At 38.5% G+C, this 288,358-nt stretch overlaps 8 protein-coding genes across 15 annotated transcripts in view; 5 read left to right on the top strand and 3 right to left on the bottom strand.

Annotated features, from left to right (window-relative positions):
- The window catches only part of LOC145980227 (uncharacterized), a 61,238-nt gene extending 13,167 nt beyond the window's left edge, over positions 1–48,071 (top strand). The window contains exon 2 of the mRNA XM_083113245.1: positions 47,977–48,071. Coding sequence (XP_082969371.1) covers positions 47,977–48,071 — 95 coding nt within the window. The remainder of the gene's footprint in view (positions 1–47,976) is intronic.
- Positions 43,210–81,215, top strand: LOC145980015 (uncharacterized). Of its 3 annotated transcripts, none has more exons than XM_083112982.1 (11): positions 43,210–43,308; positions 47,977–48,110; positions 51,114–51,455; positions 53,323–56,339; positions 57,308–57,419; positions 58,614–58,815; positions 61,971–62,141; positions 65,086–65,231; positions 66,153–66,377; positions 68,626–68,739; positions 79,983–81,215. In XM_083112982.1, exons 3-11 carry the CDS (start codon positions 51,147–51,149, stop codon positions 80,097–80,099), a joined length of 4,413 nt encoding a protein of 1,470 aa, XP_082969108.1. In that variant the 5' UTR covers positions 43,210–43,308; positions 47,977–48,110; positions 51,114–51,146; the 3' UTR covers positions 80,100–81,215. The 3 variants fall into 3 exon arrangements, with proteins under 3 accessions (XP_082969108.1, XP_082969106.1, XP_082969107.1); XM_083112980.1 differs by having other exon boundaries at positions 68,626–68,832; positions 79,983–81,214; XM_083112981.1 differs by lacking the exon at positions 43,210–43,308 and adding an exon at positions 43,430–43,498 and having other exon boundaries at positions 68,626–68,832; positions 79,983–81,214.
- A 4,991-nt stretch (positions 81,216–86,206) lies between these two features.
- Positions 86,207–105,052, bottom strand: LOC145980106 (uncharacterized). Its single transcript, XM_083113111.1, has 3 exons — positions 104,958–105,052; positions 89,305–89,490; positions 86,207–86,890 (listed from the first exon to the last, which is right to left on the bottom strand). The coding sequence occupies exons 1-3, from the start codon at positions 105,010–105,012 to the stop codon at positions 86,535–86,537; spliced, it is 597 nt and encodes a 198-aa protein (XP_082969237.1). The 5' UTR covers positions 105,013–105,052; the 3' UTR covers positions 86,207–86,534.
- A 7,306-nt stretch (positions 105,053–112,358) lies between these two features.
- On the bottom strand, positions 112,359–116,050 carry HemK2 (HemK methyltransferase 2). Its single transcript, XM_083113012.1, has one exon. The coding sequence runs from the start codon at positions 116,041–116,043 to the stop codon at positions 115,405–115,407; it is 639 nt and encodes a 212-aa protein (XP_082969138.1). The 5' UTR covers positions 116,044–116,050; the 3' UTR covers positions 112,359–115,404.
- Positions 116,051–116,496: 446 nt separating this feature from the next.
- Positions 116,497–125,408, bottom strand: Snapin (SNAP associated protein). The gene is made up of 3 exons (XM_083113013.1): positions 125,130–125,408; positions 123,791–123,956; positions 116,497–116,643 (listed from the first exon to the last, which is right to left on the bottom strand). The coding sequence occupies exons 1-3, from the start codon at positions 125,279–125,281 to the stop codon at positions 116,503–116,505; spliced, it is 459 nt and encodes a 152-aa protein (XP_082969139.1). The 5' UTR covers positions 125,282–125,408; the 3' UTR covers positions 116,497–116,502.
- A 1,305-nt stretch (positions 125,409–126,713) lies between these two features.
- On the top strand, positions 126,714–128,951 carry LOC145980226 (protein GVQW3-like). The gene is made up of 2 exons (XM_083113244.1): positions 126,714–127,303; positions 128,948–128,951. The coding sequence occupies exons 1-2, from the start codon at positions 126,714–126,716 to the stop codon at positions 128,949–128,951; spliced, it is 594 nt and encodes a 197-aa protein (XP_082969370.1).
- Positions 128,952–146,553: 17,602 nt separating this feature from the next.
- On the top strand, positions 146,554–240,323 carry LOC145980332 (influenza virus NS1A-binding protein homolog). Of its 6 annotated transcripts, none has more exons than XM_083113369.1 (13): positions 146,554–146,839; positions 218,073–218,236; positions 220,841–221,034; positions 222,065–222,263; positions 223,731–223,913; positions 224,999–225,133; positions 225,280–225,403; positions 226,225–226,446; positions 227,915–228,160; positions 234,686–234,811; positions 235,884–236,057; positions 236,692–236,862; positions 237,771–240,323. In XM_083113369.1, exons 2-13 carry the CDS (start codon positions 218,105–218,107, stop codon positions 237,956–237,958), a joined length of 2,094 nt encoding a protein of 697 aa, XP_082969495.1. In that variant the 5' UTR covers positions 146,554–146,839; positions 218,073–218,104; the 3' UTR covers positions 237,959–240,323. The 6 variants fall into 6 exon arrangements, with proteins under 6 accessions (XP_082969495.1, XP_082969499.1, XP_082969498.1 ...); XM_083113373.1 differs by lacking the exon at positions 146,554–146,839 and adding an exon at positions 154,262–154,279; XM_083113372.1 differs by lacking the exon at positions 146,554–146,839 and adding an exon at positions 185,558–185,575.
- Positions 240,324–247,959: 7,636 nt separating this feature from the next.
- LOC145979987 (vesicle-associated membrane protein 4-like) lies at positions 247,960–281,007 on the top strand. The gene is made up of 5 exons (XM_083112929.1): positions 247,960–248,222; positions 255,026–255,084; positions 263,677–263,730; positions 268,849–269,081; positions 279,997–281,007. The coding sequence occupies exons 1-5, from the start codon at positions 248,157–248,159 to the stop codon at positions 280,020–280,022; spliced, it is 438 nt and encodes a 145-aa protein (XP_082969055.1). The 5' UTR covers positions 247,960–248,156; the 3' UTR covers positions 280,023–281,007.
- The last annotated feature ends 7,351 nt before the right edge of the window (positions 281,008–288,358 follow it).

Here is a 288,358-nt window from a genome sequence, read left to right as displayed (position 1 = left end):
ACCTGGTGCCGGATCATCGGGGAATAGACTTCCCCATTTCTTCACACATGTTTTATATGACATGTTCAAAATATGCTTCCAACATAGCGATTCGCTGTGCGCTGAAGCGCAGAGCAACCTGGGAACAGACACGTTTCCGGCGTCTCATTGGGCAATAACCTTTAAGATAACCTGCATACTTCTGGCATGGAAATTCCGCGCGTTTCCCTGTGGTGGACGTTACACCATTGGAATTTAATAGAAGCAGACAACAGAAGTTGACTGAAGGGGGATGAAGCCATTACATCCTTAATTTAGTTCCCAACCAAGAAAAGAATTTCCCTCTTTCCTCAAATTAGATAATGTATGAAAATGTCAGAATTCCACGGATCATTTACGAAAATATCATATTGGTTAAATTGGCATATCTATACTAATGGCAGGACGATACCTTCCACTGATATCTGTAAGTTGGTTTTTCATTTCATTGAATATCCTTGCAAGTCTAAAACATGCATTTTCTTTTAGTAATTGGATTTGTAGGCCTACATAAAATGTATTCCACAAAAACTGGAAAGAAACAAATACATCTATCCTTTTTACGAATAATGAGGCTTTCAAGTGTCCTCCTCCGTAGTCGAGCGGGTTAAGGCGTTCACTCGTCTTGAGATCGTTCGCTGCGGGACGGCGTAGGTTCGAATTCGGCTCTGGTCGGAATTTATTCGGCCTACGTATAGGGCCGGTGGCAACCCACCATCGTGAGGAAATTGGGAAGCTCCGAGTGAGTGAGCGTAACCCGGCCAAGAAGACCTACAACAACGGCTGGGGGTTCGTCGGGCTGATCACCCGTCACCCCAATACTGGTCTAAGACCTCCACGCTATAACAGGTGACGGAGGAACAGTGTGGGAGGGAGACCAGCAGTCGGTAGGTAAGCCCTGGCCCGCCAAGGGCTGTAGCGCTGTGGGTTTAGTTGAGTTTAGAGGCTTTCAAGTAATATAAAATGTTTTCCATGCGTTTAGTTAAAATCTTGTCGACAGATGGCATAATTTTCATTTTAAATATTTATTTTAACAAATAATATTGTTTTTTATAAAATCAATAATATACAACAACTTTTAAAACCTCTGCTGCAGTTAAATTTACTAAATAAGAAAATAAGAAAACTAACTGGATTTTCAGCCACAGTTTTTGAGTAGTTTGAATTATTCTTACATTTTTATCATTTGTTAATGTGGATATATCCTTTAAGTACCAGTTCGCGAGAAGTGCGTGGAAGTGTTTTTTTTTGTTGACCGAAGTTGTCTTCTTGAAGGGCAAGGAATAGGTGGTCGAGACGCCATTATTTTTTTGCCTAATCAGGAAAATAAAAACATGTTTGTTCTCAGCTGCAGTCTCGTGTGAAACGTGTCTTTTCTATTTTTCCATGAAAGTTTTACAAAGAACGTGAAGTGACATTTGGGACTGGGTAAGCGTTCCATATGTAGTTTTAGAAACTGATATAATGTGCATAAATTTGCACTTCGAGCAATGGTTGAACAAAATGTTTTAAGAATTCAACTACCAAAAAATCTAAACGTATTTGCGGATTGTTTTATCATTTCCGAAATCATGTAGTAGAATGTGCAAGAGTTCAATTAAGTTATTTATATATATAAATAAAGTGCTCCCCTGTGCTTTGTACCACGCCATGAAGGTGTATAGAGGGTGTAAAGTTAGGGCCACACACTTTCTAGATCTGGGCCGAAGATGGGAGTCATGTGATCATAACCACGCCCCTGGCCACCTTTATCCCCCGGAGTTTCCTCCAGGTACCCACTTTGTACGACGCTGGGTGGACGCCGGTGCCGCTTGAACAGGTGGGGAAAATCTCTGTTCTCCCCCGCCGGGATCGAACCCAGGTCTCTCGCCTAACAATCGAGATACCGTGTGTGTCTCTCTCTCTCTCTGTGTGTGTGTGAGTGGGTGTGTGTGTGTCTATACACACACACACACAGGAATAGGATGAGAAAAAGTGTCAGAAGGGCGGATAAACACAAATAATGAAGAAGACAGTAAACACTTATCAACTTATTTCTTTTCGTGTGATAAGTGTTTACTGTCTCCTTCATCATCTGTGTGTGTGTGATATATAAAATACATGGATACATGGAGACAGTTTCTTTCGAAGAGCACCGTGCTGATATTCGAAAGGAAAGGACAAAACAAACATGCCATTACTCCCTGACTAGGCAATGATAAGAAAAAAAAATCATGTTCTTCTTTCTTCGTTCTTTTCTTCTGAACTTGTTTTGTGTCTTTTCTCCTGATGGCATACTTGCGTGGGCAGCATCTCTGTGTCGCGGTCTCGTCTCGAATAGTCTTCTGAATGAGGACGGATATCTCGGTCTCATCTCGAGTTCCAAACGGTTGCCTCGTTCTCGGTCAGTTGTCCGTTTACCATAAGGACGTGCGGAACAGTTTCCGCTAGGCTCTTCCCTCCGATTCAGCGTTACCAGCTTAGTTCTTTTGGACCCAGATGTGGCTCTTTCGTACACTCGTTTGACTGTGAACTGAAGCGCCCCAATATGATGCCATCACTGGCTCCGGCTCACATAGACCAACTTTTACCACGAGTATATGAAATTTTGCACGTGACGTCATATTATTATATTGACTGCGTCGCCCCACCCCGTCTTACCTCCCCAAGCTACTTTTTTATAGCCCCGTGGAGATGACACACTATTGTTTCCGATGGCGCCGGAATATCGTCGTCGCCTTGTAATCAAGGGGTCCCGGGTTCGATACCCAGTGGAGGTACATAGTGGTTCGGATCCCACTTTAAACTGTAGGTCCAGTCCCAATTAGCCTCACTGTGCGTGAAGTGGACTTAAAACAACAAATCAATCAGACATAATATTGTTATCCGGAAATCCTTTATTTTCGATTTCATATGGCCATCGGTGGGTTATTGGGATGAGTGATGCCGGCGGAAAAATAAGAAGAAATTGTCATTACTTTAAAGTTAATGATAATAGAAGCTCCCCACCCTTTGACAATTAAAATTACGGTACGAGACGCTTTATCCAGCCTTCGTAAATCCAGCTCTTTCAAAGTCAGTTTTAACTCCATTTAAGTTGAAATTTAACTCTTTTACGCGCATCAGGTTTGGCAACACTACCAGGATGGCCGTAGAAGGCAAGGAGAATTGCATTGTGCTTATGGGAGTATTATTTGATTTGTTCTCTTGGGAATATCAAACTTCCGATGGCATAGAAAAAGGTATCAACGGGATCACGACAGATTGATGATGATTTTGAGCAGCGGAAAAGTCGAAACTTCCATTTGATTAGCTGCAACTTGAAGTTGAAGTTGTTGAGTTTTATTTCTCCATAAGAAATACATGGGCTTCTGAAAATACTCGCTCATCATATTTTTCAAGTATCTTGTCTAGCTTAATAATCGACATAAAAAACAGCTTTCACTTGCAACATGCCGAGAAATTCATACTCTTCCATATGTTTGAGTAGGTTCAACAAGAAAGGAGCCTTCATGATGGAGATTTGTAAAGGCTTCAGCGAAAGAGGCTGTCGGGGAATATATTTCAGTCTGTCCTGTCTCTTCCTTACAGTCATCTGCCTCGTTCTCGGTCTCGTCTAGATAAGCCTCGAAGAATGTGATCTCGTTCTCGTTTCGATTTTTAATCTGTGTTCTCAGTCTCAATCATTGTTGTTAAAGGTCCAGGAATTAAATTCCGGTCCAGGAGAGAAAATCAGCAAGCATAAATAGGCTCTTGACCGTAAAGGAACCTTGTATCCGTAAAGTATTTCATTTTGGTCCAGGAACCTTTTTTCAGGATAAATTTAAATACGGTCCAGGAAAATGTTTTCCGGCTCATTTTAAATACGGTCCGGGAACCTTTTTCAATGAAACAATACGCAACTTGTACCGAATATAAATTGTGCGAGAAAAAGGTTCCGGTCTCCTCAGTACAGTGCCTTCATAAGAATTTCAAGGTTGAAAGAAAAGTGGATTACGTATTTTCTTAACCTCTCTCTGGCTGTTATGCATTTACAGCTTGGGAACGAGTAGTCATTAACGTAACTCCCAAATCATCCAATCAGCAAGTGAAGCGCTGACCTCATCTCAACGCAGCACCAATCGCTCAAGCTTTACCCTGTTGGTAGGCTCACTAGTTAGACTTGAGTTATTATGGAGGACCACAATATGCACAAATTAAGCCAGTGTGGAAATTTTAATTCAGAAAGTTTGGAATATACTGTATTACAGGGGAAAAAGCAACTGGTAAACAGTGATATTACTTGGAAAGCCTCATTATCAGAGTCAAAATGCAAGAAAGTGTGAAACGAATAAAGTGTAGCTAGTTCGAAATACAGCCCCTAAGCTTATCTCTAATCTATGGTTTACTCACTCTATCTCCTGCTGTACATTCACCTCACTTAGTACTCCGGCAGTTTGTTTCTTTATACAGCATATTTGCAGAAGAGACAATTCATTCTTCAAGTGTATCAGTAGCTTATACACTGCATAAAACAAAACTTATTGTCAATACTTATTACTAACTTCGTTGTCCGTACTCACGTATGCAGATGTTGATGAAAGATCGTTGACGCACAGTTCCTGTTGCCCAGTTTACGTAAGGCAGCTTTCACGAACACACCAAAGTTATTTGAAAACAAAATCAAATGTAAATTTTGTTACTGTACAGATAAAAGCAAGACTGATGTCATACATTACGCAACTTTCCCCTGCAGAATTATGACCGCCCCCTTTCACCTAAGCTGTTGCGTCAGTGCGACGTGATTGGTTACTTGCGGTGCTGCATTTCCTGTGTGTCATGGCAGGCGCTTTATACAGCCAATCAGACGAGCGTGCTCCTTGATTGTTCCCGTGCTCTTATGCTATTGGAGGCCTGGAATAACGCCGGCTGTACTTTAACAAAATCCAACAAATGATTCGTAGACCGTATTAAGTTTTACACGAAGATTAAATTGCTGCTTATAGTGTTTCATTTCTCGCTTAAAAAGATATGCATAGTATTTGGTACAAAGATTAAACAACAAAGAAATCCAGATGTATGAAGTTCCAACTCTCTCTCTCTCTCTCTCTCTCTCTCTCTCTCTCTCTCTCTCTCTCTCTCTCTCTCTCTTTTTCTGTATTTGTACAGTCAACGGCAAAGATAACGGTAGGCAAATTGTCTATCCCTAATTTCATTACTTTATTATTCTACATCCTGCGTTGTTTTAAGCAATGAAACTATGTTGGTTCGAAGCAGGCATTGTTCTCTGCTTATTGACGTCATTATTTCAATTCATTGTCATTATCACATTGTGTATTTCAGACAGAATGAAAATTGTGGTGGACAATTCGCCTACTGTTTCTTTTGCCGTTGGGTGTACATGCATACTAAATAATCAATCTTAGTAGAGTTTGCCTCCGTACAACACTTCAAACCTTCAGTGTGTGGAGGAAATGGCGAATAACCTTTCTGAATCAAGACTTTGGTCGTTAAAGCTTGCTTGTTTTCGCATGTGTGGAATCACACTGGACAGAATCAGGGTTGCCGCTGGCACTTTTCGCCGTCAAGGTGAAAGTTTGTTTCAAGTCCACTTTATGCTCAGACAAACTAATCGCGGCTGGGCCTATAGTTTACAATTGGATCCAAGCATCACAGGGAATCGAACTTAAGCTCTGTTGATTACAGGACACGGCGTTACCACTACAATATCAAAGAGAAATTACAATGTGTATGTGAATTTTAGGCATAAAAATCTGTAAAACATACCTTACTCAGAATTATTACAGTCGGTAATGTCAAGCTGCATTATGCTTTGTTTCTAGCTCCTACAATCGCATGGCAATAGCAGTAATTCTTGTTTTCATTGTTACCGACATCAAGGTGATAAATATCAGTTCCCGCCTAACAATGAGTGAGTGAAACGGAATGCAATTACATTTTTTTAAACTACCAAAAAGACCAGAATAAAAATGACAAAATACGACGTAAAACTAAAAGAAAATATCTGAAATTTAAATAGCAAATATGATGAAAAATGCAGAATAAAATTCACATTTTTATAACCACGGGTTCGTATTCGGGATTTTAATACTTAAAGAGTATTGCATACTACACAGGGTGGATAAAAATCATGATTTTTATTTAAAAATCATTTTTGATGATTTTTAAAAAAAATTAAATCGGATTTTTTAAAATTTAAATCAATTTTTAATTTTTAAAAAACACGCTTAAAATTACTTTTATGGTTTTGGGCATCATTCATAAAGATATATGGTTTTTTTATATAGAAAACCTTTTATAGTAAACGGTTTGATTAAAGGAAATCAAAATTACATATAAGTGTAACTTTTTTTCTGTCTCTGATACTGCAGAGACTACTCTGGAAATGTTTGTTGAGAGTGTTAATAAGACTATAATAAATTTCAGTAACTTTTCTTTCAGTGAAAAGTAAACATTCTGGATGTACTACATAATTGTAACATAAAATATTATTTTGTAGTCTTTGTCTCTGAATTTTATTAATTATTTTGTGATAGGTTTGCAAAATATCAGTTAGCATATTTATTTAGAATTTAATGATAATGACACTATTTACAGTTTAACATTAGTATTTTGTATGTTATTATACACAAAATGGTTGCTATTTTTGCCTATAAAAATTATTGAATTTTAAATCAAGAGAAATTGAAGTGTGTTTACAGTTTGTTTACACGTTACATTTCCTTTCGTATGAGCTTCTTTTTCTTCCTTAGAGCCTAATAAACGCCATTAAATGATTACAAGATTAATGTACTATCAAGAAAAGTGATTCTGATGTGTACAAAAACCTTATGTACATTATTCTATAAAATATTTATTTAAAGTGATTAAAATCGGTGGTTTTTTTCCAAAAATATCACCTGATTTAAATCTTCATCTATCGCGATTTAAATCAACCTGTTTTAATTCAATCCACCTTCATACTACATAAGGAAAACTAGGTGACATGTCATCAAAATCTAGGGCCTGATCATCACACACAACTTGCGTCACATACCGTATTTAAGATTTCGTACTGAAGACAGCTTCTTGAGTTTGGTTTGAGTTGGTGTTTTAAGTCCACTTTATGCACAGTAAGGCTAATCGGGACTGGACCTACAGTTTAAAGTGGGATCCGAACCACTTGTGCCTCCACCGGGTATCGAACCTGGGACCCCTTGATTACAAGGCAATGACGGAAGACAGCTTCTTGAATGTTGTCCGCCGGACCCTGTGGCCGAGTGGTTAGCACATCGCGCTCGGACGCCAAGGGTCCCGGGTTTGAATCCCGGTCGGGCTTGGTTGTTTGTGAATGTCCATTCATCCATTTCATCACTCATCCCCATCTTCGCAAATTAGCCAAGAGGCACAAAACGCGAAGTAAAATAAACTAAATCAATCAATTGAATGTTGTCCGAAGATGTTGACACTCCAGCGTACGCATTCACTCCTCTCGGCTGCCTAGACAGGGGTGTAGCCAGGAATTTCTTTTCGGGTGGGCCCCAACTTCGGATAAAAGAAAGAGAACTGCGTTTTTTAGGAGGAATAATTATTCGCCGGTTCTTATTAATTACTTATTCCACCTCCGTGGTGGAGTGGTTAGGTAAAACGTCAAGGGGCCCCGAGTTCGAATCCTGGGCAAGTCCTGGATGTTTGTCTGTTCTGATGAAAATCTAAGATTAAGAATGGATTGATTGATTGAGTTTATTTTACTTCGCGTGTTTGTACCTCTTGGCTAATTTGCAAAGATGGGGATGAGAGATGAAATGATGAAATTGATGAATGGACATTCACAAACAACCAAGCCCGAGCGGGATTCGAACCCGGGACCCTTGGCGTCGCAGCGCGATGTGCTAACCATTCAGTCACAGGGTCCGGCAATTAAGAATGGAAAACAGAAAGCAAGAAAAATGAAAATTAGAGAAGGACGGGGTGGGGGTCCGGACCCCCCCCCCGAAAAACTTACCATGTACTAAGATAAATAATCAAAATATACTTGTTTAGCATGTGTTATGTAATCAATGGTTCTTTATTCAACCGAACTTATTGGAAGCCAAGAAATTGGGATCATTCGGCTTTGAAGGATAGTTTCAGAAATTCACTAATCATAAACTTTACTTTTCGTCAATTGGATCTAACTCCTTTTTTGTTATTCAATAAATATTCAATTCTTTTACACATTTGATATTAATTTCCTTGCCAGGGCAGTTGCTTTTGTACAAATTTTGGCGATGTTAACTACACGTAAGCTAGATAATGAATACATGCTGTTATATCTCTATTCTTGTATCCTTTTACCTATTCATGTAATAACAACAATACAATATTAATTAATTTAAACCTTTTATTATTATTATTATTATTATTATTATTATTATTATTATTATTATTATTATTATTATTATTATTATTATTATTGAAACGTTAAGTGAACAACTTTCTATCTCGTCACTGAAGTTCCCGGATTCAACAAAAGTTTGCTCCCAGAAATTATAGTGAATTGCTCCTAGAAATTATAGTGAATCGCTGGTTGGAGCTACACTTATATTAATAATTGTGCAGGTCGAAGCGGTATTTGTTAAATATCATAGATGGAGTTAGGATATTTATGACATAGAAATCATCAAAATATGCAAAATAAAATATGCTCTTATGACCTAAAATTTTACAAAATATGCACTATAATTTGAAAAACATGCCCTTACAACTGGACTGTTTCAAACATCAATATCTGACATATGGTGAGATATTTTCACGTATACTATGTTTAGTTCAATTTATAAGCCCTGAGTTGCAATTTACAATGAATGCTTTCTGTAAATTTTCGTAAATATGAAAAAGATTTTGCTGCAGTCAAAAATAAAGCTAGAGTGAACATGGGAAAATATGCTGAATATGACCGAAAATACATCAAAATATGCTCAATCACGCAGAAAAGGCCAAATATGCCAAAATATGCCCTTATAAAGCACCTTTATTTAATTAGTTTCCTCATAATATGAATTTCTATATGTTTAGGGATCACATCACCCTTATCCCAAAAAAATCTGTTAAGTCATGAAAATCCTTGCCCTAATCATAGATTACAATTTATATTCCTTTGGAACTTACGCATTTAAAAGAAGAGAAAACAGCTACGCACTCTTCTTCACAGAAAGCGGACTTCTCGTCGAGTTTTTGGGCTGCACAAAAAACTATTACTTCACTAATATGAATAGTTTTTGCCCATTTGAGTTTCCTTTTAAGTTCATTTTATGCACAGAAAAAGCTAATCGGGACTGGACAGTTACAGTTAAAAGTTGAATCCAAGTTACTGCACGGCGCCACGGCTGAGAACCGAACCCAGGACCTCTTGAATTAGGCCCTAAAAACACTTTCATAGTTTCTCTTCTATTTGACTCACGTACCTTCAAAATTACTTCAGTCTCTCCAACTATCTTGGTGTTGAATCTATATTGTGCTGATTGTCGTTCACCTTGTTTGTTTACAAATAATTTTTCTGTGTCCAACACTTAAAATTCAAGAAAAAATATACTTCTTAACTCATTCGTAATTTGAATGCTTACATCAGTATAACTATGCACTTCAAAACCTTAGAAACAAGATGAATATTGTTCACATGAAATTGTTGATGTCGTCAGAGGCACAACCACAAATTGTTGTCTTTTGTGGCGGGGACAAGTACCAGAATAAATGTACCAATAATAGTAGTAGTAGTAGTAGTCAGTGGCGGCTGGCCAAGTGCAACAAGTGCAGATGTTTTCACCTAATTTTCAAATTAATATTGACATTTTTCATTTGCTTGTTAAATTAAACTATTTCCCAGCAGAACGCACACGATAATACTCAAATAACACGCCGCTCGACGCTACGCACGTATTGAGTTCGTCCCAACCCAAGAGCAAACACCGCTAGGTTGCGGAAAACTTAGCCGGTTGTCATGGCAACGGTGACGTCACCTAGCGTTGGCCTTGAACGGGTGTCGCCATCTAGATGAAGCAGTTCTCTCGTCGGAGAAAACATCGCATCCAGTGCTTGTGGCAAAATCTTCGCGTTCTCGCGAGATCTTGTTCCGCGTGTGTGTTTCGCGTTTCCTGTCGTGTGTTGTGTTCATGTGTTGAGCTGTGGTTTCTACAATGAACCCAGTAAATGAGTGTAATTTGTTGCAGACACCATTTTCCAGATGGACGGATGAAGACAAAAAAGACGTTTTAAATTGGGGGGGGGGGCACTGGCACTTACTATTTGTTTTCATTGCCTATAAATATACTTCTTCACCTGTTATTTTAGGCACGAGCCGCTACTGGTAGTAGTACTACTATCAAAGACGTTATTATTCCTCGTATCTTTTCAAACGTTCAATTTCACATAAATAATGGAAAGCAAGCACACATATTGTATTTTTGAAAGACAGAAGATGGTTGATAAATGCATTCCGAATATTTTTTACATGTAACATGTATAACTTTCATGCACAATATATGTTTTACACATTATGCAACATGCCAATACTAAATTGTGTACGTATTCAATGTTTTTTGAATACATGTCATAATCAATTCATCCACCTCATACAATCACCTCAAACAATCACACACTGTGAGCGAAGCGAGCAACAAATTTTTTAGATACAGTTTTTTTTTGCAAACTGAAAACAATACGAGGGTCACTATTTATATTTTGAGCCTAACAATGAAAAAATAGGAATTTTGTATTGAAAACTGCTTTATTGTTTTTCGAAGTATTCTCCTTTATGGTCAATACACTTTTGCATTCTTTCGAACCATTTGTCAAAGCAGTTTTTCCAATCTTCTTGAGACACTTCCATAATATGGTTTTTGAACGCATCAACGGCGTCTTCCGCCGACGAAAATCGTTGTCCACGCAATTTATTCTTGACATTCGGGAACAAGAAGAAGTCATTAGGTGCCAAATCAGGACTGTACGGCGGATGAGCCATCAATTCGATTTTTTGACTGTTCATAAAGTCGGTTGTTAGACGAGATGTGTGACAGCTGGCATTGTCTTGATGAAGAATAATCCGACGGCGTTTGTTTGTTTTCCGTATTGGACCGAAGACCTCTGGCAAACAAATTATTGTGTACCATTCAGAGTTGACCGTTCTACGTTCCTCTAAAGGGCACAGTTGCAACATGACCAGTTTTCCCGAAAAAACAGGCGACCATTTGTTTCGATGTGTTTCGAGCGCGAACAACTTTTGTTGGATTAGGTTCATCTTGAAACACCCATACAGTCGACTGCTGTTTACGTTCCGGCTCATATGCATATATCCATGATTCGTCACCTGTTACAATCTTATATACGTCTTTTGAAGCACCACGATTGTATTTATTGAGCATTTGTTTCCACCAATTGACGCGATCGTCTTTTTGAGTTTTTGTCAAATTGTGTGGGATCCAACGAGAACATACCTTTCTCACAGCTAAATGATCATGTAATATTTTATATATGCTGGTGGAACTAATGCCTATGGTTGACTCAATCTCTCAGTATGTCACATGACGATCTTGCAGTATTAGGTTTTGCACAGCATCAATGTTTTCTTGAACAACAACTGATTTTGGACGACCTTCGCGAATCTCGTCGGTGAGCGAATGGCGGCCACGATTAAATTCGTTATACCAGCGTTTCACAGTGGCAAAGGATGGGGCTTCATCGCCAAATGTGGAAGTAAGTTGATCGATGCACTCTTGTCTTGATAATCCACGTCGAAAATCGTAAAAAAATCATCGCACGAAAATGTTCACGAGTTAATTCCATTTTATTGTTGTCGCGCAATCTCCAAGGCAACATAAACAACACAAATGAAGCTATTGACAAAACATTTGAAGTACGTTATGGTCAATAATGCCAGACGATTCCGTGCAAACGTCAAATCGCGCCTAACTTCAATCAGTGTTGCCAAGGCTCAAAATATAAATAGTGACCCTCGTATTGATTTAATAGGGCACAAATAATTTCACGGGCCGCCATGGCATTCTCTCTTACAATTTTTTTTCATTTAGATCGTTCGGCGCCCAGGGTTGACTCCTGCCGCCCCCTAGGCCCCGCCTAGCTACAGCTCTGAACTCGATAAGACTAAGAAAAAGCAGGTACTGCGAGCGAAGCGATCAAGAACATTTTACGATTATTTTTTTTATTTGCATGAAATTTGAAGTTGCAGGCGGCAATTCCCCCTGTGTGCCCCCTGCAGGTACTCTTGACCTTCAATGTTTGTCCCCCGCATAGAAAGGATTTGTGTCCAAGATTCGGGTCAATGCCCAATGTCCCCTGTGGTTGCGCCACTGCCACAAGCACAAACTCTTCTTGGGAGAGGATAGAAACTCAAAATTTACTTTAGAACGATAGCTATAAACACTACCATGATGTGTGTGCGAGCCACTGTGGTCTGTCTGGTCGGTATGGCATCTGATTACTACACGGGAGACCCGGGTTCGATTTCTGTGATGGGTGATACAATACCAGAATCTTTCTAAGAATATGTGTATTTGGGACAGCTCTGGGGTTCATCAAGTCCTAAATAAATGGGCACCTGGGGATAAGGGCGGCTCGAGCGTGGAGTTGATAACATCATCTTCCAAAAACTGTCCGAGATCGAGAATGTGTGGAACCCTACATCCATATCATCCTTCATGGAATGATGCAATATGCACCGGGAATGTCACCTTCCATCATGATGTGTGTTTATTATCTTTCTTTCCTCGTGCGTACATTCTCAGAAGATTCAAAAGAAGGTACAACTACAAGAAGACGTATGGCGGATTCAGAAGTGATGTGAAAGCTACAGTTTTAAACAGTGGCGCAGGAACGGGGGGTACAGGGGTGCATTGTATCCCCTAAATTTTTGAAGGGGGGACTGTACCCCCCTAAATCCGTAAATCGAGTTGTACCCCCTGTACTACCTTGCTAATTTCACATCAGACGCAAGGTGCTACTGTTAAAAGAACATATTTTAAGTTCGCCCAATAAAAAAAGTGTATATTGTTTATGCCTTATAGGCCTAAACCTTATCTTCCTTACCACAGAAATTCAAACCATTGTAAACTTATTCTACTACATTGTACTTGCTACTAGTTAGTTCATTGACATAAGTTCTTGGAAACCTCTTTAAGGAGATGAAAATTGTTTAACATGTGTGTGGAACGATGGAATCAGATTTGCTCTCAGACAATCAAGCTGCAGACGAATGCTCCTTTGCGTAAGGAGGGGGATGGGGGGTACATTTTTCTAAAGAAGTGGTTGCGTCGATTCTAATATAAGGTACAAATCTTCATCAGAAGAGTACATAAATGATCCCATTTTCTTTTGAATATTTAAAATGGAATTTTCCAAAACGAAATACTTACACGAACGAGATGAGACACTACAGACCAACTTGGGGGTACAATGTACTGCTGTAGATCACCCATATTTTTCATAACTTTGTAAGGGGGTGTTCGGAAAACTATACTTAAACCTATATATTGAGAGATTTTGAAAATAGAGTCCCGATTAGCCTATCTGAGCATGAGGTGAATCTAGAATAAGTTTTAATAACTTCTGAGTGTAAACCGAAACAAAAATAAACACAAACATGAACGAGAAGGACCTCGCCACACAGGAGACGAGATGAGGTTGTGACAATTCTCGACTCATCGCATCGCGATATCATTCCTAGGTGAAATAAATTTTTTTCTTAGATATTTAAACAGGGTTCAATTTGCGATATTATCAGAGGAGCGGGGATGGAATTATTTTTACCTATGTATTAGGTATACTTATAATTGGACATTAATTACTTAAAATCAAATTTTGATATCGAATGTAACACAAACACAACGCCATTTTAAGTTATACCCTAAATTTAAACTGTAAGAAAATTACATTAGTCAGATGAATGCAAGAGATAAATTAAACTCACTGCAGGTTCTATTGGTAGATTTTGGATTGGATTCGCAAGGTCTTTGAGTGAGATGGGAATGTTTGATTGATTTATTTGGTTTAATTTACTTCTCATTTCTGCCACTTTTGGCTGGCTAATCGCGAAGTTGAGGATGAGTGATGATATGATGAAATTGATGAATACTCACAAATAACACTCATGCCCAGGTCGGGATTCGAACCTGGGATCTCTGGCGTCTTAGCACGCTAAGCTAACCCCTCCGCCACGGAGGCCGGCGAGGTGGGAATGTGTTTTGGATTTTCTTTGTAGATGCGAAAATCTTTAACTGTGACGCGCACATGCTTTTGCTTATATTGAAGTTTACCTTTTCACATAAACGAGAAATTGACATGTCACTCTAAAATACACGCATGTATCGGCATTTAATACCACTCCATACGAAAGAAAATACCTTGGTCGGGTATCACATTGTCCACCAAAGATTGAGATGGGAAAAAACAACTTTTGAGCGTATGGCTTTCCTTGCTTCCTCTGAAATGTGAAGAATTTCGTTTCTGTATATGTAATGATAGTAGTTTCAGTGCTTGAAGAGTGCCATTAGGTACAGCTAATTACATAACAAATAAATGCTTTGTCAAATGTTTCACAAATATTTCAAAGTTAGACTTCTTACGAGTTGATCGGGAACCATCTCAAGTCAGTCTTTTTCTTTTTTTAATACAACGCCCTACAGATTACAGATGTCTGTGTAAATACCAAATACATGGCTTGTAAAAGACATTGGATGGGGTACACATCTGCCATAAATTGTTTAAAGATATTTTTTATGCGTAGGTATGGGAATTTAAAATTAGAATGAACTGAAGTGGAACTCTATAAATATGATATATTGATAGTATGGTTTCTATATCCAGATGATTATTCCTGGTTGGGGTGGTTCAAGATCCTCCTCACCCCCTTTAATCTCAACCTGCATTAAAATTAATAGATGTGTCTTTGTTCGCAATTTTCACATTTCGAACTCCTGATTTTCCGCTCCGTTAAATTCAAATAAGCCCAGAACGAAGTCCAGAGCTATATATGTTTCAGAATTGTTATCTGGTTTTAAATCTGTTTAAAGAAACATAAATTCTAAGAAAAATAAAGGAAATAAAAATAGTTATGCAAATTTTGCATTAAATAACAGGACATTTGTGTGTGCTGTTCTAAAATAGAATATTTCCCATGCCTTCACATTATACCTAAGTATCAAGGACGTATTTAGGAGGGGGTCCAGACACTTCCCCGAAAGACTTACCAAGACGTAAAAGTAAATAATCAAAATATAATTGTTTAGCATTTATTATATAATCGATGGTTATTTCCGCTGAACTTATTGGAAGTCAAGGAATTTGGCTCATACGGCTTTGAAAGGTTCCAAAGATTTATGCACACAACTAATGATAATATCCATAAGATATTAATCAGAAACTTTACTTTTCGTTAATTGGATCTAACTTTTGTTTATTATTCAATAAATATTCAATTATTTTTCTATTTGACATTGAATTCCTTGCCAGAGCAGTTGTTTTTATGCAAATCTTGGCGATATTAACTACATGCAAGCTAGATGCTGTTATATCTCTATTCGTTTACTATCTTTTACCTATTCACGTAATAACAACAATACAATTTTAATTAACTTACATATTTAATTAATATTTTAATTTAATTAAATATAATTATTATCATTATTATTATTATTATTGCAACACTTGGTTGGAACCCCGAAATGTATTTCTAGGTGCAGTAGTATGTGTGTTTATAGTATATATGGGAGGCTGAATTTTGTACCCCCCCCCCAAATGAAAAACGTTCCTGCGCCACTGTTCCTCTCAATTAGATTTCCCTCTCCAAGGGACTCACGTTTGCAGATTATGCCAAAAGCAGGGTGCTAGGTGCCAACAAGGATCAAACTGTGCTCGGATTAGTACCATTTTTCTGGGGGTTTGCATCACTGATTGAGGAAACCCTCGATTCTTCCTCGCTGGATGCTTTAAAACCGCAACCTTCCCCCTGCTCCTTTTCCACTTCTCGCACATATTTTTGTAGTGATACCAGCGAGGTTCCTCAGGCGGCGAAGCAAAGCCTGTGTGTCCATCGTCTTTGGGCTGCACCTGGAGCGAGCGACAGCAGTCAACTCTTCACAGTAGGTAACTTAGTCAATTATACGTACACAGGAATTCGAAAGAAACGACCCCCTTACGGTTATGCAACCCGTAATTTTATATCATCTAGTTTCGCCTGGTAGAGTAGTTCCCGAGAAGAGCAGTGCTTCCAAACCTTTAACTGTAGTGTTTCCAACCCTGTATTGGTTTATTGGTTGTTGATTTGGTGTTTTAAGTCCACAATGCACAGTATGACTAATCGGGACTGGACCTACAGTTTAAAGTGGGATCCGAACCCCTTTGTGCCTCCACCGGGACGCTAAGCCTGTAATGCTTCGTAGAAGACGAAACCTTCAAGTAAACGTCTTCATTCGTGAGTTACATTTGGTTTACAGACAATTCGTGAGTTACATTTGGTTTACAGACTCACATTACAGGACACTCTTTTCCTTTATTGAATGTTTTCTGGAGCATTTATTTTTCCTTCTGCGGATAAAATTCTGTTATTATTTTACATCTTATTTTTCGCAGCTTCTCTACCATTTATTGGCTAATCGCAACAATGAGGATGAATGATGACTCGATGAAATTGATAAGAGGACAGTCATAAAGAAACCATGGGGGCTAGATTCATATTATTATTATTACTATTATTATCTTTCTTTTGTTACTTTACTTTTGGTTAATCGCAACGATGAGGATTAGTGTATGATAAAATTCATGAACGAACACTCATAAACAATCATACCCAGGCCGGGACTCGAACCCGGGAATTTCGGCAGCGAGATCAAAAGCCGACGGCTTACCACGCTCGGGCACAGCGGCGGCCAATTATTATTTGTGATATTGTCTTAAGTAGTGTATTTTTCCACCATATTCTTTCATACAATCATGAAACGGATGAAAATTAGAATGTTAAAATACCTGCCTACGTTTTTGTTTTTTTTAAGCTTGCAATATAAACCCCTACTGCACGAAGCCAAATTGTGGGAATACGAAACAGAACCAAGTTAACATATCTTGACCGTGGAAAGTGTTAATACAAAATCTAGAAAAGAGCCATTTACCAGTTGCGTGATTGCTTTTCCATTTGTTGCATGGGAAGAATTGTCTGAAGTGTGTGTGTAGTGGCAGGTAAAGGAGATTACAAGGATCGAATAGGAGGCAACACTGTCACTGTTCTGCACAACGCGTCTCGTCGAGTGGGCGGGGCACTGTGGGTGCGAGCGAGCTGCTGTTGCTTCTGCAAAGAAGAACACTCACAGACAACTGAATGACGCTCCGCTTAAAATCTAGTCAATCGAGAAAGGATTTGTTGAGGAAGTGAATTGAAATATAAACGCCAGAATTTGGTCTAAGCCTATAATGGTTACTCGCAATAAGAGCTGATCAATTTTTACATGTGGAATTCCGTAATGAAAGAGGCAACAGGCCGCACTCCACACCTTTAGCCTTGTAACACTAATAAATCATCTCATTATATGCGTTCGGTTATGCTCATAGTCATGTTTAATATATTACCTTCAAACATAAACAATATCATGGACTCACTCAGAGGCAGAATTCAATTTTACGCTTTACTTTCCTGAAGATATTGTAGCAATATAATCATTCCGCTCCATTTTCGTATTCTCAATTGAACTCGCAATATTTTTTCCAGAAGTTGAGCCACACCTCCCTTCTCCCACCTTAAAAATTCTTGAGCGAGAGGCTACAAACTATACTAAAACTGAATTACAGACAATACTTTACGACTCAAAGGGACGTGACCTAGAACGTAGTGAAAAATCACTGGTGCAAAATTCAACGTAATGATGATAAAATGAAGGTAGGAAAATGGATGTGCTAGAAAGTTTTACATACATACACACACATAGTTAGTTCCGTGTAGAAGACATTTCTTCACATTTTTCTCACCTTGGCTCCCTTCAATTCACGAAACTGTAAAGCCATGAACGCGTTAACCCCCAATAATCACGGCGTCCCAGGTTCGATTCCTGGTGGAGACACAACTGCCTAGTGGTTCGGATCTCACTTTCAACTGTAGGTCCCATTTCGGGTAGCCTTTCTGAGCATGAAATGGAATTAAAACAAAATTGGAACAAGTAACCCATCACAACACACGCGCAGAGGGCGTTGAACTTAATGACTGACAATTATTATATATATCGAACTTTCAGCGAAGCTGGAATGACAGATTTTAAAAGTTCGAATCATTGCAGGCCAGAGCCAGAATTTTATTTCGGGATGGGGATCATCCCTTATTAGCAGTCGCCACATAAAGTTGAAACAGTGGGGTTAGAAGTCCTGAAGTTGAATCTCAGATTATTACAACGTATTATGCAAGGTGTTTAATCCTGCTAATGAAGTAAAATTAATTACCACTATACACTTTTTAAATTAGATATTTGTAAGATTTCGGGGAGGGGGGGTTTCATCCCCCTGAGTCCTCCACCTGGCTACGTGCCTGATGTGTTTTTTTCGTTTTATGTTTAAGTCGTTCATCTTCATCACTATTAATCTAAAGAGGCGGAATATAGCAACATAAATTAAGTAATATATATATATATATATATATATATATATATATATATATTGTTGTAAGCCCGTTTTACCTGGGCTTTGAGGTACAGGGAAGTTTCATTTAAACATTTTAGGTAGAGCTTAATAATGTTTGATGGCTGAACCTGCTCCGTAGGAGGGTAGAGATATGGAAAGTTGGTGTAAAAGGTTATTCACGCTTGTTCATACCTGGTAGATGTGTGTGATGTCTTGTCCTAATGCTTCTCGCAGACCGAATCGTGAAAGTTCCAAGGTTCTATCCAGCGATCCTCAGTTCACCAAGCCAAGCGATCCCTTGCGCCTTGTAGCATGGTTAGGCAGCGGTAACTCCGTGTTCCATCGTCGTAGTTAGCAGTGTAAAGTGTTGTAGAGTAATCGGACTAGTTATCCATGTAGCGTCGATGAGTGTCAGAATCAAAAGAGAGCGAGCTCCGGGTAGGAGCTTGCTTTTATCATTCTCGGCTTCGAAAGGTTGTTAAACCTGATATGATCCACATTGTTATGTGACGTCATCATTAAAAGATATGTCACTAATGTATTTATTTTTGTAAAAGAAAGCGTAATTTCTTTGTTATTAAATGTAATAATGCACCTTGTTTGTAATATATATCTTTTGTTTAATGTTTATTGTATTTTATGCTCTGTTATGAGTAACTTAATGTATCTTTGTTTCAAGAGTGCTCTATACGAATTTGTATTTCTAAAGATGTATAGATGTCAGTCTTGTTGATAGTATCCTTTTGTAGATAGTGAGTGATTCATCTGTACTTTAATCTGTGTTCTCGAAAAGAGTATAAAAGCGAGGATATCGCGTAAGAATCATCACACTTTCGCCACGGATCGTCGAAGCTTTTTAACTTAAAAAGAACTCCTCGGTATTGTGCATACATCCTGGTATGGTAGTTCGGGGCGCAAGCTAGGCCTATGTGAACATAGGTACGCCGATAGCCATGCATTGATGATATGCACAATACTGCAACTATTCTACGTTAAATAATAAAGCTAGCCTAAAGATTAATTTGAAAAAAAAAAAAGGCTAAAGAGCAAATATTGGCTCAGTTATCATTGCATATCTCTTGGTGTGGTAGTTCGGGGCGCAAGCTAGGTCTATGCAATCATAGGCTTGCCGATAGCCACGCATTGAGTTTATGCGTTTTAGTTGAGTCAATTCATCGACAAAGCGAAATCCTCGCTTTCATCTCAAGTATATTTGCATTATAATTGCAATGAATAAAGAATAAAACCTTTCAGTTTATATATACTGCAATAATGTGATTTTATTTCTCTGTGCAGTGAATATTGTCTTTGCCTAACACTACCCCTGTACCTGAGAGGAGTCTGTGTACTTCACCGAGTCTCATCGTTCACCGCTGAGTAATATTAAGTTAATATTAATAGTATAATAATACGACGCGTACGTTCTAAGTTAGTTAGTCGTTAGAACGTGTCAAGTGGCAGCTCAACGTGTTGGCTCGATTTTGTAGTGTACAAGGGCAAGACCATTGTTTAAAGTTGAGATTAATTGTGCAAGAGCACTGAACTTTCATATTTATAGAAAAGCACAGAACTACTTCGTTCGAAATGGAAAGAAAACATTTGCGTAGCGCAAATAAAAATCTTGCTTCAAATTCAGAGCTTAATGTTCCCGATTGTTGTCGGAACATTGATAAAGATAAAACCACATTTGTGTGCAAGAAATGTACAAAGCTTTTACATTTTGAATGTTGTGGCCTAGATATTCGAACTGAAAGCCACGAGTCTACCGATTTGGTTTGTAAAGATTGTGAATTATTGTCTACGGATAGTTCATCTGATCCATTAAATATGTTCAACGCATTAAAAGCAATGATTGAAGGAATTAGCAAACAACAAGTCGAAAGTATGGGAAAATTACAGGCTGATATTAGCAATGATATCTGCAAACAGTCTGAAGCACTGAAAGCTGATATGTGTAAACAGTCTGAAGCACTGAAAGCTGATATCTGCAAACAGTCTGAAACACTGAAGGCTGATATCTGTAGACAATCTGACATATTGAAGGAAGATATCCTCAGAGAATGTGCGTTGCTAAAGGATGATATCGGTAAGCAGCACGATGAATCCATGAAAGCTTTAAGAGCTGAAATAGGCGAGATGGCCTGTGAAATACAACAACTAAAGTCTGAGAACGAGAGTACTAGGGCCCGATTCTCTGAAGAAATTCGGCAGGCTAGAGAGATGGACTTTGATGAGTTCCGGCGTAGCTTGGCAGCCGATGTTAATAAAGCCACGGAAAGTGTTCGCATCGATGTAGAGGATATTAATTCGAGATTCACTGAGGAGTGCAATAAGATTATTGAAAAACAGATGACGATGGAACAGATGTTGGCCGAGGCCGACGCTGACAAAATACAGTTCCGGGCTGAGGTCCAAGAAAATATTAGTCAAATTTCAGTAGTTGTGTCTCAAAGAAGCAAGGACGTTGAGGAAATAAAGACTCAAGTAGAACAGCTTACGAATCAGTTAGAGACCATGCACGTCACCCGACAAACAGAAACAGAAACTGGATCTCGAACAGCTGGTCATCCGTCTGCAGTTGCTGAGAGTGCAGCGTTGCCAACCGTGAACATTGAACTAAATGAAGCGATGGACAGAGCCGGTGGAGAGAGAACTAGAGAAGACAAACAAGTCTGTCGCCCACGAGATACACCTGATTCAAGAGGTAATGGAGTGGCGTCTGCTGTTCCACCTACCTTTAGTCTTTCGGGCGATGACAGAAGTTACAGAGAGCGTGAATCTCGCAGGGCCCGGCACAGTCTTTATGAAGAAAGGACAAAGAGGAAACGTCTAGAAAGGAAGAAAGATCACAGTTCCTCCTCTTCCAGCACCACCTCTGACTCTCAGTATCAAGCAAAAATCAGGAAGCGAACGCGAAGGCATGGAAATTCAAGGAGCGGGCCAGATGAGTCGCCGCCAAGAACTCAGCGATCAGCAATGACTGGAACTCCAAGGATGGCAGACCTTAATTCCTTGTCGAAGTTCAAGGGAGACCTGGAAGCCCAGAATGCTGAACAATACTTAAAAGAACTTAATATCAATTTTGATTTAATGCAGATTCCATACGAATACCGATTGGAAATTATTCCTCGGCTTTTCAAGGGCCAGGCTGAGCATTGGTTTCGAGCAAACCAGTTAGAGTTCAAGTCCTATTCTGATTTCTGCCGTCGTTTTCGCAAACAATATGCTTCAGAAGAGGCCAAAGAGAGGCAGCTGACAGCAGTGAGATCTCGCCGATACTTAAAGCAGTCCGGTATGAGCATGGAGGAATATGCCTGGTCTATTTACTCAGCCTACCGCAATCTGTCTACTCGTTACATAGAACCTGAGATTGTGAATTTAATCATCTCCCAGCTTCCATATAGAGCTCGCAGTCTGAGTCTAGCTAATTCTCCTCAAACTGTACGGCAGCTAGCCGACTTTCTGAAAAGGTTCGAAGTGCTTGAAGAACAGGACAGTTGGAAGCCTGTGTGGAATAGGGAAGGTGCAGGCCAGGGAAATGCTCCCAGACAAAATAGAATTGGAAACCAACAACCCAGAGTCAGACAGGTTATGCAGAACCAGTGGAATGGATATTCCAATTACAACAGGCGGCGTAATCCTCTGAGAAGGGATGGCAGGAACAACTACGCACGTGGGCCGCGTCGTTCCAGATCTGATCCAGAAGAACATTCCCGTGACTCTTCACGTAACGCCTCTGAACCCAGTAACTTCAGAGCGACGGCGCCTCCGTTTGAACCTTCAGCTTCACGTTTGACGAACGAGCAACGTCAAAGCGTCGACATGACGAGAGACTTTTGTTGGGCTCCATCGACTAGTGCTAATCCGAGTGGTATACAGTCGGATTTAGCCAGTCGCCCAACGTGAATTCTTCGTTCCCGATCACGGTTGGGCTAAAATCTTGGACTTCTCTGGGAACAGATGACAGCGTTATAAATAGTGAAGACAATCATCTTTTTGTTGTGCTGACTCTCAATGAAGGAGAACAAAGTTTTGATAGAGCACTACAACAGGCAGTTAGAAAGGAAAATTTACCCAGGGCTCCATTAATTAAGGCAACTGTAACAGGCGTCGAGTTTATTTGTGTTCTGGACACTGGCAGCGAATGTAATCTCATGAGCTACGCCATTTGGAAGAAGATTAAAGAGAAGCTGCCGTCATTGCAGTTACAAACATGTCCAGATGTTAGGCTGACTGATTTCACTGGGAGAAACAAAACTAGAGTTGTGGGATGTAGACAAGTATATCTGGAGATTGCTGGAAGAAATTTATTGGAGGACATGTTTGTCTTGAGAGGTCTCGAAGCTGACTTTATTTTGGGCTACCCATTCCTCAGGAAATATGAAGCAGGAATTGACCTACAGCGCGAGAAGTTATCCCTCACCGTAGACGGAGTTCCGGTAGAGCAGGACCTCGTGAATAATGGATCTTCGAAAGGGACGTATGTAAGAAATGTCCGTGAAGATTCCCATGTCGATCAGTGGACGGCTAGTCCTGACGACATTCTGCAGAAGGTCAATGCGAATGAGATTTTATGCGAAAGGGGTAGAAGCCAATTGAAAGACGTCTTATTGAAGCATAGAGATGTATTTTCCGAGAGACCAGGTACTATTAAAAACTTCCAGTGTGAGATTGAACTCACCACCACAGAACCTGTGTATCGATCTCCATATCCCATACCTATAGCAAAAAGGAAACTCCTGGAGGAAGAATTAGAAAAGTGGAGACAATGGGGTGTTATAATTCCTTGTAATTCCCCTTACTTGAACCCTTTAATTGTAGTCGACAAGCCTGACGGTACAGTACGCCCATGCATTGACTTCAGAAATTTGAATAAAATTGTACGTGTTCCACGAAATTCAGTTGAGGCCATTTCGGATGCCTTACAAAAATTTAAAGGTGCTCGTTATTTTACAAATCTGGATCTGGCTTCTGGATATTTACAGATCCCTGTAAAAACTGACTGCCAACCATGTACTGCCTTCTCCTATAAAGGACGTCAGTGGATGTTTGCTCGAATGCCTTTTGGTATCTCTAGTGCTGTGTCAATTTTCATAGCGGCCATGCATGCTGTATTTGGTCCTGAAACCGAAGAGTATCTAACTCAATATATGGATGACTTGCTGATTTTCGACAAAGAACTCTCCAAGCATCTCGAACATCTGGACGAAGTGTTGCAGCGACTCCAAGAAGTGGGGATGACTGTAAAGCTACGAAAATGTGAATTTGTCAAAAAGGAAATTACCTACTTGGGTCACATTGTTTCTGGAGATGCTATCAAAATCCAACCAGACAAAAATTCCGCCATTAAGTTATTTCCTAAACCTAAAACTAGAAAGGATGTTCGGAAATTTCTTAGCCTCGCCAACTGGAGGCGGAAGTTCATTGAAAATTTTGCAGCAAAATCTGAACCGCTCACCAAGCTGTTAGGTAAAAATCAACGTTGGATTTGGGGAGACGAGGAAGAACAAAGTTTCCAGCTATTGAAGAATGAACTTGTAAGAGATGCTGAATTAGCACAGCCTGATTTTGAACAGGAATTCTGTATCCAATGCGATGCTTCTGGGAAAGGATTGAGTAGTATTCTTTTCCAAATGGATGGTGAAGAGAGAAAGGTCATTCAGTATGCAAGCCGAAAACTGAAGGAGAACGAACGCCATTACTCCATCCATGAGTTAGAATGTTTGGCCATAATCTTTGGAGTTGAGAAGTATGCTGTTTATTTGAAAGGTAGACCCTTCACTATCTACAGTGATCATAAAGGGTTGGTATGGTTACAAGACGCCCGTAACTGGAACAGTCGTTTGACTCGCTGGTCTCTAAAACTCCAACAGTACCAGTATAAAATAGTATACGTCTCTGGTCGCCAAAACGATCTGGCAGATATTTTATCTCGGTATCCTGCTGATGATATACCCCAGATTCAACCTGAACATAGCCAGCAGACATTCAGAATAAACTACCTGTGGGCCGAAAGAGGAGAAATAGATGACGTCGACAAGTGGAGAGAGGCACAATCTGAAGATGAATTCTGCAAAAATTTACTCCAATCTCTAAATTCTCAGGAACCTAACCTCAGATTGCATCGTTCCTATCGCATTCAAGAAGGAATTTTATTTAAGAGAGGATCAGACAATCAGTCCCTTTGGAAACTGTGTGTTCCGGTGGTAATGAAGCAGCCTCTCTTGAAAGTAATTCATGATGAAGCTGGACATTTTGGAGTATCCAAGACATTGAAGCGACTTGCAGTACGATACTTCTGGAAAGGCATGAAGGATGACGTGATACAGTACATCCGAGATTGTGAAATTTGTGCCCAGAGTAAACCAGACAAATTAGGGATACTCAAGGAGACCCTTCATATCAGTCCCAAGCAACCTCATGAGATGCTTTCTCTGGACTTGATTGGGAAGCTTCCTCGTTCTAATGGATACCAGTACATCTTGAGCCTTATTGATGTGGGTACACGTTTTGTCTCCGCATATGCTTTACGGACTGCCAGCACCACGGAAATTATAAACACGCTTCAGAGAGGATATTTTGCTCACTATCCAAACGTTACATTTACCCTAAGCGACAGAGGAGCTCAGTTTACCTCGAAGCAGTGGAAGGAATTTACCAAAAACCGTGGTATCCATCATGTTTGCACAACAGCTTACAATCCAAAGGGGAACATGGTAGAACGAGCAAATCAAGAGATAGTCAGATTACTTCGTTTATTTTGTTATCGAGAACATCAGACTTGGTCTCGATACATATCAAAAGTTGTTTGGTTAATTAATTATTCTATTTCTGGAACAACTGGATATTCACCTGCTGAACTATTCTTCAATCATCCTATACCCAGAGAGATCCTAACTCATTTCAATTGGCCCGAACGGGAAGAAGCCCAACCGGATTGGAAGTCCAAATTATTCTTAGCCCAAGTCAGGGAGAAGAAGAAGCTGTCGAAGGATTTAAAACAGAAGGGAAACGCCAAGACAGTGACAGTTGGAGACTTCGTGATGGTTAAAAACCATTCCTTAAGTTCCTCATTAGATAGGACCATTCAAAAGTTATTTATGTTGTGGATAGGACCTTATCTAGTGGACAAAGTGGAAAATAATGTTGTGACATTGCTAATTCCAAGGACTAAAGAATTATATGGTAAGGTTAACTTGGATAACGTAAAACTGATGCGTTTTTCGGAGGATAAAAAGAAAGAATTTGTAATTTAAAACTAAGTTTCCTCCAGGTAGATAACTTCCTTCCTGAAACTTAGTTTCCGAAAGGAAGGGGCAGATGATATGATCCACATTGTTATGTGACGTCATCATTAAAAGATATGTCACTAATGTATTTATTTTTGTAAAAGAAAGCGTAATTTCTTTGTTATTAAATGTAATAATGCACCTTGTTTGTAATATATATCTTTTGTTTAATGTTTATTGTATTTTATGCTCTGTTATGAGTAACTTAATGTATCTTTGTTTCAAGAGTGCTCTATACGAATTTGTATTTCTAAAGATGTATAGATGTCAGTCTTGTTGATAGTATCCTTTTGTAGATAGTGAGTGATTCATCTGTACTTTAATCTGTGTTCTCGAAAAGAGTATAAAAGCGAGGATATCGCGTAAGAATCATCACACTTTCGCCACGGATCGTCGAAGCTTTTTAACTTAAAAAGAACTCCTCGGTATTGTGCATACATCCTGGTATGGTAGTTCGGGGCGCAAGCTAGGCCTATGTGAACATAGGTACGCCGATAGCCATGCATTGATGATATGCACAATACTGCAACTATTCTACGTTAAATAATAAAGCTAGCCTAAAGATTAATTTGAAAAAAAAAAAAGGCTAAAGAGCAAATATTGGCTCAGTTATCATTGCATATCTCTTGGTGTGGTAGTTCGGGGCGCAAGCTAGGTCTATGCAATCATAGGCTTGCCGATAGCCACGCATTGAGTTTATGCGTTTTAGTTGAGTCAATTCATCGACAAAGCGAAATCCTCGCTTTCATCTCAAGTATATTTGCATTATAATTGCAATGAATAAAGAATAAAACCTTTCAGTTTATATATACTGCAATAATGTGATTTTATTTCTCTGTGCAGTGAATATTGTCTTTGCCTAACACTACCCCTGTACCTGAGAGGAGTCTGTGTACTTCACCGAGTCTCATCGTTCACCGCTGAGTAATATTAAGTTAATATTAATAGTATAATAATACGACGCGTACGTTCTAAGTTAGTTAGTCGTTAGAACGTGTCAAACCTTTCAAACGTGGTAGATCCTGTTTAGATCCACGCGTTTGCCTTTCCAGTTCCTGGTTTTACGGAAGTTACAAGCTAGCGCATTCTTGAGATCGCTCGCTGGTCGGACAAGTTCAGGAAATGAACAAGTGTGAATATTAACATGACGAGGTTTTCTCGGTCTAATGGTCTCCATATCTCTACATTCCCCTTGTTGAAATAATCGAACCACTCTGTGATGGTCGACAACTTCATCCGGAGTAGATTATATTTAAAAAATTAGGATTTATTAACAAATCAAACGTGTAGAAGACCCATACAGGAAACCAATCAGTAGAAGAATCACATCACCGTAAAAAAAAAATGGTAATCACCAGAAGAGTCATATCATCGAAAATAACGTGGCACTAAACATCGTTGAGAAAAAAAAATAATATAAAACACGTAGAATAAAAAAAAATGAAAACTGTAGGTTATAGCCTCATATAAACTCAAAAAGTACGAGCACAACAACTAAGTCTTGAGGCATGGATAAAATAATTGCTTAAGCGTAACACTGAACTAGTTTTGATTGAGTGATGACAGCACAATAAAAAAAAACAACACATGTCAGCACAGTGTGAGGAAACGCCGGGAACCGCAAGCGGTTGTTTTTTTTTTCTGTTTGGTGAGTTCAAAGTACACTCGGCGGATCATACACAATGCTGGGCGGAGCCTTGAGGTATGTTACCTATGGCAACTCTGTAAACTGCATGCCGCCATAGGCTGGACGTGCTGTGCAGCGGACGATAATAAAAAAAACACAAAAGAAAGAGACGTATCTCTAATCCAATATGGGTAGCATTCATGGGCACAAACTTTGGCACTGTAAATGACATATGTTTGTACTAATAGCGTGTGCCTTACGGTACTTGAAATAGCTGAGCACCGGAACACTTGTAGCCGATGTAAGATAACAATAAGTATCATGTGTCGTCGGGAAACAAGAGCAGGATGCACTCAGTGGGCGGGGCCTGTCGATGAAGATCGCCGTGACGTCAGCGAAGTTGAGTCTGGAAGTCAAATTTGCAATGGCGCTTCGGGGCAAGAAACGTCCTGGGTAAAGCGCTCCACATCTGGGTCGCGGCGTGAGAGATGGAAAGATCAGCCATGAGTCCAGACGGGAACGGGTCCTTGTTGGTGCTGGAACTCCACAAGATCGTTGTTGGTCTCTGCGATGAGCCTAGGTCTGTCGCTCGATGGTCGTCATGGGTCCAGGAACATCCGTGGCGATGAGATAATGAAACAAGCGTAAAGGGAAAATTAGGAAAAAGCAAAAGGTAGTGGAGCAGATTTTACAATAAGTGATGACGGGTTATAAAATCGATTGAAAAGGGACTTTCAGTTAAAACTGGTGAATCATTTTGGGGGGGAGGGGAGGTAATATCTAATTTGAATGACGGCGAAGGGGCGTTATTACTTATAGGATGTAGAGTTTTTTAATGGGGCCTGTTTTTGATTAACAGGTTTACCATGTTGTAGGGAAAGTTCGCCGGGGGGGGAATGGGGGGGAATAGGTGGAATAATTCCATGTTGTAAGGAAAGTTTGCTGGGGCGCAACGGGGGGGGGGGAATTTTCGAATAGTCGGCTTAGCCGGGAATGAAATTAGAAAAGAAAGGGAGAATTCAGCGATAATAGAACGAACTAAGTGATTACGAGACATTTCCGTCTGTAATATGTGTAAATGTCGTTTATAAAAGCAATTGCAAGAATTTTACGTGTCTTGTGGACAAAGGTTTAAGCGCCTTCGATTCGCTGCTAATAAAAAAAATTGAAAAAGAAGTGAGAAAGAGTAAGTAATATGTTTGTGTAATAGTTCATTGAAAAATAGAGTAGGTTTTAATTTCATGGGATATGAGCTATACCATGTTGTATGCTATCAATATTTGAATTCTAAAATTAAAGAAGAGAGTGGGAACATTTGCCTATATGTATTATATGCTTTAATAACATATTTAGTGCATTGCAGCTTTCAAAGAAGCAGTTCGCGGTACACCTGAGCGTAAATAAAAAAAATTGCTATGGCCAAAAAGCCAATTGTTCAAGCAAGTTCTACGCAGTTCATTTGTTCTTTAGATCATTGATCTTGTTCTATCTTAGTTCATTCGTTCTTTATTTCTTTGTACTTTTTTCTTCATTTGAGCGTATATGTACCAGCAAATGGGGGAAAAAAAAATATTTGCTAGTTCGGATCATAAACACACTAAGTACTTATTAGTCAAATCAGCTAAGTGATATGTTCTGACTATTACTATGCGTTGAAACGCAAATTATAAAATAACATTAAAATATCTGTAAAAAATTAATTATTAGGCAAAAGATGTATTATAAATGTTCCGACGATTGAGATAGCATTCTGTAATCCTAATCTTGTTAAAAATAAAAAGAACCATGTTGTATTAAAAATAAAAATGAGTTCGTTCTAACGCAGAAATGCAGTGCGTGCACGAGGAGTGGAAGGAGGGGGGGGGGGGGAAGTGGATGAGCGTGAGAAAATGCTGGATCATGCATGTGCAATGTACGCAACGAGGAACGAGGAGGCTAAAGCGAGTGACAACGGAATGGTGTGTTAATGAATGTTAGTGGGGTTATCATGGCACTAGTCGTAGCGGGCTTTAAGTCTAGAAATAGTAATAGTATCAGTCTTTTGTTTACTTCTCCCGTCGATGTAAGTTACTTCGTAGGAATTCTCATTAACTTTGCGAAGAATAGTTCCTTTATACTTATAAGAGGACGCAAAGGCTTTTGACACGCCTGGAGTTGGAGTGGCATCTAGAATCCATACATGTTGTCCTGGTGAGTATTGTATTTTCCTAGAAGTGCTATCTACGTACCTTTTCTGCTGTTCATAACGCTTGTTCAAGTTGTCATGAGCGGTCTTACGTATGGAAGTCAGGAGTTCAAGTCTCTGTGCGTTCGTCTGGGAAACATTGTCGGGGTTCGAAGGAAGGACTGCGTCAGCTAAGATCCTTGGGTTGTAGCCAAACAAAGTAAAATACGGGCTCTGGAGGGATCCAGAATGGATTGTAACGTTGTGGCTGAACGCTGAGCTAGCTAAATAGTCACACCATGAATCTTTCTTTTCTAACACAAAGACTCTCATAACTTTCTTTAAGTAACTAAATGAACTTTCAACTAATCCATTCGTGAAATGGGCACAAGTATCTACGTATTTTAGTTGTACGCCTGTAATATTGGCTAACTCTCGTAAGAGTAAACTTGAATTGGGCGTTGAACGATCTAAATAGATCGTCTCTGGGATGCCATGGACTAAAAAGACTTTTTCAACTAGGGCTGTTGCTATGTTTTGTGCATCGTGATTAGCCAAAGGAGCTGTAATTACATACCTTGTACAACTATCGACTACTGATAGGAAATATTTGTATTTGTGCGTTTTTGAAGAGACTAAAGGACCACATACGTCAATATGAATTCGTTGGAAAGGTATTTGGGCTGGTTGAAATGTTTGCAGCGTATGCGGTTTAGAACCTTGTGGTTTCTTTGAAATCTGACAAGGGATGCAATGTCTAACCTTATCGTACACAAATTTCTTCATATTGGGGAAAAAGTAGCGCATAAGCATTAAATTATATGTCTTTTGTGCACCTTGATGACTTCCATTCATTTTGTGTGCATGAATAAGGTCGAAAACTTGATTTCTTACTGCATGAGGAATACAAAGTCTATCCCTATTACCAGTTTTGATTTTATTAGTCCTGTATGAGACTCCATTTTTGAGTACATAAGAATACGAAAGCTTTTCTAGTTTAGGGTCACTAGCTTTATCTTTGTTTTCTAATACATCAATAATGTCTCTGAAATAGGGGTCTTTACGTTGTTCTGAACTAATATCAAAATCTGCTGCTTGTGCATGAAATACTTGATGAAAGAATAGGTCATCATCATCATCATCATCTTTCTTGTCATGATTAGTCTTGTCAAGCGGTAAACTTGCACGGGAGAGTGCATCCGCAAGTTCATTTTTACTAGCGCTGACATGCCTTAGTTCTATAGGGTTGTCTTTGGGAATTACAGGTGACTGAGTGTTTACTGTATCATTGGGAAGGACTACTGGATGCTGGGTCATAAGGGAAGCAGATGGGGTACTAGGGGTGTTAGGTGTCGTAGTGGTAATGTTCAAATTGATATAAGTTTCTGTTCGTGGACTTAACTGAACTGTGTTTGAAAGGGTAGCTTTTCCCTCATACACATTTGCATTCTCAATTTGAGTAAATATGTCATGCGACAGCTGGTGAGTCTTGTACTTTGATCTTAAAATACTATAATTAGGAGTACGTCCTAAATGACAAAGAGTTATTGTATTGTCTTTTAATGACATTTCGCACTTCTGCGTTCGTAAAAAGTCATTTCCTAAAAGGGGAGGGACGTTAATTGAATCTACTATTCTAAATGGGTGCGAATATTTACGCTTTCCAATTATGATAGGAAGAACTACAATTTCAGACACACTCAGTTTCGATCCGGACACACCTTGGATTGTGGATTGTACTTTGTATGTTTTTCTTTCAGTAGGGAGAAGATGGGAAGGATAAATTGAGATTTGGGAACCCACGTCAATAAGTAAATCTACCTGTTTTCCTTGTATGCTACTATTAATAAAGTATAGGCCATTTCTCTCAATTATAGGAACTTTATCTAATCTGGTATTATCTTCGATTTCGTTCCTGCAAGTCGAAGACGATTTTAGTTTAAATCACTGTCTCGTTGTGGCTTGTAAAAGCAGTTGTCGCTCTCGTGATTATAACGACCACAAAACTTGCAGGCTGAGGTATTTGCATCGTCGCGATTAGCCTGATCTCGACGTTGAAACCTCTTGTTACCATTACTTCTGAACTGGCCTCTTGAGTTCGATCGAAAGTTACCTCTGTGATTAGCTCTAGCATTATTATTATTTCTGTAGGAAGAGGACTTATTATTCCCCTTGTTGAAACCTCTGTTATGTGCGTTTTGATTAGCCGTCTTCGCAAATTCCAGCACATTTGAACAAAGATTGAAGAGAGAACTGGCGTTGATCTCTTCGTTCGAGTGCAGAGTTAAGGTCGAGATTTGTGACGAAAGTTTGTTTATTTCGTCACCAGAGTCGGCATTTTGAGCGTGTTCTACTCTGGGTACAGCTGGTGGTGCCGCGGAGCGGGCATTATCAGAACTCGGTATATGATACATTCCTTGATACACTGTGTGGGAACTATTTACGAGGGCCGGACTTTGGACGTGATGTGTCAATGGTGGGAGAGGAGATGGACACTGGTTGTATGGTACAAAGTGCTGAGTCGGGCTGAGTGCACTACTGGAGAGGGGGGAATAGACCTGTGCATGCGAACAGCTGTGAAGTGGTGACGGGTTGAATGTCTGGGGCAAGCTCGCCTGAGCAATGGCCTGATCAATTTCCAATTTCTCTTCCAACATACGGGAATTAATTAATGACTGCTGGCGTTCGAAATTCTGTAGGTGGGCAATTAATTCTTCTGTTCTAGCAAAATGCTTGTTGGTTAAACAGCCAATGTATTTGGCTCGCAGTCCCGTGATGATGTAAGAGAGAGTTTGTTCTTCAGTGGCGTTCGGGAAGTATTGCTGGACTAATGCCTTTTTAGCAATAACGTAGGTGTGAATGGGCTCGCTTACCACCTGTTTTCTCTGGAGAATTATCTGTACAGGATCTGCCGACAAGTATGATCCCTTAAATAACGTACTTAGCTCGTCTTTGATATGGGTGTATGTCAAGTCTACAAAATTGGGTCGTTTCTGTATGTCATGAAAATAAGTTAAAGCGGTGTCCGTCAAAAATAAAGGTAACATCTCTTTACGCTTAGCTTCCGACCATCCTGCGGCGTGTGCTACATTTTGAAACTTAAGGAAAAATGAGTCAATGTGCGTAGGGTCATTTCCGCTAAATGGTGCCGGGTATAATGCAGTTGGAATTGGGGTAGCCATGTTAGTCGTGGGAATTTCTACAGTTAAGTGATCAGAGTTATTAACAGTGTTAGAGGAAGTTGAAACGGGAGCCGGGGTACTCGCTAAGGGTTGGGGTTGGTTTTTGTTGGGTGTTTGTAGTCCAAGGACAAATTGAGGGTAATTTCTATTAGCAAACCTTAACCGTGTTAGTGGAGGGGAGGGAATTGGGGTTAAAGGTCGTGAATTTATTGGATTTGCCGTGATTGCAGTTGCTAACTCTATGATTTGGTCGAGGGAGGAATCTAGGTGTTCGTGCAACGCTATCTGTGACGTATTCATAAACGAAGGTTCGTCGTGCTGACCAAAGAACAAAGGAAAGTATGGTTATACAGTTATTTATGTCATTAATATATCGCTGGTCAACGAAGTATAAGCAAGTGTTCTCATTCCTGTGTGAATGATGTTTGAATACATGTTATGCAGAAGAACTAGATTTTTGTTGAAAAAGGGGGGGGGGCTCGGCATAAAAGAAAAAGAGGGGTTGTTTTCCATAGGGTAACATACAAAATTGTCACTGGGTCTGACGCATCTTAAGCGTACTGTGTGAATATGAATTGGAATTACTAAAAATTTACTTTAAAAATGCTCCCAAAGTGGGAGGGAGGGGGGGAGAGAATAATTTAATGTAAAGCAATTCGTACAGGAGGGTACTTAATTGCAAAAAGGGCCTGAAGCAACTCCACCATGTTGTAAGCCCGTTTTACCTGGGCTTTGAGGTACAGGGAAGTTTCATTTAAACATTTTAGGTAGAGCTTAATAATGTTTGATGGCTGAACCTGCTCCGTAGGAGGGTAGAGATATGGAAAGTTGGTGTAAAAGGTTATTCACGCTTGTTCATACCTGGTAGATGTGTGTGATGTCTTGTCCTAATGCTTCTCGCAGACCGAATCGTGAAAGTTCCAAGGTTCTATCCAGCGATCCTCAGTTCACCAAGCCAAGCGATCCCTTGCGCCTTGTAGCATGCTTAGGCAGCGGTAACTCCGTGTTCCATCGTCGTAGTTAGCAGTGTAAAGTGTTGTAGAGTAATCGGACTAGTTATCCATGTAGCGTCGATGAGTGTCAGAATCAAAAGAGAGCGAGCTCCGGGTAGGAGCTTGCTTTTATCATTCTCGGCTTCGAAAGGTTGTTAAACCTTTCAAACGTGGTAGATCCTGTTTAGATCCACGCGTTTGCCTTTCCAGTTCCTGGTTTTACGGAAGTTACAAGCTAGCGCATTCTTGAGATCGCTCGCTGGTCGGACAAGTTCAGGAAATGAACAAGTGTGAATATTAACATGACGAGGTTTTCTCGGTCTAATGGTCTCCATATCTCTACAATATATATATATATATAGTTTATTTTTGATATCTTTCCCTTTAAAAAATATTCAGTTCCGTGAAGGAAGTATTCTCGCTGCTTTTGAAGATTAGAGAGGAGAAACAATCACTATTTTTGTAAATACAAGGATGGGGGGAGTCAGCATAGAGGTGCTTTAATTTCTTAAGCTTTGAATTTTAATTTAGTTTGCTTCATCTTCAATATTTAAGCTTTTTCCTTTTGATAAATTTATGTTCAAGTAACAGAAATCAGCAAGACAGAAGCAAATGTAAAGTGAAAATTAGCGTAGAATTGGTTTTGCCCATGTTATGCAATTTTCCTGTTCTTCGCACTCTACCGGGTATGTTTTCCCTAGTTGTACCTAGGGAATGGTAAAGGCTCTGAAGGTTGAGAGTGCGACCGGTGGACTCATAGACATACTACTACGTGGACTCTCACAAGAAGGAGCTTACCCTGGCCACGGAATCACCGCGCCTGAGAAGCAGTGTTTCCTCCCCCTCTTTCCTCTCTCCTCCTCCTCGCCAAGGGTTGTAAGGGAAACGGGAGGAATGACGTCAGGGTGAGATTCCCTGAAGTCATTCCACCGACTGGAGAAAGGTTCCCGGACATTCAGCGGCAAACGGTTGGAAGCATTCGCGCGCTGGAAGCAAAGAAATGTATGCATCGAAATTGGTTTGGAAGAATATTGCGAAGAAATGTATACATTTAAAAAAAAGAAAAAGAAAAAAAAAAAGAAATACAGCCGGGTCATCTGCGAGTACCTAGATGACGCCGAGTATACGCCGCTGGTGTAAGGCATGATCAAATGATATCGTAAAGGAACATTCGGACCGAAGGGACATGCTGCACGTGGCACATACCTCTTGAAAACACCTTATCACTGGTGCATGTAGAGTTTCAAGCCCATTCCGGTGCAGAAAGTTTCATTAGAATAATGTACAAACTAGGCTGTAGGGAATCTTGCAAAGAGTTATTCAGGGAAAAACAAATAATGACAATATACTCCCTATACATCTATAAGGCTATAACGTTTGTTCAAAATACTGGAAGCATGACTAAAAATAACCAATTACACAACCACAATACAAGGGGGAAAGATAATTATTACCAGAACCAACACAGACTCAATATCTCAAAACAATCACCAATGAATGCCGGAAAAATATTCTACAACCAGCTGCCTCATGACATAAAACTCATATCTCCAAAAGATAATCAAATACAAACAATAAAAAAATATTTGACAGATAGAGCTCTCTACAGTATCGGAGAATTCATGGAACAAGACAATACAAGGCCAATGTACTAAAAAAGGTGTATTTTAATTGTATTCTTATTTCAATCATGCAACAATGATAATGTGTTTTTTTATTTTTATTGTAGTGTAATGAAGTGTATTTTTTTCATTTTTACTTTGGTGTAGTGATGTAATGTACTACGCAATGTTTCTTCTTTTTTCTTATGATGTACTTAACTAATTATTATTTCATTATGTATCTTGACGTTTTCCATGCCCTTTTAAACAAGGGTCAACGGAAGAAAAATAAAATTCAAATTCAAATTCAAATTTTATTGGTTCCGTTGCAAGTGACATGCTCAAGGCATACGAGTAAAACTGCTGCAGGATCTCGAACGAAGCACCCACCGGGGCTCGAATTAAAGCCAAAGCGTGGTGGCAAAAGGCAACCGTGAAGTTACTGCATCTGAGGTTTAAGTCAAAGCAGGACCTGCGTGGTGTGTGCATAGAAACTCACGTTGCTTTAGGAAATAAGGATACTATTGAATCAATGGAATATAAAAGAGTATATACCGCAAAATATACATTATTATTGACTCATGCATTCCCTGAATAAAATGCATTGTTTTCTCTCACATTTCTGTCCGCAATGAATATAAATGTATAATCTATTAAATTAAGCAGGTGCATGCAGATTTAAAAATATTGATAAGATGATTCAATTGAATTGAATTGAATTGTTGTTTTTTAAGTCCACTTGTGCACAGAAAGGCTAATTGGGACTGGACCTACAGTTTATAGTGGGTTCCGAACTACTATGTGCCTCCACCGGGTATCGAACCCGGGACCCCTTGATTGAAATGTGACGACACTACGACTGCGCCATAGGGGAGGCCCTAGTCCTCTTACGGAGATAATTCGTTCGGAGCAATAGAAATGCCCTATCAAAACAATTGGGGAATATTATTTTCAATGTGGATAGTCTTAGGAAAACAGTTTACCTAAATAGTGGGGACGTGGGGTGAGAGATAGGGACGGAGTTGGAAGAGAGAGAGGGAAAGCACACAATTTTCTGTTCAGTGCAAACCTTTGGGATTGCTTTTTCCTAGCGCACCAAAAACACAATACATAACCCAAATACAACCCAAATCTTCAATGGCAAAATTGTGAGTCAATCACTCAACTGGAATAAAGAGTACGGATTTAAATCTAGGAGGCCAGAAAATTGTTATTGTGCTACCATGTGCCAATACAAAAAAAAATGCACTTTGCCCTCGAGAATTGTCATGCCTGAGTGACATGTAGTTTACGTTAGTTGTGAGAGTTGCTTCAATTCAATTGCTTGCCAAGAATAATGATAGCGCTGAAAGCATAAAATACGGAAATGTGCATGTTTGACGAGCTATGAGAAAAGTAGATCCTTGTGTTTTCTTTTCAAATTTTACTCATTTTATGTCAACTTTTACATATAGCCAATGGCGACAGAGGATGGATGATGCTTCAGGGAAATTGATGAAGATTGAAGAAACAACGAAAAAGAAAAACTCAATATTATCAGAGGCTAGGACACAAGAACCCTGGCTACGCATCATGTTATGATATTTAAGTATATCACGGATTGCTGCTAAATCCATTCCTAGATATTTGTAATGAATGAACCCCGCCCCCGCTACGAGAAAAAGAAAGACCATAGGATGTGAAACATTCACAATGTAATTGCATTGCTTTACATCGCTCTTGGCTGTATTCCAAATGTAGTAAGAGATCAGCGATAAGTTGGATTATTTTTTTTTTTGCCAATTTATAAGTGTATTTGAGCGCAAGGGCTACCTATTTCATCATTTATAAAGAGTTAACTTCGTCGTTACATTAGCACCAAGCACAAATGCATCAATTTCTATTTCGGTTATTTTACATCACTCTTCTGCCTCTTGAGTTAATCGCGATAATACGGATGAATTATCAATTTATAAAATTGTGACGGGACAAACTCAGTGATACATTCATGCCTGACCAGAGTTCTAATCTGGAACATATGACCTCGCTTCGCTAAAAAGACTGGCAGAAATGTATCGGAAAAGTATAGGAGCACCAAGAACCGGTTTCACCCAGCACAGACGATGAAATCATTTACAGCGACTCCCTGTGGCAGTGTTGCTCGCCACCCCCTCCCCCTTGCTCGCAGGTATTGATCGACCACAAGGAAAAAAACCTTGGGACGAAAAGTCCCCGCGCAGCTTTTCCTTCTTCCCTCCACCTCGGGCCATAAGGAAGCATGGTCCACTCTCTCCCTCCCCTCCCCTACTCGCGGGGGTACGGTGCACAGGAATGGCGGGTCTGCGCAGGTTGTTTTGCTCGTGGTTCCACTATAGCCTTCTCAGCACCCCACCTACTGAAGGAAGAGTACGGTCAAATGCTGCACCTACTTATTGTTTCCAGCATATTCCGTCTGGAAGGTTTCTGGCAGCCCTCCCCCCCCTTCCCACCATGGTTAATAAATGAGACCCTTGCACTTTCAAAACCCTTATCGCAAGAAAAAGCTGGCATGAATTTTACACCACCATACAATAAGATTTACACGGGAAACATTTCCTAACATATTTTCTTGATTCGGACTAAGGGCAAATTAAAAATAGTCAAAGGAATTATAGACAAGATAATTAAATTAGTGAAAATATGGAAAAGCTCGATACCGAAATCTGTAATGAGTGCGAAGGGAAAATCGAGAAAAAAAAGTATAAAAGTGTTCGAATAACCAGATTAAGAGAGAAAGTTATTACGGCTCGAACAATACAAATGAAAAAAAAAGAAAAGAACTGATACGAATTGAAATATACGACAATCGGAAGTAGGTTGAAGGAAGCAAATTTTAATAAACGTGGAAAGAAAACATAATCAAAGGAGCGTTTGTTCGTTTCGCGACGGAACCTCATATTTGTTGTTCCAATCCCACTCCACACTGTATGTCCAGATACATTTACACTTAAAACAAACTTCGTGGAAATTTTTACAAAACAGATGTCGCCAAACATTTAAAAACAAAAATAATAACTCTGAAGAAAAGAGCCGAAAGCGTTATTGCAAAATGAAAAAAAAATGTGTAATGGGTGCAAATAGGATACAGTGGAAAAAGCAGAAGCACACTGAACGGGGAGGGGGTGGTTATGGGGGGCAGAATCCTCTCTTTGGACTTACCTATGGTGGCAGGACCAACGAGAAAAATCTCGAACAGAATAACTGCAACAATGGAGTTCGGGGGTTCGCATTAGCGCCAGTGATGTAAAAACCAATCACAACTTCCACGTCATTTTACTTTTGCCTTTCAAAGGTTGTTCCGAGCACACGTAAACCTTTAAGAAAATTTTAGTTTTCAATTTATGCACAGATACATTAATGGAAACGGAACTTATGATCTAGAGTGGTGGGACACCAGTGGGAATTGTATCTAGGACCTCTTGATTACAAGGCGACTTTAGGTTATCGGAAGGGACTTTTTTTTCTGAAATAGATAACAGAATTAGTCATAATGCTATCTTTTCGTCTGCAGGACTCTCTCATGGGAGGTGTCAAGTATCCGAGCGATAGCGAAATCCGTGATACCTCCTTTCTTCACATATTCGTTCGGAAATGGTAAAAGAATAATAAAAAACTCAAGCATAAATGTTAATAACGCTTGTTATTATTACCAGAGACATTCTTGATATAAACTTGTTGTCCGTTGAAATCAAATCAAGAGGAAAGCAAGGTCTCCACCCGCTCGCGTAAATCTGTGACTAGATTCAAGAGTTGGAAACACTACGCTTCTCGCGAGCTGCTCTTCCTGGCGAAACTAGATGATATAAAATTCTGGGTTGCATAACCGTAAGGGGGGCGTTTCCTAAGATTTCGAGTGTACGTGGGTCATACAGAAAATAAAGACCGTTAGGTTATACAAAATGAAAAACACAATGTTTATTGAAAAAAAAAACAATTCTGTTACATACCTGAAGCTTCCTTCACTTCTCTACATAATCACCTCCTACATTTAAACATTTGTCGTATCTGGGCACAAGATTCAGAATTCCCATGTTATACTCTTCTGCCGCCAGTTCATTAAGCCAGGTGGTCACTGCATTCACCAACTCTTCATCACTTCCAAAACGTTTACCTCCCAGAAACTCTTTCAGCTTGGGGAAAAGGTGGAAATCGCTAGGAGCAAGGTCCGGACTATAGGGTGGATGATAAAAAATTCCCATCCCAATTGATCCAGCAATTCTTTAGTTGCACGAGCAGTGTGAGGGCGGGCATTGTCGTGCAGAAGCACAATTCCTCCAGAAAGCATTCCTCTTCTCCTGTTTTGGATGGCTCGCCGTAGTTTTGAGTCTCACAATAACGATTTGCATTGATCGTAGTGCCTTTTGGCATGAAATCCACCAAAAGAACACCTTTACGATCCCAAAAGATGGTTGCAACGACTTTTCGTGTTGAGAGAGTCTGTTGGAATTTTTTCGGTTTTTTGGGTGATGAGGGATGATGCCACTCAAGTTTTTGGCGCTTGCTCTTTGGGGTGATGTGAGACACCCAGGTCTCATCACCAGTCATAATCCGATCAAGAAAGGCGTCTCCATCTGTATGATATCGTGTGAAGAATGTCAATGCTGAGCCCATTCTCTGAGTTTTGTGTTGGTAACTCAGTTTCCGCGGAACCCATCGTGCACAAATTTTGTTGTAGCCGAGATGTTGCGACACAATTTCACCAAGCAAAGAACGAGAAATGTCTGGAAACACAATGTGCAATTCGTCGAGAGTTACGCGCCTGTCTTGCAGGATTCTGTTGTTCACTGCAGTATTCAGGTCTTCTGTGATGAGTGATGGGCGTCCAGGTCGAGTTTCATCGTGCACATTTGTTCGTCCATTTTTTAACATTTCACACCATTTTCTCACATTTCTTTAGTTCATTACATTATCACCATACACTGCTTTCAGTTGCCGGTAAATTTCTGCCGTTTTCACCTTTTGTGCGTTCAGAAATCGAATAACACTCCTCACCTCACAGTCGGCGGGATTTTCCATCACGCAGTTCATTTTGACCACCCCAAACTGCACAAGGACGGCTTCTTGCAACCTCCACTCCCAGCGTTATGAGCACAGCTGTTACGGAAGCCAGTTGACCCTGAAAAGAGAAAGAGGAGTGAGCTGCGCGGCGGAAATGCGCGAGCGGTCTTTTGTTTGAATGCAGTGACCACCTGGCTTAATGAACTAGCGGCAGAAGAGTATAATATGGGAATTCTGAAGCTCGTGCCCAGATACGACAAATGTTTAAATGTAGGAGGTGATTATGTAGAGAAGTGAAGGAAGCTTCAGGTATGTAACAGAATTGTTGCTTTTTTTTCCAATAAATAGTGTGTTTTTCATTTTGTATAACCAAACGGTCTTTATTTTCTGGATGACCCTCGTACATTAAGTTCATAATTTTATAACGCGCAATATTATTAAACTCAGTGGTGGCTGGCAGCTAGTATGATGGGTAGTGCCAACGTGATCAAGAAATCGAAAAATTTTCGCTAGCATATGTCATAGAAATCTAATGAAAGACTTAATTTTAATGGAACTTTGTTTACTAAAATTGCAACAAAAATTCACAGTTCCTAAGATTGGTTTATTTTACTTCCCATTTGAACTACTTTTCGCTAATCGTGAAGATAAGGATGAGTGAACACTCACAAAGAACACCGATGCTCAGGCCAAGATTCGAACTCGCAATCCCTGGCGTCGTAGCATGCTGTGCGGAGGTCGGCCCGAGTTTCTAGGAAATAAATGCGACTATTAAAATTTCGACGCCTGTCACTTTTACAATTTTTTTGATATTTTTAAATAGAATTGATGTTTAAATCTGGCGTGGGACGGCCAAGTTGTTTAACTTTTAATTTAATATCGTATTAGTACCTTGGGAAACGGTGTATGTAATAATGCTCTAGTCTGACTCATCTTTACTAACTACCCTTCCGTTCACACACCATCGGACACTTTCACTTCACTAAAAAGAAAAACACTGAAGAATCAGAGACACCGAGTCGATTACGGTATTCTCGCCTTGCTTTGTTTATAATTTGCAACACTGAAGAATTAGACACACCGAGTCGATTACGATATTCTCGCCTTGCTTTGTTTATAATTTGCAACCTCAGCACGGCAGACGGTATATCAACAATCGGTGTTACTAACAACTGAAATATGATTATCTGCTAAATGAACTGTAGATCTACAATTTTTAGAATTCAATGCAAGAAATTGAATCATATCTCCAAGTGAAATTCTTATACTGATAGATTTTCCGTGTGATTTTTTACAAATATTAAAGTAAAAAATCCCCTGGTGATGCGAATTTCCTTTGATATTTAGGCAATTACTTTGTACAGAAAATGTCTTCAATATTGTCAACGTCAGTTGCAACACGTTTGTGTCTGTGTGCGTGAGAGCAAGGGATACATCTTTTCTTAAGGAAGAAATCGATGACAAAAAAGTCTGGATGGCTCTTTAGACTCATCTATCTAAATGGTTATATAAATTTGGGGAAGATATTACGTTCGTTCTTGCCAAGTATGCAGGAAAGTATCTTTCTCGCGAATTACTTCTCCAACGAGTATTACAAATCGGTCAGGATTAATCACTTCTCTGTGAAGTTTGCAACTATCTCAACACAATGTGAAAGTTCTTACTTCGTGCCAGCCGAAAAGGGGCACGGCTGGTTGTCTTATGGCTACCACTGGGCTACCACCTCCTCGCTCGTTAACTGCGAAGACTATTTCATGCCTCTGCGCACAGGCCAGACTATGCTGGCCCAGAGCAAGTGAGATAACAGCTGGGGATGAGGCGCAGGAATCGAGGCGGCCATAAGCTCGAACGCTTACGAGATTCGAATCTCCTCGTTCGTAAATATATTAATTTAACTATATTTTGGCAAAGCAAGTGCTTCTTCTTTTTCTGAGGGTAGAGCCATGGCACGGCGGCTCTCCCCTTAGAGCCGCCGCTGATTAAACTCCTAAAAAGTAGAGAACTGGAAGCAAGTATAAATGAACTGTAGGAAGTTCCTGACTTTATACATGGAGGAATCGCCCCTGTGGAATACATCAGCTATATAAATTCCAGCCCGCTCGGAGGGGGAAGGGGGTGTACGCTAGTGGCTGAGATAGACAATGATACACCCAGATATTTGCCAGAGTTCGAACTTGATACCTCGGGCTTTTTTTGTGCATTACGTTGTCTACTCCCACAGGGAGGCAGGCTAGCATGGACGTCCGGAAGGGGGGCAAGGGGGGCCGTGCCCCCCCTGGAAAATGAAAGTCAACCAAAAATTTTGTATTTCACACACACAATTTCATTTTAGCCACAATAATATGTGTTAATTATTCCATGAACACCATAAATTCAAATTTAAGCAATGTTTTTTTAGGGAACAACACTATTTTTGGGGAAAATGTGCCTTGTTTGCCCCCCTGGAAAAAAATACCTTCCTTGCCCCTCCCTGGAAAAAATCCTGCGGACATCCATGCAGGCTAGGGTGATAATAAAATATGATAGCATATAATAATTACGTAATTATTATTTATTATTGCACTTGCATAAGATAATAAATGGATTCCGCGAAATAAAGGAGTGAAAACCATGTCATTCAAGGTAAGAAGGTGTACGACCTTGGTTTTAAAACACCGCTTCAATATACGCAATCGGATTGTGGGTTTTTCAACCAATAACAAACGGGCGTAGTTTGCTGCCTTGCCACAGGTCCCTGTGATAATGGCGTGTGAGGTGTGGTAATATGATGCATAATATGCCAGATAATTCCAGAAATTTTCGGACTCTTGAATGTAAGTACATATTTTTCTTGGTAAATGTGATGAATCGGAAGCGGTAAGTCCACTCATAACAGTAAAGTAGCTTTAATATAGATATTTTCGTGTTGGGTCCTAGCCTCAACCCAGGGCTTTGTGAACATTTTGTAATGGCGGTGGAAGAGTGTATCTGTCGATTTGAGGCCAGCTGGTGACGTCACAGCTTGTAAGGCTAGATTTTAGTTGAAGGAACAAACGAACTATTTTGCTCTTGTATACAATCGAAGTAAGAAGTAGGGACTACGGAAGTTATCGTAGAAGAGTAAAGGCAATGACCATCATAGTATCAGTCTTACCAACAACAAAAGAATTTAAAGTGAACCATGCCCTATAATGACCTTTCGCATTCAAGGCCAGTCCTGATCGCATTTCGATAGAATTGATGTGTATAAGGGAAATGTTACAGAACAAAGAACAATATAGTATGCGGTAGTCATATATTTTAATCAATCCATTCCTAATCAATGCTGGTTCAAACCTTTTCCTTCCTACCTAACATCACCTTGTCCCCACAGGTAGTGTTTCTGTTATTGCGGATTCATTACGTTTACTGGTTACAGTTTGTACCAACCCTAGTACATCTTCAGGAGATTATATGGAAAAAGATATTAACCAATTAAGAGTTTGCGGCTTCCTTTGAACAATTAACGATCGTATTGATTTCTCGAAATGAACGAATTTTAGTAGATCAACTGGCGGTCTGTGAAATTAATTAAAGAATAATTCACTTTGCTTAATTTATCTAGTACCGTTGCACATCCGTAACTTCCCACTGGATATTGTAACAAACTGAGCGTGATTAATATGCGATAGTGGCTACGGTATACACATATTTTTAAGTACAAGGCGTATTCATTTTATTCTTTGGAATAACATTCTCCCATCTTAACTCTAAAATTAACTTCTTTTGACATCTCTCGTCATTATTATAGTATTATGATTAGTTGCGTTCATATTTGATAAACCTGTGAGTAGTGATGGGGGGGTCCCACTCCATACCTACTATCCTTGTCAGTCATTTTAAATTTTTGGGCAGATGTTTAATTTTTTTTTTTTCTGGGACAGGGACTCGTAAAGTAAAAGGTTTAATTCCATGGCAATGAAAGCCTTCCATTTGTACTGATCAATTCAATTTTAACCATCTTTACCAATTTCCTTCAGCTATCTTATTGGATTGATTTGTTGTTTTAAGTCCACTTTATGCACAGTAAGGCTAATCGGGACTGGACCTACAGTTTAAAGTGGGATCCAAACCACTATGTGCCTCCACTGGGAATCGAACCTGGGACCCCTTGATTACAAGGCGACGACGCTACCACTGTGCCATCGAGGAGGCCGTATCTTCTTATTACCATGCCATCTTTGTCTTGTGCTACCTAGAGATCTCTTATCATCTTTACCAAAATCATGCAATTTTGTTCCCCCACACATCTATTACACAGTTCAGAATTATGGCATCCTCTTCACTTGGCTCTGTTCATCCCAAATATATTTCTAAGCATTTTCAAAAACTGCACCAACCTCATATTCATGTAGTACACCTTTCAGACTAATGAGGATCTTGAACTTGCATTTGTGTGCTGTCCATGTGTGTTCATGATTGTCCTTTCATCAATTTAATCTCATCATCATTCATCCTCATTGTTGCAATTAGCCAAAAGGGGCAGAAAACAGATATAAAATACCAAATCATTCAATCAGTTTTAATTTAATTTAATGTTCCTCTCTTAGTGTAAGAAACAAAATTTCACACCCCTTTCACCAATCGGTTAAAATTGAACACAATTCATGAATTTGGTGCACCAATTGCTTCCAACAATAACCCATGGTGCATCAGCTCGTGAGGGCTAGGGCCTACCTATTGACTGACGACCTCACTCCCACATGCCTCAGCAGAAGTGAGCGATCATCCAGCACGACAAATACCCAGTCGTTGTATGTTTCCATGATTGGGTTACACTCACACACTGGCCGATATCTCAGGAGAAAATTGTTACGGTTCCCCCCAGAAGAATCAAGCCAGTGCGTAGCCCAAGCTCAAAGCCTAACATCTTAGTGTTAGGTTAGGCAAATAGTAAAACAAATTCGTTGTTTCTTCTTTATGTTTAGGGTATGTAGCCACACTGACCATTCACGAAAGCCCCACAAACCATTCACATAGTGTTAGGTTAGGTTAGGCAAACATAGTAAAAAAGGAAGCAAATGAAAGGAATGGCAACTGTGCATCGGAGAGATATTTTTCATGAAAAAAAATATATTTTCCACTAAAATAGCTTCCCAATGAAAGAAAATACCTTCAAGAACTTGTACAATGGTATAGAAAGTATTTTCCGTAAGTAGTTTCTTCTGTAAAAATGAAGAAATGTGTTTGTGCTAGATTGAACATTTACCATAATTTCATAAATTGTGTATGTGTTTGTGTGTACATTTATTAGGGATGGACTGATATGATTTTTTTGTGATACTGACATATTATACCAATACTGATAATTTTTCGACATATATATAATTGAGAATGTTTCATGAAGGACAGTAGTGGTTCTTTAATCACTCGAATTAATGTTTATAAGTGCATGATGGAAATGGATTTACACTTGTATTTTCAGAAGCCAGGTCATACGAATTATATGTTTATATTCATAAAATTAATAACATAGTGTATTTATATATACACAGTGTGTCTACAAAGTTTTAAGACTGGCTTAATAAAAAGTGTAAATATGTGAGACTGGCCATAAGCCTTGGTTAGTTTTCGATTCATATCCCTCCTAAGCCTGCACACTTAGTGACATGGCTGTACAATTGCTGGATGCCCCTGCGGATATCTTCCACATTCAGGATGATAGGAAAATCTTATGAAGTTGTTGTCGAATTTTTGGTGTATGTAAATACACTGAAGGAACACTTGTAAAAGAACACTGATACTTCCCTGACAGTCTCTCAGATCCAAATGAAGGTAGAGGGGATGGAAAGGAGAAGATTTTAGTGGAAGATGGTGAAACAAGAAAACAGTCCCATATGCGTAGTCTACGTCAGCTTTCTACAGTTAATATTGAGCAAAGAGGCTTCATAATTATGTTTATCTTACATTCATGTTTTATTGTTATTGTAAAACTTTAACCTTGTTTCAATGTTAATAAAACATTAGAATGCCGATCAAGGCAAAATTTATTGTATAAAAGATATATACTAAAACATAACGTTTCCACCCTTTAACAGGGTCTTCGTCTGTTTGGTCAGCATTCTAATGTGTTATTTTTATTGTGATATAATGCTATTGATGTACAACTGTTAATGGTGTGTTACTTTGAAACTTTTCCTTAGTCTGATTTCTGTAATTTTTTAAGGTATTTTATAACTACACTGATGTGTTTTGTGTGGCTGCGGTGGCTCAGTCGGTAATGCATCTGACTACTTTTCTAACGTTGGAAGCGGCCCCGGCGTCGAATGACATGGGTACCTGGAGGAAACCCTGGGGGGTAAAGGTAGTCAGGGGTGTGATGCTGATCACATCACTCCCACTCACGACTGGATCAAGAAAGTGTGGGGCGTTACCCTCACACCCCCTATACGCCTTCATGGCATGGTGCTAAGCACAGGGGAACACTTTACCTTTTTTGTGTGTTTTTAATATACATGGCAAATCAAAATTAATGGTGCAACTTTACACAGTTTTTATGACGTAACAGTTTGAGATAGAAAATCAAACAAGGCCTCAAAATAAAGAAAAATTTGGAAGTTTTCTTCTCACTAAGTGGACTTATGCTGCTTTGCCGCTGTTCCACCAGTGTTGCAAAATGGCTAGTGACCAGTAGAAGGTGTATGTGTTGGAGCTATTAAGAACTGATTCACTCACAATGGTGCAAATACATTTCCACATGCTTATTGGTAGTAATGCACATGTTTCAACCTTCCGAAAGATTTGCCAAAGTTACAACTGTGAATTGTTAGTGTCTTCGAAACCATGGACGACGACTCGCAGTCTCATGCATATCATGTACTTGATTATTGTTTGGACGTTTACCGCATTACACGTAGTTCCCATGTTGAATCTTTGTAATGTGAGTCACTTGAGTAAAACTCCCACAGTTTTTCTTCATGTTGATGCCTTGCCTGACTTTCTATCATAAATAGTAATGTCATAAAAACTGTGTAAAGTTGCACCATTCATTTTGAATTACCCTGTATATCCATCCTTAGTGGCCGTGGTGGCTCAGTCGGTAACGCGTCTGACTACCATGCTCAAGGTCCCAGGTTCGATCCCCAGCCAGTTCAAATCCGGGAACTTTTCTAACGGTGGAAGCAGCCCCAGCGCCCACCCAGCGTCGAATAAAATGGGTACCTGGGGGAAACCCTGGGGAGTAAAGGCGTTCAGGGGCATGATGCTGATCACATCACCCCCTATACGCCTTCATGGCATGGTGCTATGCACAGGGGAACACTTTACTTTACTTTTATCCATCCTTAGTAAAGCTTATTTGAGATCAAAACTATTTCCTATGTTGGATTTGCAACTTTTGTGTGTTTTCAAACATGAGCTTTGTGTGTTGGTACTTAAGATTCAAATATAAATGAAATTATGCAATACTGGAGAATGTGTGGGAGTTTGTCAATTATGTATGATTTTTTTTTGTATTGTTTTAGGGTATTCCATAAGCATTTTGCATGTCTGCAACTTACTAGCAAATTTGCAGCAATGGAAGAACACAGAGGATCAAGACTTGTTGGAAATTGGATAAATCATGCACTCATCTCGTGCTTTCTCTAAGAATATTTTAGTAAGTATTATGCTTATTGTGATGCTTCGTGTGTATAAAATAGTAATGTTATGCATGCATGTGTCATTTGAGAAGTTGTCTAAGTAATAACTTATATAATTGTCGCCAGGTGACTTATTATGAATGTTAATATGAGATGGTAAGATACTATTTTATAAATATTTTTTCTGTGTAAAGTAGGAGATATTTATAACACACGTACAATTACTAGTTTTGAAACAAAATTACTATGACCCTATGGTATAACTCGGAACATCGCATTTCAAATTAGACACAATTTCTACATATCTGATTTGGATGATATTTGTCCAGTTTACGTACACCATAACTAACTAACTAACTCTCTAGCCTTCTTAAACCTGAAGGTTCATGGCTGCAGCAATGCAGGTCCTCCATCTGTCCCTATCTTGAGCAAGATCTATATACTCTTTTCCATCCCTACCAATTTGCTTTAGGTCCATCTCAACGTTGTCCCTCCATCTTCATTTTGGCCTTCCTACAGGTCTCTTACCATCAGGTTTCCCCACAAGAATCCTGTATCCTCTTTCCTCTCCCGTTCATGCCACATTGCGTGCCCACCTAAGTCTTCTTGATTTAATTATTCTAATAATATCTGGACATGAATACAAATTATGTAGTTCTAAATTATGTAACCTTCTCCACTCACCTGTCTCCTCATCCCTTTTAGGTCCAAAGATTTTCCTAAGGATCTTATTTTCAAATACTCTCAATTTATGTTCCTCTTTCAATGTAAGGGACCAAGTTTCATACTACAGGCAAAATTACTGTTTTGTATATTTTAACTTTTAGTTTCTTAGATATTAAACGAGAAGACAAAAGTTTATGAAGAGAGAAGTAACATGTATTTCCTGAATTAAGCCTACTTTTTGTTTCCTCTTTAATATAATTTTCATTTGAATTTGGAAACTGGTTCAAACGAGTTGTTATCAATAACTAGATTTTGATTATTATCTAACACTTGGTTTCGGCCTGTAAGCATATATTTAGTTTTCTCTTTGTTAACTTCCAAACCTATCTCTTCAGCAGTTTTGAAAAATATTTAACGTTATTCTTAATTGTATTTATATCATCCCCTAATAAGTCTACATCAACTGCATATGCTAACAACTGAGTCATACCATTTAATTTTAGTCCTTCTTTAACCTTCCTAACAGCATATTCTAAGGCAAAATTAAAGAGCAATGGAGATAATGCATCTCCTTGTTTTAACTCATCATGAATTGTAAATTTGTCAGACACATTAATACCCACACGAATTTTACTTTCTGTTAGACTTAGATTAGCTAACTGACAGTCCAACTACTGCATACCTTTACTGTTCCTCTATAGGCCATGACAGTCATCGTGATTGCAGTTTTTCTGTAGTTTCTCCCAGTCACTCTACAGGAATATTAGGATACTATATTGAATGTAGTCTATGAATGGTTTCTTTGTTTTTCATTATATTCTCTCAAAGGTTTGTTTTAAGTCCACTTTATCCCCAGATGACTAATCAGGACAGACCATACAGTTTAAAGTGCCATACAAATCACTCTGCAGTGCACTGCCATTGGGGATCGAACTGTTGATCCGTTGTTTACAAGGATGCTATGCTATTGGGGAGACTCATATCTTCTTATTTCCTATCACGGTTAAGCTAAGCATACAAGTAAGCTAAATTAATTAAATCACTCTTTATAGCACAAGCATTATCGTGAGCCAGCTCGAATTTCATCAATATAGTGATGGACCTGTAACAGTCAACCGCTGAATGTAACAGATGGGGGGAAATGGTTCTTTTTGTGTAAACCACTTGTATAGACATGTATGTATGTGGAAAATGCTACTAGTCAGTACGTAGGGTAACAGAGGATAAGAGGGATTCCCCCATCTGGGTATAGAAATTCCCCTTCCAGTCTCAAACTTTTAGCCTTTTTAGGGAGTGGGAGTAAAACTTGATAACCCACACTCTGTTCAAAATTGAGTTAACATTGGATGTGGTTGCTGCACAGTCTCTGGTTGCTGTACGACAGTGAATGAAGCCAGAAATACACTGGAACATCTGGATAACACATAAACTACAATGTGATGGACCAACTTTCACCTGCAATTTTCTCGGTTTCACACTTGTGGATTATCAAGTTTTACTTCAAAGCTAACTAACTAACTCCCTAGCCTTCTTAAACCCGAAGGTTCATGGCTGCAGCAACACAGGCCTTCCATCTTTCCATATCTTGAGCAAGTTCTATATACTCTTTTCCATCCCTTCCGATTTCCCTTAGGTCCATCTCAACGTTGTCCCTTCATCTTCGTCTTGGCCTTCCTACAGGTCTCTTACCATCAGGTTTCCCAACAAGAATCCTGCTCATATATAATTTATACCGTATCATGATGCTTGTAAAAAAGAAGTTACTGCCAGTGTCTGTGGTGGAGTAGTCATCAGATCATGCTACAATGCTAGGGGATCCAGGTTGGAATCCTAACCTGCGGATGGGTGTTCTTTGTGAGGGCCGGTTATCAGTTTCATCATTGCACTTATCGTCATCATTGCACTTATCGTCATCATTGCTATTAACCAAAAGTGGCAGAAAAATGATGCTAATCAAATCAAATTGAAATAAGTTACTGAAATTCTTCCCCTCCCGTACTACAATTTTTTTCATATACCACACTGGGTATATAATTAATGGTATAAAAGTGTCTCTGTGAGTACGCTTGTAAAAAGTTAACTATCCTGATCTTTTTAATGCTATTTGACAAAGCTAATGAGAAAAACATGTATACTTGCTGAAAACTTGTGATATATTTTCTTTGTTCACTTGGTATTTTGACATAAACACACAATCCTCTTTTGCACTCTTGAGAACAACACATGTAGGTGACGAAACATTGAGTGTATAGGGAATTACTAACCAAAAGAATTAGGTAAGGACTTTTTATGTTAAATCTAACATGTTTACCTATTCTCCTCTCTAAAATTTTTGTTTGAAAATTTAATTTCAGAAAGATTGCACTTGATCTACTACCGTAGTCCAAATGAAGATGAAAGTTAGTAAAGAGTCACTGACAGCTGCAGGCACTCTCAAAGTTGGTAGCATGAATAAGCTGGGTGTGACTCACAATGGAGGAATACCGTCGCTCTCTGCTCAAACTCGGGAGGTTTTGTCATCAGATGTTACAGGTATCATTGCTGACCTGCCCCTATCGTCGGCCCAGGAACTGGGAGGTGCGCAGGATATAGCTGTGGTGCATGTCAGTGAAGGTGAGGCAGATCTTCATGGTGCTCCAGGGGATGCGACTTCCGTTGCACCACTTCTGTGGCCATCGGATGGAATCCTTCGACAAGTGAGTAGCCTTTTACTGTTGACTGATATTTAGGTTAGAAAGTTTTGAGACCTTTGATTTTACATGTATATACATATCAAAATTCTGTCCATTAAACCTTGAGCTAAGATTAAAATCTAGTGACCCTTTCGATCAACCTGGAAAAGGCAGGCATTGATAATGCCATTATGTTTCTACGGTATTGGTGAAAAGCATGCAATTTTCTGGTGCTTTTATTTAAGTCACACTGAATCAATAAAGTAAGTATACATTTATATTGGCCATGTGTAAAGATTCTTAACCCTACATTGGTTGTGCACGGTCTCTCATTCCGGGTGTGGTTTTAATGTCGCCATTTATTAATGATTATTTTGTCAACACCCTCCCTCTGTCTAGCTGAGTTTCTCACCTTCCTCTTTTACACAACTCATTTTTCAGTGTTAGACAGATCCTCGAGCCTCTCTGAGTCCGTGCACGACCATCGGCGTAACCAGTTTTTTCTGAAAATCCAGTTTGCCGTTCCATGTGTATTTTGTTTATTTGTGTTGTGATTTCTATTAAACCGTGATACTTGTGCAATAACTGGACAACTGTTGTAATAAGATGGACATAAAGGAAAGAGAATGGATAGAACTACTATTTCTGGAAATTTCGAGGAAAAGTGACTCAACAGATGGACAGTTTGATTCAAATGATCATTGAGATCCATCAGCGCAACATTTGCAAGAATACCTTGAAAAAAGGAAAGATTTTCAATCACCAATTATTTTATTTGCAAAATACTGAATTTTTTAATTGTCTGCCTGATGGCGCAGTGGTAACTTAATGGCATTGTAATTGGAATGTCCCAGGTTCAATACTCGGTGGAGGAACATAGTGGTTTTACTCACTTTAAACCGTAGGTCTAGTCCCAATTAGCTTTTCTGTGCATAGGATGGACTTAAAAGAAACTATAAAAAAATCCCTAATTTTTCCAATTTCAAGTTCGGACATGTAACATTGAAATTTTTAACATGTGGATTATTAGTTATTTTGTTCTGTGTATTTAATTTATTAACTAAAATGTATATTTCATAGATTTATAGAATGTCAATTGCTTGTAAATGAAGATCTAATCGTAATAGTTGAGGAATTGGCGTTTTAAACCATTCATTTAGCATATTTTAAAAACCCGGTCTCTGAGATCGTGCGCGACCATCGACCTAACTTTTTGCACGAGACCCACGAAGGGTTAACAGTGATGGTTCAACATGTATATTATGTCTGTCATCTTTCCTATTTAAAGCATTAACACAATAACTGCCTGCTATAAAATTTTATTTTTTGATAAGTGCTTTTTACCGAACATCCTAGATTTCATACATATATTCATAAACTCTGATGTACTACAACAGGTTAGAGCTTCCATTGTTGTGTGTATTTTACACCCAAAATTCATCTTTTAATGCACAAAAATCAATTTTTGATGTTCTTGAATGAACACATTTATTTCTTATTCCCAAAGTAGGAGTAACATATGGCATAAAAGGAGTTATGTTGGAAGTACTAATTTTAGTAAATGGAAATAAGCATAAATTTGTAAGTAAAGATTTGATAACTTCCAGGATAATTAGAGTTCGCAAAAGTGTCAGGTGACATTTTTGCAGATCCCTCAAACAATCAGAATTCTAGAAAAGTAACTCCTGGTATCGATAAATAGAATCCAACTGATATTTTTCAATACCGATACTGGTATCGGCATCATTATCTCCTCAGCCTTAATTTCTTGTTATGGAGTTGTCTGGAAATATATGTAGAAGTTTATTTTTGGTAAAATGAATGGGAAATGGGGACCTAGTTAATGGCAGTCATATCAGTTTTCTAATGTCACATGTGTCCAATCTTTCAGGCACTCCTTTCTCCCGGCTTGCTCACATTTACGCTCCAAGGCCCGGAGAAAACTAAAGGCCTGGATGCAGCAGAAGATGAAAATGATTCCCACAAAACTCAACAGGCGATGAAAGGACTGAAGAATCATCTGAGTTCTGGGCTGACACAAGAATTGGGCCTCACAATAGACTCCTTGAAAGTAGCAAATACCTCTGTACCGCTGCCGCCTGTATCGGAGATACCTAGACCTGGGAGTCTTCCTCAGCCCATTCCCGCAAATGCTCTGGAAGCCACGACACTCTTATCCCCACTTTCTGTTCGTGCTTCGAGTGTTCCCCCGGCCACGGAAACGTCCACCAAGGAGACATGCACACAGTTCACCCCTTCAATCGTAAGTTCTTCCAATGGCACCATCGTGGACGTTCCCCAGTCTGTTTACAAGCTGGCATCTTCCATCATAAATCCACTCGTGTCTGTGTGTGAATCTGAATCGTTGAAAACAGAGTCGCTGTCACACTCTTCTTTGTCATCCTTGTCAAATTGCTCGCTGCCAGCAAAAGTCAACTCGCCGTTGCCACCAATATCGGAAGTCAAACCTAGTCATTTGATGTCAACAGTGAGTGATATGCACATGCAAAGACTAAACCAAATTCACAACAAACCAAATAATCAAACTGCAAATATTACAGACTCTATCTCGATACCTATGTCAATGCCTTTACTACCACCTACAGTTAACACACTTACAGGATACGGATCAAACATTTCATCAATGAACTCCGTTCCTCATACATCTCCATTAGCGATGGAAATACTGAATTCTAATGTGCAGTCGGCAATATTGTCACATATCTCAAGGACTGTCCTTCCCACTATGAGTAGTAGCCAGGTATCGTCCGTGTTATCTGCTTTATCAAACAGTGATGTGTCCGCCTCACTGAGCAGCGATTTACCCAGCGATACTGATAGTTTGTCTCATGTTGATTTGGACGCAAGTTTGGAATCAGCTAGACAAACCATCCAGGCTACACACGTGCAGTTGCAATTGCCACAAAAAGTATCCAGTGAAACTCAAACGGACAGTGATTTGGTGGGAAATTCGGTGAAACAGTTAGACAGAAACTCTGCATCGGCACGCAATTGCTTGAACATATCGTTACAGGATGCGAGCACACTGTGCGAGGCAGATTGCAACCAGTTCACCCCTTCAGTTGTAAGCTCTTCCAACGGCACTCTTGTCGACGTGCCGCAATCTGTGTATAAACTTGCATCTTCCATTATTAATCCGCTTGTGTCCGTGTGTGAATCTGAACCGATAAAAACGGAATCTATGCCGCAGTCTCCATTACCGTCGTTAACCATGCCATCAAAAGTCAGTTCTCACAGAACAATTATTGAGCAAATGTCTCTGTTGCAAACACCAATTCAGGATCCAGTAAAAGCTTTAAAAGTTACCGCACCGCTGGCAAAGAAATTACCAACGTTTTCTCGACTTTCTACAAAGCCTTCGGGTCCTGGTACAAGTCTCCTGGCTTCCGTGCCTCATTATCCTATTTCGACCCATGGTGGGCATGGGTTGCACGTTAATACCACATCAACTATGACACCATCTGTGTTAACTCAACAGCCCACTTTGCAATTAAACGAAGAACTCAAGTCATCACCCGTTGAGGCACCAACATCATCATCTAGCTATGTTGTCCCATCTTTTGGATGGCTTGAAGTGAAGTCGTACACTGGGGTAGTCACATCAGGTACCAATTCTATGCCTGTGACGTCTGTATCAAATATGAACAGCAGTGTAGTGCTTAAAAATAACCGAAATGTATTGCCCCCGCCAGCACCACCACCTTTATGTTCTTCAGTGCCTAACAAACAAAATTTACTCAGCAATAGACCTTCACTGTCAGACAATGAAGTAAATGATAACAGCCCGAAGAAGCAAAGAAGGGCACCTTCAAAAGCAAAATCAAGTTCTGTTACGAAAAGAAAAACTGTTAATGCAAAAGTTGCAAGTGCCAAAGGAGATTCCGCACAGGAGAATGCAGAGATGGTGCAACAGGTAGCATGCTTTAAGTGCAAGTTTTGTCCCTTCATCAACTTGTCCGAGGATGGGGTCACGCATCATATCGAGGAGTCACACAAAAATGAAGTAACTGAACTTAGTAACGCTAAGAACGGCTCCGGTAGTCAGAAGCCAAAAACAGTGCGGCGGAAGTTGAGATGCCCTGGCTGCGCCAATGTATTCTACGCTGCAAAGTCACTGAAGGTTCATCTCATTCAGGACCACCAGGTGAACGAACCTGTATTGAAGGTGATTCTGGAAAAGATGAATGTGGATTTCAAGTCGTCCGACGTGGACAAGAAACCCAAGAAGAAGCCGAGCAAACGGAACAAATTCACCGATAATCTCGAAGTATACTTTGACGAGTGTGGAAAAATAAAACTGAGGACGATTGATTCTAAGAAGGAGAGAGAAAAGGAAAAAAGAAACAGTTCAGACAGAGACGAACTCAGCAGTAACACTTCAGATTTGGATAATGGATTAGTAATTGATCATAGCGATTCTGACTATGATGATGATGATAGACCAAATTCTAAATACAAGAGGAAGCGTGTGAGAAAGAAGCACAAGAGCGATAAAAGTGAGGATGAAGATGAAGCAGATTCAGGTAAAAACTCCGAAGAAGACTCTGATGTTGAGAGCAGTCCCACGTCTCCATCGGTTAAGAAACGTGGACGCCCGCGAGGATCGACAAACATAGGTATAACAGCTTTAAAGAAGTTAAATCCAAGCATAAGGATAAGTGATAAAGAACTTGGCTATAAGTGTGACGTTGATGGCTGTGCGGTGAGAATGAAATCTCATGACAACATTGAGTATCATCGTCGCTGTCATTTGGGTGCATTTTACAAGTGTCCCGAGTGTGCTATGTCATTCCCACATTGGAAGTCTCTGAATGTGCATTTATGGCGATCCCATGTGATTGATATGGAACTCTATTCTTGTGATGAATGTGGATATAAAACCAACAGGTTAGTTCAGATTAAAAATGGTGCAAATAGATTATAGGCTTAGATCTGAAAGAGCCATTGTAAGATTCAGTGAAAATGACATATCAGTGGTATTTAACTTTCTCATGCAGAAAGGGTCAAATTATTGCCCAAACACTTTAGCTTTTTATTTAAGAATATTAATGCCCAATGAAATCGAATTCCACTGAAATATTATTTTCGTTAAAATCTGACATTATAGTTACGAATTTTAATAGTTAATGTTTAGTTGAGTCAAGACCATTTCAGAATCTGGGTAGGTTGTTTTAACTGACTTACCTTTATTGCAATTATTGGATTAAACCAGAACTGCAAGATGACAGCTCAAAACAATGTAAACCTCTGAGTTACACATGAGGGTGTTATTGTGTTTGTCTCATCATTTAATTCATCAGTTCATAGTTTTTCATGATTAATTCAAAAGGTAGAAAAATTGGAAATGATAACTTGGGGGGGGGGGGGGGGGGGTTCCAAAAATTTTCAGTCTGGTAAAATGTACAAGTTAAAGTAATAAAGAGTAATTTTTAATATTTTCCAAGTTATATAGCCAAATAGCCTTGGATGTTATTTTTGTGGGATGGGAAAATTTTCAGTTATGATGATGTTCCTTTATGATTTACTGTATATGTAAAACAAATCGAAGCTGCTACTTCAAGAAGTTCTGCAGGTCTTTACAAGAATACATGTTAATTGCTATGAAAGATTGAGCAGATTAAGAAGTTTACCTGTTGCAAATACAGTTTCTATTAATATTATTTGTTCTAGACCTTTTCTTAAGTATTAAAAGGTGTTTGTATTTAAAATCTCACGTCTCATAATCCTTGTTGTGACCATGCTAAGATCTTTTTTCTGCACAAAAATCTTGAACTTTGGATATAACAACATTGTGTTCATTTGATATGTCTCAATCTGATTTATTTATCGGGAATGAATGTGTACTTGTCTTTTAGTTGGAGTAAACTAGTCAACCTTCATAAACGAATACACAGCAGCGAGCGCCCTTATTTATGTGATGTGTGTGGAAAAGACTTCAAAACAAGCAAGCAGCTACGGAATCATAAGGTGAGTCAAACATTCTAATTGTGACAGGTTGTTACAGTCCAATAATTATTACTGAATTTTTGGAGAAATTATATTTTGAATGCTTGTCTGGATTTCTCAGTGAAAACTAGAAAAACAGTTCAAATATCACATTTTATTTAAAACTATGTACGCTCTAAATGTAAAATATGTGATAAACCTCAAAATATGTAAAAGTATGCAATGTGGAATTCATGGTTTGACATGGTAAACATGGTTAAAATATTGTATAAGTAAAATTTCATATTTCCACGTTGCTGTTTTTGTTCATGACCAATTAATTTTGAATGACCGCTGTCTTCATTAGCATAGCTATATAGGATGGATGCTGTAACTTATTAATGAAGGTATTGGTCCTTTAAAATTAATCAGACAGAACAAAAACGGCAACTTGGAAATTCAAACCACTGCCTACATAATCATATTCATGTATGTACCTAACTTTGTAATTCATCTACTTTTGCCATTTGTGTTTGGCTACATATTTATTTATTGAAATTTCCAGTACAGCAGAAGCCATTTTAAATTGGAAAGAAACAAACAACAGTAAAACAGTACACTAGTGTTAAAATAAACACACAAAACAAGATAAAATAAAATAAACAAAATATAAATATAAACATAAACAAGTCAAGACAGTTCCAAGGTAAACAGATGTGTTTCACAAAAGCATTACTTATATACAATTTTTTCTATGTTGGTGATAAAAGATAGATATGAACTGAATATATCGGTTTGGTTTGAGATGACATTGAACTGATTTGGTAGCCTATGAAATAGTGAACGTTGAATGAGTGAGAGTCTTGGAGTTGCAGTGTGGAAAGTTTCCTTGCTCCGTGTTTTGTGTCTGGGCACTCTGAGGGAGAGTTCGTGGAGTGGGATGCTGCATCTTAGGTTTCCATTAATGATCTTATGTAGTAATTCCATATCTGCAATGTATCTATGTGATTCTGGAGTATTTATGTTAAAGTTTACAAGCAGATCTCTCCTAGGTAGGCGTCTCAAAGCCGGTACTCTATATCGAACGAAAAAAAAAAAGTGTAATTACATAAAAATCTGGACCCCCAGTCATTACATTGTAATATTTTGCAATTTTATTAGAAATATGTAATATGTATCTTATGTATGCGTTTGTTTATGTTCACTGATTATGGATGTACTTTCTCATTGTTACAGGGAATCCACTTAGACAAAATGAAACAAAGAGTGTTCAAGAGCGGAGAGTGTGAGATCTGCCATAGAAATTTTTCTGATAAGAGAATGTTGCGTGTCCACCATGACACAGTGCACAATAAGCTTCGGCCTTTTTTGTGCAATTACTGTGGTTACTCAGCATCATCAAGGAGTACTTTGAAAATGCACATGCGACAACATACTGGTATGTGATATCAATATGTATAATCCTTATTGTTTGTGCTAATTTTCATTAATTTTCGTAAAAACTGATTAAAGTAACTTGTTTCATGTTTATTGTTTCTTCAAGTTGTATAGAGCACTAGAACATTTTTTTTTAAAAAAAATTGTGTGATATTTCACCAAGATATTGCTTGTCTTTTCAGAAAGTAGAAAGGAAACAGAATCTAACTCTGATTATTGAATGTGCAAGTTGCTAATGTGTTCCATATAAATCCTTCTAGTCTGCAAAAGTACATTAAATATGTTTTCAGCATATGGCATAAATGTCCAGATGTTCGTCCAATCACCCTCATCCAAACTTAAATATTAAGACCTTTTTTTTTTTAAAGAAAAGAAAAAAAATTCCATTGCTTTCCTACTACGTGACTAATCTTAACAATGAGATGAATGGCACGACACACACCAGGAAATGCTCAATGTTCAGGCCAGGACCCAACCTTTGAACCTTCGGTAGTGAGATTTGTTAAGGGCTCCACCATTAAGGCAGCTAATGTAGAGTCAACCTTCAATTTTCGCATGTAATTGCAATGTCATGCAATTTACATGTAATTCATTGAACCCTTCTGAAATTGGTAAACAATTTTACAAACTTCAGTGGTATTTTAAAACATACTTCACAAGATTATTGTTTTGTTTCATGTAAAAATAAATTGGAAGATGTATTATACAGAGCATTCCCTGACAAGCGGCCCAGCATCAGCGATTGTCTTTCCCGGTGAACGGGGTCCGCGACAGTCGCATGCTACACTCTGGTTTTTTTTTGTTTTTATTTTGCTCTCCCTGCTTTTCCCTTTCTGTCGACATTGCAGAGTGACGCCAGTATACTCCTCCCTCGGAAGTTGTGTTGTGTTGTGTTGTGTTGTGTAAATGTCCGTGTGTTGAAGATTGTGGCTTAATATGGCACTACTAAAGTTTACATTGCAACAAAGGATTTATCTTGTCGACTGTTACTTCGTAAAGAGAAATTGTGGAGAAGTGTGACGACGTTTTGCAACGAAATTTCCTGGTGTTCCCGTTCCACATAGGACCACTATATTAAACCTCGTAAAAAAAAAGTTTAGAGTAACAGGGTCAATTCTGAATAAAAGTGGAAAGAAAAACCCACGTGTACTTACTGAGGAAAAACTCGATGAGATAGGACAACGGTTAGAACAGTCTCCTCGAAAATCTATCCGCCGCCTCTTACAAGAAACGGGTTTTTCAAAAACCACAGCATGTAGAGCAGCTAAAATTCTTAAATTTTATCCCAACAGAGTGACAATTGTGCATGAATTACAGCCTAGAGATAATGCGAGTTGTGTGAATTTATGTAACTGGGTTTTACAAAGTGTTGCCGATGGCCTTGTGGATCCGAAATTTATTATTTTTACTGATGAAGCATGGTTTTATTTACATGGCCATGTTATAACGCATGGTGTACAGAAAATCCTCATCTCATTCATGAAACTCCTTTACATGATGAGAAGGTTGGCGTATGGTGCCCTATAACTGCACATAGGAGTATAGGCCCTATATTTTTTTACGATACAATGATGGCAGATACAGAACACAAATACTCACCCCATTTTTTGAACAGTTAATGGATTTCGAGTGTCAGAGTGCTTATTTCTAGCAGGATTCAGCAACTGCTCATACAGCAGAAGAAACATTGAATTCGATAAAGGAAATTTTCGAGGACAGGGTTATTAGTAGAGGATTATGGCCCTCTAGGTCCCCTGATTTATCAGCCTGCGATTTTTATTTATGGGGAAATCTAAAAAATAAAGTATAGAAAGACAATCAGCACACCATCTGTGAGTTAAAAGAGAGTATTGTACGAGAAATCGGGAGAATTACAGTAGACGAACTTGCACGTGTAAATGCCAATTTCCTTGGGAGATGCCAGGAATGTGTTGCAGCAGGGGACATCATTTTCAACACATTCTGTAGTCAAGGTTAGTACACAATATGAAAACTGTAATTTTAATAGCCGACTCTAGCGACTGTCGCAGACTCCGTTCACCGGGAAAGACAAGCACTGACGCCATGCCGCTTGCCGCCAAGTCTCGTAGTGAATGTCAGAGAATGCTCTGTATTTCATGTCATACTATTATTTGAAACTAGCAGTCGGAAATATTAAAATGCAACTATAATTTTTAGAGAAGCCCCTGAAGCTTTTGCCAATTGCACATTTTTTTGTTTATAAAGAAGAATTTTCAAGTTTTCTTTGATTTTCTACTTTCATTTGATCGGATAATAAGTAATTTCATGTACATTTCCTTGTATTTCACTTGATTGTTTTTTGTGTATCTGGTGTCTCATCTCCCTGCCTCTTGAACCAAAGCATAATTGACAGTTAGATGAAATGCATGAGTAAACAGCAACGAAGGATGCTTTTGTCTGGATGCCAATGCAGGATCCTTGATTTTGCAGCATCAATCAAAATTAAGAGTAACAAACATCAAACTATGATGTCAGTAAATTTTGGAAAAGTTATTTCCACTAGATGTTTTTGAAACATCTGACAAGGCAATTATCGTGAAATATTATTTTCAATAAATTTATATTGTGTTAACTGGGTTCTCACTGATCTGAAAAACCTGGTAAAAGTATGTTAAAATCATTGAGGAGTTGCCTGAAAAGTTATCTAAAAGCACCTGGAAATATCCAGGAATTTGGTTTTAATAAATGAGTGGAAAGTCTTGTGGTTCTAAAAAGAGAAGAAATACGTAACTGATCTATATTTAGGTGTTGAATCAACTTTTCATGACCTAAGTTTGTGAATTCCACGCTACCAAATGGCACCTTAAAGCCTAAGTCCATTTTTGAAGCTGACCTTTGTGGCAGAATGGTTAGCACAGCATGCTATGACATCAGGGGTCCCAGGTTTGAATCCCAAACTTGGGCATGTGTGTCCCTTCATCAGTTTCGTCTTATCATTACTCATCCCATCATCATGATCAGTCAAAAGTGGAGGAAAATAAGCACTAAATATCTTGGATCAAATCTAATTTTGAACCCAGCATCCATCAATATTAAAGTAAATGTGGCAGAGATCATGTTTGGAAATTTTTATTACATAATATGTAACTTTTTATTGTATAAAATGAAAAAATAATTGACTGCTGTCTTTTACAGGTGAAAAACCCTTCATTTGTGATATCTGTGATTATAGGACAGCCGACCATAATTCATTGCGAAGACACAAAATGAAACATTCAGGGGAGAAACCATACAAGTGCCCATATTGTGTTTATGCTTGCATTCAGTCCAGCACATACAAGACCCATCTGAAGAATAAACATCCTGGTATGTAGTAGACATGATTGATTTATTGCATGATTGTGTAAATTCAATAAACAAACATTTTCATGAAAATGTATTGATGGGAAAGATTAATCAGTAAAATCACTGATAAAATATTTACATAAATAACTTTGTGCAAAATTGCCTTTACCGAAAGCTTGAAAACAGTGAGGATGGAATTAGATGCGCTGACCATTCATTCCACATGGAGCTGTTGCACCAGTGTTTGGCTTATTATTTTTTATGAATGTGGTGGTTTTTTTTTTTTTAGTTCTTTTTTTTTTAAGTAAATGTCTAAATAAGTGATTTATTTTTGTAAAGCATAAGCGTTACAGTCACTTGATTATGTACATACCTTTAAAAGGTTGAGTGAATTATTCACACAGTTTCTGTAGGAAACATTTGAAATTTTGTATCAGTAGAATAGTGATTTCAGAAAAATATTTAATTCAACCATCAGTATTGTAGTAAATGTAGCAGAGATATTTTTTTGAAATCATTTCTACATAATATGTAACATTTTTGTTGTAGAAACTTGCTCAGTATAGGAACAGATGGAAGATTTTATGTTGCTGTGGTAATAAAGCTTTGAGATATGCCACATGGTTGGTTAGAACACCAGAGAAATATTAAGAACAAGGTTTAAGGATTATACAGTATAAATATGTTGGACCAGTGCAGTTAACACTAGAAGCGCCAGGATTTTTTACTACCTAGAAGCTCCACCTCCGGTCAAAATGACCGGTATTTAAAATTTGACCATTTCTCAAAATGGCTATTGCCAATAATTATCTTATTACTAATAAAACAAAATATTTTGTAACAAAATACAAAAATATCATGAAACCTAGCGATTTTTATTTTCCATGCACTAATTACAACAATAAATATTAATTTTCTTCATGGAAATACGTTTCCGTCATGAAATTTCACATATTACATTTTTTGCATTTCAGTACCTTTTCTACACCAGAAACACATTTCCCACAAACGCATTTGTTGCACATTGAACAAATGTCACTTGTTTTGTTTTCATTGCACAATGCCACCTGGCATTGGCGCCTCTTTCTGGAAACAGAGCCACTTACATTCCGTGCATGTGATATTGATGTTGACAATATTTTATTGGGCTTTCCATTCAAATGTCCTTCTCTCAGTTCCTCAGCTAATTCTATCAAAAAGTTATATCTCGTAACGTTCCTCCCCGTGACTGCCTTGTAAACTACCCATGCATTTATTGCTGCCAGATCTAAGATATTGTAAAACACATGTATCGGCCATCTACGTGATGAAGCACGGACTGAATATTTGCGTGCCATTTGATCAACAACATCAACACCGCATTTAGTTTTGTTGTAATACTTGATTGTTTCTGGGAGTTTCTTCTGGCTTTGCAAATCTACTTCTACATCTGAATGCACAGAGCTTAGGAGTAGAACATTTTTGTTTGGTTTAGCTTGGTATGCACAAGATGTAATGTGCCTGTTTTTTAGCAAACATGTTTCATACACTTGTGTTCTAATGTTCAGAATTTCATTAGGAATCTCCTTTCTATTTTTCTTCATAGTGCCAATTAGGCTTGTCTTCTTCTCCTTTAGCTTCTCAGCGAATTTTAGCGAAGTGAAATAATTGTAAGTATTTACATTTCTACCCGCATTTAGATAAGGTGAAGTAATTCTCAATACAACATTTTCAGGTACAGTAACATTATCATTCATTGATTCATCTTTCCCAAGGTATGGAAAGGCATTGCACATGTATTTGGAATGTACCTCCACTAGCATCCAAAATTTTATACCAAATTTTTCTGGTTTGTTTGGCATGTACTGTGTAAATCTACAACTCTCTTCCGAAGGAAACAATTGTTCGTCAACTGTCAGATTTTCCCCTGGAGTGTCCCCTGAGGACACATTGTCTGGAAAAAATGCTTACAAACTGCAGTGTTCAAACGAAACTGAGTGCTCACTTTCTCCTTCTTATCAGCTTCGACAATACGCCAACATATATGGGCGAGTCCAAAAGAGGAAGGAAGAATAGGGGTGGAAACTGTAAGTGCAACGTTCCAATCGAGAAGTGGTTTTCCATTGAAATACATTAGCGGTCAAAATGACCGGCAACGGCGCTTCTAGGTAGAAACACAAATATTTCCATTAGTATTATTTTTTTTTGTAAATAACGCATAGCAGTAATAATGTACTGCAAATTTTAGGAAAAGTCACAAAATTTCAATGCACGAAGAAAAAGGTTTCTGTACAAAGCAGAAACTGCAATTTGAAAAACGGTCAAAATGACCGGCTTGCGGCTTCTAGTGTTAAATATCTTGTAACTTTTTCCATTTTCTTTATTTTTTTTATTTTTTAAAATTTACTTATTGGTTTCATGATGGATGTGGTAAATGCGGTTTAAGAATTACGTGAAATGTTGTATTTCCACGTTGCACAATTTAATGGACATTTCCGATTAATTTTGAAGACACACTGTCTTCAGTATGGCATCTGGGGTGGAGATAGTATTATTGGTGTTTTTTTCTCTGTGGTGCTCAGCAGTATCACTGATAATGCTAACAAATTTTCATGAATTATGTTTGCAGCTTCAGAACTTTCAAGGATTTACATCAAATTATATAATTCATAGTAAGTAAGTCTTGAAAATTTCCTGGCTAAAAATGATGAACAGATTCTCTTTGGTTATCACCCTGTTTGTATATAATTCATGTAAATTCTTTGAAACCCTAGGGATGTAGCATGTACGTTGTGAAACATCTAAAATTTATTCATTATTGTTTTAAGTGTTTTGGTGCTATGTACTACAAGGTAGAGTAAATGTTACTATTCCTTCATTCAAATATTATTTTGCAACTCGCCAAACTAAAAATGCTTCTTTTTGTGCAGGTTCGTCTCTTATTGGTCATAATCCAATATTCACTGTATACATATTTTCCTTTAAGGGCAAGACGATGGCTTAATGTTCAGCTGTGATCTGTGTTCGTTTCGTTCAATTCGGAAGGAGAACTACATCACGCACCTGGCTGATCATCAAACAGGCACAATACCAGTCACCACCAAGAAAAAGCCAGAGATGAAGAAGAGCAAGGTAAATACAATTTTATTTACGCAGGTCCACTGTCCACTGTTTTTAACAGTGTTCATCAAGTGTGATAACAAGGATATATATTTTTTTTGTTTCTTTACTATTTAGCTTGTATATGTAACATCTATATTGTAATATAAATTTCCCAACAAGTTCGCACGTGGATGGTGGCAGGGGTCAAGAGGTTAGTAATTCGGTAATGCTTATTTATTATCAAACAATAAAGCTTGGAAATGAAATTTTTATTAGCATATTATCTATTAAAACTAGTCACTTATATTATTATTCTTAATTATATCGTACTTCCAAATTACCGTACATTCATTTTATACCATTTAGATACATTGTTTTTTAACATCAGCATACATGCTTGACTATTTTTACTAACACTGTGAAAATACAGAGAAACTAGTACTCACTTTTTCCGCAATACTGTTTTTTCTTAGTTCTGTTAATTTCAGTGGCCACTGCCACCATCCTCGGAATTTGTTGCATCTCTCATTTCCCAATTATGAACACTGTAAAATTGCTAAAAGATCATATGTAAAATTGAACATCACTTGCACCACATGCTATCATTTCACTAAGTTACAGAACTAAAAAAGGTCGTTTTCGCTTGTAATAACTATTTTACTCAAGCTTTTGCCACATTGTGTGGTTTCTTCAGGAGTAAGGATAAGAATTAATATGGACAAGGAGTAAAGATGACCTTTTTAAGTTCTACTACTTAATGTAAATTTCTGTTTGACAGATTAATGTGTTGATGAATGTAAAACATACTGCTAAGAAAACAGTTTTTTCTTGCTTATGTCTCTAGCTGTAGTTTTAGTATGGGATTAGTTTTTGGGTTAAACGCAAAATTGTAATCCAAAATAGCAATTACGCATAGTTGGCAACAACTAAAAAAATAACATTATCTTACAGGAAGAAGAGAGTAAAAGAGAGGAAGAAATGCCCGTCAGAAACACTGAGCAAGTAGTTCCCCAGGGACCAATAATTGTCAATCTCTCCACAACGTTGCCGATATCTACCTCACAAACAATGACCACACAAGGGTCCAGCGGAGATCAATCCGTTCAAACCGTTCTTCCAGGTGCTTCCTACATGCACTTTATATATGCCTCCATGCTGGATGGAGTTGTCCAACAGGTAGGTTGCTCATGCGATGTGTAAATTAATTAACCTGGAATGCTGCTTCATACTTCCATTTTCAGTACTATAGAGAAATAAGACATTAACTAAGCAGGGCACATCTGAAGCCATTGTTTACTTTTTGCAAACAGCTGGATGCTGGCTTTCACAAATTTAAAGGTGCTTTGAAGAGTTAGAATGTAACTATATCCAGCCAGTGCATCTAAGATTTTACACCAAAACCAGGAATGTGGGGCAATGGTCTTTTTGGATGATGCTGGACTGTCAATGGTTCTTCTGCATTGTACACACTTAAAACCGTAAGTGTGCCTAGCAAACAGACCCCCCCCACCTCCACCCCAGAGGCCCATTTTTAATTTACAGAGTATGGAATCTCTCAATTGACACAAGTCAAAAATTTATGCATGTGGATGCATGCCTTGAATGGTGCATCTTTAGATCCAAGTACCAAGAAACTTTGTACAATAATGCAGCTTAACCCCTAGAAATTTAGGCTGTCTTCTCTGTTATCATCATTGCCAGGGCTTTATGTACTGCTACGGCTAAAATTTAATATCTCAAAAACTATGAATGGTGGAGTTATGAATCTATGCGTCATTTTGTTCAACATAGATGAAGCTATAAGGGTGGGCTCGGCAGTAGCAAATAAACATGGTTGTCCCAATTTGGGGCAGTTTTGATATGTAAGGTTCACCTTGTGTAACTTGTGAAAATATAATTTATTAGATTGTTCTCTTATTTTTTTGACAGTTGCACAGTTAAAGACCATCATAGGAAGAGGCAAACGAAGAGTGGTCTAGTAACTTTTCATATTTAGTACAGTTAAATTTGCATAATGGAGATTGAGAGTTATGTAATGTAAAGATTATAAATATGGAGAAACTAGTACCAACTTTATCCGCGAAACGGTTTTTCTTCTTTGTTCTATTAATTTCAGTGGCTACTGCCACCATCCTCGAAACTCGCGAACACTGAAATTAATAGAACAAAGAAGAAAAAACAGTTTTGCAGATAAAGTGAGAACTCGTTTCTCCATATTTATATACTACCACGTCTCTTTTCCCAATTATGAGTGAAGATTATAAGATTAAATCTGTAGGAATTGTAGTCGAGAACACAGGGTCATATTTTCAATAGGAGGTTTGTTGTAGCAGTATACCTGAAAGGCTTTAGGATACAGAGTTTGTGAAGAAAGAACATAAACCTCAATAACAAACCAATGCATTAAGAGAATGCTAACAAATAACACGAGATATTGTAAAACCGCTGATATAAAGTGGCAATGGCTATTTTGTCTAAGTTTTATCTCCCAGTAAACTTTCTGTTTCCATGTCAAAACAAGATCCTCATTTAATATAGATGGCAAATTGTATTGTAATTAAGTATGGTAGTAGGTCATAGCCTAAACAGAACAAGGCATGCTGTGCTTAACTAAAACTACCCGACTAACTACTCTATTAATAAAATAAAAACACTGTACGCCACTACACCATCTCTCATTTATCCTTGTCCTATTTAACTAGTTCTCTTTCTAACACGACTGTGTGTGTTCCATGGTTAATCAGTTCGAAATGATATTCTAGTGAAGATTCCTTCTCTTCCTTCCTTCTTTAATGTCATAGTCATGTCACTTTTAACAGAGCCATCTATTTGTCAAACAACAAACTGCTGGTAAAGCAATCCATATGGTCAAAAAATGTAATGCCACATGTACACTATAGTTAAAGTAAAGTTTTCCTCCTCTGTGCTTTACACCATGCCATGAAGGCATATAGGGGGTGTAGAGTTAGGGCCACACACTTTCTTGATCACGGCCAAAAGTGGGGGTGATGTGATTAGCACCATGCCCCTGGCCACCTTTACCCCCCAAAGTTTCCTCCAGGTATCCACTTTATACGATGCTGGGTGGGCACCGAAGCCGCTTGAACAGGTGGAAAAAAATCCCGGTTCTCCACTACTGGGGATCGAACCCGGGTGTCTCGCATGGTAGTCAGACGCCCTAACGCCTGAGCTACCGCGGCTATATGTAAGCTATAGTTGCTGTTCTTAATTTTAGGTTGCTTCCATTCTTAAGAAGAATGAAATTTTCGAAATTTATCCTAGAAAACTAGGTTATTTAATTACTGTTATTGGTTGTGTTTGAGCCAATGCTGTTTTGTCTTGCCAAGAAAAAGCAGGATTGATAATTGTCCAGAATTTCACTGGTGGCAGTGGTGACCAAGGGTATCCCATTCTCTCTTTTCAGCTGAAAGTCCCCCAGGTGCAGGTGTCCCTGTCCGATCTGCCCGGCCAGGTGATTCACGTGGTGGAGCAACTTGACCCGGAGCAAGCCCTGCAAGTCGCAGCAGACTCTCCACAGGTAGTTCAGCTGTCCTCGTCAGATCTAGTCACTGTTCCAGTCTCATTAAGTAACATAACCTCCTCATCTGTCGCCAATATTGCCGTCACTGAGGTAGGATTACTACTCTTTCAAACTAAGTTAACTGTTAGAATGGCTAAAGTGCATTAGTTGACCAATACGTAAATGCAATGTTTGGAAAGTATTGTTTCGATTTTAATCATAGATACTTTTCTGAAGTCTGGAAATATCACGAGGTCTGTATAAATGTCATGCAAGAGTTTAGCTTAGTTTAAGTATCCTGGAAGTTATGCAACATGCATGACTTGCATTATTTTGACATCAGCATCTTGGGGAGAGATTGATTTTGGGATTAAATAATTATATTAATTACAATTATGAGTATTTTAAAGCAAATCTCTGGTAGATGTATATTGTATAGTTAAACTTCATTTTAAAACTTATGAATATTCTGAACTGCCTTAAATAGTTTCAATATCCAAGCATTGGTGGGAATCAGTAAAAGTATCGATCAATTGATTTGCTTTATTTGACTTCGCTTTTTGTGCCACTTTTGACTAATTTGCGAAGATGAGGATGAGTGATGACTAGAGGCACATATTTTTGGTAAATAAAAAAGCTAAATTTCGGTACAAGAACAGTCAATTTTGGGTTCAAAAGCGGTAAATAAAATGAAATTTCGCTGTTATAGCGGTAAATAAGCGGTATATGAAATGACATTTTGGCTCTAAAAATGTGAATATAATCCAAAATTTGATTTAAAAATTGCACTATTACACAAAGTAAACATATCCTTTCTAATAGCACATTAAATCATTACCAGAATATTAAGTTTATTCCTGTATAAAGGGGTTCATTTTTGCTTGTCAAATGTTTGCAGAAGAATTAATCAATTTTCCGTGAATGGCATAACTCACAGGATACTTCATACTTCAGAAAGTGTCGCGTCGGTATATAAACGGTAAATTTCGTGTTTAAGAGTCTATTTCACATTTTGCAGTTCATTTCGTGACAGAACAGGGTGGTAAAATGCACCTCACACCTTTCAGAAACATTAAAAATTAACATTAGAATGTGTTATTTCACATTTCGGGTTTTCGGCAAAAACGAAATATGCATGGCTCTAGTGATGACATGATGAAATTGATGAATGGACACTCACAAACATCCATGCCCAGGCTGGGATTCGAATCTGGAATCCCTGGCGTTGTAGTGCAATGTGGGCAAGAGTATAGACATTGAGTTACTTGAATTAAGTAATTGTGTTGCAGGCACAGTTAGCATTACTTGGAAAAAGTAGCCACTACTTTCAAATACTGTGTAAATGTAGCAACAGGCAACTTGATGTTACAAAAACCTGGAATGGTCATGGCATGTGCAGTGATCTGAGGAGGGGATTGGTTGATTTGGAAGCTTGGTGGCAAAGTAGTAGTAGTAGTCCTAGGTTTGATTGCTGGTTGAGCCTCAAACTTTCAATAAATTGATATTGAAGCTATTGCAGGAATAGTAACAATAAAATTAGAGACTAATAATTTATTTCCTCAGTATGAAATTCAGTTAGGCTAATTTTGCATCACGTACTGATTTGGGTATTGGACAAGACTTGCATGCTATTGTGGGTAATGTCTACCAGTATTCAAAAAGTTAGTTTTGCAGTTTATGTATAACTTGTAGATCATATTGGATGTATGAACCACTGTTCTTTTCTGTACTGATGACCATCTAAAATTAACACTAATTTTCATGAAATTATAATCAGCTATATACAGTTAAACCTCGTTAATCCAGACTTCACTTAATCCGGACAGACAAAAGGGGGGGAAAAAAGCAGAATGCAAGGTTTTAAATATGGCTAGAAGTCAACAAGAGAACTTCCCAAAGAAAAGGCAGTCAACCACGGATGAATTTCTGTTTCCTGCAGATTTTGTACTGTACTATATAGTGTATTTAGGCCTATGCCCTTTAAATACCCCATAATATACGTGTGTTGTTGCTATAAATGGAGTTTTAATGCATTTTCTACTGTTCTTTTAGGTTATTTCAGTTAATTCGGACTGTCGTTAAAACTTATCCCCCCATTAGTCTGGATTAACGAGGTTTTACTGTATGTTCAAATATGAAAATTTAGAAGTAAGAAGATTCAAACCAAATCTTTGAGAAAATTATGTAGCACAAAACATTTGCTCTTAACAAATGTATGTATGAATCTTACAATTTTATTTATGTTTTTAGTACAATGTTGTCTATGTAATTTCTGGACATTCCATGGCAAGCGACGATTTTCTTGCACTTTTGCTTTCGCAAACTTAATTTCATTGGTCTGAACACTAGGCCTACGAGTTGAACATTTGTACAGCATTCTCTAAACTACAGCATTATTACCATACTTTTCATTCACTCATTACTATTGGCCCATAAATTTCACAAAATGCATGGTTAATTTTGGAAAAATTACAATCTTTTGCAGAATGAGTGACTGTATTACACAACTGTACTTTATTACTCACTGTAACAGGCAAATAACAGCACACTGGTGAGCTTATGGCTGCTATGTGCCACATGGGCTATTTGTACAAGTGCAATCTGATAACTATTGCCAGTCCCCTTTTGTAACCAATTTGCTCTTACTTTTGAATGCATCTCATACAAACCACACTATCTGTGGGTAATAATAAGAATAGGAGCAAAAATAGTGAACTCGGATAAGTCAGATGATACATGCATGAAACATTAAAATAGATGAACGAGTTAAGGAGTTGAACAGAAGAGCATGTCCAGATATTGCTATTGTCAAGTTTCTTTGTTTTATATACTGCGTTGCATAAGTATTGCCAAGCAAATTGTCCATCACCATGTTCATGCACTTTATTTTATCCAATGAAAGCTTCAAGAATTGAAGCAAAATGCCAAACAACTTGCAGACAATCTTTGCACCAGGATACATAATAATTAGAGGCACATATTTTTGGTAAATAAAAATGCAACATTTTGGTACAAAAACAGAGTAAGTTTTGGGTTCAAAAGTGGTAAATAAAATGAAATTTCGCTGTTATAACAGTAAAAAAGCCATATATAAAATTACATTTTGGTTTTAAAAATGTGAATATAATCCCAAATTTGATTTAAAAACTGCACTATTACACAAAAGCACATTTATGTTGTTACCAGAATATAAAGTTTATTCCTGTATAAAGGAGTCCATTTTTGCTTCTCAAATGTTTGCAGCAGAATTAAGCAATTTTCCTTGAATTGCATAACTCACAGGATACTTCAGTTTATAAATGGTAAATTTCGTGTTTGAGTCTATTTCGAATTTTGCAGTTCATTTCGCATCATTTCGTGACAAAACAGGGTAGGAAAATGCACCTCGCACCTTTCAGAAACATGAAAAACTAACATTACGATGCTTTATTTCACTTTTCATGAAAAACGAAATATGCATGCCTCTAGTAATAATCTATTCCTTAAAAATACAAGGTTAGCCTAAATGATTCATGGGTTTGCAAAGCACTGTGTATTTACAAGTATACGACGTACAAAGACGGGTGATACATGAAAAGATAGATACACACACCAAGTGTCTGGTACATTCTACAAATGTTCAATGTGTGTGCTCTGGGTCACCCAGCACACATCCAAACGGTAATCCAGTTCCCTCCATACATTCTCTAGCATGTTTCCACCAATGTCCGTCACAGCAGCAGTAATGCGTTCCTGCAGTTCTTGCAGCGTTGTTGGCATTGGGGGTTCATAAACTTTGTCCTTAACATAACCCCACAGGAAGAAATCACATGGCGTGAGATCTGGCGACCTGGGGGGCCATGGTGGCAACAGAGGAACATCACCCAAACCACAGGCCTGCCATCTAGCGTGCACGCGAGCCACGAGGTGGGCTGCTTCAACTTGGTGAGTGTATCTGTCTTTTCATGTATCACCCGTCTTTGTACGTCATATACTTGTAAATCGACAGTGCTTTGCAACTCGATGAATCATTTAGGCTAACCCTGTACATAAGATGCAAGAATAGAATGGAATAAACTTTATTGAGCAGGCATGTTTTGGCCTAATGTTAGAGAGAAAAAATAATGAAAATAGTCATGGACATTTAGCCGAGTAATACTTGTGCATCCCTAATAGTTGACACGCACCTTCTGCCTTTTAGGGCTTTATGTCAGTCCGGTTACAACCCTTTTATCGGACTTCTCAATGGCTTCTAAGGGTTAGTAGGACCAAGCCCTTGCGTGGTCTGTGGTGCAGGATTTATTTTTAATTATCACCTATGCAAGGTTGAAATGAAAGATCCTTAAGATCCTTTACTCGAAGATTTATTTAACTTCCGATGTTATACAAACACTTTTTCAAACAGACAATTCACCCGGTATAACTTGTAGGCCTGGACCTATTAGATATACCGAAGTTTATAACCCTGGTCTTTTGATGATGCAGGAGAACACCTTATTCAGAGTTGGGTTTGTGAATATCCGCCAAATATGGAGTACAAGTACACCAACCAATCCGAAGATTGAAGCAAGATATTCCCCAACGTCCCCTGAATCATCAACCTTTCGGCAACCAGGAGAATGTCCCGCAGACTCGCAAAAGTCTAGCTCTTTTATATCATATTGTTGTTTACAATTTACCATGGTTATTACATAGTTGTTTAACATTTCTATAGTTTCAACATTTAAGTTAAACAATTCATTACCCATTAACAATAACACATTTTTAAAGAAAAGATTTCAACATAGATTAATATAATACAGATTGAATAGTTTAGTGCCTGAAAAAGCATGTGTTGACAGGGGCGACACATAGCGTTCCCCAACAAGAAAAACAAAAAGAAATACAAGTTTACGTTATTTATTTTTGTTTTTTAAACATCTTCTTTACCATGGCTATGGTTTCCATAACCTCAGTAGTTCCGATTTCCTCTCAGGAGTGCAATTTATCTTTTTTAAATTTTGGAAATTTTCCTTCCCCGAATCTTCTTGAGTCCATGGGTTTAGCAATTCCGCGGCATTGTTTCTGATCTCTTTCACTATAAATGGTCCAGTAAAACATTCGAAAAATTTGGAAATAACATTATCTTTAGCGGAACTCAGCTTGTGTGACTTTTTTAGCACCAAGTCCCCTTTAAGTAACTCATAGGCCCTAGGATTGCTCTTTTGTAGTCTTTGTTCCTTTCTTCGAAGATTATTAGCCTGAGCATGGAAAAGTTTATCCTTCCACGGTAGATCTTGAAAACCATCGTTTTATGGCCAATTTATTTGTTTCAAAATACTAATCTGCACCGGTTTATTGTAGAAAAGCTCTAAGGGAGCATACCCAGTTTCTCCTGACACAGAGCAATTCAATATCCAACAGATTTTTGATATAAATTTGTGCCAATCCTGATGGGAATTATGACAAAAGGTCCTAATTAACCTAACTATCTCCTGATTCGTTCTTTCCACAATGTTGCCCGCAGGGTGATAAGGAGTGGTGTGAACTGCTACAAGCGAGTGTTTTTTTGCAAACTCATACCATTTCTTCGAGGTGAATTGACTTCCTCGATCTGACAGTATATACTCCGGCTTAGGACAATGAAGTAAGTATCCGTTTTCTAATTTACTTATTATTTCCCTGGTGCTAGCTGTACGTAGTGGATATGCCATCATGAACCTACTTCCGACATCTATCATAGTGAGCAGATAGTAATAGTAAGAGGATTTTGGTAGTTTTCCGATCAAATCAATGGATAATACTTCATGAGGCTTTCGATTTGTGGTGGTTAATTTTTGTTTGGATAGGCCTTTTTTATCCGGTTTGTTTTTAGAACAAGTTAAGCATTCTCGTATATACTGGGCTATTTCCATTTTCATGTTTTCCCAAAAGAACCTATCTTTAATCTTCTTGTAAGTTTTGTTGAAACCAAAATGTCCAGTATCATCATGTTCGGACCTTAGTACTTCTCCTTTTAGCTGGGCAGGCACTACTAATCTTTTAAACTTCCGTCCACTCTTTCCTTGGAAGAACAGTAAGTCGTAATGTAAGTTATACTTGGTTGAGCTTCCATTGTTACTTCGGACCTCCTCTAGCTTAAGTTTACAAAATGGATCTTCCTGTTGTTCCCTTTTCCATTTGTCTAGTTCTAGTTCCTCCAAAGGTTTTATAAGACTCCATACATTATAAGTCTGGCACTCTCGAGTTAGTTCGGTAGGCTGATCTTCAGGAACAGGATATCGGCTAAGAACATCTGCTATCCCATTGTTTTGCCCCTGGATGTAGATTATCTCATATTCATATTGTTGCAATTTTAAAGCCCACCGTGTTAATCGAGCATTCCAATTTCTACTGTTCTCCAGCCATACCAGATTTTTGTGGTCAGAATAGATCCTAAACTTTGTGCCGTAAAGGTATACTTTAAAATGTTCAATCCCAAATATGATGGCTAGGCATTCTATCTCTTGGGTTGTGTAATTTTTCTCTGCTGGTTTTAACTTTCTGCTGGCATATTGAATTATACTAATATCTTCTAAGTTTCCCTTTTGTTCCGTTTGTTCTTGGAACAATATTGAACCTAGCCCAATGCCAGAGGCATCGCACATCAGCTGGAATGGCTGTTGGAAGTCTGGTTGAGCTAATGCAGGAAGTTTTACTAACTCATGCTTTAGTGACTGAAAAGCTCTTTCTTTTAGGTTGTCCCATTCCCATTGGCTACCCTTTTCTAGTAGTTCTTCTAGAACGGCAGTTTTTGATGCTAGGTCTCTTACAAACCTACGTCGCCAGTTAACTAAACCTAGAAATTGTTGCAGATGTTTCCTCGTTTTTGGACGTGGAAATTTTAAGATGGCTTCATCCCTTTTGGGATCTATCCTGATGCACTTTCCTGACACAAGATGGCCTAAGTATTTTATCTCTGGTTTGATAAATTCACATTTTTTTAACTTTATAGTGAATCCTTCACTCTGCAACTTTTCTAATACGAATTGTATGTGCTGAAAATGTTCTTCTAGAGTTGCGTCAAAAATGAGAAGATCGTCTATATAGACAGTGAGAAAGTCTTCTGTCCAAGGCTCAAAAAGGCTATGCATCGTGTGCATAAAAATGGCTACAGCGTTCGATAATCCGAATGGCATCCTGGTAAAACACCACGCTCGACCTTTGTAGGAGAAGGCGGTGAACTTCTGGTGCTCTGGTTTAATAGGAACTTGAAGGTAACCTGAAGCCAGGTCAAAGCACGAAAAATATTTTTTACCCTGAAACTTTTGTAGAGCTTCTTGAAGTCGCGGCACCGTACTTTTAGGGACTATAATTGTTTTATTTAATTTCCTGAAGTCAATGCAGGGTCTTACTGATCCGTCGGGTTTGTCCACCACTAGCATTGGATTCATGTAAGGAGAGTTACAATTTCGAATTACTCCCCATTCATTCCATTTTTTTAACTCTTCTTCTAATTTTTCACGTTTCGACATCGGAATAGGATAAGGTAATGAAAACACTGGTTGGTTGGTGCTTAACAAAATTTCGCAGGTATGGTTTTTTGCAAGTCCTGGTTTGTCAGAGAATATAGGGCGATACCCAGTTAATATTCGAAATAGCTTCTCCTTCTCCTTTTGATTTAACAATTCTGGAGCAAATGCTTTCTTCTTTATATCTTCCTCGGATGCGGACCACTTGTTTAACTGAGATTCCTTCTCCGTCACTAATAGTTTTACATACGAAGTCTTATCATCCATTGCTTCAACACTATTTCCATGACTACCTGGAATCAAAGTTTCTTCCACGACTTGTCCCTTTACCGTTAGATATAATTTGTTTGCACCTGCATCTAAATTGACTTTGTATCTTTTGAAGAAAGGATATCCGAATAACAAATCGGCCTCTAAATTCTTTACCACATAGACTTGGTCTTCAAAAGTGTGCCCTGCAATCTCAAAAAGAATGGTTCGGTATCCCACAATTCGGGACCTCTCATGTCCAACAAAATCCTTTAACCTTATTCCTGGGCATCTTTGCAATTTCAAGCCTGGTAATCTCTCTCGGAGCCTTTCCCAAACATTATAATTCATGACAGTGCACTCGCTTCCCGTATCCAAGGTACATCTTATTTCTAATCCTAAAACTTCTATTAGAATTTCCGGCTTTTTGCTGCAATTTCCAGTTACTTCGAAAACATTAAACAAATTATCTTCTTCAGAATTTGGACAAGAATTTACATCTAGGTATAAAACATCTAAATTTTCATTAGTCATTAGCTTGTTTTCTTCGCTCTCACAAACATCAAGATTGTGTCGCGTTGTAGAAGGGAGAGCTTCATCTACAACGGCCTCTGGTTTAAATTTGCTCGACTGGTAGAGGGAATATCCCAAGAAGGAGCTTTAATAGCGGAGGGAATTTCCCATACAGGTGCTCTAGGGTTCAAAGCACAGTCTTCTGGAATTTCGTCAGTCTGTATTCCACATTCTTTCTTACGAGACTGGTTCCAGTTTCTTTGATTCTGGTTCTTGTTCCAGAATGTCCTTCTATTGGAATCCTTCCTTTGGAATCTGAGATTACCATTAAACCTTTGGTTGATCGGTGTGGACCTCTTATCTTCTTCTCCATTCCTCCGAGATAGCTCTAGATTCCTTATACGAGGTTGAGGATTTCGTCGTTCATCAGTTCGTTGGTGATCGGCTTTCCATCCTTCCATTTGTTCAGACGCTTCGAACTTTCCCAGGAAATTCGTGAGTTGGTCTATGTTGGCGGGATCTCGAGTTAGTACCAGTTGTCGCACTCGTGAAGGTAATTGGCCAGTAATTAAGTTCAGCACTTCTGATTGGTTGATGGTTTCTGTCAGATTGCAGTATGCTGCATATACCTCCCAGCAATATTCTTCCAATGATAACCCTGCACCTTTGCTATAATGTTTATTCCTCAGGGTATTCATTTCCCTCTGTTTTGCTTCAGGCGATGCATATTGCTTCTTAAATGCAGAGCGGAAATGTTCAAAGGTTTTCCATCTTTTTTCGTTTGCCATAAACCAAGCCTTGGCTTTACCCACCATTAGCGATGGAAGGACCTTTAGTCGGTACATCATGGGCATTTTCATTAAATCCATATAAGTATTTATTTCTTCCAGGTACCTCTCAGCAGATACTGAATTTATTTCTCCATTAAACTTGGTGAGGGAATTGACGTCAGACATTCGGAGAATCCGATTGGATGAATGGTTTAAGTAGGAATTATCTTCTACCATTTTTTCCGTAGCGTAATCTCTAGTTCGTCTCATTCCGCCACTCCTTTTTCGTTTCTTTCTTTGGCATGGTTCAGAATGTTCGGGAGATTCGGAACTGGAAGAACGTGAGGAGCAAGAGGTTCTTACACATATCTTCTTTGGCAGAGTTTCCATCCCTTCATTCCTATTCTCCTTGCCTAGTCGTAAGGTTTCCAACTTTGAGGTTAACGTTTTTATAATTTCAACTTGTTGAGTTTGGGCCTCTTTTGTCACTCTTATTTCACCCTCCAAATTTATGGACATTTCCTTTTGACTTTCCTTCAGCTCAGTTATTTCTTGGTTCAACCCTTCTTGTAGTTGTTTAAAACGGTCATCATCTATCTGTCGATCTTCTCTCCTTCTTTCCACTAGTTCTTCATATTTTTCGTCTCTCTCTTTTCGGATTTCAGCTATCGCTTCGGATATTTCTTTTCCTAGATTTACTTTAAAATCTTCAAACATTTCTTTACTCATTTCTCGTTCCCTTTCTCTTTCTGCTTTCTGTTCAGCATCTCTTTCACCCAAGGTTTCTACCAAACGTGCGAACTTTTGGTCACTCATTTCTCGTTCTCTTTCTCTTTCTGCTTTCTGTTCAGCATCTCTTTCACCCAAGGTTTCTACCAAACGTGCGAACTTTTGGTCACTCATTTCTCGTTCTCTTTCTCTTTCTGCTTTCTGTTCAGCATCTCTTTCACCCAAGGTTTCAACCAAACATGCGAACTTTTTGTCATTTTCTTCCTTGTCCTTTAATCTTTGCTCTTTTTCTGCTTCTTTTTCTTTCTTAAAATCCGTCATAAAGGAGATCATCATTTCCCTCCAACTATCATCTGTTGGGGTGGGCGTAGCTTGTTTTTCCACGCACTGTCTACATTTAACTTCTACCTCCGCTGCTACGTCAGATCCTCGGGTTTTATGCGCGCAACTTTCATGAACGTATCTGTTGCAGCTGGAGCATGGTAATAAGGTTTCCTCCTTCTTTTCTTCGCTCGTACAGCAAACGAGCCTCTCCTTTTGTTGCCTGGTCAAAGGTCTCTGGGAACCTATCATCTTTGCTTCTTCTGTTTCTGGAATAGGCTTCTGCTTCCGTTTCTGGAACAGGCTTCTGCTTCCGTTTCTGGAACAGGCTTCTGCTTCCGTTTCTGGAACAGGCTTCTTCTTCTGTTTCTGGAACAGGCTTCTGCTTCAGTTTCTGGAACAGGCTTCTTCTTCTTCTGCTGGGCCACGAAGATCCACAGGTGGTTGCTTCGATGGTCCTGGTCACGGTCGCCAAAAATCACTGACACGCACCTTCTGCCTTTTAGGGCTTTATGTCAGTCCGGTTACAACCCTTTTATCGGACTTCTCAATGGCTTCTAAGGGTTAGTAGGACCAAGCCCTTGCGTGGTCTGTGGTGCAGGATTTATTTTTAATTATCACCTATGCAAGGTTGAAATGAAAGATCCTTAAGATCCTTTACTCGAAGATTTATTTAACTTCCGATGTTATACAAACACTTTTTCAAACAGACAATTCACCCGGTATAACTTGTAGGCCTGGACCTATTAGATATACCGAAGTTTATAACCCTGGTCTTTTGATGATGCAGGAGAACACCTTATTCAGAGTTGGGTTTGTGAATATCCGCCAAATATGGAGTACAAGTACACCAACCAATCCGAAGATTGAAGCAAGATATTCCCCAACGTCCCCTGAATCATCAACCTTTCGGCAACCAGGAGAATGTCCCGCAGACTCGCAAAAGTCTAGCTCTTTTATATCATATTGTTGTTTACAATTTACCATGGTTATTACATAGTTGTTTAACATTTCTATAGTTTCAACATTTAAGTTAAACAATTCATTACCCATTAACAATAACACATTTTTAAAGAAAAGATTTCAACATAGATTAATATAATACAGATTGAATAGTTTAGTGCCTGAAAAAGCATGTGTTGACAGGGGCGACACATAGTGAACCATTGGCAGTTTTTATATTTCTGTTTCTTTGTTTTCTCTTGAACAGATGGAAATGACACAAGAAACTGAACCAGAACAAATAACTGGAGACGTTGCAGAACTTGGTGTGTCGAACGAACCTGAGGATCTCAAATTTAAGGTGTCCGAAGATGATATTTCATGAAGTCATTTTGTAAAGTTTTGTACATGTAAGGTAATGCGTGATTCCTTATTTTCTGTGTGAACATTTCTAATAAAACCCATGCTAACATTTGCACAAGCCCTTAAGTAACTACAACTTTTTGTACTTAAAAGTTTTAATGGTCATATGAACTTGCATAGTTTTGGTTACATAAGTATATTTGTAGTGGAAAAAACCCATCTCTGTGGCCTAAATACCATTTGCCGTTTGTGATGCACCAATTATATGAACAGTAAAGTAATGAATTTACCTTTACATGATGATAATGAGCAATATAGGCACTTTTTCTGAATGTTTACAAATAAGTTTTTTTATGAAGTCATCTGTGATATTTCCCACCCTGGTCAGATTTTGTGGTGTCTCAGGTTCTTGAAGATATTTGTGTGTTAAATGAAGCTCTTGTAAGTCTTGTTATTTTGTTAATATGGTTGATAAAAGTTTGATAGAAATGAAATCTTAACATGTGAGCATAAATTTTGTACAGAGTAAGGTTTTGTTTTGTATGAAATGTACTAGGTTTTATGCCAGAATAATGACAAATTACTGTCAATGTGTGAAAAACAATTGATAAATAATAGACCAAAGTATTTGAAAGGTCACACAAATATAGCTTAAAAAGCTATTGAAAAGTCAAAAGGTGCTTTATATTAAGCAGGAATTTTCTGTGTAAATATGTATATATAATATATATATATTTTTCTATGTATGTTTCATACCTGTATTAAGTATTTAAACTGTATTGAAGGTGTGGGCTGATAAAAGATTGTGATTTAAAATAATAATTGAAAAATATATGTTTGTGTTATTTCACAAGATTTTCTATGCAGTGCATATGTAGTACATAGTGTACACTGTGCGTGAACATGCTTGTATTTAATAATACTTCTGGCATTTTTTTCTGCATGATTTCAACCATATCATTCTGTGGCAATACAATAAATTATGTGCAATTAACATAGGCTAAATAACCTAATTTAATTTTAATTTAACAATAGAAATTAACCAGTTAAGTTTTTATTTGTAATGTTATTCCATGTAATTCTTCACTTTATCTCTTTTTTGCAGTTGAAATATTGTGCATGTGAAATACAGTGTGTGCCAAAGAAGTATTACTTAATACAGATATTATTTTCCTGTAGTTTACGGTTATTACAAGCATAAGAAAACAGTTTTTCTTTGTGACAAAGAAAAACTGTTTTCTTATGCTTGTAATAACCGTAAACTACAGGAAAATAATTCTATAATGCAAGCAATGCGTACATACAAGAAAAACTATTAATACAGATATGTATGTAAAAATTAAACTTTACATTCGTCATTTGAGAGAATCACCCATTCTACTTGGAATTGTAGAAGTTGAACTGAGTTTAACAACAGTTCAGTGAAAAAATTAATCTTTTATTTCCAAGTATATTCCTGTTAAAGCTGCCATGTTGGGATCCTTCCTTGGCACGTGGTTAACACTATTCTTTTATTACTAGCAGTCTTGAAAAAAAAAAAAGTGTTGTGCGAGAACCATAACTCCAATGTATCAAAATTGACAGGAGGGAGGATATATATTCTTAGGTTAGGGTAGTAAAGAAATTAGTAATTTGGAGATACAGGACTCGACCTTACCCCTGAGGATTAGAGATACATCGATGTGACTTCAAATACAGCTCTTTAGAGGAGATACGTTAAAACCTAAAACTGCATTTTGGAGTTACGGTCCTCTGGTTCTCGCGCGACAAACTATGGTGTAGATTGCCAGATAATGACAGCAATGAGACATGATGCACTGACGTAAAAACCACTTTTTTGGCTAAAATGCTAGAAGGCTTCACATAAGTTACTTATAAAATTGAGAATTCATGTTTTGGGAATAAAAGACTGGTTGATAATAATTAGACTTAAGCGAGTTACTTTTTCCACGAAACTTACTTGTAAAAGTTCTATTAATTTCTGTGGCCTTTGCCACCATCCACTTTGGAACTCGTTGCTTCACTGCTAGGCTGGCTTCCGATTCCTGTTGTTTCCCTGCATGCCACTACACACTATCTCAGGGAATCTGTCGAGCAAAGCTCTGCATATCGGTAGAGAACGGGAGACTTTGAGTTGATGGAGCAAAGCAGTGCGCGCTTCTGCAAATGGTGCCACACTCACTTCTCTCCTCTCCCGAGTTCATTACCCGATCCCTCTCGAGTCACTACTTGCACAGAGACTTGTTTTCGTTTGCTTGCTCCAGACATAACCCGGGATAGCATGTACGTGCACTCCGGTACAGCAAGGCCAGCAGTGGTGGCACACACCATAACTGTTACAAATAAATTCTTTAAACTTTTGGTTTCTCATTATTTCTTCCGGGTTGCCTCAACAGAATATCAGCCTGCAAGCCTCCAAGGTTCGTCCTTTTCCGATATGGGGCCATCAACACCCTCTCTCGGCATGTTGACAAAACATCTGCGTAGTATCACCCTGGCAATGCCACCAGGAGCCCGAAAAATACCTCGGTCCATAGGTGCCGACTCCATGGGGCTTGGGGGGGCTCGAGCCATCCCCCAATGTTAACGATGTGGGGGCAGAGCCCTCCAAATAATTTTGCTTAAGAGAATCTAATGTATTATTTTGCTTCTCTTGTAAAGTTTACTCTGAATTGTGCCACATGAACTTAACTTTAAACACACATTTGAAATGTTCTAGACCATCAACTTTGGGGGGGCTGAGACTGCTAAACCATCAACTTTTGGGGGCTATGACCGGAGACAGCAAAACACACGACTTATTACTATATACTAAGTATATAATTAATATTTACTATTATACATATATTAATCAGAGACATAATGAATTTAGCCAACGACTTGTTAAAGATTGTTTGGGAATCCCCTAAAAGAATGCAAATATTTAGGAAAATTATTAATGTAAATGAGAAAGCTGGCCATACTGGACTGCGACCACTTTGCCCTCGTTGGTGGACGTTGAGAGCCTCAAGTATGCAACAGATCTTAAGGAACTATGAAAACCTTCTCAATTTTTTTGAGAAATTTTCTGTAGAAGATATTACATCAAAATGTGCTGGATACCTGGAGAAAATGCTTCACTTCAAGACATTTTCTTTCTCTCCCTCTACTGCCATGTGCTGGGTCCAATAGAAGAGGTAAACTGTAAGATTTAGTCTCCACGCATTGGTGCTACAGAAGTGGAATCAAAACTAAAGTACTTGACTGACCTATTTCAAGAAAAGCGAATGGATTTTGAGCAGTTCTGGCAGAAATGCACAGAGGGCAAACCCAGCCTCGATGAGCTAGAATTGCCCCGGCAACGTCACGTCCCTAAGAGACTTGAAAATCTTGATGCTGCCAAACCTCAAGTTCTACACTCCAAAATAGTATTATAAATCAACATACACTGACGTGTGTGACACAGCAAAATCATGTGTTAAACCAGGACATGAATCTACAGGACTACAAAAAGTAACAGCCGTAGAGAAAGAATGCATCTCAGCTGTGAACCGTTGCACAACAAATTCAGCAAATGCGAGAATTCTTTCGCGAATTTTTTAATGCCGATAGGCTCTCTTTACACATGTCCATGCTTGGTGATATCGCAAACAAAAGAAAGTGGTTCTAACTACCAAGCGTGACATAAGGAAGTTTCTTTTGGAAGACCGCACCCTTCAGGAGCTACTGCCTGAAGTTGCCAGTGACGACCGCCACAGCCGAAAGGTCATTCAGTGCTATTCGCCGACTAAAGACATATTTGAGACCTACAATGGGGCAGAAGAGTCTAAGCAGCTTAGTGGTACTCCACATACATCAAACTGTGCTTGATAATTTGGACCTGAGACCTCTCGTTAATGAGTTCATAAAGAATTATCCCAGTGCATAGAGCAACTTTTGCTTTATTTTTAAATCATGTTCATATGTTTTTGTTGTGTATGTCACTTTATATCTTAGTGTACATGCTATTTTTTTTATTATTGCAAAATTAAATTTCAAAAGTAAAATATTGTAGAAAGAACAAAAAAGTACAACTCTTTTCCTGCAATTTGTGTTAGCATTTATGTGCATAATTAAATAAAACTGTTAAATATTGTAAATATTCATTATTTTATGGGTACGTCAACACTAAGGTTACATAACCCGTCACATATCTGTTGTGGACATTAGAACACTCACATGCCCTCGCTGGGACTCGAACCCGAGACCTCTGGATCAAAGTGAGTTGAGTCTGCCACCCAACATGCTCGGCTACAGAGGCCGGCATAAAACTGTTAGGCAGGCCTCTTAATGTAAATACATACTTTTCAATAAAAATGTTAATTATCTAAAAAACAAATGAGCAGACACAAGAGACATAAAAGAGACTTTGAAACATTTTCTAAATGTTTTTCATGTTACATTTCATTTGCATGAGGAATATAATAGCTGCTTAAAAACTTCTATAGGAAGACATAATTTTTATTTTTAAAAAAAGGGAGGGAGTGAGTCATTCATTCATTTATTTCAATGATCAGAGCCCCCCCAATAATTTTGACAAGTCGGCGCCCCTGCCCCGGACACCTTGACGGATCCAATGGGAGGGAATGTTGTGTGGAGACAAAGTTTGTTTTCCAACCCGTAAGGGCTGGAAGAAAGCCGAGAGTGCAATCAGTTAAGTCTGCTGATGTCCTCACTGTTGCAAACTGCACGATTAAGTGTCCAAGTGTACTATATACTGTCAGCGATGTAGCATATCCACCAAGCTAGTTAAAATGTATACTCAAACTATAAAGTTTCAAAACACAGGAGAAACACAAAAATATGATTGCTGACATACGGATGACATATTCTATGTGAAGATAAATGTTTCCGAGCATTCGATCTATTAAGACAGCTAACATATCCATGCACACATCCGCCAAATAGAGTTGGTAAAACTCGCTGGCCGCGGTCGCACTTTTTGAAGCACTTTGCGAGGTGAAAAGTTATGGATTTTCAGGCAGATGAATTTATATTTGTTTGCTTCAGAAACTTTAGTGTTGGCATTGTTTAATATTACTACGGAAAGAACTACGTGGTGCCAAAGTGGATGTGTGAAAATCTTGAAAATTGTTTCAATTATCCGCGATCGTCTGTTGCATTAAATACGTTGACAACACACCAACTGAAATTCGAAGAAATGCGCCAGGACGTTCCCTTAGAGACGTCATGGAAACAGTATCAGGTAGAGTGCTAATTTTTCATTGTAATGTACAATGTAGAAGCAATGAATTCTTGGTTTTCTTAATTTTTTCTGGATCTGCTTCCCCAACGGAAAATTTCACCGCGCACCACAGTGGGATAGATACTGCTACTTAAACTGGGTGTATGCATCAGACGAACTGGCTACACTAGCACTCCTAGTAGCAAGCAGGGAAACCAACCCAGCAGTGAAGCAACGAGTTCCCAAGCAGATGGTGGCAGACACCACTGAAATTAATTGAACTTCTACAAGTAAGTTTCGTGGGAAAAGTTAGTAACTCGCTTACATCTAATTATAAAAATAAGATAAAAATTGAATATCTGTTTTCTTAGTTGTAAATAACTTGAAACCACCATTGCCAACAGAATATTATGTACAGAAGTACACGCTCTGCTGGCCTCCGTGGTGGAGTGGTTAGCGCAGCATGCTACAATGACAGGGGTCCCAGCTTCAAATCCCATCCTGGGCATGAGTGTTCTTTGCAAGTGTCCCATCATCACTCATCCTCATGTTTGAAATTAGCCCAAAGTGGCAAAGTAAAATAAACTAAATCAATCAATTTGTTCTCGATATTTGAAGTCTTGATAAGTGATAAAAAAAATTGCCTATCTGGCAGATCCCATTCCAAACAATGAGGAGCAACTTTGTCATGATGTGCTACAAATGCTGAAGATAGCTGCCCACTTTAGTTTACTGGCGTGCACTGAACTTCATTTGCAACAAAGATGCTAGTGTGGTCATACCATGTTAATTTAGGTATTGAATTGGAAATATATTTTATTAATCTAATAGTTTTAATTTATAATAGTATGCCCATATAAAATAAAATATTTAACCAGTTTTCATTTACTCACAATATTCACTTTGGTACACAGTATTTGCACAAAATTAACTAAAATCATTAATTTTGCATACTTTTCAGGATATTTAGACTGAAAGTAGCATGGAAAATGTCCAGACTCCAAAAAAGAATCAGCTGCTATTTGCCAGACAATACATCGCATCAAAAATAAAAACCACTTAAATTAATCATATATATTATTTTGTTCTGGCTGATATTGTTCCAGGGTTCAGATATTCTACGGTATTGATGCAACCCTATTAGCAAGAGTTAAACTTTACAATATGCTATTGCTTATTAAAACTCTTCTTTGTGGCACACAGGTGATGGATACATAATTTTTAATCTGCCACATATTATGCAGAGATTAAAAGTCAAGTCTCTGTAAGATCTAAACATGTGTACACCGCAATAAAGTCTCTAGTATTCCTAATTTCCTGATAGCAGATTAGATTCCAGCATGGATTCCCTTGTAGTTGGAATGGCTCGGGATTACAGTGCGTTCCCCTGTCCTTTCCGGGTCCAATAATAATTACACATTTGCCATTGAAGGTCCCGAGGTATTTCATGAATACTTGTTCATTGTTGAAGTAACAAAATAAAAGAACACAGTTATCACTGGTGGTTGCCATCTCATCTTGCTTCACAAATTTCAGAGGAAGAAACGAAGGCGGAGCATATTTAGAGTTCCACCAACCAGGATCCACTTCAACACCAGTCACATCCACTCCTATAAAGAACAATGGACCGTGTGTTATATTTTGGCTGAATCAGAATGCAGTAAAAATAATTTGGACATATACATGCATTTTTTCCATAAAGAAAAAGAGGCTGAAATTTACACAAACGTGTGAATACAGTGTGTGGTGGTTGAAGTTTTCATGCTGCTATTGTAAAATACTCTAAACTGAAATAAAAGTTCCACCAAGAAAAAATCTATTCAAGAACTCAATTTCTTGCCCAGTGTATCAAACATTGGCAACTACTTGTCTTGGAGGCCCAAAACTGTTTTAGCTTTTTCAGAAGAAAACAACAGAGTAATGTGAATATTCAGCACATTCTACCTTAAAAAAAACACGTAAAATAAACAAGCGCTATACAAAGTCTAACAAGTAATGAGACTGTTTCAACATCCACTCTTCATAGGAATCCTTAACAGATTAATAGCCCTGTCAAAATACCTTCTACCACATTTGTAACCTCGACGAAACATGCTCCCCGCATGCCCATTCCATTTTTTCAAATGTTTGTGTGGCATTTTCGCTGAGCTTCACATGAAACAAAATTGCACTCTTCCATTTCCATGAGACAACGAACAACTGCTTCAGGAGAAACCACACTAACCTATTATACTAGCAACTTACAACCAATGTTCAATGAGATGTGTGGTGCAGTATTGCCAGTCTCATTACTTAAATGGCAGACCTTGTATTTCAGCTTTAATTCCCCCTCCCCCCCCAACACTTGATGGATGTGGGAATAGCTATATCATGTCTGAAGTAAAAAGATAACCTTTAAATGGTTTATAATATTGGTTGGTGTCCAGAATTTTGTCAGCAGATGTAGACAGCATGAGTCCAAGCAGAAGTGTGCGGTAAAGGAAGGCAGAGCAAGTGCCGCTTGCGTTGTTTTTTAAAAGCAATTTTGATATCTTAAGTTCATGTTTTTCATTGCCTTTATATGCCTTGGAATGGGATTTATCTACTTTAACATATTTACACATGCAGAGCTTTCATTTCCTGTCGTATTGGCTGCAAACATAAAGCAGCTGAAGCCTTCACGAGGCACGGCAACGTGGCACAGCTGATCTGCGTTGGAAGGAAGAGGACTGCTTGCCTTTCTCCCTGCTTTTCAAGTGGCTTATGCAGTTCTTGAATGGTCACTGTCCTTCCTCCTTCACGACTAACCTCAAGCGATTCCCGGCCAGCTTCGTCTTTGACAAGGGTATTGGAAACACCTCGTCCACGCTGGTCACAAGTGTTGCTAACTTCCAGAATTTTCTAGCACCACCAAACTTGGTACGATTATTCATGTGTGAAACTTTACAGCAATGAACAAATTAGGTTATAAAGTTAGTCCATGAGTACCGGTCACATGGTATTTATGAGAAATAAAATCACCAGCCAATACTTAGCCATATCCGTCATGTGGTCAGTAACTCCAAAATATAGAGGATATGTAACGCTGCAAACAGGTTGAGGAAGAGGGTGTATTTGGAAGCGTGGGTGCTGCGGATAAGTGTTTTCTTTACTGTGGCCATCGTTCTGTGCTATTCTGTTGTTTTGTGTGGTGTTTTTGCCGTCTTGTGTTAAAGTGTGGACTATTTTAAATTTTAAATCTTTCATTACAGGGCAACAATGTTGGATATTGTGTGGTTATATAGTAGCAATGTTATTTATAAATCATTTTGTTGGAACATGGAACTTTACAGACCATAATGACTTCAGTAATTTTCATAATGCACTGCAAAGACATGAACATTCCAAAAATCACACTCTTGCAGTGTGTACAAAAGGGCACAGTATTCCTAAAAAAAGAGAAAGCTAAATGGAGAAAGATATGACAAAATACACATTGTAGGAGCTGGGTTAGAGTGGGGAGCAAGAGCCCCCTTTACAATTCCAGCCCCCTCCTGTTTGTATACCCAACAACCCCCCTCCAAATTTCCTCAATACCGTCCTAAAATTTTTCACCATCGCTCAATTAAGGTGATTTTGGCTCTAAATTTATCCTTACACCCCCTCCCCCTATATTACATTTAAAAATGTTGTAGTTTGCCTAAATAAAAAACTGAGCCATCGCTTGCTGAAGTACTGATCATGATGCAATTTTTGCTTGGAAAAGGAGTTTTCATTGCACGTGGCTACATTGGTTAGGCTTTCCCCACATTCCATTGCTGTTATTGCTTGAGTTGTCACTTCCTCAGTGGTGCAACAAATTGATTTGTTGTAAGATAAGAAAACTCCCTCCGAGGATGTGGCTTTTAGCTGTGAAATACCTAAAATTTTCTTGTGTCTGGTGAGTGTTTTCAATTTCCTTCTTTTACTTTTTTATGTTAGCCCGTCTTTCTTATATAGATAGATTTTTATTATTAATATTAATTTACAGCTGCATGCTTGAAGAAGGGGAGGGGGAATATAATACCTGTAGCTTCTTGTATAAGCCACTCCAGAAGGCCACTTCCACACCCAATGCTTACTATGTGATTAGCACCAAGTTTCCTTACTACTTCTCCAATGAATCGTAAGTTTTCCTCAGATGGACGTATCCATATATATCTTGTATCATAGAAGTTATCATCATACATTGCTAGTATTTCTTTCCATTTTCCTGGAAATAAAAGCACATTCAATGAACATGGTGCTGATATGGTTAAATAGTTAACAAATTTTGGCAACCTTCAACATTCCTACTTAAGCTTTATTTTAGATTTCTTGGAAAGCCTGAAGAAGTCCTGGGATACATGACCAAAACATTGTGTTTCAGAAATAGAATCAAATATTTTCCTATTGTGAAACAGTTGTTATGCAAATATTGAATAAATAAGTACAGAGGGGCCCCCAGAAATGTATACACACTTAAATAGATGTTAACTATGGACTTTTTTTAAGTTGAATTGAATTACAGTACCAATGTCCTCTCAAGCGATGGTGTTTAATCGCACGAATTTTCTAAAGTTACCCTGTAACCCACAAGTGAGTCAAACAAAATGGCAGAATCATGGTTTCCGTTGGAGTTTGAAACCTGTGGTACCATGTGTGATGTGCACGAGCAGATCGGCAGCCTCGCATAAAGACAAGTCAAACATATTTTTAAGAGAGAAAAATGAAACGTGTACATCCTAAGATTATTACATGCAATGATTGAAGACAACTCTGATCAAAGAATGCAGTATTGTGATCAGTTTCAACATGTGATGCATGATAATGAGAAGTTGCGAGGAAAATGGTTTAGTCTGATTAAGCCCAATTTTTAAGCTTAATAATACAGTGAATCGTCATTATTGTATTAGGGTCCAGAAAAGCTGCATGTCCGAAGGTGTCACCAGGTGTAAATTGTCATCTAGGGATTGGTCCCTCTTTTTTTTTTTTTTTTTGTATGTATATGCTCAATAGAGCCTTCCCGATGGCGCAGTGGTATCGCGTCATTGCCTTGTAATCAAGGGGTCCCAGGTTCGATACCCAGCGGAGGCACATAGTGGTTCAAATCCCACTTTAAACTGTAGGTCCAGTCCCCTTACTGTGCATAAAGTGGACTTAAAACTTGAAATCAATCAATGTATATGCTCAGTCCTCAAAGTGAGAGAGGATTCGTGTCCTCCAGCTAGCAAAATTTTCACAAAGCATAAGTATTGCTTGGCAAATTATCCATGACTATTTTCATTAAATTTTCTCTTGAATCCTATGTGGATTCAAGGACTGGATTTTTATGTATACTAGTGCACAGGTCGTCAGCAGCTTGTTTGACATTTTGTTTTCAATTCTTGAAAATCTCACTGCGTAAAGCAGAGAGAATACACGTGGTAATGTACAACTTGCTAGGGAACAGTGGCGTACGCAAGGGGGGTTACCAGGTTTAAACCCCCTCCTGAGCTTTTGAAATATTATGGAAAATGCTGTAGAAAAAATTAAAATGGGTAATTTATCACAGTCAAAGATCTGCGACAGTAATAATATTACTACTAATAATAATTTGAATTATTATTCCCATGCAGAATGGAGAAAATCACAACATTCCAAACACAATCTAAGCGGCCGCAAAGTTCAATTTTGCAATTTGCCAGTGACTCTCGCGAGAATTGTGAAAATTCCTTGCTTCGTTGCAGTGTGCCGACCTTATTGCAAACGTTCTTCCCGGTACTGATTTCACATCCCCTTGTGAACTTTCAAGTGATGCTGAGTCTACATCCACATCATTAAATAATGTTGAAGAAGTGCTTTGTGAATCCTCTAGAAGTGGTAAATGTGTTGGAATGTCTATAAACTTACTTATGAACGAAAATATAGACTCAGTGGAATTTAGCAACATGTATTCTCGCGCTTCATCATCATCCTGGGTGAGTTCCATAGGTAGAGGTAATGTAAATTTCCCCGTGCATATAGCACCGTGCCATGAAGGCACACGTAGTGGTGTGGTGAGCCCCACACATTCTCGATCTCGGCCATTTTGCAGGTGATGTGATCAGCACTATGCTCCGGTAGCTTTTATCCTCCAGGGTTGCTCTCACGTACCCATTGATATGAGGCTGGGTGCGGAGACAAGGCTGGATAAATTCCAATCAATTCCGGGAATCGAACCCGGATCTCCCACGAGGTTGTCAGACTAGACCACTGCAGCTCCTTGAATGAGTTTCATATTTTGATTATTTCAATGAATTTAATATATTTGCTTGTTTTTATGGATTTTCTTCACACTTAAAATGTCTCACCTATCGTATACAAATAACCGTTGACTAGACAATTATTTCATAACAAAGAAACAAAAAGAAAATGTAATTTTGTTCTATTGCTTTCATAAATATTGTTGAACTAACTACCTATTGGCAGCCTGGGGATGTAACAATAGAGACACTTACTTTTGATTCTTTTTAATATTTATTAGAACACCTTGACCACGCAGACCCGAATGTGGACTAGAAGTAGACCCCTCTCACTTACCTAATTCCTCCTCTCTCTGGTCCTGGTACTTCCTCACTTCCAGCACGCCGCTCTCTCCTCAACACTACCTTCTCATCACGCCTCACCAAACCTACTCCCTAATCAGCCACGACTTCCTCCTGGCCAATGTCTTTCAGTTTCCATTACTCAGCAATGACATTGCCCGATCATTGAAGTAGCACCTGCATTCCTACTTCAAGATCTCCCTCTCTGTCCACAATATATTTATGTAGATCTCTACTACTTAATAATAGTAGTGATACAAGTAGTAACAGATAAACAGCAGCTGCATTAATAGTATTATTAGTAGTAATTAAACTAATTAATTAATTATAAGTATTATTATTAATTAATTAAAGTATAATAAAACAATTGTAATGTGAATTTGTAGAAAGTTTTCGAAATAACCCTCCCATTGATGAAATCCTGCGTATGCTACTGCTAGTACATCCCAATGTATGGGTGGGGAGTGGTAATCTCCCAAATTTTCAGGTTTATTAAAATCTACATATACAAACACACATGCCTAATTTTCATTATTTTTAAATGCAGTTGTGAGGCATAATTTAGCGAGGGAAAGGGGACACTGCCCCTCCCCCCATTTTCAGGGCATTTTTGTTAACCTGGGACGTGAGGATCAAAGTTGTGAAGAGTAATTGTCATGATTTCACAAATAGTTATTTAGCAAGATTCATTTTCCAGAAGGGGCGTGGGCTCCCTTGCTCCCTTTCCAGGTGTCTACAAGCAATAGAAGTTATTGCAAAATGCAAGTCGAAAAGGCAGTAAAATGGGCCTAGAGTTTGACTGTAGTTACATTGCTCGCTACCAGATGGCACAACTCGCGGGACTCGGTGGGTAAGGATTGAAGCCAAGGTTATTAGAAGTATAGGTTGGGCCAATCCGTTGTTTACTCGTGATGACGAAACGACGGTAAGAGGTGAATTTATCCATGAAATGAATTCCAAATCTATGCGCTAGTGTTGCACTATGCAGATAGAAAACCATGCCAGAAACTGAAACACACGAAATCGAGTACACAAATGAGCATTTCCACCCATTTACATTTTGTGGCTTCAGACAAATTGAAAATAAATATAGATAGGTACTTATTGTTATGCGGGACAGAATATTATTGATCGAAACGGGAATTTTTTTTAAATCCCGACATTCGGGACGGGAAATATTCGCAATTTCTCGACTAGTCGGGAAATCTCAAATTCTCATTTTCACCTTAAGTGATTTTCTTTGCATTTCTGGAATGAAAACTAACAATTTCCGATAAGTTTCAGACACTTGCAATGTAGAAAACATCAAGAATTAATACTGTTTTAAAATGACCATTCGGTATTTCCCGACTGCTCGGGATCCAGAAATTTAGGGAAGTCATTTGCTGAAGTCGGGATAGGAACGGAATTTTTCTTTCCGATCCTGACTTTTCGAGATACCGCACACCACTTGTTGTTATTATTTATTTTAGTTCAGCACAATATACATCTTCCAAGTACGTTGAACATAATATATACGTTATATACGTTTTTCAAAAGGATTCTTCGGTCACCGAGCTTTGGATTCGTGTGGAAACGCTAACGTGAATCATGCTAATGCTAGATCCTGCAGTGCGCATTTCTGCCCAGAAGATTATGTACGTAATCTGAAAAGTCAACTTTTAGGTTTACATCGAAGAAAGATCCTTGAGCAAGATACCTTCGACTCCTTATTATGAGCAGGAGTAGTGTAAACTTGTTGTTTCAAAATAGCACTTTGTAGGTATCCTCTTTTTTTATCAATTGAATATCACTTTTTGACATATTTTGACAATTTTTTGTCAATGTTTTAGCGTTTAGCGACGTTTTAATACAATTTTCAATGCACCATTTTTTTTCCCACCTCGCACTTGTAGGTATATCACGATCTTACGTGATATAACTTAACCTATTCATTTTTTTCGTGCTAAACTACACGAGAGCCTCTACGTGCTTTGACCTACTTTAGAGTAGTATGTATGCTTCGTTCTGGCTGGGCCCTTTGACCTACTTTTTATTTTACGACGTTTTACGGACTAAACTAACCTACAATGAGAGAAAAATGGAGAGAAAAAGCTCTGGCATCACTTTTTAAGCTATTTTTTACCTCCTGCAAATTTTGCTCTTATGCTAACTCGTCCTTTGACCTACTACTTTTTATTTTACGACGTTTTACGGACTAAACTAAGCTACAATGAGAGAAAAATGGACAGAAGAAAAGCTCTGGCATCACTTTTTAAGCTATTTTTTACCTCCTGCAAATTTTGCTCTTATGCTACTCATGTGTGATCTTCTACAATGTGTGGCCCCCCCTGCTACGACCTAAACGGGACCTCTCTCCTACGATGTTTTGGCCCCCTCCTCCTGCTACGATGTTTTTCTCCTCATGATGCAAAAAAAAAATGATATTGTAGCGACTGTGCTGTGTGAAGGGCATGTTCAGTGAACAATAGGAGAGTGGGAGAGTACAAGCAAGCGCCCCCTCAATTTTTTTTTATTTAAGAAATTCGATTTGTGATCCTAAAAAACTCTCTGCATCCCTATTGGAGTGCTTTGGGCGTCGTTTTAGATTAAAAATTTTGTAAATGGGGTTGTACAAAAACCATTCTTGCTTGTTGGCAATATTTTTAAATCTGCTCCGTGACCCTCTCGTTCTTCACGTCGTACGCGAAAGACTTCTCGGCGATCAGGATGACGCTGCACACGGTATCCTCGGACAGCGCGTCGTGGAACTCGCAGACGACCTTGATGTTGGTGCGATCGTTGACCACGACCTGCTTCCTTTTTGTGGTATTGATGACGAACATGGGTCTGTGGGTTTTGAATTCGCTGGGCGTGTAGTACATGTCCACGTTTCCCTCGGTCACGCGTTTGTAAGCGGTATAAGCTTCGTAAAGTTTTAGGTAATCATTTTTGGTCATGTCGAGGTTGTAATTCTCGCGCGGGAACACTTCGGTCCTGCCATTCTTGAGATAAACGTTCTTGATCTTGCAGTCGTCGAATTTGCTGGAATCTTTTTCCTGGTTGTTATCGCGTCCGGTCTGAAAGAGCACTACGACGAAATCTGGCATGTCGAACTGTATGTTGTTGAATTGCGTCGTCACGTCGAATTCCATGTGACTTCCGGACGCTAACTTCTGCACGCACTGGTAACCGTGAAAGTGAATCGGCACCTGTGGACTTTTCAAGATCTCCGCTTTGTACTTGAGGGCGTAGTTCGTTTCGTATTCCAACACCGGCATTCTCAACTCCATGCTCCGGATGACGCATTTGGCTGCTTCGGGTAAAGTGTTGGGCAGCGGCGTGATACCGTCCGCGTTCAAGTTGCTGTATCGCATCAGTGCGTCGTTGTCGTTGGTCGCTCTTCGAAATGTGATTCTCAGTCCTCCCTTCCACATGATCTCCTTGTAGTCCGAGAAGAATCCCGGAAGCAGACGAATGGGAAAGAGCACCGTGTGACTTCTCGTCGATATTTTGGTTCCCGCTTCGAAACCTCCCGCCTGATAGTATGCTGCGTCCGTTTTGGATAATTTTAATGTTCCCACTGCCGTCGACGTGATGCCTGGATAATCGATTCTGTCGATGACGGTGTTGTGTTTCCTCACCTCCACCTGCGAGAACAGGTGAGGCACGAAGTTGTCCACGAGTTTTTAGGCACTTGCCTTAGAAGTGAGTTGTTGTAATGTTCTCTTCCCCTCTTCTCTTGTGAAAGGCTATGCTGTTGTTTTAGGCACTTGCCTTAGAAGTGAGTTGTTGTAATGTTCTCTTCCCCTCTTCTCTTGTGAAAGGCTATGCTGTTGTTTTAGGCACTTGCCTTAGAAGTGAGTTGTTGTAATGTTCTCTTCCCCTCTTCTCTTGTGAAAGGCTATCCTGTTGTTTTAGGCACTTGCCTTAGAAGTGAGTTGTTGTAATGTTATCTTCCCCTCTTCTCTTGTGAAAGGCTATGCTGTTGTTTTAGGCACTTGTCTTAGGGTGAGTTGTTGTATTTTATTGCCCGAAATATAGCTCGGTGACTCCCAAACAGATTTTTTCTAAGTCTTACCGTTTCCAAGATAACCCTGTTTCCGGTCGCCATTTTCGATTTCCGAACATAGGTTCTATTCATACTTTTTCTCACGTATAGGCGTACGTGATGAATCAGCAAACATATTTTTCCCAAGTCTTACCGTTTCAAAGATAACCCCACTTCCGGTCGCCATTTTCGATTTCCGAACATAGGTTCTATTCATACTTTTTCTCACGTATAGGTGTACATGATGAATCCGCAAACAGATTTTTTGCTAAGTCATGAATTGAAAACGTTGTCGGGGTATTTTGCAAAAAATTTCCTTAAACAGTTAACAAATATAATATATATTTTTTTAATTCACTTAATTTTTTCTAAAACGGAACTAACTCCCGCCGTGTCCTACGGGGTAAGTTAAGGGGCATGTGCATGGCCAAAGGGGAAGTTCCTTTGCGCGCTCAAGCATGATTTAATTTTATTATATTTTCAGATTGACCCCAAAACAAGGTGTTGACAGGCAGTGTAAGAAGATGTTTCATTATCAACCTCCACTTCTTGCAGTACATCCTGGACACAGCGTTGCAGGTTAACAAAGGACCTTTGGTCAGTATACTTTTTTTCTTTCTTAAAACTGTTCGGTTACTCGCTCGTTCCTGACATCATGCACAAAAGTTTTCTCCGCGATGAGGATGACGCTACACAGAGTGTCGGCAGGCAAGGCATCGTGGAACTCGCACACAATCTTGATGTTGGTGCGATCGTTAACAACTACCTGCTTTCTTTTAGATGTATTGATGACGAACATGGGTCTGCGAGCTATTAACTCGTTTGGATTGTAGTACACGTCCACGTTACCGGAAGTCACTCGTTTGTAAGCTGTGTACGCCTCGTACAGTTTCAGGTAGTCCTCTTCTGCGATGTTTAGGTTGTAGTTCTCACGTGGGAAAACTTCGTTCCTGCCATTTTTGAGGTAAATGTTCTTAATCTTGCAGTTGTCGAACTGTCTGGAATCTTTCTCCTGATTGTTACCCCTTCCTGTCTGGAAGAGTACGGCTGCAAACTCGGGCATGTCGTACCGAATGTTGTTGAATTGCGTGGTTACGTCAAATTCGAAATGATTGCCGGAAGCAGGTTTCTGAACGCACTGGTAGCCGTAAAACTGAATGGACACTTGAGGATTCTTCAGGATGTCGGCTTTGTACTTGAGAGCATAGTTTGATTCGTATTCTACCACTGGCACGCGCTACTCCATGGACCTTACAAGACACTTGGCAGCGTCGGGTAGTGTGTTGGGAAGCAAGGTAGTCCCGTCCGGGCCCAAAGTGCTGTAGCGCATCAGTGCGTTGTTGTCGTTGGCAGCTCTGCGAAAAGTGACGCGCAAACCACCCTTCCACATGATCTCCTTGTAGTCCGAGAAGAAACCGGGCAGCAGACGCATGGGAAACAGTACTGTGTGACTTTGAGTTTTGATTTTTGTACCTGCTTCGAATCCCCCTGCCTGGTAGTATTCTGCATCGGTCTTGGAGAGTTTCAGTGTTCCCACAGCTGTAGAGGTAATCCCGGGGTAGTCAACCCTATCGATGACGGTGCCATGCTTTCTAACTTCCACCTTCGAGAATAAGTACGGCACAAAATTATCTACGAGTCTTAGGTTTGCGTTGGCAAGAAATGCTTCGCCGTTGTCTCTCTTCACTACATCAAACTTGACGTACAAATCAGCTCTGTGAGGGTGAATGAATCCATCCCCGACGTCCACATCGTATTCTATCTCTCAATTCGCTTCGTTGAGGTTGGCAAACGTGCGACGGTTGGGAGGGAAGGACTGCAACTCGTAACTTTCGATTTGCTCCATGATGGTTATTTATTATATGTTAATCTCCACGACGGCAGTGGTCGCGGCTCCTGCAAAATCAACCACCTCCCCCTTCTCGTTTGTCAATGCCAATTCTATGTTGTCTATGCGATTACGAGATACAGGAAAGTATATCGGTGGGGAGGGTGTGTAGATAATTGGCTCCATGAACTCAGAGTTTGGTTTGAACGTAGCGACAATACCTGTCTGCTTGTGACTCCCTGGGATGCCGTCCGAGGATTTGGTGATCATACCTTGATCATTTTTTTTACAGAGCAGTTCGGGTAGGTTGTTATTTATAGACCCCACCCCAATTTTTGTTTTGTGTTCATGGCGATGGTCGTACCTAATGCGGCGACCCGTTCACCCAGCGAGGCGTCTCTGCTGACGAGTCTCCCGAAAGCTGCGTGCTCTAACTTTCTGTCAGTATCATGACGTACATCGAGATCGGTATTAGTATTGTAGGCAATATCGTGATCCTTGCATGCAGCATCCAGGGGATTCACACCCTTGTCGCCTCTCTCCAGTCGCTGATTAAGTTTGGTACCCGGACCGCAGTACTGGTAACCTGGCAAGTGCATCTCGAAGGGTGGCTTGTTGATGATGTCGTTCACGAGACCTCGACCTTCGGCCACGTTCCAAAATTTCGGAGGTAGGGTGTTGATGATTTTGATTTAATTTTCTAAACGTTGCAACGTTACAAGAAACGTCTTGACGTATTATAAACATGACGGATGCCTTGTACCAAAACAACGACGCTACGCAGAATCGCGTCAAATCCAGCAGCGGCGAAAAATACAAGAACCTCATCAAGCCGATATGGAACCAGGTCAAAATAGGCAGCGGCGTCAAACTCTACAACACCCTGTCCAAAGAGTTTGTGTGGGTGGACGACGTGCGCAAGCTCATAGACAGGTTGTTGGTTATTGCAGGAGAGGAGAATGCAGGCAACAGCAACTTTCGCAACGAGAAGGTAGGAATTGTGGACATGGTTAGCGCCAAGCTTGCCAACTTTATTGTGAATGACGACAAAGGCATAGGGTACCTCATCAAAATCATCAACACCCTACCTCCGAAATTTTGGAACGTGGCCGAAGGTCGAGGTCTCGTGAACGACATCATCAACAAGCTACCCTTCGAGATGCACTTGCCAGGTTACCAGTACTGCGGTCCGGGTACCAAACTTAATCAGCGACTGGAGAGAGGCGACAAGGGTGTGAATCCCCTGGATGCTGCATGCAAGGATCACGATATTGCCTACAATACTAATACCGATCTCGATGTACGTCATGATACTGACAGAAAGTTAGAGCACGCAGCTTTCGGGAGACTCGTCAGCAGAGACGCCTCGCTGGGTGAACGGGTCGCCGCATTAGGTACGACCATCGCCATGAACACAAAACAAAAATTGGGGTGGGGTCTATAAATAACAACCTACCCGAACTGCTCTGTAAAAAAAATGATCAAGGTATGATCACCAAATCCTCGGACGGCATCCCAGGGAGTCACAAGCAGACAGGTATTGTCGCTACGTTCAAACCAAACTCTGAGTTCATGGAGCCAATTATCTACACACCCTCCCCACCGATATACTTTCCTGTATCTCGTAATCGCATAGACAACATAGAATTGGCATTGACAAACGAGAAGGGGGAGGTGGTTGATTTTGCAGGAGCCGCGACCACTGCCGTCGTGGAGATTAACATATAATAAATAACCATCATGGAGCAAATCGAAAGTTACGAGTTGCAGTCCTTCCCTCCCAACCGTCGCACGTTTGCCAACCTCAACGAAGCGAATTGAGAGATAGAATACGATGTGGACGTCGGGGATGGATTCATTCACCCTCACAGAGCTGATTTGTACGTCAAGTTTGATGTAGTGAAGAGAGACAACGGCGAAGCATTTCTTGCCAACGCAAACCTAAGACTCGTAGATAATTTTGTGCCGTACTTATTCTCGAAGGTGGAAGTTAGAAAGCATGGCACCGTCATCGATAGGGTTGACTACCCCGGGATTACCTCTACAGCTGTGGGAACACTGAAACTCTCCAAGACCGATGCAGAATACTACCAGGCAGGGGGATTCGAAGCAGGTACAAAAATCAAAACTCAAAGTCACACAGTACTGTTTCCCATGCGTCTGCTGCCCGGTTTCTTCTCGGACTACAAGGAGATCATGTGGAAGGGTGGTTTGCGCGTCACTTTTCGCAGAGCTGCCAACGACAACAACGCACTGATGCGCTACAGCACTTTGGGCCCGGACGGGACTACCTTGCTTCCCAACACACTACCCGACGCTGCCAAGTGTCTTGTAAGGTCCATGGAGTAGCGCGTGCCAGTGGTAGAATACGAATCAAACTATGCTCTCAAGTACAAAGCCGACATCCTGAAGAATCCTCAAGTGTCCATTCAGTTTTACGGCTACCAGTGCGTTCAGAAACCTGCTTCCGGCAATCATTTCGAATTTGACGTAACCACGCAATTCAACAACATTCGGTACGACATGCCCGAGTTTGCAGCCGTACTCTTCCAGACAGGAAGGGGTAACAATCAGGAGAAAGATTCCAGACAGTTCGACAACTGCAAGATTAAGAACATTTACCTCAAAAATGGCAGGAACGAAGTTTTCCCACGTGAGAACTACAACCTAAACATCGCAGAAGAGGACTACCTGAAACTGTACGAGGCGTACACAGCTTACAAACGAGTGACTTCCGGTAACGTGGACGTGTACTACAATCCAAACGAGTTCATAGCTCGCAGACCCATGTTCGTCATCAATACATCTAAAAGAAAGCAGGTAGTTGTCAACGATCGCACCAACATCAAGATTGTGTGCGAGTTCCACGATGCCTTGCCTGCCGACACTCTGTGTAGCGTCATCCTCATCGCGGAGAAAACTTTTGTGCATGATGTCAGGAACGAGCGAGTAACCGAACAGTTTTAAGAAAGAAAAAAAATATACTGACCAAAGGTCCTTTGTTAACCTGCAACGCTGTGTCCAGGATGTACTGCAAGAAGTGGAGGTTGATAATGAAACATCTTCTTACACTGCCTGTCAACACCTTGTTTTGGGGTCAATCTGAAAATATAATAAAATTAAATCATGCTTGAGCGCGCAAAGGAACTTCCCCTTTGGCCATGCACATGCCCCTTAACTTACCCCGTAGGACACGGCGGGAGTTAGTTCCGTTTTAGAAAAAATTAAGTGAATTAAAAAAATATATATTATATTTGTTAACTGTTTAAGGAAATTTTTTGCAAAATACCCCGACAACGTTTTCAATTCATGACTTAGCAAAAAATCTGTTTGCGGATTCATCATGTACACCTATACGTGAGAAAAAGTATGAATAGAACCTATGTTCGGAAATCGAAAATGGCGACCGGAAGTGGGGTTATCTTGGAAACGGTAAGACTTAGAAAAAATCTGTTTGCTGATTCATCATGTACACCTATACGTGAGAAAAAGTATGAATAGAACCTATGTTCGGAAATCCAAAATGGCGACCGGAAGTGGGGTTATCTTGGAAACGGTAAGACTTAGAAAAAATCTGTTTGCTGATTCATCACTTACGCCTATACGTGAGAAAAAGTATGAATAGAACCTATGTTCGGAAATCCAAAATGGCGACCGGAAACAGGGTTATCTTGGAAACGGTAAGACTTAGGAAAAATCTGTTTGGGAGTCACCGAGCTATATTTCGGGCAATAAAATACAACTCACTTCTAAGGCACGTGCCTAAAACAACAGCATAGCCTTTCACAAGAGAAGAGGGGAAGAAAACATTACAACAACTCACTTCTAAGGCAAGTGCCTAAAAACTCGTGGACAACTTCGTGCCTCACCTGTTCTCGCAGGTGGAGGTGAGGAAACACAACACCGTCATCGACAGAATCGATTATCCAGGCATCACGTCGACGGCAGTGGGAACATTAAAATTATCCAAAACGGACGCAGCATACTATCTGGCGGGAGGTTTCGAAGCGGGAACCAAAATATCGACGAGAAGTCACACGGTGCTCTTTCCCATTCGTCTGCTTCCGGGATTCTTCTCGGACTACAAGGAGATCATGTGGAAAGGAGGACTGAGAATCACATTTCGAAGAGCGACCAACGACAACGACGCACTGATGCGATACAGCAACTTGAACGCGGACGGTATCACGCCGCTGCCCAACACTTTACCCGAAGCAGCCAAATGCGTCATCCGGAGCATGGAGTTGAGAATGCCGGTGTTGGAATACGAAACGAACTACGCCCTCAAGTACAAAGCGGAGATCTTGAAAAGTCCACAGGTGCCGATTCACTTTCACGGTTACCAGTGCGTGCAGAAGTTAGCGTCCGGAAGTCACATGGAATTCGACGTGACGACGCAATTCAACAACATACAGTTCGACATGCCAGATTTCGTCGTAGTGCTCTTTCAGACCGGACGCGATAACAACCAGGAAAAAGATTCCAGCAAATTCGACGACTGCAAGATCAAGAACGTTTATCTCAAGAATGGCAGGACCGAAGTGTTCCCGCGCGAGAATTACAACCTCGACATGACCAAAAATGATTACCTAAAACTTTACGAAGCTTATACCGCTTACAAACGCGTGACCGAGGGAAACGTGGACATGTACTACACGCCCAGCGAATTCAAAACCCACAGACCCATGTTCGTCATCAATACCACAAAAAGGAAGCAGGTCGTGGTCAACGATCGCACCAACATCAAGGTCGTCTGCGAGTTCCACGACGCGCTGTCCGAGGATACCGTGTGCAGCGTCATCCTGATCGCCGAGAAGTCTTTCGCGTACGACGTGAAGAACGAGAGGGTCACGGAGCAGATTTAAAAATATTGCCAACAAGCAAGAATGGTTTTTGTACAACCCCATTTACAAAATTTTTAATCTAAAACGACGCCCAAAGCACTCCAATAGGGATGCAGAGAGTTTTTTAGGATCACAAATCGAATTTCTTAAATAAAAAAAAATTGAGGGGGCGCTTGCTTGTACTCTCCCACTCTCCTATTGTTCACTGAACATGCCCTTCACACAGCACAGTCGCTACAATATCATTTTTTTTTTGCATCATGAGGAGAAAAACATCGTAGCAGGAGGAGGGGGCCAAAACATCGTAGGAGAGAGGTCCCGTTTAGGTCGTAGCAGGGGGGGCCACACATTGTAGAAGATCACACATGAGTAGCATAAGAGCAAAATTTGCAGGAGGTAAAAAATAGCTTAAAAAGTGATGCCAGAGCTTTTCTTCTGTCCATTTTTCTCTCATTGTAGCTTAGTTTAGTCCGTAAAACGTCGTAAAATAAAAAGTAGTAGGTCAAAGGACGAGTTAGCATAAGAGCAAAATTTGCAGGAGGTAAAAAATAGCTTAGAAAGTGATGCCAGAGCTTTTTCTCTCCATTTTTCTCTCATTGTAGGTTAGTTTAGTCCGTAAAACGTCGTAAAATAAAAAGTAGGTCAAAGGGCCCAGCCAGAACGAAGCATACATACTACTCTAAAGTAGGTCAAAGCACGTAGAGGCTCTCGTGTAGTTTAGCACGAAAAAAATGAATAGGTTAAGTTATATCACGTAAGATCGTGATATACCTACAAGTGCGAGGTGGGGAAAAAAATGGTGCATTGAAAATTGTACTAAAACATCGCTAAACGCTAAAACATTGACAAAAAATTGTCAAAATATGTCAAAAAGTGATATTCAATTGATAAAAAAAGAGGATACCTACAAAGTGCTATTTTGAAACAACAAGTTTACACTACTAGCAGGAATCCATAACCAGTATAATCCTGGTAAATACTTCGCCTACCATTTCTTTGCCATTGGTGTACAATTCTCTCTCGCTTTTCCCTACATATTTACATAAAGCAATAAAAATACAAACTGCTAACTTTTCATTCCATTTTGGTTATTTATTAAACGGTACGTGTTTGTATTTATATTTGATAAATTTACTTTGCTCTTCCAGCCATTTAAGCCAATTGAGATGATGAAGAAGTGACAAAATAGATGAATGGCCAATCACAGTTCACCTTACTTACAAGAGCGACCACAAGAAAAAGAACCTTCCTCCTCTTCCGTTCAACTCGGACTACAAGAGAGCATGCTCCACTCTGCCCCTTCCCTCCACACTGGAGTACGGTCACAGGAGCCGCGAGTCTGCGCAGGTTTCTTTGCTTGTGGTTCCACTATAATGGTAATATAAAATTGTACACTCACCTCACTTAGTTCTCCGGCAGTTTGTTTCTTTATACATCATATTTGGAGAAGATACAATTCAATCTATAGTTGTACGTACACTGTATATAACACACCTTATTACTGACTTCCTTGACCCTGGATGTACAGGGTCAAGGAAAACAAAGAAATGAGCATAATTTTCTCTTCGGTGAAGATGTTGAACCAAAACCCCCCAAAAAAATTCAAATAATGAATTCGACAATGTAAATTGATGAGATTTAGTAAATCATTTGATGAAGTGAACTAATTCTTGTTGGACTAATCGCAAAGGACATAATCAGCTCAGATCCTATTACTTCTTCATAGTATGTGACGTAAAGTTCCCGCCCAACCGTTTGACGGCGTTAGTGGTTATCGCATCTCCTTTTCCACAGCCTGTAGTACACAACCTCATCTAGACGTTGTTCTTGTTCTGGTGTTTAATATCTGCATACTGCAACACTGTCGTTTTGTCATTTCACGTGAATTCACATTGAAGTGATGCATTCACTTGGCCGGTGACACGTCATCGCACGCAAAAACTTCAACCGTTACCATGGTTTTGGGCCAGGGCTGGATTGAAGCGCTCCAATTTAATTTACGACTTTAGATCCATTCAGACATATTAACATGTTTTGCAGCCACAAGTTTGCTTGTAGAGTGAAGTGATGTTTGAATAATGCAGGACCTATTAAAACCAAACTGTTTACTTATCAATAAATGCTGTTATCCACTCAAACGAAGAAATCGACGATCACGTAGTAACTAATATTTTTTTTCTGACAACGAAACAAACGAAATCAAGTTTACACAGATTCTCGTAAGGTAAATGGTTGTGGTTTTCATGTCATAGGTTACTTTTGTTGGAATGTTTCACTTTCGTATTAGTCATATAATCGGGAGATATCACCACACAGCTGTGATATGATCACATACATACTCACTATTTTCGATATATACATTACATATGCATAGCGTCATGCAATTGTTAAGTGGCAAGTTCCCATGCATCTTTCTGTGAATGGAGTGCTTACCTTTCTTGTGCAGCTCTAACAACATGTCCCTTTTGCTATTTTGGTCTTCGGTCATTATTTGGCGGCGACTGCGAAAGGCTTGTCTTGTGGGCTTGCCGAACACTCTTGCTAAATTTGGATGAGTTGCCGTAGGTTGGCTGGTGCGTGGTAATGTTTGTTATCGCCAACCGCATTCTGCCACTCAAGTTAAAGAAAACATTGCCCTGCGTCGCTAAGAATACGGTCGCACATGCGGTTTTACTCTTTGGCCTAATTTCTTCTTACCAATTAAGTCATAAATAGAAATTATAGATCACTAGAGTCGTGGTCTTCAATCTCTTTCACAATGCATGGCCAATTTTGTAGGGGGGAGGAAAAAGTTGAAAAACTATTTTTATAGACAGCACTAACTATTGCACGTATGAAATAACATAATGTTTTATTTTTTGTAAACTGTTATGGATGTTGTAACTTTTCCCCCCTTTCAATAGCCCTACTACGAGATTGCATTTTCATCCGATATCTGTGTTTGTTATTTCTACATTAATCGCGACGATGATGTTGAATTGTTATGTGATTAAATGGGCCACCGACGATTCCGGGTTTGAATCCTGGATCTTGGCATGAGTGTTGCTTTGTGTAAGTTCCTCCAACAATTTAATATAATAACCCTTTATAAATGTATACGCATCGTCGCAATGAACCAAAAGAGTAGACAGAAAAGCGAAGTAAAATAACCAAAATAGAAATAGTCAGAGGAATAATTACATTTCCCTATTTTCTTAAGAAGTAAAAACGCATCTAGTGGGCATACTCCCTTTTAGTGCACATATGCTATTAGGGAAAGATAAGTGACTTTTCTGTTGAAGGCACAGATAATATAACACATCAGCCCGTAAGAACGTGCACACTAGTGACCTCTTTACACGCCCTTTGAACTACTTAGAGGGCTACCAGCCACATTTCACGTTTACCACATTATAAAGCATGGCACATTTCACAGTTTAACGTGGAAAACGGTGTTTGAATTATTGTGCCATTTACAGCGTTTACCAATTTTAGTCTTCAATTTCTGAGCAATTTCAGGAAGCTACTTCGCTTATTTATGCAGGTGGAAATGGGTTTCATGGTCTCGAGGGACCCGTGCGCACCCAGAGAAATAATAAGAAAAAAAGTGTATTTGTGAAGTTGGCAACGACGTCGCCAGAGGGGTACAGGAGGCGGGCGCCCTCCCACTTAGTAACTCCGCCCCTTCCCCCTGGTGTTAATGAAATATCGAATAATAAAGTCTTCACTTTTAAGAGTAACTTTCATAGAGAACGTAGAGAGGAGGTCCAGCGTGTCTTAACATTCTTCAGAAGTTGCTAGGTACTAACATTAAAAAGTAAGGCACTTGTTTTATAATATTTGGTTTATTTACTTTCGCGATACTCGCAAGAAGAAAAGGATCCGATTGAGATGAATCAGTTATATCTATAAAAATGAATACGTAATAAGGGCCCCATTGAAGCCTTCATTTGTATATCGGCTGTTTTTTTTAATAGTCTTGACTAGAAACAAGCAGGGTTTCCCAAACTTATTCGTTTCGCGGCGCCCTTAGTGTTTCAATAAACAGTTTACATGTAAAAAATACTAAATAAGCACATATTTGGAATAAGTATAATCACAGACAAATGACATGGTCTATGGTATCATTTCAGTGAAAACATTGAAACATTTCGCGACGCCCCAGGGGGCCGCGGCGCACACTTTGAAACCACTGAGCTATACCCATGAAAGTATGCTGTTACAGTCTACTTTTACGTTATCTTTTTACACCTTCATGTAATAATAATAATGTTTTATTACGTGTGATATTATTCTATTAAGACTCTACTGAATTACATTTTTAGATAGGGATTCCCACAAAAAATTAACGATCGGCATTTGTAGCGAACCATCTCTATCAAATAAATGTAGAAACGTCATGTATTTATGTCGATTTGACTAATTAGGAAATTACGAAAGCTACAGAGACGAATTTTTAGTTTAAATAAATTGGATTCAAATGCAAATTTATTGTGATATAAAATATCCGAATTAGCAATTGTTAAAAAAAAAAATATAACCAGAAAAAGGGGGAAATGCCAATGTTCTGACTAATACCGTCGGAGCATATTGTGGTTGTAAATGCATAGTAAATGCAGCTCCAACATTGTGTACCTGGAGCAGGGGCGGCGCCAGAAAATTTTGACCGGGTGGGCAGTATCCATATATTGATAAATAAGGGTGGGCAGATATAAAGTATACATGAGTTTCACAAACATGCATTCTCTCTCTCTCTGTCCCCCCTTCCCCCCTGACTTCGTTTGTATTTCTTTCCTCATTTCCTTTTGTCGGTGTACATTTTCTTATTTTTTCTTTACTTACCTTTCTCCTCTGCCATGTTTCTCCCTTCTCGCTCTCTCTTTCCCCCCACCACACACACATGCGCGTGCGCACAATCCTTTCACAAATTCTTCTAATCAAATTTCTCCTCTGAATTCTCTCAAATCACTCTACTCTAGAAAAAGATGGCGAAGGAACTCGATGCAGTCACCTATTAAAAAAAACACTTGGTAGATTTTGGTCCAGGCCTGTAGCCAGGATTTCATTTCGAAGGGGCCGGCCCCCGTGGCGGAGTGGTTAGCACATCGCGCTACGACGCCAGGGGTCCCGGATTCGAATCCCGGCCTGGGCATGGATGTTTGTGAGTGTCCATTCATCAATTTTATCATGTCAGCACTCATCCCCATCTTCGCAAATTAGTCAAAAGTGGCACAAGAAGCGAAGTAAAATAAAGCAAATCAATCAATATTCCGAAGGGGGTTCAACCTTTATCAGCAGCCGTCATCTAAAGTCGAAAACGTTGGGAGGGTAGTTCTCGCTATATTACAACTTATAACACAAGATGTTTAATCCTGCGAAGGAAGTAAAATTAATTTCCACTACAGACTATTTAAAATAGATATTTCTAGTATTTCGGGAGGGAGCATCAGCCCCCGTATCCTTCCCGCTGGCTATGTGCCTGTCTTGACCACTCAAAGATCTGCTGCTGCTCAGGGTTTTCTCCTAGCATTCCTTCCGTCTTTCCTGTGTCAGTCTTGCTTGATATAATCTCCCTTTCTCTCTCATTTAGGTTCCCCTTTCTTTCATTGCATCTACGTATTCATGCTTTCAATAGCTCACTGTGTACTTCGCTTTGTATAGTGGATATATTATTTATCCCTTTAAGTTAAGAAGGAATTTCCCACAAACTACTTTATTAGGTGAACGTACAAATAACAGTAGCGCTGTACTGTTTAATTCATGCAAGAGTAATGAAACTTATGGAAAAAATTCTTTACCAATGCAAAAGGCAGAGAAAGTTATTAGGTTGTAAGAAGTATTTATATTTGTGAAACCAGCGCCACCCGTAGGAGAGGAACAATGCTTCGCGCTACATGAAGGGAGGCGCCTAGCAGCAATTGAAACGCAATTTTAGCATACCAGGTGAAGGCACATAGTGGTTCGGATTCTACTTTAAACTGTAGGTCCAGTCCCCATTACAAAAACTCACAAAACTCAAATGTAATTTTAGCGTTTTAGATTCGGAAAGCAAGTTATGCCAAAATTCGACTTTTACAGTTGCGCAAGTTTCAAAAACAATATTGTGAATTTCTAACTGGAAAGAGTGCTGCTTTGAAGATATTGAATGATCCTTTTACTTGGCTCACGGCGGTTTTACAAATTGATAAGTGCATATGATTCTTTGCATTTAATTAATGTACAGAATTATTGAGAAAGTTTTAAAACACAAAAAGAACGAACATTTTTTTTGTTCATTCTGCATTAAACTTTCCAAACATAAAAACGAGAATTTCCTCAGAAGATATCACTGAAAATGATAAAAAAAAATTAAAGGAATTTTCGTAAAATGAATAGGTCTATCGAAAAAATCGACGCCATTACCGAAGCAATCACTTACTGAAGTAAATCTTCATCTGGCCAATGCAGGAAAAGAGATGCTCGATAGGGTTCAATAGAAACATGCATAGCGCTTGGGAAAAGAAATATTTTTACATATATTGTGGAGAGTAATTTAGTCCAAAAAAATTCATCAAATTGAATCATGTTTTCTACGTAGCAATTCCTCTCTTGTTCATAGCGCTTTAAAACTATTGGAAAAAGTTTCATTTATTTACAATTATTGCCATAGGGGTCGACTTTAGAGGGCAAAGCACTTTCTGCTCTTCAAATTCCTCAAGAAGGAGGATGTTTTACATAAAGAAAATATTGTTGTCAATCTTACCCTCCTCCCCCAAATGTTTATATCAAGTTGCCACCCTCTGATTATTATCATAGCCTACTATCGAAATAAAACATCTATTACCCAAAATGCTAGGATAAGGAAGCCTGGTAGTTCTCTTTCATACCATATGGAATAAACGTGTTTTTATTTGTGTGTTTGGTTGTTTTAATATATTTATTCCATTAACCTCGAAAAATGTGCACTTTGGCTATAGCCAGATATTGCACTACTTCTAGCCACAAAGAAGTATTAACTAGATCATGTTTCAAGTTTTAAATAAAAGATACAGGCATAATTCATCAATATAGCAATTTTCTAACGATATTCCTTTTCTTACTCAGTAAACTAATGTAAATCCAAAAACAGCGAATGGTTGAAACTTCTTACATGATAATTTGTGACACTTTCTACGTAGTATGGACAATATTCATAAGAAAAATGTACACGGAGTCAAGAGAAGAAATTACTTTTTCTTATTGAAGCATTCATATTTCCGCAGAGCAATTTTTGGGTGGGTGCTTGCCCACCCGTTCCTGATCTGGAGAAGCCAAAGACAAATTATTATTGTTATTATTAATTCTTGTCATCGAGTAAATTTTAATTCTTTATTGTTGTGGAAGCGGACGTACACCATGCATTCTCTGGATTGTCAAAAAGCATGGATCTCGTGATTTATGGCTTGTGCCTTTGGAATAACCGCGAAACGAATTGAGCGTAAACGGAATGAATGTGAAGGAATAAAAGCGAAACCAAAATTGAAAATCGGAATAAGCGCGAATTGAATAACAGTGAAACGGATTAAGCACGAAACCAAAATCAAAATTCAATACCGGAATAAGCGCGACATGAATAACTAGGAAAGGAATTGGGGCGAAAGGGTTAAGCACGAAGCGGATTGAAAACGAACGGAATAACCGCGAATGTTTCACTTTCGCCGTTGTTCTGGCGACCCTTCGGAATCTGACCTTGACAATTCACGTCATGCAGTCATTTTTAAAAAACGTAGAAATTTTCAGCGAAAAATGCAGGCTTGACCAGGACTCGAACCCGGGTCTTTGGCATACCGTGCCATTGCTCTAACCACCGAGTTACCGAGTCGGCCTGGCCTCGCCTGATTTTTCGCTATCGCTGTTTTACCTGCGTGGAATCGTCTCTTCCAGTGCTATCGCAACGGGATCTGTTGCCTTTGAAACACAGTAGTATTCAAAGGCAACAGATCCCGTTGCGGTAGAACTGGCAGTGACGATTCCACGCAGGGAGTTATATATATATATTTACAGTGCCCTTCAGCACGTAAAAACATGGTGCCATGCAGGACCCATACTGCCTCAAATTTTTCACACGTCCACACGATTATTTTTCCAGGGAGGGGCAAACTATTTTTTTCCAAGTGGGAGCAAACGATGCATATTTCAACCAATAATAGTGTTGTTCCTTCAAAGAAACAAGCCTTTATTTTGATGTTATCATGTTCTGTAACTGGAATGAAATTGTGTGTGAATGTGAAATGTCTTTTTAGGTTGCCACTGATTTTTTCAGAAAGGGGGGGGGGGGGCGTTGCCCTCTCTTTTGAATGTCCATGCGGTCATAAAATTTAACTTTCCCCCTTCAAGATATATTACGACACCATTGGAATGAAACTTCTAAATCTACATTCCATCCTACCTAGGATTCTCCTCCAGAGCTTACGGAATATACTAGTCAGCAGTGCAGAGGGTGTGACGTTCCTTTCTGGTGTTCGCCACTGGATCACGGATCACTACGTCACAGTAGCTACCCAATCTCCCTGTGTGGCGGAGTTATGAGACTCTCCTACACTGAGCATTCTCAGGACGTAACGATTTGAAAAAAGAAATAGTTTCTTGCTATTTTACAAATTTAATAACCCATTTTACCTTTAAACAATCACTGCAAAATAACAACAATATTCACAAATGCAATCACATATCAATTAAGTTGCGGCTTTTCCTTTAAAACAGTGTTTTTCACAAAATTAACATCATCTCACGCAACTCAACTTACTTTTTCCTTTTCACGCACTGTTGTCCCGGCAACGGAATCAATAAAAGATTGGACAGTTCTACAAATGTTTATAAACCGGAAATGAACAAATATACATCAAAAATTACAAATTTAAATCAACACAAACAACAGTATTGAAACTAACAAATAAATCAAACAGATTTCTGTGAAATTAACAGAAAACAAATAAAATATTTCATATGGCCAAAATAAACAAGGCATATCAAGGGGTGGGGGATTGTATACCTGCAGGTAGCAAATTTTCAAAAAGCATCCCCCAGATATCTCATTGTCACCAGGTTAAACCATAGGAGCATCTCCCCAGCTAATCGATGGGTTTGACCAAACATCCCCCCCACTTCAAACGCTGCTAGTCAGAATGGTGAGCAGCATAACGGTAAGAAGGGGGGAAGAGATGGATCCTCCATTCACATTCATTCATCTTTTCTATTGCGATTAATATAAATGGGAGAAATACTACACAAATGTAAGTAAAATATTGCACAGATCAAGGTTCGCAAACTAGATGCATGTATTGAATTTTAAAATACTGCCGTTAAATAATATCCAGCATAATTTAGCAGCATTAAGTATAATTTCACAGTCAATTCTTATCTGGAAGTTGGTTTGAGAACCAGGAAAGATAAAGCCTCATCAATAGGTGGCATGACACACTTGATACGTTGTTCTCCGTAACAAGAACTTCAACTGTGTTAATGGCGAAAATGTTTTTCCACATAAAACTTAAACTGAAATAATGCAGGTTACATTGTTGAGATTAGAGTGCTGCATTGAGGTTTTTTTTGCTCGATCGTCTAATAGTTCGCACGGATGACGTTAGATGGCTTACTGAATCGAATGTTTCTTCGCTCAAACAGGCAAACGTCGTTATACGCTTGAAGACCAGTAGTTGATGTACAATCGTAATTTGTCTGTGGTAGTGGGCGTTCAAATATGCTCCGTGAAATGAAATACTCAATGAAATTGAAACTAAACTGAACATAGTTATCATCTCCATGTTAAAATGTAATTTAGTCTATCTGACCAATACATAACAATATATGAAAATGAATAGATGATTATGGGCTTAAACTACCAACACAAATTTTACACATATATTTGTACTATTATTGTCACATTGAAATGATATTTGATATTCTATATTCAAGCGAATCACGCTCGAGCATGGGAGATTCGATTGAGTTTGAGCGAGCAAAAGTGGTCCAATGCAGTACTCTAGTTGGGATATTTTGCAGTCCCCCTTTGAAACTTATTTTTCCTGCAGGTTTCCTTTCTTTTCTACTTCTACTTTCTGTTTTAATATAATGAATGAATAAACAATTCAATAACATTTTATGTGTACGTACATAATTTGGAGGTGCGAGGTCATGTGTGGTGGCTCATGCCACACACCCTTAACAGCAGCTCTCGATAATAATAATAATATTTATCATAAAATGACCATAGAAATCTTCATTCACACAGCATATGTTGAGGTGAATTAATTTTATTTCTTTATACATACATGGCAATAACAACAAATGTGGCAAAAATATGAGACATCTGTTATAATCATAACATTTTATATTCCACAGAAGTTTCTTTCATTCTTGAACAGTGAATATTTACACATGAATCGGCTTAGGCTGGACATAATTACAAGATTCATTTTCACACTTGTTTCACAGCTGTACATTTCAAGTAATTATAAACTTACATAAATCACTGCAAACATTGGCCAGCAATGTTACTCATAGCACACAATATTGTATTGTTTGATCACTATTAAATGGACATTTCCAGGTTATGATATATTTGTTAAGGAAAAATGTTGTTTTCCAATTCCACACCTCTCTCTTACTATCATATGTAATAGTATTTACACAAGAAGTTGGATGTGTTATATAAGTTTGATGGATTAAATAATACTCACATGGTTTGTGATTGGATAATTTAAAATTGCTTTTTCAATTCCAGCCTAATGCAGTTCATGTCTGTTACAAATAAAATAAATTTAGTTTCAATTGTAAACATAAATATTTGCAAACAAAACATGTAATAGAACTTTATCTAAATCCTTATTTATGTTTGGGGGAATAAAAGACGCTGTTGATAATAATTAGACGTGAGCGAGTTAATAACTTTTTCCACCGAAATTAATAGAATCTCTACAAGTAAGTTTCACGAAAATAGTTAGTAACTCACTTGCATCTAATTATAAATTCTCAGTATGTCTGAAATATTTTGATAAAACTCTCTCCGTAAATCACATCATATGTGTATGTATATAACAAGGAACAAATGTGGATGGATGATAACAATTCATAATAGGAGAAAATATGATATGAATTCTAATGCTTATTTTTATATCTTAATACCTTCAATGTGCATGCCATGCTGTGCCTTGTGCCAAATGTGCAAAATTTGAAAAAAGTTATTTTACGGTAATTTTAACAGAAATGTTTAAAATACAAAATTACAAAAAACATACATTCAATACAAATTTAATAATTAATTTAGCCATTCACAGACTACCTTTCAAGTGGAAGCAAAATAATTTCTTGTTAGATATACGACCCATGACTGCAAACTTTCCTTTCTTCAATTAATTCCTTATAACATTTAATTGAATATAAGATAGTATCTGCTACGATTATGTATCTATCACTTCTTGATTTATTTTTTTCGACCAAGGAGAACTCATGTATTATTTCATATGATGGAAACATATATTCCTTTTAGGGGATACTGGCAGTTTTCACAAAATTGGCACATTAAATGTATATGTATAAATAAATTGTCTACAAAGATACACAAGAGTTGCAACTTCCTTCTTATGTGCAACATGATTATTTTCTTTATAATACCTAAGGATTTTCCCCCAATTGTTGTAAGGAAGACTTAAAAATGAAAATTGACACTAGCATAGAACCCTCTTATATTCAAGTAAATATGGCAGGCCAAATATTTTACTCACGTTAATGAAAGATAAGTAAAATTATTTGTTGTTTTCTCTGTCTGTAAAATGTTAACTTAATCCCACATCCTCCTTTTCTTCTTGATAAAAAGATTATGCATTTTTACCCCAAAAACAGTCAACCAGTCCTTTCATGACTTGTATCAGTCTAACTTGCAATCATGCAAATTACTGTAACTGAAATGAAATTATTTGTGAAATGTAATTTAGGTTGGTATTCATTTTCCAGGGGAGGGGCCACAATACTTTCCAAATACAAATGTAAAAATATATTTATGACAAATGTTTGAGGTCAGTTTAAAGATTTGTTGGAAAAAGAAATTTTGCACATTTCAAAGGGTTATATTTCATGACAAGGACATATATAGAGCGGCAGGTTCAGGGAGTCAACCCCTTCCCATCTGAAAGACTTACCGAGTAGTAAAATTAAACAATCAATATGCTACTTCTTTTGAGGGATAATGCAGTTTTGAATTGACAGTACCTAAGAATATTTATGCACATTACTACTTAAAATAATATGCAAAACATGTTATCGCAAACATTATTTTTCATAACTGGACCTAACATCCTTTTTTTTTGTTATTTAATAAATAGTAATTTTTTATTTTTTTATTAATTTCCTTGCCCAGACAGTTTTTATACAAATTTTTAGTGATCTTACCTACACGTAAACTAGATAATGAATATGTGGTGTTATATATCTATTCCCATATTGTCTTTTTACCTGTTCACGTAACAACATTATTATTTTACACATTATGAAGACCTATAAATTATGTTATTCTACTAATTATAAACATCTATATTATCATTTCTCTCTTTGCACCCCTCCTGAAATGTACTTTGTTATACTATGCTTTGGAAATTAATTGTTAATCAAATTCAAATGTTATGTATTTAGTTTTATAAACTATCCATACTGCTGCTTTGCTTGTAACACATCATATTTAGTTTTTATTATAGAACCAATATATGGAAGTGACGTATACAATGGCAATCATTCATCCAAAACAGATGTTTGTCGGAATATATTTCATGAGAAGAAAAGGAGGGTGGGTTTTTCAAGAGTAACATTGTGCCTTCACTCCCAGTACAAACAAAAATACTTTCCGTAATTGAGGTAATTGGTTAATAGGAATAGATTGTCCTTACATGATTTATTTACCCTTTCTACTAAATTTCAAAATGGATAAATGCTCTCTCCCTGCTCGTCTTGATAAGAGAGTATTCATAACAAATCCAAACTCACAGAATATATCTTCTATCTCAGAGGCACAATTTTCCTTGATAACGAGTAAATAAAATACTCCGTTATGACTCAGAAAGGAAGGTATATGGGTAAAAAGCTTATCCATTACTTCACGTCCCTTGAAACCTCCAGCCCATGCTGACGCTAAACTATTTGAGCCAATCTCTTCTGACGGAGTTACCACGTATGGAGGATTGAACAGCATCACGTCAACTTTACCCTTCAACTGATCCATATTTTTCAGTAAATCTGTGCATACTGACTCAATGAAAACTTGATTCCTTGATCCTGTTTCTTGAGTAACAATGCAAGCCCTGGGGTTAATGTCCGTGGCAATGTAGAAGCACTTGTCCTTCAGAACTTTTCCGAGTGCAGTGAGCACAACACCTGACCCACTCCCTACCTCCACACAAATCGTTGGATTTAGTTGTTTGATGTGGTCCAGGTCACTTTCAAGTGCATCTATCAGCAAAAATGAATCTTCCGCAGGTTCGTATATGTTCAGATAATCATGTTCTGAAATATGCGATAATGTGGGTGTTTCCATAGTAACACAATAAAATTTCTAGTCAACAAACCAAACTTTATATATATCTAAAATATATATTGTGATAGGGAAAAACAGTGCAATACAGCATTGCATCAACTTTTTACTTCTGATATAGTGACTAGAAATTGAATATTGTGTGCTTTTAAGGAAAAATTGCACAACTAATCATAAAGGAATCAAAATCAACAGGAAATACATGAAACATGTAATCTGGACCCATAACTTTTTTTTCTAAAATTAATTCTTTATCTACAAAATATAATCTGTCATGTCACTTACGTTATAATGACTAGAAAACAAGCATTCAGTCTTTAATATTAATTGCCATGAAACTTACAAAACTCCTTTTCAAAAATAATTCAAAATGGAATGATAACTTTCAAAGAACAATATGTGTGCATAAATAATTTTCTTATTATAATTATTTAAAATATGCATGGATGTGTATTTTTCTAACTACTTCTGATGAGAGGGAGGTGGAGAACGAGGTTCGCTTGTAGAAGCGCCACTTGGTGTCGTCACTGGAGAAGGTTCCATAAGAGCTCTGCGGCGCGAAGACTCCCTTGCTACCAACTGGTGAACTTTGTTGAGGCGCTCCTAATTAAAAATTAATCAGAGATGCTAAACCATACCGGTACATAAAGCACACAAATTATAAATCGGTAACCCAAGACTAAAACTACTGTGAACCATTATTAAATAAACATTTTACCTTTTAATACTCACATAAAGATTTGTATGATCTGAAATCTATTGCAGTTTTAAATTATACTATTTTCTAGCCCAGAAATTGTACAACATTGTGGTGCTGGTGAACTACTGTACATCCTTTACAAGGATTAAGTTGTATATGGATTTTTCTGTTCTTGGGTTAGGAGTAGTGCTCAAAGTGGAAATTCTTAGCTGGGAAATGCTTGCATGAGTACGTTAATTATGTAAATTATCCTATGCTTTCTGAACATTTTCTCTACATTCCCCCCCAACTTCGAGTGCTGGTTAAGAGTGTAGAGTTTCATGCTGTTAATTGGCATTTTATTAGGTCTAATGCTGCTTGTGATTTTGCCCAAATAATTCAGGGAACACCACCAGAAATCTACAAGTTCAATAACTCTTAGTGCATAGGTCAGATATTGAGAATGCTGCTAATTTCTTGGTGTTACCTTACACATAACTTGGTTTCTCCAAACAACAAACTTTCTTTCACTAATTTCCAGTATTCCAAACACTGTATAACTTTGTGAAAATCCTAATACAATTAGGACTCATATTATCTGTGTGTGTTTCCACACTCATCACTGAATCTTAATAGAAAAAAGGTTCTGCATAGCTTTAACCCTCCATCGGTTATGCTGTATCTGTGAGATACATGGGACTAAAATTGTTTTCATGGAATCGATTGGGCATGCGATCCTAAGCTTCCCAATAACTGCTTTCCTCTTTGTCTGAATACATGCCTGGTGCCCTTTCATATCTGAGATAAGGAGGCTGTTTATATCTGTGAGATATAGAGCGACCGATCTTTTTATGATAACTTGCAAAATTTACCATTGGGATCCAGAAAAAAAGCTTAATTTATTTGCTTCATGCTCTGCAACAATGATTATTAATACAATAATATGATATCATCAGTGATAAGGGTCTCTCGCCAATTGTGATAATTAGGGAACATTTTTCTAGGTCATACTTTTTTTTTTTTGCCATGTCCTACACATATGCAATTTAGAGATCTTTGCATTTCATGTGCACAACACCCCTCTACTGAAATTCTATAGGACCTAAAAATGCCTAAATAAACTATAAATTCCTATAAATGCCTAAAAGCCCTATTTTGACTTTAAAAAGGCCTTTTAAAACATTCCCTTAACTTTAAAAATAGCTTTTATCAACAACGACCCTTAATTTTGCACCACAAAGGTTTGAGACTTTAGAACTAATTGAAGAGGTAAAAGAAGGAATGCAACAGCAGGGGTGCAAATTTATGTGCAAATTTCCGCCATCTTCCAGCTTGCATCACGAAATTGGGATAATGTGGAGCGAACTGACTGGATGAGGCATTCTCCGTTGATACATGCTGTACTTCCCAGGGAATTAAAGGGACCAGAATAATAAACAAAAATGAAGTTTGTTTCAGGCAGGATGGAATCCTAACTACAAAATGATTCAGTTGTTAAAACAGGGCCAGTATTATTCCCGGCCTCCAACAGTGTGGGAGCACGAGAAGATTCCAAGAATACCTCCGCCTGATTGGCTGTTTCGAGTGCCTGCTATGACGAGTAGAAAAGGTAACCCTGCAACTGACCAATCACTTCACCTATTTTCCCCATTATGTTCGACACAACAGTTAGGCGAAAGAGAGAGTTTGCGCCAGAAACTACAAAACACAGGAGAAACACAAAAATATGGTTGCTGACATATTCAATGTGAAGATAAATGTTTCAGAGCGTTCAGTCTATTAAGACAGCTAACATGTCCATAAACACATCCGACAAATAAAAGTTGGTAAAACTCGCTGTCTACAGTCATGCTTGTTTTAAGCACTTTGTGAGTCGAAAAGTTAATGTTTTTCGAGCAGGTGAATTTCTATTTGTTTGCTTCTTAAACTTTAGTGTTGGCATTATTTACTATTTACTACGGACAGAACTACGTGGTGCCAAAGTGGATTTGTGAATATTGCAATGTGTGAAAATCTTGAAAGTTGTTTCAATCATCCGTTACCGTCTGTTGCATTAAATACGTTTGACATTCAGACCAACTGAAATTCGAAAAAATGAACACCTGGGCCAAGACATTCATCTTTCCCCTTAGAGACGTTAGGGAAACAGTATCAAGTAGAGTGCTAATTTTTTCAGTATAATGTAGAAGCACTGAATTCTTGGTTTTCTTAATTTTTCAGGATCTGCTTCCCCAACGGAAAATGTCACCGCACGCCTGCTCCATGAATACATCTGGGTTGTGACAATCACATTGCAAGTTAATGGGATAGTTACAACCACCCGGAAGCTGTACAAGTGCCCACTCACGGACAACTGAAAGAACTTCATCACGGAGAACATTGAAAAACATATGGTGCTGCAGTGCTTCAAAATATGATAAAAGTTTTTACATTCGACAAATTGTATATTTTTTATAATCAAAGAATAGTATTCATTGTACTAAACATAGTAACTTTTGTATACAAATTGCATCTAAAACCAGTTATTCCATAAAATTATTAATAACTATGCTTATTAATTTATTATAAACACCTAAAAGTCCTAACATGGAGTTTGTAAAGTCTAAAATCCCTCATTTTTAGCACCCAAAAATCTCCGTTCCTTGGTGATAATGCAGAGGTACGAAGACTGAAGTGCAATGTGATAACAATTGCGATGGACGTCACAGTGACACATATAAGTAAATTTGTTGTAAGGTGACAATAAATAGCATATGTGGTGCTGCTACAGCAATATTTTTAAAGTGGTTAAGAATCATTATATGTAATACTTAATCCACTATCATTGGTGAGGAATACATTGAAACAGCGGTTAGTTATAATCACATGAATAATAAAAAATAAAAGTTAAAATGATAAAAATTAAGTCTGGGTGCTGTGCATCTCAGGCATCTGGCATGACTCAAGGTATGTAGAATTTTTTTTTCAATGAATATTAAATAATTACATACTGTTTAAATTCAACAATACAGTTAAGATCTGGATTTCAGCTAATAACATTGTCCCTCGTAAGCAATTCACTTTCTATTCCAATTTATTGGTGTTAAAAGTACCTAGTCTTGCCATATATACTGTTACAAACTTTCAGCTTGGACTGTACACTCGGTGGTCAGGCTCATGAACTATACTTGTGCAGACTCTCAATCCTGACCCTTGTGTGTGCAACTGTGAAAGAGTAAGCATGTATCTTCTTGTGCTTAGCATGGTGGGGCAAATATGAAAACAGAGTAGACATAATTGCTCTGCATATGGTTGGAAAGTCACTCACTGAGATTTTGCAGCCCCTAAGAACCCTGAGGATCAGCAAAGGTTTGTGTACCGCACAATCCAGAGATTCGCTTAGAGTGGTAGCGTGAAAGATTGAGAAAGAGTTGGTCGACATCACACTGCATGAACAGCGGCAGCTCGCGTGCCCCCAAAATCCCACCAGGAAGCAAGTGATAATGGCACAGGGTTTGAACATTTCGCAACAATCAATGTCCAAGGTGCTTATGGAAGACCTTGGAATTGGAGCTTACTTGTGGAGTACTGGACATTTCCTGATGCCACACCTGAAGAAGCAGAGGGAACTGAAATCGAGAAGGCTCCTGCAGTGGTGCGGCACCAATGGGCATGGTGGGATTCTCCTCACTCTTGAGCAAGTGTTCACCACTGAATACAGTTTACAAAATAAATACGTAAAATAGTATTAAAACTTTTCAAACTTACGTGAGTGAATATATGTTAATCCGGATGACATTTCGGAGGTAAATACTTCCTCCTTCTTCAGGTCTAACTAGATTCTAGACACCGGACATGGTGTCACGTGAAATAGTGTTAAATAGGAATATGGTTGAAGGAATCAGTAAAAAACACTTAAAAATCCTAGTTATTATAATCGTAAAAATCCCTATCCAGGTAAAACATTCTAAAAAATATACTCATATCCAAAACTAAAATACTAAAAACCAGGTGCCTACTTGGCAGCCGAGGAACTTCCATCCAGCAAGGTGAAGTGCATGGGCAATGGTTCTGCATGTGCAGAGTTGGAGATTACCTCCTCCTCAACAGAACTGATTCCGCTCAACCGCAACGTCACCAATCCAATGAGAATTCGCGTTCTTCCCCTACAACTCTCAAAACTTCGGCGGTGACATGAAAACCCAACTTAGCATAATTCTTACCGGCTATAATACTATATAATATAGTTTTAATACTATTTTACGTATTTATTTTGTATTCAATAGTGAGTAATACGCACTTCCTCATCATATTGAAAACAGTTTTAACCACCAAAATGAAAGGGTGTGTGCTTCAAGCTCTCAAGAAGATCGTGAGAGAGTTCTAAAAGTTCAGAGATTCCGCCAGCCCTCCTCAGTCATGGTTTGGTGGAGGGTGACCTGTGAGAGTTCCACCAGACCTAATTTTTGTGAAAAGGGCCTAAACACCCATGTGAAAGTGTGTGGAAAGTGTCCCAGACCCTCTCATGACACCATTCAACAAAACAATGTTTCATATTGAACCCTGGATGTTCCAGAAAGATTCTGCTTCACCTCATAAGATGAGGATGATGTGACGGTGACTGGAGACCATTGTACTCAATTTCATATCTACTGTTGATAGGCCACCTGATAGCCCTGATTTCAATACCCTGGACTGCAAACTGTGGACAGTGCTAGTGGGTACTGTCTGCAAGAAGAGTCACCCTATAATTGAAAGTTAAAAATACCCCTTGATGGCAGGAGTGGCAGACTTTACCATCGAGACCATCCATGCTGCAATAGATGCCTGGTCAGAGAGAGTTCGACCCTGTGTGAGGGCAAAAAGTGGACATTTTGAAAACTGATCGGTGCTATTTGTGCGTAATAGACGTAAGTGTAACATACTAAAAGAAAATTTAAAAATGTGAAACAATAATCAACTTATTCACAAAATAGTGTGAAACAGTATTTATGCTAGACTAGATAGGTTAACACATTTCTCGATACACATGTTTTGAAGAACACATACTTCCATATTTTTGTCCATCCCCTGTACTTCCATCATCAAGACATTTATTTGTAGTTTAAAGATATCAACATCCCCTGACGAGGGAAGTGCATGTTCAGCAATTACAGTCATAACAGTAACATGGATAAACTTTCAATTCCAAATAAATGTCTGTGCTATTCATAAGTGTTGCATCTAGAAACATGTTAACTTGCTTGTAACACCCATAGACTAGAAGACAGAAATGTACAATGTGTGCATGAAATAAAAATAAGGAAATTTTGTGAATACCCCTTTTTCCAATCCAAATTGTTAATTGTGTTTTACTCTCATTAGAGAGAAGAAAAGTAAATACAGATTGGAATCAGGATTCATTAGAACAGAGCATGATATTATATTTCCCCACTTCATAATTACCAAAAATAGGAACGAGGCTAGTCTCACTTCCATCCAGGGTTGTTAAAAGTTCAGGAATTATAAATAAATGCAATTCCGGTCCGGGAGAGAAAATCAGCAAGCATAAATGGGTTCTGGATTACAAAGAGCCCTTTTATTTTTCAAGTATTTAAATTCAATCCCAGAACCTTTTTTCCAGATCAATTTAAATACGTCCAAGTTCAGTATTGAAATGAAACAATATGCAACATGGACCAAATTTAAAATTGTGAGGAAAAAGGTTCCGGTGTCATAATGACCCTGCTTCTACACACACACACACACAGAGAGAGAGAGAGAGAGAGAGAGAGAGAGAAGAGAGAGAGAGAGAGGGGAGAGAGAGAAGAGAGAGAGAGAAAGAGAAGAGAGAGAGACAGAGAGAGAGAGAGAGAGAGAGAAAGATAGAGATAGATATCCAAGTTGAGATTAGGGACCATTGACACCATAGCAGCTGTGTTAAGCCACAAACCACTCTGCAGGTCCTTGGACGTGCATACGTAGGTGGCCTGCGGATCATGCTTGGAAGTTCGCAGTCATTACCATATTCATATTTTGTATTTTTTATATCACACAAACAACTTGGGTGAAGATTAGTCCAAGCAAAATTGATGACATAACTGACTCAAATATCAAACAAACTGACAAATTCTATCACAGCCTAGCAATGAATTAGTATTGTAAAAGAAAAATTGGGATTACATTAAAAAATATATCTGGCCTCCACATCACCATAACTCTCACAAAACTTTTTTTAATTACACACAAAAACTTGTTTTAATGAATGTTTTCTTTCTTGTACAAAAATATTTAAGGTGAAAAACAGTGTCCTTTCAATAATAATTATGAGAATGAAATACAATTAATGTTTAGATAAAACTTCTCTTTATTTTACTTTGTTTTTTGTAACACACATTATTACTTGTGTAATTTTATACATATGTATGGTTTTCACTGAGAAGTCATCATCATGTATCTCCCAAATGCAGTAATGAAAACAAACATAAAAAATCACAAATGACAATAAAATATATTGACTTTACTGACCATTTTTTAAGAAACAAATAACAAATTACAGAATAAAATTTAAAAATCGGACTTTTTATCTTAACAATAATTTGTGAAATTATGTGTACCAGTTTTTTGTGTTCTTGTCACAAACAAAATAAGGTAACTCTCACACAGAAAACTCATGGTTTAAAATGCCATAGTTCGCCGTTTCGCATATGCTGTAGTAAAAAAAAATATAGATAAATAAATTTTGATGAGGTAGGATTTGTGTCAAATCAAAAGTTGTGTTGCCTAGGTGCTCTCTAACAACAGCGTTAGTTTAGAACAGTAGATGCAAGGAAAAATGTGGTTAAGTAGGAATTTCTTTCTTATTTATACTGACTTAGAGTCTATTTAAATTCTAATGAAGCTTGGTGCTGTGCTTTATTTGCCCTTTCACATTATTATATGCTCCTTTTCTAAGTAAATAATGTTAATAAAAAGTCCCAAGTTTCATTTAGCTATTATAATCTCTAAAGGCAATACATTACCTTGGTACCATTTTTCCTATTAAAAAACCAACCTGGGCATGTGATTTGAACTGGTCTAATAATGAAATATAATTTAGCAATGTTAACTCACCTGGGCATTTTGCAGAATGTTGCTGACAACGGTAACTCTTCTCTTTGCATTCAGCAGTTTCTTCACATAAACATCCAGATCAATTGGACAATGTTGTGCATCAGATATTTTTCTCAGTTCTTCAGCAAGGCCTTCAATTTGTTGTTTTAGTTCAACTTGGCTTATTCTTTAATTTTGAAAGAAAAAATATATTATAGGTATATATTGAGAATACCGGAAGTATCTCCGATTGCTTTCAAATTCGGTATACTCACAAATTTTGGCCTCGTAATCACGAATCTGCAGTTAAAAATTGGCGGTCACATCTACAAATTGCAAAATAAGCTTGTCAATTACCGCTATGATTCTCCATACACTAACATGGAAACCGAAGACATCTTCGTTTCCGAACAATGGTCTTGCTACCGTAGTCATAACACAACGTTGCTCAAGTGTTGTGCAATAAGTGAGACCCGTTGCATGGGGCGTTCATTTATGTGAGAAAATGACATCTTGCGTAAAGGTGGAAGAAAACATGTTTGCCCCACGAACCATTCACGGAAGGTTAGGTTAGGTTAGGCAAGCATAGTTAAAATTAAGGGTGATCGTACACATAGCTTTGAAACACTAATCATTGCAAAAAAATTGTTGTTTTCTTCATAAATCAAGGGTGTTTACTCCGTTCACGGGCCCACTTTTTTCCACTTATTTTGCAATTTATAGACGTGACCGCCAAATTTTAACTGCAGATTCGTGATTACGAGGCCAAAATTAGTGAGTATGCCGAATTTGAAAGCAACTGAAGATACTTCCGGTATTCTCAATTTGCTCCATATTATATTCAACATCAAGTGTTATCACAATCCCGTTTTCAATGCATAAAAATATCACATTAGCACATTACTCAAATTTTCATTGGATGTACTAGCTACATTTCTTTCTCTACCTTCGGTGATCCCATTAAGATAACATTACTTGGGGATTATTTTAATGTCAAAGCATCTAGTATTGTAAGCTAAATAAAACATGTATTGAAATTTCTTACAGAATTTAAAGCATAATGATATTATACAATGAAATATAAAATTGGAGTATGTAGAATTCAGCAGCAAAGCAAATTTACATAAATACCCAATGCGCAGCAACAACGCTCCATTTAAAATTGAATTCATGTTAACAATGGGATTGCACTAGGCAAATAAATGTTCCTATGCAATGTGTACATATCAGATTTGGTAAAACAAATTCCAGGCATGTCTTTTAAAACTGGTTGTAAATTTTCTTACTGCGGAACAAGGTCTATTATTATTCGTAGTATGTACAGGTAGAATTATTTAAGAGTACCTATTGGTACACGTACCTAGTAACTCTAACTCTTTCATCTAGTTGGTCAATTGTGGGTTTCAATAAACACATAAACCCTTCAGCTAAAGTATCTCTCGTCGGATTTTCACAAAAATCTTCTGTTTTGTCGTCTATGGACGTATTGGTACTTTCCGTGTCAACATCCATTGTAAATGTTAGCAACTTAATTATAATCAACGGTTTATTAATGTTGCATAATCAGTTGCTGATGTTCTTGTGCTTTTTAAAATGCGTAAAAGTCTATGAAGTCATTCGTTTTATTTTTATTTTAAAAACAGTTTTAATTATTCGACCATTTTACAATGTTTTCAGTTTTGCGTTTCATCTGGTAATAATGAGATGAAAAAAGAAGATCGATATTAATAATTGTACATTGAAAAATAACATTCTTATTTTATTCATACTCAAGGGTTCCAGAAAAGCCAGGTACACTCACCTCAGTCAGTTTGTTTCTTTGTACATAATATTTGCAGAAGATACAATTCAACCTACAAAAGTATCAAAATACGCTGTATAAAACACACCTTATTACTACCAGTACCAAACTTCTTACAGACTTTATGAAAAAAAATCTCGTGAGTCCGTTGTGCTGATAGTAATGAAAGTAATCTCTCAACCTTTGCATTATGACCTGTAATGGCAAACAAATATTCAGCAATTACCGTAATTGAAATGGTTCCGGACGTTTCATCTTGGGTAGTTTTTAGTTGAATAACAGGGTGTCTACCAAAATAACAAATCCAAAACTCTTGAGTTTTTCAGGACTTTTTCTTTACATTTTTTTTCATTTTTCTTTACCTAAGTAGGAGTCGAATAAATAAAGGTTAAGTTGGAAATTAGCAATTAAGAAAATAATATTTAATAAGAAACTCCTGCCAAAGGGCCGGTTAAAATGAAAACTGCAGCAGTATATAACAAGAGATTTTGACCTATTTTATGTATCAATGCATGCTGGACGCATTTGGCAGACTAGCGAGGACTCACAGCAAGTATAATCTTATGTGGGACTCGTGTTGCCGTCCCAATATGTTTGTGATTGTCTCTTCATTCATCATCTTACCACCAGTCATCCTCATCTTCGCGATTAGAAAAAGGGGCAGAAAAAATAACTAAAATAAACTAGATCAACTAATCAGTCATTGGGATAGCAATAATTCTTGACCACAAGTAAAATATCTTGACTTTTTATTGACTTCTTGACCTACTTTCTCGACTTTCACGACATTCTTGACTGGTAGACACCCTAAATAACTTGCTTCTCTATACCTCTGCTTTACAATTAAAATAATGATCACGCCTATGCCCGTGTCCGGGCAAGAATCTCGATCAGTAAAGAAGAGGATGGTGGTCGCCTTTACTGTAAAGGGAGTTGTGGAGCACGTGGTGCTATTAACACAGAAGACCGTCACTGCGAAGTGATACGAGGGGGGGCTGGAAAGTTCATGAAATCACCCAGAAGAAATAAAAATTGAAACAAATTGTTGTAGCCATTAGAAAGAGCATATATTGTAAACCTCTTATCCTGCATATGATCCTTTTGTCATTGTTATTTTTTTTGTTTCACGTTCAGTAAGAAGAGATGGCGGAGGACCTAAGGAAATTTGAGAAGAATGAGCTTCGCAGTGTCATCAAGTTTTTCGTGTTGCAAGACAAATCCCCCATGGATATCCATAAAACTTTGCATGAGACTTTGGGAGAACATGCCCCAGGATATACAACAGTAGCCAAATGGGTGAGGCGTTTTAGGACTGGACATGGTGAGACTGAAGATGAACCCCGCTCTGGCAGGCCTGCAAGTGCAGTGACTAGGGAAAACATTGTCAAAGTGCACGACATGTTCATGGAGGATAAGCGCATATCCACCAAAACCATTGCTGCGTATCTGGGGATATTGCGTGAGTGTGTGGGTGTCATAATATCAGAGTATCTGGACATGCGGAAGCTCAGTGCGAAATGGAACCCAAAATGTCTGAATGCTGACCAGAAGAGAACACGAGTGCAGATGTCACGGGAGATCGTGCGCAAATTTCAACACCCTTATGATTTTTTGCGCTGTCTGGTGACTGAAGATGAAACATGTATTCACCATTATGATCCACAGACTAAAAAGCAACCCATGGAGATGCGCCACAGTGGGTCTCCTCGACCGAAAAAGTTCCGAAGTCAAAGGTCAGCAGGGAAGGTTCTGGCATCGGTCTTTTGGGATAAGGACTGTGTCATCCTCATAAAATATCTTAAACAGGGTGAAAACATCAGTGCTGCTGTTTATTCCCAATATTTGATTGAATTGAAGGCGGCTCTGAAGGAAAAACGTCGGGGAAAAGTGAGCCGTGGTGTGCAATTTCTCCAGGACAATGCGCCCTCGCACAAGGCCCATCAAACCATGCAATTGCTGGCGGATCTGGGCTTTACCTGTGTACCCCACCCACCCTATTCCCCTGATATCGCCCCATCCGACTATCACCTCTTTCCAAACCTCAAAAAACATCTCAAGGGCACACATTTTCCGTCCGAAGAGGCACTGGTTGAGGAGGTGGAGGGCTGTTTTGCATGGCAGGACAAAACCTTCTATTTGAAAGGGTTACAAATGTTGAAACATTGTTGTGAAACGTGTATTGAGCTTCGGGGGTAATACCTTGAAAAATGTATTAAAATGGTTGTTCCAGCTGTATTCCTTCTGGGTGATTTCACGAACTTTCCAGCCCCCCCTCGTACACCGAGGAGTGCCTGCCCAAGTAGTTCAAGCTCTCAAAAACACTCGTCCACGCTCAAAGGCAGACGCTTAATTTTACCACCATGACAACGCTCCAAAGTTTGCATCGAATATTTGGCACGTACGGGACTGAAAGTGCTGGAGCATCCTCCCTACGGTGCAGACCTCGCTCCATGCGACTCTGCACTGTTCCCTCACTTCAATAACAGGCTAAAAGGAATGGTTTTTCCAATGAAGAGAACCTTCTAAGGGCGTGGGATGACGAGTGTACCCACTTCCCTGAGGAAATATGGAAGAGTTGATTCGACGAATGGTTTTGAAGGATGAAGAAGTGGTGGAAAGTATTTTCAAAGATTTTGAAAATGAAAGGTGTATTGCAAAACTTTCCTTGAACCTTTTCTATTTACACTCCAAAAGATACCTGGTGTAACCCATATAACACCACCATTTTTATTGCTTTCTAACAGAAATAATAAATGTGAAACACTATCACATTTTCGTCATGTTTGATAACTGACGCAGTAATCTGTCCTACATCTTTCACTAGCCGACTTCCATGGTGAGGAATGCACTGCGACGACAGGGGTCGATGTGCAAACCCCATCCTGGGTATGGGTGTTGTTTATGAGTGTCCCTAAATCAATTATATATCATCACTCGTTCTCATCGTCACGATTAACTAGAAGTGGCAGAAGAGAGACGTTAAGTAAGAAAAATCAAATATCCACTCTCTCTCCCCCCTCTCTCTACCACATGCATCACTAACTATTAGCAAAAGTTAGATGTGGGAAACAAAAAATTGAGCAGTTCAAACTCCATAGAAATACATTCAAGAAAACATATCCAAACACATCACGCATCTTTAATAATATAAGGCCACTCAGAATGTCTAGATATAATCATGAAATCATTTTCCGAAATCTGAATCTGGAAAGAATTTTTTTTCCCAATTCTGGTACGACATTATGGAATCCAACACACGTTCCTTAATAAATCACCAAATCCATAAATGTCTTTGTTAAGTTCCTAGAGCAATATAGGATATAATTGTAAAGAACAGTGAGAATTCCAGATAGGAATGTGTTCTATATTTTTCACAGGTGAGGCAAGGCATGGTCTGAGGCGGGGGGCAATTGCCCCCCCTGCCCCCCTAGCTAAGGGCCTGTGTCCAAGCTTTGCAATACAGGTGAATTGCTTTATTTTCAAATAATTTGTGAGAGCCCCAGTTACAACCGAGGTGCAGATGAAACAGCACAGATTTGAACCAGTGCGTATACATTAGTTTCGTCTGCGTTTTCCGTGTTATTTTTGCCTATGATAATTAAATGCTTCGCTTTCAGTACAGCTTCACCTTCGTTTAGTTCCTGAAATTCACATCGCATTCGCAATATTTAAAAATATCGCGTAATTTAAACGTTTCTTCCATACCAGCCATGACAACGCGCTGGTATTTTACTACTGCTGAATGTAAACAAAGATTTATCCTACTTAGAGCGGCCATATTGGAGGCGACACTAGCGCTCATGTGGTAATTTTAATCGCGAATATTCGCGATTAAAATTATCCGATATGCCATCTGGTGATATTTTGAGGAACCACTCCACGTAGGACACCTCGCTGCGCTTCGCCGTGTTGAAGCCATTCAAAGCATGGGGAACACGCGAAAAAGTAGAGTATACTGTTCAGTTTTTTGCTCTAAATGGTTTGTGATTCAGGACAAGTGAAAAGCTTACACGTGTTTTCCACCCTATGGAATCAACAAAATGAAATGTTTAAATAAATCAGGGAAAACAGAACTGATTGACAAGATTGGCATAACTGAAATGCAGTAAGGAAATTACGAAGAATGTACGAGTCTGTTCACTCTATTTTCCGAAATAATCTTTCGGAAAGATGATTTTATCGCCATGAAAGTAAGTTTTAAATTGTTCTTTATGAATATAACATTTTTTTCGAAAACAATGTGGGGCCTCCCCATGGCGCAGTGGTAACGTCTTTGCCTTGTAATTAAGGGATCCCGGGTTCGATACCCGGTGGAGGCTCAAGTGGTTCGGATCCCACTTTAAACTGTAGGTCCAGTTCCGATTAGCCTTACTGTGCATAAATTGGACTTCAAAAAGCAACTCGAAAACAATGTATTATGTAAATTATTTGGAACAGGTGCAAGTCGATTAAGTGCAAAGATGAAAATAGTTTGAGAATTAATTACTGTCCGTAATCATAAAGGTAAGTCAGAAAAACATAATTGACATGCTAATGTTGCTGTTTCATTCAGTATGTTAATTTTCAGTGAAGACTGAAAATAGCCTCATTGAAATTGTTGTTATTGTTATTATTATTATCATTATCAGGTGTTGTTATTGAACCAGCCTGCCTCTTTGGGGAAAAAAACTGCAACAGCATGTTTTCATTTATTTCCTCCCAAGCTCTGCAATACAGGTGAATTGCTTTATTTTCAAATCATTTCCGAGAGCCCCAGTTAGGCAGTTACAACCGAGGTGCAGTGCAGATGAAACAGCACCGCTTTGAAAAACCAGTGCGTATACATTAGTTTCGTGTGCGTTTCCTGTGTTATTTTTATTATCATGATTAAATGCTTCGCTCTCAGCACAGCTTCACCTTCGTTATAGTTCCTGGAATTCACATCGCATTCGCAATATTTAAATGTAACGCGTAATTTAAACGTTTCTTCCATACCAGCAATGACAACACGCTGCTATTACGCACTACTACTGAATGTAAGCAAAGATATATCCTACGTAGAGCGGCCATATTGGAAGCGACACTAGCGTTCAGGTGGCAATTTTAATCTCGATTTGTCGCCATTGTTTTAAGAAACAAATTTTCTTCCTCGCATCGCTCACATTATCACCATCTACGTACGTGTCACATCAAAGTTTATACTTACTCCTTAAGGGTCTCCTAGATGGCGTAGTGGTAGCGCTCTCGCCTTGTAATCAAGGGGTCCCAGTTCTAGATCCAGTAGAGCCACTTAGTGGTTCGGATCCGACTTTAAAAAATAGGTTCAGTCTGGACTATCCTATCTGTGCAAATAGTAGACTCAACAAACATACTTGTTGCTTATAAGCAGTGACGTACGGTGACGTCGACACTTGGGGTAGCAGTCAGTGGCGTGCTCAAGGGGGGGGGGGTCACACCCCTCCTCCCTTTAGGGCCAGTATTCCTACAAAAAAGAAGAATGTCAATAACAGGAAAAGATTGCAAAATTATGAATGAGTATTAGAAAAAAGTACACAACCCCCACCCACATTCGAAAATAAAAAACTATTTGATTTGACTTTTGACTCTAAGCCAGAGATCCTGGGTTCGAATCTCGGATTGGCCATTTGTGTTCTTTGTGTGTGTCCCTTCATCAATTCTGTCGTACCAAAGGTGGCGGAAAGCGAAGTAAAATAAACCAAATTGAGCAATCAATCAATGATTTGATTTCATTTTTGTTACTTAGCGTCGCTTTTTTGTCTCATTTGGTTAATTGCGAAGATGATACGATGAAATGAAATTGATGAAGGGACGAGCACAGGGAACGCCCATGCCCGGGTCGGGGTTCGAACCCGGAACTCCTGGTGTCGAAGCGCGCTGTGATAACAATTCCCCAACGCTTGATTGATTTGGTGACAGGTAACAAAACAACACACTCTTTTGTAGTTTCTTCAATGATATTCATTTGACTTTTTGAGTTCTGAGATACATTTTTCATTCCAAATTATTTCATTATTCACTGCAACACATAGGACAAGAATGCGCAATCATCACGGGTTCGAATCCTGGCCTGAATTGTTCATATGAGGTCCCTTCACCAATTTCATCATATCATCACTCAATCCTCATTTTCGCGATAACCAAATGTGGCAGAAAAGCGAAGTAAAATAAACCAAACCAACAACAATATGAACACGCGTTCTCTTGCCCAAATAAATGCATCCGTATTTATGACTGCTAGAGACCAAGAGTAGTATATTTAAATAAAACACTACTAAAACGAGAATGAGAGAGAGCCTGAGCACATATTTGTAATTTAATCATTATATATTCCATATTTGAAAAAGAAAAAATAAAGAGAGCATAACATTATTGTCTGCACATAGCACGTTCCCATTTCATAAATAATAAAACTACATCCCATATTATACGTACATACGCACATATTGTACAACGTGTAAAAGGTTGTGTAAATACAGAGAACATAAGTACTGCATAAAATTTTACCCTGTGTTCTTTAGAGGATTTACAAAAATATTATGAGAAACCAATCCCCTATCTGTCCTATAGGAGATAGACTGGGGGACCTGAAAGCCTGGGCTTTCAACCATTGCAGCGGGGGTCGAGGGGACAAGGGAGGTAGAGGTAGAAATCTTCCTTTTCCTTCGGCCGGCCGTTTCTACCTGGAAACTGGTCAGGCGGAAGAAGAGCGAGCTAGGGTATCCAGCCAGCTTTGCCCGCGGAGAACACCGATGGACGAGAAGAGCGTGGAAAAGAAAGTGTTGCGTATGAGCTGTGGTGGCTTTAACAAGACAATAAATATTGTGATTTGAGTATAATTCGAGATGTGAGATTGATTGATCTATCTCTGCTAGACTAGCTACTCCTCAGTGCACGACACTGCTTAAAAGACAGTCATTGTAAGTGTTTCGGTTTATTTTACTTAGTTTTTCTGCCACTTTCGGCTAATCGCGAATATGAGGATGAATGATAATATGATGAAATTGATGAAGGGACTCTCGCAAATAGCACCCATATTTAGTTAATATACGTGTTGTATTCACGCGCGTGTGTGAATTATTATGTGATAATATACATATGTATTATGTTATTACATATTATATATAAAACTAAATGACTGAATATTTAAATTTATATTTTTAAATATATAGCCTATATAAAGGAATTCATTTCTTATGTGTTGGAAACTATATTCTTTTTCCACTGTTTAAAAATGCCAATGACTTACAAAATAGTTGAAATGGTTTAATTATAAATAAGTTTAGGTTCAGATTTTGCTTTCTTACTTTATATTTATATTTCATACTTATATTTGTCTTGCATTCTTGTTTTACTTTTAAGGTGCATATACATATTGTTATTGGTTGGCCTCCCCCATGGCGCAGTGGTAGTGTCATTGCCTTGTAATCAAGGGGTCCCGTGTTCGATACCCGGTGGAGGCACAAGTGGTTCGGATCCCACTTTAAACTGTAGGTCCAGTCCCGATTAGCCTTACTGTGCATAAAATGGAGTTAAAATAGCAACTCAAACATACTGTTATTGGTGTAGATACGAGGGTGGTTCAGCATGCTCCGCCCCTGACCCATTTCCAGTGATAGTAGAGACGTGTAATTTTATATGTAAAATTGTTCATTCTTTAGACTAATATCCACAAAGTTTCAAGAATTTACAACAATTTCTCTTTTTGTTACACGCTGATGATCAGTAAGAAGTGTGGCCACATGTGAAACAATGGAAAAATCCGAGGTCCGAGCAGTGATAAAATATTTCCTCAAGAAAAATCTAACACGGAAACACATCCATGCAGATATGGTGGGAACTCTTCGAGACTCTAGCCTTTCATATGACCTAGTGAAGAGATGGTGCCGTGAATTTAAATGTGGTCGGCAGACCTGTGAAGATGAGCATGGTGGTGGCCCGTCTGGAACGGTGACCACACCAGAAATGATTACAAAAGTGCATGACATGATTTTGGCAGACCGGCGAGTGACTGTCCGCCATAGAGCAGACACATGTGGCATCTCAACTGGCAGTGTGCATTCAATTATTCATCATCATTTGTTAATGAAAAAAATCTCTGCACATTGGGTCCGGAGAATGCTGACGGTCAACCAAAAGAGGACACGTCGTGTGACAAGTCAGAACCTGTTGCGGACAATAAAGGCTGACAACTGACAAGCCAAAGTTTCTGAAGAGATTTGTTACAATGGATGAAACGTGGGTTCACCACTTCGATCCTGAAAGTAAACGCCAAAGCATGCAATGGAAACACCCCCAAAGAAATTCAAGGTTCAACCATCAAAGGGCAGAGTGATGGCATCTGTGTTCTGGGATGCAGAAGGAATCCTTTTGATAGATTATCTCCAACAGGGAAAGACAATCACAGGTGTTTATTTTGCAACCCTAATTGAAGAATTACGTACTGCCATCAAGGAGAAAGGCGACGTGGTGTGTTGTTCCATTGTGACAATGCTCCCGGCCACACCTCCCAAGTTGCGGTGGCTGTAATTCATGCAGCAGGGTTCGAAATTGTCCCTCATGCCCCTTATTCTCCAGATCTGGCCCCCAGTGACTACCACCTGTTCCCGAACATGAAGAAACACCTTTGTGGAAAACATTTTGCCAGTGATTCCGAGGTTATGGATGTTGTGAATGCTTGGTTGCAGGACCAACCAAAATAATTTTTTTCTGCTGGGATTGAAGCACTGGCAGGCCGATTGGAAAAGTGTATTAATGTTGCAGGGGACTATGTTGAAAAGTGACAGTGATTTGGTTTTCCTACAAGGGTTCCTTCTATGTCAGGGGCGGAGCATGCTGAACCACCCTCGTATGTGGTCCCTTCAAGGAGATAGATAGATAAGGAGAGGGGGAGGGAGAGATATTATTGTTAGTAAAGTACATTTGAAGTCAAAATTACTTGCTCATCTTAGTTGTTATAAGAACACCCCCAACGGAATTCTTGTGGGAGGTTTTTTTTAGGTCAAGATTGTTGGGAGGGGAGAAATTCCTCTGATCCCTCCCCCACAAGGATTTCGCATCCTTAGTTATAAGCAAATAATTATGTGCAAATGAAAATTACCTTTTCTGTGTGATGATTACAAGAAAGGAAGAAATTAATAGGAATTTAAGATACTGTACGTTGTTTCTAGAGATATTTTTTTTCTGTTCTACGAAAGACACAAATCTTCCCTTTCCCCATTCGATGTAGAAGAAGCCTTCCACGCTTATCTCTGTAAAAGGAAGAAGATATTCACAGCAAACTTACGCCAACGCGTGCGTCATTTGTTTCGCAATTTCTTTGTTCCCGGTCGACAGCCTCTTGCATTGCGAGGGACTGAATTAGAAGAGCGATGAAAGAAACCTCACTTCACCCTAGCGTACGCTGCTCGAATAAAATCGATGCTACGAGAAGCGGGGTCACCGACCTGACCTGCTACACTCCGAATCTATGAACGGAGCACGCGTCGAGGGTAGGAGGATATTGTGCAGGTAGGCAGGCGTTTCAGTGCATCAATGTTGGGCGCGTATAGGGCTTCCCAGTGTGCAATGCAGGCAAATTAACAGCACACAGAATATATAACAATATCATTGATGCATTGAACATTTCATAGCGTTATTTTAAAAAATATATATACAATATATCTAAAACCTATGGTAGAAATACTCAGTGCTTTTTTCTGGCGATACCCAACGGCACCTTTTTATAGGTGAGAATAAAAACTAATTTTACTTTTACGAAATAAGTGTGTGCATGTGTAACTACATGCACGATCATTTATGAACAAACCACAATATTATGAGTAGTTCTTACATGGGTATATTGGTATTATGCTTACATGGCATCATAAGAAAGACGTGTCTTAAGGGAAATTGAAAATGACAGATGAAAGAAACGGTACAGAATGAGAGAAAGGAAAATAATAAATTAAGCCACAGACAGAGAGAGAGAGAGAGAGAGAGAGAAGAAAGAGAAATATAAGTAACAGATAAAATAAGATAACGCAAGACAGACAGAGAGAGAGAGAGAGAGAGATAGGGAAACGGGTGAGAAATAAATAAATAAAGAAGCGCAAGAGAGAGAGAAAAACATGGAAAAGCGAGAGAGAGAGAGAGAGAGAGAGAGAAGAAAATAAAGAAAGGAAATAGAAAAATGAGAGATACAAATATAAATATAGCAGAAAAGACAAAAAGAGAGAAATGGAAGAGAAGACGATTGAAGAGAGAAAGAATAAAGAATAAACAGACAGAAAATGAGAGAGAAAGCATAGAAAAATAAATGAATTGGTACTGAAACTGAGAAAAGGTCGAGAAATAGAAAGAAGATAGAAGGATAGTAAAAGTTACAAATAAAAGGGAGAGAGGAAGAGGAAGTATACAGTTACTCCTTATTCCAAGGGGACGCACATAAGTTCTTATGATGAACACAATAACAAGTCAAGTTTCTTCCCACGAAAAAAAACACTGTTTGTACTACATATACATATGTATACATATAACAGACACGGGAAACTGCAGCCCACAGGCACACGGTAGTCAGTGAGTTCCAGATGAGCTATACAACACTGCATTACGACTTTATTGTGTTCATTTTTTAGCTTCATCAGAAATTACAAAAGTATTATTGTTATCATATCTCTTGGCCCATTTCTCTGGACATGGAAAATTGAATCAAACGCAATAATTGACTGATTGATTGAATTGATTTATTTCATTTCGCTTTTCTTCCACATTTGGTTAATCGCGAAGATGAGGTTTAATTATTATATATTGAAATTGATGAAGGGGCACACACAAAGAACACCCATGTGAAATATATAGTGTGTTGAAACAATAAATAAATTTCGGGTAAATAATTTTTGTCGTTAGTCGTAAATACTCCAAAATGGAGTATGGAAACACTAAGTGGAAGAAAAAATATTGTCACGAAGCCAAATCCTTATTTTACAAATTGCATATTATACAGGGAGGTGAAATTATTAAGTATTACGATTAACTTTTTTTAGGTACAGTCTATTCATTCTGTCGCGCAATCTGATTTTAATGCACATCATTAGAGAAAGGTGCAAAATGATGTCGGGAAAGGAAAAAAAATGTTCTGAGAATGTTTTCAAAATGTCATAGAGGATCTGTAAAAACACGTATGACAACTTGCAATCTAGCAAATCCTCTACGATGTTGCAAGGAGAGGTGCTGATAAAATGTCCTTATTCAATGCTCTCTTTTACTGCGCCTTCTGTATATAATGCGCGCGCACCGCACAGAGAACTGTGGTTGCGCGCGGACCTCATAGAGAACTGTGTTTCTGCCGAATTGGTTTTGTTGAAGTTTGTGTTTTCTCTCGCGGGTTGTGCTACATTATCTTGGGAACTATTGGGGCTGCAATGATTATATTATACAATTTTATAGCTTTCGTTCTGCTCTACAAAATGAGACTATAGGATTTTATATAGCTGCTAAAGAAGAGTGAAAATCATTTCTTTTTCTGTCTAATTTTTTGAACAACACATGAAATATAAGGAAGTAAGAAGGTGCTGAAGCATCTAAGTAGTGGTAAAAAGGGGACAAATGTGCTAATCTCACGAAAAGGTGCAACAAAGTGTGTTCATTTTACTTGATTTCATGGGCTAAAATACATATCTCAAACAATCTGTATGAGAACAGAAAACAGCCATATTTTTGGAAAGGTGTTGCACCTTAAAATCCGTTCGTCCCTACACATCATCAACATAATCAGTATTACATGAAGATTTGATTGATTGATTGATTGAGTTGGTGTTTTAAGTCCACTTTATGCACAGTAAGGCTAATCGGAACTGGACCTACAGTTTAAAGTGGGATCAAAACCACTATGTGCCTCCACCGGGTATCGAACCAGAGACCCCTAGATTACAAGGCGACGACATGAAGATTTGGCACACACAGGATATGTACAGATACTACGTATAATTTTCAGTGAATAATGCATTTTCGCTGAATATTCTACATAATCAGTATTAGTTAGTCAAAAATTTCTTTTTAATATTGTTAACCGATACTCCATTCTTCCTCCTCGTATTTTTTCTCTTTTTTCTTTTGTCTTGCCGCTGCAGTTAGAAAAGAAACAGCGGTCCCACTTAGAGCAATTTGCAAAGTAACTTGTTAACCCCTTTTCCTTGTGAGCTGAATTCAATGCATAATGCATGACAAAAATCATACCCATTCCCAAAGACATAAAAGAATAAAAAAAAGTACGAAAATCACTCTTCCATGAACTGCAAGATGTTTCAATAAACAAGAAAAGTATTCTCTTCTCTTATCTGCAAACTTCGTTCTTTCTCGTTTTATTTTCTTAGAATATTTGAAACATCTACGTGAACTACCCCTCCCCCGTAACTTCTGCTTTCATTCCTGGAAGAACGGCTTATCTTGTTCTGGAAAGTCAACCTAGCGTAACAAAATAGAGTGCTTTGATAACTGGAAAAACGTTTTTCCCTCAACGAATTTGTCTCATGAAGTTATAGAATCTCTGCTTCTGCTTATGACCTTCCCATGTTGTTACTTGCATGTTCTTTATTTGACATTTCTTTTCCTCTACTTTTAATCACTATTAAAATAAGACTAATGTGTGCAAGGGCTCTTTTTAAAATGATGATTTAAGCCCCTGTCACACGGAACTGGATTTATAGTTGGAATGCCCTAGTTGGCGCTGAACTAACTTTCTAGGTAGCAATCATGGCCGCCTGGCTGACTGCTTGACTGGTTTGGAGGAATAGGACATGTTCTAATTGCTACTTGCTTTCTTCGACTAGATTCTGTGGAACAGCCAATCAGAGCAAAGTTTCGCTGTGAGTGTGCAAAGGAGCGTTTTTGTCTGTGGTTTCCGAGTGTTACTCCAGCAATGTATAACGTATACAGCATGAAAGGCGCGTTGAGTTACACCATCTATGCCGAAGTGCACGGTGTTTACATTTGAAACAACTAAAATATTCTTCCATACGTATACAGTAAACGTTGTAAAGTATGTATTTAAGCAGCACCATTGTTTTGTACCTAATAACGTTTTATACGAAACGATATTCCCCTCATTTGAATAGTTATCGGCTTTTAAAAATGTGAAGTGATGCATTGTTTACTTCTCACGCAGCCGCCATTACAACTTCCCTCGTATGGGAACAAAAGTCTATCGACAAGTACGCTGATAAATATCGTGTGAGGCGAAAACTAGCAAATTGATAACAAGTCCAGCGCCAACTAGGGCATACCAACTGGAAATCCAGTTCCGTGTGATGCGGGCTTAACTAATAGGCTTTTTGTAGTGTTCTACTTGAACAAGATCGATCTTTCTTCTACAAAAGTACTATAAAAGCCAGCCAAGCTTCAAACATAGACGCTTGGCTGTTATTATTCTTGTTATTTTACTTAGTAAGTAACAATAACAAACGAAATATTTTTGTTCACACAATATCGAAATGTGATATCCCATAGCAGTGGTGTGTTTTAGAGGTGTTCAGGGTGATATTTTAAGCCGGGGATGAGGAGGAATCTTCCAAATTGGTTGCTGATTTTTGACTCTTTGGCGGGAGTTATGTACAATTTATATCCCGATGTTTCCACTGGAAATTTTTGAAATACAACACTAGACGTATCAGACTTGAGCCCCCAACAAATATTTTTTTAGCACCTCCTCCAAAAATGTTTAAAATTCTCATTTTGAGAGTGCTCATGGCGCATTTTCCCGGATCTCTGTCTGAGCATGGGTGATCTTTGTGAGTGTCCCTTCATCAATTTTATCACATCATCACTCATCTTCATCTTCTCGATTAGCCAAATGTGGCAGGACAGCGAAATAAAATAAATCAAACCAATCAATCCTCGCGCATTTTCAATCGCAATGCAATCGTAAAGTTTCGACTCTGAACACATACAAGTTTGTACGGGGGAGGGGAGTAACGTCCTAAATTAAATCGGATTTAAGATACTGCCCCATAGATTTAGCTACGACTCGTATTTAATGAATCCAAAACAACTACAAAACAATGGAAGAAATAGGTAAGTGCAATTAAGGTAAGCTTGGGTCCTCTAAATTTGCAGACAACCTCCGTGGCGTAGTGGTTAACACAGCGCGCTAAGACTACAGGAGTCCCGGTATACAACCTCTGACAATAAAGTTCGGAGAATGATCCTGAATATCGAAAGTAGACGAATTCTTAATGAAACCTACCTTACTGTCCTTCGAAGTAGTCCCCTCCCATGGCTATGCACCGTTGAGAACGGCTGTACATGTCCTGGAAACTTTTAGAAAAGTCTTCTTTCGGGATGGTGTTCAAGACCCTCGTCACGTTCCGTTGGATGTCCGGAATATCCTCAAATCTCTGACCTTTCAAAGCGATTTTGAGGCGTGGGAAGAGAAAGAAATCTGGAGGATTCAGATCCAAATTTCTTGCAATGCATTGCTACAGAGGATGAGAGCTGGTGTGTGAGGTACGACCCTGAAACGAAACGCCAAAGCATGGAATGTCGTTCTCCTGCATCACCCCGTCGGAAGAAGATCAAGGCGTAAAAATCACGCATCAAGACGATGCTTATCACTTTCTTTGACAGTGATGGCATGATCCACAAGGAATTCCTGCCGGAGGGAACAACAATTTTTCCGCCTTGGCCTTCTTCCGACGGGTTGATACAGGAAAACGCCATTCCATGCTTTGGCGTTTCGTTTCAGGGTCGTACCTCACACAACAGCTCTCATCCTCTGTAGCAATGCATTGCAAGAAATTTGGATCTGAATCCTCCAGATTTCTTTCTCTTCCCACGCCTCAAAATCGCTTTGAAAGGTCAGAGATTTGAGGATATTCCGGACATCCAACGGAACGTGACGAGGGTCTTGAACACCATCCCGAAAGAAGACTTTTCTAAAAGTTTCCAGGACATGTACAGCCGTTCTCAACGGTACATAGCCATGGGAGGGGACTACTTCGAAGGACAGTAAAGTAGGTTTCATTAAGAATTCGTCTACTTTCGATATTCAGGATCAATCACCAAACTTTATTGTCAGAGGTTGTAGAATCCCGGAATGGGAATGGGTGTTATTTGTGAGTGTCCCTTCATCAATCTCATCATATCATTACTCATCCTCATATTCGCGATTTGAAAACAGTGACACATCTGCGAAGTAAAAAATATCAATGAATTTCAATTTGTAGTTTAGGCCTGTAGACATAGAGCCCACTTTCTGAGATTTAGTACGTTCTTGCTAATTACATTTTACATTTTTAAAACTTGTGTTTTTATAATTTTGGGTCACTTTTCTGTCACTTTTATAACAATAATGAATGATGATTATATGAAATTGAAACTAAGAAGGGACGAAGGCCAGGACAAGACTTCAACCTAGAACCTTCGGTCGCGAGATCGTCAGTCGTCCAGTTCTAGCACTCATCATTGTGCAATACACTCTGAAACGTTATTAAATTGCATGCGATTGATGACGCAAAAGAAGTTCGTTTGTACTACGTAATTTATCTGGAAAGTGGAAAATATAAATCTCTCCAAAGATTACATAAGACTTATCACAAGAAAATGGATATGATTGACAAAAAGATGATAAGCTACGAGTCAGATGTCTGATTGATAACAAATTCGGTTATAAGAGATCAAGAGATAACATTGTTTCACAATTTTTCGGGCCAAAGTGTTATCTATAACGTGTTGATTTTTTCCTACTCCATTTAGAATTAAATGAATTACTTCAATTACTTCTCGCAGGGGACCGATGATGTTTTATTTCAGATGTCATCACAGTCGTCCGAAAGCAGAATGCTTTCAATGACAATACATTGCATTGCTTTTGTTGGGGCTGATAATTACGGTAAGGCTGGAACAGGGTCGTCGCTGAAACGGTAGAAATTTCGAATTCAAGCAGTTTCTCTTGCTTGCTCCTGTCTGGAACAATAGCAGCTGACAGACTCAGTTAGTGGTTAGTTTTAGACGTATTGGGGGCCAATCGCATTCCCCACCTCTTTTCATCCGTCTAATTATATTTAGAAACGCTTGTATTTCACATGGACAAATTAAACAATAGGAATTTTCAATATTCTAATTTAAAACATATTCCCACTTCACGCGTACAATTGCGCAAGTCTTGATTGTGAAACGAACAGAAGGACAAGTGTATTCATTCTAATCTAATCTAATCTATGTCGTTTGAGCAATTCACGTGCCATCTGGCAAGAGAGTTGACAATTCAAGTTCGGAAACGAGGGAACAAAGAAGATACTGGTGAGGGCCAGTTTAAGGTAGGAAATATGTTTAAGTTTTTGTTTTTAAATTCACTGTTCGGCAAGGTTAATCGGAACTGGATCTACAGTTTAAGGTGGAATCTAGTGACAATGGTTCTACATTAGCATGTAATGTTAATTGTCTAGTGCTTTCAAAATTACTCTTCTGTGTTAGAATAGGTATAGTTTAAAGCACTAGGCGATGGATAATGTTCAATTAACATTATATGCTAATTAATCACTACTAAACAATTGTATATACGAGCATAAATACGAGTGGCGTATATGTATAAACCATCCAGCTACCTTGATGTCTAAATATGTCAAGTTACATTTTCAATGTTTGAAGTCAACGTTCCTAGGTAGAGGATGTTTGCTCGACTTTTGCGGATAGCTTGGAGGATGCTTAATTGAGGATACGATGGTCACTATTTATATTTTGAGCCTAACAATGAAAAAACAGGAATTTGGCATTGAAAACTGCTTTATTGTTTTTCGAAGTATTCTCCTTTATGGTCAATACACTTTTGCATTCGTTCGAACCATTTGTCAAAGCAGTTTTTCCAATCTTCTTAAGACACCTCCATAATATGGTTTTTGAACGCATCAACGGCGTCTTCGGCCGACGAAAATCGTTGTCCACGCAATTTATTCTTGACATTCGGGAACAAGAAGAAGTCATTCGGTGCCAAATCAGGACTGTACGGCGGATGACCCATCAATTCGATTCTTTGACTGTTCATAAAGCCGGTTGTTAGACGAGATGTGTGACAGCTGGCATTGTCTTGATGAAGAATGATCCGACGGCGTTTGTTTGTTTTCCGTATTTGACCGAAGACCTCTGGCAAACAAATTGTTGTGTACCATTCAGAGTTGACCGTTCTACGTTCCTCTAAAGGCACAGTTGACACATGACCAGTTTTCCCGAAAAAACAGGCGACCATTTGTTTCGATGTGCTTCGAGCGCGAACAACTTTTGTTGGATTGGGTTCATCTTGAAACACCCATACGGTCGACTGCTGTTTACGTTCCGGCTCATATGCATATATCCATGATTCGTCACCTGTTACAATCGATGCACTCTTGTCTTGATAATCCACGTCGAAAATCGTAAAAAATCATCGCACGAAAATGTTCACGAGTTACTTCCATTTTATTATTGTCGCGCAATCTCCAAGGCAACATAAACAACATAAATCAAGCTATTGACAAAACATTTGAAGTACGTTATGGTCAATAATGCCAGACAATTCCGTGCAAACGTCAAATACCGCCTAACTTCAATCAGTGTTGCCAAGGCTCAAAATATAAATAGTGACCCTCGTAACTCTATGTAGCTATAATAATTTATAAAATATCCCGATACGTCGCTTCTCAGTTCTTTGGGTTAATCGTGACAACGAGAATGAATGATGAAATTGATGATAGAAACACAAAGACACCAACTCCAAGGTTATATTTAGAGATGGGCTTGAGGAAATTGGCTGTCAAGTATTAACATTAAATGTACTTTTTCTTATTTTTTAAAAAAGATGAAATTAAAAATGGACATTTCAGCATCAAAATTAAATAAGCAGTTTCTTGTATCATGTAAAGTTAATTTATTTTCGTCGAACTTACATGGATATCTGATTAGACTGTATGTAGGGTCTACTACTGACAGGATGAGAAACCCAATGATTGATTGTTTTGTTTTATTTTACTTTGCTTCTCAGCCACTTTTGATATGATGAATTTGATGAGGGGACACTCACATAGAGCACCCGTTCCCAGGCTGAAATTCGAACTCGAGACCTCTAGCGTTGTAGCTCGATGTGCTAACCACTAAGCCATGCAGGTCAGCACGAAAACCAATGCATAATAGTAATAATGCACATGAACATAGCGATCAGAGACTTTATTTTGCATCAGCTGGAAATAAGACGCTTTTCATCATCTCAAAAATATCTCATTCTCTACTTATTTTGACATTATTTCGTTTGTAGACAAGCTTTTTAAATGTCAATCTTAGTGATCTTAACTAGAAACAAATTTTCTTTAAGTCCACATTCTGTTCAAACAGACTAATCGGGACTGGATCTACAGTTTAAAGTGCGATACGAACCACTGTGCCACCCCCGGAGATCTAACTAGGATCAATTGATCGAAAGGTGAAAGCTTTATGATTAGCAGTGGCGTGCCGAAGGGGGGTTGGTGGGGGTCGTAACCCCCACCCCTTTGGTCCAGTATTCCTAAAAAAAGAACATCAAAGGTAGGAAAGATGGCAAAATGGACTGACTACCAAAATAAAATGTACGTACGTGCCAAAATCCTGGGCACAGTACTGTCGATTAGAGATAAGCTAGATAATTAATCTCCTGTTACATTCAGTTAAATCTGTTTTATGCATTTTTAACTTATATTATTCTTAACAGTGGTGGCGATTGGGTGTCAAAATTGGGGGATGGAAGCTGGCAAGGAAAGTTTACTTTCTCTGGTAGACAAATCTTAGTATTAAGAGACTTATAGCTTATATAGTTGAATTTGAATTTGATTTAAAAATTTTTGGGTGCCGTCAGCACTGAAGCTATTTTGCACTATACGGGTCCCAGCCCCTTATCATAACAAAAATTAAAGCGTGTCTGAAAACTAAAATTTCCTTACCTTGGTTAAAAGCTGAGGCTAAAAAGGGCGCTCAGCACAAATAAGGACAAAACACAGGGCGACACAGAATTATACTGGCCATGGGACCAGTCGCCAGAGCCTCGTTAGTCTGCAGTCCACGGTGTACTAAGTGGAAGTGAGGTTGATTATTGGGTGCACTACGTGTAAGGAGCACCCCTTACACCCCTTATAGCTTATAGTGTGGGAGCAAAAAGGTACAAAATTTTGGGGGCGAATCCACCCTAATTACCGCCACTGATTCTAATTAAAATATTGTTGTTGCTGTTGCTGGCGGACTAATTCTTTAGGCTCGTCACTTGTCGTGATGTCCCGTACGAAGGGAGTAACGAAGAAAAGTCATTCGAACATTTTTCCTGAACTCATATTTTTGGTGTCAAGAAATTCGATCAGATTCGATGGAAAACTACTCCCATGCCAAACGACACTACCTTGACATGACTGACCTTATTCATTAAAAAAACAAAAACAATCGATCTGACCGTGGTACCGTATGACAGTCCCATCTATTACATGTCTCCTTAGCAACAAAAGTAAACTTCCATTCGGCAAATAGGTGCCGTTTTGTGATCTGAGAAATAATAGAAAGAATCGTATAACATGATCAAACAAAGAAGCAGAAAACTAATTTTGTGTTTAATGGGATCATACCGCACCCATCGCTTTAATACATATTTTTCATTAATTACATAATATGTAAATAAAGGAAAGATAAGAATTAGAAAAATATATCTATGATTTCGTAGATGATTCCCTTGTGCACATGCGCGTCCTTTAATTTTAGCATTTTTAGAACAAATCAGAGTGTTTTATTTCATTACTATATTGTGATTGCCAACTATTGTTCTATTGTAATTGTGGAGAAACTGAGACTAAAGGTTACATGTGTAGCTAATATCCATTTAATCATAACTTGATTTTTTTCAAAATCAGAAATGAATATATAAACATTTAGATAATTTATATATTTAAAACTGTACCATAAAATTAAACGTACAGATATAATTTTCATGTGCAATAAAATTAACTTATTTGAAACTGATATTAACTTTCAAACACAAAATATCTCACTATTTAGGTGTAATTTGCTTAATAACAATAATAATAATAATAATAATAATAATAATAATAATAATAATAATAATAATAAACTCCCTCCTTCGAGAGGGCCAAGACTTGAAAGCCGCTCCGATTGGTTTAGCAAATATTTTTGAATTAGTTATGTAATAAAATCAACAATTATAGTGGATGGTCACACATTTTTCAATTACAATAATAATGTTATTTTCTTCATAACTTCATCATGTCTAAAAATTTTGTTACGCAAAATATAAACTGATTGGCAATAATAAATCGGATAAAGTTTTCATGAAAATGAACAGACGTATTTCAAAAATTGAAAAATAAAAATAACGTTATTGTTAATACAGTTAGTGCACATTGATATAGCGTATCAGTTGATCCTCTCCTCGAATTATTTATCTGCATTGTTGCCATGACTTATCTGACAGTCCTGACCGATATTGCTACCAGACTGTCTTCACGAAGCTGAGTTAATTTTTTGATGGATCGAGCCCGATACTTTTTGCGTCAAAGAGGTGAAAGCGCTTATCATTAAGATACGCAGTTACTCAGTAATCAATAGTATGATAAGATTTATTTACCTATATATACATACGATCAATATTTGAATATTTACCACCTCATTTCTTTCCTTAGCTTTCGCTTGAAAGAAAACGACCATTTTTTTCTATTGACAGGTTTGTTCACAATTTTATTAACCATTGAATTCGAATATCAATATGGCGCCATTTTTGACCTAGTCTCCGCGGAACTTAAAACTCCGTACGATGGTAAACTGCTTGACCTTCGGATAGATATTTAATTTGCATGTTTCATTCAAGTTTGCACGCCGATTATTATGTAATACATGCACATCGGGGAAAGAGTGAGTCGTTTACACAACGCGTCTTCCTTCTTTTTTCCAGGACTGGAAATTTTGTCCGGGAACACGCTTGCCATCTGGCGGCCGAACTGTAAATTGGCGTAGAACCACTTGGCGGAGGGGAGATCCGAGAGAAAAGCAATACGAGCCACCCACCAGGCCCTACTACGCGTGGCATTATCGATCGTCAGATTCTGGAGAGAACCAGATCACGTTTGAAAGCTGAAGGTGGAAGATCAGGGGAAGTGTGAAGTGTAGCAGCCTGGATGGTAACTTGGTACTTTCGACTAATCACCAGCTGGAGAACTACCAGTTGACATTTGTACGAGATGCTTCTCTAACACATGGGACACTTGTAGCAGCTTTACAAGCCGCACCGCTACTTGCACAGGGTAAGTCTTTCGGATTGTTTACATCTTGCATGCTTCATTCATCTCGTTAGCTTCCTGCGAAGTGATGCAACTCACCTTGTAGCAGAACCACAAAAGAAGGAAGCTTATATTACGTACAAGGTAGAAACGCTTTGCTTGGGTGTTGAAGGGACGCTATTTCCTTTTCGCGGTATTTTTTTGCCGGACGTAACTGGTTTGGGCAAACAATGGTGATAAGCGTAGCGGGGTCAATGCTTGCCTTGGTGTCTGACCCCGTGCAATTCAAAGTTGAGAGCGTAAGGCAATAAATATCGCGAGAAATCAAAGCACGATTCAATGGTGTGAGAAATATAAAAAGACAACGATAATAACGGAAGGGATGAAAATATATTTATCGTTTTCTCTCAAAATATTACACCAGTAAAATATGGCTGTTCGAAATTATACCATATAATAACCTGTTTAGTGTGAAACTTGGTCCCTTACATTCAAAGAGGAACATAAATTGAGAGTATTTGAAAATACGATCCTTAGGAAAATCCGGATGATAGTATTGTTTAATCTTTGGACCTAAAAGGTATGAGGAGACAGGTGAGTGGAGAAGGTTACATAATTTAGAACTACATAATTTGTATTCATGTCCGATATTATTAGAATAATTAAATCAAGAAGACTTAGGTGGGCAGGCCATGTGGCACGAATGGGAGAGGAAAGAGGAGTTTACAGGATTCTTGTTGGGAAACCTGATGGTAAGAGACCTGTAGGAAGGCCAAGACGAAGATGGAGGGACAACGTTGAGATGGACCTAAGGGAAATCGGTAGGGATGGAAAAGAGTATATAGATCTTGCTCAAGATAGGGAAAGATGGAAAGGCCTGTGTTGCTGCAGCCATGAACCTTCGGGTTTAAGAAGGCTAGAGAGTTAGTTAGTTAGTGGTGAATTCTGAATGCAGTACAATAGCCTTACAGAGTTGTTCATGAAAAAAGGTCGTACCCTTGCACACAAATCAATAGCATATTCAGACAACATAAATTATATTGCAAATATACCAGATTTCGTGCCAACCAAGTGTTTCTGAATGAGGGCCAAGACGTGTATATATTTATTGATTACGTGTACAACAATGTAAAAGATAATAATTATGTGAAGCGTTTTTATTATTTCTTTAAAATAAAAATAAACAAATTCTAATATTTTTGTTACAACTTGTAACCATCTTAATGAAGGAAATGGTTTGGTGAGATTTATGGAAAACTTCCGTTACAAAGTTTGAGGGGCAGCGTCAAAGGGGTCCCAAAGTGGGACCCATCAAAATCATATTGGCCCACCCTGTCAACATACAATAGGCAGATTTCATAATAATAAAATTAAAGTGTAGAAAATGGTGAAGAATATGGGAACCCATCTTGCTTGGATATTGCATAAAATTATTTGAATATCAAAATACATTTTTATTTGAAGGCCACCCATATCTTTGACAGCCATCTTTGACACCCACGCCAGAAACTCTGCAAAGTTTATGTATTCCGAGGGGGAAGCTAGAAAGGGGGTAGTCACGCCACCCCACCCCTAAATCAGCTACCCCCATGGTCCCCAAGTTTTTTTAGAAAAAAAATATTGATTATAAATCGGTTACCATGTAGAATATGAATTTTCGAACAGATTTTTTTGTGCTCGCATTTGCCACTCTGGTTTTCTCTTCAAAAATCTTTGTCGTGGAACTATTTTCTCTCTTCTGTTTTGTTGTGAGTGTATGATGATGTACAGAGTCTAATGTAGTAGTATTTTGTTAGTCATTCCGAGTTATAGTGAAAGAATCATTTTCACGCTTTATAGTCTAGAAAATAGGCTTACAGCATTACGGGCATAAAAGTTGCCATTTCAGTCTTCCGGATATCCTTGGGCCTAGGCCTCCTGGGTTCGACTTTCTGTGGATGTGAATTACAGTTGTTCGTATTAGACTTAAAACAAATAATATCATCCGGATTAACTACTGTGCATAACCTGACGCTGCATGATTATGATCATTAAAAAAAAATCCTGCAAACTCTTTCTATCTGCATCAGCAATAATTGTTTCATAATGCCAATCTCGCACTATCCTAAATTCAGGATAGAAACTCCTGCTTCCTTATTTCCGGATTGTGTGAGAACTTTCCTGGACCTCAATTCAGGATGGAATTTCCTGAAGTTCGTTCAACTACCAGTCGAAATTGATGAGCGAACTTGATGTTCGACTGTTTATTTTAGAAAGCTGTGTATTTTATTGATTTAGTCCCCTAATTATCATAAAGATAGTGGACCACATGGGTGGTTAGAAATTCTTTTTTGGTAGCCTATTCGAATATGGTGGTCCATATCAAAAAATCTTTCCTACAAAATGTTGAAATTAGAAGACCTATCCAACAAGAGATTGAATATCGTTATCAATTAAAATTCTGAAGGTCCATGGGGCACCTCTGTTCGAGGTTGAGTTTGAATTGATGTTTTAAGTCGACTTTATGCACAGATAGGCTAATCGCGACTGGACCTACAGTTTAGAATGGGATACGAACCACTGTGTCATCTGCCTCCACCAGGTATTGAACCCCTTGATTACAAGGCGACGTTAGGAGAGTCCGTTCGACAACTGTTCTCCACAAGAATTGTTTTAAATTAAGAGATCTATCAAACGAAGCGTTACTCTAGCCCTTTTAGAATTTTACCATTTGAATTTTTTGGAGTGCGGATCACCATGTACTTTCGAAATACCACAATTCGATTCGCCCTGTATGTTTTGGTAAATTGCCATTGATAGGCTCTGTGATATATACTGTATTATCAATTCAGAAACTATTAGCTTGTTACGAAGATACAGAATTACTTGTTTTTTTCTTACTTAAAAAAATAATAATTAACTGTAGCCACTGATTTCAAGTTCTGACTGCAAAATCTTTTATAGAAGCCCGTTAAGCTATTATTCAGGATTTCTACTACAGCTTACTGTGAACCAGTAACTGTATGATTTATGAAATATTTTTCAATGTGTCCATATTCACCACTTTTGTGGGCATTTGTTCAAAATTCTAATGTGCATATTTTGTATTCTGCTGCGAACACGATTGCCAAGAGGCATGCAACTTCTATTAATGATGGAAATAGTTCATCATTGGAATGTTCAAAGAAGTGTCTTCAAAACGCAATTAAATCTCGTCAGAAGTCAAAAGTCAACACAACACACTCGTTCTTAACCCGTATGTTCGTAGACTACGTAGTAAACTGGACACTGCGACTAAATTGTAAGAGATAATTACTGTAAAAGAACATTTTTTAAAAAAGAAAGGTAGTTAGTTGAATGGTAGAAGAGAAGTATATTCATCTCGATTAATGAACATTTGAATGTAACTCTTCCATATTAATTCTTGGTTCTTTACATTTTCCTACTTCTTATGTTTATGATGTTTTGGCTTATTTTTTTGTTTTTCTGCCAATTTTGGCTAATCGCGAGGATGAGGATGAGTGATGATAGGATGATATTGATAAAGAGACACTAACAAAGAACACCTATGCCCAAACCGTGATTTGAACCCAGGAGCCCTGGCATCGTACGTCTATCATGTGAACAACTACAAATGGGATTGTTTGAGCTTGTAACTTTCTTTTTGCATATGCTTTGTTTTGGGGCCTCTCCGATGGCGTTGTGGTAACGTCGTCGCCTTGTAATCAAGGGGTCTGGTTCGATACCCGGTGGAGGCATATAGTGGCTCGGGTCCCACTTTAAACTGTAGTTCAAGTCCCGATTAGCTTTCCTGTGCATAAAGTGGACTTAAGACAAAAATCAATCAATCAATCTTTGTTTTGGTTACTTCTTTCGTTTCTAGGAAATCGCTACCAACTCTTGATATAATTAGGTGTCAAATGGGTTATCATCAATCAAGGTCCATATTGGAACTCTGCCTGCTGGCTGCCGATGTGACAATTTTGTATTTTTTGTATGTTTAAAATAGAATGAATGATAGCATCCCACGACCGGATATATACACGTTCAAGTATTCATTTTAATGAGGATACATATTTAGAAGCTTTAGTCTTCATTATCGTGCAAATTACAACGTGTGTTGGATATTTGAAGATGACGGGGGTCTATCAAACATAGCGACCCCTCCGCTCAGACACAAACCTTTGTGAAAGTCTATGGTTTGTAGCATTCTCGACATTGAACCTGGTTATACCCGGTAGCAACTCAGATGATTTAGAAAACATAAGAATGTACACAGCTTGAAATTGTGTTCAAGCAACACTTTCAGTGCATATTGCAACCCTGGAATCGGATTCCTTTCTCGCAAACAAACTTAAATCTTCTGCTGAGTCTGAACTTCCACAGCGTTCATCTGTGCTGACGCGTTTCAGGAAGTACACAACCTTTCATCTCTAATTCCTTTGACCTTTACGTAATGTGCGACTCGTTTGCCTAATATTTTACCTCGTGCTATGGACAGAAGTTCAATTGACAGGAACTCATTAGAGAGTTTGAGAAAGTGCATGTTCACCTTCAAATATTTTAAGCAGTGATGTGCGTCTATGCGTATGCAATAATAGTGTACGGCAAACAGACTTTATAACACACGTAAACAATGTAATATATGTGCTTAACAGCGAGCTTTGTATAGAAGTGAAATAGAATTTCACTGAGTTTCCGCTTTTTAAAATTACGATCAATTTTCTGCTAAGTATCGAGCATAATATATGAATTATTCTAAACTTTACATTTCCCAATTTAGATTTTTGTTGTAAATAAAATTATTTCCTATTTGATTTGAAGCAACATGATTGAAAAATGGTACTTTCGCCTCAAAACAGCGTTGTAAATAATGTTTTACTTTATAGTTTACATTGTCTACGTAATTTATGTAAACAATAAGAAATGTAATCTACATGTAGATTGCGTGTATATAGACAACACGTGTAGGTGCAGACTTATGGTCCACACAATGTCATTAATTCTAAGCTTATCCTTGATGTTTACGGTTGTGTTAGCGAGTCGTTTTATTCAAATGAGTAAATTCAAGTAACCTTAATTTCAGTCGTGTGTAAAACGTAGCTATCAGACACATGGATAGTTTGTTTATACAGAGCGATTACATGTTCATCTTAGACAGAAGCATTACGCCGAAGATAACATTATTTGTACTTGAAGATATATATACGAGGGAAATATTAATAAAACATTAAAATACTGACCAAGGAAGAATTTATTGTATAAAATATATATATAGACTTGTTTCCACCATCTAACAGGGTCTTCTTCATTCGAATATTCACACGAGAATCACACACTGGATCATTCTAGTGTTAATATTCGTCTGAAGAAGACCCTGTTAAAGGGTGGAAACGTTACCTTTTTAGTGTATATATTTTTTATACAATAAATTCTGCCTTGGTCAGTATTTTAATGTTTTATTAACATGGAAGCAAGGCTTACCAGAGGGAAATATTGTCTGCCATGGGAAATTTGTGAATTAAATGTTTGCTTTTGGGCGAGGGACGTCCGGCGGATGTAAAAATTCAGCTCAGTCACACCTTTTTGGCCAAGCGCTCGAGCCCAAGGGCGGCGCCAGAGAGGAGTGAAGGGGTGCTTGCGCACCCCTTATTTTCTTCCGTACCCCTTTATCAAAACCTTTTTGAACCGAAAAAAATAACTTACAGTGTCACATTACATGAAAGTGACTTCATGATAGTTTTTTCTGTGTATTTTACGTAGAAGAATTTCAGGCTATGTAGGGAACTAATCAACGCACACAAATTGAACACTCAGCAGCTACTTCTCGTTGTCACCTGTATGACGTATCATACATTTGATTGATAACTGAATTACGTAACTCTTATAAGTTGCATCAAAGGGTCCCAGGTTCGATACCCGGTGGAGGCACACACATAGTGGTTCGAACCCAACTTTAAACAGTAGGTAAAGTCCCTATTAGCTTATTTGTGCATAAAGTGGACTTTAAAAAAGATAATATTAGTTGCATTGTAAATGTTCAAAAAGTGTGTTTTTAAAAGCAAGGATAGAATGTAAGTCGTGACCCTTTCCGAAGACACACGCGTAGTCCTGGACTGCATTTTGCAGACTAACGAGACTCTGGCGTCTGGACTCATAACCAGTATAATCCTCTTTGAGGCTTGTCTTGTGTGCTGTCCATTCACGTTTGTGATTGTTTCTTTATCATTTTCATATTATCACAATTCATCATCATCTTCATGATTAGCCAAAAATGGCAAAAAAGTGAAGTAAAATAAAACAAATCAATTTAAAGTACGAATGATTTTAAGTTCCATATTTCCCAAATATTAGTTCAATACGACTGTATCTTGTTGTGTTTGTATGTTTGCACTGTGTGACCACACTCTTGTAGTGTCAGACACAACATATGCTATTGACCTGTGTTGAACAAGCTTCGTTCCTTTCAGATTTCCAAACATGTGGTCGTAGTGGAAAAATCAAGCAAAAATGAAGCAAGTTACTAATTCATACTTTCATAGATGCATATTAAAAATTGATCGGTATTTGATGTAGTGGCTAAAGCGTATATGTATGTTTTATGGTATGCTTGTTTTCAACATCACCCCCTAATTTTCATTCTACACCCCCCCCCCCCTCTTTAGCACCTACTATCTGTGACAAAAATATTGAGCCCTCGGTTTGCGTGCTTGTAAAATTATACTCCATGGGAGGAAAAAAAGGCAAATATACCTAATTGGAAAGCTACAAGTGTCTGCTCTTAGACAAAAGCAAGAAAAGGTGATTTTAACTCTGTGTGTTTTCTATTCAGACAGAAATGTTCGTAAAATGTAGTTTTTTCGGGTGTTATTTACATAAGTCGAATTCAATTGTGTGTAGCTTCGTGTAAAACCGTCGTAAAAATATGATTTTTTTTGTAATTGAACTTTGTTTATGTGGAAATATCTCAGCCAAATATAATGGTACTATCATTTGTGGAACAGTCACAATTAATGATTAATTATGATGTTGCAATCTCGGTAATTGTCAGCCCAATGGTCATGAAGTGCATATCAAAATGATGGCCGTGGAATAAAAATCAAACTTTCATATCTCATTCTTGCACACTGTGGGAATTGAAAACAACAGATAAAATTGTTTTTCTTAGCAACCGGTTCCCGCGCAATTGATGATTGATTAATCCTGGCGCCGCCGCTGCTCAAGTCCCGCCCTTCGAGTTGTGACGTCACAAAAATTGCAATCCTAAACCTAACATAACGAAAAGTATATAGCGTGACGTCAGAAGACGAAGGGCAGGGATTGCTTGACCAAGATAGGTGGTTGAGAAGCGTGTCGTCAGTTATACCCCTGGATCTATAATCCGAGTACGTGGTCCTTTTCCCGCCAATAGCCTGTTCTTTTACCACAGATTTGCTTCAGGCGGAAAAGACGCTTCTTGAGTCGCCATGTAAAAAGCTCCTTGTCGTAAGTAGAAATTGTTATTACCAACCTATACTTGTTTCTTGCAAATGGTCCGTTTGATACCTTACTCTGCGATTAATGTGCATCAAGTGAAGAGAGAACATTGGAAATGGACAATGCACTTTAATTATCTTATTGTGCCTGCCAATAGTACCAACATTCTTTTTGTTGCCAGAGAAAGAAATATGCTTCCAAGGCCCGTGTGACGAAAGTCCATGAAACTTTGAACAGACCTAATGTTGACATAGCGTGACAAGGCGGGCATTTTCCGTTGTTTGCCAAGAAATAGAAGGACAAGGATGCAGAGGTCCTCGTACCAGGAGCCGAGCTTCGTGATGTGGCCTATAGGAGAATAAATCAGTGCACTCACATTAAAGAAAACACTCCCATAATTTACCCGTGTTCTCCGGCTTTCATTTTCATTGATGCCATCTAATCAATACTCGCTCTTACCTTTAAATCTTACCGTTTGTTTAGTGAACAGTTTGCCTTAATTTTATCATAAAATAAAGAAAACAACTGGGCAAACACTGCATTGTTGAAGAGAGAACTGAAAATTTTATGTATGATTTAGTAGATCACCTGTACATTGATAAAAATACATTGTAGTTGATGTCAAATTGGGTTTACATTTACACGCTACAAGAAAGTCTTCACAATCTCTGACTTATCTATGGCTTATCTCCATAAATAACCATGTAGATACTCGCTTGGTATATCTGAAGAAACTGGACAGTAAAGTATATTTGGTTTAGGTACATTTTTCAGTAACATCCCAGAATCTCGGGCACTTAGTATCGTTCTTGTCTCGATTGTTACAAGGATATCTCGGTCTCGGAACCATTCCTCGAATAGATTAGGATTTCTGGAGTTGCTAAATCGGCATGCCAAGTTAATGTTGCATGTGCATTCAGCTCTCTGAATATGTAATGCTATCTCTACGTGCTCACCTTTGTTGTTTCTGCTCTTGTTAGCAGCACAGTGGTGATAACAACGTTTTAGTCACACAATTCTCTTATTTCAAAGTATCAGCGCCTACACGTAAGAGCGTTTGCGTCAGGTTCTCCTGAGAATGGAGACACAGAGAACAACGCAGGAGAGGAATAGTCTGTTGCGTCAGAGTAGAACTTACAAAAGGTAACAGTTTCATACATCGGAGACACATTTCTTCAATTTTACACAAGAAACTATTTACGGAAATGAGTTTCTCCAAGGTTTACAACGTTCGTCGAGGTATTTTCTTTCATCGTGGAATATATTTGACCGGGAAATCATGTATTTTTCAAGAGAAATATCTCACCGACGCACAATTGCCATTGCTTTCATTTGCCTGCCCTACGACAACCGGATGCTGCGTACGTTTGATGATGTAAGCCTCCAAAACTAAACTAACCTTATCGGAAATGTTTCGTGGGCATGGGCGTCCGGAAGAGGTGGGGGTGAGAGGGGGCAATGAAAGTCAACCAAAAATTATGTATTTCACGAATATAATTTCATTTTAGCCACAATAATATGTGTTAATTATTGCATTAACACCATAAATTCAAATTTAAGCAACGTTTTTGTAGGGAACTAAACTCTTTTGGGGGAAAATGTGACTTGTTTGCCCCCCCTGGAAAAAATACCTTCCTTGCCCCTCCCTGGAAAAAAAACCTGCGGACGTCCATGTTCGTGGGGCTATCCGTGAATGGTTCGTGGGGCTATCCGTCAGCTACCCGGGCTATATATGCGTCAGCTACCCGTGCATAATGTATGATCTCCACCGGTGACGAACGCGATATTAGGTATTTTTCGGTGCAGAATGTTGAAACAATATATACCCACAACGTGAGTCAAGATGTGCCCGCCATATTGTGTGTTCCGGAAGCGAGGAAAGGAATAAAAAAAGCACTCGGAATGTGAAAAATTGCGTTTGTTTTCGTGTAAAAAGCATAATGGCACCTTGAACTATGTTCCGCAATACACAATTGGTAAGTACGAGTCATGCGAAACACAAAATATCCATGAAACTGGTACCCTTACAAAATACCTAAGGTGTTAGACTCACGATCTTGACTCTGAAGGTTCTAGGTTTGAAATCAGGCCAGGGCATCGGTGTTTCAGTGTGTTTACTATTTCTTCTGTTTTGTGTAATTATCCTTCTTCTTCGTCGCGATGTATATCTACCCAACATAGGTGCAAAGGAGACTTGACTTATAAATAAGGCTAGACCTTCAAAGCGAACATCTCTCATATATCGAACACTGATGCTGATCTCTGTAACGGAGATAGCATGCTACCAAGACAGGTTTCGTAGAGTGGAATCATACGTAAGTATAGATGGTAGAGTCCGCGTTCATTCGGAACATCACAAGCTGATTGCACGAGTCTAGCCAGCGAGCCTACGGGCAGTGTACAGCGTGAGCAATAGAGTTAGCTATAGGCGCAGAGTAGAGATGACGTCAGCGGTTCACTTCTTGATTGGAGGCGTCGGGAGTTATGAGTCGCTCCCAAGGTGCAAGCGCAGAACGGCCAGAGCTGTTACGGAAATAATCTCACTCTACCGAGACGAGAACGGGTTCACGTTCGTTCCGCGTTGTACATGAATTTCTCGTTCACGTTTCGATCTCGTCTTGAACCTTGAAATATATATTGTGAACAACATAGGGTCTATGGGACGTAACGCCATACAAACTTTCAAACAAACCTTCACTCACACAGGTGAATGAATTGACTTAGCAATTACTATAAACAGAATACGTATATGACTTATCCACAGCAATTAGCAATCAGACTGGCATGTCTGAAGAAGTCGCATGCCAAAGAAAATTTGGTTTAGGCTCTAATACTTCATACGAGACCGAGAAACTCGGATACTAAGCCTCGGTTTGGTTTGGTCTCGGTACCATCCCTCTTGATAAGATATGGGGTTCTGTAGAGCAGTTGGCGTGCTTTCTAATATTTCCTTCAATGAAGAGTACATACAGTGGGATCCACAAGTATTGCTCGGTACATTGTCCATGAGTATTTTTCTCTTGCTTCCTACATGTTTCCAAGGACTGGACTTTTTATGCTGGTGAAGAGGTTCTCGGCAGCTTGTTTGACGTTTTGTTTAAATTCCTCATTGCATAAAACAAAGAGAATAAACATGGTGATTGGTAATTTGCATGGTAATATTTATTCATCTCACTCTACATGCATATACTTATTAGAAAAGGCAGAAGTTGGACGTAAATCTGAAATATATCGTTACGTGTCGCAAGACGATATGATGACTGGTACCCCAAAATAAGTTCCGTACCTGTATAAATCAAACCAGAAATTGAATGCACTTGATTCTTTATAGAAAACCGTTTTTTGGCTTTTTAATTTTCATTTTATTGGTTCCTCGTTTTAATACATTTCAATACAGGACACCAGATTGCAACTAGGTCACAAAATATGGACAAAATGCCAGTTGTGTTCAATCAGTGAAAAAGTCAATGTTCATGAAAGAACTGGTGGAAATAAAGTAATCTATAGATTGATTGATTTGCTTTATTTTAATTCGCTTATTGTGCCACTTTCGGCTAATTTGCGAAGATGGGGATGAGTGATGGATGATATGATGAAATTGATGAATGGACACTCACAAACATTCATGCCCAGGCCGGGATTCGAAACCGCGACCCCTGGCGTCGTAGCGCGATGTGCTAACCACTGCGCCACGGGGTAAAATAATCTATTAGCCAGTTTCAAGTGTACATTACGAAACAAATATCCGATTCTGGGTAAATAACATGTTAACGTATCAATTGGTCACTTTTGAATAAATAATTTTTAAAAGGGTATGTTTACTCGCGTCAGTGGCATTGGCTCATATTACTACGTAAAGGTTAGGCTGCTCCAAATACATTCATTCAGTAGCGTACGCAGGATTTCATCAAGGAGGGTGTTATTTCTAAAACTTTTTTTCCAAATTCACATTACCATTGTTTTATTATACTTTAATTAAATAATAATAATTACAATTAATTAATAATACTTATAATTAATTAATTAGCTGAATTAATACAATAATACTACAAATACCACTACTGCTACTATTAAGTAGTAGAGATCTACATAAATATTGTATTTATGAAAACAATAGAACGAAATTACTTTCTATAGCCTGACAAGTTAAGTCCCGATATGCGCAGATCGCTGCGGAGCACTTCCTATTACGTCATCCTCCCCACCACTCTTCTACTCACTGGTCTGGCGTTGAGAGTACCAGTGGTGCCAACTCAGCAAAATTAAGCTAAAACAAATATGACACGATTTTCGCTGTTTAGCGTGACGGTGCATGCAGGCTCCTATTATATCAGTGGTTCGTTTTATTTAATCCGGCCTTTGAAAATGCGTGCGGTGCGCCGATCGTAAACTGTAGTATTACGCACGTGCGTTAAGGTTTATAACGAAGAGAAACTAGTGGGCGAATGACTTCATTTTCTGAATGCAAAATCTAGTATTGGCCTGTTTTTTTTTCTTTTTTTTAAAAAAAAAAAAAAGTGGGGTGGTGGTTCGTTTGTTTATCGTACAACAATCGCTACGAGAAGGCAATCTGATAACACACTTGCCTGTGTTCTTTTCTAAAGCATTGAAATGTTCATGCTCTTAACTCTTGGCTGCAAGATTCTTACTTTGAAAGAGATGGACTTATGGAGGAGCGTGTAGATGAACTGATAATTAGACTGACTTAGTGAAGCCCATTCAGACACGGACACAGATTCATTGGTAGACACAGACTCGGATGAGTGCGAGAGTGAAACTGGAGAAGGAGAACTGGAAAACATTTAGAAGGTGAGCTCAGTTCTATCGTTTATATATTTTTCATTTTTCTATCGTTTTATTTCATACATTTCTTATGATGGTAAGAAATATCCCTAATATAACTTAATTCATTTAAGGTTTAAAGGGAAAATATCAAAATGTATTTAGAATTTAGCGTAATCAATAGGTAGCGTAGGTGAGGGGATACTAATTCATGCCTTTCACATTCAAATTTCGTTGAAAATTCTCAGACGATTCCACTCCCTCCAGGTTGCAACACTGCGAACCAAAGTCGCCGCAGACAATGGAGTGGGGAAATGTGATGTGAGGTGCGCAAACAATGGATTGCAGCGTCTTGTTTTTAAACTTGTCAAGTTATTATAGTCATTCGATTTTTATCAAATCCTGGGAGCATTATTTGTTTCTTTGTTACGAAATAATTGTCTGGTCAACGAGGTGAGACATTTAAAGGGTGAAGAAGATCCATAAATACAAGAAAATATATTAAAATAAATTGAAATAATCAAAGTATGGAACTCATTCAAGGAGCTGCGGTGATCTGGTCGGTAGAGCGTCTGACAAGTGACAATCACGCGGTAGATCCGGATTCGATTCCCGAAATTGGTTGGAATTTTTCTGACTTTTTCCCCGCATAAATGTCCCCGATAATTCACATCTGGATTAACTCGCTGTTCTTACCAACAAAACATTTTACAATAGTTAATCTTATTGTCGTTTGAATAATTGTCTAGTCAACAAGGTGAGACATTTTAAAGAGAGACATTCAAACGTGCTGCGGTAAACAATACAATGGGAAGGCGAATTCGTGACTGTATTCTTGTCCGCCTAGCCTTTGTCTATAAATTAGCCTCTTACAACATACCAATAACTTTATTTAGTTAATTATCATTTTTCACACACAAAAAAATACATGTTCGTTGAACACTGGCGTACATAGAGGGATGGCCGATGGTGTTCCAGCCCCTACCGAAATTTTGAGAAAATCAGAATTTTCAAATAAAAATCCATTAAGAACTTTAAAAAATCAAAATGTGTAAATGCGAAACCTCTTTTAAAGTGAATCCCGATTACCATTTTTGTCTTTGAATACAATTTTAATAGACTGAAAAGCTCCAAAAATACGAAATATTTTATTATGCATCTTGCCCTCCAAATCGAAGCCATTTGCTATCCACATTTACTATTCCAGCCCCTCCCGAAAAAAAAATCCTTTGTACGCCAGTGTGTTGAACATTGTTGCAACTGAGATACAAAACAACTTTTTTTCTCTTTTAAATCATAGTTACCCTAACCTAACCTCATAATCTCGTGGTTATTTTCAAGGCATCACTCTGAAAGACACGTGTGCTTGGAATGCTGTGCTTTTCTCCATGCTGCATGGAAATAATAATTCAAATTATTATTATATTATTATTATTATTAGTAGTAGTAGTAGTAGAAGTAATAGTAATATTATTGCCAAAGATCTTTGACTGAAAAATTGGCCATTTAATTTTTTCCACAGCATTTTTCATAATGTTTCACAAGCTCAAGGGGGGGGGGGGTTTAAACCCCGTAACCCTCCCCTTGCGTACGCCACTGCATTCATTTGAATTCTGCTCGTGTGAAGGCATGTGCTTGCAGTGCAACTCGTAAACAATGTCCGTTATATCAAGCCGCTGTCAAACAACATTGACAGCAGAGGTCATACATAGCCTGAACGCACCGTTGAGTTAGCACACCGTAAGTTTATAATTGTTTATAGGACTGAAAGAAAAAAAATCTTTTATCTACATCCTTTCTTTCCATTTCTTTTTATATGTCTGATTCTTCTTCCTCAGTTTATTTCTATTTGTCTCCTTCTTCTTCTCCTTATCTTTTTCCCCATTTACTTTCCTCTATTTCTTTCTATATTGCTTTCTTTTTCCCTTTCTCTTATATTCCTGCCTCTTTTCCAACCTTTCTCTCTCTTTTGCTTTCCCTATTTCATTCCCTTTCTCCAGCTCTCTTTTCCCTGTGTTTCACTAACTTCTTTTCCTTTTCTTTCGCCCTGTCCTTCTTTATCCCTTTCTCTCCCTTTTCCCATGTACCACTTTCTTTCTTTGCCTTTATTGTCCGACCAAGGAGTACGAAAATATCCCGAGAGGACGAATCTACACTTTGTGAGGGAGGTAGGTGTAAACATGTCACGAAACAACACTGTAGGTTTCAGATCAGTATTTTCTTTCGGCAGAGGCGTCTCGTGAACGCATGCGTCAATTGTGAGAAAAAGGACAGCTTGCTCTGCGACGACATTTATGAGCATTTCTACATTCTAATTTCTTCATATAGGAGAAGTATTTATTTTACACGAGAGCGCTGGATCTGAAGTGACGCATGCATCAATTGTGGGAAAATAATTATTACTTTCTTCCACTTCAGCGCTCTCGTGTAAAATAAATACTTCTGCTATATGAAGATATTAGAATGTAGAAATGCTCATGAATGTCGTCGCAGAGCAAGCTGTCCTTTTTCCCACAATTGACGCATGCGCAGCATGCACCGCATGCGTTCACGAGACGCCTCTGCTGTACCTCTGCCTTTCGGTTGTTTTGTTTATCATCGATCGCTCTATTGTGTGTGATTTACAATGGCTGTTACAACTCTTAACATCCTCTTTTAACGTATGTCGCCGGCAACGTTTCTATGTGAAGAACTACATTGTTGTTTCAGGAAACAGACGGTCTTCGCGGAATCTGATTCCCGTATCCGTTACACTGCAGCCGTCATCCCTATTTTGCAACTGGACTGTCTATTTAGCGCCTGCGCACTTACGTCGATTGTCTCTGCTGACGCATGCGGGTTTTACCTCTCTTTGTATGTCTAATTGTTGCTCCATGAAGTCTTGGTACACAATATCTCCATATGTGACCATGAGAACGGAAGGTGAATCGTGGACGAAAAGCTATCGCTGACTCCGTTTCTAGGACACAGCTGTTCAAATCCCACGTGTTGTAATGAGATATCTCCGCTGCAGATGCTTTCTTGTGTCTCTCGTTTTGATGTACACCCCAGGACTTTATTCCACGCAGTGCATATAATTCCCAGCGTTCCCTTCCTGTTATCATTCCTTACACAATGGAATATTGGTGTAGTCAATTCCAGATATTGGTATTACATAACAAGCAACGTCATGGAACTAATTTTAACGATAAAACAAATGCGTAACTGAAAACAACGACATACCGCTAATTCCACGGACTACTTTTTATGACTCCGATTTTCGCCTCCTGCACTTACAGTTTATATTTCAGAATACATTTTGAACTGTTAGTCAAGCCTCGATTAGCTACATTATTTTATTTTTTATTTTGAGGCAAATTCTCTTGACAAAACGATTTTTTGAAATTCTGTTTAGTTATTGATTTATCACAATTAGAACAATACACTCCTCCGATATAATATCGTTTGATGATTTGACAAACATATTATTCTTTCAGTGTGTTGCCAGTGGTTAATTGTATTCTAAACACAAGATTTTTCAGTATCTATAGAGTTTTAAAGTAAATCAAATTTGATGGACAACAATTTCAATTGTTACATCGTTGAGCAGGAAGTTCTAACTATATAGATAATAGCGTTGGCACATGAATTTATCGTAAATCTGTGCAAGAAATAATCAGTGGTGAGATATAGGCTATCAGTTATGTAACACTATAACATGAAGTGTTTACAATGTCATTTTTTGCAGTGTAAATTTCGCCAGAGTTTAAGAGCACTGGTCTAATTATACGACGCACGCTTTTAGAAGCGATATCGGGTGGGGCCACGCAGAGGGTGTGCGTGGCGATCAACCAATGGCAGGAGTGCAACGTTGTACAGTTAGGAGACTGCGGCGCGGAAGTTAAAAGCAGTGTTCTGTATTTTCCTTGCGCGCAAGAAGTTTTCATAAAACTCGCCACTTTAATGTTCATCATAAGATGGGGATAGACATTTTGAACTTGACTGTCCAAGTCCCATGAATTTCCGTCGCCTACAGCCGGAGTTATCGTTCCTTGAAGAAACAAGGGAAACACCTTTCATTTCCTTCAGCCTGTTTTTTTCGTTGCCACCGTGTTGACGCAGCTGAGTTGTTGTGTCTAGGGAAAACTGGGTGTTAAATTCGCCTCGATATAAACAATGACTCTTCATTGTTCTGGGCGTTCTCGAACATTGAAAGCCTGGGTCAGTTTGAGTTCAGCGTTTTCGTAGCAAGGCCGGTGTAAAATTATTCGCTCATCGTTCACTCGTGCGCCACGAAGAACAGTTTGTGAAAAGATTAAATACAGCCCTTTCGTGCGATTGTGTGTGTTCCGTGTGTTCTTTTTATTTTAAATAATGTCACTCTCAAAACTTAGCACCAGTAGTACAGGCACCAAGGGTGCAAAATCTAATCATTAACCTCCATGAGAGTGATTCAGAAATGAGTGACAAGGGAACCCATGGGCGTCCGGGAGGGGGGCAAGGGGGGGGGGGTCGTGGCCCCCCTGGAAAATGAAAGTCAACCAAAAATTATATATTTTTCACATGTAATTTCATTACAACCACAATAATATGTGTTAATTATTGCATGAATATGATAATCAAATTTAAGCAATGTTTTTGAGGGAAGAACACTATTATGGAGGAAAATGTGCCTTGTTTGGCCCCCCCTGGAAAAAAAAAACACCTTCCTTGCCCCTCCCTGGAAAAAATCCTGCGGACGTCCATGCTGAGACCGAGGAAGACGACGAGAGCGGTGATGAATAAATAAATACCTTCACGCTTCTTTCAGGTATGGGTTTCTCGTACATGCTACAGTGATATGATATAATCCTGTGTAGAAATATTCACTATATTATTTCACTGTACTCATATATACCGTGCATGCATTATCAAAAATAATGGACACCGCGAATTTTCTGTCCTACCCTTGCGCTAGCAGTTAGTTTGGCAACAGCGCAGTAGCACTGGCTGGGTATTGGCCGAACTCATGTTCCTTCTAATAGCGTGCGCCGTATAGGATTGAACCTACCGTTTAGTTTGGGATAAGAACCACTGTGATGTGCGCCTCTACCGGAGATTACAAAGCTGTAAATTTCGCAAACAGGCCTAACTGATCAAATTGTTGACTGGTCGAATCCCTAATCAACCGTGAGTTTTTTGAGCGTCTGTTCGCCCTTGATAGAGTTCCAGACAGCACAGTAAACTTGTTTCAAACTTGAAACAAGCTTGCAAGCATGTAATGGCAAGCTGTAAGCTGCATCAGCCCAACATACTAGTTACCGCATGTCAAAATTGCAGGAAGCTTGACATGACAAGCTTGCACCAATCATGTCATAAGAAACTGCATGCTTGACACAAGCTTGCATTATGCTTATATCCAGGGACGTCGTTAGGGGAGGGGTCAGGGGAGCCATGTCCCTACTAGTTACATGCCCCCCCCAAAACAAAATGTTGATCGATTAAAAATTATCCTAAATTAATACTAGGTATATATAATTTTCCGGTAAATTTGTAGCAGAGCTGGAACACTGCATGGGAACAAACTTGCTATTCTAGAAAATCGTCAGAAGCAAATGTTTGACACCAAAATTTCCACCCTTTCGTTGCTTAACGGTTTGTAACCAAAATCATACAATCTGCCTGCTTTGAGGTTATTACCCTTGCCCCATGTTTCTAGAAACCAGACATTCGAACCTTTTGTTGCAAATGACTCTTATCTTTACATGGAATCAAATCTCAGCCGAGTGGTCAACAGTAGTGGGTCGGGAGATACAGTACATGGTGTTCTATAGCTGATAATGTTCTGAGATTTAACATTTCTTTCTGCTTCAATTTTAGAGTTTTGAGTTCTTGCAGTATCTCGTCTCGAGTTGCTGTGGGTGCGGTCAATGTGTATTTGTTCGTGTGTGTGGGAAGAGTTCTAAAAGTGTTCTAGTATGTTCCCATTTTCAATGGATAAATTCCTATCTTTGTGATAATTTTTACACAAGAATCAATTAGCTTGGAGCTGGCAAAAATAGATCATACTAACACCTACGCTTTTGTCCATTAATATACCGGGTGATCCGTTTGAGATGTCAGAAAAGTAAACCTTTATACACAAGAGGTTAATGTACGTATCTCCGAGCAGCTTGTTGTAATATAAGCAGAAAGGATGTAAGTTTCGAATGAGTGGAGGTTTACAGACTTCAGTCACATGGCGGCGCTAATGTGCATGGTAATAAAGGTGATGATCAGGTCACAACAGCGCACACAGTATGTCGCATGGTATGCCAAATTTTCGAGTGTTATATGCATGCTACTTCCGCCACTCAGCTGAAGTCGGTAAACCTCCACTCCACTCATTCGAAACTTACGTCCTTTCTGCTTATACATATTACAAGAAGCTGCTCGGAAATACGTACATTAACCTCTTGTGTATAAAGGTTTACTTTTCTCACATCTCAAACGGATCACCCGTTATATAGCGTTCTTTAGCTTTCGTTTCTGGTAATAGTTTCATAGGAACAAATTTCAGATTTGCCCCCCCCCCCCCTAACTGAATAACCTAGCTACGTCCCTGCTTCAAGGAATATAGAAGTATATTAGGAAGAGCATTCCGAGACACGGAGCAATCCCATTGGCCAGAAGCTGCAACGAGCTCTGACGTGACCGAGGGGATCTGTCAAGGGGCGAGGCTCGCGTAGCAATGGAAGCTTACGGGAAATATTTTCATTTTTAATTGTCCATATCTTGGTTCTATTAACCATTTGAGGCAGAATAATAAGCAAAACGCAAGGAATAAGAACTAGGCAATAATATGAAGAAGTTTACAGCACGCAATTACAATAAATGGCGTTATACAAATCAAACAAAAAGTAATTACGACTATCCTCTTATATCGCCCCTACATTGAAATCTGAAGTTGCGTATGGGTAAATAAATACAATTTTACGTATTAAATATTTCGCTACCACACCAATACTTATTATCCTTCATACCTTCAGATTTTCACAGATGTTTGTTATTAATAATTTGTTCATTATAATTTATATATCTAGTATACATAGGATGTCGCTGTTGTTATATGACGTCACTTTTCTACGTATTTAGGGTAACCGCAACAATAAAAATGAATGATGAAATGATAAATTTGATGGGAGCGTAGGCTAGATGAGTGTGGCAAGCACTGGCGTACGCAAGGGGGCTTAAGGGGCTGCAGCCCGCCGAAATTCTTAGAAAATAAAAAAATCAAATGAAGACAGTCATGAAGTAAAAAAAAACAACTTTAAAATGACCCACAATAACTATTTTTGTGTTTGAATAACTTTTAAAACGAAGGATTAAAATGGTAATTGGAGCTCGTATCTAATGAAAATAGAACAGCGACAACGGGATATCAGCGAAATTGATTTTCGGCGATACATTCTTTGAACCAATCTCATTCTCTTCAGTAAAGGTTAGATTCATGGCACTGAACCCGCGTACAATTTGAATTGAATTAACATAATCCTTGAGTGAGGTGGAAATGGGTTTTGATTTTTTTAATTTTTTTTTTGTAGATGTGAAAATCTTTAACTAGTGATGCACACATGCTTTCGCTTACATTAAAGTTTACACTATGGTAAAATTGCAGAAATATTCTACCTAAACTGATTTGTGTTTAAAAAACCGTAACATCAAAATATGTTTTTTAGAACTTAATAAATAAATAATAAATGGATAAAATGCAGTGTCGTGGGAAAGCGTAATCCCTTAATAAATTGAAGGAAACTCGTGCCAGCTCGATGGCGAATCTGGTCAACCGCGTGTTCGACTTTGAATCCCATCACTGAAGTTCCCGACTTGGAGTCACGTCGTGGGCATTGATGTTCTTTGTGCCTGCCCTTTCATCAATTTTATGTGATCAACACTCATCGCCGCGATTAACCAAAAGTGGTAAAAAAGCGACGTCAAATAACAAATACATGAACAATAGGCCTGGCCTCTGTCTTGGTTTAGCAATGTGATTTGTTATTCACTATACGGTGGAGGCCGAGGCGGAAATAAATATCAGTAAGAATAAAAATTCATTACAACTTACCCTTCCTGGAGACTTATGATTTTGAAGACGATGCTACCTACTGTCGTCTTTTTCTCACTGCACTTGCTTCCATGGACTTGAGTTTCATTAGTTTATTCAAATGTCGAATTCCAATAAAAGTTCTTGTTCTGACATACAGGGAAATAATATTTTCGTTAACTTTGACTGAAGTACTGTCTTTAGAGTGTCCATAACTTTATGTTGCTTGGAAACAGTTCACCCATGGAAGGATGCAAACACAATCTCAAATTGAATAACTTTTTCCATATCCGAACCACTACGTGCCTCCACCGGGTACCGAACCGGAATCCCTCGATTATAAGGCGATGACGCCACCACTACGCCATCGGGGAGGCCCTCAAAATAGAAATAGATGTGGTGCCAGATTCCTTAAAGCCCCAATTGGTACACTCTGCAACAGCACAAGAATGTTTACCTTTGGCACGCTTATTCATGGTACAGACACCGAATAAACGTAATACGACCTAAAATTACTCGTTTTAATATTCAAGTCAAACAGCACAAGCACTTCTGTAAACGAATACCTGATCGCTACTACTGGACCTGCAGATGTTTCTGACATCTGGGAGAAATCTGTGCCTCGAAGTTGGCTTCTACCGAACAATGAAAGCCATGTCGCTTTCGGAAACTGGAAGAAATTACTTTCCATTTGAATGTTCCCAACTGCAGGTATGAACCCCCTCGGTGTACGTCAAATCGTCTATCCCTTACCTGGAGGAATCGCTAGCGTAACGCTCTATGAACTCAGAAGCGAACCTTGGTTGAGGCATGGGTGTGTATCATTGTGTGTCTTATCTATTTCATCTTTCATTTTCATTGCATTGCCCTAGTTTGCTCTATATGTCAAAAAGCGACGTGAAATAATAAAACAGATTGATTGAATTGGCGTTTTAAGTCCAGTTTATGTACATTGAGGCTAATTGTACCTACAGTTTAAAGACGTGGGATCCGAAGCACTACGTGCTTCCACCGGGTACCGAACCCGGGATCCCTCGATTATAAGGCGATGACGCCATCACTACGCCATCCGGGAGGCCCTCAAAATAGAAATAGATGAGAACGTTAATTGGTTCAGTAACGATCTCACTACCCAGCGAAGGTTTAAGGCTCGAGTCCCGCCTGGACATTGTGTCCCTTTGCGGGTGTCCATCAATTTCATCTATTCGTTACTCATCCTCGCCTTCCAATTAGGTAAAAGTTACAGGAAAGCAACCCAAAAATAAGAAAAAAATATTTGCCTCGTAATGACGCAATTTGACAAGGACGATCGCAAGATTTTTTCACATGAGAGGCAGCAGTGCTCAAGGAGGGAAAGGTTTTGGAATGCTATCTCTCTAGTTAAGAAAATCCTCTTAAAGAAAATTCCCCCACTAGGATAAATTGCATAGACATCCTCCACCCACTGCATTTTGTCTATGATTTTGCAATATACTCGTACTTATTATGCTATGCAGCAGTAACTTCAATTAATTCTTGTCAACAATAAGTCGCCCCTGCAAAGAAGTTGCTGAAATTCTACTGCTGGAAATTTTTAAAATACAACACTACCTGAATATATGTACAATATATTGACATAATTTGATGCATGTTTCTTCTGTATCAAAAAAAACAACAACTACGTGTTAAATAAAAATTAAATGTAAGGAGGATACTGTTATAGACATTCGTATTATTGAAACTGATGGCAATATTCTCATTCATACGGCTTAGACGTTTATTATTGCGTAACTTTAACTTCATAATAATAATAGTTTTATTCACACGCACACAACACCGAAATTTTGGAGCATCCCGTGGATGCAACTCGACAGGACTCATACCACTGCATTTTACATACTAGTGACTAGCGAGGCTCTGGCGTCTGGACTCGTGGCCATTATAATCCTTGGTGGGGCTCGTATTGTGTTGTCCTTGCATGTTTATGATTGTCCCTTCATCCGCCTCATCTTATCACGATTCATCCTTATCTTCGCGATTAGCCAGAAGTAGCAGAAAACGAAATAATAATAAATCAATATGTATATATCTATCGTTCATTTAAATAGGAATTTCTACTGAGTTGATCGCTACTATTAGGATGAATGATGAACTAATGAGTGGAGAATGAGACAAACATTGCTATATGCCTTACTATGATTCAAACTGGGGCCTCTGGCTTCCTAAAGCGTTATGCTGTCATGGAGACCCGTTATATACATGTAGAGGGACTTACTTAATCCTTTCCGTTCAATCTTACTCTCTCGATCCTGTTGCACTTATGTCCACGCTATAATTAATTAAGTTAGTAAACTATTTGCATGAAAATATGCGCACGAGACTCTACCCCACCCCACTCGAGCACACACAGGCATTTCAAATTGTTTCACTTTTCGATTTTTCGGGTGTTCTCTATTGTGCTCGTCTCAAGATGAGCCTCTCATCTAATAATCATTTAACTTCATTGCTGTCTCTCGTAATCAAGGGGTCCCGGGGTCGATACCCGGTGAAGGCACATGGTGGTTCGGATTCCACTTTAACATGTAGGTCCAGTCCCGATTAGCCTTACTGTGCATAAAGTGGACTTAAAACACCAAATCAACCAATCAACCAACCAACCAACTTTATTGATGCGTGTAGAAGTGTAGACAAATAGTGTTAAAGAACCAAATACATTGATTCCCTTTTTGCTGAATTCAGCATGAATTTGTTCGTTTGCCATCCTCAGTTAACTTGAGAAGGTACGGGAAAGCAGTGAAGAAGAACTACATGTTATAAACATTGCTTCCCAAGAGTTATAATCGCCTCCATGAGGCGATAAACTTGCATGATTTTACATGTTATTAAGCGGCCCGCAGCTGAGGGATCCCCTTTTTGACGTCACTCTAGCAGAAGACCTTCACGTGCCGCCGTAGCGCGGGAAGCCGGAATAGCACCCCCTGTCCCTGCTTATATCAAGCTTGCCTAATCCAATTGCCTTTGACAAGCTACAAGCAACCCTCTTGCTCACGCTATGAACTGTTGGTAGGCTCACTGACTGGACTCGCACAGATGTTCCAAAAGTAACCTGACTCTACTGCATCAACCCTATTTTTTTTCCATTCCAATAGCGGTATCGGGTAACAGTCTTATTAATTTCAAATTCGAGTAAGCCATAAAACCTAGCACACGATTGCATTGCAGTCAGAGTGTGGATGTTCATAATAGATGGGCAGTACTTTATAAAATTATAATTTTTCAAGTAAGTGATGATAATACCCGGTCCATGAATATTTTGGAGGGGAATCCCCAAGCCCAAGCACTGAGCGTGAGCATTTGATATAACGTTTCAGTCCACACTTTACGTTATGAATCATTCATTCAAGGGCAGCGAATAGTTTCCTTCAGTATGGCCAGATACGTGAATTAACGAGAGACAAGAATCGTAGTGTGCAAACATGCAAATTCTCGTAAGTCACGTTTTCGTTGATGCTTGCATTGCGTGACTCACGAACAATATTTTGGCACGTGGTGGTCACGTGGATCTCTTGCTAAATAAATGTAGTACTTTTTTGTTATATTCTCAAACGTAAGCAATATATATGGACTTTCAGTTTATTTTGCGGCTTCTGACTGACGTTTTTGTCAGCTTTTCCGTGGTCACCTCAGACGAAGGCTGGAATAGTACCTTGAACGAACCTCTCACACCTCTCGTTCCAGTGTCACTGGTTTTTCCTGAGTTGCGGAACATTATCGTCACCCTTATGACAAAAGCACGTGTGAACGTTTAGCTGTTTATACCTAATTGTATTTTTTCAAATTGTTAGTTGATATTTCATCGGATCCAAATCACGAATTATTTTTCGGATTGTAAAAAAAAACATCCTGAAAGTCATTAATAATTGGCATCAATTTTATTTACACATACGTGTCTTTGACATCATGACGATGATATTTTCACTTATCTCCTACATAGGTGACAACAGTATTGTAGGGTGTAAAGGGTTGACCGTTTTCGAAGACATCCAAATGGCTCCACAGCCTTCACTTTGCCACGTAAAGCAAGACGAAGTAAATAAATATCAACCTCTCTCCCACGTAGTACACCCTGGACTACTTTCTGCGGACTAGAGGCCAGCATAATCCCCAGTGGGCCCTGTGTTGTGTCGTCCATATATGTTTGTGATTGTCCTTCCATCCATTTCATCTTCATCCTCATCTTCGCTATTAGCAAAATATGGCAAGTAAAAAAAAATCAATTCACTCAAGCAAGCAGTATTGTCAATGAAGGCATTTTTAAGCATGTTTCCAAATATAATTTTCTCCAATAATTTCAGAGAAATAAGGAACTCATTTATCTACATAAACGGAAAACAGTAACATATTTGAGAACGAATGCAAAACAGGTATTGTAAGTCCAACAACTTGATAGTGCGCGGAGCACAGTTTGCTAACGGCACTGCACTATATTATGGCACATTTCCTACATATGGATTGTATCCCTGGTATAGAGCCTGGGGGGAAAACAACTAAGAAACAAAGAACCTAATCGGTTGTTACTTTTCCTCCTTGTTAATACGAAACTAAAAAATATGACTACCAGACGTGACGTAATATGCAAATGGAAATTGCATCATAACTTTTCTACCTTGACGCTTCCGTGTTGAAATCAGTGTATCGGTTGTATTAAATCATTTATTTCGTCAGTATTGTGTTGTATGTATGGGTTTTAGAGGAACATGTGCGGATCTCTTGAGAGTGTAAGTAGTTTGTATGTTTTGTATTTGTGTGCGAGAAACTAAATTTCTGACAAGGGGCATACGTAACATCTTTATAATTTCTAGAGCAACATCTATTTAGTTTCAGATGCAATGAAATGAATCTCTTCCATTGCACACATACACACACGTGCAAATACTACAATAATTGTTTTTGAGATTCCGTAATTAAAATATTTTTAACATGTATATTTTAATGCACAAATTTTCCATCTATATTATGAATTCAACTTTTATACTGGTTATCTGTCCAGCCTTGGTTTCCTTTAAAAGATAACAAAGACCCACTGTTTTTTTTAGACAACAAAGCTTGTTTGTCACAGGAAGTTCGTTTCCTTTTTGGTAGTAGTTAAATGTTTGCATTGATGTCTACATTTCCCGCTGATAAATGATTGGAAAAGCTATTTGCGTAAACATGAGTGAAATTAATTTGTACATGTGCTTTAAATCTATTAAGAATATATTTAACTCAATGTCGAGAAAAAGTGCAAGAGCTTCTCTTAAACATGAAAAAAAAGATGTTGTGTGTATATGATTGATTGATGCGAAATGTTGTGAAGTACAACGTGTCGGAAGTTAAATGATAAACAGAAAATTGCCCCACTTCCTGTCTAACTCAAAATTGTCAGTAAATCTTGTATAATGTCGAGCATGGCCATGGCATTCAGTTACAGGCCAGTCAGTAATATAATAGAAAGTGATGGATGTGTATATTTCATGACAGGAGAGCATACCCTATAATGTACTAAGCTGCCGCCTTATAATGCAGATAGATATCCTGGATTCTTATTTCGATTGGGGCTCATTTGCATTGTGCTTCTTGTGCCCAATTACACTATCCGAAAATAACTTTTTTACTGAACTTTTCAATGAATTAATTGAAAGTCAAGTTGGGACACTCACTACCCAGCACATATTCTACACCAGGACAACTAATTGAGTAATACCACAGGTAATACTCTGACTTTTGTACAATGTAAACGTTGGTAGAAAAACATTCACATTTATTAAAAGGAATATAAAATATCCTGCACGATAGAATAGAGAATATGGATTGAACGCAATCCTATAATATAGTGTTTGCAGATAATGCAAGTGAACTGTTACAGTACTAAGCAAGAAAAGTACTTGTAACTTTTGTTTTCTCCAAGCTGAACATACTCGTTATCATTGCTTTATACTTGTGGTCACCATAATTAAAACATAATTAAGTTTTCTGAAAGACAGATGCTTCCTTCAAATTAATTTCCGTTGGGCAAACTGGGATTTCTGCCATTATTATTGCACAGCGCGTACGACGCCAGGTATCCCGGGTTCGAATCCCAACCTGGGCATTTGTGTTCCTTATGAATGTTCCTTCGTGAATTTCATCACGTCATCACTTATTCTTATCTGCGCGATGAACCAAAAGTGGCAGAAAAGCGAAGTAAAAAGAAACCAGATCAGTCAATACCATCGTTATTATTATTTTATTATGAACGTAAGGCAGCCCGTTTGATCTTTTCTGCCATTCTATTAATCCACCCTCTCTCTCTCACACACACACTCGCGCGCGCACAGATACATGGTATGGACATTTGCTGTCCATATGATGGACACACGTGTGTGTGTGTATATTTATATGCGAGAGCTAGTAAGAGTATTTCTCAGCTATTCTCGTGAATAGTCCATACCGTGTTCATTGTTTATAGTTATACATTTCCACCAAATTGCTTTTAACTCACATTTTCTTCATGTAAAGAAAAGAATCCCTCTTTTTTTCTGCATTTGAGAATCGGCAATTATTTAGTTTCATAGCTAAAGAATTCTGTTCAACCCGTTTCTTCCACAGTCGAATGTGATTTCCTTTGTCTTCGCAATAATTTCATCACGTAAAGTCCGCGCGTTCATTATATCCCCAGCGGTTAACAAAGGGAGCGGTACTCTTTGTTAGAAGAAACACACAAGTTGGTGGTTTTCTTTTGAAGTAGAAGCAACAAACTGGATTAGGAAAGCGATGTTGCCAAATTGAAGAGATAAAGAGGAATAGTAGTAGGAAATTGTAAGGAAAAAAGAAAAAGAAAGAGAAACAAAATTAAAGAATATGGAAAGAGAAAATAAATACAGATAAAGATTAAAAAGGAAGTGTTTAAGGGTAATTATTATCGAAGGGGGGGGGGGGAGAAATATTCAACTCTTACATATTAGGCCTTAATTGACATCGGGGTTCTGGGGGGGATTCTGAATTAAACGTGTGGGGGGGCAGTATCCAACTCTAGGTCTTACATTATGGCTGGTATTTTAGTTAGAGGGGGATTGAACATTAAATTGAGGGGATATCCAATTCTTGTGTATTACTATTGTCTTAGACTGTTGCGGAAATTCTGGTGTGGAGACTGAGGATTAATTTTTTTGGAGGAAGCAATGCTGTCTAAAACTAGCATGGAAATTTTGGTGTATTGCATTAAATTTAAAGGAGGAAATAGGAAGCTCTTGATAAAGTGTTAAACCTTAGATTGTCGAGAGATTTCTGTAGTGGAGAGAGAGTTCGAACATTAAATTTTGGAGACTGTATTTAGCGATATTTTATGTAGTACACGTTTTCGACCCCAAACGTGCCAAAAGAGAAGCTGGAAAAGACAAAATATCTCGGGATCTTAAGGAAGTATTGACACCCCATTAAATTAATATTCTTGAAAGCCTGCAAACAAATGGGTGTAAACATTTTCTTGCTTTCTTCGCTCGCAACCATGTGTTGCGAGAATGCGTGTTTGGCTCTTTACTGAGGTGAATGTGAAGTTTCATACTATAGCTGCATTACAAGACACAAGCGATATTCTCGATATTCATTAATAACATCACTTCTTTAAATATAATGCTTAGTGTTGGTATACTGCTTAATGTAAAGCAGGTGCATCATTTGGGACAAAAATATATCGAATCCGTATTTCTAACTTGTCACAGGAAAATTTTAAATTTGCACTGAAGATAAAATCCAAGTAATTATTGTTATGGATTATGGTTTGTTACTAAAATAATTATATTTACCCGAGGAAAACGGGGGTGGGGGTGAGTTCTTTGAAAGAGAAACACTGTTACATTATCGCCCTGAGGTTAAGAATTTCTAGCTAGGGTTCTGTATTGTCTCGTGAAACAAATTGAATCTGCCATACGGCTGGAGCATATTATTTTGTTTGCCAAGGTTGAATTATTCTATCTTTATATTAAGTTGTGTAACAATTTGTGTTAAATACTCAAATTGAGTTTTATAAACCCACTCAAAAATACTATTTATATGCATATTTACATATTTTAATTTACTACATTTAACCAATCAATGTGCTAGCTTTAAGTTTTTTCGAAAATCGAACAATCAAAAAATATGGACAATGTAACATGGTATTTCATTCAAATAGACATCAACTATTACACATTCATCCAAACTATTTTCGGGGGTTTATGAACGATTTTAGGGGTGGTCTTGAGTGATGGGCACCCCTGTTTAGGGAATAAGGGCAGATCAAGTATAGTGTTCTGTAAAGCTAAGAAAAAAGTTACTTTCGGTAGACACACTGTCGTAATTAAATACTTTGTGGGGATTACGATATGGTTTGAGGGCGCGAATGATGTTTTTTTGGGGGGGCACATGATATAATCTGGGGGGACGCATGACATGATTTTTGGGGGGAATGTGCCATTGGCTTTGAGGGGGGTGGGCACCTCTGCTCTCCATGAAAGAAATAATATCCAGCAGTTTTGTCTTCATACTTAGGATTTTCACTAGCAGCCGTGAGTGATAACTTGCATTATGCAAAGTCTAAGCAAAAAACTAAAGGCACAACACTATAACAAAGCAACAAAACAGCACCATAACACAACACAACAAGTTTAAAAGAATCAACCCCGCACGTGGTTATGGAGCAAAAATAACGAGAGGCGCCTTGCAACTACAAGAAATGTAAAGAAAATGTGGCAACAACGTCTGAGTGCACGCGCTTATCGGGAGCGGCTTGGCTATTTGTATTTTGTATTTTATTTGTATTTGTATTTTATTTACATTTTCCTTGTGCGAGCTGTACGCTGTACGCACTACATTAATTTTACATTACACACACTTTCTCTTCCCTCAAAGTCATGTATTAATATTGTACCTTCTTTACGTTAGTATACAAATAACTCTTAGCAGTTGATCAGATACAAAAGAAAAAATTAAACATAATTAGTATATTTTAACAATCGAAATATTGCACATGCAAATAAAGTTGTGTGTCCGGTTCATTCGGCCTCCTGTCTGGAGACTTACTTGAATTTGAATTTCTTTGTTGAATAATGTGAAAAACAAAACAGAACAGAACAAAACAAAACACATATACATTGCACACTGCTAGACCCACAGTACACGTATCACACGCTCGGTTCACTTTGTGCGGTTTCTTCGTTCTTATCGCTGTCCGCTAACGCCTTTCCTCGTCGCTCGTTTGCTATTGTTGTCAATGTTAAGTTTTATAAAAGGGTTGCCGATGGGGACATAATAAACGCGCGGACTTTACTACCTCATCATTCCGAATCGAATTTTTCATGTTCTTTGTGCGTATACGCGTTCCGTCGTTTGTGGTTTTTACTTTTAATTTTTGTAAACGAAAAGGAACTTGGAAATGTATGCGGCGAGGGAACCTGCTGTGGACCTTTAAAGTCAGGAAATCCGACACATCTTAATTCTCGAAGAGATTATAAAGGGTCTCGAATGATAAAGAAAAACCTGGAGTACTCGATTTTCAAGAACAGCTGTATTAGGGAAGCAACGTTAACCTACGCCAAGAATAGCTTCATACATGGACGCACCACTGGTAATCGTGAGGCCATAATAAGATAGGGAGAGAGTTTACCCAACTAATCTTCCGTCTATTTTTGTCTTCACTTGTTTGGTTTCATCCTGTGATGCGTACCTCGGTAAACTAGCTACCGCGATCCTCAACAGTTCTGTCTAGTCTGGAGGTCTTTCGGCTTCCGTCGGTTACTTCTTGAAGCTATTGTTTTTAATAGTGAAGCTCGTAGAATTATCTAACTTTGCATGAATTTTTATGCAGGAACGCAACTTTCGGGCATGACTGTCATAGTGCTATCTATTTCATAATTATTGATCCTTCATGCCTTTATGTGATTTCGTTGTTTATGCGCATGTATTCAATGCACTCTTTTTGCAATCCAATGCTAGTTTCAAGTGTAAACACAAAATGCAAGGTCGTATGTCATGTTTGCAATTCAATAACAAATTAAGGAGGGGCTAACGTCATCGCCTTGTAATCGAGGGATCCCCGATAGATACAGATTGCACAATGTTTCGCATCCCAATTTTAAATTATGAACTGTAGGTCCAGTCCCGATTAGTCTTATCTGCCTAGCCTGTATATAGGACAGAACAAAACTTCAAACGAACTAAATTTATTATCACTGTTTTGAATATTCCTTGACAATTAAATTCGTACATGTCCGACTTGGTAGTGTGTCGGCCTCGACTCCATGCTTGTCTCGTTATCTCCTCTATCGAATTTCAAATCTCGTCTCGAAATATATAGTGTAATAAATACATAAACACCCGGCATGTAACCGCACAAGATCAACCTTTTTCTCAATAAAGTCTTCTTTGTTTGGCACTTTGTTTCGACGCTGGGAGCTCTCGAAGAACAGATATCCTGAACCAGGAGCAGACTCAGCGACTGCTGCCAATGAGTTGGCTTTGCAATGATTTCAAACCAAATATATGTCTTTATATCTTATCAGGTAAATATCGGCTTGATATGCCCGGTATGTGTGACGAAGTAAATTTGTTTAGGTAAATTTTCATGTATTACTCAAGTCTCGAACTAGGGATGGCCAGGAAATCAGGATAACGGATATCCAGATTTCAAATTATCCGATGTCCGTTTCGGTTTCAACGAATATCCGGATTGTATAGATTTAATGAAGAATTTGTAAAAAATCCGTACAGTGAAATACAAACATGACGAATAAAACAATATAGATAGCTCGTAAAACTGATAAAGGATAAAACTATCCGGATAATGCACACATTCGGATATCCGAACATTTAGGATAATTCAAAGATACAGATAATTATTATAATCAGATTATCCGGATATCGGATATCAGAATATCCGAGCGGACAAAATTTTATCCAGATTTGACCATCTCTATCTCGAACGAGACCAACAGTCTCGGACAATGAGTGTCGTTCTCGTCGCGATTTTACGGAGGTCTGTCTGTCTTTGTCTCGTCTTGGTACCAGTCATGCATAAAAATCCGGGTTTTAGTTGAAATATGCTGATGCATGCAGTTTTCATTAACTGTGTGTGCCTCGTACGCACCGATTCACTCATACGAAACAAATGAACAAGTCTGAAACCAGTTATACCGAACTCGAAGTGGAGACGTTATCCCGACGGAAAACGTTGTCTACCTAATCTTTCCTGTCCCTACGTTTGTTTTGAAAACCATACTGACGCGCCAACGAGATGGTTAAGTGGTAACATCGTCGCCTTGTAATGGAGGGATCCCGCGTTCGATATCCGTTGAAGGCACATAGTGGAAATATCCCTCTTTAAACTGTAGCTATATAGACCCTAACCATTGACCTGGAATCAACTCCTGTGCTCATTGATTATAGGTCAATGTAATTAGCCACATGAATCATGTGACCACCATCAACATTCCTCTCATCATGTCCTTGTTCCATGATAAATTCGCAATTGGGGAAAAGAAATATTGATTTGCTATTCTGCGCAGCACGTTGCGTATGGGTGTTTTTAGGACCAGTGGTTGGCAACATTGATTACCTTAAAAGTATTTGTATTTTGTATTTTATTTACATTTTCCTTGTGCGAGCTGTACGCTGTACGCACTACATTAATTTTACATTACACACACTTTCTCTTCCCTCAAAGTCATGTATTAATATTGTACCTTCTTTACGTTAGTATACAAATAACTCTTAGCAGTTGATCAGATACAAAAGAAAAAATTAAACATAATTAGTATATTTTAACAATCGAAATATTGCACATGCAAATAAAGTTGTGTGTCCGGTTCATTCGGCCTCCTGTCTGGAGACTTACTTGAATTTGAATTTCTTTGTTGAATAATGTGAAAAACAAAACAGAACAGAACAAAACAAAACACATATACATTGCACACTGCTAGACCCACAGTACACGTATCACACGCTCGGTTCACTTTGTGCGGTTTCTTCGTTCTTATCGCTGTCCGCTAACACCTTTCCTCGTCGCTCCCTCACTTCCCACAAATATCTCCCCACTCGTTGCACTATCTCACTTATGATTCCTCTTCTGTCTTCTACCACTTCCATTATTTCCCTCTCTGTTACGTTCTCAACCCACTTGTCTCGTAAATCACGCGTAGAGGGGCAGGCAGAGAGCAGATGCTCGCCCGTCTCTCCCTCCCCGCACAAAGAGCAACTAGTTTCCCCTGCTTCATTCTTAATTTTTACTTGTTTCCAACCCCCCAGTCTGAACCATGCTATCCCTCCCCTTTCTTTTTTGCCTACCAAGTTTATGTATCTTGCTTTCCCCCAATCCCTTGATTTCAAATGATCTCTTAGTGAAGTCTTCGTCTGACAGTCGGCTAGTATTTCTTGTCTGTCTATGTCCATAAGTCTCCCTCTAATTTGATTTTCAACTGATGTATCTACCCTCCCTCCTGCTTCCCAAACCCACCCCATCCCAATAGAGTTCAACATGTTTTTTATATCCCTCGCCCAGTTCCGTGTATTTTCTTCTCTTACTTGCATTATCAGACATTGACCCTTAAGTGTCGTGTTACCCTCCCTTGCTAGCTGAAGCCAATACTTTAAAGTTCTCATCCTAGCTTGTACTGTCTCTTTGCTTAGACCTAATTCTTTAAATACCCCACAATTGGCAGTACTTCTACTTACACACAACACTTTTTTGTAGTATTCTGTTTGAATGCTTGCGACTGTGCTCCCTCCTCTTGCCCCCCACAGTTCAACCCCATAGTTCAAAGTTCCTGTTATTATTGACTTGTACAAACCCTGAATCACTGAGAACGGCATTTGCGGTACTTTACTTATGGTACGTATTACTTGGTCTATTGCGAGCTTTGCTTTGCTTTTTCGTGTCTGTATATGTTGCGTCCAACTTCCAGTCATAGATAATGTTACTCCTAAGTACGTGAAACGCTTGACAGGCTCAATTACTTCCCCCCCGTAATTCCATTTTTCTTGTTTGCTGAAAGTATACCCATTTTGGAAAGCCATGATTTTAGTTTTTTTAATGTTAACTGTCATTTTGTATTTTTGGCACCCCTCGTATATGCTATTTAGTCCCCTTTGTAGCCCCTCTATTGTCTCCGACATGATGACTATATCGTCCGCATACAAGAGTACAGGTATCTCTTGCTCCCCTATAGATGGGGTTGCGCCCTGCTCCCATGATACTTCGTTCGCCACCCAATCAATGAAGAGAGAGAATAAAATTGGCGACAGTATACATCCTTGTTTTAACCCGGAATGCGAGGGTTGTAATGATGATACTCTGTGGCCATCGCATCTCACACAAAATTGTACGTTTTCATAAATAGCTTGTAGCGCCCTTATCATGCGCGCCGACATTCCTTTTTCTTGCAGTTTCCCCCACAAAATACCCCTGTGAACTTTGTCAAACGCCTTCTCGTAATCAATGAAGCACGCGTACAACTTTTTTCGTTTCTCTTTAATTCGCTCAAGTACTAATGTGTGCAATATGAATATATTATCTAGGGTACTATGCCCTTTCCTGAATCCTGCTTGTAAAGGGGAAATTTTATCAAATATTTCTGACCACTTTTGTATTCTACGGTTTAAAATATGCGTATATATTTTGCTCCATATTGGAAGCAAAGAGATACCCCTAAAATTGCCCGCGTCGCTCCTATCCCCCTTGCCTTTATATATAGGGCAAATTATTGATGTGGCCCAGTCCTTCGGGAAATGTCCCTCTTTGAAAATCTTATCTAGTAGTCTACGGATATTTTCTAACATATTAATGTCTTCCCCAATTGCTTTAAAGAAGTCCGTTCCGATATTATCCAATCCAGCCGCTTTCCCTTTTTTCAATTTCCCAATCGCCATTCTTAGCTCATCCACTCGTATATCCTCATCAAGTATCGGTATGTAGTCCCCTAGGAAGTAACGTTCCCGTGCAATTTCTGTTCGAGATGTCTCCCCCTCCCCTCCAAGTAAAAAACGACAGTGAGATTCCCAAATATGTGGCTCAATATGCACCCAGTTGTTTTTCTGACCCCTCAATGTGCGTAGAACTCCCCATAATGCCGAAATATTCCTCTCCGAGATTGCCTTTCTAATTTCTTCGAATTTTTCAACTTGCCATTTTTCTTTTTCTTGCTCTAAAATGTTGTTATACGCTCTTCTGACCATGAGGTAGTTATTTCTGCCCTCTTCGCTATTTGTGTTTCTGTAGAGTTTCAAAGCTCGGTCCAACCTTTTCTTCATTATTTTGCATCTCTCGTTGTACCACCCCCCCTTAACATGTTTGCCCCCCTTCCCCTCTCCCTTTATCATATGACTTCCGGCCCTTTCGAGAATATGATATCCTAATCCCACTGCTTCCTGTATATTATTTCCCTCGATGGCTGTTTTAAAACGCTCTTGCAACATTTTTGTTACGTCATCGGTCATAATTATCTTGTATTGTTCCTCCCCCTCTTTAGTCCACACGTATTTGCGTAATATTTTCTCGGGCTCCAACGCGAGTTTGGGAGTGTCTACGTTACTATGAGTATCCCACTGAACGTCGATTTCAAGTGGCATATGATGCGATTGCGTTTGCGCCTGGACGTGAAAACCCTTGATTCTTTGTAACAGTTCGAGGGAGCCAATAGCATAATCAATAGTACTACTACCCCCCGCCCCCACGTATGTGAAGTGCCCCGGACAGTCTGTGAAAAATTTCCCATTTAATATTTGGAGCTTATGTAACCCGCATAGTTCTAGGAGCTGCCTCCCTCCCGCGTTTACTATTTTATCCCTGCTTTGTCTAGGTTGTCCTAAGTACATGCCGTCATGAGTCGTTTGGTCACTATCTTGCCCCCCATAGTCGTCCCAGGATACCTCCTCTTCCCCAATTCTGGCGTTTAGGTCACCAGTCACCAAGAAATTGGCCCCAGGATGTTCTTCCGTCAGTTGTTGAATAGTTGCCCCTAAATTGTCAAAATGTTGCTCTGAATAGAACCTGGAGCTTGGGGGTTGTCTGTAAACTGCCAGCACGATTAAGTTCAGGGACCCCGCTGCAAAATGGATCCCCAGGATTCCCTCCTTATCTATACATATCTGTTTTATAAACTTTTTCCATTTTTGTTTGAAAATGATTGCCAAGCCCCCCGGGTACCGCCCTCTGCTGGCCCTTCTACGCGTGATTTTTGAGAACCCCTCCCCCCATGACTCTGGCATGTTATTAGAGCTTCCCCACGTTTCTACGTAACACCGTATATCAAATTGCTCCACATACTCCCTAAAATTCTCGTCACAAAATCTTTTTGCTAGCCCTTCTACATTCCATACTACCACCCGTAGCCTGGGATCATCGTTCGGGTAAATTTCCTTTGGGACCCTCCCCTTGAGACCCGAATAAACTGTTCCTGCACAAACTTTCCCCCTCTTTAGAGACATTGACCCTCTTACCTTCTCTGTCGGTTTGGTCACTCTCTCCTGCCGCCTGCAAGTTTCCAAAATTAGACGCCCCCTCCTCCTCTTCTTCTACGTCCGGCGATGGCCATCATATGTGCAACCCTCCGCGCCCCCTGCGGGTGGCGGGTGGGATCCTTTCTCCGTCATCTTGTCTTCGTTCCCTGAGGCGAGGGTCTCTTTGCGCGGCACTCCTTCTTTGACCCTCCTGCTGTGAGGTAAACTGTCCACTTGATGTCGATCTCCCGTCCTGGTTGCTCGGCGTTGCCACATTGCAGTCCAGCGTCGTCTCCTCTTGCCTCTTTCGTAGCTCCTCCAGAGTCCATGGCCGGCCGTTTATATATAATGTCCTGTATTTGAGTTGCACTTTGCTGCCTTCCTCGCGAGCTTGGGTCATGAATGTCTTGAGTTCCCTTCTGTGCTGGCGCGTGTCGTACGAGAAGTCCTCTGCCACGCTCACTCCCGCCTCCCGGATATCCTTCGCTCTTCGTAGCACCGACGTCCGGTCCTTGAAATTTCCGAATCTCGCGATTACGGGCCGCGGTTTGTCCTTCTCTCTTCTCCATCCCAGCCTGTGGACACGTTCGAAGACCCTGTCGTCCATGGCGATGCCCAGACTGTCATTTAGTACTTTTTTCAGGGTTTCTTCGGACTCCTCCCATGTTTCATTTTCCTTCTCCGGCACGCCATAGAACACAAGGTTCGATCGTCTGCTCTGGTTCTCCAGAGCATCCAATTTCCCCTCCATCTCGTGAACTTTGTCGAACAGCCATTCTGTTTGCCTCTGTGAAACCGCGAGTTGCTTTTCTAGTTCACTATTCCTGTCCGTCAGTGCCTGCACGCTCTCCCTCAGCTTCTGAATTTCCGATTTTAGGCTTTATTGACCCGATTGGACAAGGTTGTAAATGTCGTCCAACGACCTCTCCGGGCCCGGATTGGGTTCCACGCCTGCACACAGTAAGAGCACAAGAACCACCACGCCATACGCTAGAAAACAGTTCACTTCCTTTTGTCCCTCTTTCTGTCGGCCCTTTCGCCCGAAGCCGCATAGACCGATTCGCATCCTCCAAGTGTTGAGGTCCACCCCCATCACGAAAAACTGGCAACGTCGCACTCAGGAGCACTTTTCGAAACGTCCTTCTCCTTCCACCGCTAAAAGTAGGCCGCCCGCGTGCATGTAAATGCTTTACGAGACCTCTGTCTTCGCGGAAGAGAACAACGAGAAGCGATGTTGGATCTTGGCTACACGCCATTCCGGATCATTCGTCCAAGTCCCCTGAGTCATACTGTCATGTCTTCTTCGAAAGGTCGTTGCATGGGAAACAGTATTAAAAAGGAACAACAAAAAGAAAATGGTAGATTTACTTTCTGATTATGTATCAGAGAAACACAATACATTCAGCGCAACTTTCAGATTCTCCATTACTCATTTTGCTCTGTTGTGTGGATCGATACTTCGATATTACTTCAAAATCTTGCCTCGATTGCTGTTCTTTTACTGGAGATGAGTCAGGTTCCCTTTGAAATTTTTCGGGAAACTAGAAGTCACGTGAAAACAGGAAACACCATAACTCGATTGACTGAGTGATTGCATTGATTTATTTTACTTCGTGTTTCTCGCGTTTCTGCAAGTTTTGCCTGATTGCGAAGATGAGAATGAATGCTGATACGATGAAGTAGATGAAGGGATAATTCGAACAATGTTTGAAATCTTTAATGATACATTTAGTATAATTTGAGTTTTTATTTCGTGTTCTTGTAGTTCGAATTTAAAATAGTCCACTGTACATATAAATATAAATTCTAAGTATTTATGATGGTGGAAATAAAATTTTACAAGATTCTTTCGAAATGTTGGTATAATTATGAAGTGTTAATACTTTTACAATACGCCACGATTTTGATGTAGGTATTGTTTTCTAAAAAAAACTGTAAGTTGAGAATTATAAATGAAGGTATAAATATATTCCATTTCTGCGTTTGGTTACTTTTAATGTCGCTTTACTACCTCAGGTTAATCGCGACAATGAGATCATGGCCGTATATATACAGAACCAATGGGTGTGGTTCAACGTACAACAACCTAAGGATGGTACAAAGTTCATAATTACAAGTTATTTGTTGCTATTTATTTATTATGAATAATACCTTACAAATTTAAGGAATACATTTTTCTGTACACAATTTGGATGCAAACATTGACAATATAAAAAACAATATTTTCTGTACATTAACTGTAATAGAATTGGGATTTTAATTTTAATACATTTACTTTCAAAATGTTTTCAACCAATGTAGTGTTATGTTATATGACCAATTTTGAGATTCGTTTATTTGATTATACAATTAGTGCAAAATGGTTACTAAAGCAATGGGAGAGGGGTTTGGATCCGTTACACCCTTCCCTTATGTACGGCCATGAATGAACTGAAACATGGTTGGAAACACATAATGGTTCGGATCACAAACAACAGATGAAAGATGGAGAAATAGATGAAAATGAACACAAACGCCTATGCCTTGCTGAGGATTCGAAGATAGGATCTCAAAGGTTACATTTAATAATTCCGTCATGGAAGTTGGCAAATGTACTTTTTGTAAGGGACAATTTCTTCTTTACGCTAGCATATGAAAAGTTTTTTTTTGGGGGGGGGGGGTTGTTGTTATTGGGGAGGTTCGTTCATTGATTTCAACATCAAAATCTCCATTTTCGTTTTGTCACTGAATGATAATACACGTATACTGACACGTGGATATTCCTTTATCTTTCAACTTAAAACGTGCAGGTCGGTGCTTGATTTTTAAAAACTCGCAATGTGTATATAAGTGGTAAATATTGAGACTATTCTTATCTAACGCTTTATACGCAGTGTGCTACACTCACTGTGATTGGTTGAATGGGAGACAATGCATATTTCACACATAGCAGGCAATCTACTTCAAGTGCTTGTTGGTATCAGGGCGTCCTCATTAACACTTCCTTAAGTACTGCGCGTAATGTAAACGTCTACCAGGTAAGTCTTCACCAAACGAACGAAACGTTAGCAAGTATTAAGAAAAAACAATTGATTTATAAGATAATTACGTGAAAGTGAGAATATAAATATTAGATAACACTTTCCACATCGTATGATGCATGATTTGTCCAAAATGACACTTAAGACGTTGTATGGTATAGAGACTTCAAGGATTGATTCAGTGACTTCCTTTATGAACAATTACTATTTCAGCTGTATAGTTGTGAGGAAATTCGATATACTTCACCCCAGATAGCACAGAAAACCTGCCGCAAGCCTGAAGCAAGCTTACTTTGACAAGCTATCGGCAAGCTTATCTGGGACATGTACAGAACCCATACGCTATTTTCAATGGTGTTATATGAATCGATTCCAACACGCATACACTGGCAAAAGAAAATGAGCTTGTTTTGAGTCCACTTTGTGATTACATAGGCTAATCGGGACTGGATGTACAGTTGAAAGTGAATTCCGAATCATCGTGCCTTCACCGGGAACCGATTCGAGACATCTTGATTACAAAGCGAGAGTTATGCTATGGGAGAAGCCCAGTCGCGTACACTAGCAGTAGAGTATTTAACGTGAATGGGACTATCTGACTTGAGTCACGCATTCCATTTTTTTTTGTCCTTGGACCGGAAAAAATATGCTTATCGCGTGTTGTACGAATGGTAAAGAAAGGAGGCAAGACTTGGCATATTCAATCTTCATTGTCGAATATCTTTCTTTCCCTTTCGGTTATTTTACGCTGATTTTCTGTCTTTGGGTTAATCACGACGATGAGGATGAATGATGAACCAATGGAATGGCGCTGGGACAATCATAAAGATACACCCATGCCGTACCCAGGGTTCGACCCTGGAATGGAACCTCTGCCTTCGTAGCGCGCGACGCTGACCACTCCGCTACGAAGACCAGTACTATTCAATTAGTAAATGAAAAACTAATTCTGTCACCCTTCGTTATGAGTGAACAGGTCTCATACTGTATAAAGCAGTTATGATTTGAGCGAAATTTTCATAAACTTAACATTAGAATCTATTTTACGAAAGTGAGAGTAAATCTCGGTCTATTCTCGACAAGTATCCAATTCTCGTCTCCATTTTAGAAGACGTTTCTGTAGTAATTGAATTTGCTTGTTTGAATTGTGTCGACTTTACGCACAGACTCGTCCTACAGTTTAAAGTGGAATCCGAACTACTATGTGTTTCCACTACCTAACCAGGGACCCCTTGATTACAAGGCAACGGCATTACCACTGCTCCATCGGGGAGACCCTGCATTAATTGACCATATACCCCCACATCCCCTATTTATTTCCTCAAAGGATCCATTCATGATCGTTTTGGCTCAAGATCGACTCTTATACCCCACTAAATACGAACTTACCCCCCCCCCCTTCCTCCCTCTGAGATGGAAAATTCGGGATTAACCACCGACTCTCTTGTCTCCTAACATCCCTAACCCTTTGAAAGAAAATCATTTTGCGAAGTACTCTCCATGTGTAAATGCCCTGAGGAGATATAATTGTGTATGTTATTTTTACTGGTTATATGTAGTCCCTCCCCCCGAAATAGAGTTATAAAACCACTGCACGGTAATAAAATTATGGGATGACAAAGTAACATGTATTAAAATGTTCATGCGTTATCAGGAATTCAACCAATGACCACACATAACCGATAGACCAGTTAGAAGCGATTGTCCTAAGTAGAAGGTTCTTGAAGTTGCTTGCATGTGCAGACAAGATACAGTTGTGTCAATAGCGTTTCTCTCAACCTCAAATTCATTGAGGTAATCAATGTGATATATTATACTTCCTATATAGATAGCGAAATAATGCTGTAGGTTTTGGTTTTTTTATATATTTTTTTTTAGAATTTAAACCACGTCAAGTGAAGATACGAGTTTGTTGCGATAGCAAAAGGAGAAGTTTTGATATTAAGTTACTTTGACCAAGAGGACACTCTTCATACTTTAAAGAACACTTGTCCAAGGTACTGTACCACGTTTTACTTATAGGATATTCCTCGTTATTCTGCAGTTCTTTTTGCCATTGATTCCTTTCATAATTTCTTTTGTTGCATCAATACACTGTAGATAATCTTTCATATCACAGCATATGACGAGATGATGTGTTCAGGATCTGAAATTTCAAATGTTGGAGTCGGAATATATATGTATGTAGTTCAGGTTTTATAGGTAATTGTTTCTCATATTTTATGTGTAGCCTTTTCCTTGTATGTTCTAGTCCTCGACGACTAACCAGGTATATTATCACCTGCAGGAAGAATAGCAATAATCCTACGAGTTTAGAATGAATAGAAGAGGAAGTTAAAAGAAATGGCAGCATACAAAACTATAACAGCATACACTCATACCATATATCTTGCTTATGTTCTAGATCAAACCTCTTTTACGAAGATAAAGCAGATCTCTTTAGGTAAAATTTCAAATTATGTCCTTGATCATACACAGGGTTCGAAAACTCCCGGTCGCCAAATTTCAGCCTGGCGACTGGGATCTTTTGCTGTAATATTGCTGTTTTTTAAGTTTGCAATGTACGATATTTTGAAGATTCTAAGTTCAAATTGCAGTACTGCGTAAGTTAGGAAATTATTATTTTTTTTCAACGTTGTGAGCATTCCGTAGAATCAGTAACAATTTCTTACTCTTTGTCACATGATTTAGCGATGTTTTGAATACGGTGATGCTCAGCTTCTTATAGATTGATTGATTTGCTTTATTTTATGATTGATTTGCTTTATTTTACTTCGCTTTTTGTGCCACTTTTGGCTAATTTGCGAAGATGGAGATAAGTGATGATATGATGAAATTGATGAATGAACACTCTGAAACGCCCTTGTCCAGGCCGGGTTTCGAACCCGGGACCCCTGGCGTCGTAGCGCGATGTGATAACCACTCCGCGACGGGGGCTGGCTCAGCTTCTTATTATATGCACAATTGCTAGTTGGTGGTTTCCTAGCACTGATCATACATCACTTTTGTAGACACTTTCAATACCAGTGGCGCCAATTTATAGGAGCCCTTTGGGCTCGAACTCACCCAATAAAATGTCGTATTATTATTATTATTATTATTATTATTATTATGTTTGTTATAGTCATTCGTGAAATGAGTAAAAAGAAAGGAAGCAAGAAAGTTTGCATAAAGCCTGGTTCGAAATAAAAATTCGTTTTTCGTGCCAACAGACAGCCAGAGTACATCTTCCCATTGTATTCAAAGTCACGTGTCGTGCCTCGTGTCGGACCCAGAAGCTCCTCCGAAGGTCATCAGGCAGGTGGTGGTTTCCCGCGCCACTGGAGGGTCTTCGTGGCGTCATGTCCACGTGAACACGAAATAACGCCAGTGTCCAGTCGCTGTGGTAAGCGATAATATAGCTTCCTTTGGTAAAAGCATAGATTCTTTCCACTGATTGTAACGTGTCCTTCGAGAGTACATTTTGTTGTCGAACGTCGAAAGCCAATCCAATCGCGAGAAGTAGGGGACGGTATTTCGGATTTGCGTCACGCGATGAAGATTTCTGTCGAAAGTGGAAAAGAATGTGACCGTTCTTCAAATCGCATTATAAGTCCAGATTTTTTCGTTTTGTCTAGTGCTTGGTTTGTGTACTTCTTCGTAGCGGAAGTAGTTACGTGAGTACTCTACGCCTAGATTAACTTACTTGAATGTAAATCGAATGATGAGCATGGGCCAATTGCGGTGTCAGGAAATAGTTATTGGCATATCCTTAATTTTTATTATTCAACAGCTTGCTATTTTGATTTACAACAGATCAACCATTTTTAACAATGATCTCAAATGTATTAGGATTGTCTTATGAAAGTGCTTATAATGTCGATACGTCTCTAGTCATAAGTACAAGTCATGAACTTGTATGAAGGTTACTACTTGCTGACTTGTGTAGCGGGGTGATTAACATTGCTCACTACAAAGCAAGGCTCTGGATTTGAATCATCTATAAGGAGCGTTATCAGTTCATCTTCATCGTCGCGATTTACCTGCAAAGGTTATACAGCGACGTCAAATAGCCAAGACAAGAAGTTACTATTTATTAATATCTTAACGCACTGTAAGGTTTAAACAAATCTTACAAGTTCCCAAAATCAGGTTGCATTTGTTATTTCTGTATTTACGAAAAAAACTTTCATAATTTTTTTTGCGCAGTGATATACTAATTTTTGACATTACTCTATTTTCCTCATCTGTCTATTAATTCCTGTTCATAGGACCGGGAATTTTTAATTGGCCCACAAAGCGGAAATGATAAAAATGTTTGATAAGATATGCGTCTCTCCATTTATGAACCCAGATTCATTGTGCATGTTTAGATGGCAAATCCAGATGATGGTTCAGATCATTAGAAACGGAAACGCGCTACGAAGACAGGAAGTCCCAGGTTCGAACTCTGGTTAACGTATGGGCTTATCGTTGTTTTTGTCATATCAATTTCATAAATTAATGGTTATCCTCATTGTCGCGATTATCCGAATAAGTAGAAAACCGACGTAAAATAGAAACAAAGAAAACGGTCTAAAATGCTAATTTAAAAGTTAAATTTTTTTAAAAAATTTTCTTAATGAACTTAATCGAGATTGTGCATGCGTGGGGTGTCAGTCACAGGAATTCATGCATTGAATGTAGGAGAAAATGCTGCACGAATGAGTTTAAGACGTAAAAATGTATTTTGTTCGGTATTCACCACATCGTCTTGACATCCATTTTCCGTGAAATGACAGCGCGTGACGTGAGAGATAATGAGAGGAGATTTGAATGTTGCATACCAGGTGACTTGTCGTCCGGTTTGCCTTGAAAACTACTGTTCAAGTTACCATCCTTGACTTTCAACTGGAGTTCACTTCTTTAGCCGGCCTCCGCAATTTACTGGTTAGACGTGAACATGTTGAGTTCGATGCCGGGCATGAATTTTTGTTTATCCATTTTGTCGTTTCTATCCTAATAGTCGCGAAGGCGGACAAATCTTGGCATAATTTCAATTTAGATTTATCTGTGTAAAGTGGTGTAGCTTTAATACTTTACAGGTTCACTGCAAAAGCTCAATTCCTGCCGAAACCATTATTTTTGTTGGCTCACGAATGCGGATATCTACGTATATTTCGTTGGGAGTTTATGGTTGGTAATTTCAAACGCATTGTATTTAGATATTTATTTATGGCCCTTTCCTGCCTCATTAGGGCAATCTCGACCATAAAGATAAATTACGATTATCAGAAATTGAGGAAGTGAGTGGAACCCAGAGCTTTCAATGCCGAGGTCGAATTTCAAACAAATTTACTATAATTTATATATGTTTTGGCAGCTAAATCGTACAAAAGATGAAAGTGAACCGCATTTGGTCCAACATGTTATCTTTCCCGCGCTATCGATGGCTCTACAATTGCTGTGCCAATGGAAAACGAGGAAAATGAATGTAACACCATGTGTGCGTAACGACTATGCCAATAATTACAAATATTTTTAAGGACAGGACCGTGTGGTTAGAGACTAATCTACGTGATAGAAAAATAAAGAGAGAGAGATATTGATTATGATCTGGAATGTTCATGGACTTTGACATGGGGTTTAAGCCGATGTTAATTCTATTTGCTGTATTTAAAGTTATTTATGTTCATTGTAGGTAGTGATTGCTGTTACAACTGTTTTAAGCATTGCCATTGGCTAGTAGCTTTTTGGGGTAGTATGAATCTGTGGTGGTTAGGTCAGGCTTGTTGGGTTTGGTTCTCTAAGAAGAAGAAGACGAAAATGGTTGTAGCACAGGGTGGCTACTCACCGGGAATTCCTTGAATTCCTGGAATTATGCGTGAATTATTGGCACCTGGAATTTTGCGTGCATTCTGCGTGAATCTTTCTCCGTAGACGTGAAAAGTTGCAACTTTTATTAAACCAAATCCCATTGAATTTATACATATTTAGAATTTGCCCTGACGCAAGTTTTTCACAGTTTAACTTGTATTTGTATCGAGGAAGGAAAAGAAAGCTTCGTGGAAAATAAAACAGAATTCAATCCCTTTACTTTGTTAGTGGCCTTCGCAGAACAATCGATTAGATACAGGGAAGATTATTGCAAGATAAGATATCTTGAAGTTGATTAGGTAAATTTTAGTTTGAAATCCGTATAAATTAACATTTTTTTCGTAAATTAGTATAACCTGTGAAAATTGGGACTTCTGTTTGTAGAGGTATATCGAGCCTGACTATGTGAAATGGCAAATTTAAACTCCATACTTTATATTATATATATATATATATATATATATATATATATATATATATATATATATATATATATATATATATATCGTTTAATTGAATTGAATTAGAATTGTTGGATGGATTGGAATCATACAGATCATTTATATTTTTAATATATCTGTTTGCGGTGAGGCGCTAATACTTAAGCTTGAAATAGGGAAAAAATATCTGCTTGTGCCTTGTATCCTTGAATTTTTGGAAAGTTTGCCTTGAAATCCGGGAATTATACATGAATTTTATCATGATCCTAGAGTGGCCACCCTGTAGCATCAATACTGACCTTGACTGTATTGATTATTGTGTATGAATATGTTGATATTTCTTGAAGAGTGGAAGATTAAAATATGAATCGGGTTTGAAGTGTATTATTTGGGAACTGCGTTGCTGCAATATGTTAAATATGTCGTATGTATGTGAGATCTCGACGCGAACCGATAAGTATACAATTTGAATTTGATTTTAAAATTTTGGGGCGTCAGCACTTAGGCTATTTTGCAGCCGTCACATTATACAGGGTTCAGCCCCTCATCGTTACAAATACCAACTCTAACGTTGCATAACTAAACTCTTAAAAATATTCTCACTTCCGTTAAAAGCTGACTCTGTAAAGGGGCACTCAGCACACATAATTACAAAAAACAGGACAACATAGAATTATGCTGGCCATAGTGCCAGTCGCCAGAGCCTCGTTTGTGTGCAAAATGCAGTCCAGGGTGCACTACGTGAAAGATCACCCCTTACACCCCGATAAGTATACAAATCAACGTAAGTTTTCCTTACACACATTGCCGGTCCCTGTGGCGGAGTGATTAGCACATCCCGGGTTCGAATCCTGACCTGGGCATGGATATTTGTGAGTGTCCATTCATTAATTTCATCATATCATTTACTCATCCCCATCTTCGCAAATTAGCCAAAAGTGGCACAAAAACCGAAGTAAAATAAATCAAATGAAATCAAATCAAATCCATACACATTGAAGGGAATGTAAAGTAAAGTAGTGCTACTTTACGCCGTTAATGTAAGAAGTCCGATTAAGGGGACTGATATATACTATGAAAATCCATAGAGCCTTTACACAGACCGAAAGGTGCGTGCGTGCGTGAAATAACGTATAAACAAACATAACACGTCCATTATAATGCTCTTAGCAGTGCTCTTGTTGTAAACCTGCAAGTATACTCTGTCCCGGCAATCTGAAGAGCGAGCGAACGAAGTCTCTGCGCAAGTAGTGACTCGAGAGGGGACTACCAACGAACGCGTGCGAAGAAACGGGATTGCGGAGAGGGAGAAGAACGACTGCAGCTACCAGCCTTTCCAGCAGAGTGTACTGCTTCGCTCCGCACACTCGCTTTCTTCCCTACTCTGCCTTTATGCGCGACTTTGCTCCACAGTTTCCCGGGATGCGTATTTACAAACCCTGGAGTGCTGAAGAACCAGAGGTATGTAATGCTTTCTTATTGGCTGTGAGCACCGGAAGTGTTTATGTTCCGTGTCCGTCGTTTCTTGCTTGGTCGTTTACAGGAAAATTAGGCTCGTGATTATCTAGTAATAAAGTGTGTAATCAAATTGTCGAAATTATGTTAAGAAATAAATGTATGGAAAATGTTAAAAATACAATCAATCCTTTCTTGGCGATAAAAATCAATATTAAGCCATCGAAAAACAGTAATGTTGAATATTTCTGAAAGCGCTTGTAATGTATGTGAAGTGATTACTACATTATAAGAGAAATTTCACAACTTGACACGTGCTAAATAATATCATTTTTGTGTAATAATTTAAAAAATGTGCTCAAAAATCAACCTCAGTTTAAAGGAGTTTCTCATCTTGTTTGTCTGAAATTTACAATGTCAACTTGAACTCTGCCATCTAGCGTTAGTTTGAAGGAACACTTCCGGAAGACAGCCAATCATGAGACAAATATGGCTGGAAGTTCTGCAGCACTATAGGGTTTGTAAATACGCTCCCGGGATAGAGTAGTGTCTATGAACAAAGCACAATGGAGGTCCACGGCTATTAGCTCTTGTAGGCTGAGAATTCATTATGGCTCATGGGGTTACAGGAAATAGCCATAGCCTACGTGTCGGACTGGGACTATAGTCTGTTCCTGCAATCTGTGCAGCAAGTCCGCACATAACGGCAGAGAAGGGGAGAAAGTGAATGGGCGGAGTAAAACAGTGCGCGCTGCTGCAAACAACTTGTAGCTGCAGCCGCGTTTTCTCCTCACGAATTCATTGGTGGCGTCCTCTCTGGTCATTAATTGCGCAGAGACTGGTTTTTGTTAGCTTTCTTCAGAGATTGCCTGAATGCCCTGAGCTGCCACCTACACGCTACCATCAAGACTACGCAGTCAATTCGCTGGAATAACAAAAGACGATCGATTTATGTTTTTCTGCCGCTCTATCTCATTCAGAAGCGTGCTGATCTTGTTCATGATTCGAATATCATTGAAAAATATACGAATTGCGGGCGACAGTCAGGGAAAGGTGGGGTGCGTACTCTTATATTACAAGGGAAGAGACATTGATTTCCAATTAGAAATGAAAGACACGTGTCAGTTCGTGTGGAAAATAGAGTAGATACTGCATTTTAATGAGCGGTTGTTACGCAAGTTGCCTAGAGTGCGTGTTCGAACACGAAGGAAGGTCGTTGAAAGAGTTCGATTATGAATTGTACACTCAATATGTGAATTGTGTTCATTTTGTCTACAAGTTATCGTATACTGACGGCGACAAAACATAATTCATGAAGGAGAACTTCATGGTGCTACAAATTTACACCATTACTATACTATGCAGAATGATACACTTTCCAATTATATAATGTACAGTGGGATCCATGAGTATAACGTGCAAATTGTCCATGGCTATTGTCATTAATTTTTCTCATACATCCTACGTGTTTTTAAGCGATGGATTTTTATGTGTGCTGGTGAAGAAGTTGTCAACAGCTTGTTTTGAGTTTTCTTTTATGTCTCGAAGCTCTTATTGGGTCAAATAAAGTGCAGGAACATGGTGATGGACAATTTGCATGGCAATACTCATGGATCCCACTGTACGGTAACCAAGAAGTTTCATTAGGATGTGGGTAAAGTGCAACGCCATGTTAGATTTTGTCAAATGTAACAAAACTGTCTGCCAGATCACTAACTGGAAGAATTTACGAACAGGGTACCGAAATTACACATTGCTTGACGAAGCAAAATTGTTTTAGGCGCATTTCATACTCAGATAGACTAATCGAGACTGGATCTACTGTGTCAAGTGGGACTCCAGTCCGACGGAAAATCGAATCCAGGATCCTTTGTTTACAAGGTGACAGACTGCGTCAACCAGTATTTTGACTATAGCAAGTGAAAAAAATAGAATGGCGTGATTTAATTATACATGTGATACAGGAAACACAAAACAACAACATATACTGTACCATCATTAAAAAAAGTAATAAAAATTACATTTTTGGAACTCGTAGTTTTTAGAACTGAATTTGAAAATTTAGGCGGCAGGTGAAAGTTTCCAAGCGCCATGGCGACTAATTGTCTACCCTTGGATCTATGCGAGATTATATGATATTCATAAAACATTTTTTTTAATTCTCGTCACTATCACTGACACTTTAATAATAAACGCAAATATAAGTACGCTTTTCGAATCTGGATTTGATTTGTTTAAGTAAGAAGCTTTTCGGATTTTGCTGAATTTGACGTAATGTTTGGTTTACCAGTCTGATGGACGGACGCTGGTGAATTCCGGAAAGTGCGGAGATAAATACACATGAGCGAGCATTTTCAGACTTCTCTCCTAATCATTTCGCACAACCAGAGCACAGCTTTGCATAGCTATGGAGAAGATAGATTGCTGACGTCCCGAATACACATGTGCTAGCCAGTATGTTAATTTCGTATTTATGCAGCCTGTTGACAACTACGTGACTTGGCTGCTCATCTGAGGAAGTACAAGGAACTTACCCAAGGTCACCTTCGTTCGCGTTGCAACCGCTGACGTATTATATACTATAGATTAGAATGAACATCGGGTGCAGCTTACACTACTTTCTTACATAATAAGTTCCTGTGTTAGCATCGGATGATGACGCTATATTGTGGGTGTCAGTTGTCATCATCACGAGCCCCTTGGCTGCGTAGTTCTCGAGAGAAGCGGTTGGGAAAGATTGACGTCGCTTCGTCCTTGGGGTGCTTCTAGCAAGTAATAAAAAAAAGTTATGTAAAGCGAGTTAATGACGCTACGTTCTCACGCACCCAGTCCACAAATGTGATTTTCAGCCTTCGCAAAAGGACAATGCAGTAGCATATTACGTTCTACCAGGCACATAACGTTCAATATGGGATATGGAGAACCGAATTTGTTTTTAGATTACCAGGATTTAAAGACTATTCTCCGTTTATGGTAACGATGTAGTCAATGTAAACAAAAACACGTTACCTTTGAGGAGCTCTATTGCCCGCTCTTTCGCAGATTTTCCTAACTGTGTTTCGCTTATTTTAACTTCATTCTTGCTTTGGACGAAGTATAGGTAATGATTCCAGACTGGTGTTGCGAATTCTGTACGCAGAATTTGATGAAAAGAGACCTGTGTTGGTTTGTGTGTGTGTGTGTGTGTGTGTGCGTTTTCACCCAATAGCCATTTATCCTCAGCCGGCTCTGTAACCGAGCACTAAGGAGTCGATTCGATCTCGCCTCAAACCTTCCCGGCTTGGCCATGGGTTGTCCATCATTTTCATCCATAATCTATATCGTCGCGATTAACCAACAGTGACAAAAGCTACTCCTAATAACAAAAAATCAACATACAAATAATTGTCCCAATTCTCAAACACAGCGGAATAATAATGATAAATATTGATGTTAAAATTAATAATCCTAATATGGACCAACGTATAATAGATAAAAATAGTAAACCTAATATACCCTTAAATATTCCTCAACCTCCTACATCTGAACAACATTGAAAGTATACACCATTATAAAATAGGAGCCAAATAATAATTTTACCGAAAACTATATGACATTGTTATGCCAGTAGAAACCAACAATAAAATAAATACTACTAAATTCAAAAAATATATATTTGATATTTCTGAAATTAAACCCTTAGCCAAATTTGAAGAAAAGCGACGCAAGATAAGACGTATACAAATATCCTGTGATTTAAAAAATGCGAGTAAAAGCATGTACTTTATGTTTAAGTATAATATAGAATCGGCTAGAAAATTAGCTATAAAGATACTGTTGAAAGTGTGTTGAAAATTGGCCGGTATTCTTTAATTTTCAACTTTAGTTCGCTTTATACTCACAGGACAATTGATAGTTAATTAACTCAACCTGTTAATTTCAAGTCCTAGGACGTTCATGCCTTTAGGCGTGACTTAGAATGTTTAAGTATCAAGACATGGGCTGAATCGCCATACTTTAAGTTATTATTTTTTTACATTGTTTTTGTGATTGTAACTTTTTTTATTTTGTTCGCTCGCAAGTATGTTATAATGTAAATAGATTAATACATACGTATGTTCCAATAAGAAATGTCATACATGGGTACTGGGGCTTCTCGTAGACTCGGACAGACTGTATGTAGTACACCCCGGGAATTGCATTCTTGCGGGCGTCTTCTGGACCCACCCCACAGCCATATAATCCTCTGTGTGTTCTGCTCACGTGTGCATTTGTCATTGACCCTGCACCAATTTCAAGTAATCCCCTCGCAGCGATAGCGCGTTTCAGAAATGTGCTGATGTGTAAGCGCTTTTAGAGTACACGCTCACATACACAAAAGAATGCCCGACAAATTACTTGTTCGTTCCACATCCTTCCGTCCGCACTGCACGTGACTTTTTTTTAGCCTCGTCCGAGTTTAAAAGTGGAAACGCACTTTCGTCTACCGCTGGCCCATTTGCCTGTTCGCTGTGACCTGTTCTTTCTTCTAGAGGCACGCCTTATCTTCATTCTAAATTTGCCGCTCTCGCTTTCATCAGAGCTGACGACTGCAAGCTTTCGTTACTCTTCTCGCCACCATTGTTTCTTTGCAAAATTCCTGGAGTGCACGTGTTTTAGATTGGCACAAGACTTATCTAAAGACGTAAGCAGTTGTGAAACGCCTGTGTGACGCTTCGTACTATTAGTTACCCTCACGAGATTTTGATTCTGATGCCCCTCTTCAGAAATAGGCAAGTTGAGATTGCGCCACAACTGTCCTCATCGTTGCAATTTGGAGGTACGCACAGTTGGAAGCTAAAGTAGCTTACGCCGTTTGTGTTGGAAGAAGCAAACAAAAAAAAAAAAAGTCTACTTTGCTCTGGCCCTTCATTAATTCGACATTCTACATTTTGCATTCAAAGAACTCTGAGTGAGCTTTCAGACCGAAGCGACACGGAGTTCAGTCAGACCCAAGCAACATGAGCCCCTTCGGTCTATTGGAGCTTTCAGACAGGCAACACGTGTAGCCGAGAAGCGAACCCTCAGTCCGAAGCGACACGACAAAGCTGCACGTGTCGCTTGTCGCTTGCATGTCACTCGGATGGGGCTGTTTTCTCAATATTGTTCATCGTGTCGCCTCAGTCTGTTGGTAGTGCATGCGTGGTGAATACTTGCTTGTAGACTGAAGGGGCTCGTGTCGCTTGTCGCTTCGGTCTGAAATCTCTCTTAGGACACTGCCCTCCTCCACTACTAAAGATCGGAGAAGGAATATTTTGTTATTACGTTCATCTCATTAATAATAATAATTATACTATGATAATAATAATCTGTTTGATCACCAGATGAAAGAGCGTTTTTGTCAGGTGGGATATCGGATAACTTTTTTTACCGATCCGATATTTCTATAGATTTCATGTAATTTACTGCAAAGTTCCACTATTTCGTTACTTTTTAATGAATATAATGCTATAATTCGTGTGCCCTAGTTTTGTGAAGTAAATGTATAGACAAGACTTATTGCAGTCACCTGGATACATGATTTAATCAATTTATAATTTGATGTCGGATCGCTAAATCTCTAAATTTTATATCGGTATTTTATCAGTATCATGGATTCCATTGCTAATGCCATAGCTCGGGAAGTATATCTAAAGGAATTATTTGCGTTGTAGAGAAACGTATGGAAAGTTGATAATTAGCACAACCGTAGGCAGAGAAAGTAAAGTGAAGATGCAGACGCATTGTTTGCAACATAGAAAAATATACATCTATTAAAAGCCATTTGGTAGCAGCACTTTCTAATCGTGGTAAAGGTTCTGCATCCAGCACCAAATTTGTTACATCATTATTTTCCCAAGAAATACAGTAAAACCTGTCTGTCCCGGAACATGATGGTTCCGAGCAAAATTCCGTCTTAACAGTTTTCCTTCTTATACAGGGTTGACTTTAAATACAGTATAGAGCGCTGCAGGAAATAATGGAAAGACAGATTTACATTTCGCATTACTTATAATGCAGAGTACTAATGCATGTACGTACATGAATAAAAATGCGATACAGTCGCAATAAGCATAGCAGAGATCACAATTATGTAACTACACAACATGTTGGTACACTTTTTACAGTATTGTAAGAACGTACAGTATATACTTACGTATCTTTTCGAACCCGGGACCCCTGGCATCGTAGAGGGAAAGAGAAAGATGGAATAAGAGAGGTGAAGAAAGATTGAGATAAAAGTGAAGAAAAAAAGAAAGAAACAAAGAGATAACAAGAAAAATAGAAAGATGACGAAAGAACAGAGGAGAAATAGACATAGAAAGGTGGAGAAAGAGGGTAAGAGATGAAACGGAATCGTAACAGCTATGAGTATTGTAGCGCATTCTTTCATATCGACAATGTTACCGATAAGCGAGTGGCAACAGAGGCGTGTTCCACTTACAGTATTGTATTGATTGTTTTCTTGCGAACGAAAAAAAATAAATGAAGAAATTTCCGTCTTACTGAGAATAAAAACATCTCGTAGGTCGTTAAATGGTGTTCCGTTTCCGCGTTAAGGAGGTTTCCGCCTTAAGCAGATCTTTTACAGGTATAAAATCGATCCGTTCTGGGGACTTTTTTTTTTTTTCGTATTTACAGGTTTCCTTCTTATCGAGGTTCCGGGATATGCAGTTTTTACTGTATATATTTAAGCAACATTATTCTGTAAAAACGGGGGAAAAGTTCAACTGCGTTGTTCTGGCGTTTAAAAAGCGATTTCTTTTCCTTATATTGTTCGAGTAAAAATATGCACATTGATTATTTTACAATTTTTACAAACTTATTTACACGTCTTTTACTCATGCATCACGGACACATAGTATATTGATTTTTTAAATGTTATTTCGGTGTTCTGTCACTTCGGACGAATCGCCAAGATGAAAGTGATACGATGAAACTGGTTAAAAAATAATCAGAAACGTACATAGACTGGACGGAACAGAAGCCCCACAGAGATTACACTGGCTGAGAGTCCAGACGTCATATATATATATACACACACACATATCTGAGTGTGTGTAGATGGAGGAAAATTTTGCATTAATAAGGGAAATTGTGTTTTATGGATTTAGCAACAGTGCTAAATTTGTGAGGATCTACAACAGTTTACGCCAAGTGCCAACATTTCTTTTCTCTCTCTCTCTCTCTCTCTCTCTCTCTCTCTCTCTCTCTCACACACACACACACACACACACACACACACACACAAATGTGCGATGGACTCGTACTGAATGTATTCCACCTCGGGCTGCGACAGCTGTGTTTACATTCGAAACGAGATCTCACGGAAGTAAATGCTTCTGGTGTGGGAGTTAATTAGATTGGCAAGGTGCAAGGGCAAATGTTGATTTTTATTCTGTAATTTATCTCTATTCAAGCTTGGTAATTAGCAAGCGCGAGAGAAAATGTATGGGTTGGGTGAAATTACAGGAAACTCGCGGATTCACGTTGACCTTCGCTTTCCCGTTTCCTAGTGACAGGCGTATTTGAAGACGCAATTTATCGATCGATCGTGTCATCCCGTGGGTTGCTTGTTTTTTTCCTCCTGCTATTTTTTCAACGCGATTTTCTATTTTGCGAGATTCTGTACGTTTTTGAGTGAAACGCATCTTTCGTTAGGTGTTGAAAGTGCACGTTATGTTAACGCTGGTCAAGCAGAAATGTCTACATTGTGTGAATGAAACTTACTTTCTTTCGGTGAGGGAGAAGTGCAATCTGTTGCTGAATTCAGGTGTAAACAGGAGATTCATTTATTTGCAAGAGAAACATTTTTCTTCTCGGGGAGATAAATCTACATATATTTATTATTAATATTGACTAGAAGTAAACTTAAAAGAGGCTCGCACTGGTTTAATCGGTATGGCGTCTGACTGCCATGCGAGAGACCAGAGTTCGATTCCCGCGCCGAGTAATTTCAGATAGTTTCCAGCATTTTACAGCGTTATCCCTACATAAAGCGTGTCTAGGGTTCAACCAGCCTCTACTAAATTGGTTCCTGGGAAGTAAAGGTGGTCGCAGCGTGGTGCTGATCACATTTACAAGTGCCGAGATTGCGAAAGTGTGGATCCCCCGTTATCTAGCCAAGTCGTAAGAGGAAAACATTAATATAAAAGCTACTCGCAATTATATTTACCAAGGATATGAACATTCGCATTACACAATTTTAATTCTTCGCTACTCGTTAATGCGTTTTTACAACATGTTGCTGTTTTAGACCCATTGAAAGAAATAACATTTATTTCGATAATTCTTCAACTCACGTCTTCTTGTGAAAAATTTTAATATGAGGACGATAAATGAGAAGTCTGGAACGATGTAAATTTTCCTCGCTATGAACTTTGTGCCTGAAGTCACTTAACATACTAACTACTCTTTTTGTAGCCAAAAATAACAAATATTTAATAAATCGTTATGTATTCCTTGATAATAAGCTGAGGACTGCCAGTTTCACTTTTCTTAAACGATTGATTGATTTTATTTTACTTCGCGTTTTGTGCCTCTTGGCTAATTTGCGAAGATGGGGATGAGTCATGAAATGGATGAATGGACGTTCATTCACAAACAACCAAGCCCGAGCGGGATTCGAACCCGGGACCCCTGGCGTCGCAGCGCGATGTGCTTACCACTCAGCCACAGGTCCGGCACTTATCTTAAATGCCTTGTGATGAAATTTGAAGTAATGAAACGATACTTGCTTTATAATTACCAAAGAACTAGTAAAAAATACAACATTTTATAAAGGCTACCACACATTTTAATTTGTTGTTGCCAAAGAAAGTCCAGGTCCTCCCCGATGGTAACGTCGTTGCATTGTAATCAAGGGATCCCGGGTTTAATACTCGATAGAGGTACATAGTGGTTCGGATGACACTTTAAACTGTAGGAGCAGACCATATCTGTGCGAAAAGTTGGACTTCAGAAAAACTCAAACCCAAAGAAACTCAACTAAGGATTATTGTTTCATTCCAACAATTCGATTTTTTCTATGTTCTTATTTTTCTATTCCCAGAAGTTTTCTCAATGTTCACTTTATGGACAGAAATCGACTAATCGGGACTGGTTTTAATTTAATTCCAGAACCGCGTCGGGAATGTAACCTGTTGATTCGTGTGCTTCATCCTCTCACAGCAGCTACATCCGGATTGCGCACACTTTTCCGGTTTTATCAGTGGTATCTGATAAGCCGTTGACAAGCTGTCACAATGTACAGGATTGCGCACAGAAAAATGAGGCGATGTTGTCAGATGTAAAATGTTCTCAAGCCGTTCTCACTTCTGTTGTGTTTGTGGGTGTGTGTGGACTTACACGTGTTTTTGCTTTGTTTTGCCTAACCTAACCTATCTTGACATGCTAGATTTACTGGTCAAGTTATATTTTTTATTTAATCCTTAAGAGATTTACTATTTTGTTTCTAATTTCTCTCTCTTTTCTTGTCTAAACTAAAAAACAGTTCTGCGCACAGACTTTAAAGCTATCGAAATGGCAACGTTCGACCAAAATCTGTGCTCAAAACAGGTCAGTGAGATTTGTGCGCAATCCTGGATCTAAAGTGTGCGCAATTCGGTTGCGGCGCTCACAGCATTTCTACAAGCAACAAGTATGACGATGGAGTTCCCAACAAATTATCGACAACAATTTTGATACCAAAGGTCAGTTACTTCGTCTTCGTGTGATGAACGTCTTCGTGTGATGAACTGACTATGGCTAAGTCCTGCTTCTGGAAAAATGTAGGTAGTCTATGCAAAACACAAAGTAAGAATTTACCTTCAGGTAAAGCAAATAGCTCCAGTGAAACTGGAAACATTGCTTGTAGGACGTTCTATTTGCTAAATAAAGATGGTGTTTGTTATTCTACCTGTCTATAATTAGTATGTCGAGGGGAAGAAGGGGATTTCACCAAGTGGAAAGTGGCGTTCTCGTGGCCAATCTCCGCATGGTTCAATGTCGTTGCAGAAGCGGGAGAATAGATTGGAATGTAAATATCAATATGCAGACGTCAGTGTAATAGCAGGTTTTGCTGTGCTCTGTATTTTTAGAAGCTGGAATCTGTTTGGTTCCAAACTTTGAAGGACAGCGCGGTACTCATTCGCACAGCCCTTGTGTTCGAGTGCTGCGTTCACAATCTTCATATCAGTTGGTTTTTTGCTGATGTGCTTCGTTTGATAGTTTCCCCCGGATATTGTCCTTCTGTAAGTATGAATGCTTGTTTGTTTTGAAGCAATCTTCCTGTCGGGATTCCTCTGTTAGCGCGTAATTGCTGATGCAGAGAAGTTGACATCTTGGTGTGGTATTTAGAATTTTCCGGTGCAGGGAAATTCCACTGTTGTGACGCACCATGTTATTACACACACAAACACGTCGCTTTCTACCTCTTGGGTTAATCGCGATGGTGAATGGATGATGGGACGAGCACCATAATACATCCATGCCTGATCAGCTTTCGAACCTGGGACCTTTGACTTTGTAACGCATTATGCTCACCACGTGGTCAGCATACATGTATATGTTGACCTCCGTAGTGTATGCAAATGGGGACCGACGAAACAAATCAATTGAATTTAGAGTTTCAGTTGCATATAAAATTTATGATCACGAAAAAGATAATGCGATAAAAAAAATAGGTCAAAAGAATGCCAGGGTATAAGGAGTGATTCTTTACGACACCCAAACATCAATCGCTCTTCCTCGTAGCACACCGTGGACTGCATTTTGCAGACTAGCGAAGCTCTGGCGCCTGGACTAAAACCGAGTATAATCCTCGTGTTATTATTATTATTATTATTTATGATTTGAAATAGGGTTACACGTAAGCTTACAGTGTTTTACACAGATTATCTTACTATACAAACAGCTTTGTTGTCCATTATGTTTGTGGTTGTTCCGTGTTTATCATAAAATAAAATAATAAAAACCATTAAAACACTGCCATTATCTCCCAACGTGGATGACAAGGAGCTACAAGATGAAAAGTTTGTCTGAGGACATTTAAAATTTTAAGAGGAGAAACTGTTTTTCGCTTATTTTTAAGATATTCTAAGTAAATAAGCGAAAGTAAATATGTAGTTTAATTGGGTTCAGCATTTCCCTCATGCAATTACCGTAAATTAATTCAGTGATTTTATAACAAAAAAGTATGGTACAGAAATATGATCAAAAAACATCATTGCGAAAATCGTGGGGACAGGAATTTAAAAGAAAGGACTGTCCCGCAGCAGGACGTCTGCTAGCCTTAACAAAGGGTATGTTTATCAGCAACTGTTCCGTGCAATGCACTAAGAATGATCAATTAAAACCAAACACTGCAATTTCAAAGAAACCAAAATGACACATTGAAACGTGTCAATTGATACCCTAAAAATTCAGCACCTTGATCTGATTCATTTCTAGCTCTGTGTATATAATGACCCCATTATTATTATTATTATTATTTTTTTATTATTATTATTATTATTATTATTATAAGTATTATTAGATTAGATTAGAAATTCTTTGTTCATGGGTCCAGTGGCGGCTGGCCAAGTGCAACAAGTGCAGATGTTTTCACCTAATTTTGAAATTAATATTGACATCTTTCATTTGCTTGTTAAATTAAACTATTTCCCAGCAGAACGCACACGATAATACTCAAATAATACGCCGCTCGGCGCTACGCACTTGAAGAGTTCGTCGTAGCTTAAACAAACCAAGAGCAGACGCCGCCAGGTTGCGGAAGACTTTAGCCGGTTGTCATGGCAACGGTGACGTCACCTAGCGTTGGAATTGAACGGGTGTCGCCATCTAGGTGCAGCAGTTCTCTCGTCGACAGAAAACATTGCATCCAGTGGTTGTGGCAAAATCGTTGCGTTCTCGCGAGATCTTGTTCCGCGTGTGTGTTTCGCGTTTCCTATCGTGTGTTGTGTTCATGTGTTGAGCTGTGGTTTGTACAATGAACCCAGTAAATGACTTAGTGTGTAATTTGTTGCAGACATCATTTTCCAGATGGACGGATGAAGACAAAAAAGACGTTTTAAATTGTGGGGGGCCCACTGACACTTACTATTTGTTTTTCATTGCCTATAAATGTACTTCTTCACCTGTTATTTTAGGCACGAGCCGCTACTGCTGGGTCGAAATTCAGCTTGTGGCTGCTCTGCCACTTAACCCACAAAATCTAGTACAATAAAACAAACAAGAATACAATTACTACTATAACATAAGAATTCCATTACATTTGTCGCTTCTAAATATTTCAGTAACTAACACTCTAAAAAGATAAAAGACAATTTTACTCATTCACACACATCAAAGTAATTATGAATTCAGTAATTAACACTAAAAAGATAAAAGACAATTTTACTCATTCATACACATCAAAGTAATTATGAATTATAATTTTGAATTCAGTAATTAACACTAAAAAGATATAGACAATTTTACTCATTCACACACATCAAAATAATTATGAATTATAATGAATTAATTATAATTATGAATTAAGTAATTAACACACTAAAAAGATAAAGACAATTTTACTCATTCACACACATCAAAATGTTCATCTTGGGTTCAAATTAGCTCCTTTTTTTGTTTTGATTTCAACGTAAGCATGCTGAATCTAGTCATGTGTACTGAGGCTCTGTCCTTGCTCATGTAGGTAGAAGTACTTTTGTTACTGCCCTTTTAAAGCTGTTGTATGTAGCAGTAGTAGTAGTAGTATTTGAATACATGAAAATAAGTTGTAAGTTGTGTCGTAATTCAGTGATAATGATCCAGTGTAAATAGTCGATTTCCTTTCGTATGTAGACTTTGTACTTCAAAGTGAACTTTAATACCAAACTTCGTCTTGTCGGAAGGAAGCATGCGTAAATACACAAAGCATGACACCAAGAGTAACCAAAAAAATGTTTAAATTTTCCCTGTATCGGACGGTACTTATCTCCGGGGAGCTTATATCTGCATTTCGAAGGTCAAGGATCAGGTTGAAGTAAGCATGTCATCCGATTTGTCCATATACATCTAGTCACAATCACAAGGTTATCGTTAACATAGTGTTTGGTTGCTTATTCTCCGACAAATATAATCATTTTCAATCGGTTTGTTCTATGCAGGTTTAATTTGACACTGCCTCGTGTCGTCTCGTACAGGGGAAAGTAAGTATATCTCTTCCTCTGACGAGAACGAGATTGACACGAGATCTAGACTCGGTTTCGTTTGAGACTGCATGATATTTGAAAATATTACCTTTACTCTACTGTACAACTACTTCAGACATACCAATATCTAATCTACCTGATTTGTTTTACATGTAAGTAAAGTTTTGTTGATAGTAATTGCAAAGTCAATCCATTCGAAATGACAATTGCGAACTTGTGTCGCATGATTGCATGTATATTCATGATAAATCTATTTTTTTTTTTTTTGGAGTGTTCGTAGAGTCGAAACGAGGTGTCAAGGAAAAAGCTATTGAGAAGAGTTTTTTTTGTCTTAATTACCTCTATACGATGTGCAAGTTTGTGCGGAGACCCGTATATATTGATTATATACTGTGATGGCCTCCCCGATGGCGCAGTGGTAGTGTCGCCGCCTTGTAATCAAGCGGTCCTAGGTTCGATCCCGGTGGAGGCACATAGTGGTTAGGATCCCACTTTAAACTGTAGGTCCAGTCCCGATTAGCCTTACTGTGCATAAAGTGGACTTAAAGCAGCAATTCAATCAACCAATCAATCTAATCAAGGGATCCCGGGTTCGATACCCATTGGACGCATACAGTGGACCGGATCCCAATTTAAACTGTAAGTCCAGTTCTAATTAGCTTATCTGTGCATAAAGTGGACTTAAAAACTCAAAACTATATACTTCAACGAGAACGAAACAAACATTTACAACTCAAGATGACAGTGCAAAATTTCGTCTCGTCTCGATAATTCCGTGGCGGAGTGGTTAGCAGAGCGCTCTACGACGTCAGGGATCCCGGGTTCGAATCCAGGCCTGGGCAGTGTTCTTGGCGTCATTAATACTATCATGTCATCAGCACCCATGCCTTCAAGGCCCAGTGCAATACGCAAGGGATAGGTTTTACTAGGCTATCGTAATATCGATTTTTGACATGTTTCAGAACAGCTAATGCTGATATTTGATGTTTTGAAATATCGATGCAATATGTATTTTTTTTACGAGTCCTGATGTTTATGGGGGCTATTCACCGGATGTTTACATTTCTGTGCTTCCTTGGTGTGGACGGAACTTTACTTCCGGTTTTCAATAGAATAGCATGGAGTTCAAAGGTGTAAAGGCAGTGTCTTAAGAAAAGGCGACAATCATTGTGTGGCTTTTGGTTACAATAACACAAGGTTGGGAAAAAAAATATTTTTCTCGGGTATCTATACATAGTTTTCAGACAGATCCGATACGGAAAAATGAGTGAATTCAGGCAGTAAAGCGAAAAGACTGGACACAAACACGAGGGAATAGGCTCTATAGTCGACACTAACGTGAATCTGGTGAAACCAGTTATTTTACAGACTTATGGGGCACTCTAGGCGAAAGCGCAGGCGCAGCGTATTGTTTAGAGAAAGTTTCCACATGGCGTCCAGTGGTAGGAATGTCCTTACGGCAAAAATAAAATCAACTGTGGACACTCTTACTCATTTTCATCACATTCTAAGAACGGTTAAGGCATACTCATCTTGTGCATGTTGCTTCATATCGCTCTCTGTTAAAATTATAATACATTTTCCGAACTAGTGCAGTTTGAATCCATCAGCACGTGCGATGTCTGAAAGCAGCAGACGATTCTCACCGAACAAACCAGCCTCCTGGCCCGTGCGTTTGGTGAATCTCGTTCTCGCACGAAACGCACGGAATGTGACTTTTGGGACAGCATAATGAAACTCACGAAACGCACGGAAGCTCTTATGGGACAGCCAATTACCATAACTCGTTTAACGCGTTAAACTCGTGTGACTTTCGGAACGGGCCCCTTATTCCACTTGTTTACATTGGAAAATTGCCCAAACCGGAAGATCTTTCCCCGCCATCTATAATCGAATTGCCTGATCGATTATTTTTTGTTTACTCAGGAATAACCCCCATAATACATGTTTGATAAGAAACGGGGTAAGGCGCCCAATATTGATATACTTTTTAAAATTAACTTAACCATAGGATATTATGCCATCTCTGTTCATAAGAAAGTGTACTTTACAGCCGTCGAAGTGATCTTCTCCCGTACCCTATACTCGATATTCGTGGAATCCCCTCCCACTCTTCTGTAGCAAATATTTCTCCGAAAGCATAAACTACAATACATCCTTATCAAGAATGCATCATTGTGTACGCATAACCTTGGACCAACCCTCTCCCTCACAAATGCCAAAACCGGTCTTTTCCAGTTCGCTTCCAGCAACCAGTGTTTTGACTTTGACCTTGTTCATTCGACCTTGCAGGCTCAAAAAGGAAGCTGAGACTGGTTGAATAACCCGCAAGGAGCAGACGATCAGCTCCTGGGAAAAGAAACGAGAAGAGCCAGGCTTTGACGTTAGGGACTGGGCGTGTCTTCTGCGACGTTCAATTTGGATCAGGGTGCTAATCGTGCGTCCCAATGACGTCACAAAGGAGATTGAGTTGGAGGGTTATTTGTATGTAAATAACACATTCCGGCTGGCGAAATTGTATGCTTTGCAACGAGCAAGGTGGATACGTACAGGCGAGCCCATTCAAATTTCGTGTGACGTAGATTGGAGGACCACAGAAATTTGCACAAACGAAAGTTCTCGTGCCTTTTTTTACATTTAAGGCTTTCCAAGAACGCTTGTTTAAATTGCTATTTTTCAGATGTTTCACTGAGGGAATTAAACGTTCACATTTACTTTATTTAAAGATATTCATCAATTAATAAAGCAGTTAAGAATATATAAAATTCGACGTTTCTTTAAAATATATCTACGTACTTCCATAGGTTCACAAAAGTGAAATATGTTTTCGGTATTTTGAAACAAAAACGAACATCAGGAGGACTTGGCTTGAATGTAGGAGGGAGTTGAGCAAAGGAGGAATTCTTTGGTAATTTTCATTCGTCATTCTGGGTCCAAATATTAACCTCAGGAGAAAGCAGTGGCGGTTGGTGGCTTGGGTCTATGGGTATGCACTTCAAATTTGCGTCCAGCAAGGGTGTTATCACACCGCTCGATTTTTCACACCCGTTATTGCGTACACAATGATGCTAAGTGTATTCGCAACCCAAGTTAGGAGCACCTTTAATTGATAGTGAGACTATGACAGAGTCGTTTTTCATGAATATATGACTTATTACAAATTTGATAAAGGAAGACTATTCGGGAGGAGTAAAAAAAATACCACTAGGACGTATTTGTGATTAGGGATATTTATTTGTTTTGCCAATCATTTATCAAGTTTGTAATAAGTGCACTTTATGCTTAAATAAGCTTAAATAGGCTAATCGAGACTGGACGTGTGTACGCTATGCAGTTTAAAGTGGGATCGGAACCACTATGAATGTGCCTCCACCGGGATCGATCCAGGGACCCTTTGCTTACAAAGCGACATCGTTGCCATTACACTATCGGGGACGCCCACGATCTTTTGAATCAGTTTTCTATCAATATCATATTCAGGCTCATGTGCACTTGCAGTCGTATAATGAATGAATTTTATTTCTGTCTCTTTATGAACATTAAATCTCCTTTTGATTGAACACAATGACAAACTAACATTAAAAAATTTCTCCATATTTTGTAAACAAGTTCCTATGCTGTTGTGATTCTCAAGATTATTGAAGGTACCACGGGCTCATTATCGGGGGTTACAGGGGCACCGTGCCGTACCTCTCAATAATCCGGAAAAATGTATTGATGTATATGTAAAATTTTGGTGTATTATACAGCCCACGCTCTAAAGGTACTGACGCTTAGGGACTAAAAAGAAACGTAATAGCGCAAGTATGTTATTTTTATCATAAATAAAATATATTACATTTGGTATATTTGTGTTTAGATATGTTACATTATAGGGACTGCGGAATACTCAAGTCTGCCAGGTCATGTAATTAGTAAGTGTATATATACGTGCAAATGCCCAAGTGTGTGTTATAATTCTTACGTCAATTTCATCATATAACCATTCATCGTCTCATCTTCGCGATTAACCAGAAGTGGCAAAAAAGCGAAGTAAAATAACATCGATCCTTCACCAGAAAATCTACAGCCCTTCTCAAGAAATTTATCAAACACCCACCCACTTCCTACAATAAGTTGCCACTTGGAATCGAACTTCTATCTTGTGATTCCAAGACTCTAAGCGGCTTGCAGCCAAGATCAGATAGTGGAAACCTGTTTCTTGGGATTCGGTTCGTTGCAAGAAAAGTTATAATGGATCACTGTTGTCCATTCTATATTTTTGTCTGCCTATCGTATCACGAAACCCGCTTGTTCCACTTTTTAAATAACGCCCAAATTGCGCAGCGCTCTAAGAAGTAATTACCACGTGTTTTTCTAAGAACAATAGAACCTGACCACGTGGTAAGTAGATTCCAGAGAAGTCGCCGAAGACAGCCCGTCGGCAGAGTTTCACTTGGCTGGTGTCCACGTCAAGGATTCTGTCTCCTAGCTGGGGCATGTCTTTGGCACGAGGACACGCAGGCCAAGCAAGCCCAATAACCTCCCCCGCTGTCGTGTAATCAGTGTTGCCACGTAAGGTACTCTCCACAGCCCAGAATAGCATACAAAAATTATACTGTGCTCTAAAAACTGTACATTTTGGTATTTTAACTGTTTAATAGGCTTACGTAATCACGAAACTATTGAAAATATCTAGATAACACTAGCGAAAGCAAACCACACGAGAATTCACTTCATTGCTCTGGAATAAATTCTAAACTGATGTAATTTTTCAGATTTTGGCATATCATAGCGGTTTTTCGAAAAAAAAAAATGAGTAAAGTGCTCCCCTGTGCTTTGCACCACGCCAGGAAGGCGTCAAGGGGGGAGGTGGAGTTAGGGCCCCACACTTTCTTGATCACGACCGAAGTTTGGGGTGATGTGATCAGCACCACGCCCCTGGCCGCCTTTACCCCTTGCATATACATCAAGTTACTTTACCCCCAGAGTTACCTCCACGTACCCAGTTTATACGACGCTATAGGTGGGCGCCGGAGCCGCTTGAAGATGTGGAAAAAATCCCGATTCTTCCCCGCCAGGGATCGAACCCGGGTCTTTCGCATGGGAGTGAGACGCCCTAACGACTGAGCTACCACAGCTTTTCGATAGGTGAGCAAAATTTGAAATCAGTATTCAGCATATACTAGACCAGAATTGTTAGTTGCCTTAACAATAGAACTCAAATATCTGATTGGAAAGGAGACCGTTTAACATGCTTAAAATTGAAAGTAAAAATTTCCAGGCCAGGCAGTATTAACATGGTGACTAGCTTATCTTCATATTTTCACTTGACTATTTGTATTTTTCTTATTTACGCCACTTTTCTGTGTCTAGGGTAATCGTGACGATGATTAGGTGATATTGATGACAATAGTATCCATACCGACGCCAGAACTCGAATCTGGGACTGTGTGGTGAGATCGTGGAGATCGGTTCTCAACGCGCTCGGTCGCCGAGGCGGTTTCTACTTATCAGAATGCGTTGGAGATTCAGAGTTTCTTCGTCACCCAATATCGCAGTTTGTAAGTATACAGGGTGTTTCTGGGCTGATGATAAAAACTTTCAGGGATGATGGAGAAGGGCACATGTATCAATTTGAGATAAGGAACTCTGGTCCGGAAACGACTTAGTCGAAAGTTATAAGCGAAAATCGGTGTATGAAGATGTAATGTCGCACAAAGTACTGGCGTACCCGTTGGAACAACCCCGGAGTTGTTCGAACAATGTCACAGGCAGCGAGAATTCTTGCCAGGAGATCCTCTTCAGTGTAAAGTCCGCGCGTTCATTATATCCCCAGCGGTTAACAAAGGGAGCGGTGCTCTTTGTTAAAAGAAACACCCAAGCGGGCGGTTTTCTTTTGAAGGAACTGGAGTAGGAAAGCGATGTTGCCAAATTGAAGGAAAGGGTAAAGAAAAAGAAAGAGAAACAAACAAATTAAACAATATGTAAAGAGAAAAGACTCACGCACCCGCCTGCTCCGCCTTGCAACTACAAGAAATGTAAAGAAAATGTGGCAACAACGTCTGAGTGCACGCGCTTATCGGAAGCGGTCTGGCTATTGTTGGCTATTGTTTCCAGTGTTAAGTTTTATCAAAGGGTTGCCGATGGGGATATAATGAACGCGCGGACTTTACTACAGGTGTCTCGCACACAAGACTTTAAACATGACCCCACAAGAAGAAATCAAGTGGGGTCAGATCAGGTGACCGAGCTGGCCACGGAACAGCTTGTGAAACTTATGCAGGTAATAAAAGTATTACATCTTCATACACCGATTTTCGCTTATAACTTTCGACTAAGTCGTTTCCGGACCAGAGTTCCATATCTCAAATTGATACATGTGCCCTTCTCCGTCATCCCTGAAAGTTTGTATCATCAGCCCGGAAACACCCTGTAGAAGGAGGAGGAATACAATTGAATCTCACTCTCAACAAGCAAGTACGGTCTATTACATCATACTAATTAGATTATTTCTCGCCCTAACTTTACTGACAGTAACTATATTATCTGATTCTAAGTGGTTAAGTTAAACTTAATGCTATTACAAAGCGTGTGACATGCTAGAATGTCGTGAGGATTAATAGTGCGTTTTATTACTCAGGATGGATAGATAGTCAACATTAAATGGATGCGGCAATTCTAGAGTGTCTTTTTCACTTAAGTCTCTGTAAGAGCAAGTCAATGTTAGTTTATACATAAGCATGGGCGTCCGGAGGCTTTTTCCTAGGATGGAGCAAACAAGGATTTTTTTCCAGGAAAGAGGGCAAACGAGGCAAATTTTTCCCAATGATAGTGTTGTTCCCTAAAAAAAAAAAACTTGCTTCTGTTTTAAATTATCATGTTCCTACAACGCACTTACAATAATTAATGTATATTATTGTGACTAATTTGAAATGATATGTGTGAAATATATTGTTTTAGGTTGATTTTCATTTTCCAGGGGGGTGAGCGTGCCCCCCTTCCGGACGTCCATGTGCATAAATCAGTAAAACGTAGTGTTGCCCACGGGACGAGACGGGACAGGCTTTTAAAAATTCGAGACGAGACGAGATTGATCATGTGTCCCGAGACAAACGAATATTTTCGAGACGAGACAGCATTTCACAGCATTTCCACGAGACGAGACAGGCCAAAGTCTCGTCTCGTGGGCAACACTAGTAAAACGGTTAACTTTGTAATAGTCATCTTCTCCAGAACATAAGGTTCAAAACGTGACGTCATCTAACAATCTTCGTTGAATATTCTGGACTAGAACCCCTGTATAAATCCACCTTGTGCTTGCCTTACGGAAATTGAGGACTGTTACAGGGGAAATCAATGATCGATGATTGATTTTTCCTCTTCTCCGCCAAGACAAGTAATTACCCTGTGATCTATGACGCAAGCAATCTCAATGAACTGAACTCGAACAGTCTCCGATAAATAGCAAAATGCAACGTATTCTCACCGAACACACATGTTGATTCCAAGTGCAAGTGTCTACGTCTAGATTTGCATTTGGGTTATTTTACATATCTTTGTAATTAAATTCAGTGGTGAGGGTTAACGACAATAAGTTGATGTAGATGAATGAATATACGCGAGAGACACATATGCATGCCTAACCCGAGATCATGCACCTTAAACCCACCCAGAATTTGTTTTTACTGCAGATTCACTATGTAGCCCTAAAAATGCATGTAAACGTGTATTACATATTAAAGACATAGGTACAATACAGTCGACGACAAAAATATTACAGTCAAGTTGTCCATCGCTATGTTCATATACTGTTTATATTCATCGCAATGGAATGTTCAAACATTGAAACGAAATGCCACAAAACGGAGTTGCATTTAAACAAAAGCGACGTAGAAGGTAAAATCGAATACACACACAATTTGTCAATTTAGCTGGCCCAGTTTCCGAACGGTTAACGCTCTAGCCTTTGGTGCTAGTGGTCCTGGGTTCGATCCACAATGGGAGATCCAGAAAATATTACTATTAGCTGGGGAGCTACATGAAAGCAATAGCAGACTGCAAGCCAAAAAACGGTAACAATGTGAGTAGTTGTGCTGACCACTTCACTTCATACAGGAAACATTTTAGTGGTTTTACGATGACACGAAGTTTGAAAGTTAGAATTTCGTTCTTATCTTGCGTAGCGTAATTTACGCAGTACCAAATTAGTTTTTGAGAAATCCTCCGTAGCCAAATAACTAATGCTCTTGCCTTTGGTGCGAGCGGTCCAGAGTTCGATCCAAAATTTCGGTGTTGACCCAAGTTCAGGAGGTAAAGTGGGGAGATACTTGAAAGCAATTTTAAATTTTAAATCCGGTCTCGAATGTCGGAAACAGCTGCGTTGGGACTCGACGAGTTGACCACGTATCACCCAACGAAAAGTCGCTTGGCTTCACGGAGTTTAGATAGTTTTAATAGTATTTGACAAATTTCTGAGTGAAAAACTATAAAAATGCTATTTAAAGAAAACAACTTCAAAGCTATATATGTCTCTGCCATATCGTGACAAATATTCTCGTGTGTATGAATATTATAGTAATATTAAAGATCACGCGTTCTCTGTAAGCCATGGGTAACGTCTGCGATTTAATAGGCCTCAATATTAAGTCTATTATAAACAATGCAGCAACAATAAACAATGCAGCAACAATGGTTGTATTAATTTTTTTAGCCTCCCAAACTCACATCCAATTGACATTCCCGATATGGTGTATAAACAGTTCAAGCAACGGAAATATCACAGTTCAAACTAATCTCCGTGTCGGACTGATTTTATCACAGCACCCTACGTCGCCAGGGGTTCCGGGTTCGAATCTCAGACGGGCATGGGTGTTCTTTGTGAGTGTTCCTTCGCCAGTATCATCATATAATCACCCATCCTCATCTTCGCGATTAGCCAAAAGTGGCAGAGAAGCGAAGTAAAATAAACAGAATCAATCAATGGCTGTTCAAGGCGGGACAAATTCCTGTTAGGTAAAAATACATACGGTATGTGGAAAATGGACTTGATTAGGGGCATGCTATTTCGTATTTATTTTGATAACAGACTTCTGACTTGTTACTTTATACCGTTCAAATAAAGGATGGTTTACATTAATCAAAAGTTGTTGATTTGGTGTTTGAAGTCCACTTTATGCACAGTAAGGCTAATCGGGACTGGACCTACAGTTTAAAGTGGGATCCGAACCACTTGTGCCTCCGCCGGGTATCGAACCAGAGACCCCTTGATTACAAGGCGAAGACGCTACCACTGCGCCATCGGGGAGGCCCAACATAATCAAAAGAAATGACACTATCAGTCAACATCCTTATGGCCAGACAACCCACACAACACTGCTGTTAAACGGGATTGTATACCTGATAGTGATATAACAGTAATTGGAAAGATCTGACAAGGTAGTCCCACTGCAATCGCTTTTCATATCGACTGTACTTTTTGTTCAGGCATCGTAGATCCCACGTGCCCTGAATAAACAGGCTATTTAGCGGGTAGCTTTAAATTGATACGTTTTCCGAGCTGCATTATATCAACAACACAGATCGATGTGAAAGTAAAATTATAGACCTTGGTTCTAAGGCAAAAGCTTAAAGCACACTGTCCATCTTTTAGATCATAATTTATTTCGTTACGTGATCAGCGACCAAGACGCAGATGTTTTCAAAGCGTACAAACATTATGTAGGAGAAAACCTTTGTCACAAGACAGAGTTTGTTTGAACAAGCAATAATAAATTAGATTGATTTGTGTTCCTATGTCGATTATTTTGCGTCGTTTTCGTAACTCTTTGGTCCATCGTGACAATGAGCATGAAAAATAAAATCGATGATGGCACTGCAAAGGCAATTATATATCCTTGAGTTGACCGGGATTCGAACCTGGGATCTCTGATTTCGCTGAGCGTAACGCTGACCACTCCGTTACGGAGACCGGCAATTACTGACTTTAAACACTGATCTCTCTCTCATATATATATAAATATAGGCGACAAAAATGAATGTTATCTTTTGACATACGAGTTTTGTTTCAAAGCCGTCATAATATCCTCTTATTGGATTTGGAGGGGGGGGGGGCTTGTTATGCGTTACATGATTCAGGAGATGTGAACAAAGTTTTGCGAAAACGATATTAATTTACTGTCCAGTCGTCCCCGTTGCCTGTTATTCGTATGGAAGAGTTACGGGTCTCTGTACTTTCCTCGTGTAGTTAGCAACACTTACTAGGGATCAGTGACGTCTAGACCGGCCTCTTGTTGAGACTGAACACTAAGCGAGTCTGCAACATTCGAATGAGGTCATTTGTGGTCATTCTGCAGCTGCAAGAAGGTCCTGAGAAGCCTTGTAAAGGAAGATATCATCATGCGTCCGACAGATATTGACCGTAAGTAAAATATGTGTAGAATGTGGCATAAAAATCATTCACTTAGAATGAGTGAATGCATTTCTTTTCTCGAAAGTTTTATTAAAGATATTTTTGCAACGTGTTCGAAGTTCTCTGCGCATATAACGAAAGCGATAAATTGAATATTTAAAATGGGAAATAGGGTTCTCGAAGATTTTAAAATCAAATATTCTTACTTTTTGCACCAATTAGATTAACGTATCGTGTAAATACTTGAACATATTGCATTGCAGTTCGTGATATATAGGTCCACCTCAATTTTTGACAATTTTAAAACTTTGTCTTTGATGATTGTTTTAAATGTGTTGACTAGGACCAAATTTTTATTTATTAACTTACGGAGTTTGTAAATTACCCATAAGGTAATGAATTTCGAAGTGAAATGTTCCGTTTTCCGTGCGATATTTGACACGTTTTTTATATTATAACAGGGGCCCCGGGTTCGAATCCCAGCCTGGGCATAGCGTTCTCTGCGAGTGTCTCTTTAATTTCATATCGTCACTCATCCTCATCTACGCGATTAGCTAAAAGTGGCAGAAAAGTGAAGTAACATAAACCACATCAATAATCAAACCCATATTATAACATACACATAATATATTTTGTATGTGTACTGCATAGGTAGGTTGTAAATACTGTGTGATTGTGATCTCATTTTGTTTATATGAAAATGTTAATTTTTTTCTCCAGCATTAAAGTGGAATGTGTCAACCTTGGATTCCAAGACTACTTATTTCTGATTAGTCTTCTATAGTCAAAATACTTACTTTTATATTACTTATAACAATCAGTGTGGCATTTGAAAAATTTAGAAACTTCTCTGAAAGCATCGGAATATTACCATTCCTTAAGGCTAAAAAATATGAAACCAGAGAGGGGATGGGAGAATTTCTTCTTATCCCCTTGTCAATCTGCTATACTTATAATTTATATTATTGTTATTATTTGTATTATTGTTTTTATCATACACTGCCACTGATCCATGTAAATATATTAAATAATAATGCATATATGACACTCAATTGTTTTGACTATTCTTGAGGTACAGTTATAAGTACATATTTGGAAGATTTTTAATATGGTTGATGTAACACAATACAAACTAATGGAACAACAAATGTGGATATCATTATATCACCCGTAGTTAAATTTGTCCATTTATGTCTTTGCAGAGCTAGCCGTGAAGTCTATAGAACAGGCTAAAATGGTGGAACAGCAGGCAGATCAGGCTCAAGTCAATGAACTTGTGTTTGAGGATGAGAATCACCACTGCAAGGTTCTTAAGTCCCTCAACATGATGAGGAAGAACAGGCACTTCTGCGATGTTGTCCTTAATGTAAGTATAAAGAGTGATAGCGTAGTTTTGTATAATTTGCTAATTGTGCCCATTGCGAGACCAGTAACCTATACATGACCCTCCCTTGAATATTGGAAATTTTTCACCCATATAAATATTGTGTTTTTAAGGCTACATTGAAAGTTCTTGGTGAGGAAGCATACGTTTACAGTTTTGGGGGCTAGAGTTGATTTTTTTTTTTTTTTTCTTTTTTTTTGTGTAAGAAGATTGAAGATTAGATTTTGACATTTCATCAATTGTTATACATAATTGTAACTGAAATTACTTTCATGGATCCATGTCTGAATTAGATCAGAATGAGATCACACATTTGTTGAAACTTAAATTTTCTATCTGATTATTATTAGGGAGGCTAAAAGAACTGCCTAACCTACTCATTTGCAACTTCCTTTCAGATTATAACTATTATAATAACAAGCACGAAAGTATCAGTTACAAAATAGCCACAATACTGTCGTTACATTTTCGTCACTAACATCATCACAAGGAAACACACACAGGCTACAACAGTAAGGAGCAAAATATGGAAAAATGTATAGTATTATAGTACATTGATAGGGCTGAAATCATTTGCTGCTAGTATCTGAAAAACCAGTAAATGAGAAAGTGCTAAATTATTTTGTAAAATTAGGTGGGGTGTTGGATACTATGGGCCCCCTTGCTAACATAATGATTCATGCTAAATTAGGAAATTTATCTCTTTTAGTCCTGGTTAAGATACAATACAGTTTCATTGGTATTTATTGAACATGATTTTCAGAAAATGTGAACCTGACAAAAATTCAGGGTTTCAATTCTTATTGTGTTATGTCTTTTACAAGTTGACCAGGAAGATGAGGAAGTAGTTTTAACAAATATTATTAATAACTTTTTGTTTCTTCAGTGGCTAAGCTCCTTTACTCTGCTCAATGTTTTGCTCTACTATAAATTTACCATATTCTTAGCTCTTGAGCATGATGTGTATGTAGTACACTACTGTTCACATAAAGTGGCACACTTTGTAGGCTTGAACAGTTGAAGCATGTGCCACTTTATCTGAACAGGAGTGTACATTGAAACAAACATAGAAGTCTATAATCCATGCGGTCTTAGAAAGATCGTTTCGCGGGCTTGCAGCAGACGACAATATGGGAGTGTGTCAGCGAGAACCAATCAGGTCCGCGAATGAGCGAGCCCGGTTGCCACAGCTAGCTCGCTGCACCCTTCTGGAAGGGTGAGTGACCTCTGCCTTTTGTAAGTGAGCGCGCTTGTGCTCAAAATATAATACGTGTTCGAGATGGAAATGTTGATACCTGTGTTTGTTGTGGTGTTAGTGTTTGTATTGGTTGTAGGAGGTTTACGTAGTGGAAGAAGTATACGGTCAGATGCGAGGGAATTGGTGGTGAATGTGTATAATTTTTTTCAGTCAGAATTTGATGCGTGCAGAAGAAACGAACCATTTATTTCAGTAAGTTTGGTGATGGCCAGAGTGTGTAAAGCCTCTGCCTGTTTGTTCGGCTGAGAAGCAGACGACACGAGAGTATCGGCAACAGTGTGCGAGCGACGTCTGCTGTTAGCCCGCGAAACGCTCTTTCTAAGACCGCATGGATTATAGCCAATAAAGAAAAGAGAAATTTGTTATTTGTAACATGTTTGGAAGTACTGAAAGTACTTTTGCCTCTTAATGGCTTGAAAAGTATTATTATGTGAGAAATTGTCATGAGAATTGACAAGTGACCATGCTCGTAAGTCTCCACTGTGATTTTTTTTTAAAGTTGAAATACTATGATAGTGCTAACAATTCAAATATATTAAGATGATCAACAGTAACACCATGTGCACGTAGGACATCAAGCCTGCTCCACCTAAGCTACTCTAGCATTATACAGAATTTATAGACTCAAAGTTAGGGCTCAAAATGAACAGGACTGGATCGTAACAGCATTTTGGTTCGTGCATATATCTGGAACCTTCCCGTTCCGTATCATCAGAAATGGCAACAGATACTTCCGGTTCATTAAATTTTGTAGATATTTTTGTTTTAAATGTGAACCAAACTGTTAATACTCTTTGACATTGAGTTCTTTGACGTTGAGTACATGTTATACCATTCATATGTCTCTACGTGGACATGCGTTGTTGCTGAGGACACACTTAGCAGCTGTTTTGCTGCCTTTAACTGCTTGTTTCTCGTGGTTCTCATCTTTATATTTTTATTTGTTAATTATTATTATTTGTCATGTCGTTGTTTGTGTATTATACAGCGCATCATTTCACTAGTCCTTAATTTTGTCACTGCAGTAGTTTGAGTCGACACCATATTAACCAAAGTGTTCGATTTTATGAAAATGTCCATTTTGAGTAATCTGAAAGTAAAAGTTTTGACTTCTTGCTGACATGGTGATTTTCCATCAGTGACAAAACATTTGACTCCTGGTCAAGCAAATGTATAGTTTTGTTACTGTGGAACATGTTTTTCAGAATCATTTTTCATTATTGTTAATCTTATGTGCGGTGGACAGAATGAAGAAATGAAAGTGGTAACATTGTCTTGCTGATGAAAAGTATTTTTAAGGTTTCTAAAAAAGAAAAATATGTTTTCAGGTTGGCAACCATGAGATTCCTGCCCATCGTGCAGTGCTTGCCAGTGCAAGTCCCTATTTGTTTGAGTTGTTCACAGCAGATGATGAGAATGCCGGAAAGGGAAACAAAAGGGAAAACGTGATTACATACAAGTTGAATGGTGGTTTTGAAAAGAATGCATTTGAAAGATTAGTCAATTATGCATATACTTCCAGGTATGACTCTTAATTTTTATTTTTCTGTGTTAAATTTTGAGATTTCATTTTTTAATTGGCAGTAATTAATTAGTAAATAATTACTGGTGTTGTAGTCTATAAGTGCTCGTACATAGCCAAATGGTTATTGTTCTGCAATTCTTGATGGAACCCACTTGACAACAATGGAGGCAGAGTACATTCTTGAAAGGCAGATAACAGCAGCTGATCATGCATCATCCTGTGATAATGTGCTTGGTGGGCCTTGGCCCCAGTGTTATATTTACCATTGGCTGTATAAGCAGACAGCCTGGGTGGCTCTGCTGCATTAAGTTGGAGCAGATGTTTTATATTCTGTTTGCTTGGTGATTTTGTTTATCTCTTCCTCTTTTTTTCTTTAACACATTCAAACCCAGCTCTGGAAGGGGCATTTAAACAGCCAGCTCTGGAAGAAGCATTTAAACAGCCAGCCCTACCATGGTCGTTTACGGGCGGAATGTGTTAATATATAACTTTCATACCTCTTGGATCAATCATGATGCTAAGGATGAAAGAAAATGGGATGATAGGGAAAACGATGATAGATCAGTGATGTACCTAAGGTTTCAGTGAGGCCTCTGCCTTCGTTGCACATTATGCTCATTGCTAAGTGTGGAAAATGTTGAGTTGGCTTACGACATAATTGATTATAGTCTTCACTTGTTTGTAAAGTTGTTTGTATGTGAAAAATGGGAGGAGTGACGTGACATCTTGAAATGAGTACGTAAGTTATGTACAAAGCCTTTGTTACTGTGAATCCTTGTAAAGATTTTTTTCCAAGAAGAACCTTCGTGTACATAAACTAACCTCTGTTTATATACACAGCACTGACCAATCCACTATGGAGGCTGGTTTGTTTATCGAACCAGACTTATATAAATCAAAGTGCGCTAATATGTGACTGCTTCATGGGGTGGTATGTCTAGATGAATGTAAGATGAAAAAGAGCAGAGGGGTTGTTACTGGGTGTACAATGTGTGCAATAAAGTATTGTTTACTTATTAAATTTCAGATTGGAAGTTCCACATCATCAGGTGAAATCAGTATACTTAGCCGCTTCATTCTTGAAAATGGATCAGGTTATTGAAGAATGCAGCAAATACCTCATTGAGCATTTGAATATTAACAATTGCTTGGATATCCGTTCACTTCCTGGCTTGAGCAAGCATAAGGGATTTCTTGACCAAGTGGAGAAGTTTATAGCGAAGGAGGTAGGCACCTCATTAAATGGGTTTTATTTCTCTTTTGTTGCTGAGCATTCGTCTACCACTACAATTATGTCAATATATCACGACCTTAAAGTAAAAATGTTCTATCTGCACTTTTGTGCGACCTTAAGCAGACCATTGGTTTACATTCTGTGTACTCCGTAAAGATCATGCTTCGAAGTATATTAGTTTTGAAGAAATCAACGGGGTAAAAATGTACTATCTGCAAATGGGGTTTTAAGTTGGGGTAAAAGAAGTTTCCGGTCTTTGTGACCACCAGACAAATGGCACAACGTTCATCTACGTATCAATCTATTGGAACCTCCAACGTAGAGAGGAAGCAATTAAGTAAAGAAAAAGTGTCAGATCTCACTTATATGATGAAGTCGATGCCGGCTGTGGGTGGACCAACGTTACTTTGCTATGGTGCTGAAGAGAAACGTATAAGATACTTTTTCCATTTGTTTACAGTCTTCTTGGCAATAAGCAATATCTACTCTCAATGAGTACAAATACTTTTCATTTTCTTATCAGAAGCATATGCAGTAGCATGTTATGTTAAAATAAACATTTTGTGTTTCCACTGAGATTATATACTGCAACACTAATTACAACACGGTTACTTTTTTCAACTGACTCTCATGTCAATACTTTCTATTAAACATTATTTCAAAATCCAATCTTCACACTCTTACGAAATTGAAACAATTTGTATTATTTTGTACTCTGGAGCACCTTTTACACCTTATTTACTTTAACATGTACATAGTTCATGCAGAATATAGAATAACTAGAATATTACATGAAGGATGATAAACTAGGTACACAATTAGTTTGTGTTTTTAGTATATTGTAGTGTGTAGTTATCTTTACAGAGAGTGTTTTCTTGTTTGATTTTGAATACATCTGTTTTTCTCACGTTGGGCAATAAACTGCTGTATCATGCTTGTATGCTATTTTATATACGAATTTAATTACTAACATAAAAATTAAAAGCAAATAAATTATTGAACTAATTTCTCACCTTTCTTTTTTTGCAAAAAGTTTGAATATTTAAGGGATAACCTTTTTACTCTCATCTGAAACATTACTTTTGGAGCAAAAAGGTTCTAACTGCAAAGTCGTCCGTTGCAATACCTGAACATTAGTAATATTCATTCATTAATTTTCCTGTATATATTAGAGAAATGCCAGAGGCACAACTTCTTGGAATAATTAGTTTTCCCTGTGCACATAGTCAAATGTTTAACTAGCTCACCTGAGAATATTATGACTTCACAGGTAGAACCTTTTTACTTTAAGGTCACGAGATGCTTGAAGTTGCAGACCAAAATGTCAATCAGATTAGTTTTTAGTGGAACAATTGTTCTTTTTCACCTTGAATTTTTGGAAAATTTGCCTTTATAACTTTATTGATACTTGCGAATAGTACAATACCATATCATATACGTATGTTTAATTCTATTTTAGATTGAAGCAGTTTCCAAGTCCAACATCTTGCTAAGCTTACCCTGCATAAAAGTAGAGGTTCTTAATCAGACCCGAGAAGAAATGTCTCTTATTAAGGGGGACTCTCTATGTCAATTAGTTCTTGATTGGATCAAAAGGCAGTGGGAGGAAGAGGAGCTGAATATGGATGGACTCACAGAAAAGGTATGGTAAAGCTTTAAGCCACATGCACTACACCAACATTGTCGTAAAGACTGCTAGTTAATATATATTGACATAGATTTTTGTCTTTCATTAAAGAAAATGTGTAGAATTTACTTGTAGGCATGTCTCTCCTCCTACCATCATTGTAACTTGAATAAAAAAAGGTAAAGTGCTCCCCTGTGCTTAGCACCACGCCATGAAGGCGTATAGGGGGTGTGGGGGTAACCCCCACACTTTCTTGATCCGGTCATGAGTGGGGGTGATGTGATCAGCATCACGCCCCTGATTGCCTTTACCCCCCAGGGTTTCCCCCAGGTACCCATGTTATTCGATTCTGGGTGGGTGCCGGGACCGCTTTCAACGTTAGAAAAGTTCCCGGATTTGAACCAGCCGGGGATCGAACCCGGGACCTTTAGCATGGTAGTCAGATGCATTACCGACTGAGCCACCGCAGCCACTATTGTAACTTGAATATTAATACTTTTAATAAATTCTGTATAATTCAGACAAGTATCTGGAAATTTGTACTTCAAATGTTTGATATCCATCTATTATATACACATGTCCATTGGCTCATTTTTATTCTATTAAATCTTTTAAATGAGTATGTTTTGGCATCTTTTATCCCAACTCTTAAGAATAATTCCAGGAAGCCATTGAAGATTTCAAGAACAAACTTGTAATTTAAGATTGATCATGCTGCCAATATTGAGTGACAAGATATATGCATTTTGTTTTATATAGTAAAGGTATACCTTGGCATACTGGTGAAATACATTCCAGCATTTTCCCATGTTCACTAAGCTTCGTCAGGGCACTTGAATGCTAACAGTAACAAGTAATGTTACTTGTTACTATCAACATGCAAGTGTCTTGTTTCTTTGCAAGCACCCTGAGGAAACAAGCTAACATGGTGAAATATTGGGTCGGATTGGATTGCATTAGAATGCCAAGGTGAGTTTTTATCTTATGCTAAGTTAAATGGTGGTTCGTGATGTGAACTTTGATGTAAATATATTGTTTATATGATGAACATATTTCTCTGAAAGGAATGAATCTAACTCATTCATTAATTTGTATTTCAGATGCATCTTTTGTATTTGGCAATGGATAACTCTCTACAGGATTGTGCAGAACTTCCAAGTGGTGATGTCAGTGAAACAGACATTGTGCAGGATTACAAAAAAATGTCGAAACGACATTTGCAAAGTAATCCAAAGGTAAGGATGTTTCTTTATTTGCATTATTGGCTTATAAATTATATAGAAAATATCATGTATCGTACATTCAGTCCATGAAATATGTAGTGTGCACAGTAGAACCTTGTCATGTTTGCTTATTTTTGATAATCTGTCTTTAATTGCAGGGGAGACGTAAAGGATCAGTACAACCTGCTAAACCTCGGGTTCTCATATATTCCCGGGAAGCATTTGACACAGTCGAGGGCCAACACATTGGTTGGAATTTAATAGCTGCTTCTCAAGTTGGCGGTAAGTAATTTTGAAAGTTTTTGCAATTTGTGAAATAACAAGACTCCATTATCTTTCAGTTATTTGATTAAATAAAGGCATACTGATATTACACTAGTGTTGCATGTTGCTTTAGTATTATTTCTCTGTTAGCAGAATTAAATTTTCTTCTTGTAGTTATCCTTGTATGGTAGGTAGGTAGCATGGAGATAAAAGTGTGTAAATGAATGAATTTTCATGCTGTGTTTAACTTTGCTATGCAAAACTATTCTGAATTAGGGTTGAACTGAAAAAAATTTCTAGGGAAATGTTATTCAATGACATGAACATTATAGCAATTAAGAATTGTACAGAATATTTATAAATGTTAATATATTCCATTGCAACTACTGGGTGGTGCACGAAAAAGTAGCCTGAGTCAGTAGCACCACCTACCAGAGTTTTACCTTAAAACATTCATAGATTTGCATATTAGATGAAAAGAATATTAAAAAAGCTGGTATTTAATAACAAAATTCACTTTTGTCACACACTATTGCCCCAGAATTAAAGGAAAATAGTTGTGTATGGTTCCCAGGACACTTGGGACTTAATTTGAACCAGTACCTCCAGGGTAGGGATGAAAAGATTTACTGAAAAATCCGTTCCTGGGTACAGTTGCAGATCTAGGTATTCGTTTCTCATTGGATCTGGATATTTTCGGTATTGGATAACCTGGATTTGAACATTTCTGGGCATCCCTACTTCAGATATCAGTAGGCTTAGCCCTAATATGAATTTCTTTGTCTTAATGCCTGATTTGAATTGATATATATGGATAACATAATATTCTTTCTTCTTAGATCATAGCTTCCTGGCAATAGTGACAATCAATGGAACTTTGACAACCATGTCAGTGATGTTGAGACTGAATCAACCCTCGACGCCATCTCCTATTTCTACCCCCGTGACCAGCCGTCCATCCAGCATGGAGAAGCCAGACACATATTGCTTATTGCCCAACATGAGTTCCGTGAAGTGTGCTGTGGGATGTGCTAATCTCAATGATAAGCTGCTTGTTTGTGGTATGTTCAGTTGTCGAAGACCTCAAAACAGTTTTGGTGGATGAGAAATAGTGGTTTGATTTGAATTCATAGCACAAACGCAGTTAAGATTCATGCTTGCACAAATATACAATAATTCAGTGTAATTTGCAGAATTTTTTGTGTTAATTGATTTTTGCAAGTTACATGGCATTATTGTATATTTGTGTAAGGTTTTGGTCTTCAATGTGTGTGTAGTTGCAGATAAATGAATTACTTGCATACCCACACTTATAAAAGACTGTTGTAAATGGTTTTACCTCTTTCTTTCCAATCATTTACTTGTTTTATCAGGAATTAAAAAGATTAAAAAAGAACTATACCCCGCGACAGGTTAAGTTTGCAGCAGGTTTTATGTATCAATCCACTCTAGAGCAGCACTCAGCATCCCCATGGCAGTCTCACCTTAACCGCTGAGCTGTTCATATCACAGACAGTGAGAAAATCCGCAGTATTGCAGCGGAACTATTTTCTGCGCGCACGTTTGGGTCTATATATGCGAAAAGTTGCTGCAAGGTTAACCTGTCGCGGGGCTTAGTTTAATAAATGTTACTTTGTGCTAGCCTCAAGTCTTTTTCTTAGCTTGTAAGGTTTTGGATTTTGAAGAAGTTAGTTTTTAAAAGTTTGCAGTGTTTGTGTTGGACCAAATGTAGTTAATACCACAGACATACTAAAGAACAAGATGTTGTGTTGGCCTTTTTTTTTTAAGGCAATATTGAACATTTGATCTTACAATTCATTCCAGAGTGAATTTTCATATGGTTTGTTTTCATGTCTAGATGCTTGCGATTCAAACTAGGTTTAGTCTGTCATGAAGCTATTACAGATTTCTGGACTACTAAACTAACTAAATTTCATGGTGCTACAGCCCTCTTTAAGGGTCAGGACCTGCCAACCTGCTTTTTCATTGGGTGATGCATGGTCAGCATGAAGGGTCCCATTACTGCTGATTTCTTTCTTTCAAGAACGGAGTCTGCTATTTCTTCTATTCAAATAGCTCCCCACGTGTCTTCATGATGCAGGGTCAACACTGATTTTTTAGGGACTCTCACAGGGAATTGAAAGGCCGAGAACTTTAATCGTTTGGCTACATGGGAGCCCATATCTAGACTACAGCAAAAGCAAAGCACGCGATTGGCTTGAATGCTCGAGAAGGAATTTTAAACGTATAATTTTTCAGATGTGGAATATTATGGCAGTTTTTAGAAAGGAAATTTTTGATAATGACTTTCCAAAAGACCAATGTGATCTTCAAATCTTTAAGAGTTCTAAAGTTAGAAAGATATACATGCCATAGATGGACATATTATTTTGTATCTTGAATCAAGAAATAAAATCTTTCAGGAAAGCTATGCACTGTTTAAGTACTGGTAATATGCACTAATAAAAGTTACTTGATTGCTCTTGATGAGAAGAATGGGAGACTCAAACTATGTATTTATCTTTTCAGGTGGTTACGATAGAGGTGAATGCTTAAGGACAGTTGAATGCTATGATCCGAGTGATAACACATGGACAACACTTACGTCAATGAAGGAAGCAAGGGGTCGCTTCGATATTGCTGTTGTTAAAGGCCAAGTATTTGCTATAGGTGGCAGCAATGGAACAACAGAGCTGTCTACAGTCGAAGTATTTGACCCAGAGTCAAAAAAATGGTCTAGAGTAACGTCCTTGCCCCTGCCTCGATCAAATACTGGTATGTGAAGTTCCACTGTGTGTACAATATGCGTAGACTGTAAGTTTCATGTGTTTCTGATGCTGTTATGCCTTTTTTTTATCAGATTTCTTGGATTTTTTTCAAGGGAAACTGAGTTTTTTCACCTTGTTTTTTCTTTTTAAACTTTATTCCCAGATTGCAATGTTAGATAGGGCTATTCATGTATTGAAGATGAGGATTGGAATAAGCAGGTAAAGTATAAATGTATGTAATTTATAATTGTATGTATGTTAATGCACACAATACTTTTGTGGGCATATACAAGGTTTTAAAATTACAATAAAATAATACTTTTTTTTTTCACAAGCTAAAACATTTTAGTGAATATACAAGAAACATATTGACCTGCATGGCCATTTATGTAATGAAAACAGGTGCCAGGTGTTTAAGCATATGTTCACATTTGAAAAGAGGATACTAAAGTGTTTCATTGCCTCAGCTGCTGTCATGAGGGCTGTCGTCCATAGCAGAATTCAGTTTGATCGTTAGTTTCTCTTTTTCTTCTTTCTTCTTTGCATGCATGTATTTTAACTGTGTCGTACAGCACATATTTTGTTCCACATAATTAATATTAAAACTCTGTTTCATTGTTTCGTTTGCAGCAGACACTCCCGGATGATGTCCCTGGCCCAATGCTGTTAAGAAGATGCTGCTGTTGATGTCATTGTACATCTCTTAATGTTGCATGTGACCCTAGACAACCTTCTGCAGAGATAACTTTAGCACTTCACGTATTCACCTCTTCTTATTTTTAGACTGGTGAAATTTGCGTAAAAAAAAAAAGAAGTAGTTTCATTAATGTTGCTTGAACTGCGGGGGTTGTCTAGGATTGCACTCAGCATTATTTGCTAGACAAGGAAGTTTCATTCTAGGCTCCTAATCATCCACTTTGGTGAGTATGGCTGTTCTTTAGATTAGCAAAGGAAAGTGTTTATTGGTGGATTCGCTGGGGTTCCAGACGATTGCAGACTTCGGCTTCTTCAGTCGTTTACGATTAATCCCTGCTTTACTTCACTGCAAAGGAGCATTTGCTTGTAGCGAGCTGAAATTTTGTTCAACAAACTGAGTACGATGCCATGGCCCAAAGAATAACACACTAGGAGGCAAAGAGAAGCTCACATTGTTGAAGAGGATGTACCAGTGAAGATGGATGTAGCTTTCATTAAACTTCAGTGTTATCCAGTTTATCTTGGTTTACCTTTCTTTGAACCCAAGAAGCATAATTGTATGCACTTATCATTCACTTTCTTATTGGAGGACAGGGGAAAAACACAGTTATTAATTGCTTGCATAAATACTAGTGTTCTTCGTGCCATTTTAAGCCAATGTTGATATTGCTGTTAACAAGTAGTACAATGTGTGTTTACTACACCAATCTCTAAGAGGATGTATCGAAAGTGTAATTTTGTATCCAAAAATCATGCTATTTCACAAATCTACTTTGCCAAACAATTTTATGGAAGAAGTGTGTTGGTTGGTAGTGGCAAACAATACTCTCGGATATACAGTATCTACTTCTTTTTGACCCTATAGACTGTGCCGTCGATTTCATCAATGGTACTGTTTTGTAGTTTGCATTGGAACATATACACTTCAGTCACACTGAAATAACATCAGGTATCACTGGTATTAGGTTACAATATTGCATCTTCAGGCAAAGCCAAAAAGAAGCCAAATGACTGGAGGAGTGGGGTTGAGGAGAAGGGAAATTTAGTCCTTTTTCTATTGAAATCACAAAATCTTCCTTATATATTACCCATTGAAAATTTCGTTCCAAATTGAAATATTTCTAAATACTCATCAGGTACCATCCCAATGTCTTAAGATTTATAAACAATGTATCACCATTGTTCTTAGTTTTATTAATTTCATCAACCTTTTGTCTTCTTTCACTGCCCTTGTATACTGGTCTTTTCTCCTGAATTAGCTGGGAGAATTTCTTACAAAGTCTCCTTTCTGTTGTGGTGTTTCACAATTTGTTGAGTAGCTGTTTAATTCTTCCCATATGATTGTATGTAATGGATTCAATAACATTAGGTGGAAATCGTATATTTTTTTAGAAAGGCTGTTCAGTTCAGGGTATGTGTCCCTAATTAGTCTTCATATCATTAACGTTTGCAATTTTTATTTGAATTCATTAGTGTAGGTGTTATGAGTTCTAACTTTCCACTTAAAGAAATTTGACACTACATTGTTTAACTTGCATCTTCTCTAGAAGTTGATTATCTGAAGTACGTGGCATCCGGAAGGGAGGGGGGTGGGAAATGAAAGTCAACCAAATTATATATTTCACACACACTTTCATTTCAGCCACAATAATATGTGTTAATGCACGAACATGATAAATTCAAATTTAAGCAATGTTTTTTGAGGGAACAACACTATTACTAGGGAATATGTGGCTTGTTTGCCCCCCCCCCCCTCTGGAAAAAAAATACCTTCCTTGCCCCTCTCTGGAAAAAATCCTGCGGACGTCCATGCTGAAGTATTGTGTGAATCTTGATTAGGTGTATTGCTGTCTGTCTGAGCTGTATCTTCAGAAAAAAACAGGCAAAATTACTTTTCACAAAGCCACATGAGTATCATCAGAACTTACCTCGTATGCCGCCAGCCCATCATCCATACTTTTCCTTGATGCACCTGTGGGAATGTATAATTTCAGATAAATAAATGTAAGTAATTTTCAACTGTGTTTTCAACACGTTTATTGCTTTTTCGATGAGGAAAGACCAAAAGTATTTCCTCCATGAAAGTTACCAGCCTCTTACAGTTTGATAATGAATGCTACTATCTTCACTGGTTGATCTTTGATATATTTTTTTTTTATTTCAATGAAGACTTTGTTTTCAAAGTGAACCATTTTCAGAGTAGTTCCCTACGTTTGGAACTATAAGTGCAGGTTGGTAACCATGGTTAAACAGGTTGGCACCTGGAGGACAAGGTGGCTCACCGGTCCAGACGTACCAGGAAGATGACACTGAAGATGAGATGAGACGAGGAATTATTGACTTGTCCCATCTCTCAGAACTGTGTTCCTCAGAGTTACAGCAATTGCTTGACACCTGCAACCTGTGAAGCTTATCTGAGCGTGTTTTTCTTATTTCATGAAATACATATTGTATTCTGGCCATTGCACCTGTGAATCTGTAGTTGATTGGCTTGAAGTGGCAAACAGTTAGAAAGCAAAGTACTTATAAGTAGTAATGGTGAAGTAACATGAAAGTTGGAGGTTTTATAGTAATTGCATTTATTGTAATGCTTTTGTCATAGCATGATAGGATGTTGATAGGGCCAGACAAGCTATGCAGTAAATGTCTTTCTGTATTTTTTATATTTATATGCAAGGAAACGTTACATGCAACCAGTGGCATGACAATCGCTGGGTATCTTCTAATCAGTTTTTCACTTCTGCTGTTCATCTGAATAGTTTATTTTCTGGGCTGTTTTGAAATTTCAAGCTAGAATGTCTTCAAATATCTTATACCTAGTAATATTGTTTGTATGTAGCATCTATTTTCATAAACAAAATAGAATTGACACATAGAGGAGTTCTACTATGTAGAAATTTCGGTGAAAAATGCAGGCTCAATCAGTACTCGAACCTAAGCCTCTGGCATATAGTGCCATTCCTCTACCAAGCCAGTCTTTTTTCTACTGTGAAACAATTCTTTGCAAGTAAAACAGTGACAGTGGAAAATCGGACATAGCCAGGGCTGGCTTGTAAGCTTAGTTGGTAGAGCAATGACATGGCATACTAGACCTGGGTTCGAGTCCTGGTCGAGCCTGCATTTTTTTTGCTGACATTTCTACAAAAAGCTTCATATTGTAAATTTTTATCAACTCTGGCTTTCTGAAGATCAGAATTACTGTCTGCCAAACTGGACATGTAACTGTCAAATGTACCTCTGCATATTGAATTGCAATATTAGGGACTTACTGAAAAACAAGATAACATTTCAGTAACTTCCAGAAAACAACCTTTATCTTAATTGCCTCTTGAATTTTACTACTATCTGGCTTGTCTGTTTTAATGATTCCATAACAATGACAATTTCTCCTGACCGTCCTTAATTCATCTGGAGGCTAAGTGTTGGGTTTAACCCTTAAATGCTGGATGTGACATGTGTCACATTCGTGTGTGGTTGCTAATTCTGGGACGTGACATATAGCATTTTCAACTTTTTGAAATATGCTGCGACTTGGCTAATGTTCGGAGATACATGTTTTGAGTGCTACACTAGCCTTGAGGCATTCCTTTTAATAATTGGCAAAGTTTAATTTGATTTTGGCTATACCTGGGGCTAGGGGGATAAATTACCTGCTGAAAACAAGCACAGCTTTTTCATTAGAAAATAGCAATATGTAGGTACTGTTTTATAGTACCAATGAATTTTAAATTTTTATTTTTTTTAAAAAAATAGAAGTTTTTCTTTTATCTTCTACTTTATAGGTATTTTTTTTGGCCATAGGCTAATAGGTTAATCTGTGCAAAAAAAGCAGGTAAAATATGTAACTCTAGCATTCATAGTTACAGAGATATCATTTTTTATTTAAAACCTTACATAATTTCAAACTTCCAACTGAAGACACACTTGGCATTAACACTTACACGTGGAAAATCGCACTTGGCATTGAAGGATTAAAAATGGGGAAAGACTTGGTGAAAAGAGAATGTGTAGGGATGACATCCTCCATCTGTCTCATTGTCCCATGCTAAAACATAGGAGTATTCCCTAGCTGCCCCCAAGGTGCAATCAAATACCCCCCACTTAACAATTTCCACTTTGAACATTGATTTTAACCAAAGAAGTGAATTTGAGCAGGTGCTTTCTCCACTTCATATTCTGATAAAGCTATGATTCATGTTGGCAATGTTTTAATGAGATTTTCTCGCTTGATAATGTAATATAGCTGGTCTGGCCCTAATTATTGATTTTTTTAGCATTTAATTGAAGGTGCTTTCTCCCTCAGCATTTTAAATTTGAACACTGGATTTAAAATTTGTAGAATGAAATGTAATATTATTGTTCATATTGTAGTCTTCTCACATTGTTCATCTTTATCTTAAGGAGGTAATGAAGTCTCAAAACAATATTTAACTCCAGTGGTCAAGTTTTGCATGTTTTGTGTAGCAAGACTGATATCTCGTGCATATATGTGCAAACATACATATACACATGTTGTCACACACTATGATGCAAACAACTGACATTAGCCTCACATTTTGAAAGCAGTTAGTGTATTATGATTAGTTAGAGCTGCATTAATGTTCATTGTCTCGATGCAAGTGTGTGTCAGTATATTGTTCTTAAAAAATATTTGATTTTGTGTTTTTCTCTTAGGAAAATTTTTCGTAGGTAGAAAACCATGATTTTTTAGTCTATTTTATGCTGTATACACTCTAGTCTACCATTGGAAATGACTGCCTCATCTTTATTGAAGAATCAAAGTGAATTCGTTCTTCAAAGTAATTCTCAGCTGAAGTTTTCTGGAAATGTTAATGACCACTCCACAGAAATAAAATCTTTTGATTGGATTTGCGTTTGCAGAGGATTGAATTCCTGTATTGTGCCAATGGAACCTTACATTGATGTATAGAAATTCAAACAGTTGTCATGCTTCATAATGATAATCTCGCACAAGTGAAAGCCTTACATAGTAAAAATTTCACTTTGTTCTGTGGGAAAAGTAAGCTCATTGTGCTTTGTTTAATAGTGCAGAATGCATTATCGTACAGTCTTCACAACAGATGTTCTTTTGTCTCCTTGAATGCTCATTTGACGATGTCTCTAGCCTATTTCTTTCATGTAAAAGTTGTGATAGTTTTTTATTTCATTGAAATTTGAATTAACGTTTTGTGACTTGAGACTTTCAGATCTTTATTTGCATCTGCTGATTTGGAAATCAGCCATATGGCCAACTTTTGATGAGTGACAATTTAATTATTGAAAAGTAGTTCTCAGGTTGTTAAAAATGCTTTACGTTGGATGACTGGGAAAGACACCTCAAGGTATAAGAAATGCAACCTTCAATCATCTTTTCTCTCTCTAATTGACAGTTCTTTTTAAAAAAATGTTTTCCCATGGGTGTTTATGAGTGTCCCTTCATGAATCTTATCTTCACTCATCCTCATCTTTGATTAGCCTAAAAAGGCAGAAAAGTAACATAAAAGAAGGAAGAGAAAATGAATGTACAAGCAGGGAAGATTGGTCACCCAAATATGTAAGTTGTATGATGATGTAACTTGAAAACAGAAATACATTCCATTTGATCCAGGTTGAACAGTTTTCTCCCAAATTTATGATTGGGGCTGTGCATCTGTTTAAAAAATCAGACCGAGTATAGAATGCCTCATCAATTTTCCATCGATACATTCAGAAGAGGTACATGCTACATCACATGCATTTGCACTGAAGCTAAACACATTTATTCTTTTATTTAGAAAGTAAAATCACCATAGTGTTAACAAGTGTAGTGAAGGGTGCTTTTTTTTTTTCCAATTAGGTGTGTGCAGTTTAAATGAAAAAGTTTACTGCATTGGTGGATGGAATGGCCAAGTCGGCATTAAGCAGTGTGATGTGTACGATCCTGAAACACAAGAGTGGACAAGCGTTGCATCTTTGAATGTTGGTAAGTGCATTAACTTTATTGCTAGATAATAGTTGTATGTACTGCATTGGTGGCCGAGCATGTTGAGCAGTGTACTCACGTTCTCGCCACAGAAAGTTTTGGGTTCAAATCATGGCCTAACTATGCATTGTATTCAAGGGATCCTGGGTTCGATACCTGGTGGAGACACATAGTGGTTCCGATCCCACATTAAACTGTAGCTCCAGTCCCAATTAGCCTTTCTGTGCATACAGTAAACTTGAAAACAAAATCAATAGAATTCAATCCAATCAGGGTTTGTGCTTTGAGTGTTCCTTCATCAATTTCAACTAATTATTCATCATCATTAGAGCTCCCACACAGTCAAATGGTTAGCCCTTCTGCCTTTGGAACAAACTGTGCTTAGCTCGATTCCTGGTACGAAACCCAGTCGTTTAGGTTTTCATGACCTGATTATGCTACTCATTCGTAGCTCCCTAATTTCCTGACGATGGTGCGTGGCCACCGGTCCTATACACAGGCCGAAGTATCCCCAGGAGACTTGCACCTGCACACATCCCGTAGCTGCAGCCCAAAGCATGATGCTTTAGACCACTTGGCCACGATTTGCAATCAGGTGTCTTAATATCTGAAGAACCAAGCAATTTGCAATTTTTACACATCAGTTACTTCCGATGCAAGTGCCTTCAATCTTCCCTAGATTCTTGTATACCACTGAAATCAACATTTTCAGGACAGGTAATGAATTTGGACTAACAGAGTTTAGTTACATGCTTTATTTTTCTGCAAATGTTTGGAGAAATTGAGCAAGTTAAGGAAAATATGTTGTTTTTTGTGGAGATGTTAAAATAGTTTTGTACAGTTTTCTGTCCAATCCTATAGAGCGACCACAAGGAAAAAATCTTCACCGAAAAGTGTCGGTGCAGCTTTCCCTTCTTCCATTCGGCTTGGGCCATAAGAAAGCAGTCTTTACTCTGCTCCTCCCCTCCACGCGGGAGTATGGTGCATGGGAGTAGCGGGTCTGCAAAGCTTTATTATATTGTGAAATATTATTATTAAATATGGTTTTAATTTAATCTTTGTTACCTTATAGGTCGGTATCAAGCAGGTGTTTGCGCAGTGAATGGATGTGTATTTGCCGTTGGAGGTTGTGATGCTTGGAATTGCTTAAACTCAGTTGAAGTGTTTGATCCACAAAGCAACACGTGGACTTACGGCAAGGGTATGATCACTGCCAGAAGAGGATGTGGAGTAGCCGTTTTCAAAGGTATGTGACACAACTTTTCACTCCACTAAGTATGCAGTTGAGACTAGTCACACCAAGGATGCACTTCTGTGTTCTAATAATGAGGAAAAATTACAATCAGAATGTTGCAAGAGATCTGACATTAGACTGTAAAGGTTAATTCCAAACAATATATTGCAACTCATGATGCTTTACAATTATATCACTTGGTATTGACAGTAACAGAGTGAGAATACAGAACTACTAACTAGAGGTGAAATTGCAATTTTTTTCCCCCCTCTCTTATTTTGAATGATAAAAATGGGATGTTTATGGATCATTTCCAATTGCATTGTTGTTTTGTGCACTTATTTATTATTATTAATTTTAAGAATGCACAATTATAGTTGACATGACAATTTTAAATAATCATAAATTATGTTTATTACAGAAATGTCGAAGTATCAGCATTGCTATCCGTATTCACAATAATTAACCCAACTTTAGGAAAACCAAATGAGGTGTCTCGCATGTACTCAATCCAGTTTGTGGTTCTAAGACAACTTTCTTTTAGAAGTGAATTCAAGTTAAAATATTTGAGATTTATATGTTAATTTCCATGAAACAAATTTTGCCTTGTAAATGTTTATTTATTAAGAAGTTTGTATATTTTCAGGTAAATTGTATGTTGTTGGAGGTTCCGATGGCACGCATTCATTATGCTCAACAGAGATTTATGATCTGCAGCAAAAAACATGGACTCCAGGACCAAATATGACAACATCCCGAGCTAATGTGGGTGTTTGTGTTATTGGAGACAGATTGTATGCTGTTGGTGGTTTTTCAGGTAACTGACAAACTTCTATTGACTTTGTCTAAAAACTTTCACTTCCATACTTTTTACAGACAAAAACATATGCTGTTAACATTCTAGTGGTATTTGTGAAGGTGAAGTACCCATGCTATCTGCTGCACATCTATTTATTTAACATTCTGTTAATCAAAGTAATAAAACCCCAGATAAATTTGTGTTGACCATGTTAAATATGTATTTCACATTCATAAATTAAAATGTGAAATAAAATAAACATTTATGAATTAATGTTTTCATTAGTTACCCAGCCATATATCAAGTTGTTATATACAATGTTGACTTGAAAATTATCATTTTTGTTTTCAGACTTATTTCCTTCTTGTCTAAAAATCCTTTATTGTGTAGTATGATTTGTTCATATTCTTTATTCTAGAATTTAATTCCTAGTCTATTTTCAATTCTTTGTAACACAGATGCTTGAGGCTTTGAACCAGAGTTTGATTTTCTTTTGCAAGGTGCAAAGCTTATTATGAAGGTTTTGTGCCCCCTACCTTTTGTACAGTTGTTTTGTAGTTTATTTTCGTAGATTGTGCATAAAAGTGAACTTAAGGATAACTCTCATACGTGCCGACGCACCCAAAAATTTTAAATCAATTCAGAATAACTCCAGTAATGAATGCAATTTGTATATCTAAGTGCATTGTAATTTTTTTATTTTTTTTATTTTGGAAATGAGAAGCATAAGAAGGAAAAGTAGGTTCAGTGTATAAATTAGGAAAAAATGCTTTAAAGATTTTTTAAAAGTTTGGATCTTTTTAATGCCACAAAATAGTACTTTTGCTATTCACTGTAATTTATTCTAGGTTTGACACTCGTATACAGAAATTTTATTTGTGTGATTTCAAATGCTATATTTCTTCTTTTTCCCCCTCTCTTCTCAGGTAAAGCATTTTTGAACAGTATTGAGTACCTGGATGAAAAGACTGATGAGTGGACAACATTTGTCCCTAAACTGCCCACTGAACAACAAAATGGTCATGAAACCAACGGGAAAGAAGATTGCCTTCACAGGCTAATTTTTCCCATTGAAGAGATTGAATCCATATCAGAGAGAAACGACAATCAGTGAAGGTATATATTGTGAGGGACAAACATGCAACCCATGGCTCACGTTTCATACAAAACATAACCCTATTTTCTGACCAAAATTTCTGCTTCCCTTCAAAAAAATATCCTTGTTGAAAAGGGGAGAGTGGTAGTATTACAGGTTCATCGAAACGAGGAAGAAAGATTTGATCTTCTCACATCCTTTAATTTATTGAATGATAAAAAAGAAACAATTTACTACAAACATTTATCAAAACAGAAAAAAAAGTTATGGAAAGAACAAAAACAGTTTATATTTTGTGATATATTTTCCTTTTGATGCCTGGTGAATATTTTCTATGTTGAGGTACTTTGGTCTGAATTTGCTCATGATCGAATGGAATTTGCTACACGTTCATCCTTTTACAATCTTTTTCGAAGTAACTGTCCTTCAGTTAAGCATTTTTGTACATGGGGCCACACATGACTTTGAAGGGAAGTGTTGTACAGTGGACAATATTTTGTAGAAGACATACGAGATACATTCTTCGAGAGGTGCAAAGTCTGGAAGGAGAAGACATTCACATCTTTTGTGTGCATTGATGTTTCAAGGGAACTACACTTGACTTCTGTAAAGATGGGATATGGAGAACATATTGTACATAGAAGCTTTTGATTGTTTGTGTGATATTGTAGTCTCCCCTGATGTTACTTGTCAATGTAGAAAGAAGTATTGTCTACATTTATTTGATTATGTCCAGGTTTTTCTGTTATTTGAGAAAATGTTTCAATTATATCTCCATAATGGAAGTTAAGAAAATGGAATGTAGATTTATTTTGGATGATTATGCTGATGTGAAGCAACTTCACTATCAGAGGACAGTTTATACAGCGTGCTTCCTTTTCTTCTAATCTGTATGTGGTTACAAATTCATTCATGTAAAAAAAACATGTGCAATATATCAGATTTGTTTTTATTTTTACACAAATTTCAAAGCATTTTCTGTTATATACGAGTTTGTGTAAAATACATGTGTTCATCCATGTCTAATTTTGTATATATATGAAACATATATATGCAATCTCTTGCAACTTAACATTGAACTGTAATTTTAAAATCCTCCAGAATGTATACTTCCAATGCATAAAAATGAATTGAGCATATAATTTTTAATTTAATCTTCAGATGTAAAAATTTCAGGTTGGTGTTGCAGATGTACAAATTTGAATATGAAAATATTAAAATAATGAAAGATAAACTGTTATTTATTTATTAATAGCTGCCAACTAAAGTTCAGTTGCTGGCCAGAAGTAAACTAATATGTTGAAAATAACAAAAGCAAGAATGTTAACTGATTGTTGAATCAATTCAATACATAACATGAAATTCATTTTGTGTTGATTTTATTTTTGTTCTTGAAAATTTGTTTCACACACAAGTGTACATTTTTCTTAATTAGATTTTGTTCCAAAAATTAATGTTTCATCAGTAATAAGTGAAGGAAAGGAAGAACACTGCTCTTCTTAGGTTCATTATTAAGTATTTAGAGTTCAAGTAGAATTCTTCATGCTAATTATCTATTTGAATATCTATCTTCATGTATATATATCTTTTACAAACTTATAATTTAGTTGTAAGGTATAATACAAGAGCAACTATTATATTACACAAACTACATTGTTTGACTTGAGTGACATACAGTTAGGCTTGACAACACTGTTTAATAAGTCTTGCTGTAAAGTATGTGGTGTTCTCTATATATACACATATATATACACACACATACAAATACTCATACTACGAGGTAAAGAAGAATGGAGTATTATAAACCATGTTTAAAAGAATTGTGCATTAGATGTGAATCTTTGTCTTGTTGTGTGTAGTCTTGCATTCCTCTAACAGACATAGTTGTCTGTGTGTAAATCTCATTATGATATGCTCATGTTTCCTCAGTACTTATATTCGATGTTTAATTGATATGTAGACAGATGAGGAAAACAGAATTTTCTCTTGGCATAATAAGACATTCAAGGTATTTAGTTTTCAGACAAGTGTTGTATGCGAGACTGGCACATTTTCATTATACGTATGTTATGATTTCTTCTAAAGAAGACTGGATTGTATATCAGTGAAAAAACTGCAAAATTCCATTATGTATTTTTACATTTAAATTTCCCGAGAGTGGTCTTTTTATACACACAAGAGGAAGTTTTTTTAGTCGATAGAGGTTTCAGAGGTTTTCATTGGCAACATTTGAAAAACTTGATTCTTATTGGCTTACATTTAAAAAAAAGATTTGTAATACATTGAAGATTTCTTTTACATAAAATTTCTGAAAATTGTTTTGCCGTTTATAACCTTTTGAATGATCTGTCTTTTGTATGAAAATTTATTAAAAAAAATAAGCTGTTGCCTGTTCTTTGATTTTCACCTGTTCTCTATGCTGCATTACTTTATTTTTCTGATTGGTACAAGACAGTGGAATAATATGTATCTGGAAGTGATCTAATGCAAGGACAATAAATAAATAAAATTTCCACAGCTAGGATAAATGTTGCTCGTTGCACATTAGGAAATAAATCAAATAGGAATTTTTTAAGTAGGTTGAGCTACTGGTATTGTATAAGTATTCTTCACTTAAAAGTTAATCTCAGATTTGCCTTGATGCTTTTGATGTTCTACATTATTATTTAAGGCTTAACAAGATTGATTTTCGAGAGTAGGAGAGATGCAATGGGGGATCCAGAAGTTACAGTTGGGAGGGATGAATTTCAGTCTGATACATCACCTCGCAGAGAATAAATTCTAACCTACATTTGCACTGTTTTATGTAAAGAATATATTGGCAAGAACTAAGCAGACTTCCATGTTCTAGAGACTAGTTTTGCAAAGATAGTGTCCAGGGCTGAAAAAGATGGTTATTTTATGTCACCACAATTCCTCCCATTGCCAGAGTAAAGTGAATGATCAGATAGAGTAAAGTGAATTAACAAGAAATAAACAAAAATCTATTCTCTGAAGGGGTCTTGCCTTCAATCCCACCCAGTTGGGAGGGACGATTGCCTTCCTGTGGATTTGCACCTTTGGAGAAAGAATCTCTGTTCACTTAAAGCTTTCAACAGTCAACTTTATATCTTTTTTTGTTTGCTATAATGACAGCATATTATTTAATACACGGCAAACATGAACTGTAGTAAATCTCTGATGTTTTTCTGAAAACTATACTGAAAAATCAAGAAACTGAAGACAATCTGTAAAAAAGTCATCTTGCGTTGGTGCTATATATATCACTGCACTCTGCACGAGCTGGTTTGTTTGTGTGTGTGTGTGTGTGAGAGAGAGAGAGTGAGTGAGTGACTGGTCGGGCATCACATACATGTTCTACTCGCACTTCACTGGACCGGTTCATTTTTAATTCTTTACATTTGTGATTCTAAAGTACAGAAGAATAGTTCTTTAACGTAAGTTCTATTCTGTGTTAAAAAGATGAGCATGACGCCATCTGAGACAATCACTTGACGAAGTTTACTCCAAGTTATGGATAGGTAGAATAATTGTGCCTTGACCTGCAGTTTAAAATGGAATCTAAACTACTGAATGTGTCTCCACTGGCAAACAATTAGTTTTGCTACTCCTGCTTATAAACACACATGAACTCGTATCTTGTGCATGTGTGAATTACTCTCTTAGTAGAATATTAAGTATTTAAAAATACCAAAAAAATGGTTTGTGAGTATGTACGGCATGCCAAACTGTGTTTCGGGAGTCAACTGCTCCCTTAGGTTATCTCCTTGGCTAACGAAATTGCTTCATTGCTGTGTCATATAGAAGTAAAACAAGGAGCAAGGTGATGGGTGTTACTGTGGTAAAAAATAAGGTTTCCTAACAATTTGCCCATTCTTGATAAAACTCCCATACCCACATTCCTTCTTTGTAAAGCTCCAAAAGCATAAAAAGTCAAAGATAAAAAAATATATAAAACTTGAAACATTAAAAAAAAACACGCGACTCCACACTCGCCTGCAAGGTATCTGGTTCGCCTGCGTTCAGAATGCAGGAAGTTTCCCCCGTTCCAAACTCCAACCCCCCCCCCCCCCCCAATGATGGTGAGGTTCAGGAGACTCCTGATTTCGAGTATGAAATGATGTAATACAGGAGGAAGAGGGGAGGGGGAACTGGTGGGCAGAGTTTGGAACCGGGGAAACTTCCTGCATTCTGAATGCAAGCAAACCAGATACCTTGCAGACGAGTGTGGAGTTACTGTTTGACCAGCGATCCGAGAGCTCCAGTTGGCAAAGTGCCAAGAAAAAGTGGAAGTTGGCGATAGGAAGGCAGGCGCGAGAACGCCGCTCGCGGTTGCACGTTGAACAGTGTTACCAATCTGCGAGGATGCTTATCCACCAGAACATAGGTAACGAAAACCGAGGGACATGCACAACCATGCCGTTTGCCAATTGTAGGTTCACTGTTGGTATTTAAGAGTTGAATCTTGATTAGTGTTATTGTGCTGTGCTATTTTTTTTATATATAATATAAAACCTTGGGAGTAAAACGTCGCAGTGAATGAATGGATGTCTAAACACTGCAGGCAAATGTGACAACATCGCTTTACGGAAAAACAGGCGGTGGCCATGGACGTCCGCAGGATTTTTTCCAGGGAGGGGCAAGGAAGGTTTTTTTCCAGGGGGGGCAAACAAGGCACATTTTCTCCAAAAATAGTGCTGTTCCCTAAAAACGCATTGCTTAAATTTGAATTTATGGTGATCATGCAATAATTAACACATATTATTGTGGCTAAAATGAAATTATATGTGCGAAATACATAATTTTTGGATGACTTTCATTTTTCAGGGGGGCGTCCCCCCCTTGCCCCCCATCCGGACGCCCATAGTGGTGGCTCGAAACCAGATACGGGTCCAGTCGGCTTCCTCTGGGGTTGGGTCAAAGATGCCGAACTGGCGCTACGTTCAAGACTTCAGCTTTTGCAAAGACGCCTCTCCACGGCCAGAGCACTTCCAATATCTTGTGACAATATTCTCCGGTTGGCAACATTGCTCTCTTTCCCCACGTGACACTCGCGCTGCTCGCGTTTCAGAGAAGCGGTTCCACAAACTCCCCCAATTTACGACTGGACTCTTCTACTTCGGGCATGCGCAGAAAACTCGAGAGCTCTCGGATCGCTGGTCAAACAGTATGTGTATGTTTTTTAATGTTTCAAGTTTTATAGTTTTTTATCTTTGACTTTTGGAGCTTTACAAAGAAAGGAATGTGGGGATGGGAGATTTATCAAGAATGGGCAAGTTGTTAGGAAACCTTCTTTTTTACCATAGTAACACCCATCACCTTACTCGTTGTTTTACTTCTATTTGACGTAGCTATGAAGCAATTTCGCTAGCCAAGGAGATAACCTAAGGAAGGGAGCAGTTGACTCACGAACTGTAAGTAAACTATTTTTTTTAAATACTTAATATTATAAACATATTTCAATGGTAAGTGGTTATTATTGTAATGCAGTGTGATTGTTTTCTGTTTGCTCCTCTTTTGTGGAAGAATAAAGACAAGTTGTCAAAAAGACCACAATGCATTCTCTCTACACCAGAGAATGTTAATATGTATTCAAAGTACTTCTGGGGCCAATGAGTGAAAATGTAGTTTATGAATGAGAATTTCTTGGTGCTTTGGGTGGCGATACAATTCGAAAGAAAATTGATACAAGTTAAGACCAGATGCTGAACATTGGTTTTTTATAATCCTGCCATATTTGGAAGTGTAAGATGGGGAAGATGCCATCGAAATTTTCTTTTCTAAGAAAGAAACCCTCAATTTGCAGTGCTCCAACACATGCTTGGGGCTAGTTGTTCACTAATTTTGCTTGAGAAGGAAGCTGGAAGAGCCTACTGAAGAGCCTTGCTGAAAAGAACTAGAGAGAGAGAGTACACTTTAAAAAGTACAAGCCTCGATGAACGTGGAAGACCTGCAAACAGAAAAACTGGTGAAGAATGGAAGGCAAAAGTGGTATTGGGACATTTGATGATTAGAAGAAAATGGTGTTCAATGAACAAGTGCAATAAAAATTAATTGCATTAGTTTTATTTGGGTGTGCACATGGAGACTGTGTGGAGATGCCACTGGGTTTCGGAATGAACAGGAGGATGATGATGGTATAGTTTATTTTTTAAAAAAAAATATTTAAACCAATGGTTTCTGGATAAAATATGACAATGGCTACAAGATTTCTGGAGATGGGCATTCCAGCCATGTAGTTAGCCCCATTCCTTCTCATAAATCCAGGTCTTATAGGTGACCCTTTGTCTCTCTCAGATTTCTTGTCTGTAATATTTTTAGGACAATACTATCTACACTGCTCGCCATTAAAATTGCAACACCCAGAAGGAAATGAGATAGAAACACGAAACGTGGCAAATATGTAGTTCATAATAAGATAAGAAAATGATTACAGTTAGAGCTCGGTGGTGTGACATGTGACACGTAGAACATGGTTGCATAACCCCAAGGAGCTAGTAGCGTGTACAGCCTCCACGGGCAGCAATAACTGCTGCAACACGGCGAGGCATGGACAGAATGAGTCTATCGATGTCTGCTTGCGGTATGGCGTCCCAAGCGGCTTCCACACGGTGCCAGAGGTCTTCAACATTACATACCGGAAACCTGAGTTGGACCAGCCGGCGACCCACCATGGACCAGACATGTTCAATTGGCGACATATCCGGCGAACGTGCTGGCTAAGGAAGCAGGGGCACGTGGTTAGCTTCCATAAATGCAAGGACATTCCTTGCAACATGGGGGCACGCGTTATCCTGTTGAAAAGTGGCATTATGCAGTGCATGGATTAATGGGACAGCAACAGGGGTGAGAACCTGTGTGATGTACTGTTGGCTGTTCAATGTCCCTTGAATGCATACGAGACGCGAACGAACACCTATGGCGATGGCACCCCATACCATGATACCCAATGAAGGCCCTGTGTGATGATGCATGATGCAGGCGTCATGAAGCCTAGTGCCACGGTGCCGCCACACACGTGTACGTCCATCATGATGATGTATACAGAAGCGGGATTCATCAGAGAACACTACAGCATTCCACTCCGCCATCCATGCACGACGGTCTTGGCACCATCTCAGACGCAAACGCCTATGCTCTAGCGTCAGGGGAATCCGCAACAGTGGGCACCGGGAAAAAATTCCCCGGTTCGCCAAACGACGAAGCACGGTTCGTGGGGACACTGGACGTTGTAAAACATCCCGTACTTCATGCGCAATCCTCGTTGACGTGGCCATTCTGTCTGTAAGGGCGTATCAGAAGTCTGTCCTCTAGTTCCGTCGTCCGACGCGGACATTGTGAACCTCTACGTCGCTCTACAGTGCCTTTCTGGACCCACTGGTTCCATACACGGATCACTGTGGATGCATTCCGTCCTACACGGGCACCGATCTCACGGTAGGATAATCCGCATAATTGTATGCAACAATTCGGCCGCGATCGAACTGGGAAACCTGCTGGAATTGCTGCCATATTCGACGACGTGGCATTGCTGACCGATTTTAACACACTACACTCACGACCATGCACTTTCACTGCTCTTCTGCACCTATCTGACCTGCTACAGGTACCACTTACCAGATGGCGTGGCAGGCGCACATGACGCATGACGGCCTTGAACACCTAATCATTTCCTTCTGCACCTCTCCTCTACACACTGTGCACATTTCGTCCGATTCCGATTAATCCTTCTGGGTATTGCATTTTTAATGGCGAGCAGTTTACTTTGTGGCTTCCCTCTGGGTGTCATGTCTTCAAAGCTGGGCAGAGGTGGTTGCCCGAGACACCAATACAATAAATTTGCTGAAGGACAAAAAAGAGAAGTATTGGCGACCTATTAAATTATTTCAAAATTGCAAAGAAACTGAGATGAAAGTTTTCTTCCTCGCTTCGCTCGCAATTCTACCGTTCTTGTATTGACTAATAAGAGTTGATGTATATGATATGCTAATGATGATGATGATGTGACATAGGCCTGAAGGTACCAAGTAATGACTGAATAGTATGCGTTTTTAATAGCTGGAAATGGTTAAAATTGGTGTTTTGATAAAGTGATTATGAAGGTATACAGTTCCCTTCACTCATTCACTGTCTGTTATTTACGAGATGTTGGTGCCAAATCTATGTATGGTGCAAACATAGCAACTATCCATGCTGTTGCATCAGTACTTCGAAAGGTTAGAAAATAAGCCCCTAGAGGGTAAATTATTTTTCTGCTCTCTGTGTGGGTTCTTCTTCCCCTCAATCAGAGACCAAAGCATCAATGAATGAATGTGGTGTCTCCAGCCAGCGCCTGCCAGTGTATAGCCATAGCAGCACTCTCGTGATAGCTGGCAAATCTGCATGAGGAAACGACACGCCACAGCCACACTGTGACGGGAACTCAGCGTTGCCAGGTCAGATTTTTAAAAATCGGGAGATAGTCCCCTGAAAAATCAGGAGATTTGCTTAAAAAATCAGAAGAACTAAAAATAGCGGATTATCAACGTTCTGGAAGGGGGGGAGAAGAGTGGGAAAAGCATTCCACTATCATTATTGAACGTTAATTATTAATTTTATGAGTCAAAAGATAAATTTATTGTTGTTATGTTAATATAAATTTTATTATGAATTTGCACTTAAAAGGGTACGATAACCCCACCCCCTAAATTCACCTAAGGTAAAGGTACAGTTTCCCCCAACCAGTGGCGATGATCTGGTGCCAAAACTGAGGGGGTGGAAGGAATGCCCCCCCTCTTTCCTAATCGCCGGCACTGCCCCTACACATTGCAAAAAGCAGTGACATTACTGGAAAAAATCCGACCTCGATTTTCTCTTCATCTCTCTCAAATATTCTAAAATAAGTTGTGACTGCGTGGATTTATGTACTTGGCGTTTAAAAGTGTATGGAAACATTTCGTGATTTTTGTGTTAACTAAGACTAGAGCTTCAGCCACTACGCATTCGAGGATATATTTTTTAAATATTCTACCTGATAACACCTTAGATTGCTTTTCTTTAAAACTAGCTAAAGTTACAGGATGTAAGAAAGACCACCCTTTTTTTAATACTTGTTCGTATGTGTGGGTGGCAACATTGGTATTTAGCTGTAACCAGTTTCCTCCCCTTTGACAAAAAAAACCCTCAATAGGGAAAGTTAGGACACCCGCCTTGGAGTTCCCAATGCACAAAGGGCTCAAGAAGCCGCGGGTCTTTCCCAGTGTCATAAAGCCTGGTATGACCCTCTTCCCCCACACTCACTCTCACTCTCTCTCTCTCTCTCTCTCTGTGGAATATTCATGGGTCTTTGCATTCCATCAGACGAATATGTCAATTTTAAATCAACTTTCGATTTTTTTAAAATATTTGTTCATTATAAATATTTAAGGAAGCAAGAAATCAGGAGATTTCCCCATTTTCCTGAAACTTATCAGGAGATCAGTAGATCGTGCTGAAAATCAGGAAATCTCCTGCGAAATCAGTAGACCTGGCAACACTGCGGTAACTGTAGGTTTTTTGAGGTAAGTTTTGAGGCATATTTCGCCCGCGAACCGCAGAAACGTGTTTAAAAAAGCAACTTGCATCGCTCAGATACTCGATGTATATTAGCCGTCCTCCGTGGAGGATTGGTTATCGAATCGGGCTAGGACGCAAGGTATCCCGGGTTCGAATCACGACCTGGGCTTGTGACAAAAGTGGCAGGAAAAGCGATCTTGAATGAAACCAAATCAAATTTAAACGTGCTGTATAAATGCAACTAAGTGCCCAAACAATGTGTTTCTTATGCTGTGCAAATTACCCATTATCAAAACTCAGGCAGAAAATAAATATCTGTTTGTTGAAAGATGATATTCCAGGCAGAGGCAGCAGTTTTATTAATATTGACCACTGTATGATTCAGTAAAAAAAGAAGTATCTAAAGTATGAATTAAAACTGTAATATTTAATTTATTCTTCCCTTTCGTTACTGCGTTCTTGGACATATATACTGTCCGTATGTATTGACAAACAGATGGTATTGTATATGTGGATATTTGTTGTTGGTGTACTGCTATAATTTGCAGTATTTTCAATTAGAGACAATTATGCAGTTGCATATGTTGATGTGGAACAATTTACCAACGCTAGGAGGTATTGTTTCGTGCCCGTGCAAGAATTCTTTATAGACGTATAACGTAGGCTTGGTTTTGTACGCGGTATGCCTCCCAAGTTCAAGAGAAATTTGTCTCAGGAAGACCTGGTCACAGCTGAAGACAATGAAAAGGTTAGTTATGTTTATAAAAGATAAAATTGTCATTTGCGCTTATATTCTTTGCAACCTGCGCATATGTAATTTGCGACATGAACATGGTAAGTAAAATATGCGTCTTAATTCCACACACACCAAAACGTTCTCAATCGTTCACTTTTTATTTTATTTTTATTTTATTAATGTCAGTTGTAGAGGTCTTGAACATTTACTTTCTGATTCTAACACTTCTTTCCTATATTGCTACTGTCAGTATGTTATAGCTACATTTTGTTTTCCTTGTTATAGAGGAAGAAGAGAAGTAGTTTGTAGGATGTGAATTTTTCGGTAACCGTTTCGGCATGAGTTTACAATACCGGACCACTCTCCAATTTCTATGAAATTGCGCCTACTTACTTATTTCGGTGTCCTGATGACATATCTGTAGTTCATATTTGGCGGTCACTTCTTAAAATTGTACATTTACGTGTAAAACTTGTAAAATAACCTTGCGATTTACCACGGTGATTGTCTATACAAAGCAATTTGGAACCATCTTTCTTTCCTAATTCGTTAATGGTCTTCCTTTACGCACAACAATCTTGCTACCTGGTTTATTGACGTCAGACGAGGAATGCCTACGAGGTTAGGTTAGGCCTGTTAGGTTAGGTTCCATTAGCATAAATAGAAAGAAAAATTAATATTTTTCCTAACAGAACTATACCTTGTCTTGCCTAACATCAAAAGATATTCTGTGACGTCAGAACACAATGTTGCTAAAGTGTTGTGCGATAAATGACACCTATTCGTTGCGTTCTCTACAGCGTTGCCACACTGTTGCATTCTTAGTTGTGCAAGAATGGCGGGACAGAAGAACGTTAATGTGCTGCAGTTCTTTCGATGGAGTGTGGAGGAGGATGGACGTGGCCTCATTAACAAATTAATGGATTTCGGTGTTTTGCCGCAGGAAGGTGATTACATGTGTCCACGCGGGCACGTTTTACAATTGTGCAAGGACCGTGCGTCGGTTGACAACTACACGTGGAAGTGTAAAAAACGGTTTGTATTGTCGAAGAAAAAAAGTCGGGCGTGCAATTACTCCGTTTCGGTTCGAAAAGGAACTTTCTTCGCTAGATCTAAATTGTCTCTGCTACAGATATGTGTGTTCGTCAAACTGTGGTCCTCCAATTGTGCACTGAACATTATTTGTGAGGAGGCTGAGATTTCACATAAGACAGGTATTGACTGGGCTTCCTTTTGTCGGGAGGTTTTGGAACATGCGTTCTACGATAATAGGGAGAAGATTGGAGGTGAAGGCAAAGTTGTAGAAATAGACGAGTCCAAGTTTGGCCGCAGAAAATACCATCGCGGTCACCGTGTTGAGGGACAATGGGTTTTTGGCGGGATTGAAAGAGGAAGCGGGCGGTGTTTTCTTGTTCCCATCGAGAGAAGGGACGCGGGAACTTTGATATCTTTAATTAAGCAGTGGATTCTCCCGGGTACTACAATCATTTCCGATTGCTGGAAAGCTTACGATCACCTACAACAGGAAGGTTTCAAGCACCTCACAGTTAACCATAGTATCAACTTCGTCGATGCAGATACCGGCGCTCACACCAATAGCATAGAGTCGACTTGGAGGCATGCAAAGGACACTTTGAATTCTTCAGGGACAAAAAAAGTATTTTATTCAGGATATCTAGCGAAATATATATTCTTAAAGAGGTGCCTACATTCAAATTTGGATCGCACAGTTGAATTCTTCAGGCTCGCCAGAATGCTCTACAACCCCCTAAAACCCCCTGACGATAACCAAGAAATTGAAAGTGACAGTGAGGGAGAAGACCATGTGGAGTGTGGACTCGTTTGATTAAATTAAAAGTGACAGTGAGGGAGAAGACAATGTGGAGTGTGTACTCGTTTGATTAAATTAAAAGTGACAGTGAGGGAGAAGACAATGTGGAGTGTGTACTCGTGTCATTTGGTAAGTTTGGCAACAGTGTATTGCATGCTGATTTCATGTTGGGAAAATGGCGTCTTCCGTTGAGCTACTGTTCTTATGGTAGAGTAACGTAACGTTAAAAAAACATAGTTTCTTTGCTTTTTTTCTCGATTTCCATACTCGACCGCCAATTATTAAATGCAGATTCGTGATTAGGAGTTCAGAATTAGTGAGTAGGCGAAATTTCATAGAAATTGGAGAGTGGTCCGGTATTGTAAACTTGTTCCACAGTTTCATACATCGGAGACACATTTCTTCAATTTTACACAAGAAACTACTTCCGGAAATTAGTTTCTGCAAGGTTTACAACGTTCGTCGTGGAATATATTTGACCGGCAAATCATGTATTTTTCAAGAGAAATATCTCACCGACGCACAATTGCCATTGCTTTCATTTGCTTGCCCTACGACAACCGGATGGGCCCTAGTTTCTTTTGTTTTATTGCGATTTCATCATTCTACGAATACAATTTTTACATGGTTCGATTTCGATGTACGTCTGTTAACACATATTGCAGACTTTTAGCGATTACTTAAGGTTTTGTTCAATATATGCTTTCGTATTAGGTTGGCAGGTTAGGTTTTGTTCCCTTAGCATTAAAATAGTCCCTAAATGCATTCTACTAAGGTTCCGATTTACTTCTACATTCATTGCCTCGCTTCTACGATATTTACGGAGAATATCTTGTCCATGAGAAGTGCGTAAGGTAATTTTCAAGTTGTTTTTTTCAACATAAAGAACTTTTTTTCGAGTCCAAACAGTGCTCATTACCTTAAGGAAGGTTCAAATTTCGTGTGACAATGATTTCCAAAATTCTACGATAATTAGTCTTTGTGCTAGGAGAAATCATAAAACAAACGGAACCGTTACCCTAACATAACCAAACCTAACCTAACCTTATTGGAAGTGGTTCGTGGGGTTATCCGTGAATGGTTCGTGGGGTTATCCGTGAATGGTTCGTGGAGCTATCCGTGAATGGTTTGTGGTTCTATTCGTGAATGGTTTGTGAGGCTATCCGTCAGCTACCTGTGCATAATGTATAATTTCCACCGGTGACGAACACAATAGTAGGTTTTTTTTTCGGTGAAGCAGGTTGAAACACTGCATACCCACAACGTGACTCAAGATGTGCCCGTAATATTGTGTGTTCCGGAAACGAAGAAAGGAATTAAAAAAACACCCATAATGTGAAAAATTGCGTTTTGTTTTCATGTAAAAAGCATAATGGCACGTTGAACTATGTTCCACAATACACAATTGGTAAGTACGAATCATGCGAAACACAAAATACCTGATTTTAATGTGTCTCCGATCTATGAAACTGGTACCTTTGTTTTGTATCACTGTTTTCTGTTCTGATTATTCATGTTTTGCTTTAATTGACTCCATTAACTTATTATTATAAGCTTTCAAATCTGATATTTGTCACGAATGAGGAACAGCAGATCCGAGCATGGCTTGCTGAACAAGTGATGAGAGAAGAAAAGACCTGGGTAAAGTTTTTGATTCTCAAGGCCCGGAAGTTAATGTTGTTGAGGAGTCATTGAAATGTGACGATGATAGCAACACACATCAGTCTCCTTATGAAGGTGAACCTAATTTACTTGTCCTTTCTCCTCAATATATTCGGTGGGATGAAGCTATGAAGTAGAAGTTACATCCCTCTCGTCAACAAGTAATAAGTCATGGATATGTATTACTTATGTTGTTCAAATTAGTTAACTTCAAAATTAAATGCCAAATAAAATTATAAAAATTGTTGTTTTTTTTTTTTTTTTTTGCTAAATTGTCTCTCATAATAGGTAATCAGTAATATTGCAATGTAAGAATATAATTTTGTTAAATAATAAATAAGATATATTTTAAATTATAAGTGAGATATAAATATTTATAAACTCTTAAATACGGAGAAACTAGTACTCACTTTGGTAAGAATTTACAATATAGAGAAAGTCTCCAATTTCGTTAATTTTCGGTATACTAACTAATTTTGGCCTCCTAATCACGAATCTGTTGTTAAAAACCGGGGGTCACGTCTTGAAATTGTACAGTTTGATGAAAAATTGTTTGTCAGGGCAAAAAACATATCCACGGGTAGCCCCACAAATCATTGACGTTAGCCCCAAAAATCATCCACGGGTAGCCCCACAAACCATTTACGTTAGCCCCAAAACCCATCCACGGGTAGCCCCACGAACCATTCACATGAGGTTAGGTTAGGCCTGTTAGGTTAGGTTCCATTAGCACTCATTTCACCCCTAAATTCATCGAAAAAATAGGGATCGTACTAGAATTGAACATCATAAATCATTTTCTTGTAAAACAACGTCGTGGATGGACACAATGACAGGAGATTACATTTTTGTTCGTAAAACTACGCATATACGCCTATATATATAAAAAAATTCAATCGGCTTTTTTTCAAATTTTCAGACGTGACCCCCGTTTTTTTTCAACAGATTCGTGATTAGGAGGTCAAAATTAGTTAGTATACCGAAAATTAACAAAATTGGAGACTTTCTCTATATTGTAAATTCGCTCCCTCACTTTTATCCACGAAATTAACCGTAAAAGAAAAAAAAAGCTTCGTGGATAAAAGTGACTACTAGTTTCTCCGTATTTATATACTACCGTGTGTCTCTTTTTCCAATTATGAATATAAACTCTTGTTAAAATGATAAATGTAGCCTAATGTTCGAAAAATTACAAGAAACAACGAAATTCATATAAGTGCTTCACACTCACCGTATAACAAGTACGTTACTCTGAAACATGTGTACCAATGAAAGAAAGGAAATGCCTAACCTCTGAGAAATGTATAGGCAGAAATATATTAAATAGAGATAACATTATGGAGAACACTTCAAATGTAGCAAATTTATGTGGCGTAGAATGGAAGGGATCATCACATAACATAACACTGGTGTCAAGACTGGAATCTCAAATTAAATCCGGAAAAATATGTTGTCATGAGGTTTAACCTAAAATCTAATAATACAGCACCATTCTATAAATTATGCAAGCAAATTATTCCGTTCGTACATCAGCACAAAGATCTTGGAGTTATTTTCGATGACAAACTAACCTTAGCCACCATATTGATTACATAACTTCTAAAGTGATGGAAAACTCTTGGATTAATGTACAGGTTTCTGACCTCAAAACCTACTTTACAACATGCGTTGTACCTATTTGAATAACGTTCCTGTATTTGGTCAATGGCCTGTGAAAGGAATATAAAGAGAACAGACAAAGTAGTCAATTTCTTGGTCAGAATTCAAACACATATGTCCAGCCCTTGCAAACTTTTCTAAACACAAAATTCCATCCACTCTACAAATTTATGATCTTTCTCTTCACTGTCAACTTTCAGAGGTAACATGTCTTTTCAGAATCATGAATGGACAACTTTTCACTAGAGAACTCTTGCCACTTCTTAACATCAGAATCTCACGTACCAACAGCAAATGCAACAACTTCTTTTATAGGACCTCCCTGATGGCACAGTGGCAGTGTCATCGCCTTGCAGATAAGGGGCCCCGGGTTCGATTCCTGGTGGAGGCACATGGTGGTTCGGGTCCCACTTTAAAATGTACGTCCAGTCCCGATTAGCCTTACTGTGCATAAAGTGGACTTAAAACACCAACTCAATCAATCAAACTTCTTTTACAATAAATTTCCCCGACTATCCGTAGAACAAAGATCTACGGAGTTTTCTTTTTCACAAATGGAGTAAGCCACCATCTTTAAAATTTAATGTAACAGAAAACATCAAGAGACTTTGTGAAAACAATGATGAATTTGAATTACCTGATGATATTTGAGATTCATAATTAAAAAAAAAAAAAAAAAATCTAAAATAAAAATAAAATAGACTGCTTTTTTCACAGTTAAGTTGCTATATTACAACAATGTAACATTGACAACATCCATTATATAACAGATTCTTTTTGTTTAAAATTTACTAACCATTGTTATAACTGTATCTTTAGTCAAAATGAAAATAAATGTCTGATGAAAGGAGCGTGTGTTCTCCTGAAACGTCACAAAGAAAAAAACTGTTTTCTTATGCTTGTAATAACCGTAAACTACAGGAAAATAAATAGAACAAAGATCACTTCTCTGCAGGCTACAAACCATTTACAACTCATTAAAATATGCTTCGGACTTCCATCTATCGAAACAGACTTACAGAACGGCATGCATCAAGCAGCTAAAGAGAAAATAATGTTGTTTTTACTCTAGTTGTTATTATTCTTGTTATATATGTACATGTGTGTGTGTATGCATGCATTTTATTATTTGTTAGTTCCTTTTCCTGTTGTAAAAATAGATTTTTCTGTATTCAGAATTTTTCAAATAAATATATAATTTGACACTTTCTGCAATATTCACACAACCAATAATAAAATAAAGAAAGTGTAGTCTGTTGCTAATCCCCAACCTTCCTTATTTTAACCTTTCCCTCTTGTTTTAACCTGGGAGAACCCGAGGAAGGTCCTAGAAATGGGATCGAAATACCAAGAGAAATTTCCAGAAAGAAATCACTTTTAAGTGCTTTTTTTTATTATTTGGTTCAGGCTTCTGTCTTTTCCTATTGTTTACTATCCTCCATTGAAGGTGGCTCTGTTTTACTGACCAATCAGAATTTCTGTGCAATAACTTATTGGCCAATCCTACACTGGATGATAATGAACATTGGCAATATATTTATCAAATTAAACTTTTTGTCTTTATATGTAAAACTGGCAATTTCAGTACATGATTAATGTCAGAATCCTATGTAATATCTTCATTTTGAATATTCTATGTTAATGTTGTCCCCTCTTTGCTTAGGAGAGATTACTGGAACAGGCAAGTGGAAATGAAGATGATGATGATGACTTTTTTCTTAGGTAAGTTTTATGCATGTATTTTTTGTCTTCACTGCAATAATGAAAAACTAAATACCTGAACCATTATATGGAATGCAATATACAGGGCTAGCATAAATGATTCATTCGTTTTGAAAAGGCTATATTTTCAAAAGTATTACACGTACACACATGAAAGTTATATGAAAAGAACCACAAACTCACCAAGTTTATACACCCTCTACAAATGTTTGATATGTGCCCCTTTGGTTACACGACACACGTCCAGACGATACTCGATCTCATTCCATACATTTTGTAGCATAGTCCTGTCAATGGTCTGCACTGCAGCACTGATGCGTTCTTTGAGCTCGACTAAGGATTGCGGTAGTGGGGGTACATAAACAAGGTCCTTAACGTACCCCCACCGGAAGAAGTCGCAAGGTGTTAAATCAGGAGATCTGGGAGGCCAGGGGAAAAAAGCTAGGCCATCCTCACAAATACACCCAATCCAGCGATGCGGAAGTTCATCGTTTAGGTAGTCACGAACTGGGATGTTCCAATGAGGGGGTGCCCCGTCTTGTTGAAAAACAAACTCTCTGAAGTCAGCACTGAGTTGCAGGAACAACCACAACTGCAACATATCCAGGTAACATTTACCGGTCACAGTTTGCTCATCGAAGAAAAACTGCCCATACATCTTTGTTTGTGACACTGCACAGAAAACATTCATTCATTCAACTGTCACGACTGCACGTGGATTTTCCGTGCCCCAGAATTGCACATTATGATGATTCACGTTCCCGGATAAGTGGAACGTTGCTTCATCGCTGAATGTCAACTTGGCGGTGAAATCCTTGTTCTCCAATGCTTCCTGCATGTTGACGCAAAATTCTAGTCGACGGGCGTAATCCTCCGGCTTTAATTGTTGCAGGAGCTGCACACTGTACAGTTTGAAATGCAACCGTTGACGCAAAATATTCCACACAGTTTTTTTGTGGTATTTTAAGTTCACGGCTTGCTCGGGCCGTTGATTTTTTTGGACTATGCACGGAACTATGTCTCACTCTCTCCACTGTTTCTTCTGGCACTTTTGGTCGACCAATGCTTTTCCCTTTACACAAGCAACCCGTGTCCTTGAATTGCCAATACCACCGCAAAATGCTTTGGTTACATGGCGGTTCTTTTCCATACTCTCTTCTGAAAGTGCGTTGCACAGCTATAACAGACGAACATCTGGCATATTCAAGCACACAAAAACTCTTTTCTTGCTTTCCCTCCATTTTCGACAGGTCCAAACCTCGTGCTGCCACTTGGAATACACAATACAAACTTGGTGAGTTTGTGGTTCTTTTCATATATCTTTCATGTGTGTACGTGTAATGCTTTTAAAAATATAGCCTTTTCAAAATGAATGAATTATTTATGCTAGCCCTGTACATGAACTTTTTGGTAGTGTCAATGACATTTTCTTTAATCTTAAGGTGAGCGGCTTTAAAAAATTATTGTCTTGTGTTCGGTTTTACTACTACTGCAAATTTTGGCCTGTGCTCCTTGTAGTAAATAGTGCACATTAGAAATAAATAGCAAATTATACATCAGTATGAGTTAATCATGACGAGGATGAATAATGAATTCCTGGAATGGAGGTTGTGACAAACCATTGATACCTTACCCACAATTGAACTTAGGACTAATATATTTGTTGCAAGTTATGCTAACAGCACAGAGGCTGGTAGTTTCTTTAGTGTTTTTTTCTTACTTTTTATATTGTGATACATTGAGGTAACATATTTTCACAATGGTGCTCAAAGTACTTTTTTATCAGTTGTGTAGATCAAAATTGGATTTGGTGTTTGCAACTATAAGAGTGAAAGGTGAACTTGGTTGTAGTATTCCCACTGAATTGGGAGATTGATTTATTTTATTCCATCCACTAAATCACACATAGTTCAATAGGTACAATGATGTGGAACAGGACAAAGTTATAATTATATAAATTTTAGGTTGGTGTGTGTGTGTGTGGCTGAAAATGACCACAGGTGCATGACTGGAGGAATGAACATACAGTAGAGCGTCGATTATCCGAACGTCGGTCAACCGAACGACCGCTTAACCGAACTGTGTACTCGCTCGCACCTGTTACTCTCCCACCCTACCGTCCATCATCCCCCTCACTCCCAAACCAAGTTTCCCACAGTAGTTGCCGCACTGAGCCACCGCTGGCGGAACATTGCTTCTAATGGGGCCTTCATAAGGCGCTGCTGACCTGCCAAGCCGCCAGTCGCTGTGTTTCAACAATCAGCACACTTCTGTCGGTGTATGTATTGTTCATGCAAAATGCGTATGTAATATGTACATATTTTTGTTTAATAAACTGTACCACATACTATATATTCCTACTAAAGTTGCCTTTGTACGTTACTTTGTAATACTTAAAGAGATGCCTGTTTTTATGAATAAATTTACTGTACAGTACTTCTTTTTGGCAAATAAACATGTACAGTTCGATTATCCGAACAAACCAGTTTTCCGAACACCCATGTCCCCCAATTACTTCGGATAATCGACGCTCTAGTGTAATTTTATTTAGACTGTTAATCTTCTTCCATAATTTTTACAACTGAATTAACTTGGCTGCTGATACCAACCACTGGCAAACAATTGCAGGTAGCCAGTTACAGCTACCCAAACTTCACAAGAAGAGAATGTGCACTAACTTGGATATCAGTCAATCTTCTTGTTGATCATACATTCCCATTAGATACTCCTCCCTTTAAAAATTTCAGGATTTGTTTTGTAATGTAGGCACACAAAGTCAGTGGCTTCTTTGCAGAAAGTGAATTACTATGAAATACAAGGGTCGTTCAAGATTGACCAAGACTTTCGTGGGTAAAATATTAATGAATCCATGTAGTGCTGCATTACTTCGGCAGGACAGACCATGATTCTTTGCGAGTAACCATGATCCTTTGCGGCACATTTGGCACATGTGCAGTAGTGTAAACAAAGAGGGTGGCAAGTAGTGTATCTGTTTCTGTGGAACAACAGTGTATAATGAAATTTCTCGTGAAGGAGAAGGTGAAACCAGCTGAAATTTGGCGTAGACTGCAAGCACAGTATGGTGAACAAACACTGTCACGGGCAAGAGTGTAGGAAGGGTTCCCCTCCACCCACAAAAAATGCAAAGTGCTGCCATCTGTCGAAATGATTTTGGGAACTGTCTTCTGCGACATGAAAGGTGTTATCCATGTGGATTTTTTGGAAAAGTGTGCCACAATTAATGCCCGGATTACTCAACACTGCTTCATGGTGCTGTACATGCGGCCTTTTGGAAGAAAAGACCTGGAATGTTGTCAAAACATGTCATTCTTCTCCATGACAATGCCAGGCCACACACGGCCCATTTGACTCAAACAACACTGGCCAACTTGCACTGGGATGTTTTACCACACAATCCTTACAGTCCAGATTTAGCCCCCAGTGATTTCCACTTGTTTGGGGCTCTTAAAGAGCATTTGAGCGGGACGCACTTCCAGACAGATGATGAACTCAAGAACGGTGTCCTGCAGTGGTTACGACACCAACCTACTTCTTTATATGCCAAAGGCATCAAGGAACTTTCACAACGATGGCAACGGTGTCTGGATGTTTAGGGGGAATACTTTGTAAAACTGACATAGTTTGGTGCTTTTATGTATGTATATTACCTGTCTAGAAATAAAACTGTTGGTCAACCTTGAACAACCCTTGTATATTTACATCTCAGTAGGTCACATATAAGGCCTGTTAAAAAAGAAACAACTTATGAAATAGCCAATGTTTTGACACTCACTGTCCCGTTACTAAAGCTGCATAGTGGGATTCTGTTTCTTGCACCCCTTTGTGTTGTTTGATTTTCATTCTCCAAGCAGTCAAGTGAGATAGTGGTGACTAACTGTTTGCAGCGATTCTTTGAGGCCTGAGCATAACCAAACAAATTGTTTGATTTGGTACCTACATCCCACCTGGAAAGGACATTGGGTAACAATTGCATCTCCGAACAATGGATTTCTTCATTTTTACACAAGAAAGTACTTACCGAAATGAGTTTTTCTGGCATTTAGATAGTTCCTGAAGGTATTTTCTTTCGTCATTGAATGTGCTTGAGCGGGAATTCGTGTGTTTTCCACGAAAAATTTCTCACCGATGCACAATTGCCGTTGCTGTTCTTTTTTTCCTCTACGAGAGCCAGATGTTGCACACGTTTGATACGTAACCTCCTGTCAGTGTTTCCAACCACGCCATTGTGTTGCAAGAAGATGAAAAAACTAAATATACATTCCTGATATTACTACGGCCCAAAATTTTAACTATGTTTGCCTAACCTAACATAACCTTGCTGGAAATGGTTCGTGGGGCTATCCGTAAATGTTTTTTGGGACTATCCGTGAATGGTTTTTGGGGCTATGCGTGAATGGTATTTGGTGCTATCAGTCAATGGAGTGTGGGCCATTTTTCAGTTAAGAAGTTTGGAAACACTGTACACCCACTGATCCACGATGCTGTGCCTGCCATACTGTGTGTTACAGAAGGGAAACAAGGACGAACAATAATTACTGTTATGGACATTATGACACTCTACACAATGTTCCGCAAATCACAATCGGTAAGTACGAAAGTAAAAGATGACAAAATAAACGAGTGAGAGGTGTTGTTCGGAGATGTAATTGATACTGGACATTGTTTCCAGATGATATAAGAGATTTTTATTTTTTTAAAAAAGTCACTATATAACTTGCAGGCTATGTTCAAAAAAACATGTACCAGAATCAAGGTGCATTGATTTAAATCAGGTGATTTTTTTTTAAAAAAAATCTCCGATTTAAATCATTTGAAAAAATAATTATAGAATAATGTACATTATGATTTTGTAGATATCAGAATTGCTTTTGGTGAAAGTACATTAATCTTGTAATCATTTAATGGTGTTTATTAGGCTCTAAGAAAGGAAGCAAAATATATGCACTTATGGGGGTGAAGCTCATATGAAAAGGAATGTAATATGTAAACTGTAAACACCTTTAAATTTCTCGTGGTTTAAAATTCTATAATTTTTATAGGCAAAAATTGCAAACATTTTGTGTTTAATAATGTACAAAATACAGTGTTAGTATAATATGGAGGTGACACCTATAAATCATATATTTCACACTTTTTTACATTGCTAACGTACTATTTTGGAATGCGGAACATTTCCTAAGGTGAAATAATGCATTTCTAACTAAGATAATGTTTATTTCTTACATTTACGAGTACTTACTGTTACTTGTTATTTCGATTCTGTAACACATTATGGTGACAGTGTACTGGTTCATCGCGCGTTGTGCGAGTGTTTTGTCAATTTATGCAGTGTTGCAACCTTGTTCACAGGAAAATACCTACTTTCGTGCCCGGATTTTAAATTATGCTAATACCTCGCAAACTTATGTTAGCCTCACAAACCATTGACGTTAGCCCCACAAACCATTCATGTTAGCCCCCAAAACCATTCACGTTAGCCCCAAAAACCATTTTCCGTAAGGTTAGGTTAGGTTAGGCAAGCATAGTTAAAAAAAAATATAAAAAAATAAAAAATACTCGACACGTCATGTTCTAGTAAAAATGGGGCGAGTTTGAAACACTGACTGCGCGGTTTACATCATCTAACACACGGAACATTGTGCTCTCGTGCAGAAAGCAAATGACGCCAGCAGAAACAGCGTGTCGGACAGAGATTTTCGCAGAAAACAACATGTATTTGCATTAAAATAGATCAAAACTACATTCACGAACTTCCACAACGCTACAGAAAATGATTTCCGTAAGTACTTTCTCCTGTAAATTTGAAGAAATCCGTCACCCCTATACTATACTGTTACCCAAAATACTAATCATATTAAAAAGTAAATAGTGTCAATATGATTAAACTGTAAATAAAAATGACAGCTAATATTTTGCAAACTATCATTAAAAAATCACCAAAATTCAGCTACAAAGATTAAGAAAAAACATTTTAAATTACAATTATATAGTGCATCTAGAACGTTATATTTTTATTAGAAGAAAAGCTGCTGAAATTATTATAGTTTTATTAACACACTCAACAAACATTGTAAATTCATATGTACAGTATCAGAAACAGAAAAATATATATTTACATATATTTTTTTATTTATTTTAATCAAACTGTTCAAATATTTTACATGGCCATTTGCCAGAAAAAGCCTTTCTATAAAAAAAACATATCTATATGCATGTTGCCAAAAACCATACAAGCTATTTTAAGCATGTTTTATAAAAAAATCTCTTGATTTTTATGCACCCTGATCAGAATGCTTTCTAGCATTGGAAGAGGTGTTGGAAGTTGTGTATTAATTGAAAAAGTTGTTGAGTTTCTTTTCTGGGGAGACCTGTGTATGTGCAAAAAGAGACTGTAATCCTAACATTAGTTATAGCAGAGCGTATAGAAGAGAAAGTGTGTGCACTTCGTTTTCTTCCCGTAAGCCAACTGAATAGAGCGGTGCCCCGCCGAAACACTGGCAGCACCTTCGCTTGCGAGCGTCTTCTGCTTGCAATGCGGCCGCGCTTTACGTAGAGCGTTGTGTTTTGTTGTGCTAGAATAACATTGTGTACTTTTATTAATGACAACGTTGTTACGTTATTGAGTTTAGTGTCGTTAGATTTGTGATTGACCCGTTGTGACTAGTTTGTGTTGTGTTCAACGCATTATTATTGTGTTTGAGACAGCAGCGAGCGAAAACCACAAGATGCCTACGTGTTTCGTACCCGGGTGTAGATCTGGATATGACCGCTGCTTTTCAGGCAGTAGACATTTTTTTAGGGCACCTAAAGACAGTAGTGGTCTCTCAAAATGGGAGACTGCCATCCCTAGAAAAGATAATTGCTATGTGTGTGATATTCATTTTCCACTGACCTTTTAGTGAAAGTGGATTCGTTCATAGTGGATGGCGATACAGTAGAAATTCCACGACAAAGGTGGAAATTAAAACCAGAAGCAGTTCCTCATATATTTCCTAATCTGGCCAAATACCTCTCTAAGACAGTTAAGAAGCGAAAATCTCCCATGAAAAGGCAATTCTTGCGGACAGATGATAATAAAGTAAGTACTCGTTGCAATGTATCATTAAGCTTATCAGTAGAGGATGATTTGCTTCACACTGCGGATGCTAGCAATACAATAGCATTGCTAAAGAAAAAACTTAAGAATCAGAAAGGCAATTTAATTAGAACGCAGAATAAACTAAAGGTCGCACAGGCTAAAATAAATTTGCTTGAAAAAGGCGTTAAAGATGCTAAATTAAATACAACCGTAACACAGTCAAAACAGTTCGCGTCTCTTAGCAAAAATCAAAAAATTGTAATTGATACAATCTTAAAGAAATGCCAAGTGAAAAGTAAGACAGGAATGAGATACAGTTCTGAGTTTATACTGGATTCTCTTCTATTAAAAATTAAGTCCCCCAAGGGGTATAGACACTGTTTGCATCACGATTTGCTACCTTTGCCTTCTGAAGCTCACTTGAGAAAATTGGTGAAGGGTCTTAAATGTCCTTACGGCATAAATTCCCATGCCATCGACGCTATAACACATTTTTTTAGTGAAAAGAATGAGAATGAGCGTAGCGGAATGCTGATTTTTGATGAAGTTAAACTTAGGGAAGCAATTCAGTTTAACTCGAATTCCTTAAAAATGGACGGCTTTGTTGATTTGGGAAATCTTACTCCAGACGAAAGCAAGAATCAATTAGCAAGTCATGCTCTAGTTTTTATGTTTGTTCCTTTTCTGTATAATTGGATTCAACCCAGAGCAGTATATGCTACGTACGCTACCTAAACTCGTATTTCACTATCTGAAATGTCGATTTTTCTTCCGCACCAAGGAGATAAGAAAGGAATTAAGTGCCTCGAAGACAGCAAAATCATCTTGGAAATTCTCCAAACTATCCAGCTGCTGAGCTTTTCTCCAAACGTAAGTAACATGCATTTTTGTTTCTTATGTAGTTAGTTATGTAAGCAACGCGAGCATCTTTCGCACCCTCTCAAACGTCACCACTGCCATCTAGGCGGTGGACCACGGCAACTCGGGGAGTGCGCACACTATTTCTTCTATACGCTCTGGTTATAGAGTCTCCAGCTTTACCCATTCACAAATTTCGCATTTATATTAACTGAACATTGAAACAATATAAAATTCTCCAGAATAGGTATGAATGGTAGATTGTATTGCGTAGAAACTATGCCATATTATCAGATGGCTAGTTTTTTGTGATTTTTCAAAATAATTTTAATAGCTGTCACTTTATCTTGAAATACACTTTAGTAAAATTCCCAGGATAGAATGACAGGAAAATTGTTGATTGGCATATTTTGTGTACCTTTAGGGATACCCAGATTGATGATTAAATTTGATTTGATACAGTTATCAATCAATACTGGTATAATGATGCAACCACACACACACACACACACACACACACACACATATATATATATATATATATATATATATATATATATTGTATTAATGCATATTGTGTTATATTTCAAAGTAAAATAAGTGATCTGCAAATTAGACAATATGTTTATTTACAGAGGTCCCTCAGCAAGTACTAAGACAGTTCATTTCAAAGATGACAAGTTGAAACAGTAAGTACAAATTTTGAAACAGTCTTTAGAAAGTAGGTAGTATATCTTTGGTGTGAATAATTGAATACCACTGCATATTTCTGCATTTTATTGACATGTTACTTTCTAATATATCTTTAGCTGCCTGGGGTTTAACTAACTAACTCCCTATCCTTCTTAAACCCGAAGGTTCATGGCTGCAGCAACACAGGCCTTCCATCTTTCCCTATCTTGAGCAAGTTCTATATACTCTTTTCCATCCCTACCGATTTCCCTTAGGTCCATCTCAACGTTGTCCCTCCATCTTCGTCTTGGTCTTCCTACAGGTCTCTTACCATCAGGTTTCCCAACAAGAATCCTGTAAACTCCTCTTTCCTCTCCCATTCGTGCCACATGGCCTGCCCACCTAAGTCTTCTTGATTTAATTATTCTAATAATATCTGGACATGAATACAAATTATGTAGTTCTAAATTATGTAACCTTCTCCACTCACCTGTCTCCTCATCATTTTTAGGTCCAAAGATTTTCCTAAGGATCTTATTTTCAAATACTCCCAATTTATGTTCCTCTTTCAATGTAAGGGACCAAGTTTCACATCCATATAATACTACAGGCAAAATTAGTGTTTTGTATATTTTAACTTTTAGTTTCTTAGATATTAAACGAGAAGACAAAAGTTTATGAAGAGAGAAGTAACCTTTTTACCTGGGGTTTAGTTGTTAATAAAGCTTGCATAGACTTTTAATGTGTTTCATATGCTGTTTGTGTGTTTTGGGTGCTTTTTAACTAGCCATATTTTGTTGATACAATTATTTGACGAGAAGTTAACAGCTCAATTTTGAGTTTGTATGTACAAGATGATAAAGTAAAAATTTAAAAATCTTGGTTACTTAAATTATTGAACATGGTTTAAATCATTTATTTCTCTGGTACTACTTTCCTATATGGGTGACACCTATAAATAATTTATTTCACACTTTTTTACATTGCTAACGTACTATTCTCGAATGCGGAACATTTCTTTAGGTGAAATAATGAATGTCTAATGAAAATAATGTCTATTTCTTACATTTAGGAGTACTTACTGTTACCAGTGGCGTCTCCTGACCCTGAACTTCAGGCGTTGGCAAAGAAGAAATGTTAACCCCTCCCCCCACCTCTCATTTCTTGCAATTTAGTAAATCAAAATATTGCAATTATTCAAATGATGCGAATCTAATTGTTATCTGGTTGCTGATATTATCAATGATTTCAAAGTAAAGCCTCCGGCAGTGGTCTTTCTGTGTTTCGTTGTTCAGTCGCCTCCTTTTCATTTCAACAACCTCTTCCTCTTCTACTGCACCAGTTATAGAATTCCATAGTGTTTCGAAATTCTCACTTTCCTTTTTCCTTTGTCGTTGAAATTCAGTTATTTTATTACTGCAATACAAAATATCAACATTTTTAGACTGCAATATACTGAATAATACGCCTGAAAAGGCAAGCAAGTTGGCTAAAGCCTTTATTAAAAATATATTTTCGAAATCCTTCAGGAAGCTAGAAAATCCTCTTGAAGTCATTGCAGCGTAATGATTTAAATAATATCAGTAAAAGGCTAGCAAATAACTGTCTCTAATAACTTCTGATTTATAAAGTTTTTAAATTAACTTAATATTATTGTATCAAATGATCGAAGTCTCCACTTTCACTAACATGTTCAAAAACATAAGCAGTGCTTCTCTGTTGTCATTGAATGTCCACACTAGACTAGAGGTAAAATTCCATCTGGTAGGAGCTAATGACGGGAGCTTTCTGGACATGAAAGCAGAAAGTTCGTGAAACCTCTTTGGAGAATGAGAGAAAAACGTAGACAGTGATTTAAGACCACAAAAGAACACCTTAAGCTCTTTGTTTCATTCTAACGATTGTTGCAGCACCAAGTTCATGACATGAACATAACAATGCGAAAAAAATGCTATCGGATAATTTTCCAAAACTTTACTTTGAAGGCCATTCAAATGACCACTCATTACAGAATATCCATCGTATGTCTGGGCAATTAATTTATCCCCACACTTATATTTAACCATTATTTCAGTCACGTGACTAAGAAGAGCTTCTGCAGTTTTATCGGCGCTCATGTCATGAAATCCAAGAAATCTTTCAATGACTTTTTTTCTGAGTCCAAAAAAAAAAACGTAACACTGTTGACACCTGAAATTTTTTGCTAATGTCTGATGTTTCATCGACCATGATAGCCACAAAGTCTGTGTTTTGAATTTCATTGTAGATTTCATCTCTCAGAACATCCGAAACTGAATTTATTAAATCATTTTGAATGCCTGCCGAAGTACTGAGAAAAACTGTAGAATTTAATAAATGTTCTTTTAATGAGGGATCAAACTCGGCACTTGCAATAAGGAATTCCATGTAATTTACAGATGCTGCATTTTCCTCATGGCCTCGGAATGGCAATTCTTGCTTTGCTAAATAGCAAATAGCAAGACGGCGTTAATCAACCTCTTTAATATTTCCCTGTTCTTTTTTACTTTTTCATTGGGTAGCTCTATTTCAGCTTTTCGTTGAGTATCCAAAAGAACGTCAATTCTAGTAGGGGTGGCAACAAAACTACTAAATTTAAAGAAACTATAAAGATGCAATTCAGACTCGCTGTGTTTTCTCACTGCAGTATTGAGATGATTCAAATCCGCATACCCTTGATAATTCCCAACATCTTTTTTAGTCTAGAATAATAAACATGTCCAACAGTTTATTCACCACATCACACCCACAAAGATAGTCTGAAATTTCATAGAGTTCTTTTCGAAAATATCTCTCAAAACCTTTTCCAGCACCACTTTTTCCTTTAACACATCTTGACATCAATCACTTGTTTCTACTCTGAATATGAAAGCGAAGAAAATGAATTATTTAAATACTTTTGCACAACACTTTCACTATTCTCATCTTAAAATAATCACATCACTTCACACCACACGTTTAAAAAATAAAATGCACAACAATCACGAGCGAAACAATGCGGAACGCAGGGCGAATGAAAGCCAAACCGTTGCGAACAAATACAACGCCTTGAGAAGGTAACCATGCTGGTGGGTGGCAGGGTGCGCATGCGCGGTCATCCTATGTTTTGGCAGTGGTAAGACGTTGTATTTCCTCTCAACGTCCTGGCAGTGCGGGACCGATCTGCCTGCCTGACAACCACTGCGCGCTTCGCCGCGTTCGAAAACTACCAGGCGCTCGAGACTGACAATTGAAGAAAAACGCTCAAAATAGTAATTTATAAAAGTACAGATACTTTCTTCTTTATTTCATTTTCCTTTGGCCGTCGACACACGACTTACACACCCAGAGAAATCGCCACTGACTGTTACTCGTTATTTCGATTCTGTAACACACATTATGGCGAAAGCGTATTGGTTCATCATGCGCTGTGATAGTGTTTTGTCGATTTATGCAGTGTTGCAACCTTTTTCACCAGAAAATACCTACTTTCGTGCCCAGATTTGAAATTATGCTAATACCTCGCAAACCATTGACGTTAGTCTCACAAACCATTCATGTTAGCCCCACAAACCATTGACGTTAGCCCCAAAAACCATTGGCGTTAGCCCCACGAACCATTTTCCGTAAGGTTAGGCAAACATAGTTAAAAAAAATTAAAAATACTCTACATGTCATGTTATAGTGAAAACACTGAGAGTTTGAAACACTGACTATGGGGTTTACGTCATCTAACACATGGAACATTGTGCTCTCGTGCAGAAAGCAAATGGCGGCAGCAGAAACAGCATATTGGACAGAGAGTTTCGCAGAAAACAACATGCATTAGCATTAAAATGGATCAAAACTACATTCACAAACTTCCACAACACTAAAGAAAATGATTTGCGTAAGTACTTTCTCCTGTAAAATGTAAGAAATCTGTCACCCCTATGGTAAAGTGTTACCATTTCTCTTTAGTTTGATGGAACAGACATCTTCTTTGGGATTAATTTTATACAGCAATACCATTTTTCATTGGCTAAAAATTATGTTTGATAAAGTGCAATTTGTATCCCACTTTTAAACTGTTGATATAGTCCCAATTAGTTTATCTCAGCATAAAACTGGACTTGAAATCAACTTTGTTAAAATAAGGACAAACATTCCTAAGCCAACAGCCAGCATGTTACATTGAAGTCTTTGCTTGTGTGTCTTTTTATTGTTTCCTGGCAGTGCAAATTCACATCTGGTTCCTAGCAAGAAAATCGTGATTGATTTACTTTCCTTTACAAAAATGTTATTAATGTTACGGAACTGTAGATACAGCAAGATACACACGAAATGTGCTTACGTATTCATATACAACAGGGTACCTAGCAGGTAGGCATTGGCATAACAGTGCAAGTCAGAAGCCTGCCAATCGGATAACTACAAGTTCTGATGCTGCTGGTGACAGGGGTCACCTAAATTAATCAAATAAAATAAACCAATATGCTGATATGTAAGCAAGTTTGATGTGTATATTAAAAATAATATGTTATCATCACATTTGTATTAAAAAAAAAGGTTGTAAGCAAATATTACATGATTGAGAGCTGAATCAAGCTAATTGGATTCCTGTATACCTACAATCTTGTTGTACAGTCATGGACACTTCTGGGTTGTAACAATCTCTTGAAACTCAATAGTAAGAATTAAGATATTTAAGAAAATTCAACAATGACTTCAGAGAGGTGTGTGTCATTTTATTCCATGCAGTAGAGTGAGTTTCATAAATTTTACCAGACAAATAATTAATTATTATTTGCATGCACTTTTCTCTTACATTCTGTTTTTTGTAAGGAATGGATTTGTACCAGTGACGGCAATTAGCCCCCCCCCCCTTTTTGCAACTTTTGCCCCCGGACTATGCTAAATCTTATCTACAAAGGGAAAATACTGTCTTTGCCCCCCCTGGTTTTTTGGACCCAATCACTGCCATTGATTTGTACTGATACTATTGCCAAACCTGTTACCTGCTTTGTTGGCATTTTGATTCAATTCTTGTCGCTTAAAACATAGTGAAAGAGAACAGTGATTGACATTTTCGTGGTAATATTTATGAACCCTACTCTACATCTGGAGTGCATATAAAACTTTGCTTCCCTTTTTCCTAGAGTGAAAGTGCAAATAGAGGAGGTGACAGGTGTTATGCGAAACAATGTTGGCAAAGTTCTTGCAAGAGGAGATAAACTAGAAGATCTTCATGATGCTTCAGAGCGCTTATACTTGGCGAGCGGTGACTTCGAAGCAGCATCAAGGAGGATGAAGAGGCGAGCTTGGCTGCAACACATGAAGACCAGGGTCATCTTGGGTTCAGTAACCGCTATTGTCCTTCTTGTTATTATTGGTAAGTCTATTTGTTTTGTACCTTGTCTAGAATTAGATGAACTGCTTTGGAAGTCACTGGTTGAGTGGATATCAAAGTGTACGTTGCATTTATTTAAGTTGTATGTCCAAATTTTTTTAGGAGAACTGGGTCAAATTGGGAGGGGGGTTATAACCCCCACCAACACCCCCTTGGACATGCCACTGGCACTATGATGCCAGGAGTCCTGGGTTCGAATCCCGGCCTTTGAATGGTAGTTTTTTGTAGTGTTCCTTCATAAATATCATCACTCATCTTCATCTTCACAATTAGCCAAAAGTAGAAGAAAAGAAGTATAATAAACCAAATCACACAATCCAAAACCAACAATACCATTGAAGCAAGCCTAATAGAGAGCCACTGGCTACTCCTAAAAGGATTAAAACAAAAATTTCGTGAAAACAGGGGGAAGTTTTCAAGTCCTGTGAAATGGAGAAAATGTGCAAGAAAAGCTATAATGGACGATTTCGGTAAAGGGGTTATTAGAAGGCTTGTAAAAGGCTTTCAAAGAAGTTGCGATAAAAAATCATTTTTCGATTTGGGGCCACATTAAGGAAATGTTTACGTGATCTAGGTTTTCCTTATTAAAGAACTGAATCCAATAGAAAGGTTTTGATGGAAAAACCAGATATTGTTGTATTGCATGCATATTTTTTGAGAGATATTCGTGACTGCTGAAAGATTGGAAGAGCCGTGTACTCTTTAGACAAAACACATAAATGAACATCATATGGTGCCAAAACGTGCCAATGTGATAAAGATGGTGTAGGGTCTCTACCAAGTGGAAGAGGTAAGAGGCTTATGATGACAACCAGTACTGTAGCGCAGTTTCCTGTGGCCTTCCGCAAGTAATATTTGGCCTAGTGAAAAATATATATATCGAGAATACCAGAACTGAGCTTTCGCTCGCGAGTGGTTGTGTCGTTCCGGTATTCCGCGACGCGACCCTCGGGAAGGGTGGAAAACAGTTGTGTGTCGTCCGCCACTGAACATCATTGGGAGCGGGAATGTGTCTATTGATTACTGCCCAAATTTCATAAAAATTGGTCCACGGGGGCCTGAGATACGAGGAAAAGTTCGTCTATGAACCTAGAGAAAGTGCCTTTATGCTTGGAAAGTGAAAAAGAAAGTGCACCTTGGTGTGAACAAATCCTCCCTGTGAACACCCCAAGTGCGTTATATAGTGGTGACCCCCCCAATTGTCAAGAGGAAACCCCAGAGGACTTTCTGACATCCCAACCGGCAGAAGGAGGGTAAGTACTGGCCTTCTATCAGGGGAAAACCACCCCTATGTTATCCTTATGGGGATATTGAACAATCGCGCCGGGAACCGAAAGTAAGCCCCTAAGGATACCAGAATATGAATCCTTATCCTTTGAAAGACCTTTAACCCACGTAGGAAGGATCAAGGATCATATCCAAAAAAACCGCATTGCGATACTACCCTTAATAAAGAACTTGTTGTGAAAAAACCTCCCCCATAGTAATCTTATGGACAAATTAGGCTTAACTTGATCGGAAGCGAATTTTGTGTTTCCAACTCAAATACTCCAAAACTAGACTTTGCTAAGGGGTGGGACTTATACCCCTGAAAGCCTCATCCCTCTCCTGTGTATTGGGACCATCACAACCCCCATACGTGCAAGGGTGTTTTTTCCAACCCCAGTAAAGTGACTGCATGTGTCGGTGCTGGCCGGCCATAGCGATCGAGCGTTGACACGGACAGCGACCCTGGTTCGACGTGTTTCTGTCATCCGGGGCGGTGACGTAGTGCCGCGCGAGAAATGCAGGACGTTGTCTGACAGCTGCGGCACGTGCAATAATAAAACAAACTCCACGTGCGTTTTTGGTGGGAGCGCTGTATCTGTGTCTTCTGCGCGGGTGCTGAGCCGCTCTTGAGTGATTACGGTGTAGTGTGAAGGATGGCTCCTACGGGGGTCACCCCAAAGACAAACAACAATCGTTCCAACATGGAGCAGCCCCCTGAGCAAACCCCCGACCCCTTCAAAAGGGGTGGTTTAACACGTTCTCCCCTGCCCAAGAGGAAACACGTCCAGGATAGCCCAGAACAAACCTTCAGTGCGTTTGAAAATAGAGCAGCGACCAGCAACCCCTCTTCAACCCCCACCCCTTCTTTCATCTCCAACCCCTCTGGAAGTCAAATTTCAAAAATCCTGCCGGATTCAACGGAAGTACAATTAGGTGCCTTCCAGAAGGTGCAACTTGATCTTACTACCCTTGTATCAAAAGAAAAAACTCTAAGTTCAGATAAAAAAGCTCAATTCCTGGAGTTAATTGCAAAAATGAGCCATTTGTACACTGAAAAAACTGCAGAAACTAAATCCCTAAGAACGGCGTGTCTCATCCTTGAATCAAACCCTACCTCAACGGAAACCAAGCCAACTTATGCCCAGACTCTCTCTGCACCAGCGATGCAAAGCACAAAAGTACAACAAATCCAAAAAGCAACCCAGAATGCAAAACACACAGTATTTATTACGGCGCAAGACAACCAATCGGGGAGAGAAATATGGGATAAATTCACCATGTCGGTAAATCCAGTCCGAGAAGGAGTAAGAATACAGGGAATGCGGTCAACACCAAAAACACTAATCGTGGAAACAGCCTCAAAAGAAGATGCAGAAAAGATTATAAACAATCCTAAGCTCAAAGATAAGAAATTGAATGCGGAGCTACCGAAAAAGAGGAATCCACTCATGATTATTTACGATGTACCAACAAGAAAGCCTGAAGAAGAAATAACTGAAGAATTTTACGTGCTAAATGAAATCGAGGGAATTATGTCTCCAGAGGAATTTTCAAGCAAATTCAAGTTTAAATTCAAAACTGGTCCAAGAAACAAACCGACATGCCACAGAGTCTATGAGGTGGACCCTGCTCTAAGAAGAACCATATTGAAGATGGAAAAGATCCATTTGGCCTACCTCTCATTGTCAATGAGGGACTTTCTGGTAGTCCCTTTCTGCTTGCTGTGTAGAGACTATGGACACGTCGCGAAACACTGCAAGGGTAACAAATGCTGTATCAGATGTGGATTGGAGGATCACGTAAGGGAGGAATGCAGAATAGACAAGTCAGTTGAAATTTGCATACCTTGCAAGAGAAGGAAGAGAAATTGCCACGAAAATCCGAAAGAGTGCCCTACATTAAAGTTTTTCCAACAGAGATTGATTGAAAAGACCAACTATGAATAGTGAAGTTAAAAGAAAAAGAAAAAATAGAAATACTCCTAGCCGTCGACGACGAAATTCGGGACGAGCGGCGGCCTACGCACTGAGAAAACAACAAGAATTAAAATACACTCTTGAAACTACTTTTACCATAGACTTAGCCCAACATTTAAATGACTTAAACCACAACAAACTGCATCAACTCTCCTCCACACCACCCCTAAATAACTACTCCTTCAACACTGTATCCCAACCTAACCAGGTTTATATACATTATCAACCCCTTCTTAGTAATTATATTCCAGGCCTAAACCCCTGCTCGATATTCTACCCCCAATACTTTCTACCTTCTCCTCCCTATTTGAGTCTTTCAACCCCAGAGCCCAGCCAATATGTATACAACTCACCCCCTCAATCTCCCATTTTAACTCAATCATTTCACACATCACCCTCTGAGTCTGTTCAATCCTTATTCATCTCACAATCTGATTTGTCGCCAGTACCCACTCTCTTGGAGACTTCCTCATTTTCAGAAACAGAATCATTAAACCCATCACCAATTGCCACTCCTATGTCCTTCCTTACGGACATATCTCCGACTATAGCCACACACCCACCCCTTATTACAATTCCCACACCCCCGGACAGCCCTGCATACCAAACGGAGGACTCCTGCACCTCAAACAACCAACCCCAAAGAATTGCTCCTTCAAACTGCCGGGCTCAACCTACCACGTCCAGCAACCTCAATCCGGAAGCACCACCGTACCATTACCAAAATAAGTACCCAAACTTCACGGCACCTACACTAATGACATCCCCCAAACCTGACACTCCAGATCTACATAACACTGATATAAACCATGAAGCCATTTACCAAAACTTTGAATTGAACCTAAGGTTAAGCCGACTAGAAGAAAGGGACAACCTCGTTGCGGCGCTGCGTCTACTGGTCAGAATGAAACATGAAAACGGAAACTTCATCACCTTTCCTTTCCCGGCGATAGTGGATAAAATGCTCCTGAGATGCAGCAATATCCCCGTGGATCCAGATGAACTGCAGGTTTTACTAGAACAGGCACTACAGCGTAGAGATCTAAAATTGGACCTTGATGAGGTATACAAGGACTTTGCCAGGGGATATGGAAGAGTTGTTCAGGACACCAGTAAACCATGGCCATCGTGGACTTCGATATTAAGGCATTGAAGGAAAATAAAATAGGCTGCCTACAGGTGAACTTAAATGGGGCTGAGCTGGCCACAGAGGAAATTTTCATCTATGCCAGAAGAAACAATGTGGATTTACTAATGTTGCAAGAACCCTACACTCGAAATGGTAAAATAATTCATGCACCACTTAGTGCCACAGCAATATACAACCCATCTTTAAACGCAAAAGCAGCAATAATCTCACTGAACAAGAAAATTAAAATCTTAAAAATTGCTCAATTATCAGACTCCCATGTCAATTGTGTGGAAATTTGCTATGAAACAATAAACTTTATAATAATTAACTGTTACTGTCAATACAGTCACAATATTGACAAGTACATCGCCTGTATAAGAAGAGCCTATGAAGCCTACCCTAACAGGAAAATTTTGATCACACTAGACAGCAACTCTTCCTCCCCCTTATGGTTTGGTAGGGTAATCGATGCCAATGGAGAGAAGATGATGGATCTCATTGCTGAAACTAACCTAAATATAGAAAATCAACCAGACAATCCGCCAACTTTTAGAGGTAGAGCTGGAGCATCCAGCAACATCGACCTAACACTATCAAATAGAAGTATGTGTCCATTAATAGAAGGATGGCAGGTACTGGACATGATCACGACCAGTGATCATAATGCCATACATTTTAATATAAGACTGGATGCTATTCCAAACATCCCAAATGCTCCAACGGGGCAAAATCTTTCGTACAACTGGAAGAAAACAAACATGGAAACCCTCCTCGATAGTATTGTGTTGCCGGATTATCCTGGACCTGAGCATAGTCTGGATGAATGGGCAGAGATACTTACTAAAGAACTCCAAACTGCAATACAAACATCCACCCCAATGAGAGGTATGGCAATACAAAAGAGACCATGGACAGAAAAACTCACAAAATTAAGAGCAAACATGCGAAGATGTAGGAAGGCATATCAAAAATCAAATATTCCAAACACTAGAGCGATCCTACTCGATGACTACCGCAGGGCCAAGGCTAGGTACGCAGAGGAGCTCAAGGATTTTAGGAAGAAAAATTGGCAAAAATTTGTAAATAAAAATCTCAATAAGGACAAATGGGGAATACCGTACAGGATTGCAACAAATAAAATTAAACAGGATTCAGGAATTACTACTCTCAGGAAACCTGAGGGGTCCATAACCATGGACTTAAAGGAAACTGCCATAGCATTGCTGTATGGACTATTGCCAGATGATGATGAAGACACGGACAACGAGGCTAATGCCATAATTAGAAGCGAGATGGGAAGGTACCCAAATAATAACCCAATTCTTCCTTTTACACCTGAAGAAGTGTTGAGCGAACTGGCTACAGTACGAAATGGCAAAGCTCCAGGGCCTGATGGCATTCCGGCTGAGATATTAAAAATGTCTCTCCCTAAGACGCTTCAATTCATTACGTCACTCTTCAACTTGTGCCTAATTGAGAAACAATTCCCTACCCCATGGAAGGAAGGGAGATTGATAGTAATTAAAAAGGAGGGAAAACAAGATGAGCTGGCATTAAAAACCTATAGACCTATCTGTCTGTTAAATAGTATTGGTAAACTACTGGAAAAGCTTATAAATAGAAGACTTCAGGACTTCCTCAAAATGATTGGTAACACTGGAAATCAGTACGGCTTCACGAAGGGTCGCTCCACCGAGGATGCCGTAAATGCACTAACAAAAGCAACAAGGGAAATAGATGGAAAATATATCATAATTATTTTTGCCGACATCAGTGGAGCGTTCGACAACTTATGGTGGCCGCACCTTTTCTCCACACTATACAAAATGAATTGTCCCGTGACCATAATCCAAATCCTGGAGAGCTATTTCAAAGACAGGAAAGTTAAATTAAATTTAAATGGCGAAACTGTGTCCAAAATGTCAACAAAAGGATGCCCACAAGGATCAGTGTTGGGACCACATTTGTGGAATATAAACCTCGAGCCCTGTTTGAGACTATTAGGAAGGAACAATAATGTCGATAGAGTCATAGCCTATGCAGACGATGTTGCCTTCATTTGTTCGGGAAACACGAGAGCTCAGTTGGAGAGAAAAGCAAATAACGCTCTAAGTGAACTAAACGGGTGGTGCCGTAATGCTAAACTTGAGATATCGGCTGCTAAAACAAAGTATCTGATCGTCAAAGGTCGCCTCAGCAGAAGTAGAAATCCAACAATCAGAATATCAGGAAAATCTATACAGCGAGCAAATGCAGTAGAATATCTGGGAGTAACATTGGAAGAGGGGCTAAAATTTGGAGCTCATATACAATCTATTACAAGTAAAGGGGAGCTAGCCATGAATAAACTGACAAGGTTAGCCTCCCAGAATTTTAATCTACATCCTAGCATTATACAATCTTACATTAAATCCATATATGCACAAATAGTAACATATGCGGCTTCAACGTGGGTAGATGGCCTAAACAACCAAAAAAATTTAAGGACATTAAGAGGCTCACAACGAAGGATACTTTTAAGAACGACAGGTGCCTTTGGTACAACATCGACTGAGGCGCTTCTGGCTGTCACAGGACACCTGCCAATGGATCTGGAAGCGAGATGGAGAGCCACTAAATACCATTTCAAGAAGGGCAATGAAAGAGACATAATAAGAACTATAGGGACCTTCCACCCGACACTCCAAGAAATTCACGACAAAATAACCACGGACTGGCAACGAGAATGGGAAAGAGCGAAAAACGGGAGAAGAACATATGAATTCATCCCGAACATAAGAGCCAAAATTCCTACTGGTGATCTCCCCATAAGAGGACTTATTCACCTGCTGACAGGCCATGGTCCTTATGGAGTTCACTTGCACCGAATTGGCAGCAGGCAAACAACAGTATGCGCCACATGCGGAGAGACAGAGGATACTCCAGAACATAAGGTCTTCTTCTGCCCGGCAGCTGGAGACTACATCAAGAATCTGAGGAAGGAACTACCAACGACGAATATCAAAATCCTTCTCTGTCAGCAACAAATAGACAAATTGAAATGCTTGACAAACGCAGTTTCCTTGGAGGAAATGAAACGGTTCAACTCACAGCTGCAGACTCGACCTACTACACCTCTCATTACTCCCAGCCAGCCTCAAGATAGAAGGGTGACGAGGTCCCAAAATGCTCTCTCGACGCGTAGAGATCACCCACAGTAGTTCCCGGGGAGAAGAGCGATAAGGAGGACGCACCAGTAAATGCCCCCAGAAGGAAATTCTTCGTGACATCTACAGGCAGAAGTGAAGCAGCCGAAAGAAGAAGATTTCGTCTCATGTGAATGCAAGGAGAAATACACAAGGACTACCTTCTGAGGGAGACAGCCTCAAAACAACACAACCCAAATTCATAAAATTATCAAATAAAACCCCTCTGTAGATACACGTACTGGTACGCCAGTAAGAACATAGCACCGGAAATCCGGAGCTTCATAAACCATTGTATTCATTATTAATATTCATAATAATATAGTATCTTATTTTTGTATTATCATTGTTATTTTCATTAATATTTTATTAAAAGTTATTTTACTTTACATTTACTAGTTATCTGATTGTAATCATACACGTCGCCATGAATTAGCTGAAGTGCACACATTTCGGCCTACACATACACTACATGGCGACGATTTTTTCTTTTATTTTATCTACAACTTCTGTTTTGTTTTTTTTGTTGTTTTTTTTCTTTTTTTTCTTTCTCACTACAAATTGCAATACTCCACTATAGTGATGGAACTCGAGTGCTCTATACCTTGTCCACTTCCTCCTAAAGGAAACGGGACGGGACACCGAGGGCGGAACACCTAGCCTCTGGGGTGGAGCAAACGACGAAACAATACAAACTAAAATGGTCTTCAACCATCAACTCACCCTTTCTCGGTGGCTGGTCCAGGAGCCTAATCATACCTTTAAAAAACCAATTATATTAAATAGAGAACTCGAGCCATACAAATCCTCAATTTCTTAGATTCTGGTACCACAGAATCCGGTACTTACAGCCATACCAAACTACAATAAACTGCAAACACTTTCATACAGAATCTCCATCTCACGAAGAAATAATTGTGTACTGTAATACTGTGTCCATACACTATTTTATGTAATAATTTCATGTATGTAGTAATGTTATTTTCTTGTATACTTTCAAATATTGTAATGGGAAATTTAATAAAGTGGTAGAGCAAAACAATAACGGGGGAACCGTAATTCGAGCAAAAGACGTCCCAGTTTATTCACAGAGGCACTGGGACAAAGCGTATGCCCTCGAATGCATACGGGTGGAGGTTTGGTAACATTCGGGGGTTCCCCCTTTAAAAAAAAAATAAAAAAAAAAAAAAAAAAAAAAAAATACCAGAACGTATATATGCATTGATAATGTCAGAGGGGTGGATGGGGATTTTAACCTAATGACTTCCATTATAAAAGGGAGAGAGAAGGAACTGGGGAAAGAGAAGCTCACAGCACTGCATACAAAGAAAACATGACTTTACTAGGTTGAAAGGCCGATATTCTTTTTCTTTTTGTCAATTTAAACAACATGCTGAATATTAACAGCTTTGTTAAGAAATGCTCTTGGTTATCAGGCATTCTGGTAACATTTATTGGGAATAGCAAGAAATTAGTGTAGTTGCGAATGCTGCTTTTAAAGGGCAGAGAACTCATTATGAGGGTTGTCTCTGCCTTTGTGGTCAACTCGAATACTTTCTCCCCAGAGCTCAAGTTGTTGCATGGGACCTATACTGCCTACTGCCCTTTCTCGAGTTGGGATTTCTAATGCATCCCTTGCCAGGCTGTTTTCTTTCTTAGCCACTGTCCTAATCAATGTCTGTTTCTGAGCCTCCCAGATGACATAGTGGCAAAGTTGTTGCCTAGTAATCAAGGAACCCCGGTTCAATCCCAATTAGAGGCACATTGCACAGTGATTCAGTCGTCTTAAAACATACTTTGACATCCTTTTCTCTTCTTGATCATTCCCAGTAGCGCTTTGCACTAATTATTTCTAGCACTATGTCTCTTGTACGAGTAGTTTACAGTTGTACGAGAATATAGACACAATTTTTATTATGTAGAAACTTGAGCCAAAAATGCAGGTTTAACTAGGACTTGAATCGGGGTCTCTGTATCTTCTGACGGTACCTAGTTTCTCCCAGCATAAAGTTATAAATTACCTTTCGAGTCTGCATGTTTCACTGAAATTTCTACATCGTACATCTCCTGTGTGTGATAAATCGTAAGAGTTTTTCCTGTTACATTTTGGGACAACACACGCTCCCTTCACCAGACATTTATTTTGGTTACACTTATGTTTTTGTTTTGATTAACAGATTAATGTTACATGTAGGTTCTCCTTCAAGGTTCGCATAAGCACTTTTTGCAGATGCAAAATAATATACAGCAATTTAAAGTGGTTTTTATTTTATTTTTCATGCGACGTTTTGTTTTGGTTTCCCGGAACTTTCTGAAGCTAAGATATCACACACACTATACACAACTTTACATGGCTTGTCTTCTAGGAAAACCTTAGAAGTGTAGTGTGACCAGTCATGTAAAGTTGTTGTGTAGTTAACTGTTTTACCTAGGAAGAAACAAGAACATTCCTTAGAAGTGTAGAGTGACTAGTCAAGTTTAGCTGTGTGTTGTGTGGTTATCTTGACTTGAGAAATTTTGTCCTTATAAAATATTTACATTTACATTCCTTACTGCAATCGATCTGTGTCAAATTGGGTAAAGTGTTCTCTGAAGATATTTCTTCCAGGATTATTGCATTATCATCTTCCATAAATGTTTTAACTATTTTGTTTCATGTAGATATTTCATAAGTGTTTCATATATTTCCTGGGCCTCCCCCATGGCACAGTGGTAGCGCCGTTGCCTTGTAATCAAGGGGTCCCAGGTTCGATACCCGGTGGAGGCACATAGTGGTTCGGATCCCACTTTAAACGGTTGGTCCAGCCTTACTGTGCATAACGTGGACTTAAAACACAAAATCAACCAATCTCATATACAGTAAAACCTCGTTAATCCAGACTAATGAGGGGGATAAGTTGACCGGTTTAACAAAATTCCGGATTAACTGAAATAACCTAAAAGAACAGTAGAAAGTGCATTAAAACTCCATTTATAGCAACAAAAGACGTTTATTATGGTGTATTTAAAGGGCATAGGCCTAAATACACTATACAGTACAGTACAAAGTACAGAATTTCATCAGTGGTTGACTGCCTTTTCTTTTGGAAGATCTCTTGTTGACTTCTAGGCACATTTAAAACGGTGCATTCTGCTAAACCTTATCTACGAGGGAAAGAAAACTGTCTTTGCCCCCTCCCCAGTTTTGGCACCTTGCCCCCTTAGTTTTGGAACCCAATCGCTTCCACTAGTGCTTGGCATATCTAAATTATATGTAAATAATATTTTTTAGAGCACACATTGTTATTAGTTCGTTTATATATGCTTCATTAATATATTTTTCCTTTTTTTTTCAGTCCCTGTTATAGTACATTATTCATGAAGATAAAGATATACCCTCTTCCATGGTTGTTGTTTTAAGTTGTGATGAGTTACCAGATGTATAACAGAGATTGTATATTTGTATAGTATTGATACATTTTGTTCTGTATGACCTTTATGTGGACATTTTTCAGAAAATATTTGTTTCATTCTTAGACGGAATGGTGTTTGTTATGTTCTCTAACAGAAACTTTTAAAACAACTTTATTTTGTGCATTTTTCATGTTGGTACAACATAATTAAGAATAGGCATATTTAAAAACAAAATTAAGTATACAGATGTTGACAAGGTGTTCGTTGATACTGTAACACCTGGCGTAGTATATATTTAATTTGTGCCTTATGAAGTCTATACATACATATATATACGTGTATATATACACACAAGAAAGGTATTTATGTTTATTTATAATCTCAAAGTGTATATTTGACAATTTCTTCTTTCATTTGTGAAGAAGATTTTGATAGGCTAATAATAAGTATGTAAAAATCAATTCCCAGTCAGTGGCTATACTATGTTCTAAACAAGGTGACTAGGAATAGAAGTGATACTCATAGACACTGGCGTATGCAGAGGGGGGCTGATGGGGCTGCAGCCCCCCTCAGAAATTTTGGGAAAATCAAAATATTCATATAAAAAGAGTGAAAAACTTAGCAAAAACAGACTGGTAAATCGAAATTCTTCTTAAAATGACCCTCAATTGCCATTTTTGAGAGGAAAGTTTTTACTATACTATCTTATTATGTATACCGGACTTCCTAGAAAGCAACCACCTTTACAATTCCAACCCCTTCCGAAAAAAAAATAATCTGCGTACGCCAGTGCTCATAGACAAGAACATTTATTAATTTTTTTATTTCCTTTTTTTTTGACAATGCTATTGAGTTGCACTTATAAAAATATAAAAGAAATGCATTGAAATCAGTATTATTGCTGTGTAATATGTAAATGTAAAAAATAAATATTGATAAATGCTTAGGACTTATTTGTACATTTTTGTTAACGAAACTGCATCTGTGTCAAAAATATAATTTTTGTGGTTGACAGTGGTTTATTCGATTTAACAAGAAAATGCAGAAAGCATATTTCTTACCTTGTCTAAAAGTCGACAAGATAAAAGCGAGCATTGCAGAAACACACTACGTGCTAAAACGACATTCATGCACAATCAGTTTAAAGCAGGAACTTTTTGTATTTTTTAAATGGGAAATATCACACGTCACTTGGCTTCTCTGTGTCTACATTTGGCATGAATACTTCACTTAGTCATGTAGTAAGTGAGGTGTGTGGGGACAATCTGATTTGAGCCCTTCCCTGGCATGTCCAACAATATATTTTGCTGCCATGTCTTTAGAGAGGATTTTCAGTGTTGACTTAAACAGGGAGTTGGAATAGCAACCAAAATATGTTATCTAAACGTCTATTATCCTCGCAAGTGTTGGGTAAATGCTGGTCCATGAACTTCAATGTTTGTATAAAAAATTTGCCTGAAAATATGCAAATTGTGTGCATAAAGGATAAAAGTAGTATGCACTGTATACTACTATAAAATCTACTATAAGATACACTAATATAGACTCATGTTGGACTTGGTAAAGAAACCTTTTATGCAGTAGCCTAATCCATTCCTAAACATAATTTGTTGACTGTAAACAGGGTGACTACTCACAGCGAATTCATAATTTGTTGACTGTAAACAGGGTGGCTACTCACAGCGAATTCATAATTTGTTGACTAAACAAGACGGTGACTCACAGCGAATTCATAATTTGTTGCCTGTAAACAGGGTGGCTACTCACAGCGAATTCATAATTTGCTGACTGTAAAGAAGGTGGCTACTCACAGCAAATTCATAATTTGTTGACTAAACAGGGTGGCTACTCACAGTGAATCCATAATTTGTTGACTAAACAGGGTGGCTACTCACAGTGAATCCATAATTTGTTGACTAAACAGGGTGGCTACTCACAGTGAATCCATAATTTGTTGGCTGTAAACAGGGTGGCTACTTACAGTGTAACCATAATTTGTTGAGAGTAAACAGGGTGGCTACTCACAGTGAATCCATAATTTGTTGACTGTAAACAGGGTGGCTACTCACAGCGAATTCATAATTTGTTGACTGTAAACAGGGTGGCTACTCACAGCGAATCCATAATTTGTTGACTGTAAACAGGGTGGCTACTCACAGCGAATTCATAATTTGTTGACTAAACAGGGTGGCTACTCACAGCGAATTCCAGGAATTATGCATGAATTTTTCTCTGTATATGTGAAAAATTGCAACTTGTATTAATCCAAATCCCATTGAATTTATACATATTTATTAATGCTCTGAGACAAGTTTTTCATGGTTTACCTTTTATTTTTACCGAGGAAGAAAAAGAAAGCCGATTGGAAAATAAATCACAATTCTCTCAATCTGTTTCCTTTGCAGAACAATCTATCTGATAGACTGAAGATTATTGCAAGTTGATTAGGTAAATTTAAGTTTGATATTCTTATACAATAAACAATGCAGCGGCGGCTCTAAGGGGACAGCCACCATGCCATAGCTCTACCCTCAGAAAAAAAATGACACTTGGAAGAAGGGAAAGCTTGCTTTGCCAAAATATAGTTAAATTAATACATTTACGAACGAGGAGATTCGAACCTCATAAGCGTTCCAGCTTACGGTCGCCTCAATTTCTGCGCCGCATCCCCAGCTGTTCTCTCACTTGCTCTGGGCCAACATAATATGGCCTGAGTGCAGAGGCCTGCGCGGAGGCATGAAAAAGTCTCCGCAGTTAACGAGCGAGGAGGTGGGGTTGTAGCCCAGTGGCAGCCATAAGACAACCAGCCATGCCAACTCGCGTCGTGGCACGAGAGCTTTCACATTGTGTTGACATAGTTGCAAACTTCACAGAGAAGTGACTAATCCTGACTGATTTGTAATACTCGTTGGAGAAGTAATTCGTAAGAAAGATACTTTCCTGCATACTTGGCAAGAACGAACGTAATATCTTCCCCAAATTTATATAACCATTTAGATCAGGCATGTCAAACACGCGGCCCGCGGGCCGCATGCGGCCCTCGATATATTTTTGTGCGGCCTCTTTGCTATTACCTGCTTTTAAGTAGTAGAGCCTTCAGATGTAGTAGTTGCCAAAATATCTGTGTTATTATGTAACACGATGTGAAATTTCACACGTTTTCCTCTTGGACAGGATATACCGGTCGGTAGGTGAAAAAAGGTGGTCGTGTTGCATTATTGGGGTGGTTGACGAATGTCGTGATTGCCAGTTGTACAGAGTTCAAGGTTAAGTCGCCTGCCTGTGCAGTTTTCCCTCCGGAATCTAGAATGAGGGGAGGATTGAAGGGAAAGGGGAACAAGCTGCCTTCGCGCGAAAACCTACTAAAGTAGCTCAAGAAAGCGAAGCTGCGGTACTAGCAAGCTACGCATTGTCGGAGTTGATAGCTAAGCACTCAAACCTTTTGCCGAAGGCGAGTTTATTAAACGGTGCTTGGTAAAAGCTGCTGAAATAGTTAATCCCGCAAGTGTAAAAGCTTTTCAAGGCATTTCACTATCCCGCAACACGGTTGCTGAAAGAGGAACCGAACTGGCCTGTGATTTGAGTGATCAAATTAAAACAAAAGTGTCAAATTTCATTGCTTATTCCATCGCTTGTAATGAGAGTACAGACATCGGTGGTGTAGCTCACTTAGCTGTGTTTCTTCGTGCTTGTGATGAGGAGCTATTGGACATTGTACCGTTGCATGACACTACTACCGGTGAGGATATATTTATTGCTGTTTGTGAACTTTTGTGGAAGTATGATTTACCTCTGTCATAGTTATCCTGTGTAGCTACGGATGGTGCCCCTTCAATGACGGGTAAAAACAATGGTTTTGTGACAAAACTGCACAACGAATTTAGTGAAACGTGTGATAAAGACATGTTCCATCATGTCCATTACATCATTCACCAAGAAGTCTTGTGTTCAAAAGTAATCAACATGGAAAGTGTGATGAAGCCTGTGAAAAAAGCTATCATCTTCATAAGATCCCGTGGCTTAAACCAGCGACAATTTTCTGCTTTCTTAGCAGATTTCGAAAGCGAATATTCTGGAGTGCCCTATTACACAAAAGTGCGCTGGCCATCGTGTTCTTTGGTTCTTGAAAGATTCTGGAACTTGAAAGATGAAATATGCCAATTTTTGGAAATGAAAGAACAAGTCACCAGCGTTTTTTCGCAACCAACGTGGTTACAAGATCTTTCCTTTCTTGTTGATATAACGAAACACTTGTCAGATTTAAATTTGAAACTGCAAGGAAAAGATCAATTATTCACCAACATGAACAAGTCAAAACATTCGAGCGTAAGTTATTGCTTTGGGAAAAACAGTTAAGAAACGAAGACTTGACGCACTTTCCAACTTGTTCTAAATACAGATCAAGTTCAAAGGACCCTGTTTTGTACAAAGTACGCCGAAAAAAATCAGCTTTTGAATACTGAATTCGGGAAAAGGTTCCACGATGTTCGTTCTTTCAAAGACAAGGTCTCCTTGTTTTCAGCCCTGTTTACGACTGACGTAGAAAAAGTGGCAGCACATTTGCAGATGGAAGTAATTTAAATTCAGTGCGACTCAACTTTGAAACAAAAGTACAGCCCTATCTAACACTACTGACTATTTGGCCCAGTCCATATTTTGAGTTTGACATGCCTGATTTAGATAGATGCGTCTAAAAGAGCCATCCAGACTTTTTTGTTATCGATTTCTTCCTTAAGAAAGAGATATCCCTTGCTCTTAGGCACACAGACACTCATATGTTGCAACTGACGTTGACAACATTGAAGACATTTACTATACATAAGAATTGCCTAAATATCAAAGGGAATTCGCATCACCAGGGGATTTTTTACTTTAATATTTGTAAAAAATCACATGGAAAATCTATCAGTATAAGAATTTCATTTGGAGATATAATTCAATTTCTTCCATTGAATTCTAAAAATTGTAGATCTACAGTTCATTTAGCAGATAATCATATTTCAGTTGTTAGTAACACCGATTGTTGATGTACCGTTTGCCGTGCTGGGGTTGCAAATTATAAACAAAGCAAGTCGAAAATACCGTGATCGACTCGGTGTGTCTAATTGTTCAGTGTTTTTCTTTTTAGTGAAGTGAAAGTGTCCGATGGTGTGTGAAAGGAAGGGTTAGTAAAGATGAGTCAGATTAGAGCATTATTACATACACCGTTTTCCAAGGTACTATACGATATTAAATTAAAAGTTAAACAACTTGGCTGTCCCATGCCAGATTTAAACATCAATTCTATTTAAAAATATCAAAAAAATTGTAAAGGTGACAGGCGTCGAAATTTTAATAGTCGCATTTATTTCCTAGAAACTCTGGCCGACCTCAACACAGCATGCTACGATGCCAGGGATTGCGGGTTCCAATCTCGGCCTGTGCATCGGTGTTCTTTGTGAGTGTTTACTCATCTTTATCTTCGCGATTAGCCAAAAGTATTACAAATGCGAAGTAAAATAAACCAATCTTAGGAATTCTGAATTTTTGGCTGCAATTTAGTAAACAAAGTTCCATTAAAATTACCTCTTTCATTAGATTTCTATGACATATGCTAGCGAAAATTTTTCAATTTCTTGATCACGTTGGCACTACCCATCATACTAGCTGCAAGCCACCACTGAAACAATGTTTCGTAGATTAATATATCCTGTAACATTTGTGACTTGTGTTTGTAGCTGTATTTCGAGTCTGTAAAACTCCGCACCTTAAACTAAATAATTATATATATACCATTTAATTGAATCTAATTAGAATTTTTGGGTACATTGGAATCACGCAGACCCTTTATATTGTTAATACAGGGTGATTATAAAGTTTTGATCCATTTCTGTGAAAAACAGATATTAGAAACCAATAATGAGAATGGAAAACCTAACACTTAGTAACACATAATCTAATCAAAACAATGTACAAATGCTAGAAAAGGTGTTTTGTGCAGGATAGGGGGTGGTCATTTGGAATAAGGCTCAGTGCAACCGGTGATGGATTATACTCTGAGGTTGGGTTTACATTATCTGTAGACGTTTTGATAGATTATGTGTTACTAAGTGTTAGGTTTTCCATTCTCATTATTGGTTTGATTCTAATAACTGTTTTTCACAGAAATGGATCAAAACTTCCGTGGCGATGCTAGACAAAGGGCAACTAGGGCACTGCCCCACAACAATTTTAACATAAAAAGTTCATCTGAAGAGACGATCGGTATATAACTATCGTTTTTCCCCTCAACTCCTACGTTGCTGCAACCAGACTTACAGGGTATGCACCCTGTGCAAGGTTAATATATTTCTCCATCCTGTTGGAGAGAGACCGATCTCAGCTCTGCCCTGAGATGTGACGTCACTGACTGATCCAAACATTTACAGCATAGGCAAGGGACGGTATCCCCTCACAATGGAAAAGTGCAAAATTCGTAGCCGTCTTTGGGCAGTGGACTAGGTGCCCTGCTCGTTCAGTGTTTCCAACTCTTGGCAGGCACTTCATTCGTTCTTCCAGCCTTCGTACTTTCACATTCTTCAGCAAGAAGCTTAAAAAATAATAATAATCAGTGCTCGAAAAATCTTCTTCAGAGCTAGGCGCCAGCTCTGAAAACCAGGCGCCAGGAACACCTACTAGCAATTGTGCATACTATAAGAAGTTGAGCATCACCATATTCAAAACATCGCTAAATCATGTGAGAAAGCAGAAAATTAGGGTTTGGGGGACAAAGAGTAAGGTACTGATTCTATGAAATGTTCACAACGTTGATAAAAACATCATTTGCTAACTTACGCTGTACTGCAATTTGAACTTAGAATCTTCAAAATTTCGTACATTCAAGCTTAAAAAAAAATGACAATATTACAGCAAGAGATCACAGTCGCCAGTCTGAATCTTTTAGTCGCCATGGCGACCAGGATTTTTCGAGCCCTGATAATAATAATATCCCTCGAATGCTTTTATTCATGCTTGTGCTGGCGACCTGAAAAGTTGACAACACTTTTTATTGCCCAATCTAGTCCCTCGGTGTTTTCAAAACGATTCTCCTTCCTTTCCGCTGCAGATTTGGATTTGAGTTAGTGTTGCATTTCATCTGTGCGTATTGATTGCTTAATAATTAGTTTTTCGCGAGTGAAAGAGTTTATAGTTACTGTACGTGTGTATTTATTTGTGTGATTGCGTCTGTGTTCCAGACAACTTGACATGCAGATTATCTTCGTAAGTATAAACAAACGGTTTGGGGGGACATGGCCAATGTAATGTGTTGTAACTGAACTTAATGCTGCATCATCTTCCTAGTTATAGTGTCGTTGCTTTGTAATCAAGGGGTCCCGGGTTCGATACCCGGTGGAGGCACATAGTGGTTCGGATTCCACTTTAAACTGTAGGTCCAGTCACGATTAGCCTTACTGTGCACAAAGTGGACTTAAAATACCAATTCAATCAATCAATCAAATCTTCCTAGTTAGTTATTGATATTAGTGGATACTTGGTGAATATAGAATATTTCTTTTCATTACTTTGGAATACATTTTGCGACGCTAGTCCATGTTAAAATGACATTGAATCATGTAGAAACTTTAATATTCAATTAATTCATTGACAGTGGAAAAGAAACTGCAGATAAAGTGACTAGGACTACATCGACAAAGTATTTCCATTCAGCATTCAACATGTAAGGGAAAGTAAGTAAATCGGAATTTTAACATGGACTGGTATCAACGAAAAGTGTGGCTTTGTGATTGCGATAGACGCAGCGCTTTACTTTCCTTGTATTTTGTTCGGGGGCGACTTGGAAACGTACAGTTATAAAGAACATGAAACATTTGTCAGAAAAGATAAAAAGCCACGAATCTTCCAAATTGCATATTAATGCATGTGCGGATCTTGCATTACTGGGTTGTGTAAGCATTGCTAAACAACTGGACTCATCATATCGAATAGCAGTGAAACGGCACAATGATATGGTTGACAAGAACAGGAAAATTCTATCAACTATTATAGACTGCTATAAAGGGGAATTGTTTTTTATATTGGGTGCTGCTTTATTTATACACTCTGTAAAAAAAAATAGCATCACTTCATTATTTTTGGTCGTCAGCATTTCGCTCGTGAATTATCAGTTGTTTTATTGATTTAATTCGACTTGTTGATTTGTTTTCCTAACAATTATATAAAACACTATATCTGTACAATATATTTTTATTATTTAAGTCATAGTTACGTACATAATGCACTTGACAGAACTAATATCAAAATTATTGCAAATATAGCTTGTGGAAC

The sequence above is a fragment of the Lepisma saccharinum genome, chromosome 27, assembly GCF_977018435.1.
Source record: "Lepisma saccharinum chromosome 27, izLepSacc3.1, whole genome shotgun sequence".
In the NCBI taxonomy this organism is placed as follows: domain Eukaryota; kingdom Metazoa; phylum Arthropoda; class Insecta; order Zygentoma; family Lepismatidae; genus Lepisma; species Lepisma saccharinum.
This window is presented reverse-complemented; position numbering and strand designations above follow the sequence as displayed.

Bases quoted from the DNA above. Each gene is read 5' to 3' on its own strand.
- LOC145980226 (XM_083113244.1), top strand. From the start codon at position 126,714: ATGGCGGAGGACCTAAGGAAATTTGAGAAGAATGAGCTTCGCAGTGTC.
- HemK2 (XM_083113012.1), bottom strand. From the start codon at position 116,043: ATGGAAACACCCACATTATCGCATATTTCAGAACATGATTATCTGAAC.
- Snapin (XM_083113013.1), bottom strand. From the start codon at position 125,281: ATGGATGTTGACACGGAAAGTACCAATACGTCCATAGACGACAAAACA. The intron at 123,957-125,129 runs GTACGTGTACCA...TCAAAATTAAAG, and splicing joins GAAAGAGTTAGAGTTACTAG to AATAAGCCAAGTTGAACTAA. The intron at 116,644-123,790 runs GTGAGTTAACAT...ATTTTTAATTAG, and splicing joins ACATTCTGCAAAATGCCCAG to GAGCGCCTCAACAAAGTTCA.
- LOC145979987 (XM_083112929.1), top strand. From the start codon at position 248,157: ATGCCTCCCAAGTTCAAGAGAAATTTGTCTCAGGAAGACCTGGTCACA. The intron at 248,223-255,025 runs GTTAGTTATGTT...CTCTTTGCTTAG, and splicing joins CAGCTGAAGACAATGAAAAG to GAGAGATTACTGGAACAGGC. The intron at 263,731-268,848 runs GTAAGTACAAAT...CCTTTTTCCTAG, and splicing joins AAAGATGACAAGTTGAAACA to AGTGAAAGTGCAAATAGAGG.
- LOC145980015 (XM_083112980.1), top strand. From the start codon at position 51,147: ATGAAGATGAAAGTTAGTAAAGAGTCACTGACAGCTGCAGGCACTCTC. The intron at 62,142-65,085 runs GTATGTAGTAGA...TTTTCCTTTAAG, and splicing joins TCTGAAGAATAAACATCCTG to GGCAAGACGATGGCTTAATG. The intron at 66,378-68,625 runs GTAGGTTGCTCA...CTCTCTTTTCAG, and splicing joins TGGATGGAGTTGTCCAACAG to CTGAAAGTCCCCCAGGTGCA.
- LOC145980106 (XM_083113111.1), bottom strand. From the start codon at position 105,012: ATGACCGAAGACCAAAATAGCAAAAGGGACATGTTGTTAGAGCTGCAC. The intron at 89,491-104,957 runs GTAAGCACTCCA...TTTTATTTCCAG, and splicing joins GTTAGAGCTGCACAAGAAAG to GAAAATGGAAAGAAATACTA. The intron at 86,891-89,304 runs GTATTATATTCC...TGTTCTTTATAG, and splicing joins GCTTATACAAGAAGCTACAG to GAGTGGATGTGACTGGTGTT.
- LOC145980332 (XM_083113368.1), top strand. From the start codon at position 216,858: ATGCGTCCGACAGATATTGACC. The intron at 221,035-222,064 runs GTATGACTCTTA...ATTAAATTTCAG, and splicing joins AATTATGCATATACTTCCAG to ATTGGAAGTTCCACATCATC. The intron at 222,264-223,730 runs GTAGGCACCTCA...ATTCTATTTTAG, and splicing joins AGAAGTTTATAGCGAAGGAG to ATTGAAGCAGTTTCCAAGTC.